Consider the following 243,793-nt stretch of genomic DNA (forward strand, 5'->3'; position numbering starts at 1 on the left):
TGCTAATGAGATATATTTAAATGATGCCATTTTGAACTACTTAGTAGTTGGCTGCGTATAGATATGATGCTCCATCACTAACTTATACGATGTTCCAGATTTTAAAGAGTGCCGGATTTTATAGAGTTTCCTTTAATAATGAAAGGAGTTGATGCTATTCATGATGCAAATAGCAAACCAGTGGCTAAAAACCAATATCTGCATTTGGTAGTTCAACTTCTATGTAATAGAATTTAGCAAGTGGAATCTCTGCTACATGGCGACAAGCTCTAATGACAAGAATATATCAACATTACACATTCTGTTCCTTAAATCAAAATAGTTGGCGACCCAGTTTTCTTGATAAGCACCATAGTGCTCATTCTTGGCAGGTCCAGTAATTAACGTGAAACAGTATGTAAAGTTACACGGTATTGGAAATAGTGAGTAGCGTTCATGTCAACTTGGTACGAAAACATGTTGCCAGATTTCCTTCGGGACCTCGACCCCAGAAACTTAAACCCTTGGCCAAGGATCTTGAAACAAGGACAGATTTTATTCATCTCAAAACTTAACCTCAAAACTACTATTGATGAAATAGGAAAGGTGGTTGAAAAGAGAGTGAATTTCTTCATATTAGTGTAGCAATTTTGCACCAAAGTGTCGTTATACTCTTTATTTAAACTGGACTGCACTCCATTCAGTATCATCTATTCTAACAGCCTTTCTGGTGGTCGTTTGGTAATCTAATGAGAAGGCATGTTAACACCTAGATGAAACATGCCTCTGCAGCATGCATCTCGAGAAGGAGCTGAGTCCATCCGAAAAAGGAAAAACAGACAAGGAACACTCGTGACCCTGTCAGCGGATGGATGCACTAAAGATTCTTTAGCAGAACGCAAGAAGTACATGAAATAGAACATAAACGTTAGACCAGATTATATAGTCTGGATGTATGGATAAGTAGGTTCTGTGTGTTTGCGTATCAGTGGCTGTATGGATCGACTATATGGGTATGTACAGAGGTAGGTGGGCGTTTGCGTATGTATATGCGTACGCGTGTGTGTATTTATTTGACACATGCCTCGATCGTACTGAGGAATAAATTACAACCTGAGGAAGGAGGGTTGACACGTTCTTTAAAGAAAATATACTTTCCCATAGATATCATTCATTAAGCCAGTCTTGCCACTTTGAAGGACTGAACACCATTCCCAACCGGTGTTTCAAGTGTGCCACGGGATTAGGAAAAACTCCATAGAGTTTAATGGCAATAACTACTTAGGTGTGCCATAAATATGCGTCTTTTAACTTCACGTGTGACTCGAGTGACAAAGTATTGGAAACCGCTGACCTACTATATACCAGTGGCGCAACCAAAAATTCTGTTTGTGGCCGGGAAGCTCATGCATTCCACACTGATAGCTTTTAAATGCGTCAGAACATGGCACTACCATTATTTGTATAATAATTTTCTTATATTTCTCTGTCCAGAACGCTCTTTTAACTTGAATAACTCAAGGACTAAACAAACTTTTGACCTGATTCCTTTGGCAATAGGTTTTATTTAGTATTAAAATTTAGAAAAAAAAAATTCCCAAAAAATTTTCCAAACAGATTTTCAAATCTCAAGAATTGATTTTGCTCCCAGTGAAACTAACTTGCCGTTTACTTTGAAGAGAAGACAATTTCTTAGCTTTGGTCATCACAATCAACAATCTCAGGCCAGACTTTCAACAAAGTTGGCGTTTTTGTTCTCGAACAACTTTACTTAGTAGCTTCCAGGTCCAAATAACTTTTGTACAATAATTGTAATTTTTTTTAAAGAGCGATATAGTCATACATGTAAAAATTTATCAAATTGCTTTACCCCAGTCCATCCGACTGATACCTTTGCTAGCAGCGAAAGGAGCGGAGGGAAAGGTTTTGAATTACTTCCATATTAAACTTTACTTTTTCCCTGAAACAGTTTTGGCGAAATATTCGCCACAGGTATTCTAGTATAATATAAAACAAAATGTTCTTGGAGAGATTTAGCCCCGCAACGCCTCCTCCCACACGTGCAAACATCCTTCCAGTCCCTGATCTGTTCATTATCCAGGAGGCAACATATTGGATAATTAATAATATGCACAACTCTGCGCAGCATCTTACTGTAGGCGACTTCAATTGCCTTTCGTCTCGCACTTACAGAAGCTGCTAACCGTGCGTTTTATCCAAGTGCTTTAGACATTGCAGTAATTAACAGTGGTACCACGAGAGGGCAGCACTGCCTCGACCTCACTTCAGGCCCACGCAAACATGTGTGCAGGCTATGAAGTGAGCTCAAAATTAGTTTCGTTTCTAAACACAGGCCAATAGCACTGTTCATCAAATTCTCAGTCCCTGATTACAATCTATGTGTCGAACACTGTCCAGTGTTCGACACAAATCCATCTTTTCTTGATACAGCTTGCAGCACTACAATCTTAAAAATGCTGTCATCAAGGTGACTGACAGGTTCAATATTGTAGTTCTGCAATTGCTGACTTTATTCTGTATTTTTAATGCTGCGCCACAAAGCTTAGAGAGAGAGAGAGAGAGAACAAAAGTTTTGTGGATTACATCGCTCGCTGTTAGTTTCAGAAAAAGAAAGAAAAAAAACCGCTTCTCTACAAGATATGGAAAACAACTGGTGCTATCCACGAATCTAACTGCTTATTACAGTGTCCCATCTGAATTCAATAGACTCTTGAAAGAGGAAACGATCATACACAAAACAATTCTGCGATGGCTAGAGTTCAATCCCAGAGAACAGCGTGAATCTCAGTGAGCGGTTTTCGAACCAATAAATTATTTCTGTAAACTCTGTTAAAATAGCAAATCCTGTTAAAATCCTGTTTCACAGCATGTATAGAATCTCCTGATGTTTCTATAAAATTAAAGTAATCTAGAAGAGATTCACTGTGAATAACTCTTTTCTGTATTAATTTAGATGTTTTTAAAAGTCGAAATTACTGAATTTATATGATCTTTATTATAGGCTCTATAATAAAATGCTAAGAAATTGTATATTAAACTGAAAAAAAAAAAAAAAATCCGTTTCTACAACTATTATTTTTAGATGAATATGGATCACTGCTGAGAAAAAGTCATACAGGACCGGACTGTTCTCTAATTGAACAGTGCTTAAACATACCTTCTAATTCCTCTTTACGTGTGGATAGAATTTTAGTGTACAACAGGTGTATGAAACTTCTAGTATAAAATTATTTTAAACAGCAGTAATTTTGTTTTGTATGTTTTATATTTTAATTTAAAATATTAAAAGCGGTCTAGTGTATTTAATATCAATTATAATGGTTCGACAACTGAAAATTATTTGCCATTTGTGAAAAAACATTAGCAGAAATTTTCTTCGGTGCAATGCGGAATGCAGACTTGTATATTGCATAAAATGCATAGATTTTACAACGGTAAACTAGAAAAAAATGTCCCGGGCAATCAAAGAAAAAGCAGAAACAAAATGAAAATAACTCAGGCTCCAGTTCTTTTAGGACTTCCCGACTTTCAGCTTTCCCCATCAACAAATGCTACTTTTCAGAGCGAGCAATCTGGGGCTATACCTCATGGCTTGGTATCTGAGGAGGCAAATCGCTCTTTTTTTTCCTTCCAAATGGACTACTCACTTCTTTATAATCTAGAGATTTCACCAGTCGAATATCCAAATGGGTTGACTATAAACTCCTCCAAATATTAGATACTCATCAATCTATGACAGCCACTCTTCTTGATGAAATTCATAAAATTAGATTAGTAAACGCCGAATTACGTGATATTAATGACATGTTACTTCAAAAAATCTCGAATTTAATTGAAATTATTCGAAATTCCAATAGATCTTTCAGTCCTCCAGACAAGTGATGAAACTGACGATACAGAAACTTTGCTAGCTGCGATAAGAAGGTGATATCACTTTGTATAAGGCCATGGTATGCCCCATCTTGAGTACTGTATACAGTTCTGGAAGCCTCACTTTAGTAAGGATATAGATCTGCTGGAACGGGTGCAGAGAAGGGAAACCAGATTGTTCAAGGGAAAAAAAAAGATGCTCTTACCTAGAAAGGCTTCAGTTCTGCAAATTGCAGCTTCTCGAAACCAGACAACTGCGGGGAGATCTTATTGAGATGTTTAAAGCCTTGGATTGATTAAACTGAATGTTAATGGTATCCTTCCACTTGCTGAGACTACACGCACGTGGGAGCATAAATTCTAGTTGAGGAAGGATGGTTGCAGGACAGATGTGAGGAAGTTTGCCTTCAGCAGGCGGGTGATTGATTGCTGGAACAGGCTTCCATCTGTTGTTGTGGAAATGGATGGGTTGAATAAATTCAAGGTAGAACTAGGCAAATTCTTGGAGCGGGGTGTATGGATGTGTGAACTATTTTTTTTATTTGGTATGATGCCATATAAGCTTGCTTTCTTGCACCGTTTACCATTAATGCTACTAACCAATGAAAAATCTGGCTCATGAAACCCTGGCTCCTATTGCGGAAGCCTCTTATGCACCAATTCTAAAGCAGCCCCTAAACTTTCCAGTATATGCTCCTCTTCCCAGACAGGCTTCGAAAAAGTCTAATGATGGGAATCGCATTGAAGTCCACTTCTAGAAGATGTCATTTCCTTTACAAGCATGTAGATCAAGTCGGAATGGAGACAGTCTGATATTTATCAGTCAAGCAGACATAAAAGTCCTCCGCCTGTTATGAGAATGGCTACCAACTCTACAATCCAAGAAGTTCCCAGAACTAATGTCTCAGCTAAGGACATTTTCGAGTCGAGACTCGAACCACAACTGAGTGAGATAGAAATGAAGCAACATATTGGAACTCAACTGCAGAAAGAAGTTAAAGTAATAAGAATGAATGCTAAACATAATTCTTGCTCATCTTACAGCTATTTCTATAATCACTGCCTTCAAACAGACTGTGATCAATTATTTATGGATCACTGTTGGCCTCTTGGAGCCATTATTCGCCATTTCTGTGGAAGACCTTCTCTTCCTAGCTCTTTTTCCGGTGAGACAGCTATCGAATCAAGTGTGTACGATTGACAATCCGCACGTTTTTCAGAGATTCTGGGTCCTCCACCAGGAAGGATTTCTAGACATGATTTAGTTTTCTCTTTTTTCTACCAGAATCTGAAACACATTAGTTCTGTTCAAAACATTTTCTTGCCTTGCCGTTTGCAAACTATAAAGCCAAACAACTTATGCCTTACTCTGCATCAAAGGATACAATTACTGTATTTTACATGAATACTCTTATCGTTGTGAAATATTATGATGACATTCTTGCTTATTTTACAACATAAAATGTTCATCCAGACCTGCTGGATTTTACAGAATCCTGGTTATTTCCTGAAGTTTCCATCCAAATTCATACTATTCCCTTCCTTTTTACAATCGTAGCTGAGTCAGTCAGTCGGTCTCAGGCGAGGGTAGCATGGTTTTTTTTATCCCGGAAACTCGGGTTTTTCTTCCAGCAAACAGAAAATCAACCTCCGAACACACGCAATTTACACACAGTATACAAGGAGCAATATGGCATTAATCGCTGATGCTCCTAAAACCTGACTAGAACAACAATTCAGCACCACTGATGGAATAATCTCTTGGGGGAATAACTTGCAAAGAGAACCTTGCAAGATCAACTCCATTCTTAACAGATGCGTACGTTCAGGTTCAGGTCTTCCTTGAAATGCATCGCTGAGCACTACATGGGAATGGAACTCCTCAACGTGGACCAACTGAATTGATTATAGGAGTTGTATAAGAATTGCCAAAAAGGTCGCATTACAGAAGTTCATACATGATGTTTTTGTTGTTATTGAGTTTTAAGAGCATCGGCGACTAAGGCCATGTTGCTCCGTGTATATTGTCAGTAAACTGCGTGTTCCGAGGTCGATTTTCTGTTTGCTGGAAGAAAAACTCTAGTTTCCAGGAGGAAAAACCATGCTACCCGCGCCTCAGACTGACTAACTGAACCACGTTTTATCATACAAAATGTTCGAAAATATGGTGACATGAAATCGCTGAGGCGTATCATCCCCTCCAACGGCTAAACAGACCTGACAGTGGTGAATCATGTTCGATATAAGGGTGTCTATAAGATTCTGTGGGGGGGACAAAATCCCATTTTTTCACCAGCGCAGACCTTAGCATTAGTAGAGGCGTATATTGCAAGAAAGCAAGCTTATACAGCATAAGCAAAAAAAAAAAAAAAATCTTCACATTTCACAATAAAATTTGCTCCAAAAGTGTATCCAGTTCTTCCGTGAATTTATTTAAGCTATCAACTTCCACAGCGACAGATGGAAGATTGTTCCAGCAATCAACCACCTGCTGGCTAAAGACAAATTTCCGAACATCTATTCTACAACTGTCCTTTCTGAATTTGAATTTATACCCCCTCAGGTGCGTAATCTGGCAAGAGGAAGAATCCAAGAAGCATAGAGCTTGCTCAAACCCTTCAAGGCCTTATAAACCTCAATCAGATTGATTCGCATGTGGTTATTCTCCAGACGCTGCAATTTGCAGAACTTGAGTCTTTCTTTGTAAGAGCAACCCTTTTTTGCATTCACCAATCTCGTTGCCCTTCTCTGTACTCGTTCGAGCAGCTCTACATCCTTCCTAAAATGAGGCCTCCACACTTGTATACAGTACTTAAGGTGTCGCCTGGCCATTGCCTTATACAAGGGGATAATCACTTCCTTATCCCTGCTAGAAAAATTCCTGTACATTATTAACAAGACACAATGAGCTACTCTTGCAGACCGTCTACACTGCTCAGAAAACTTAATATCTGAATGCATAATTACCCCCAGGTCATTTTCATTCTCAACCACCCTGAGTTTAGTACCATTCAGTTGCTAGGTTACTCTGGGGTTACTGCTACCCATATGCAGTACTTTACATTTGTCAATGTTAAACCTCAGTTGCCACCTCTCAGCCCAGCTGCTCAACTTTTCTAGATCGGTTGCAGTAGTGTACTGTCATTAGTGTCATTAACAACTCTGCCAACCTTCATATCGTCTGCAAGCTTGGACATTAAGCTTGATATACCTTCATCAATATCATTGATAAATACAGGAAACAACAATGGGCCCGATATTAACCCCTGGGGGACAACTCTAATAACATTAGTCCACGAAGAGCAGTGTCCATTGATTAACACTCTGTCTTCTCCCACTCAACCATGTCTTTATTCATAGCAACAACTTGCTATGCATGCCATACTGCTCCAATTTCTACAGCAGTCTTTTATGTGCAGCACTATCAAAACTTTTCTGAATTCCAAGTATATAATATAAAAATTATTTTTTGCATCCACTTCCTTTGGGACCCATCGTAGTATCTAATCAGATTGGTCAGGCAAGATTTCCCTTTAACAAACCTATCCTGTATCTGAACGATAACTGTAGTCTTATCTCGATGTTCTTATATTGCTTCTTCAATCAGGAACTCCATTATTTTCCCCGGAACAGAAGTTTAAACTAACAGGTCTGTAATTACTTGGGTTATTCTTTGATCCCTTTTGTGAATTGAGAATATCTTTGCACATCTCCAGTCCGTGAGGACCTCCCTGGATCCAAGGATGCTCTCAAAATTGAGTGGGTCAGAAATATAGTGAACGAAGTCACTTTCAAATAGTATTAAAGAAAATCAACTTTTGCGTATAAGCCAATAAAAAAAAAAAAATCATTGTTAGATAAATTTAAATAAATTATGTCAATATTTGCTTGAAAATAGTTATAAATATCTTCTGTCTTTGAATTTCCTTGGAATTTGAAATGTTTATTCTTAAAATTTGGGTTTAAACAAAAAAAAAAAATGGACTTGATTCACTTTAACTCGAATATTTTCCCACTTCCGTAAAAAAAGTCCTGTTACTAACTATTTTTATTGTTTAGGATTGAATTAATGAGTAATATCACTTTTTCTTTTACCAATGCTGTTTTATTTAACAAATAATGTACTTTTGCACAAAAGAAGATAAAAGTGGGGACTTTTATTAGTCATATGTACATTCATGCATAATTTGACTCATCTTCGGGCACTTCAGGAGATCCAGTGTTCCTTTCCACAGACAACTGTTTGTAGAAACTAGGGTGACAAGGAGAAATATAAGGGAATAAAAAATGATGTCTGCTTTCTTTGCACTTGTTATGGGCCAACGGTCTTTGTATAGTTGATTTTGTTTAACTTGCACCAATGAAGACAGAGGTCTACCAATTTTCTCCTTCTTCTGTACATCAATTTATTCGAATGGCATTAAATCGCTTGATGAGTTTTTTGTAAAATATTGAGAAGGGACACCCACTTTTAAATTGCAGCTGCTGAAAGTTAAGCCAGTTGGCATGATTCTTGCTTTTTTTTTTTTTTTTTTTTTTTTCTGTTGATTATGGCCTTTTCTAGAAGCTCTGATCACAAAAAATCATTGTTCTTATGTTCAACCACTTTAAATGGCGAGTCTTTTTTCTTTGAGTTTTTTTTTTATCATATTAATCCAGTCGTCAGGGCTGGATGTTTCTTACTAAACTTTTCTATAACTCCAAAATCGGCGTCATTTGGTTGATAGGAGTGACCAGAAACCATGAATACTAAGCCAATTGTATTGACACCATAGACGGATCGTTGCACAACTTCACTAAATTAAGAGCAACCTTTATATTGCAGTTTTGCTCCCGCAAATATCACAATAGAGAGTAATGTTGGTGCATTGGCTGGTGTTATCTTTTAAATACTTTGTAATAACAGTGGAGATTTCTTGAGACCCTCTTCCACCTTCTGTCTCATTCCACACAGCATCGAACACCAGGATGAAGCGGTGGACCCCCGCTCTGCCCCCCCCAGACAAGCAAGAGAAAGAATAGGAAGGGAATAGTAAGGTAAGGTATGTTAGTGTCTAACGGCTCCTGGGATTTCTTCCATCTCCGCTGGTGTACATTGTATCGGGGCCAGAGATTTGAAGTGTGTGGGGATCACGTGCTGTATATTGTGTTGTGCCCTTTGTTCCTCCGGTCTATTAGCCGCCGAGCCCCTAGTGGGACCCGACGTTACCACACCGTGCCATGGGGAGGCTGACCGGGTGTACCACTGTTGCTAGAGTACTCTGGCGGGTCCTGCCACCTACTTTCCTGGGATTTCAGTGGCTAGGACCAGATTTGAGAATGAGATGATCGCTGTTTCTTGAGCAATGGTTGTAATTTTAATAGAGCGTAGGGTTCTTCGCTGATAACTTGTTCTAAGGCCAAATAGGTCGACCAATAATTTTGATGTTTTTAGATTTAGACCTGTGGAGCATGTGTGTATATATATATATATATATATATATACACACACATGCTCCACAGGTTATATATATATATATATATATATATATATATATATATATATATATATATATATATATAAAACATTGTGCAAGAGAAAATTAAGGGAGGAAGGCAGAAGACTGGAGGGTAGGAAACAGAAGAAAGGGGCCGACAGGGAAGATGGCTCCTGATGACAGTAGTGCCTCACCCGAGAGAAGAGTGGGGTGGCGGGTGGACGAAAAACCACCTCCCCACCACACACAAAAAAAAAAAAAAAAATCATTGTGTAAGAGAAAAATGGGGGGGGGGGGGTGTAAAGTTGGTTGGTTTTTAGGAGCATTAGCAACTAAGGCCATATTGCTCCGGGAAATGCGGTGGTCATTCTCTGACCTTTCCTCATCCTCCGTATTTGGTGGTGACGGGCTCGAACCCCGGTCTAATCAAGAAGTGTGTGTGCTATGCACTGCTGCTCCTTCCCACCTGGCTACGGAGGCGGCTGGGGTGGTGTAAAAGGACGGATGGTAGGAAACAGAAGAAAGAAGTCGAAAAAAAAAAAAAAAAAAAGAGAGTGCAGAGTAGGTACAGCTAGCACGGCCAGTCAGTTGGAGCCGACAACTTGCTGGAAATCCAGCAGCGTGAGTGCTGCTATGGTGGATGGGTCATGTTCAGGAAGATTTAGTCCAGGTGTCGTCATTGGGACTCCATTTGGTGAATCTGTGTCGCATCCAGACTGAAGGCTGGTCCAGTAGTCCATGATAACGAACAGTGGGGTGGTCCAAAGCGGGAGTCCAAGATAGATATGATGGTCAAGTCCAGGGATCGATGGTAGGTCTCTTCTTGATGAGATGTGTCACGTCTGGTCGGGAGAAGTTCTCCAGGAATCAATGATGAGGAATTTGTCAAGGTATGTGTGGAACCTGTCTTTGATTGCACTTCTAGTATTGTCCCAACCAAGTGGGGAGACCAGCTGACTACTAGAGATGTGAGGGATCAAGTTGGGTTCTGTACTCCGGATGGTTTGTTGGTCAAGTCTTGTGTAAGTTGGTCCAAGGCGTTAGCATCATTGGCTCAATGATGCACAGCAACAATTGGCAATCATGGTTGTTATGACCTATTGATTCGGATACTAAGGTGGTGATAGCGCTTTCTGCCTGGTAAATAGGTCCATTGCAAATTGAGTCAGGGCTCGGTAAGTTTCTTCATTCTGTAGGGTGAGGTGTTCTTGATTTTGGTAGTTGAAGCGTAGTCTCGTTATTAGGATCCTCCTGAAGTCCTCATAGATTTCAGAGCTGTGGGCAAGGTGCTCCCACGTCTGATCCTCTCCACAGTGGCAGCGGGGTGAGTCTGAAATTCTGAAGTCATGTAGTTTTTTCTGGAAGGAGCCATGTCCAGTGAGGAGGTAGGTAGCATAGAGTCCCGGTGAAAACCAGACAGGTGTGAGGGGGTAGGAGGCCCTGACATCCGGGAGGAATCTTTTGGTGACAGCGCCTTTAGTTAGGTCTGCCATCTTTCTTGTCAGTGTCTATTAGATGTTCATTAAGTCTCTTATTTTCTGCGTTTCTATTATTTGCTGGGTCAGTGGTGAAACCTGCACATGTAACTGCTCTTCCTTTGGCTATTTGGTAGAGCAAACCATGACGAACAATCTCCAGGTCCAGTGAAAGAGATCCAGTGAGGACCTGGAGCGCATGGGTGCTGACAGTGCGACAGGCACGCGAGGACAGAAGAAGACAGCGCTGGATAGTTCCTAGGCGCGATCTGTTTACTACTGTATTGGCCTTCTTGTACCAGACTCCAGAATCATAGGTGATAACTGGGATGAAAACTGCCTTACAGAAGAGGGACAGCGTTCTCTTCTTTAAGCCCCAGTCCTTCCGGGCAACTCTTGAGACTTGGGCAGCATACTTCCTGATCTTAATCCTGAGTTGGTCTAGATGAGGAATGAAGGAAAGGTTTTTGTCTAAGATCAAACCTAGATATTTAGTCTCTGTTTTTAGTTTTACTGTAACACCATTCACCTTGATTTGGGGGTGGTCTTCTCAAATCAAAGGTACCTTTTAGTATGATCGAATTGGTTTTCTCTGGGGAGATCTTTAGGTTGTTATGCTCTGCCCAAGCTTGAAAGGTGTAGATGGCCTGGTTGGCAGTTGCTTCTAGTTGGGCTGTTATTGGCAGAAAAGAGCATGACCAGGTTATCTGCATAGACCTGGGTCTGTACATTGAGTTTGGTGTTCAGGAAATCATCCAGCACCAGATTCCAGAGGAGAGACCCCAGGACAGATCCCTGTGGGCATCCCCTGAAGACTGGTCTGGAGACACTGCAGTGGAGAGCGGACACAACCCGCCGGTCCTGGAGATAGGTCTTGATGCATCTATATAAGTTTTCTGGGACATGCGCCCTCCGCAGCCTGCCCAGGACGCTGGGCCACCAGAAGGAATCGAAGGCACCAGCAAAGTCGAAGGAGATTAGTAGAAAGTATTTGGAGTTGCAGTTGGTAGCAGCTTCAATGATTGTTTCCAGTGCATCAATCGTGGAGCGTCCTTTCCGGAAACCGTACTGGTTAGGTGAGGAGAGACCAGCGTCATTGTAGTGGGCTTCTATTCTATTGGAGATCATCCGTTCTAGAAGTTTGCTGAAGACTGGCAGCAGTGCAATGGGCCGATAGGATTGTGGCAGATCATGTGGTTTAATTGCATTCTTCAATATAAGTCTAACGGTTGCAGCCCTCCACTGTGTGGGGAAGAATCCTTGGTGGAGACATTGTTTTAACAGGTTGAGTATGGTAGTGGGAATAAGTTAAATGGCTTTCTGGACGATTTCTGGATCGAGCATGTCTCTACCCGGAGACTTCTTGTTTCTGATTCTAGATGCAGCTAAGTTGAGCTCAGTTGGAGTGAAGGGTTCTTAAATTGCAGTTGTGCTATATGTTTCATTTTCCGTGCAGATCTGTAGCTGTTCCGTTGTATGTGGGTCAGCAGGCTGCTGGAATGTAGCGTCTAGAATATTATTGATAGTGTCTTGCCACTATCTGGTGTTGAGTCCGTTCGGTAATTTTCTGGTTGATACGATCTCACCTCTGGGGAGCATGTTAGTGGTCACTTTGTACACAACCCCCCCCCCCCCCTCCGGCTCGGCGTTCCCTTCAGTGCTTACCAGGGCTTCCCATGAGCGCCTTTTGCGCTGTTCTATTGTTTTGGTGTACTGGTTCCTGGTCACTCGATATTGCTGCAGTAAAGCCTCTGTTTCTTCTGGACGCCATGTTCTTCTTGCACGTGATAGCGTTTTCGTCGGTAAATGACTTCGCCTCTAAGAGCCTGGAGTTCTGGTGATCACCAGGCGACAGCACCAGGTGTGAATCTCTTCGTTTTGATAGCCTTGTTTGCAGCATTAGTGACGAGCTGTGTAATTGAGTGTTGATGCTGGTCTGGGCTAGGATTGAAGTGGCTGGCTGCACTGGTCAATTCCTCCTTAAGAAGGTTCCAGTCAGCCTTATTCAGGGTATATCTTCTTTGTTGAGTTCTGTTAGTTGGTTGAGTGACTAGTGAACGGTGTAGTTGGAAGGTCAGTACCCTGTGGTCAGAGGTGGTCCAGTCCTCACGGACTGTCCAGGAAGCAAGGTGCTGAGCAATGGAGCTTGAGGCTAAGGTGACATCTATTGTAGCTTCCCACAGGGTACTGGAGAAAGTTGGCAGGCAGTTAGGTTTGTTTAGAATGACCAGGTTGCTGTTAGACAAGTAGTCCTCAAGACGTTGGCCATTTCTATTTCCTCTGTGATTTTGAGTTCGGCTGTGTCAGGCTTGGGACCTACAGTTAACATCAGCCCCTACAATGAGTTTTGCATTTGGCATTTGTAGCTGGATGGTCTGTAGATATTGGGTGGCATTAAGAATATCTTCCCCCGGTCGACAGTATATCGAAACTAAGTAGAATTGCCCCAGTGGTGAAATTACATGGGCGCACACAGCCCAGCTAGTACACAGATCAGTGATTTTGGTGACAATCAGTTCGGGATTGCGAACGACGATCGCTGCCCAGGGTGTGTCACCATCAACCTGGACCACTTTAAATCTCAAGGGGTAGCCTTTTACCTCCTTTTATGAGTGTATGGCTCCTGAAGAAGCAGAACATCTAAGTTCTCTTAAACTGCCTTTTTGACCAGTTGTGCAGCAACAGCCTTGGACCTCTGAGCGTTATGTTGTGCTATTTTCACGGTGTGGATATTTAGGCTTGGTCTGTTACTCCCCATATTCTATTCTTGATTGTTGAACACTTCTGGCTTTGAGATAAACTGGGCAGCTGCTGTTACGGAGTGAATGGTTGGCTGGCACCTTTAGGGCACTTTAGGGCAATTGGCACATGTGGGAAGTTGAGACTTTTTGGGACATGTAGCGTACTCATACCCCATTTCGGCACAGTGGCCACAGGTGGGCAGATTTTGCCTGCACGTGTGCGTGGTGTGGCCAAAACGGCAGCACCTGAAACATTTGGGGACAGCTACATGCTCCCTAAAGCGGTGGCTGCTCCAGTTGATGTAAATTCTTGTTTGCTGGGAGAGGATCTTCCAGACTTTGGGTGATAGCTCAAAGATCCAGTTAATGGTGTGCCCAACTCTGGGTTTTGTATGGAATTTAGGGATTATGTGAGAAGTCGGTTCTTCATCTGGGAGTTCCTATTTCAAGTTTCTGTGGAAAATTTCGCTTTGCAGTTTCTCTGGAGGGAGATCCTTGTCCACGTCTAGTACCAGTATACAAGGGCCCTTTTGTCTAGGGGGCTCGGCCAGGAGTCCCGGAGATGGTATTTTAGGGTTCTTAACAATCAGTTCAGCATCCTGTTTTGTGGCTGTTTCTATGATTACTCCTGTATTTCGCGTTTTGCGAATTGACTTGATTTTAGTGTTCTTCAAGTCATCTGTCAAGAAGTCCATGACAGTCTTCTTGACCTCCTCACTGGACATACGACCTTCATTCGTAAGGGGTTTAAGTACCAATAAGTTAGGTCTGGGTGATAGCGTTTTCTTCAGTGTAGTCCATAGGTTGGCACCTGAATTAGCATTAGCATTAGAATTAGCATTAGTAGAGGCATTTGATGCAAGAAAGCAAGCTTATGCGGCATCAGCCAAAAAAAAAAAAATAAATAAATAAATAAAGTAAAATAAATAAATAAAAAATAACCACTTCCACTTCACCCATCTGTTCGTTCGAAATACCTGTCCAGCTGAGCCTTAAACTTATTTAGGCCATCAACTTCCACGACAAGAGATGGAAGTCTGTTCCACCTACCAACCACCCGCTGGCTAAAGGCAAATTTCCGCACATCTATCCTACATCTGTCTTTCCTCAATTTGAATTTATGCCCTCTCAGGTGATGATTCTGAGCAAGAGGAAGAATCCCATCAGCATTGAGCATGCTCAAACCATTCAAGGCTTTATACATCTCTATCAGATCACCTCGCTGGTGCCTAGTCTCCAGACACTGTAATTCGAAAAACTTAAACCTTTCTTCGTAAGAGCACCCTTTGTTCCATTCACTAATCTTGTTGCCCTTCTCTGTACTCGTTCCAGCAGCTCTACATCTCTACATTCTTGAAATGAGACCTCCAGGCCTGTATACAGTACTCTAGGTGTGGTTTGTTTGGTAGCCCAGTTCCTGAGTTTCGGGAATAAAGTCCGGTGGTGGCTTTCTCAGCGCTTGGGCATATGTGGAGTCGCGATGTCGCATTTGTTTTACTCCACAGTTAGTGTAGGCTTCCAATTTTGTAGTTGCTTTTTCGCTTTCCATGTGAGTCTGGATAAGCAGCGATTCCAGTTTATTCCATAGGGTGACGATTTCTGCCCTAAGAAGTGTTGTGATTCTGTTAGTTGGCTCAAAGAGCCAACTAACAGAGTCACAACTCAAAATAGCACTCTCAAGTGCTACTTTGAGTTGTAGTGATTGTTGGATAACTGTCCCCTCAGGCATGTTGGGATCAAGGGGGAGGTCAGGTTGTTTCATGTCTGTGTACTCGGTTTGGGAGAGGGGGGGTTCCATGGTCCCTCTGTTTTGACATTTTGACCTGGTTTTTCGATCAGATTTGGTACCAATTGGTTTTTTGTTCTTCTGAATGGGGGTTCAGTTTGAGATCCCTGATGTTCTTCGTGGTGCTCTGCTATTTTATGGTTATCGGTCACTGGCAGGGTTGTGTTTACAGCCGATTTCCTCGATTTACTCTCCATTTTGAGCAGATACGAATTGGCGAGTTCACTGCGGATGAGCGAGTGGCGAGACAGTCTCACAGAAGGAGCTCAGAAAATGAGGGCAGATGATATCCACTGCAAGTTAGTAGGTGAATCAACTTAAGAAGTGCTACACAAGAACAGCTACCACCAATAGGATTTATGTGCTATTAAGTCACGTGCTATTTGCCCTGGGATGACATCCATATGGTCATTATAATGGTATTAAGTTAGACCAGTGATTATTATTTATAGCTTGCAAAATTATTTCAATCAAGTGGCGCAATTCTATTTCCGCCGAAACCGTGAGGGCAAAATCAGCCGTTCACATCCAGTATCCCGGCAGACTGCGAATGTGTCGCCGACGACTTCCTTGTCACAAGAGAAACTATATTCGTCGTAACGCAGAGGCACACGACATTCAGTAACGTCTTTTAAGTTTTTGTTTTCTAATTTGAGTGTAGTAGGGAGATGAATGGTGTGAGAAGCAGGTGGTCGCTGGAGGGCAATTACTGCCAGAGGCGTAGAGTGCGACCAAGTAACTCTCACTAAAGGGAAGCTTAAGCAACAAGTGACCTTCAGCTATGATTGTACTCACACAGGGGGGTCACCCTCCCCAGTCAATAGTGCAGTTCAGCCGTGGTAGCAATAAAAATATGTGTTTGCTACACTTTCCAATTCTAGAACAATGCCGCAAAGGTGGACAGACACATTGTTACTAGCGTTGGATACGAACGAGTTGAAATGCACGAGAATGGCCCAGAAAAACGAAAAACTGATCTCACCACTGAGTTCCTCTTCCTTAAAATCCCTTGTATGGCACAAATCCAAAAGCTGGCACTATTTTAAACTGATTAAAACTATCAATATGCACGGAGCGATTTGCAGCAAGTGTTACCAAGAAGGCAGCCATTTTAACTCCTCAGGAAGGGAACAGTGCCAAATTCGCAGCGGGAGCCACGCTCACACACTGAGCCCAAGGAGCCAAAAGAAATACACGACAACCAGCGAAGTCAAAAAGACGCCATCGAGGAGAAACAACCGGAACTGCCTGTGGATCCCACCCTGCCAGAGGGCACAGTAGATGAGAAATCAATGTTCCTCAAGGCTGCTCTGGAAACATTGTTCAAGGAGCAAACCAACAGGGTGACCACAGGGCTTAGAGCCCAAATCGTCAACTTGTGGAATAAACTGGATACACTCCTGATAGAAACTTTCCTAGAGAGCGAAAGAGCAACAGCAAAGCTCCAGGCTTATATTCATTGTGGGGCGAACAAAATGTCACAGCGCGTCCCCGCATACGCCCAAGCGCTGAGGACCACAACAACAACAACAACAGAGCAACAGCCGATTCCTGCTGCCCCCAGCAGGAAGAAGGGGCCCCTACTACAACGCCCACATTTTGTCATCTTAAAGCCAGCCACACCAGAGACTCACCACACAAGCGAAGAGGTGAAAAACTTGGTAATTACTAACTTTGGTGAAGATTTTAAAACCACCAGAATAAAATGGATGAGGAAGACTCGCGACGTCGGCGTCATTATTGAAACTGAGACACAGGAAGAGGCGAATAAAATCATTGAAAACCCGAAAGTGCTCTCCCTGAGTCTCCATGCAGAGATCCCCAAGAGAAAGGGACCGAGCATTGTAGTTTATGACACTGGAAGTGACATCTCCCCAACCCAACTACGGGACGAAATCTACAGAAGAAACCTGCAGCACGACATTCCAGATACTGACCCATCGGTGCTAATCACACCTAAATACCAGACAAAGCCCAGAAGCGGTAACGCCACAAACTGAGTGATTGAGTTACCCCCAAGAGCCTGGAAGATAATCAGCCAACAGACAGATTTACATCAATTGGGGCAGCCACCACTTTAGAGAGCACGTGGCTGTGCCCAAATGCTTCCGGTGTTGCCGATTCGGCCATACCACACATACGTGTGCGCAACCACAGATCTCCCCAACTTGTGGGCACTGTGCAGGCATAGGCCACAACTACAACTCCTGCCCTAATAAAACCGCCCGACCAGTGTGCGCAAACTGCAAAGCCTTAAAACTACCAGCAGATCACTCCATTAGAGACAGAAATTGCCCCCTCTACATAAAAGCCAAAAGTGCTCAACAATCAAGAACCGATTATGGGAACTCTTCATAAAAGCAATAATGTAAACACAATGAAATTTGCTCAACATAATGCACAACGGGCTAAAGCTGTTGCCCCGCAACTAAAGAAGAAGGCCGATGAAGACAATCTTGATGTCCTCTTCCTCCAGGAGCCTTACACGCACAAGAAAGAGGTGAAATTTTATACGTGATAGCATCACGTATTTTATACGTGAGGCTATCCCCTCACGTATAAAATAGTTCAACATGACGGAGATATCCCCTGGGCAGCCTTGATAGTTCGCAATCCTGACCTCAAGGTAACAAAGATAACACATCTCTGCAATAAATGTGCCACCTCTGCCCAAATCATCTCTCCCTTAGGAGAATTCTATGCAATATCATTATACTGTCGACCTGGCGAAGCCATTCTCTCTGCAATACATTACCTGCAAAACGCCCTCCATGAGCTCCCCAACGCCAAAGTAATAGTCCGTGCAGATGTTAACTGCAGGTCGCCGGCTTGGCATAGTGCAACCTCTGACCGACGTGGTACTGCTAACGGCCAGCGCCTCGAAGAATTGCTCACCAACAACAGCCTGGCAATACTAAACCAGCCGAACAAGCCGCCTACCTTCTCAAGCACATTATGGGAAGCAACAATAAATGTAAGCTTTGCTACCCGCTCCATTGCTGGACATATATCTTCATGGAAGGTCAGAGAGGATTGGACAACCTCTGACCACAGAGTTATTACATTCCAGATGCACCGTGCCCTTAACAGACAACCCACACCTAGAATAACCGTCAACAGATTCGCCGTTGACAAGGCCAACTGGGAACAATTTCAAGAAGCACTGACTGGCTCTGTCCAAACTCTTGACTATGCAACTCTTACCCAGGACCAACGCGTCAGAACACATGCAATTTACAAACAATATACACGGAGCAACATGACCTTAGTGGCCGATGCTCCAAAAAACCCAACAACAGCCTTATATTTAATGTTTCTTAACTAACGGAATAATCCATCCTTCCTTGCTATCCTTTCTATACACATTGTACTCCTTAATTACAATTCTGCATTGCATATATCTGTGTGACACCACTTCTCTGATATCCCAAAAATACCTGCCTTTGATGGCTTGACCAGCACTTCAAATTGATTGAATTTATTTGCTATACTCCTTGCATTGGTGTACATGCAAGTATACATGCACCTGTTCTTACTCTTAGTTACCCTAACACAGCCCATGTGTTTACTTGTTCGATTATGACTCTCACCATTTCTTGAAATCCCCAGCACCTTGCTTTCCAGACTGCTACTCATTACAATAGAAGCAGCGCAAGAATCACTTTCACCTAGTCTGCGTACCTCCCCCCCCCCCAAGTTAGCAGTTTTCCGACCCATCTAACACTGCCTGAATAGCATCAGCAAAATTTTTGCACCCTTTCTACTTAAGTGTATTCCAACCCTGTAGAAGCAGTCTCTCTTAACAAGCACAGACCAGGCTGCTAAAAATTGTACCCCATGAACCTTGCACAATCTTTCCAGGGCTGAATTGATTAACCAAGGCTCTCATCATATATTCCCTCCTATCGTGTCTGGGCAAAATTTCATCCTACTCGTGGCTTTGTTTCAACATTGACCTGTATTTGTTAAGTGAGGGCGTAGACTTTCTACTGTTACCGTCATTAGTGCCATGGTGTACAACAATATCACCTTTTGTGCCATAAAAAATATCTGCTCTACGACGTCATCAACTGATTGAGCTAGCCACGGCAGTCGTAGGATATCTTCAGCTTCAAGATATTCCTCCACCACTTGAGCTCTGTGTGCAGTGGCGTTGTCGTGCATGAAAATTAAATCTCGGCCAATAGCTACCCTTTAAAATTCGCACATGGGGTTCGAGGATCTGTTCTCGGTACCTCTGCGCAGTTACAGTACCCCTATTAAAAACATGAAGAGGGGTGAGACCGTTGATCATTATTCCGTCCAACAAGAGAACACAGCCTCCACAGCCAGTGTCCCTTTCTATAATGTTGCAGAGATGGTACCGCATTTCTCGTTGTCTCCAGATGAAATACGTCTAGAAACTGTTTGTAGGTTGAAACGGGACTCATCAGAGAACAGAACTGTACCCCATTTGTCAGGGTTCCAAGTGACATGTTCATGGCACCAGTTTCAACGAGTTCTGCGGTGGTTTGTGGTTAATGATATGCAAACAACTGGCTTCTTTACGTACAGTCCACTTGAACCGAGCCTTCTTAACACAGTCCAGTTGGAAATATTTTTCATCTGTGGCAAGAGCAACATGAAAAGACAGTTGATGACCAGACATCGTATGGATCCCTTCTCCTGTTAGAGTCAGATAGGGTCTGTTCTGTCTGACGTAACCCTCGGGCGACCTTGGCCAGCTCTTCTTCTAGTGGTTCCTGTCTTATGAAATTCTTTTCTTTTTTTTTAATGGAAGCAGTTTCAGGAGACACTCTTGGTAGTATCTGAATTACAAGAAGAGCTGACCAAGGTCGTCCGAGGGCTACGTCAGACAGAACAGAACATCTGGCTCTAACAGGAGGACGGATCCATACAATGTCTTGGATCAGTTCAAGTGGACTGTACACAAGGAAGCCAGTGGTTTGTATACCATTAACCATTGAGTTGGAAACATCCCATTAAGTTGGAAATATTTTTCACCTGTGGCCCCACAGCAACATGAAGAAACAGTTGATGAGAGGGCATCGTATGGCTCCGTTCTCCTGTTAAAGCCAGATAGAGGTCTGTTCTGCCTGACGTAACCCTCGGGCAACCTTGGCCAGCTCTTCTTCTAATGGTTCCTGTCTCTTGAAACTGCTTCCATAAAGCGTAAAGTGTGTTTAGGGTCAAAAGGCAACAGGAGTTTCCCCCGTCTCCGCGTTGCTTTCATTGTGGGTGTATCAGTTCGCTAGAGAGGCCAGAGATTTAAAAGTATATGGATTTTGTATATGTGTAGTGTCGTGTACCGTTGTTCTTCTGGCCATTTAGTCGCTGGATCCCTGCTGAGGTCCAACGTTGCCCGCACTTCGCCCCATTGACGCAGACCAGGTACACCAATATTTTTAAATAAGTACTCTGGAAGGTCTTGCCACCTAACTTCCTGAGATTTCAGTGGCTAGGATCTAAAAAAAAAATAATAATAAAAATAAAAAATAAAATAAAATAAAATATGATAGATTGCGTAGGGGATAACGCTGAATTTTGAAAGGCTGAAAATGTGGACGAATGGTGTAATTTGGAGATAGAGTGGGAGGGGGAAGACTGAAGGTTGGGAGGAGAAAGGCAGAAGTATGGAGTCGAAAGAGAAGGCGACCCTAAGTCTCAGTGGGGTATGCCCATGCCCCACCAGAAAGGAAAGTGTGAGTGGCGAGGAGGGGAGGAGCAGAGGAACCGTCTCCTCCCTCCCCCGTCGGGGGTAGGAGGTTTAAAGATGAAGGGGGCTAGGGCGCTCTCTTCAGATCGTCAAATGACATTAGGCAGCTGGGCTGCGCTTGGTCTCTTTTCTGCTTCTATAAGTGTGTTTAGGGTCAAACGGCACCAGGGGTTTCCCCATCTCAGCGAACACTGCGTGACATATTCAGCTAACGTGCCACATCCGCCTGTGACTGCCCTGCTTCAAGTCGTGCAACGGTCCGCCATCTCATAAAATCATCTAAACGACGACTTGCTATTCTGAGTACTGGAGACGTGGGGTAGCCACTGGTGATGAGGTCGCAACTCGCGTTTTTATAGGCATGAATAATTTGCATAATGTGAGGCTCTGTAAGGTGTTAGATCGATTGCTCTTGGTTACTCGGAATTTGCATGCCAGGAATTCTATTACATCAAATATTCGCCTTTGGCAACACTGATCACAATTAAATATTCACGAAAAACATTTTGTTCTGTATTCTGTTAATTTTGTCCAGCAGTGTTTCAATTTCTGTATTAAGAAATTGAAATACTCCGTGTGTGATTGTGTTCGTGGTTTGTTTTATTATGATAACAAATCTTAGACCAATACGTGCAGTACAATGAGACTTTATTTGTTTCACAGCCACACATCCGAGAACAACAGTATGGGTTAGAACAAATGGAAGTTTTTATTTGGAGTTCAAGAAAATAAATTTTCTTTTAAAATGACATTTATCTTTTTACCACGCCATCTGTAAGAGACCGAGATAGCAGGTTAAGAAGAGTGAAAACACAGATATTAACAACCAACCGAGAGAGAGACAATGATAAAGTATACAATAAAGAAATAATATGCTGTACATAGAATTTGAATATCGTAACAGCGGTAGATGATATATTTGATGGAGAAGTAACGATGACACAATAACAAGCATCAGGTGCAAGGCTCTGCTACATTCCAGACGTCGAATGACGTGGCAGTGTGGTGTATGATACCAATAAGTGCTCTCACTAGTATGCAGGAAGCAAACAATACGTGACTAAATGCTAACAGAATATCACTGCATGCAGATATTTTATCGTCTACTTCACAAGCGGAGTCGAAAAATTAACATTGGTCCTGACATTCTTACACCACGGATATACGACACACCACTTGGCTACGAGAGTAACACCAAACACCACAAATGGACGTGTCTAATTGTGCTACAGAGCATACAGTAATATAAGGCAAACTCAGGAATCTCAGGAGTAATACAATATGAAATGATTCGCCTTTCGTAATCGGCTCTAAAAATACTGAATTAAATGTTGACCGAGGATTGCGAAAGGAAGTTGAAATGTGCGAACATACCTTGGTAGTATCTGAATTAATTGCCATTTGGAACTTTTCATGAATAAATACGCTTGTAGATGCAATTCAGCTTCGCCATCTCCCAGTTCACTTCTGATAGCTGCGGTTCATTGGTATAGAAATCTTATGATAAAACCTGGTATCTGGCGACAATTTATCTTGAGTAGCACACTAGCATAGATTTCTGCCATGAGAGTAGTGGCAGTCATTTGAAAATTTACATCGGCGATTGTTAATTTTGTCTTTCTGAGAATGTGCGTGCACGCGTATATTCCAAAAATTATTTTAAAATGTTATCACATTTACGGGCTGTTTATATATGACTTTTATTGCAGTTGGTGGTTAATTCGAGTGCAATAGTGTATTTAATGATATTCGAACATATATGTAGACCCTTTTTAAAAATTAAAAAAAGAAGGAAATAAAAACAATTTTCAGAATAACAATCTCAACGTTTCTTTTTAAAAGTTTTATTAATGACCGACTTAATTTTATTTATCAACCAGTATATAAGCGTCAGATTAGGTAAATTACATTAAAAATAGTGATAATGATAGTAAATGTAATTGCGTGATATATGTCACAACACACGTCAAAGATAAATGATATTTTTAAATGTGATGCTTTTATCTTTGAATTTTACACGTTACTTATTCAGGGAACAGTTAGATGATGGTAACTTTATGAGGACACGATCATAGAAAATGCATGATATGATTATATAAATGAATAAATTTGAATTTTAGTTACATTTCACAATATTGCGCTGTTTATATCGTGCCAACATGCACTTCAGAATGAAGAATTACATTCCAGTAGTTTTAAGTCCCCCAACGTTCAAACAGCGCATTCCGTATTATCAGCCAAGAAGCCCTGACCCTCATTCATTTCAAATATTATTTTGCATCAGTATTTTGTCGTGTGCAGTTAAATTCGTCGCGGATAATCTATCATGCATATTTGAAAGGACGATGCCTCTAAAACGCTTAAATTAGTTTGACATTATGATTCAATATACAAATATTTATTTTAAACAGAACACGAGATCAGAATTTTTTAAAAATCATTGTTCCTGTTAGTCACCATTTAAGATTCACATGAAATATATAAACAGGCAGGAAACCTTTGCTGTGCTTCGATAAATTATTGCCAAGATTTTAGTAATCTGATTATAGCGCTATCCGCCATAGGAAATAGTACAGTTTATCACATTAAATGTCGGATTACTCCTTTATTTCAACAGCTCTGTTTTAATATTTTCATAAAACAAAAATATATCCATATATCAAAGCACCTTGGAAGGGACATCATTCATGGGCAACGTTTACTAAGATTCTTTTATCAAACATCAAGAAACTAGTTCTGTTCACTCTTTATCCCCCTTCTGGTGTTTACTCCAGATTAGGTGGCAACACTAAACTCTGTAGTTGCTACAAAAAATACGACTCCACCTACCGGAAGAAGGTAGTGGCTCTTTATGTTTGCATTTGGTTTTCTAGTAAATATACATTCCTCTTCATGGACTGGAGTTAAGGTACAAATTGAAACGTGATCTTCTATATTCATCTCCCCAAAAATAGTCTTTGAAACATATCTAAACAACAGTACAGAAAAAAAAAAGCAACATAAAAACCTTAAAGATTAATTACACTAGTTAAAAACCTCCAGTTAAACATCCAGTGTTTTAGACATAGAATGTGCACATCATAATATCTAGATGTTAATACCATAGGACTTACATGTTCACTTCGAACTAAAAGAAAGAACTTACGCTAAGTCAAAACCGTAGTGCCTGTTTTCAGACCTTACCAGGCACTAAAACTGGAACTAACACTATAGGAGAAATTATGTCTCCTGAGTAGTGTCGCTACTATTGCTGCATACCATTGTCCCTGTCTTTTTAAACTGACTAGATGTACATCTCACTATCGTTATATATATATACATAATATATATAACTATTATAATCTCCATTTAATACTTCAACAATAACTCTATAACAATAAGAAATAACCTTGTGACGTTATAATTTCTCTCTAATATACATTTGATTTATTGCAATCTCTAAGATAATTAACACGCGCACACACACACACGCACACACGCACACCCATCTATTTGCACCAGAACTCAGCTGGTATTGTGCTCTCTACTTGGAAGACACTGGATTTTGTTGTGTGACTTTTTGGAAGTCACCACGAAGAACATCGTTAAAAACCAAATGTTTACTACCCTAGGCACAAACACGGACACACGGCAGGAAACCATGCCGATGACATGTTGTTAGATCACTCCAAACTGCACAACAACGATAAAAAGCCTACAGGTCATGACCCAGGCGTTCCATTTCGTCTAATAGGAAATCAATGTCATCTTCTCGCACTCCAGGATTAGAGATAATGTTTCTAAAAAAGTTTGGCTTGTCACCCAGAGGCTGATAGCCAACCATCAGCGTTCCAGCATCCATCATGCGACCTTTCAGTAAAGCTGTAATCTAGAGGGAAAGAAATATGTATATTTATGATTATCCACCGTATGTATATACATACATACATATATATATATACATTATATTCATACACAGTATAGATATACGTGTGTGTTCCTTTAAGAATGAATTGGAGAAAGGGTATAGTGTTGCCAATGCATAGGATGTCAAGCTTATAAGGTAAGAAAGTTTCTATATAAGCTAGTTTTCACATTTATTAGAAAACTTACATAAAACTAAACCTAGTTTTCGAAATGACCCCCCTTCAGACTGCATGTCAGGTGTTGCTCCATTGACCATCCCCACTGAATGAACACTAGTTCGTTGTTTCTAATGCCAAAAATGGCTTCGTTTATGGACTCCGCCAGCAGTCTTGTCTCTAGCTTTTCACTTTGGCACATCCTCTACTTCAATGTTATGCTAACGTTTTCGGTCCAGGTCCCATTTTAATTATTAGCATTAACGGCGGATCCCCCAAATAAATATAATTTTGTTTTATGAGGTATGACTCTTCCCGTATGAGGTTGATTCCCATAATGTTTTTTACACGTATGAGGTCGAATGTGAACCATATCCTGTATTCATAATTACAAGGCGCACCAAGGCGCAACAAGGCGCACATATCCAACTTGGAGTCTGCCTTCTTGCGGACCGTGTGGAATCTGAGGACTACAGATTGCGTTATACTGTACAGTTTGCATTGCACTACAGAAGAAGAAATCTAATAAGTTTGAGCTGGGTGAGCCGGCTGCCACCTTTCCACATCAACCTATTCATATTCTACGAACATTTTTAGAACTCTTTAACTCGCATTTATTATAGGAGTTTTCTGGATAATTAACTAACCCTGTATTTAAAGGATCTGACTCTTCCCGTATGAGGTTGATTCCCATAATGTTTTTTACACGTATGAGGTCGAATGTGAACCATATCCTGTATTCATAATTACAAGTCTTCCATGACTTTTGCTAGAGATCGCTTACACTGGATGGATAATCTTGACATACAGAACATTTTTAATGTGCATCTGCTGTATTAATAAAATAAAGATATACAGTAGTTTATTTTATATGAAAAAGCAACTCAAACAGTTTTCATACAGATATTAATTGGTTTCCACATGGGCTCCATTTGGACATCGAAATAATATTCGATCTCATGAGAACTGTTGTCCGATAGTTGATTTGCCTGCCCATCCATTTTTGTGAAGAACATTACCTGTTTCTTAAAAACGTTTCAATCACCGCTAGATATATTGTTTTCATGACTAGATGATATAACACATAGTGAACTTGATAATGCATAGCGCGAACTTTTCCATGAACTAGATAATATTAACGCATGGAGAAGTCAGCCTGACCTTTTAATCGTAGTTATCGGCCTGAGCAAAACAATTCATTTTCAGGAAAAGTCTCTCTTATGAGTTCATAGGTGCTATCATACCAAGCGCTAGATAGAATAGCGGTTATCATTTCACGTCTGATACCACAGTAAATGTGAAACTTACCAACTCATACCACAGTGGGATGAGTTGGTAAGTTTGGGCTATGATTGGTTTCCTGTAAGTCATTTCATCACAGAATTTCTCTGAAATCAAATTTAACTTATTAAATACATTATGTTTATTGAAAGTACTCTGATGAGGCACTCCATATTTTTCAAAGAACTCTTAAGGGTAGGTGCGAGTCAGTTTAATAACTTTTTCTCTCCTTGAACTCTCCTTTCTCTCCTTTAAGTGATGTTATCCAGAAATGAAGCATCTGTACTCTCTGTGATCGTTTGGCTACCTCTTAGCCTTTTCTTATTATTTTCTGCCATAATCGCTCGCACCGCAGATTTCTGTGATCGAAGGAAAAGGTGAGGGCTTCAATTTTAAATAGATTGGAGTGTTTTTTGGACTCTATTAATTGGAGAGACAATTATAAACTATTGGACGCAGTTCATTATTGGAAATATTCAAAGGATATCCTGGAAGCAATGTTCCAAAAAAATGGAGAGAGAGAGAGAGAGAGAGAGAAAGAGAGGTTAAGGTAACACAGGTAACATGAGAAGTTGAGGGTTTAACTTCTTGAGGTAATTGAGGTAAAAAATTAGGTAATTGAGGAGGTAAAGAGGTGATAATTGAGGTAAAGAGAGAAAAAAACGTGGGACAGTTAGAGACTATCGCGCGAAACCAATTTCTGTGAGAATTATAAGCATACGAGTAAAAATGTTAAAATATTGTAACAAAGCAACTACATATCAGAGAGGCGAAGCCAAGTACGAGAATTGCTTGTTAGGAGGGCTAAAGGAGTTTATTCATACGTAATACGAAAGAACAAATGAATCAGATCGACCTCTTATTTGGTTGAAGTGGAAGAATCACAGAAAGACTAGCAGAAGTGGCACAGCACTCTAGAAGAATAGATTTTCCATAGATATTTACAATGGGATCTTGTGAATCGCCTGAAAACTGTGACTCTGAGTCGCTTTAACAGGTGGGAGAAGAATCTATTAGAAATGTTACTGAAGGTGAGGGAGGGTAAGGCTCCGGGGGGAACGGTATACAGCCTAAAATAAGGCATCATGTGAATGCATCAGCCCGTTAGGAATGTTAATCGAGATCTTCCATAGACACCGAGACGATGCCTTTGAACTGCAGACGTGCTAATATCTATCAGTCCCTAATGGAGATTCGAAAAGAGCTAAAAGAAAAAAGAATAACCATGTGAACTTGAATTCAGTAGTGGGTGGGGTAATGGAGACTGTGGTTAAGGATACAGGACCATCTCAATAGGAAGGTATCCTTAATGGACCACAGCGTGGATTAGTAAAGGGGAAGTCTTAATAGATCAATTCAATTAATTATGATAATGAAATTGTTAAACAATTAGATGCAAAAAACAATTCCGACATTATTTACTTGACTTCAGTAAAGCCTTTGATACTGCCTAGGCTGTTATATAAAGTGGAACAAACTAGAATGTGTTCCCTTTATATAAACTCCTTCATTGATCAGGGTTTAGCTAAACTAAAAGACAGGAGACTAAAAGCTAAAGTAAGGCCTAACGTAGCCCAGTGGTCAGGAGTGAGAATGCATAGCACGCGTTCATTGAGTGGACCGGGGTTCAAGCCCGTGAATACTAAATACGATAAATATTTGTATTGACGATTTATTGTAAACTCTACTGACTTGGTTGTCGTGCCGGAGTATAAACAAAAAATTTATTTTTTAAAAGACAGGAGACTGAAGGCAGAGTCATAAATGTAAATTCTTCGGAGTAGACTAGTGTAGCAAGTGGAATCCCTAAGGAATCAGTGCTGGGGCGCCTTCCTGTTTCTAATCATCCTTAATGACATTGGGGAGGAAAGAGACGGGAAGTTGTCAACGTTTGCTAATGATTTGAAGGTAAGAAGGGTAGTTAACGACTGGAACCTGGCCATGTTATTCCAAAATGACTTGAATCGGTTTCACATACGGTTTGAGAAATGGCAACTGAAGTTATAAGTTACATGCCACAAAAATCTGTAAATTATAAATTTTATAACTTAACGTAATTTTATAACATAATACGTACATACTGCTGTAGTAGCTGGGAATAGCGGAGGGTTTTTACTGTAACCCTTATGTTCATTGTACCGATATAAGTACGATGTAAAGAATCTAATTTATTTTTACTTTCTGTAAAACTATAAGTATTATAACTAAATACTATAAGTGTTTTTATAAAGGCTACATGCAAGTTTTAAATTTTATAACGTAATACTTAACTTAATTTTATAGCGTAATACTTACATACTGCTGTAGAAATTGGTAATAGTATAGCGATTATTAGTGTACTTAGCGATCTAAGAATTACGGTGAGATAACTTTAGCGAAATATAGAGTCACAGGAGATGCCTTTGCGTGATTTAGATGCAAAGAGTGTGAGGAGATTAAGTGAAAATTCAACGTTTTCATAGGCGAATTTGATTGCTTGAAGAAAAGGGTTAATACCTTCGAAGAAATTGAAGCGCATCAAACAAATAGCGGCCCAACCCAAAGCTTGAGCACAGGAAGGTCACAGAAGACAAAATAAAGTTACGACCCAACGCGGCAGCACAGAAGGTCACAAAAGACAAAAGGAGCTGGCCCCACAAGAAACTTTACTGGTAGGGAAATCGGAAATAGGCTGTGCAAAAAGGATGGGTGTAATAGACAGAACTAGGTATGTCTAGTCTACCAGGGGAAAAAGTTAATGATGTAGAACACATTTTAAGAGTACAAAAGGTTAGATTTTTTTACTGGTGTAATGGTATTAAGAACAGACGATCGGAGATTTATTTCGGAGGCAGGGGAAATTTTGGGAATAAGCAGATTAAATTTGAAAGTGTCTGGAATTTTTCTCAGAGACAGGACAAAATGGAGTACATGATGAAAGCCTTCTCAATAAAGTTGGTCCTGGAGAGACTGTGCAAGGCTCATGGGAAAGAATTTTATCAGTTTTGCCTGTATTTCTTAACAGAAGGGAGTATATCTACGATAAAAATTAAATAGAAAAACAATTAAATAGAAGAGATGGAAGACTATTTGCTAATGCTATCGAGTCAGTGTTGAGTCATAAAATATTGAGTAGGTTGTGAGTCGGAAATCTGTTGGTTTGGGAAGGAATATACAGGCTAATAGATCAATGGCAGCTTCAAGCAGAGGCGAAGTTGAGTTGGTACTGTGCTGCCATTGGGATATGTAGTAGCCCAGCAACAAGGAATACAAGGCCTACTGGGGGAAAAGTAAACATATGGACTGTGTTAGAGTTCTAATAGCAAAAGCAGGCAACGTACCCAAAATAGCCACTTTATTTGGTAGACCTACCTAATAGAGAGTAAGTCCCCATTTAGCCCTCAAAGCAGCCTGTATTCATTGTGGTATGACTACCACAATGAATACAGACTGGATGCCATGTCGGAAGCATGTCAGAGAGATGCTGATTCACGTTGGCTCAGTTGCTTCCCACAGCTATTGCAAATTGGATAGGTGCAGATTTTTGCTCTGAAGAGCTTGTTTCACTTCATACATTTTTTCAGTGCTCAATTGGATAGACATGTGGGGTCAGGGAGATCGCTAGAGTAAGCTGAATTCACTCGCATGTTCCTAAAAGTAATTCTGTACAATTCGATCTTGTGACAATGTACTTTTTGAATAACCTGCTCGCTGATGGATAAACCGCAGTCATGAAGGATTTCTCCTTGTGGGAAACAATTTTCAGATCACCTGTGGCATCCAGATATCGCTCCAGTTGTATCAAGAGATCCAATATACGCCACATAAACGCTCTCCACGTCATTACACCACTATCAGCCTGTATTGTTTACACTTGGCAGGATGGGTCAATGGACTCATGCTGTTTTTGCCATATTCTGATCCTCCGGCATAAACAGAAATCGGGGCTCGTCAGAGCAGGGCTACGCCTTTTCAATCCTCCACTGCTCAGTGTTAGTGTAGGAGGGAAAATGCACAGGGGGGGTAATTGTATAATCCGATATGCAGTTCGCTGAGCAGTGCAAACAGGTTTCTAGGGAAGTTCATGGGATTTGTTAATAATACTTTCGCGTCCATGAATTTTTCCAGTAAATAGGAACTAATTATCCCGTTGTACAAGGCATTGATTAGCCAACACTGGAAATGTTATTTTAGAAAGGATGTGGATTTGTTAGAACAGATGTAGAGAAGATACAATATAAATTAAAGTGTACAAGAGTGCGCTTAAAAAAAAAGTTTCATTTTGTCAATTCCTGCGTTTGGAGACTGACCAGATATCTGTGAGGAGACCTGACTGAAGTGTTAAAATCCTGCAGCAATAAAGATTCCACTAAATGGTAATGCTAAATGCTAATGGCTTTCTAGGATGGCACAAAAAACCGGAACAATCAGATACGAAATTTATCATGCAGTGTAAAGAGTCAGCTAGGAAAACACATCATGCGCTGGCTATTATTTATACAATGACAGGTAGGGAGAGGGATATCATTATTCTTCTGTATAAGATGATGGCCAAATTGCATTTGGAATGTTGTATTCAGGTCTGCAGATTATACCTAAAAAAAACAGCTTCTAGAGACGATTCAAAGAAGGACGAATAAAGTAATTACGAGTACCAAGTGGCCGAGCCGGAATTAGAATCCCACTTTTTGGCGATGGGAAAATTTTCTTTCCAAGAAAAAGTCCGCTTCCTATCATCATTTAGCCATTTTAGCAACACTCTCGTAACATCTTATTGATAATACGAAAAGAGTATTGAGTGCAGTTTAACGGTGTGATCGTTCTTGAAAATTATTCTAGTTTCCGCAGTTATTTGAGTTATTTACTGTTCATAACAAGTTTGTGTTGTTTAATTAACCCTGTGTATTGATAAAATACAAACATTAAATTCGTTAGATGCAGTGGAATATTCAATGTATGTACAAAATTCTTTATTTAGAGCACTATGTTATGCTTCAAAAAAAGGGTAGTTAATAGGCAAGTCCCATGGTGGACTGCTGAATTATCAGTATTAAGGAGGGAAGTATTTGCAGCTAGGAAAACTTACCAGAGGTATAAGAGGTAGGGAGGTACATGAGGCTGATCATTTCGACGACGTATATAAAATTTAATAAAAGGATATATAGTACAAAACATTATGACAGAAAAATTAAGGTTTGGAGGGATTTAGTTTTAACTGCAGGTAGTAATGACCCATGGGGTCTTATTTATAAGATTATGCAAAGAAGTTAGCTAGTAATAACATTTTTAACGCTGTTATTGTTGAAAATGTGGAGACAGTTGATTGGGATAGCACTATTAATGTGGTCGCTGGTAGACTGTTTCCTAATGATGACATTGAAAATGATACTCAGGAACAGTCTAACACTAGACCGGATAACTTGTTTTATACTGGCCCTGAAGATGATTCTTTATTGACTTATGATGATTTGAAAATTGTGGCTACACAACTTAATAAATGTTAATAAATGTTCTGGTCCTGACTTGGTGGAAAACAGTGTATTACTAAAATTTTTAGATCTATACCCTGTGATAATGCTAAATATGTATAACATTTTTAAATTCAAAATTTTAAATTTTAAATTTAAAACCGAGAAAGGAGTTCGATAAGGAGACACAATATCTCCGAAGTTGTTTACTGCTGCCCTTGAGGAAGCTTTCAGAAGATTAGCCTGGTCGCAGAAAGGAGTCAATATGAACGGAGAGTACCTAAACCATTTACGATTTGCAGATGACACTGTGGTCATAAACCACGATCCCGAAGAATTAGAGGAAAATCTTAATCAGTTATGCACAGTTAGTAAGGATTTTGGACTAAAGATGAATATGGCTAAAACAATAGTAATGATGAACAAGTATGCCACAGAAAGGAAAAAAAAAGATTGAAGGAGCAGTAATTGAAAAGGTGGAGTCATATACTTATCTGAGACAAGTTATTAGTTGCAATAATGATAAATGGCTGGAAGTAAAGAGAAGAATAAATTTTGGAGGAACAGCATTCAGGAAATATAGTAACATACTGAAGAGCAATATCCCAGTTTGTCTGAAACGTAAAATAATGAGCCAATGTATACTCCCACCATGACTTATGGAAGTGAAACTTGGGCACTCACCAAAAGAATGGAAGAGAAGCTAAGAACTACACAGCGAAGAATGGAACGAATCATATTGGGAATCAGACTGTTAGATTAGAAGAGAAACACATGGATTAGGCAGCAAACTCAAGTAAAGGACATTCTTATCAAAACTAAAGAACTAAAATGGTCTTGGGCAGGACACATAGGTCGAAGACATGATGACAGATGGACTAAGAAAATAACAGAATGGTACCCAAGAGGAGCTAGAAGAAAACCTGGAAGACAAAGGCGGAGATGGATAGATGAAATTCATGAGTTTGTGGGTAGTAGATGGATGGCCAGTGCTCAAAACAGAAGGAACTGGAAAGTTGCTGGAGAGGCCTTCATCCTGCAGTGGATTGAAAATGGCTGATGATGATGATGATGCTGTATAACAAGTGTTATTTAGGTGTCTTTCCTAGTTTTTGGAAGTTAGCATTGTTAAAGTTATTAAAGAAACCTGGGAAAAGATTACATGACCCTCAGGGATATAGGCTAATTTCTCTTTTGGCCAATTTGGGCAAGTTCTATGAAAGATTATTGTTTTTAAAATTAAGCTCATTGCTATATGAAAAGAAGTTTAAGTTTGTAAACCAATTTGGTATCTCCAAAGGGTTTTCTGCAGTAGACACTATAAGAGATTTGATAACACATATTGAACAGGCTTCACATAACTATGAATTAGTCATATTTGTTGACTTTGAAACAGTCTTTGACAGTGTCTGGTTTAAAAGTATTTTATATGCATTAAGATCTTTACAATGCACAAATTTGTTGTATAGAATAATTTATAATTACTTGGAAGATAAATAGATAATGTTGAAGGCCAGCATAAAGTTTTTTAAAAAAATTATATCTAGAGGTTGTCTGCAGGCCTCAGTTTTAGGTCCTGTCTTTTGGTGTTACAAAATATTTAGTGTTACATCAATGGTTAGTTACCATTCAGGAATGTGTTTATAAGGTTGCCTATGCGGCTGAACTCGTTCTATTCAGATTAGTCATTATGTTTTGTCTCTCCAAGTGGTCTGATATCTTTCTGGTTATGCAGCTGGTCAGGATCTTGTACATTGTTGGGAGACAGGGGATTGGCCTATATTTTGCCAGGTTTCTTGTATCTTCGTCTTTAGGCTTCAGGTATGTGATTCCTTGAGTGAGAAACTTTGGGATTGTCTTTGGGTGCCTTATCTTTTTGGGTAAACTGCTCTGCCAGGTGCTTGTGTGTGCAAGTGAGCCTCTTGTAACAGTAGTTGTGGACTTATCTATTCCAGGAGTTCGCTAGTTGTGAGAGTTCTTGATCGTCTGTTTTACTTCTTCTTCCCGAATCTCCCACCCTCTCATTTCTTGAACGACCTTGGCTTTCTTGCGTTCCAGTTCTATCCAGGTGGCTTGACTGTTATGTCTTACTTCCCTGCCCCATATGTTTCCCTAGAACTCAATCATCTTCTTCTTGGGTGGTCCGTTCCCTTCTTTCCCATCTTCTCCAAAGAAGCTTCCTGTAGAAGCCTTTTTGGTCTTCTTTGGTCGATGAGGACCAAAGAGGCTTCTACAGGAAGCCTCTTTGGTCCTCATCGAAGATTCGGTTATTTATTTTCCTCTGGGAGCTCTCTTTGTATCGGCGCAATCTCTTGCTGAGTGCAAGGAGGTTCTGCTTCAATGTGTCCAAGTACTCTCCTATTCTCTGATTTTTTTGTCTCATGTTTGCTGTGGATGTTGTTTCTCTTCACTTTTCCAATTAATTTCTTATTCCTATTGCCACATTGGTACTGGGTCAATTGGCTTATCTTGACTCTTAATTCTTCTATCTTCTGCTGAAGTCTTCTTTCCCAAGCTGGTAGTTCCTCTTGTTTTCGGTTCTTGTGCTGCTAGTCTCGCTTTTCTTCCATTAATCCTCATGGCTGCTACCACAGCACAATACACGGCTGTGTGGATGCCCTCCGCTCCAGTGGTGCACTATTGCTGTCGAAGTAATGCGGTATTATGTGCCGATTCGGGTGGTCTGTGAAAAGGTTCTATTCGGCCTCTGCTTCGGTATCATGTGAATCTTTGTGGGGTCCATTCCTTCGAATACTGTTAGGGCCTTCTTCCACTCGTCCTCTATTCATACCCATGACCTCGTCTCTTTCCACTTCAGCTGCTGTGGGTTGTATTTCTTCTTGCTATTCCTCCTCGGGTTCGGTGGTGATATGTTCTTCCTCCTCTGGTTCCACATTCTTTATTATTTGTAGTTGATCACTAACGTCCTGCTTGATTTTTTCCAAGATTGCAGGAGCTATCAGGTTCTTCATGACGATAGTCCTTCTCTGGTCCGCTATTCGCTGACTTGAATATTCGGGAATCGTTCCAGCCACTTGGTATGTAGTCTCGCCCTGTAAGTTGTCATTTCGGTCTCCAGCTTCATTATCTAGTTGTATGCTTGCATGATGTACGTATTCATTTCGATGCTCCACTTCATGCGTTGCCGTTTTCTCCCTTCCTGGGTGGTCACTAGCGCAGTTGCACAGAAGCACTTCCAGTGGTGGGGTTGGATGGTCTTGCCCTTCTCTTCTCGCTCCGTTTTCTTCCTTGGGAGACTGTCTCTGATTTTTCGAATGTACCCCTCTGGCTAAGGCCTGAACGCGAGTGACATCGACTGTGGCGAAGGGCCACAGTCGATGCAGTATGATTAATATTAATCATAATCTTTTTCTGCTACATCATCCATCTATGAAGATAGACCTGTTTAGCTTCGGCTTATGCCCATGGTAGTTCTCGGGAGTGACGCCAGATGGCGCCACAATCTGCCTTAGCTGCTCCGACCTTGGGGTAGGTCGGAGTGGCGACTTACCCCAAATAGCAACCGAACCTTGGAGCAACTTTCACAATGTTTATTTATTTATTAATATTTATTACTATTAATTAATTTATTATTATTAATTAATTTATTATTATTAATATTATTCTAATTTATTATTATTATTATACCGGTCTCCCAGAGTGATGGAGCCGCGCTTGCTTCCGCCAAGGCAGTACTCGAGCCCGAGCCCATCAGGCTGGTAGTCCTATGTTGTAACCACTGGGCCATCGTGCCCCTTTTATTATTAATATTTTTATTATTATTTTATTTATTTATTTATTATTATTTATTTTATTATTATTATTTTATTCATTTATTTATTTTTATTATTATTTTATTTCTTTTTGGTTTTTTGTGTGTCTTTTTTATTATTATTATTTATTTAATTATAATTTTATTTTTTTATAATTTTTTATTTTTATTTTTATGTGTGTGTTTTTTTTTTTTTTTTTTTGCTGGCTTTCAGGCCTTGGCAATCTGGGAGTGGGATTGCTGGTACGCTCTGGTCTAGCACTACTACCATTGGGTGCGGGATTTTGTGCTGATTGCACAGACAACTTAGTAGACCCTTCCACGTGAACTTTTTTTTTTTTTTTTATGTTTGGCTCATTTCATGCAGTATGTACTATAAAGAACAACGATACTAGTTGGACAATGGTCTAGGGGTCACCAAAGACAATACATACGTACATATTGATAATAGCAGTAATTTTATTAGATTGTTTGTTTGTTAATGGTATTGTTTCTTTGAATGATAACGTAATGTATTGAAAGTTCTGTACATTAGTTCCTCAGAAAGTACTTTATATGTCACCTTCTGTGAACTCCCTCTTCCTACGTAACTATTCGAGTATTTTTTTTTTTTTTTTTTATGAAAACCCCAAACACAAAAGGTATCAAAACCTATAGTACTTAGTACCGTGCATGGGTTGAAGGAGAAGTATGGGGGGGATGCCGGAAACTTTGCTCTAGAGACAAAACATGGGTTTCACCACTTCAAGCCTCCAATAAGCAAAGTGGTGGTATTTCACCGGTCGATGAAAGTCATCTACCACCTATGAACGCAATGTTTATTTATTTCTCCTTTATTTCTATTTTTTAAATTATTACTATTATTATTGTAATTATTATCGTCGTTTTTATTAACTAACACCTGACAGGCTACGGTCCGATATCATGATATAGGTGCTAATCTGTCAGTCTCTATTTTCTGTGAATTCTCTGATCAATTTAGGCCTTTACTGTATTTTGCAAAATATATTATACGAGTATTATTTTTATTTGAACAATGCCAAAATTATTTCAAATATCGGTAGCTACATTGGGTGATACTTACTACGCCCAGCTTCTTTTCCCTTTCAACACCATGAGGCATCTTACGAAGACTTGGTGGAACATACCAGAAACAGACATTGGTGCATTCAGGCTGCGTAAAAAGTAAAAACAAGTTAGGTAATGTACGCAGTGACAGCAGTGAGTTATATTTCAGGCGCATTCGACTTTTTAATTGAGTTTCATTTGCTGCAATTAATAGAAGAGAAAAATAAATAAATAATAAACCAAATGATTACTAATTAATTAACTAATAATATATAAAAAAGTAACTGTTTTCATTTCACTGTACATACTTAAGCACATACTTTTTGTAATGTACTTTACTTATTTCCTTCTAGATTTTAATAAAATTTTATTAATAAAATTGAATAAATTAAACAAATAGCAACATATACCTCATGTGCGTGTGCTGTAAACATTTTCTCAATTTACTTTATTTATTTCTTCCTGTATTATGATAACATTCGAAATATAATACATAATTAACGTTTCTACTGTCACTGCATAAAGCGCCTGTTGTCTTCGCCATATCCGTCCGTCCACTCGAAGCCCAATTTTGATGAAATAATAAGCAAATAGTAATAATTCCTGATTTATATATTTAGTAAACTGATAACAAAAAAACAAGCATTTCAAAAAGCAATAACCTTTAAGCACGAACCGAGAAAATTTTGTTTCTGCGCATTCGACATATTGCCCATTTATTCCTCTAATTGGTGCACGGCAGCAAACGTAATATCCAGTACGGTATATGGATAGCCTGTAAAAAACAAATGCCCGTGTGAAACGAATAAATAATAACTACCGGATTTCTGTTTGTCTCATTTTAATTAAATTTGGGGTGAATAGATAAATCTTTCAAAAAAGAGCTAAATTTTAAGTTTCTTGAAAATCCGTACGTTAGAGGTAGCGTTGTTACGTCCGGACAGAAGTACAGATGGACGAACATGGCGACGACAATAGACGCTTTAAGCATTTGTATATGCAACAATGTTCATAAGTTCTGGAGTTTTTAGCTGTACTGTATAACAAAGAAACGAAAGGAAAATATAACAAAGAATAACAGCAAGAGCAGAACGTAGAATTGACACTAAATTTTATCACCACACCAAAATTTCGGTGAATATGTACAGTTAATTATTGGTAAACGACTTATAACAGAAGGGAAAGACAGATATCAGCAGTTTCTATTTACTCTTTCATTTACTTTTTTTTTTTCTTAATCATTTATGAGATAGTATTACGGACTGAAAATCAATGCGCAAAACGTTTTCATAGTAAAGATATCTGCATTCAGAGCTGTCTTGGGGACACAATTTATTTTCTTTATTGACACAGACCGAAAATGAGGCTGAATTAAAGCCGTTGAGACTGTAATTAAAGCCGCTATAGCCGAGTTGTCAGCCGTAAGGGTGCATTAAGTACAGTACACGCCTTTTGAATGACCCACAGTTCTAGTCCTCGTAACAGCTAAATATGGTGCTGTTTCTTGTATTGTCTTGTAAACTGTTTGATACTCTCTGAGTATAAACAAAAAATTTATTTATCGGTGCGTTGGCATAAATTCAAAATATGGTTTTAATACACCAGAGGAAGGTGAATCTGTTATTTACTTAAACGGCAAGGCACCAACATGACAGTGGTATCAAGACTTGCTTGGCTTTCACGGACTACGGACAGCCTATATTAGAAAATTTATACCGCCTGATGAATATTAATCTGATCTTAGTGGGCGTTTTTTTTTTTTACATTTTTATTAACAAGCTGCCCCTAGCCAGAAACTGGTAAATCCGCTATATACATTTATATTATATTATATTATATACAGATGATATACAGAATCAAAGTCATGTTAATTACAATGTCATAAAGTAAAATGAACATATAACAGGTCCAGACAATAAATCACATCCCACAACTAATCAGAAATCTAAATTGTGGCACACGGAAAACCGCAAGAAAAGCACATGGCACAATGAGCCATATAACATGAACCAGTACCAAACGTGGCACAAGGAGCCACTAATTTTACGAAGTCAATATGAGATGAAGACAAATAGCAGTATGGTCACAAGTAAATACATAAATTGTCCAATAAGATTTTCCTGTTTACAGAGGAGGTTGTGATCATTAACTACAAGGTCAATTAAGCAGTTTATTTCAGCATCCTAAACTGTTACACTGAATTCATGTCAATAAGCCTTCTACTGTTCTTTCCTGAAGTTCAAGCAGCACTGATCTTCTCAGGTATCATTTCTTGGAAAATGTTTGAAAATCCTGAAAAATTTCCTCAGTCATAATTAATCGAGTCTTATCGCCCTCAGTCAGGTGAGCAACATTAGGACTAGCAAATAAAAATTCATTTCTGAGATCAGAGTACTCCATGTCTCCAGAGCCGTGATCTTAGTGGAGTCGCCGTTTTGGTGATGTCGTTTGCTGTATATTAAAACGGACTTGTGAATAATCTTTTCATCCCTAAAGTAAACGTAAACCCAAGCCTTGAAGGGCGGAAATCAATCTGTCGCTGGAGTGACCAAAATGTCTTGAAGACAGAAATTGAATGCAAAAAATGTAAATGTTACCAATTAAAAGCATCATGATAAAAAAAAAAAAAAAAAAAGATTTTTAATTTTTTAATACACAATATCATTCTTTTGTTAAAAAATGACCTTGTGTATTCTTGGAAGAAGAACGTTACCAATTTTGCGAATATCCCATAATACATCAAAAATGATCAGACGCAAGCCATTTTGAATTTTCCATAGAACCAAAGGTTATGGTTGTGTGCTCGTCTTTCACAAAAAAAAAATGCTTTCAGGTGTATCATATGGATGCAAGTAGCAAGGGAGGAATCATGAAAATGTTCTCTGATATTAAAGGCAAGTTAATTCATGCTCCTGTTGTGTGCAATTTTGCTACAACGAATCGTATTGTGCTAACATAAAGTTTAACATTAATTCAGTAATCTTCAAAAATAATTAGCTTTGTACCTACAGAATCGAGTTGCTTGCATTTTACTCTTGCACTCTTTCCTTTGCCTGGCGTCACAAAAATGAATTTCCAGGATCAGGTTACTATTTAATCGGCAAGGCAGCAAGAAAACATTTGTGAGAAAATAGTCTTTTTTATTGTGGCGTGGAACTCGCCTATTGAAGATCTCTTACTAAAAGTGAATTTTACATAGAGAGCAGTAATATCGCATTTCCGTAAACATCAGCGATGAGTGTTAGTCCTTAGGCGTTGTTTTATGAGGAGGAAAGTGCATTTTGGGACCATCTACAAGTATTTGCAATTTCATATGACAAAGGAGAAAACGTGGCTGCTGTCAGGAATTAATATACAGAATGCATCAAGTATTTTACTATTTTGCTTTCAATAATGTGTCCTCAAGGAGAATATATTATGGGAAACGAATGACACATGGGTTCACCATGTGTCACTCGTTTCGAGTTACTTAATTTAGAAATAATTTAACCGGTTTATTCTCCACTAAGTCCATGATTAATGATCAATTTTCAAAAGGCACAAGGGCGAAAAAAAGACAATATTTAATTTGATTTTTTTATTTGAAAATATTGTTCTCAAGCCTTACCTCCTCCCATATCAAATAGAAGCGCTCTTTCCTTTCTTTTATTTTCTTAACCATGTACCTAAGTAAATCAAGAATGAAAAACTTTTAGAACAAATTAAGTAAATATTTAATTAACAAGAATTATATTAGCATTAGTATTAGCATTAGTAGAGGCATTTGATGCAAGAAAGCAAGCTTATGCAGCATCAGCCAAAAAAAAAAAAAAAAAAAAAGTAACATAAATAAATAAAAATAACCACTTCCACTTCACCCCTCTGTTCGTTCGAAATACCTGTCCAGCTGAGCCTTAAACTTATTTAGGCTATCAACTTCCACGACAAGGGATGGAAGTCTGTTCCACCCACCAACCACCCGCTGGCTAAAGGCAAATTTCCGCACATCTATCCTACATCTGTCTTTCCTCAATTTGAATTTATGCCCTCTCAGGTGATTTTTCTGAGCTAGAGGAAGAATCCCATCAGCATTGAGCATGCTCAAACCATTCAAGGCTTTGTACACCTCTATCAGATCACCCCGCTGGTGCCTAGTTTCCAGACACTGTAATTTGCAAAACTTAAGCCTTTCTTCGTAAGAGAACCCCTTTGTCCCATTCACCAATCTAGTTGCCCTTCTCTGTACTCGTTCCAGCAGCTCTACATCCTTCCTGAAATGAGGCCTCCAGGCCTGTATACAGTACTCTAGGTGTGGCCTGACCATTGCCTTATACAAGGGAATAATCACCTCCTTATCCCTGCTAGAAAAATTCCTATATATCATTGACAATACACCATGAGCTACTCTTGCAGCTCGTCTGCACTGCTCAGAGAACTTCATATCTGCCTGCACCACCACCCCCAGGTCCCTTTCATTCTCTACCACTGTCAGTGTAGTACCACAGAGTTGATACGTTGCTCTGGGGTTGCTGTTTCCCATATGTAGTACTTTACATTTGTCAATGTTAAACTTCATTTGCCACCTCGAAGCCCATCTGCTCAACCTTTCCAAATCCTGTTGCAGCAGCATAGTGTCAGTAGTGTCCTTGACAACCCTGCCAACCTTCGTATCGTCTGCAAACTTGGACATTAAGCCTGATATACCATCATCAATATCATTTATAAATACAGAAAACAATAAAGGCCCCAATACTGAACCCTGAGGGACTCCACTAATAACATTAGTCCACGATGAGCAGTGTCCATTGATTACCACTCTCTGTCTTCTCCCCCTCAACCACCCCTTTATCCATAGCAGCAACTTGCCTCCAATGCCACACTGCTCCAATTTGTGCAGCAGTCTTCCATGTGCAACAGTATCAAAAGCCTTTCTAAGATCCAAGTATATAATATCAAAGTTATTCCCTGCATCCAGTTCTTTTGTGACTGCATCATAGTATCCAATCAAATTGGTCAGGCAAGACTTCCCCTTAACAAAACCATGCTGTGTCCTAGCTATAACTGAAGTCTTGTCTAGATGATCCTGCAGTGCTTCTTTCACCAGTGCCTCCATTAATTTTCCGGGAACAGAAGTTAAACTCACAGGTCTATAATTACTTGTGTCAGCCTTTGATCCCCCTTTGTGAATTGGGGTCACATTTGCACATCTCCAGTCAATGGGTACCTCCCCTGAGTCCAAGGAAGCTCTCATAATTATGGCTAAGGGTTTGCTTACCTCCTTTGCTGCCTCCTTTAATATAACTGGATAGATCCCATCCACCCCAGGTGCCTTTCTTGTGTTTATCTTCAACAATTTCTCCTCCACTTTGCTCTCAGTTATTACAAGATTCTCTAGCTTACTGCTAGAGTTGAATACACCTCTGGCATTCCCCTCGCTGAATAACTCCTCATGTGTGAATGTCGATGCAAAATATTCATTTAGTTTGTTAGCTACCCGAGCAGGGTCATCAACAGTTGACCCATCGATCTCAAGTGGACCAATCTGATTCATCCCCTTCCTTCTAGAGTTTACATAAGTAAAGAACTCTTTGCTGTTTTTCTTCGCATCCCTTGCCAAGGATCTCTCGTAATCTGCCTTCGCCTGCCTAACCTCCTTTGTAACTTGGTTACAGATCAACTTGTATCTATCATAGGCGTCCGTGTCACGTGTTAATTTGTATGTATCCCATGCATTTTTCTTCTCTGCCATATGCCTCATTAGTTCATCTGACAACCATTTAGGCCTAAACCTTGAACAATATTTCTTAGTTGGTATGTAAAGCCTAGTAGCTTCCACGATAAGTTCTTTGAATGCTTCCCATTTTGAATTTGCTGTTGGCAATATCATCAGTTGATCCCACTGTATAGAATTTAAATACTGTCTCAGTCCATTGTAGTCGCCTTTACGAAAGCAATACCCCTTCCCTTTACCCCTAATGGTAGTTACCTCTTTGAGTAACTCCCACTTCAGCACACTGTGATCACTGCCACCAAGTGGTTCATTTATCTGCAGATTCTTAATGCATGAAGAATCACTACTGATAATCAAATCAAGAGTATTACTCCCTCTAGTTGCCTCCCGAACATGCTGATGTAGAAAACAATCATCCAATAAATCCACAAAAGCCTTGCTACTGTGTGAGTGACCAGCCCCCAAATTCCAGTCAATATCTGGGAAATTAAAATCCCCCATTATAAGACTCTCTGATTTACTGGCCCACTCTATTTCTCCGAACAGTTTCTTATTATACTCATCAGAGTCATTAGGCCTATAGCACACTCCTACTCTCAATTTTGATCTCCCAATGCTTATGTCACACCAAACTGACTCGACACTGCACTGTCCAGCGATGTCGACTGGCTTCACTTCCTTGGATTTTATGTGTTTTTTAACTAATAGCATAACCCCTCCTCCCTTCCTATCCTGTCTATCCTTTCTGTAGACATTGTACTCCCCAAATTCCAGTTCTGCATTTCTTATATCTGTGTGACACCACGTCTCTGAAATCCCCACAATATCTGCCTTTGATGTTTTGAGCAATACCTCAAATTCATCAAATTTATTTACTAAACTCCTAGCATTGGTGTACACACAAGTATACATGCACCTGTTCTTTTTCTTAGCTACCCTAACACAACCCATGTGTTTACTTGTACCCCAATGATTCCCAGCAGTCTCTGAAATATCCTGCATCTTATTTTCCAGGCTGCGGCTCATTCCAATAGAAGCAGTGCAAGAATCACTTTCACCTCTGCCAGTGGCTACTGTTAATCTATTAGTCCTTGTATCCCCCCAATCTAGCAGTTTTCCGACCCACCTAACATTGCCTCGATAGCATCAGCAAACATTCTTGCACCCTTTCTATTTAAGTGTATCCCATCCCTGTAGAAGCAGTCTCTCCTGTTAACAAGTACAGACCAGGCTGAAAAAAATTCTACCCCTTGAGCCCTGCACAATCTTTCCAGGGCCGAATTGATTGACAGGGCTCTCATCATATACTCCCTCCTATCGTGTCTGGGCAGAATTGCAGACACTTTCAATTTCAACCCTAATTCACGGCTTTTTTTCATCAGTGACCTGTACTTGTCAAGTAATTCCGCCGGTCTCCTACTCTTAATGTCATTAGTGCCAACGTGTACAACTATATCACCTTTTGTGCCCTTAAAAGATGATATCCGCTCTACAACGTCATCAACTTTTGCTCCTGGCAGACATACCCTGGTCCTATTCCACCTATCCTTTTTACAAAGCATGTTTCCCGTTTCCCTGACAATAGAGTCACCAACAAATACTAGTTCCTTTGGGACCAGCGCATTCTGCCTTGGGGGTTGCCGCTGTGTTCCGCGATGACCAAGTGCAAGCTCTGGCATTGGTGTGGGCAGCTGAGAGCTTGATGGGCCCCTCACTTGTAATCCTTCGAGGGCATCCACCCTATCCTTCAAGCTCTCATATAGGCCCATAACAACGCTGAGTTGTCGCCTTATCTCCTTACACTCCTTGCATCGCACACACACAAAGACATCCCCCATGGCAGTATCATGTCCCATACTTGACTGCTCCGCAAACATCAAGCAAATAGTGCATCTTACAAGGCTGTGATTCAGAGGACAACTGCCCCCCTCAGTTCTCCCCTGGGCCACAGCATTCCCATTAGCTTGAGCCCTTTGCTTTGCTGCTCTGGTTTGAGTCATGATTTAGAGTTATTTTCAATAAAATTTCGATTTCTGTACAAAATTAAATCCTAAACTTGTATCCAAACACAGTTATAACGCTATATTTATGTTTCAGTAACGAGTGTTATCTACGGAATATTTACGTTTCAGTAACGAGTGTTATCTACGAAATATTTACGTTTCAGTAACGAGTGTTATCTGCGAAATCCCTTTATATAACTTTCGTATCAAGTTATGTATTAATTATTTGTTTTTACTAATTATTTATGTTACGTAACCTAAGTGGTTATATGTATAATTAATTATGTTAAATAAAATTAATTATATTACGTTTGTAATCTAAGTCGTTATATGTATTTATTTAAACGTACAATTTAACTGCTAACGAAGTTCAACTAACGCTATCTAGTACGGTATATCGTATACAAAGGCGGGAAAATTACGAACGGTTAGCGGAGTTGAAACACGTGGAAACCTTTACCGATACTTTTATGCAATTACAAGGCCGAGTAAAGAATAAATACACCAAATTAATCAGAAAATCACAAAATAATGTTATACTACTAAATTTAAATCAAAAGTTTTAGAAAAACAATAATTTCAAATCAATAAATAAGAAAAATCCACTTAGCGGCTTTGAAAACGACCGTCTGTAGTAGCCTCGTCAGCAGAACCTCAGAATATTTAAATGATTACCACAATATTACAGCATCGATTGTCGGAAAACTCAATATTATCGTAGAAAGGGTAATAAATAAATATATAAATACCATAAATAATAAATACATAAATAAAAAAAATTATGGCTTTAAACACATAAAGCCATACTTTTTTTGCTGTGAAATTAGACATGGACATTCTTTTTTCAATTAATTCTCGAACGTGCTGTATGAAATATTTAATTATCCCACTTCAAGGTCACTAATACTTTTAAGTTCACTATAATAAGTTGAGAACTCCCATTTTTGGAGAGATAGAGTAGAAAGAGTAGCGTGACCAGATGCTGAAGTACAAAACTGAAAAAAAAAAAAAAAAAAATGAGTTGTGAGGCCTAAACTTGGACAGTTTACAAACAGGACAGTCAAAAAAAAAAAAAAAAAAACTCCGAGACAATGAAAACTTTTCGAAGTTTAGGCAATATGCGCTCTAAATAATGATTAATAAATCGTCAAAAAAACATTAATATATTTGAAGGATTAATTAAGAAGCATCGTAAAGTTAAGCAGTAATGTAAATCAGAAACGGAAGATTAATATTTTATTAAACTTGTATTTCTGCGTAGTCATATTTTGATCATCTTAAAAAAAAATCTTTACACATTAAATTTATTTTTGTTAAATTAATTGATTGTGTAAATTAATTAATTTATGTCAAATTAATTAACAATGAAATTAATTTTTTTTACACGCAGATCGTTCGTTCATCTGGCACTGCATATTTATTTCTGAAAATACTGTTTAACATTTCCATTATATGTGGAATGGCAAAAGAAGCGTATAATTTTATTTTAACTTTTGAAATACAAAAAAAAAAAAAAAATGGCCACTGACCAGCTATCATTCCTTGTTTTGAATTGTTCTAATATGCAGTTTTTCAAAAAAGAAAACTATGCTCAATCAGCACTGATTGATGTCGAAGGAAAAAGCAATTTGAAGCATGCACGATAGAGATGATGGGAAAAAATAATTTACCAGCTTGTTTAAAAAAACTTAGGAAGTGTTTACCAAAATTTCACTATGTATTGTTCACGTGGGCAAATTTGTGTGTCAGTTCTTTTTGGGGGGGAAGCATTGGGGAACGCGTAAATTTGGTAGCGATCCAGCTTTTCCTTATCGACGAATATTCAAACATACTTCCATTTATATGTAGAGTTAAATTCGAAGTTACATGAAAAAAAATACAATTTTATTAGTCCGATATTTTCTCCAGGTCTTAAATGTAAAATTTCATTAAAATCCATCCACTGGAGAGTAGAGTGTTACTGGACGGACATGATAAAAACAAGTTTTTACGTACTGTATTTGCAAACGCGCCTAAAATTCGTGCGTTTTTTTTTTATGCCTGTTTGCAACTTTAAGATATTTCGTCAATGTAGTGTTGTCTATGAAGTTAACGGATAAAGCAACTTCTGCCACCTGGCGAAGGGAAGGAAAGGAAGGAAAATGACAATTACACTTTTGCATCTGATCGAGAATTCGTAAAGGATAAATATAAACCCAGTAGCACAAGCAGCAGTTGCTTTTCCTTATCAAAAAGCATGCATATAATCTTATCTTCAGAGTATAACTCACTACTATTTATTGCATTCCTCGAAATGAGAAACATGGATGCTAATTACTTCCTGGTGACAAGATTTTTTCTTCTCAACGCTCTCCGTCGAAACCCCTATAATGAGTGTAGTTCTTTGTTAATGACAGACAGCAGGCAAAAAAGGAGCGGGGAAATAAAATGAGACTTGAGACTTGCTTTATTATGGTCGTTATAGTAACAGGATTACGTAATCTTTAGAAAAGCACAATGAAACCTGAAATTCAGAAAGTACGTGGTATGACATCAATAAATATCAAGAGTGTGGCCAGTTTAAACGATGACAGCTCCTCAGAATAAGGTGAGTGAACCCTTTATACACTTTATCTTGGAATTCCTATATTGAGAATAGTAATTTTTACCATAAGGAACAAAATTAAAGGTCGATAATAATAGTTCTTTAATTTTGCAGCTAGGGCTTGAAGTCGATTTATTCATCAAATTTCCAGCAAAAGGTAAGTATTGAAATAATAAGCATTTGCTGGAAATTTGATGAGATCGATAATAATTATTTACCTCCGAAATTCAAACAATTATTATGTTGTTTCATTTCTATATTCCTGTATTCGACCGTATTCATAATTGTGTTAAGGATGTTCAGGTAGAGGCATATTGTTTCGTGGAGAGACTTTTACTCTGCATAAGAATTTTTTATTTGAGAATAAATAGTACAAATTTGAAGCTAAAGGAATAAAGGAATGGAAGTATTACTACTTTGCATTCATACAATGAGTGGATGCGTGCCACATCCATAAAGGTTCTGGAAAACCCAGTCTTAAAAAGAATCAGCTAAAATATGTGTAAAGTTAATCTTGAAAGTTTCTTGGCGAAAAGAAAATCAACATAGTACGTTGGTTTTCTTGAATAAGAAAACCAAGGTCAGTATCTTGGTGTTTTCAAAATAATACTTCCTAACTGATCCTGAAAGTTGTCACAAACATTCCAGGCATGACAGGCTTGAGCATGCCACTTGGGAGTCTAAAACGCTGATAGAACTGATATCCAGGTCCCATTTTTGAGCCAAGTGGACCGAATTTCGTGAATTCCTGTCGTTCTTCAACAACCAAATTCTCTTCTTATACCTACACGACGTTGGGACCTTAGTAACCCTGTGCTTCCCCCCCCCCCAGATGTGCAAAGATTGAAATACTGTAACTAGTATACTGGAGGTGGCCATCGAGATGCGAATCTCTCGTGTTTTCTATCTGCTAAACTACTTTGGCTAAATTAAAATCTTTTCTTAATTAATTAATCAGATAACAATAATGATGGAGTATGTTAGACAATCTATGTTCTCATCTGCGCCCCTTTTAACCTATATTAAAGAAGAAAAGGTATTCCTAAAGTTAAGAAATTGCTCTGTTTGGCCAAGTTGGGCTAGTCTAAAACGTACACAGGGTGATGAACCGCATGTATCCTCTGAAAAATCACTAATCGCTAATAATGTATGTTGTATTTTTGCAATAATAAACAACTCTTCTAAAAAAAATTAACTGTTTCTACGAAATATATACGACAGGAAAATTCAATATGTCACACAGCATTACAGAGAAAAGTTGGTATCTAAGCATTTAATTTTCTATCTAACTGAAATTCAGTGACCACTTGCTTTATTAACTTACATAGCAATTAAAATAATTTTAAAGCAATTAAATTCTCCATTTTACGTTCATGAAGAAAAATTACTCTGTAAAAGTTGCATCATTAACGAGTTTCGATTTTTCCCCTATTTAAATGTTCTCGTGTATGCCAACTTTTTCTTCAGAGCTTTATTTCTGTACACGCCAACACGCATGATGGAAACAAAATTTTCTCCTACCTGTGACTTGGATAACTTGTACTTTACTTGAGAGAATATTCTTAATAATAAAACATCTTATATCCTTGTATTCCATTCCATATTTTCATTGTCGTCTGGAAATTTCACTCGAAATTCCATAAGGCAAAGTTTTCCTGTATTTAAATTAGCTTGTATCTAATTATTTAATGAATCACATTAAATCTAGAAAGTTTTTTTTCTTCTATTTTCTGAAGAGATACAAATAACTTTTACTTATAGCAAAAACATTTTTATTTCGGATTTAAACTTCTCTCGATAACGCAGTTAATTAATAACATATTTATTTAATAGTTTCTCTTCTGTTTTTAACATTCTTCTAATCAGCGTCTCTAGGGGTCGCTCGCGTATAAAAGACTGATTTCACGTGAAAATGTGTATGCAGTCATTTACGGTAACGATGATGGGAACGAAAAAGGTACAGTTAACGCTAAAAAATAAAAATAATAATAATTTTAATTTAATTAAATTAAAAATTCATTTAGTCGGATAATGAACATCTAGGTTTCGAAATTTAACTAAATGTTCTTTATATGTTTAATAATTTGAACAAGACGGGTTCGTATTGTTAGAATAATTGTTTCTTCTTCATATTCGGATGTTCACTCTTACTGATATGACTTAAACGATACCGCTTTTGCAAATAATTTGCTAATCTAGAATTGGCTGTGTACTAATATGATGCAGTTGCACTAACTTGTACATGATACAACAAAAGAAACGCGTGGCATACTTTTTTTTATTTCTTTAATCAATATTATTTTACGTCACTCTTTGGACTTGATTATATTAGGCACATGGGCAATGTAAGTTTACATTACTCATATACCTAATTTATTCAGAAACGACAAATATAGAAAACATTCAGATGCACTTACTCTGTCATGTCGAAGAGATGATCGATGTGGCGTTCATATCCTTGGGAACCCTAAAAATATAAAGGTGTACGACTTAAAATAATTCCTGACGTCTGAAGAGTAACTGAAATGAACTAATTAAAGAATATTATGAATTTTTATTTCTTTAAAAGCAGAGTTTATCAAGGAAAAGAAACAGCCATCCCATAATCACTTGAAAATATTTACCAAACTGGCTTTGAATAAATAAGTAATAAATTGTGTCGAAAAAAGCGTAAGCTGTTGTAATAAATTTCGCTAAAATATTTTTTAAATGCAGGGTTCCATTAAGAAAAGTCCCATACAAATAAATGCACATAAAATCATGCCTAGCGGGGTTCAATATGCAATGATTTTTGTACGACTTGAAAGTGTTTTTGGAGAAATGTCTGTGTATAAATCTCAGAAAATTTAGGGTGGAAACATATTCGCATATAGAAAATTTTCTTCCCACCATCTAGAAAGTGAATAAATACTGCAAACTGACTTATTTCTAGATTAAATATTAACAAAATGTGAAGTTTGCTTGTATGGAATGATACTAAAATATCTTCCCTACTTCCATGGTTCCTATGTACACACAATATTACTGTGTTTTATTTATAATTAATTTTATTTATTGTTTATAATTACTGTTTTAAACATTTGCAAATGGGCTCCGCCAAAGATTTAAATTTTTGAAAGGTTACTACAGCAAAAATAAGTTTTAAAATCTCTGATTTAAGTTTCACCTTTAAGATCATTATTAAAAAAATAGAGTAGTTCACTTATAACATGGCAGTGAATTTATTATATTGGATATCTATGTATTGGATTTTATGGAGGCGGCTCCTGTAGGTTAGTTCAACTGCGCTGTGCATATTAATGGTACAAAGTTCTGTAAAAGAGTCAGAACTGCGCAAGGTGCAATGTTTGTGCAGTGTGGGTATGTGAGTGTTGTTGCGTTGAAAGTGTTATTTCTGCCAGTAAGCAGCGATCTCCAGGAAAGCTGCTTCCCAGTACCCGTCCATGCCACAAGGAGGAGGACCTCTGCTTTTCGTACTGTCTTATTCAAGGTAAGACTAAATTCCCGCATCTATAGGGGCTAGTACAAAACCTATAGATGCTAGCAATTCCGTATCACTGGGGCCCAACCAATAGTACCAGCGCAAAAAAAATATATATATATAATAATAATAATAATAAATACAGGTAACCCTCATATAACACGGTAGTTAGGTTCCTATTAAATGTTGTGTTGTGCGAAACCGTGTTATAAGAAAAATTAACAAAAGGGGGTTACGTTCCAAAAGCTAACAAAAATACACTATTTCGTTAACAAAATGTTAACAAAGCTAACAAAAATAGACCATTCTAGATTCGTGTATCTTCTGCTCTCTTTAAAAAATCAGTAATCTAGGTTTGTTTGCTTTTGCTTGATAAATCTTTGTTAATTTCATCGTATGGAACTAAGTATTCTTGAAGCTCCCTTTTGAACTTTGGGCTCCTTTCATTCAAGAATCTGCATTCAAAAAATAAGATTCTAATTGCTCGGCTAACTTTATGCCTTCGCGTATGCTTTTTAGTGTAAAATTTGGAAGTTTAGAATTTTCATCTACGCTATCAATCTTCTGAATTGATTTGGTTATATCTCCGATGCCATTTCTCCCAAATCCACTTCGCCAGCCTCTTTTTCTATCAGTAAATCTTGAACGTCTTCAGTAATCATATCTTTTTTTTTTTCTTTTTTTAGGAGCATCGGCGAATAAGGCCATGTTACTCTGTGTATATTGTCTATAAATTGCATGCGTCCTAAGGTCGATTTTCTGATTTGCTAGACGAAAAACCCGAGTTTCCGGAAGAAAAAAACCATGATACCCTCGCCCGACTAACTCAGCCACGTTGTGAAAAAGATGCATAAAAATTCCTTCCGTTATCGACGGGATTCGAACTTAGGTCTTTTCCACCCGGTGTGGGGGAGGAGAGCGGTTCCTATCAACCATGCTGTTCACGAGGGCTTCAGTAGTCATATCATCAAAATGTGCAAGTTCTGTATCGCACCGATTTCGTTTTCTGCCGGTTCGATCATATTTCCTGAATGACCATACATTTTTCTGGCCATACATTTTTCCCACACCTGTTGACAGTTTTCTTTCAGGGATAAAGCAATGATTCTGATTCAGTCCACAATTGAGAAATGTTTCCATGCCTCCATTACTTCAACAGATTCGGAATCAATTTTTTCCAAAATCCATTGTAACGATTTTCTGATGTAATGAGTTTTAAAGGTGGATATTAATGCCTTGATCTAACAACGGCTGAATAAAATAAGTTGTATAAACCTAGTACAACTGTGTTGTTAGGAACATAACTTCAACGTTTGGATTACTTAAATCTTTTGGATGGCCTGGTGTGCTATCTAATAGTAATAACACTTGGAAATTTAGATTTTTCCACAAGTTCAATAGCACAGAACGTAACACGGGGATTTCCCAACAAAATAAAATACAAGGGTTTCTCTTTTTTTTTTTTTTGACTAGCGAGTCAACAGCGGGGATTCAAAAAGAGTGGAAATTATGAAAAATTACATCCAACATAATAGCAGGGTTTTCCCGGCAAACAAATCTCAAAAATACCCTGTTATGCGAGATTTACCGAAATTCTCTAACCGTGTTATATAAGTATCGTGTTTTGCGAGGATTGCCGCAAATTATCAATCGTGTTAGAAGTACCGTGTTATACGGGGGTTGCCTGTAAATAAATATATATATTATTTCCCGTATATATATATATATATATATATATATATATATATATATTATACACGGCAGTGAAATCTGGACCTTGAGGCACAGTGGCGCCACCACTTGAATTAAACTCAAAACCTATACGTATCTGTCACAGCAACAGACTACATAATAGACAAATTAATACTGGAAAAAAAAAAAAAAAAAAAAACGATTATTCGGTCTGCTCCAACTACAATCCAGAAATTCTAGAGCCAGATATGACTAAAACCGTTGTATTTTATTTTGAAAATTGGTGAAATAATTGAGCACTTGGACTATGGCGAACTGTAAATTATGCTCACTCATAAATTATGGAGAACTGGTAAATTATGGTGTTACCATTATTTACCAGTTCTGCTGTCTTTACAGTCACTGAAGGAGTGGTACAGAAAATACCACGAAACGTCTCAGAATCTGTAATTCTTTAAGAAATTAAAGGCAGATTACGTTCCACGCAGGTTCAAGTGCTCGTTATTTCACCAATTTCCAGTTCTTGATATAACTGAGCCCAATGTCACTAAAAGAATATTTAAGTTTCTTGTACTTTACTTTTATTTGTAATTCTATAATTCTTAACTGTTTTACTTCATCGTTGTGTTGTTTATTATAATTTATTGATCGGCAGCCTCCGTAGCCGAGTGGTCAGGAGCGGGAGTGCAATAACACACGCTCTTTGAGTAGACGGGGGTTCAAGCCCCTGACTACTGAATACGGGCGATCTACCAACCCGCACTGGACCAGCGTGGCAGATTATGGTCCATTTCCCTCAGCATGAATTGTTGAGGAGGCTTCCATCCGGCACTGGGTTGATAATGGCTGCTCTTTACCTTTTTTTATTAATCGGCATTATAATGTTTAACCTTCTGATCTTCTTCTGGCCGTGGACAGCTTCAACAATAATATTATTCAATTTTTTTAGTTGTGCCAGATTCCACGAAGAATATTTATTTATTTAAAATGGTAAAAATTGGAAACAAATTCAAACAAAGGTAATTTTAAATGAAATAGAATAATTGAGTCTTACCTTTGACCTCCACATCAACCACAGTTTGAAGATGTCATTATGACGACCACACTGGATAACTTTGTCTCCCGTGTCATAGGTAACATCATAATGTTTATCTTGTTGGAAAAGGTAATCAGCACACATTTGATTACAGCTAATGAGAAGACCCTGTTGAATAATGAAAAGAATAACCAAAATACCGTATGAATTATATCAAATTAATTCTCCTAAGAATGCAGTAGATTCTATTTATCTGAAATTTCAATAAATTTTAAATATATATATATATATATATATATATATTGTTTCTTTGATTAAAGTATTCTTTCTGTATTGTTTTGCATATGCAGGGTTCAGAAATCAGCATTAAAAAAATATTTTGCTCAAGTTTTGAAAATACTTCTCTGTCATATTCTATACAATAAGCTATGCAGGCCTAAAACGGGATAAATAAAGAACATCCACCGTACTGTTTTAATACATCTTATATCGAAAAACACGTTATATTATAAAAAAAACTTTACAAAATAGTTAAAATAATAAGAATTGATACTTTTTAGTTATTGAAAAAATATTAAATCCATTGATCAGCAAAATACATAAAATGACTTGATTCGCATTTTACGTTTCTTCTTCGTCTGTCGTTTGCACCCCATCTTTTACCATAGTTCACACTAGTCAGCTAGCATTGCAGAGTTCCGTTTGCCTTGGTATCGCTTCTACATCGCCGGGATGTCCTTATGGAATTTCCAGCCATGCTCATCACTTAATGCGCCACAGTTGTCCGGGAAAAAATCCAAATGTGGATTTGTGAAAAGGTGAAAAAAGGGCATTTTTAATGACATGTTGCAGCCTAATTTGTGGTATGATCATAGGTTTCTCATAAGCTGTTATAGTTATCTGCTTTGTTGTTTCCCAGAAAGTTTGTTTCTACAAGTTTGAAAGCATCCCTGACCGCTTTCTCATCACCACGGAGGATCTGTTCAAAGTGTCCTTGAGAAGGTCAATTTGTGGGCCAATGAACTTGGTCAATCTGTGGGCCAAAATAAAGGAAGGCGTGTTGCCTTCCTTTATTTTGGCCTCTTGGAAAATTTTCCTTGAGGTATTTTAAAGCTGGTGCAACTTGATCATGACCTTGACAAATTGTTTCATAAGTCCCAATTTTATGTGTAGGGGTGGTAAACAGGATTTTGTTTGGCTCAACTAGTGCACTGTAATGGAAATTTCTTATCCCTGGATAAAGTGATTGCTTTGAAGACCAGTCTTTTCTTGTGTAATGAGAAGACCGTGCTCTACTGTCCCATTCGAAAACAGCAAAGTTTTGTTTTCCTGCTGCATTCTTAAAAACACGGCAATAACTTTTAAGTCACCGCAAATCTGCCATTGGCACTCCTTGTGGTTGATGGATTCAATAAGAAGCTTCATGTTATCGTATGGTTATTTCATATGAAATGCATGGCCTATTGTTATTGATGGCTGTACGCTGCCGCTATGTAGTAACACTGTTTTTAAATTCAATTTAGAAGAATCTATGAAGAGTCTCCTGTCTTGAGGGTTATCCAAAAGATAAGAAATTTCACAGAATTGGTGGCAAAGGTCACCCGCAGGGACTGGGCTTTAAACCGACGTACCCTAGCCCTGTTTTACAAAGCAGTATTTACTCCAGCCATCTCATATGCCGTAGGGGTCTGGAATCACCGGGGAACTATTGTCACAAATCAGAATTAGCCACCATTCAAAGAGCAATACTACTTACCATTACCAGAGCCTGCTGCACGATGAGCACTCCTGCTCTCCAAGTCCTCGCTGGAGTCCTCCCTCTAGACCTTGAAATAATTATATGTGGCATGTTGTATCATCTGTCCAAAGGAATCTCCACTACGACCATTGGATTCACCACCAATCCAGCAATCAATCGCAAGACAGAGAAAAGATGCCTTCTTGCTCACCTGCAGAAGGCCTGGCAGGACAAATGGACATCCACTAAGGGAGCAATTACAAAGAAATTCATTCCTGAAGTAATGTTCGCGTTCCCAAAAGCCCCAAGCTGGTTTTCCCCTGGCCTGTGCATAACGTATCTCCTTACAGGCCATGGGTTGATACAAAAAAAAAATAATAAAATTCGTCAATGCCACTGTGGCATTGACGAATCTTGGCACCATATAATGTATGACTGTTCTGACTATGAAGGCGCCTCCGTAGCCAGGTGGGAAGGAGCAGCAGTGCGTAACACACTCTTCTTGATTACACCGGGGTTCGATCCCGTCACCAACAAATACGGAGGATGCGGAAAGGTCAGGGAATGACCACCGCATATTCCCGGAGCAATATGGCCTTAGTTGCTAATGCTCCTAAAAACCAAATAACAAACAAACAACAACAACTGACTATGAAGATTTGAGATCTATTCTGATCACAAAGATTACTAATTTGCCAAAGGACCAAGAACATATACTAATTACCAAGAACATATACATAATTCATACCCATGACAATTATAACTGCTTCAACACTCTTGCATAGGATGTCTTCAACAACCAAAAAAAAAAAAAAAAAGGAAAAAAGGCTAAATTATTTATTAGGGTCACCCGTAATTGATTACATCTACCCATGTGTTTTTATGTCTGTAAATTGCGTGTGTTCTCTGATCGATTTGCCTGTTTTGCTGGACGAAAAACCCCAGTTTCTGGGGAAAAAAAACTTTCTATCTATTCCTGAGACCGAATAACTCAGCCACGGAGTGAAAAAAAGCCCATTAAAGTTCCTCGCGTCATCGACGGGATTCGAACCCGGGACTTTTCCACCCGGTGTGGGGATGTCTTCAACAAACGAAGAACACTAAGGAGCCTATTGAACCACCAAGACCAATAACTTGAGACAGATTCTGGGCACCCCTCTCCATTAGCATCAACCACCAACCTCATCGAAGCTCAATTGAACTTAAATTCACTTCCTTCATCCAAGATCCATCGAGCTGATATCTGCAACTGAATATGCAGGCAAGATCAACCGGGACATGACTCCAAGCGCAAGACCCAAACCCAGACATTGGTGACACCAACAGCTCTCTGCCACAAGCCACATTGGCAATCAAACCGAGCACTCTAGCCTAGTTTTCTTTTACTCTCCTCCCCTGCCGGGGAGAGGAGACGGGTCCCTGTTCCCCCCCTGCTTCCCCCTTCTTCCGCCTGGTCAGGCGTCGGCCTGTCTCACTGACTTTCTTGGGTCACCTTCTCTGTCGTCCCCATACTACTGTCTTTCCCCTCCAGCCTTCAGGCTCCCCTCCCTACTCTGTCTAACTCGCAGTGTACACCCCCATACGACTTATCAATTTTTTTTCACATAGGCCTTTGCCACTGAAATCTTCGGAAACTAGGTGGCAGGGTCTGCCAGAGTACAAAAAATCTACAGGGTACCGACCTGCCTCCCCTGGGCCAAGTGCAGTAACGGTGGGTCCCAACAGGGGGCCCAGCGGCTAAATGGTCAGAAGGACAACGGTACACAACACAACCTTCCACTCCCCATACTCTTTTTAAATCTCTGGCCTTCACAGAGTTCTGTACTACACAAAGAGAGCATACAATGCGGTGGGGGAAACCCCTGGTGCCGTCAGACAACTAACACACTTCGCACTTTGTCTTGAGGGTTGTGGTCAATATTAAGTGAGTCCATTAAACCACTAATGCCAGTGTAGGCAAGAAGGTTATTTTCAATTTTAAAAAACTGGGTTAAATCCTTTTGGCGGCACTGATATACAGACACTTTAACCATAACTTGAAGTAGATTCCACTATTGCAGTTTTGAGCCTAAAACTTCTGCCTTATTTTTTGGTAAATCAAGATCTCTAATAAGATAATTTAATTCATTTTGAGTAATTTTGTGTGGCTTGCAGAGAGGAAACTGGAAATAAAATCAGGATCTGTTGGTGCGGAGGATTCAGATGATTCATCTCAGACATCACCTGACTCATCATCGGTTCTAAAACATATACAGTTGGCAGCAGATATATTCGGGTAGCTGAAGGTCCACTTTTTCTTCTTGGAAATCCCCTTATGAAGAAGTGGTACCATACAAAAATAACAGTCCATTATATGATCGCACGGTTTTCTCCATATTATAGGCAGAGCGAAAGGCATTGAGCGGCTTTGTCATTTAGCAATGACAGAGAGGAAAGTTGACCGAACCAAAAGAGAATAACTTGCTGTTATGGTTCCCGTGTCCTGTTAACAGAAACGTAACATTAAGACCAGGATTAAACCAGTTCATCTGTTTATTATATTCCTTGACATGAGGAATGAATTTAGTTTTAATTCTACCTAACTCTGATTCACTCCAGTCTTGTTGCCAATCCCTTAAAAATTCACTCCGAAACCTAGCAATATCATCTTTTTCCGGTAAATTGAAATTCAGAAAGTAATTCCCCACACCAGCCGGTAGATGTTTCCTACGATGATACTGCAGGTATTGAAAAATTACCTCATATTGTATTGGTATCCCACAACAGAGAACCTGTAGGGTCGAAACCGTTCTGCAGGCCCTAGATACGCAAAAAGAAAAAAGCGCTGGGCCTGCGAAAGGTACTTTCTGTCTGAACAATGATTAACTCTGGAGCCCCAGGCACCGGCAGCATAGCAAGTTATTGGTAAAAATAAACAAGTATAATACTGTACAATTTGAGAGTAGCGAGCTTAAGGCCCCAGACATTTTTGGTGATTCTCAAAATTTTACCCGTCAACACCTTGATCTTATGTAATACATATTTAGCATGATTAACAAAATTAAAGTGGTCGTCCAACATAATCCCCAAATATTTATAAGTACGAGTAATTTTAATTGCTTTACCAGGAAGCTTAATATTGGGGGAAGCGATTTAAATTTAAGTAGCCTTTTAATAACATCTGATTAGTTTTAGGGATTGAAATTTTTAATTTATGTGTTAAACATCAACAATTTAAGTCATCCAATATATCATTAGCTCTGTTTTCTGATTCTGGCCTTGATTTTCCAAAAATTAACATAACAATCTCATCGGCGTAAGCAATTTTTAGAACTTTATCCCGATCCACAGAGAGCAACCCATCAAGGACCACATTCCAGCAAACAGGGCCGAGAACGGATCCCTGAGGGCAGCCCCTAGTGATAAGTCTTGTCACAGAACAATAACCTGAAGTAACAGAAACAAATATATCACTGAAGTAACTTGAAATAAGCCGGTAAATAGGAACAGAGACCCCGGCCTCCTGGAACCTCTCCAGGACACTTTGCCACCAAACGGTGTCAAAGGCTCCTTTGAAGTCCACGAAGAGGCCGAGTACATATTTAGACTGTGAAGAAGAAACTGGATCCATGATCTTTTTAATTGCATCAATTGTGGACATTCCTTTTGTAAAACCAAATTTCGTTTTTGCATTTAATTCCTTAGCCAAATAATAATTTTGAAACGTTATTACAATTAATTTCTAAGAGTTGATTGAAGAAGTGGTACAGGAAGTACCACGAAACATCTGTAATTCTGTAAATTAAGAAATTAAAGATTAGGCAGATTACACTCCACGCAGGCAGATTTAAGTGCTCATTATTTCACCAATTTCCAGTTAGATCGTTATGAAAAAAACATACATCTAATTTGCTGCAGTTCATGCTTGGTCTCTACGAATAGTTTTATACATTGCCCTTAAAATGTTCAAAGTAAAGTTCATCGAAACTGTACAAAGAAAATCCTTATGTGAAAATGATAAATCAAATCACTGTATTGTAATTTTCTCTCATTATATTTTTCCTGTTTTCCTTTTATTCTGTAGATTTAAAATTGAGGATATTTAAAATTGATTATCAAAAAAAAAATCACTAAATAAAAATATATATATATAAATCGACTATCCGAAATACCCTCGGTCGTGATTGTCCCATGGCTACTCATCACATGAAAAATATGTGTTAAAGTTACATTAAACAGTTCTTGAGCACAGTATAGAAGTTTATCTCTTGGGGTACGTTATTCGATAATGAAGTCCTACTAAAATATATTTTTTTTTGGTCCAATTGCTATTCCTCATTTCTTAAGAGTTATTTTTCTGATTTGAATTCTTATTTAATTCTATTTTAAATTCGGTGCTAGAATAGGAGGAAGGGTAGAACAATCTTGTTGTATTCTGAGTTACCGTTTTTTTTATTTAATTTTAATTTACTTGACTTTAACAATTTGATTATTATTTATCTTGAATTGATATGTATTTCTTTATTTCCTGATATCATTTACCATTTCCTCAGCACATATTGGTAATTATTAATAATTTATCTTCCCATACAGAATATTGTTTCCCAGTGACGTTCTTCACTTTGAATTTCGCTTCCCAAGTCTCATGTTACACAGTTCTTACTCTTTCCCCCCCCCCTCCTAACAGAGCGATGTTCGTGCAACTATGAAAACATTCTTTGTTTACCCTGTTTTTATATTGAATTCGTGGCGCTCTGTGCCACGTGTTTCTCGGGTGGAGTTGTGATGTCATTCATATTACTGTAATAGTATCAGAGCAGTTTACAACCCTGATATTCTCCAGTCGTTTGCGAATGGAAACGTGTATTTTTTTCAAAACTATCTGCGTTCATAAATGATTTCTTTCTAAGTGAAATTTGTTTTACATACTAATAATGCTAAGTATAATGCCTACGTAATATCTTGGAATAATTACGTCAAGCAGAAACTAGCAGTGCCAAAACTATACTGTAGTGTTAAAAAGGTATGTACGTACTAGTGTAACGTAATTATTTTTTTATTAGAACTGATTATCAGGACGAGTTACCTTCATTTACGCAACCTGGCTGAGTAAATATTTCTGGAGAATCTTTAAATATAAACTATTCATTATAGGCTCTTTTTTTGTAATTTCCAAAACGTGCTCTGTAAATGGAAATAAAATCGGGTAACCGCGGCGGATTGAGATGTACTGGATTTTAAAATTATCCGGAATTTTTAGAAAGGTTACTAGTAGTTTGGGAAAAGCACATTTCAATTAATATCAAGAACTAACAACTGAACTTATTGGTCTGTAAACATTTTTAATGACTAAAGAGTAGTGCTAGTGGTTACAAAGATAAATAACATTAAATAGTCTCAGCAAATGTTTATGTAGTGTAATGCCAGTTCTAATATTGTACAAGCATGCTTGTACAATATTATAAAAAAATATATCACTGTATTGCTTCAGAGAAAAAAATAACAAAACTTTCACGTTAGAGGATAAAATACAAGCTATTCTTAAACAATAATCATAACAAGGAACTGCGGTCAATTTAAATTTACATGACATTTTCGATTTTGAAAATGTGATTTAAATTGGCAAATACCGCACCTAACGTTAAGTGGAGAAATTCTACAAATTTTCTTGTTCATACTAACAAAGGTGGTTAAGTTTACATTTGTGTCTCCAATATAAGTTGTCTTGTAGCTGAGCAGTTGCATGACTGGGTATAATGATGCTAAAACCTTGGTTTGCGTGTCAGTAAGTCGATTCTTATGAAACACGTTAATTATAGATTTAATAAAGCGTACATTTTTTCAGCTGTTCCCACACTGGGCATTTCTATTTCTCTTCGCATGCTTTAAAATGACATTAAAGTGTTCACTGGCTTATGCAAGCGCTCTATGACCGTTCACATAGCTGTAATGTGCAAAATCAATTCCTCCTAAATTCCGAAGTTTACGTGTTAATGCGTAGCGCTAAAAGAAATGATTCCCTTCACTTGAATTCTTAAAGACACATGCAATCGAAGATGAGTGGCGGCTTGCTGTCTTAATATTTCCGGGTAATAAAAAGGTTGATAGATTAAAAAATATATGCTGGATTTTACAGAGTTTCTTGTATTTTCTTATTATTTCATGTTTGTATTTTACCTAGTGACCAGTTCACAGAAATTCTCCAGTACTTCTTCATTTGATTTGTAATCCTTGAACAGTGTTTAATTCATTACATTATTTAACGTGATATAATATCATTTCTAAATTTATAGAATATATACACTGTGTTGACTTTGCATTAAGAACAACCTCTTGTGGAGGAATGGACTGGTCTATGATGGTGCTGCAGGCTCAGAGTCGGGAAGGGCGGATATGAGATTGTAGTTCACACATTTGGCGTTCAGTTTTTGAGTGTCTTCGAGGAAGAATGGGTCGGCATCGAGATCTTCCCGACTTCGAACGTGGAATGATTGTGGTAGACAGACGTGCAGGTGCAAGTATCTCTACAAAACACAACATTGTCTCTTTTGTGACACCACGAGCCTACTGTGACTGGCTCAACAGCTGCTGAACAACGAGCTAAAGGTCACACGTAGATGACCATGTGTGGTAGACGTCTGTGGTTAGCGTCATGTCTCGTCTCATAACGTAGCAGCGACACAGTTCACTGGCCGAGCTAACCACTCAGTGCAATATAGGCATAGTAAGACTGATATCTACATGGTCTTTTGTGTATTCTGTCAACCATAGACTAGCGTACAAGTGCAAAGTGTATCAGTTGTCTGATGGCACCAGGGGTTCCCCCCATCTCCGTGTTGTGTAGAGTTCTGTATAGGCCAGAGATTTAAAAAAAGTGTGGGGAGTAGAAGGATGTGTAGTGTTGTGTACCGTTGTTCTTCTGACCATTTAGCCGTTGGGCCTCTGTTGGAACCCACCGTTACCGAATTTTCCCCCGGGGAGGCAGGTCATGTACCCAATAGATTTTTTTGTACTCTGGCAGGCCTGCCACCTAGTTTCTGAAGATTTCAATGGCAAGACCTATGTGTGAAAAAAAAAAAAAAAAATGCACATGGTGTTTGGAGAGAGGGCGCTACTGGTGGTTTCCCACAACTGCGCCATAAGTATTCTTATGACGTATACATTACTCTGTAAAAGCCAGATAAAAGTGTTGTGCGTGGTATGTGAGAAGTATTATGTTACGTTCTGTTGTTGTGGTCTGGCTTTTGGTCGTAGGACCCCTAATGGTACCTCACGTTGCCTGTACGCACTGCTAGGAGGTAAGCCAGGCTGCCCATTATTCTGTGGTAGGTTCTGCCACCTAATTACCTAAGCTTTCAGTGACAGGACCTATATATATATATATATATATATATATATATATACACATATTGGGGAATATGAAAGTCAAGTGAGGGGAAGAAATATTGAGGCGTAGCGAAAGGCGTCCTCAAAATTATTAGGTGGAGTAAATCCACTAGGCAGGTGGGACAAGGGAATGGGAGTCTAAAGATATCAGACAATAGTCTGGTATTGATCGCTACTTGGCGCACAAGTCACGGTCGAGAGGCAAGGTCCTTTTCTGTGATTTAGTCACGTCCAAGTAACTGTCACAATTGAAGACATGCAGGTCATGGTTGGGAGACCAAATCCCCTCAGTGGTTTAGTCATGGCAAGGTATTTGTCACAATTGGAGGTTCTCAGTCTGTCTTGTTTAGGGGTTTTAGTCACAGCAAGGTATTTTATCGCATTCAGGTGTTTGTCGCAATTGGTAGGTCTCGATATCAGCCGTTGGGTATATATTATTCTCTGTTCAGTAATTGCTCTTCGGCACGTATGTTCCTAGGATGGATGTTAGGATTGTTTCTTCGTCTTACAAAGAGCTCCGGAGCAAAATTTGCAAATGCCGTATACTCTTCTATATTATCCAATAGGTGGAGTTCCTGATTTCTGGGTAAGTACATTATTTTGGTGATTAATACAGAGCGAAGGTCCTCGTACATGAGACAATGATACATAAGATGGTGCCAGCTTTCTATCACCCCTACAAGCACAAGATGGATCTTCAATGATGCCCAGTGATGTCAGCTTGGCTTTAATGGATCCATGGCTAGTAAATAGCTAAGTTGGGTACAAACCCGGTGAGAACCATGAGGGAGGTTTGGAGAAGATCATGTTTACATTCGGCAAGAATTTGTTGGTGATTTCATCCTTTGTAGAGTTCGATCACTTGCTCTGCCACTCCTGCTGCAGGTGGTTAAGTAGGCGTTGCTTCTCTTCCTTATATCCATTAGCCGGGTTGGTTGTGTAGTTGAGGATGATATGTGCCGTTTGACAATAAACACATCATCCTCAACTACAACAACCCAGCTAATGGATATAAGGAAGAGAAGAAATGCCTACTTAACCACCTGCAGCACTTCTTTTTAGTTGAGGATGATAAGGTGTAAGGCATATTGATGTCATGCGGCACCAGGGGTTCCCCCCATCTCCCTGTTGCTTTCACCAGTTTGCTGGGAATGCCAGAGGTTTAAAAGTGATGTATTGTACATGCGTAATGTCGTGTACCATTGTAATTCGCTGATGACCTTGCTCTTGTAATACACATTGACACAAGATCTTGATGGACTGGAAGTGAAAGCAAATCGAGCTCTCGGACTGCTATAGAATTGGGCCTCACTGCACCAACTATCTATCTCGGGTGAAAAAACGAAGTCCATCCTGTTGAAAGGGAAACTTCAAATCCGCAGATCCCAAGTCATGAAGATAAACAACATACCAATCGGATTATATACTGCAGTTAAATACCTAGGCCTCCACATAGATGCAAACCTCACCTTTCATCCTCACCTGAAGTACCTTGCCATTAAAATAAGAAAATACGCAGCCATGATCAGAAGAATAAGCCGGGCTGATTGGGGTCTGAAGCACAAGGTCTCCCCCCCCTCTCTCTCTTTAATCTACAAAGCGGTATTCGTACCGATTGTCTGCTATGGGGCCTCCATATGGTACACTAGAGCAACACTTGAGCGGAACAGGCGTAAACTCGATTCAATTCAGCGATTTATGCATCTGTCTGTTACCAGTGTGTGCTGCACAGTCAGCATCCCTGCGCTCCAAGTCATCGCAGGATTCATGCCCCTCTACCTGGAAGTACTGAAAAGAGGCCTCTACCAGCGCCACAAGAAAGGTATTCCCAAACAACTACTGGATCTGCATCTGGACCTCACAAATTACCATATGCAAGAAAAAAGGCGTGTCGCCAGCCACCTGCAGCGTGTATGGCAGGAGTCCTGGAATGCAACAAATAAAGGAGAAGTAACTAAGACGTTCTTCCCCACAATCGCCCTTACCTATCCCAAGCATCCTCCCTGGTATTCACCTGGACTTCAGGCAACCTTTCTGCTTACTGGGTACGGCCCATTCCAGCAAAAGTTAACAGCGCTCGGTATCGAAAAGAATCCTTACTGCCACTGTGGAGATGAGGAGTCCTGGGTCCACGTCATGTACGAGTGCCTCTCATATGATGATTACCGCCTACAACTCTTCACCGAGATACAATCCGACCCCTGCCAACAGGAGCACATCCTCATAAACGATGAAACATCTTATGTAGCCTTCACACGATTTGCACAGGCAGTTGTTAACACCAGGCGGGTTTATCATACCCATGACAAGCCTGACCTGAACATTCCACCACCATTGAAAACCTCAACAGGGGTAGAATAAATGCATTACCCACATCTTATTCTAATTCCTTGTGTGCAGGAAATTATAGCAACCAAGCTATCATGCAAATCCCACTCTGGGGTAGGATTATGCTGGTAACCTCTTGTGGGTGCGGGATCTACGCTTCTGGCACTCTGCTCAGAGCGCAAGGCCAATCGTGCTCATACGGGGGCACCTGCCCCTGTGACTTTAATTCCATATACCCTCTCCTCTACTTAGCCTTAAATCTCTGGGTGGGCCCTTCACCTTGGTCCATCTCTGTTCCTTACCCTACAATCTGACCCACTCTAACCTTACTCTAATTCCTAGAGTGCTCTCTTCAACAAAAAGTTTATTTTTTGGTTGGTCTCTGTCAGGAAGCTCAGGCGACCCTGGCAGAGACCAGCCAGAATATAACGGGCAACCTGGCTCACCTCCCAGTGGAAACGTAGGAGCCCTGCGGCCAAGCAGCCAGAGACAGAACAAAAGACAGTACTTCATAAACCAGACATTACACTTTTTTTCTGGTCTTTGCAGTTGTTCTGCATTCCATCACCGAGTAGATACGGCGCAGATGTGGGAAACCACCGGAGGCGCCTGATCCGAAATACTGTGCCACTTATGGTCATTTAGCCGCCGGTGCCCAACGTTGCCCCACCTTCTTCTCGTGGAGGCAGACCAGGAACTCAGTAGTCTAAGTTACTCAGGTAGGTCCTGCCGCTTAGTTTTCTGAGATTTCGGCGGCTAGGACCTAAAAAAAAAAAAATCATAGTATGTATGTGTATATATTCATTTCGCCTGTCTGCCTGCATACAGCATATGTTGTATTCCCCTACACACCGATGAGGGGTTTGATATTACATAGGTGGGCAGGCCGAGAGTGGGCGAAGATTATTTTGAGTGTTGTTAAATTTAGTGTGTGGGGCGTTCGCGTTGTATATAGATAGAGTAGGAGGGAAGACAGAAGACTGGGGGTAAGCATAGGTAAATACACTCTGATACTAAGACCATTCACCTGACAATGTGCTGTAATTACTGGACAGGCTGTGCAATGCATGAGTAGCACTATCACAGGACACATACCAAGACGTGTACGGGCTGTGTTACGGACGAAAGGTGGTCCCATGAGCCCCAACATATTAAGTAGGTGTTGCTATGTAATGCAAAGCAATTCAGTGTAATTAAAATGCTTTAGGTATAACTTTCCATAGAACAATATTTCTTTGCTATTCTAGATGTATGGGAAAAAAAGTTGCTTTACGTGGTTTCGTTCATTTCATAAGTAACTTTCGATTAATACAACTTTTTCTAATGTACGAAGCTATTTTCAGATATGCAGTATCCTCCAGGATTGCCACTATACTGACAATAGTTTCAATCGTACTGTAAAATGTATCTTTTTTTTTAACTTCTTTTATTAAAAAAAAACAAAAGGAGGAGAAAGATATTTTGAGAGAAATTCTGTCAAATTCTTTCTTTACGAAAAATATCTAATGAAAGACATAAATAGAACAGTTTCTCACCTCTTTACTGTTCCTGGCCTAAGAACAGTTTTGCTGTTTTACTTTTACCTAATTCCTGTAGAGTATTTCACTTGATTTGAACCTCACTTTGTTTCATATTTTCTAAAATTCTTTATTTGTTAGAAAAAACCTTTTTATACATAAAACGTATATATAAACCAGTCATTTATAAACTAAATCGATGCATCAGAAGGTCTTTTAAACTGTTTTCGCATTAATACGGGCCCCGAAGATTTCATGTATGTTATACTAATTTATAAAGAGTTAAACAGCAGATTTATAACAAGGTTCTTGTTATATTTCGTGGAAGAATTTAATGACAACAGAGGAACCTTAACAAATGAAGACTTAAATTAATGCATATGATGTTTATATTGGAGCTAAGTTGTTTTGAAACAACAAACATCGAATAAAGCACGGGAATGTGAATATACCGTTGAACAACAATTCCGAGAATTAAGGCTTTATGGAGAAGATTATGTTAGTTTTCCATGAAAACCTTTGCGTTTAATCCTTGTAACATTAAGCACGCAGTCCTTTGTGCTGCAAGAGAAATATTTATTCAGTAGTCGTAGATAAATAGTTTAGTTATTTTAAGGCGTTATTTGGTGAAATCCTTATTTCTGAATTAAGACTTTCTAGCACAAAACTGGTTTATATTTTACCCTTCTGCTTGCTTTGATAAATACAGCAGAGATTGTTGCAAATTTTCCAATGAATACGAAAATATTTTTACGGAATTATTGTTTTATCTGGAAAGATTAATATTCCAAGGTGTTTTTTTTTTTTTCAGAATATGGGCATATATTTTTTTTTTGTTGTAAGTTAATTATCCTGAAACCTATAAAAGGCCGTTGAGTAGGCTTAATAGAAATTTTGCAAGCAAAATTGTCCTTTCGTTTTCTATCTTTGATGTGGCCATCGCACTTTGCTTGTCTGTTGTCGATTGTAGGTGGAGAGAAAATCTATAAGCAAGTTGAAGGTTCATTAGCTGCCTCTCTTCTCTCCCTCATTCCGTATATCTTTCACCCACATAATTCATGGTACTGAGTTCTTACGTAGGCAGTGTGTTTCTTAGACCAGTTTGTTGATGAGGAGTGAAATTGTCGCGTGAATTCTCTAGCGGAATAGCCAAATACATAAAGAAAATGCGAAGACAATGTAACGAAGGGTAGGGAAAGGATATTAGCAACCCTCTTAACCACCACCCTTTCCTCATAAAGAAGCCAGAGAAGGATTTAAAATCGGCAGTAATGCAAACGAACCTTGTTAAGTTTTGTTTAGCTAACAAAATTGAAACTTTGAAAAACAAATTATTTTAGAATAGTTGGCAAAAACAAACATGGTCTTGTCTGCTTTAATGCTTTTTAATGCCAAGTGGTTTACACAATCAGTGCATGGTTTACAAATAGTATGTAATTATAGATCAACGGGATGCAGTACTAAGTATACCATTTTAAACGACAGAGAATATGCTTTTCAGGAAACAGGTCTGTCGCTATCTGCTAGCTGTTTAACATCATAAGGCATCCCTGTCAGTACGTGTGTCGGAGAGCACAATTAGTAGAAGACTGAGAGAATTGGAGCTTCATGCTTTCTTGGTGTACCTCAGAGACCATTTCATCGTTGTTAGCGTCTTCAGTAATGCACAGAGATAGGAGACTTGCTTGTGAATACGACACGATACCAAGAATGGTATTGTGCCGTGTCACCTTTGTGATGAATCAGTTTTCTCTTTTGAATCCACTGACAAAGTCTTGCACGTCAGGAAACACATTAAGGATAGAGGTAATCCGGCCTTCATCAGGAAGCGGCATGCCTGGCCAACACTCGGAATCATGGTAAAGTGGAGCCATCAATCAGAATAGCTGTTCACCTCTGGTCGTTATCGACGACAAGGAATTATGTTGAAACCATTCTAAGACAGGTGTTTCTACTCTTTCTATGCCCCATCTCAAACACTTTTTTTTTTTTTCATCAGTAGTATTGGGCCACGTACGGCTCGTATCCCAGAAGAATCTATGTGACGAAAACGTGCGTTCTTAGCCTACACTATCACTGATCTGCGCCTGTCAAAAGGTGGGACATTACATTCTCTGAGCCTCAAACCGATGTTGCCTGACGCACATTAGAAGAGTAAGAAGCATGGCTCAATGGTTCCAAGGTGATATTCGTGACCTTTTTTGACTCTCTGCCCACTTTGACGTTTTCGGACTTGTATCGCTATTCATTGAGGCTGTATTTCATATTGATGTGCATTTTCGTAATTAAATGCGGCTGAATTGGCACACAAACTTAACCATTATCTACATTGTTATATTACTCCACTTATTTTTAACTCAAAACATGCACTTCTTTTAGTTGGGAAAATTTCAATGACGAACAGTATACATGGCGAATAGAATGAAAATGCTCCAGATACAGAATGGTTTACAACAGTTGCCACTGTCCAATCGGCCTAACTCATGTCATGACTTAAATGTGGTAGTGCCGATGATAGGCTATGCATAGGTGGGCATCACAGTTAGTTTCTGATAACCTTGCCTACGTCTTAGCACATCCTTATTGCACTTATTCAAGAAAAGGCAGAAAGGGTTTGAATTTTAAAATTCTTTCATGATATATCTGTCAACAACAAGAATTAATATATTGCGCATGATGCCCACCAAATGTATTGGTGCAATTTGTGTTGAACAAATGTGGGTGAGGATGTTAAATTCATACCTATCCAGCGCTCCTGGGAAAGCACCCACTGGACACAGATTTAGTGGTTGACAAATATGTGATGCGATTTCTCTGACGACTGCCTGAACGAAACCAAAACTTTTGTAAGAAAAGAACGAAAATCAAAGCACAAAAAAATTATTTTCGGCTCCATACTCTGCCTCATTCGTCATTCCGGCTGGCTCAATCTCTTAATGTGAATGCAGTCCAGCCTCTAATATTTTTGTCTGGTGCTTTTGGGTGTCCAAAGTTGCATAATTAACATAACTTATGAATTAACATAAGTTCTAATCTTTTCAGACAGAGACAGATTTGTCAGCAGCATCTTGCCAACAATTATCTGCTCCTGGTTCTGTGATGCTTGCATGGGTGCTTCGGAATTGGGCGATTAATGTGTTGTACATTTCACTTGTGCCAGTCTCATGGAACCCCACTATGCGACCCCGTTTAAACTCATGCAGTTGGGTACACTACTTGTAGTCTGAACACCTTAAATTGGACCTTTTTCGAAAACCTCAGAAATATTCTCGCCAATATTCGGCCTTCTTCCTTTATAACTCATAATAGCACATACCGCACTGAACCATCTGTGGTTGATAAATATTTTTCTTTCTGTTTTTTTTTATTTTTTATTTATTTATTTACATCAAGTAGACGTGTACACTTTTCCAGAGACGGCTGGATGAGCACGTCAGACAGACAGAAAGTACACTGAAAGGGCGAGCCCTCTGTAACAACGTCATTACATTTAGTAATGACAGTGATTACAGTAATACTATCGTTATGATCACTTAATTAAGTGAATGAAAAAATAAGTCTAACTAAAAATATATATATGAGTGTATATGGCAATGCCCTATGGACAGGCCCTTGAGCTTCACTCGTGCGTAAGTTGATGTACAACTCTCCCCTAGTCCTTGATACAAGATTGGTCCGCATCATGCTGCTGAACACGAGGACGTGCGTATAGCCTTTGATCACTTGCATACACGTATTACCACTCAAGTACTAACATAGAGCTTTTCAGACAGTCTGATCAAACTCTTAAGATTTGACAGCTTTTCTGATACTGAGTGTATTTATGCTCGGTAAAAAGGGTTAATGTAATTTTAGTTCTCTGTGAGAATTGAATAATTCTTGATAGAGAATATTAGAATTACTTTTTTTTTTTTTTTCTGGGCAGTACTACTGGTAATTAAGAAGATTGATTTTTAACTGTTTTGCAATTTGGGGAATGGTAAAAGAATGTCAGTAATATTTTTAGCATTTATACTGCCACCTCTTCCTTCATTTCATAAAGATATCCCTCAGGTTTTAACGAAAGGTCCAAGACACAATATTTTCTCCGAAAAGTGTATGCAAGCGAATGTATCGTTTAATTTACTTGCAAATAAGTGCATCTTCGCGATTTAATTTAGATATATTGTGGTTGGTTAAATTAAATTACTGTACTACATAGTTTCTACTCAGGATCGTGCCCCACAAGTGAAAAACGATCGTTCATAAAATTTCGCCGGACTCTGACCAACATTGTAAAAAGTCAATTGAACGCATTCAGGAAATTCTTTCTTTAATTGCTAAAAAGGAAGAATGGATGACATTTTTATACTTACATCTTCTTTGAAGTGGACGGTAGAGCATTGCAGCAGAGATCCCATTAACTTGTGAGGGTTCCAGGTTACAGAGTTTGCCCTAAGAGAGAATTAAACACGCTTAATATTGTACACCCTTATACGCTTATTTCAGTTTTTGCTACACAATTTTCCCATCCTTATCAGGGGCATAAGTTACTTCCGTTATTCTCCCAAAAGATGTGCCCTCCGCAGCACATTGCTAATCATACTATACCCTGGAAGATCTGGACGTAGTATTTACGTCACGAATCCTCGCGTTTTTAGAAGCTTATGACAAAGAACCTAATCGACCAACTGATGATGTTACCAAAAGCAAATTCTAAGTGGAGAGCATCCAAGGAATTAATAGCGGAAGCTACTAAACGTTTCATACCTATTATTATTAAAAAAATATTGCTCAAGGTTTAGGCCTAAATGGTTATCAAATGAACTAATGAGACTCGTGACAGAAGAAAAATGCATGGGATGCATATAAATTATCAGGCGACACAGAAGCCTATGGCAGATACAAAGCTAGTCTGTAATCAAGTCACAAAGGAGGTTAGGCAGGCGATGGAAGATTACGAGAAATCTTTGGCAAAGGATGCTAAGAAAAACAGCAAGGATTTCTTTACTTATATAAACTCTAAAAGGAAGGGGATGAATCTGATTGGTCCACTTGATATCGATGGTTCGACTGTTGATGATCCTGCTCAGATAGCAAACAAACTGAATGAGTATTTTGCATCTACATTCACACATCAGGAGTTATTAAGGTTTGAAAATGCCACAAGGTTATCAAATTGTAACAGGGTGCTTAATGATTTTGTAATAACTGAGAACAAAGTGGAGGAGAAATTGTTGAAGTTAAACATAAGAAAGGCAACTGGGGTGAATGGGATCTATCCAGTTATATTAAAAGGCGGCAAAGGAGGTAGGCAAACCGTTAGCCAGAATTATGAGAGCATTCTTTGACTCAAGGGAGGTCCCCATGGGCTGGAGATGTGCCAATGTGTCCCCAATTCACAAAGGGGATCGAAGGGTGACACGAGTAATTACAGACCAGTTAGTTTAACTTCTGTTCCGGGTAAAATAATGGAGTCACTGGTTAAAGATGCATTGCAGGATCATCTAGACAAGACTGCAGCAATAATTCAGACACAGCATGGGTTTGTTAAGGGAAAATCTTGTCTGACAAATTTGATTGGTTATTATGATGTGGTTACAAAGGAACTGGATCCAAAAATAATTTCGATATTATATACGTGGATTTCAGGAAAGCTTTTGACACTGTTGAGCATGAAAGACTACTGTACAAATTGGAGCAGAATGGTATTAAGAGTAAGTTGCTAGAATGGATAAAAGGATGGTTGAGTGGGAGAAGACAGAGAATGGTAATCAATGGGTGCTGCTCTTCGTGGACTAATGTTGTTAGTGGAGTCCCACAGGGTTCGGTGTTGGATCCACTGTTGCTTTGTATATTTATTAATGATATTGATGAAGGTATATCAGGCTTAGTATCGAAGTTTGCAGATGATACAAAGGTTGGCAGGGTTGTTAATGACAGTAATGGCATTGTGTTACTGCAACAGGATCTAGAAAATTTGGGCAGATGGACTGAGAAGTGGCAACTGAAGTTTAACCTTGACAAATGCAAAGTACTGCATATGGGTAGAAGTAACCCCAGAGAAACGTACCAACTGTGTGATATTACACTTAAGGTGGTATAAAATGAAAGACCTGGGAGTAATTGTGCAGTCAGATATGAAGTTTTCTGAGCAATGCAGACAAGCTACGAGGGCAGATCATGGGGTGTTGTCAATGATATACAGGAATTTTGCTAGCAGGGAAAAGGAGGTGATTGTTTCTCTGTATAAGGCAAAGTCAGGCCATGCCTTGAGTACTGCGTGCAGGTCTGGAGGCCTCATTTTAGGAAAGATGTAGATTTTCTTGAGCGTGTACAGAGAAGGGCAACAAGATTGGTGAGGGGAATGAAGGGATCCTCTTACCAGGAGAGGCTTAAGTTCTGCAAATTGCAGCAGCTGGAGACTAGGCACCTGCGAGGTGATCTGATTGAGGTGTATAAGGCCTTGAATGGTTGAGCACGCTGAATTCTGATAGGATTCTTCCACTTGTTCAGATTACGAACCTAAGGGGGCATAAATTGAAACTGAGGAAGGACAGATGTAGAATAGATGTGCAGGAATTTTCCTTTAGCCAGCGGTTGGTTAATTGCTGGAACAAACTTCCATCTGTCGTTGTGGACGTTGATAGGTTAAATAAATTTAAGGAGGAACTGGACAAACATTTAGAGGGGATTGTTTTGTAATTTTTTTTTTGGCCGAAGCTGCATAAGCTCATACACTTGCATCACATGCCGCCACTACTACTACCCAGGAAAATATCAATCAAATTTATTGCATGAATTAATTGTTATTAAAATAATAAAACCGAAATTGAAAATTAATAATTTTCTAAAATTCATTCATCACTGTTATACTTCTACCCTTCTCGTCTTACATGAAACTATTTATTGTTTCCTTATCCATAATTTTCGTTCAGTTACTGTAGAACCTCATAATTCTGGATCATATCACTTTCTGGATTTTTTAAGGTTGTATAAATAGCCAACCGTTAATATTCTGAAGTAATTTTTGCCAGCACCAAAGTGTCAAACCGGATTGGTCCAGTGGATAACATACTTGCTTAAGAAATAAAGGTCGCAGGTTGCGATTGTACAATATTTCTTAATACGAGGCATAAATAGTGAGATATGATTTTAGCAACCGAATCGCCTTAAAAACTAAATCAGTGGAATTGTGCTCTTAAATGAAAAACAGATTAATGGGTTAATTAATTAATAGAACATAATACATAAATTTGGCGTCTGCGGTGGCTTTTTTAAGTCCGGCCAGCCTAAAAAAATTAAGTTGCGGATTTTTGAGGTTCTACCGTATTTTTTAAATAGACACTTGCCTGATGAACTTCGCTATTTTTGGATTACACAAATTAAATTAATTCATTAATTGTTTTTTGAATGGGATAACCAAGAACATCACTCGTTCTAGTAATGGGCTCATGTTTAAATGTATTTGGAAGCATTTAAAAACAAATTTAACACAACAAATTCATTAAACTGTTTCTGGTTACCTCTCAATTCCTGCAAGTTTTGTTCTGTGCTTCCTTGACAAGAGACAACCACCACCCCAGGCAGCCTAAGAGAAACGAAATGGAAAAGAGCTATTTAGTCTATAAATATCACGAGATGGATATACACTTGTCCAAATAAATCATTATAATAAAATTATTAATTTTATAGTGAGGATTATCATACTTATAATTACTATCTGTTGAAGAGGACGTTTTAGAAAGTAATGAAACAGGCAAGCATTAGCCGCAATAGGTTATGGGAGCCGCCGACCCACCAGAGTCTCATTGCGAACACACGACACAGGACTGTACGCCTCAACTGGGCGAAAGAATATCGGCACTGAATCTTGGATACGGGTCTCCTGGTTCGATGAGTCCCGTTTCCAGTTATATCGAATATTCCAGGAATATTTCCAGTCTGAAAACAAAATATAAAATAGTGCGAAACTTATTTCAGATCTCTCCCTCTCTGTTTCGATGTCAATATGGATAAACGTTGTGAGTTAACAGACTTTGAAAGAGGGAAGATAGTGGGTGCCCGACGCATGGGCCACTCTATCGCGGAAGTGGTACAGAAATTGAACTGTCCCAGATACATTGTTAATGATTACCCGTTTTGTTATTAATTAAAATAAACTAAGACAGTATCAAGAGTGTATCGGGAATACGCCATTTCCGGAATAACATATCATCGTAGACAACGCTGTGCATGGAGAAAAGTGGTGGATGAACATGGCCATCGATGTCTGTCTCGCATTGTTTCAGCTAACTGGAGAGCGACAGTTGCAGAAATCACCGCCGACTTCAACGAGGGAGGCGACAGAAACGTCTCAACCAAAACCACCAGGCAATCATTAGCCGCAATAGGTTATGGGAGCCGCCGACCCACCAGAGTCCCATTGCGGACACAGGACTGTACGCCTCAACTGGGAGAAGGAATGTCGGCACTGGATCTTGGATACGGGTCTCCTGGTTCGTTGAGTCCCGTTTCCAGTTATATCGAGGTAATGGGAGGGCGCGTATCTGGAGGAAACCGCACAAAGATATGCCCCTGTCATGTCAACAAGCAACCATTACTGGCAGGCAGGTTGACGCTCAGGCAGGTTGACGCTCAGTAATGGTGTGGGACGTGTTCAACTGACACACGTTGGGACCTCTGGTACGTCTAGACGCATCTCTGAACGGTCCAGGTTATGTGTCCATCCTTGCAGACAATCTGCATCCCTTCATGTTCATCGTGCACTCACAGGGCAATGGATTCTTCCAGCAGGACAATGCGCTTCCCCACAGAGCCGTGGTGACTAGAACATGGTTCGAAGAGCATTCCACATATTTTGCCACCATAGAATGGCCTCCTCGTTCGCCTGACATGAACCCACTGGAGCACCTTTGAGATGCTGTGGAAAAGTCCGTTCGAGCTTTGGATCCTCCACCAAGGAATGCGATGGAATTATGGACAGCGATTCAGCAAGCATTGATGGAAATACCTGTGGAATGCTTTCGTGAATTAGTGAACTCAATGCCTCGCTGTGTGAACGCCCTTATCCGGGATAAAGGTTGGGCCTACCCGTTACTAGGTAGGTATCCCATGAGGGCTTTACATTGCCTGCTGGACAAAGGCCTTGGGGAAAAGGGTCCACATCGGGATTCGAGTTCATCCCCCAGAGCCAACAACAGTATAAGTTTCATGAATTATTTACAATATATTCATAAAGATTATTATACAGATAGAAGACATAGAACAGTGTCGCAGAAGACGACACTGTTCACAATAAAATATTCACGAAAAACATTTTGTTCTGTTAATTTTGTGGAGCAGTATATAATAAGCAGCGTTTATATCCAGAAAGGGGATATCCTGCTGTGTTTTACTGTTGAGCGCATGTTGAATTCGCAGCAAGGTATCAAGCACATGGTGATGGATCTGTCCCTGACTACTGTGTGCAAGTGGGAGAGGGTCCCATGCTGACAACAGTGCTGAACAATATCCGATTGCATTGCCAGTTGAAATATTTTTAGGAGAGTGCAACATATGGGTTTGAAGTCCTTGTATTCTTTAATTTGGGCACTGATCACATATAGCAGTTCCACATCCTTGGTTGGTTTGCGTCTTTCAAGATATATACAGGGTGATTTACTACCAGTGCGACAAACTTGCTGGAGGTGTAGGGGGCACAAAGACGAATCGGAATCACATAGCATTGCAGGGTCTGAAATGCCTTCGTCATGCGGGAGGTCGCGTGAACAAAGAAGCAAAGAAAAAGAACAGAAACAGCAACTCGTTAGTGTAACAGAAATCATTTTAATGACAAGTTTTACATTGGCAAAAAGCCATGCTACAGAAGGTGTTCGAAAGTTCGACCAGAAGCAGTCACACAGGCTTCCCAGCGCCGCCTCATGGAAACCCTAACGTTCTGGAAGATTCCTGGCGTGTCTCCAATCTCCCCGGCAGCTACAGAGATACGACCGACGAGGTATTCAACTGAATCAACGGGGGTCTCGTACACCAATGTCTTCATTTGACCCCAGCAGAAGAAGTCCAGGCATGATAGGTCCGGCGATCTAGCAGGCCAATGAACCGGACCACCACGACCTATCTAATGCTGTCCAAATGTAACGTTTAGGTGTTGGTGACGACGTCATTGGTGTAATGATGGGGGAGCCCCATCATGCTGGAACCACATTGAGCGGCGCAATGACTGAGAAACATGTGCTTCTTCAATAAGTTCGGACAGGACTTGCTGTAGAAAGATCAAGTATGCCCTACCGTCCAGACGAGGGGGCAGAAGGTACGGTCCAATGAGGTGGTCTCCAACAATGCCGGCCCAAACATTGACAGAGAAACGGCGTTGAGTTGCACGTGTTCGCGTACCATGGGGATTCTCTAAAGCCCAGAAATGGGCGTTATGTTGATTGAAGGTTCCCTCTCTTGTGAAACTTGCCTCATCCGTGAACAATACGGACGCAGCAAATGCGCTATTTGCCGTACTCTGTTGAAGAAACAAAGTAGCAAAAGTACTCCGGAGTGGATAATCTGCAGGCTCCAATGATTGGACAAGTTCCAGATGGTACGAACTCATTTGGTTTGTTGACAGTATCCTCCATACAGTAGATTGGGAAATACCCAATCGTTGGCCTATCGCTCGAGTACTCGTACTCGGATTGCCTTCTGAAAGACGTAGGACATTCTCTTCATTGTCTGGCGTCCTCGTCGTTCGCTCTCGATTCATGGTACCTCTCGTGAAACAATCAGTCTCACGTAACCTTCTGTGCACACGTGCGAAAATCGTATGATGAGGAGCACGCCTGTGTGGGAAACGTTCCTGGTACAAGCGCAGAGCGGCGCGCCCGTTACAGTCCGCAGCTCCATACGCGAGGTGCATGTCGGACAGTTAAACGTTTGAACACTCGTCCATCCTAGTGCCTCGGGAACCGGTTTGCAAATGCTGACTTCCAGTGGTATCGCTGCTCACGCAACCTCCCGTCCAACGTCCTCTACCGCATGACGAAGGCATTTCGGACCCTGCAATGCTATGTGATTCCGATTCGTCTTTGTGCCCCTACACTTCCTGCAAGTTTGTCGCACTGGTAGTGAATCACCCTGTGTGTGTGTGTGTGTGTGTATATATATATATATATATATATATCCAAATTATATAAGTTATAGTGTAATGTAAGTACCTCCATCGTTTGAAAATCGATGTAACCACTGGCCAACCGTACCTCCAGTATACATGAAAAATTACATGAAAAATATAAAATATTAGGTTAAATAACAAAATAAGCCTTACATGGGAACCCATTTTGCAAGAGACTTTGTCGAGGGCTAAACCCCTACAAAATAAAATTCCATGTTAGACTGAGCCATCGGTTTCTGTTAGCCCTCGACAAAGTCTCTTGCAAAATGGGTTCCCATGTAAGGCTTATTTTGTTATTTAACCTAATATTTTATATTTTTCATGTAAATTTTCATGTATACTGGAGGTACGGTTGGCCAGTGGTTACATCGATTTTCAAACGATGGAGGTACTTACATTACACTATAACTTATATAATTTGGACATACCTAACGACCGATGTAATGTTCTATCGTTTGATGGCATTAATCGGTTAGTTCCATATGTAACACTTAATAATTTTATATATTTGTAACGCTTAATATTTTTTTATATATATTTTACAATTTAACTCTGGAATATTTGGATTCTTTATATATATATATATATCTTTATTATATACATAAGTATATATACAATGTATCGTTCACAGTAGCAATGCTAGGGGCTTTACATTGGCTGGTGGACAAAGGCCATGGGGAACGGGCCCACATCGAGATTCGGGTTCATCCCCCAGAGCCAACAACAGTATAAGTTTGAGAATTTATTTTAAAAATATTCATAAAGATATTATACTTTTGACATTAGTTACACTATTATACAGGCATTACACTTTTTTACTTTATTATACTGCCCGCATTACTGAGTAGTTTGCCTGGTTGACGTTAGGCTATCAAGGATCTCTCTCCGATACTTCCGATCCTTAGCAAATTTGTAGAGGTCGCCGTAGATTGCTTGGACTGTGATGGCCAAGGGGAGAAAACGGTCACTAAGCGCTAGTCTATAAGGCTGGGAGCTGACCTCAGTCCGTGTTGAGAGATTTTCCAACCGGACAGTTCCCAGATATTTGACTCCGAGATTATTCCGGTAGAAATTTTAGCAGTTAGAACGAGGCGTCTTTCCATCACCAGGTTTGGCAGGCGGGCAAAGTTTAGTGCGGTTGCCATCGCAGTTGTGCTTTGCTGGGGTGGACGACGATATTTGTGTAATCCAACGAAGAAGCCAGTATTCGGAGGAGTACACGCGCTTAATGTTGGTGGGGCTGCAGATATCCAGATTTCTGAAGCTTATAACACGACGGAGTATACAAAGGTGTAAACGTATCGACGAGTCACATCCAGGTCCTTAGCGTGAAGCAGTTGTTTGGTAGTCCAGCGCATTTGGCAGAATTTCTTTATGAGCTTGTCAATGTGGAGGGTGAAGGGAAGGTTAGTTTGTAATCAAAGTCGACTCTCAAGTCTGATGCATATTGACCACTGGAAGGAGAATACCGTCCAGAAGCTTGGACTTCAGTGGGTTGGTGCTTCAGAGAAAAGAAAATTTGGGATGTTTGCAGGGTTAATCAGTAGTCCAAATTGATGGAGATAGGATCATAAGTCGTGTAACTTTAGATTGATCTTTCATTGACGTTTGAAATACGTTCACTTTACTAGATGAAATTAAAGAGATGCAAGACAGGGTGAAAATAAAGATGGTGCATAACTTTATCAAAAATAATGGAAAACTATCTGATCCATCGTGGTCTTATTTGATATGGTACTAATGATTTTCTTCAGGGTGTCACGAGTAATCCCTATAGTTTGCAGGGGGGGGGGTTTCCACCCTCGCCCACATGCAGAAGATCAAATTTATCCATTTTTTGGAAATTTCAAATTTTATTCATTCATTTGGAAGATGTAATGCTGCTCCATGTGAATTCTCTTTCTGTGCCGTAGATCATGTGTTTTACTGATTTTCTTTTGCTTCTAGGAAATTAGTCCTCTGTTTCTCGTACATTATGTGGTCTTTCAGTCTAGAAGTCCGCTTCCATCTCCGGTATACCTTTTTGCTTTTTAAGAAAGTCCCCTTTCATACTGGAATTGATGCACTAAGTGGGCGAAGAGATTCAGACTTAGCTGCTCCATCGATAGCCACCTACCTTAGTTTTTCTGTCAGGCAATGCGAGGCTTCTACTGATTTCGTTTTCAGCTCAATTTTGGGCCTTCCCTGGAACGTATCTGTTAGTTCGAGATACAAGGAAGTGAGACTCCTCAGCATCTATCAACTGCTACAGAAAGCCGAGGCGGTCTTTGTTTGCAATGCTTTGAAGACACCAGAGTTTCCCCCCTCTCTTCGATCCTTTTTCATAACCATAGAAGAAGAAGAAATATCGTACAATCTAAGAAATGAAGCCGACCTGAAAGTTCCGCTTTTCAGAAAAGCCATAGGTCAGAAAAATATAAAATACAGAGGATAAAAACCTGGAACAAACTTCCTGCAAAAATCAAAAATGTCACTTCACTAAACCGATTCAAGAAATTACTAATTGAACACATAACCAGGGATGTATGATTCAAATTACCTCCCACTCAACGCCTGGATTTTAAAACCACAGAGGAAATCATATGGAAATAATGTACAAATGTTTAAGGAAGCAGTTGGAAAATAGTTTGTAAATTTCTGTGCATGTATCTCATCATTTTTCTTTTCTCTCATCATTTAATTGTAAAAATGTTCACAATGCTATCATCAGTAGTGATGGTTTACGAAGTCTTCTGTAAAGAAATTTCCAAAAAAATTCAATTTATTCATGTCTTTTCTGTTGAATATTATCTGTACAATTTCAGAAATGTATATTTTTCAATTGTATATAAATAAATTGCAAGGGGGGGGGGGGGTTCCAGCCTCGCCCACATGCAGAAGATCAAATTTATTTGGAGAAAGATTACACACTGAAAAAGTCTCCCGAGCACATTTTTGGAAATTTCAAATTTTATATTTGTATATTCATCGCTTTTTAAGGGAACACCCACTAAAAAGCCATTGGCTTATGTGTTCTCCCTCCCTTTTTGCTGTTATCCCCCAGAAAAGTGTAACATAAAATAGGGATAAATAAATTATTACTTTGCACTCATTGCAGAAAATTGTTACTCCGAAATATGTTAATATTTTCGCCTACAAAGGCGAACAGCAGTTACTGAGGAATTCTGTTCAAGCCTGCATCCCGCAGGATCAGCACACGAAAAGCACTAACAGAGTTTCAGAAGAGAATGGTGAATATTAGGTCCGGGAAATGCCTATAATAGCTGTTTCTTAGGAATCAAGTACTGTTAAGTCGACAGTTTACTGTAGAAATGGAATTCTGTAGGTGACGCGGATCCCAAGAAATGACTAAATGGACAAAATTCTGACTGGAAATGTTGGTTACTTCATTTCTCCTTCACACCTAAGAATCTGAGTGGAGTTGCTGCAGACGAATCCATTAGAGTCCCCACAAAACGGGGGGGGGGGGAAAGCGGCTCACCATGAATTTTGGAAACAACTGCAAATCCAGTCTATAATAATGTTTATTAAAAATCAAATGCACATTATCGATTGGCATCGTGCAAGCATATTGAACCTGGACTGTCGTTGATCGGTGGAAATCGGTCCTGGCGAGCGACTAGCTCGTGTGGACACGAGTCAGTCTGTCGTTCAACTATGAAGTACTGTTGAGCCACTGGGAATAGGAAGAGGTATCTCGTGATATAGACTTGGGCCATTCAGTGAAGTTCGTTGAAACTGTGAATGTTGAGTCGTACACTGTCGTGGACAATTCTTGTGACTTACGTTGTGTAAATTTATGGAAACGGTCCTTACACTTTGCATTTTTTTTTTTTTTTTTTTTTTTTTTTTTTTTTTATGAAACCCCCAAACACGAGAGATATTAGAACCTATAGTACTTAGTGCCGTGCTTGGGTTGGAGGTTGAGAAGACGAAAGATATTTGTTGACATTAGACTTGAACTTCTGTAGACTGTAATTTTCAGGAAATACGTGCAAAGGAAGGTTGTTCCAGAAAACGGCAGTTGAATGAATAAACGAGGAAGATGAAAAGAACTACTTTGAAATGAACTGAAACGCAAAAACCAGTCAAGGCCAGAACAGGCCAGAGGCCTGTTCTGGCCCTGTCGGCCCTCTCAGTTTAATGGAACTGACAAATGTACTGAGGGACGAGTTGAGCACAATACGAGCAGATTTTTCCAGAAATTACTAGTGTAAAGGATATAGAAAATCTACCATAAGTATAATGCGTTGAAGTCGAGTCGTCGCTATTAATTCTGTTGAATAATTGTCTTGTTCTTAAATGCTAGTGTGCATTGACTTTTGGTAGGATATTTTGAACTTAATAACAGATAATTAATCAGATCATAATGCCTAATGCTTCTTTTTAACTAGACATAACCATGCAATTCGAACGTATATATTTAATACTTCAGATATTTTGATTGTATTCGATTGTTCTGAAGCTAAATTATGGAAATTGTTACTATTTTACACTAATCTGAAGTATCTAAATTTAGTTAGATTAATCTCGACATCTAACTTTGTGACTTATTTTGTTGTATCGTCTTTTATTGTTACTTCCCTTTCCGTCTTCAGGCGTGGCGACTTATTTAATATCTAAGAAGTGTGTGTTATTAAACAAAATGCTAACAGAATGTTAAAGTGAGAATCTGCAAAATTTTTTATATATATATATATATATAGTAAACATGCTGTACAATCCAAACGAAATTAATAATAAAAAAAAAAACAGCGACAAAAATAATCCAAAATACTTACGTCTACGTGTAACCACATGCCATATTTATCGCAGATGTCAGCAAGTGGAATGATGGGATCAAAGGCTCCAAGAACTGTAGTACCACTAGTACAGCAAACAAAAAATGGGTGGTGACCTTTGGCACGAGCTTCTCTAACCAATCTTTCTAATTCAGAAGGAATCATTCTTCCCCTGTATGACAGTAAAATGACAGAATTTGAACATAACTGCAACTAGGGTGAGAGAGAGAGTCCTACACAATATTTATGCTTAAAATGCAGGTGAATAATCTTAAATTATTCTAATGAGGAATACTTATACATGTCAATCTATTTGAACATATTTTTTTCAGTTCTATTACATGCATTCTTTACTCTTTCTAACACAAGGTAAAAAAAAAGTGCCGCCGTGATATAAGTAGAAGAAATCATATTCACACACATTATATATGGATGAAAATGAATTATTGCCAACATGAACACTTCTTCATTCATTTCACAAATATACATGGTCTCAGTTCTAATCTCAATAATGTTCATTTCCACTTAGTCTGCCAAATCCCATCTACTTTTTCCTACAGAAACCCAGTTATCAGTTGATTCAACCACTACTCATCTCAGTTTTCCGAATTATTTTCTGTATGATTCCTTTCGCTTCAAAAGTGCATATGTCCATTTTGATGTTCCCTGTCAGAGAATTAGTAATTTGGAATCTCCTCTTTTCGGTTTTCTCTGGCTTAAAATCTATCTCTACCACATTCTGTCAAATTCATCTGTTTCTTCTATCGTTCTCCCAACTCCACTAATCACTTGGAACTCTTTGATATCCTCTCTGAGAAACTCCAACTTTCTTCGATACAACTTTCCTAACAGTGAGGGAGGCAATTTTCCTTGGTGATTTTAATGTGCACAACGCCAGCTGGCTTTCATTTTCTAGCCACATGGACCCAGCTGGTCCGTGTGGCATTTTGCAATTACTAATGACCTACCAGAATACCAGGCAATCCTAACCACGCAGTCAACACTTGTTCTTTTTTCTCACAAATAATCCTTCAAGTACAGGGTCGAGGTGCGTGGTCCTCTAGTCACCTCAGATCACGACTGGGCGAGTGTCTCTTCTCCAGTGGAGCATTTCTCTCGTGGACATTCTCAACCTCGTTTTGATGGGCATTACAAGAATGCAAAATGGGACAGTCTGCGAGATTACTTTTCTTCTTTTCCTTGGTCAGATTACTGTTTCAAGTCTTCCGATGTCAATGTGCTCAGATTGTGTCAGTGAAATTATTCTCTACAAGAATAACTTGAAGAATAATCCCTACAGGATGGAATCCTTTATTTCACACTCTACCTTAAAATCTCGTCCTTTATCTAAACCTTGGTTTTCCAATAAATGTGCTGAGCTGTTCAAGAGAAGAATGTTTTGTTTTTTTTTCTCTTAAATTATTCTTTCCAAATTTCCAGGTTCATTTTCTGCCTACACCTCTTGTATATTAATAACAATTACAAAGCATTAGCATTAGTAGAGGCATTTGATGCAAGAAAGCAAGCTTATGCAGCATCAGCCAAAAAAAAGAAAAAAAAAAAAACCCACTTCCACTCACCCCTCTGTTCGTTCAAAATACCTGTCCAGCTGAGCCTTAAACTTATTTAGGCTATCAACCTCCACCACAAGGGATGGAAGTCTGTTCCACCAACCAACCACCCGCTGGCTAAAGGCAAATTTCCGCACGTCTATCCTACATCTGTCTTTCCTCAATTTGAATTTATGCCCTCTCAGGTGATTTTTCTGAGCTAGAGGAAGAATCCCATCAGCATTGAGCATGCTTAAACCATTCAAGGCTTTATACACCTCTATCAGATCACCTCGCTGGTGCCTAGTCTCCAAACACTGATTTTTTTTTTTTTTTTTTTTTGATTTGGTAGTTGTTGGCGCATCGGCTTCTGTGGCCATATTGCACCTCCCAAGGTTTTTGCAGTACTTTGATCCAAGCCCGAGGCGGGAATCGAACCCGCGACCTTTGGGTTGCCGGGCAGGTACTTTACCCACTCGGCTAGCCCGGTCGGCTCCAAACACTGTAATTTGCACAAAGCAGTTATTAATCATTCAAAACTAGATTTCGGACAGGCTAAGAGTAGAAAACTTGCTTCTTGTCCAAATGGTAGCTGACCTTTCTCATCTTTTGCCAAAGCTATTGGTCACAACTTTTGCCCATCCCTGTTCCCACGTTTTCAAATCCAGATGGTTCTATTGACACTTCAGACAAAGATAACACTGACTTGCTAGCATCCTATTTTTCTTCCTACTCGTGTATTGGTAATCTGCCTTCTACCGTTCACAGTACACTCCATTCAATGCCTCTTGTGGTCTTCCGTCAAAAGGATATCAGAAGGATTTTTATGAATCTTGATGCTAAGAAAGCTCCAGGTCCTGATGGTATTTCTTCACTTGGTCTCAAAGCCTGTGCTCCTGAACTTACTCCTCTTTGTGTCACATTTTTTCACTTTCTTATTCCAAAAGTTTTTCCGTCTTGAAAATTTGCTCATATCCAACTAGTTCCTAAGAAGGGTGACAAATCTCTCCCACTCAATTATCGTCCCATTGCACTTTTTCTACTCTGTCTAAATTAACGGAAAAATCAATTAACCGCCAACTCTTAAACTATCTAGAAACCTTTCATCTCATCAATAATCGCCAGTATGGATTCCATCAGTGTCGATCCACTGGTGCTATTCTGGCTTATGTTATCCATCCATGGACAAATTCGGAAAATTCTGGTGAAACTCAAGCAGTTGCTCTTGACATTTCAAAGGCTTTTCGTCATGTTTGGCATAAAGGTCGCTAAATAAGCTTCCATCTTATGGCTTTCCAACTGTTTGTTGTAATTGGGTATCTAGTTTTCTCTCTAACCGCTTATTGCGGGTGATGACAGTTAGCTTTCTGTTTTCTAACTTCTCCACTAATGCTGGTGTTCCTCAAGGTTCACTTCTTTCTCCCACTCTCTTCCTCTTGTATATTAATGACCTCCTTCCATTAAACGGAAATCGTATCCATAATTTTGCTGATGATAGCACACTGCATTCCACCTTCCACTTTGAGAAACCTTGCCCTGCACAAACAGCTTCTGGAATATCCACTGCCAATTCCTTAAATGCTTATCTCTAGGTATTTCTTCAGTGGGGCAAAGATAACTTAGTTTATTTCAATCCTTCAAAATAACTATGTATTTAACATCGCCATAGTTAGGCGCATTATGGCCTTGCTGCCCTTGCGCCGTAAAGCCTACAAGCAAAATCCTTCAAAAACTCAGTCCTGTTCTTATATTTCGCAAAAAGGATTCTTCTGCTGTTTCAACAACACTTCTTAATTTCTAGGCAAGGTCATATATCTCTGTTGGGGATAGCCCTGACTTCTAATCTCTCACAGCATAAGCACATTACAAATATTGCTCCCTATGCATCTAAAAAAAAAAAAAAAAACCAGATTTTTTTTTTTCTCTCGGCGTTACTTTTCTTCCAAACAGCTGTTCACTTTGCACAAATCCTTCCTACCATGTAATATTCTTCCCACATCTGAGACGGTGCCCCTGAAACCTTTCTCAGGCTTCTAGATTCCATTGAAAAGAGAGCAGTCAGGTTAATTAATGACTCGTCTCTAATATATTCTCTCCACTCTGTCTCATAGGCGTTCTCTTTCTGCTGCATGTCTTTTCTATAAATATTTCCAGGTCCATCTTCTGAATTGGCTCCTGTAATTCCTGCTGTCTCTTCCAAAGTAGTCCGAACACGTGCCGCAGGCAGTCAGCATCCTTTTAATGTCCAACTGCAAACTCGCAGAACCAACTTTTCTTATTCCTGATTTATTCATTCAACTTCCATTTTCTAGAACAACCTTCCTTTATAAATATTTTGAAAATTACTTAAATTACAATCTACAGAATTTCAAGTCTGCTGTCGACAAATATCTTCTTTCATCTCCTGAACCTTCAACCCATGCATGGTACTAAGTACTGTAAGTGCTAATGCCTCTCGTGTTTGGGGTGTTCATAAAAAAAAAAAAAATGCTCTTTTAGCTGATGCTGTTTAGCATGAAATAGAACTGAATTTGTTTGAATGGTGGCTCATATTTCCTTTGTTTGAATGGTGGCTCATACTTCCGAAGATGTTATCAGTTTCTTTACTTTGGAAGAATTCCCCAAAATAATCAAGAAATGACAATAAAACTTTAAAATGCAATAATGTGGCCTCTTGTATTTTTAAAATTTGCATTAGGATAGTCGAAAAGAAATGGATTTTCAGCTTTGAATAGTCACTTAACAAATAGTTTTCAACGATTTCCATGAAGTTAAGACAAGGTACTAAGAAAAATGATTGAAAGCACATAACTACAACACAATTTAATAAAACAAACAAATGATTATTTATTTTATTCCATTACAAGAGAAATCCAATGAGAGAACGTCGAAAAACTACGTCTGCTTTCCCTTTTTCCAGCTTGCACTTTCAGTCCCTTGTAGAAAACTCTTTTTATTCTTGAAATCAACATCTTCAGTTACAGTATGCTAGTGTTTTTTTTTTTTTTTTTTGTTGTTGTTGTTGTTGTTTTTTCCCCTGTTGTCGCTCTTCTGGTGAGGGTCGGATGCTAGTGCCGTCGGAGTCTGGAGGAATTCTTCAAGACTTCTTCAATCAGGGCCATAGTTATTCAATCGGAGGGGGTACGGTTTTCGTGTAGTTTTAGCACCTGAGTGTACATAACTGTACAGAATAATAAACTAACGCAACAGACCTCTGCATTATTGGTGCGTCTTAAAATCAAACAGTATATTTAGAAATTTATAATGTAAATTTTATCTAAACTTTATAATTAGTTCTAATAGAATCGTAACAGTTATATAGAGTCACTAATGATAAAGATACAGTATTTATTCTTTCTTTATTTAAGTTGTTACTGTACATATCAGTATAATCTATAGTTTTCTTTATTTTAATAGTGTGTTTGCTTACTCTTTCATATTACTACACTTGTTATTTGCTGGAGCCGACGTTTCCTTCTCCTGGTTGTAGCAGTTGTAAAAGAGGAAAAGTTAATACCAAATTCCAAAAATTGCCTTTTCACGTGTCGATGCACATTTGAATGATGTCTTACCAGGTGACCAGTGAAGAACAAGACGAAGCTGTCTTGATTTGGTGTTAGGTATGACATAAGGCTGCGATTAGCTGTACAACGTTTCCTTATGGCATGCCTAACACCAAAAGGGATGATCATTGTTCTCTTATCAATATAATTAGAAACATGGCCAAGCGAGGATAAGAAAATTGTATCCCTTATTTGATTTTTGTGGAGACATCTGCAGTACTCGATGGCAAAGTTGCAGCATGCGGCAAGCGTAGCAACACGACCTCGGAAGATTTGGCAAATTAGCGAATAATATCACTAATAAACAGATAACATTCTGATTGTTTAAAGCAACTGCAAGCTAAATAAATCGTGAACTTAAGATGATGTTCAGATAGGAGACCCAACAGTAGTATCATCGGTCGTATGAACAATTTGAACTTTGGGTAGTTCAAATGACATTCAAATAGTCACATGGCACTCATCCAATCTGTCTCCTTTTCTCTTCGATGCTAAGCGTAGTGAGCGCCATTATTTTTTAAAAAAATTTTGATACTGGATAGCACTACATGCTTTTTTTTTTTTTTTTCTCGTAAAAGCACCAGCTGAGGCTTTGATGGCTAACAGCTTAAACTACTTGACTAGGGAGACATTTACTTTTAGTGATGGGAAAGCTGCACTGGAACTCGGGATTGTTTTGTCTAATTCTAAGGAGAAATAAATTAACAAATTAATTCTTTTCTCACCTACAGTGTTTTGGAATTATTTTCAGTGAGACGATTTTTTTTAATTCTAAAGAGAAAAATAAATTTTAAACATTGATTCATATCAAAGGATATGTCTTTAATATGTTGAATGCTGTTTGCAAAGGAAACATTATCAATAATAAAATTGTGCACGAGGTAATAGAGTTAGTTCTCAAGACTGATAAAATGCCATTAATGACACTTGTACGTTGCTACTAGGTTTCTCCATCTCACAGAAAGAAAGTTTTTTATTTTCAAACTTTATAATTTCTTCTCACAGTTTAAAAAAATCATCTGTATTTTAGAAGATTATCACATTCTTCTCAGAAAAGTTAAACACTATTTTGTTCATTTAACTATTTCTCCTTAGAATTAAAAAAAAATCATCACTCAAAATAATTTCAGAACGCTGCAGGTTAGAAAATAATTTTGTTAATTTCATTTCATTTCTCCATAATTAATTTTATTTCTCCCCAAATCGTGTATAGTGTGTTAAGGGTCTAATGGCACCAGGGGTTTCCCCCAGTCTCCGCGTAGTGTACACTGTGGTGTGATACAGAACACTGTAGAGGACATAGGTTTAAAAGTGTATGGATATTGTGGTGTGCAATGTTTTCAACTGTTGTTCATCTGACCTTTTAGCCGTTGGGCCCCTAATGGGACTCACCATTGCCCACACTATACCCCATGGAGGCAGACCAGGTACACCAGTATTTTAGATATTTACTCTGGCAGGACCTGCCACCTAATTTCCTGAGATTTCGATGGCTAGGATCTAAAATTTAAAAAATAATAATAAAATAGAAAAAGGAGGAGAAACACTAGAAATTAGGTCAGGCCAAAAGAGATACAAGTTATGTGGGGTAGAGTTAAAAATTTTGAGTGCGTGGCTTGTGTAGTTTTGACAAGGTTTAAATGCTAGCTATGAGATAGCTAGTGAGGGAAGGGAGACTGACGAGGGGGGTGGGATGAGAGACATCTCCCTCCCAGATTGTCAGGCAAATGCCCCACCAGGAAAGGAAGAAGAGGGGGAGGCAGCAAGTGGAGAGACGGGGGCCGTCACCCCCCACTGCCGGGGGAAGGGAAGATAGGACCACGCAAGGGAGCGTGGTTTTGGAGAGCTAAGATGGCCGACAGTGCAGAGCTGTACTGTTTGTTGTTGTGGTAATTTCATTCGGGATTCAGGAAGTCACTCATGGGGTCACGGTCCCGTCCGGCAAGGTCCATGTCAGCGATATGTGGTTTGGCCGAATGGTTTAGGATGTTCATCATAGACAGAGTATAGAGACCTCAGTTTGAATGCCACAATTATTTCCCTCAAAACATCATGTGGTGTCATCCATTAGCGAATTTTTTTAAAAATAAATGGTGCCCTTAGCGGCGAAGAGAAAAGAAGACAGGTCAAATGGGAGTGCGATATGATGGTCAGCTGATGCCACCGGAGGGGTCAAAGTTCAAATTGTTCATATGACTGGTAATACTACTCACAACCACTCGCACACAGAGAGAAACTTTGGAGCATGAAATGGAAATCAGTTGTTGGAGGGGACTACCAATTATATGGCAGTTTTTTTTTTTTTTTTTTTTTTTTGAAGAAAAGATCCGTTTCAATTAAGTTTCAGAAAAAAATAAATATTAACATTATTTTCAGAGAGTATATAACTTCTTTTCTAGTTAACGGAATAAGGTGTCTATTATTCTAGTGTGTTTCGATTCATGGAACCTACATGGTAATAATTACAATCAGCATATCAAATCACATATAAAGAACAGAAACTAAACACTACCGAGACAGAGTTAAGATCCAACATATACCAAGGTCGATTCTCCCATAAAGTGAGGAGTCTTACCTGTCATCACAAGGTACCTCAACGACGTTGTCAGTTCCAAGTCCCATCACCATTCCTGAACCTTTCATTGAATAATGGCTCTGAAATAACCAAAGATCCAAAAGGCACTTACTAAAAAAAAAAGCACATTCAGTTTGCATTATTTTATCGTTGATATCATTCACATACTAATAATATTCAAAAAAAAATATCTGGATAAAAAATCCTTTGCTTTACTATAATCTGAAACGTATTACTAGTTTTCTAGGCATGAAGTGCTCGCAAAATTCAGAAAAATCCAGAAAACGTTTAACACATCACTTTGTGCTTTTTTTTTTTTTTTTTTTTTTTTATTCCCCGGTAATATGAAGTTTTAAGGCTTTTATAAGATACATGTACATTTTTTAAACACAGTTTTTAAATTTCTGAAAGACAATTTTGTGTTGAACTGAAACCGAAATATTTTAAATTCAGATTAAAACTCTGCAAATTGTTATAAAAGTATGCAATGAAACAAACAAAAAAAGTCTCTTCCGATTTAATCACTGATTTGTTAAATCGTATCACTAAGTGGCAGATGGCTCTCATCAACCGGTGCAATACCACCACTTTGCTTATTGGAGACTTGAAGTGGTTAAACCCATGTTTAGCCTCTAGAGTAGTGGTTCTCAAGAGTTTTTCTGGTGGCCGCAAAAATGGCCACGAGATTTAGCTGGTAGCCGCACAATTCCTTTTTTATTAAGATCTTACGGATAATAATGATAGTTAGATGGATTTATATGCAAATAATATAGGAATAATAATAAAATCCCTAACGTGATTGTAAAAACTGTAACTAATAATAATAAGTTAAATAATTTAAAATTCTATCCTGAAGTCAGCTGACAAAAGTATTTTTGGGTTTTGTAGAACAGCATCATGTAAAATTGTAGCTACTGTTTGCTATTAAACTGCAAATATAAAAACAAATTAAAAAATATCGAATGGGTAGTCAAACACCATTATGTGGTATTTGCGTTTCTAATTTTTTCCCCCTATGTAACCGAATTATACGAAGAAATAATTAAGGAATTTTTATTATTAATTACTCCCTCGATGGTATTCTTCACCTTGTCGCGGTGGGGGGGGGGGGGGGGTGCGTGCGTGTCTCGATGACCCGGAGAGCTAAGTCGGCGGCAGCTTAGCTACTGGTAGGGCCTCCCAAGGGACAGGTCAGAGGGTAGGGGCCAGACTAAGAGAGGTACCCTTATCCTCCAGGTTGGGGGTTGCTGCAACGGACTTGCTCCTCGTTCAGTGTAAAAAATACACAAATGCTAAACGGCTTGCAAGTGGAAATGAAAACGGACTGCGCTTTCGGAAACGACTCGGAAAACGAAAAAAGACAATGATTTTTGAATTCGGGAATATTCAAGGTCTTTCAACTAAAAGAAACTTTCTTCCGGATGAACTGCAAAAATCCACATTAGACCTCGTTGTGTTATCGGAGACAAAGAAAAAGGGATGTGGAGAGAAAATAATGGGAGGATACTACCATTTTTGGAGTGGTGTCAATAAGAGTGAAAGAGCAAGAGCCGGAGTTTCTATTGCTGTTAAAAAGAAATTGAGACATAACATCAAAAACTGGCAATTTATTAATGAAAGAATGATCTCATTGGAATTGACAATGTATGGGAGAGAAATATGTATTTTGGGAATATATTTCCGACTAATTACACTGCTGATACCTTGAAGGATGAATTTTGGGAGGATCTGAGAGACCTAATAGAAAAAAATCCCTAAGGATAAAGAGATATATCTTTAATGGTGGATTTCATTGCAAGAGTAGGAACTGAACAAAATAGCAAAGTTATTGGAAGATTCGGAGAGAAAGAGAGGAACGACAACGGAGATAAATAATAATTTATCTCCGTTAAATAATTATTTATTATAAATAATAATAATAATTAATAATAATTTAATTATTCCGATAAATAATTATAATAATAAATAATCCGATAAGTAATAATTTAATAGCAAATTGGGCTTCAAGAGATCAGCGGAATCGTGGAAGGCCCTTCAAGACTTGAGAAAACAGAATAAACAACGCTGGTTTGCAATTAATAGCTTTGAAAGATTGGATAAAGTGCTATGAAGGACTTTTAAAAGAAGGCCGGGAAGAGTTCAAGACGGTTGAGGATCTCGGTGTGGAAGACTCGGGCTTAAAAATTTCTGTTAGGGAAGTGGAACTCTTACTAAAAGAGAGAAGGAATTGCAAATCACCTGGACCAGGATGAGTTTATATGAAATTTCTGAAATACGGAGGAAGAGGAGTGGCTGTTTTGATACAAAAACTGTTAAATGGTATACTGAGAGGAGAAGAAATACCGAAAGAAATGACAACAGGATATATTACATCAATTTATAAGAAGGGCAATCGGAAAAGCTGTTCGAATTACAGAAGAATATACGTCCTGAACCCGCTGTTACAGATTCTTGGCAAATGGATCAGGAACCATTTAGAAGCCCGAATCGAGGTGTCAGAATAGCAAAGTGGTTTTTCAGCCGGGAGGTCATTTATAGACCATATCTCAACAGTACGAGAGATCCTTGAAAAATGCCAATCGAAAGTAAAAATCTTTGATTTTCATTGACCTTGAAAAGTAATATGACAATGTTTCAAGAAAACGCTTATGGGAAGCACTGAAATAGGTAAATATTGGACAATTGATTTAACATTATTAAGATAATTTACAGGAATAATATATGCAGAATTAAAGTGGGATTAGCTTTGTCACCTGAATTCCACACTTCAAAAGGCTTATTACAAGGCTGTTCCATGTCACAAACACTTCAAAATTTATATCGACATCTGCCTAAGATCCTGGTTAAAAAAATTCAATAAAATGGGATTGCCGATCAATAAGAACACCTATATTCACAATTTACTTTTTGCAGACGATCAGGTGGGTGATAGTACAAGACTTAGAAGGTGCAAACTATGCTTGTCGTAAATTGTTTGAGGAATATAAACGATGGGGTATAAAAAAAATTTTTTTTAGCAAGACTGACATGTTGCCTTCAGAATCAGGAAACCTTCTACATAGTGAAGGTTTTAAAATCAAACAAGTCGATAAATTCAAATATTTGGGATCAATATTACAAAGCGATGGATCATCCCAAGCAGAAATCAATAAGAGAATTGCAGATGGCAGAAAGCATGTTAAATTCTGTTCTATGGAGAAAAATATTCCAAATAAAACAAAGAATAGGCGAGAGGAAAACAAATTGCTCTCCACAGAAAGGGATTTTTGGAAACGCTCAGCAAGAACTTCTAGAAGAGATAGAAAACGGAATGAAGACCTAAGAGAGAAAATGGAAGTGAAAAATATTATTGACACTATCGAAGAAAAGCGTTTAATATGGTATGAACATGTAAAACGGATGCAAGAAACGAGATATCCAAAGGTTATCCTGGAATAGACACCTCCTGGAAGAAGGAAAAGAGGAGGACATGAATGGATGGAGTACAGTAGTGCAGGACAGCCCGAGTTTTAACTGACCAAGATACCCCGAACCGCACTTTATAGCGGGAAAAAATTCCTACCAAAAAATAACTTGTAGGCTGAGGAAACCCATTGTAATGGAAACACGCCTCTTGAAGAAGAAGAATATTATAAATTATATGGGTATGATGGGTTATATAGAAATAAACCTTGTTTTGGTTTTTTAAGCTTCGGGTAATCTAATGTATAGTAATAAAGATCTACGAACATGCAAAAAACGAGAATTTATTAAAATAAAATGGTAAAAGAAACAATACCACACAACAACAAACCATTTAAAATAAATCTAGTAAGTTTATTTAAATATTGGTACTCTGAATGAACAATCATGTCTCGTACCGTTAAATATTGCTTTTATAAAAGTCCATATGATATTTTATTGTATATAAATTAATTTTTTAATGTTGAAATTTAATAAATGAAAAATTCTGATATTTATGAAAATTGACTGGTGGTGGCAGCACTTGATGATAACTACTGCTCTACAGCAAAGTTTCCGGCATCCCCCTTCTCTCTCTCAACCCATGCATGGTACTACTAGTACTAATATTAACTAGTACCACTACTAATATAAAATAGCACTTATAATACAATACTATACTGTAGTATAATACTAGCACTAGGTGGTAGATGGCTCTCATCAACTGGTGCGATACCACCACTTTGCTTATTGGAGGCTTGAAGTGGTGCCCATTTTTAGTCACCAGAGCAAAGTTTCCGGCATCCCCTCCCTCCCCATCTCCTTCAACCCATGCACAGTACTAAGTACTACAGATTTTGATACCTTTCGTGTTTGGGGACTTCATAAAAAAAAAAAAAAAAAAAATCAGAAATATAAATTCTCTTTATTGGCTGGACTGCAGTTCTTGGTAAGATCATAAAATATTGCTGGAGTCAAGATAGCTGTTATCACTTGTTAATCATGGCTTAAATTGTTTTCAGTAGGAAAAAAAAGTAGTAAAAAAAATAAATTATTATTATTATTTCTGTTTTCACGTCTTATTCCGATTTGCGCCGGGTATACGAAGATTAAAACACATTTGTGCATTTTTTATATTTCAACATTTGCTGCGAGTAAAACGTTATTATGAAAGCACACGAGAATGAAGAGCATCGTGGAAATATCTTTGTCTGTATAGCAGTGGTACCGAACGCTAATATCTCTGCGTACGTGATTAGGCCATAAAGACTTTCCGTAAACTATCGTTGGGGTCTATTAACTGCCCCTGCCGTGGAGTGTACAACATGTCATCGGATGGCTGACATACTTTGAAGCGGATGTGCAGCTTCCGAAATTTACATTGTCCGGCTGCCTAAATGAGGCTAATTCGGCACGAAATGCTCGGCTTTCGGCTCGTGCTACTAGCCATTGTTCCTAGAGGAGAAAACCCTCGGCTAGGAGGTTGTTTTTTTCCCCCTTAGGGCAGTTATAAAGGACCTTCATGGTGGCACAAATCTCGAGTAATTAATTGATCTGTTGAAATCGGGTGAAATTACTTGAGTCACAGCGATGCGTGTAAATATAATTCTGACGGTTCAGTGAAATGAAAAATCTTCTAAATTAAACATAAATAATGATAGTTGCATTGTAATCAACCTGGTGGTGGTTGTTGGTTGCTTGACAAATAATTACATGAAACTTTGTTTTCGGTTTACCATTTTGCTGAATGAAAAACCGTAGTGGTGTTTTTTTTTTTTTTTTTCGGAAATAAAACCATTCACCCCTTATCCGAGACTGATTAAGGGTAAATACTCTCAAATAAAAATAACTACGTGCAGTTGAGAAAGCAAAGGTGATTAAACAGATGATATCGTGAGGTTACATATAACATTCAAACAACAAAAAATTCTCCAACAAACATTTTGTGTACTTTACGTTTGTGCGTAAGGAGCAACATGAAAATGACATTTTTACTACAAATGCATATACTTAACATCTTAAAATTAACATCTTATAAATATTACAGTGTATGTATTACTAACGATAATAAAACCACTGCGCAATAAAATTAACAAAATACAAAAATTGCTTTTTTGTCTATATATCAAAATTTTATCAACTTCATCGAATACTTCGTGCGCGCAAGACTTGAACATCCGCGGCAGCTGCCGTAGACATTTAGGACTATCTCCTCCGCATCATGCTCGGCGCCGGTGCGTGCACACTCGTAGTGCGCATATCACTCATGTCTTGGACCGGCCCTGGTCGCATACGCCAAAATGTCTTACACAAAGTGATGTGATCTCCCAAAAGATAACCGATTCGTTACATCCTTGCTCTCCTTCACTGCCCCTTTCATTCTCTTAGTCCATTTTTTTCGTTAATCTTACTTGTGCGTACTTATATCATGTAAAATTTCATTTAATTGTTTATATATAATCTTATTTTATCATAGTGGTGTGATAAAATAACATTATACGATTAAATTACTGTTTCATTATTAATATTTCATTGCTTATAATTTGATATATTGTTTGTTATTATTATGTTTTCTTCGCTACAGTTTCTGTTAGCCGAATGTTCATTGGCTGTATCTGGGCTTGCTATTTTTGTCTTTACTTGTAATTTTAGTTGTTTCTCTGAATTGTAGGTAAACTGTAAACTTTGACAAGTATCTTGTTGTCAGACAAAACCCTGCTTTTGTCCCTGAGACTTCGTCCTGTTGTAACGAACTGCTTTGTTTCAAACTATTAGCGAATAAATTGATGTGGAATGATTGATCAAAAGTCATAAAAATTAACGCAGGTGCGTTTAAACAATAATGATAATAAAAGTGATCTAACTTTTGCACACCAGTGGCACAGCAGCCATTAATTTCGATTTACAATGGCTGACAAAAGAACTGCATCACTTGTGAATTTTGCAAATAATGTGTTTTACGCTTCCTTGTGGGTTGCAGAAACGTTCAAATTGCATTTGTTAGATGGGATATACATCTCTGTGAACGAAATCTAATAAAAAGACTCCACCTGGTACAGTGTATATCTAATAGTCACAAATATCTTCCAAAGGGTAAAATGCGTAATTAATGGAAATATGAGAAATCATGCAAATGGCAATCAAACATACATTTTATTGCATTTACGTTTACAAGCTGAAATGACAAGTTAACATAATAGTATTATGTACTGTAAATCAGCGAAATAAGTTCTCAATATTTTCTTGTTCTCTTCGAGCTGCAATTACAGCCTTGCAACGATCTGGCATAGTTTATCAACTTCTGGATATACGGTTGCCCAATTTCGTGGTACCACACCCTTACAATGCTCTCCTGCAGCTGAACCTTACTTGTTGGCTTCTGAGCAATTTCAGAAGGCATTATGTACCAGCAAGTTTCAATAGAGTTCAAATCTGAACTGTTGACGGGCCAGTCCAACACTGTAATGCCAGCATTTGTGAGGTATGACTGCACCTTAAGGGAGAAAAACGAGGGAAAACATTGTATGTTTTAAGCCTTGTGAGACAAGAAAACAAACTCGTCATTAAATCTAAATAGCATAAAACTACCAATTTTTCTGTGTGGCAAGGTGCTGATTCCTGTTGAAAAATGCAGCTTTGGACGTCTGTGTGGTGATCCTTAATTTCAGGCACTCTTCCAAGATAGCAGTGTAGGTTTCTGCATTCACTGTTCCGTTAATAAACTTAATTCGCCCCCTCCACCCCTTTGCTTGTTATGCATCCCCAGGCCATCTAACCTGCGGTGAACTTTACATTCGGTGTTATGCAGTCAGGATGGTATGCCTCTGATTTTCTTCTGACATATCGCTTCCCATCCGAGCCATGCAGGTTGAAGACTCTTCCCACGTCCTATTATTATTATTATTATTATTATCAGTTTATTCAACTTTTTTGAATGCTCCATTTACGAGGACCTATGATTGGCTCCTAAGGCAACTATTCTAAATTTGTCTCTTGGATGTGAGGAGATACTCAAATCTATCAATTTCCAGGCCCTTCAAACCTTCTGCAATGCTGCTTTTAATCGCAGGAAGACTTTCAACTTCAATGTTAATTCAAGAAATCAAACTGAAAACAAACCATAAATCATAATACAGCCTGTTGCCTCGTCTGTTGTCCTGATGATGTCATATACAAAATTGTTGCCGTTTTCAAGAGCACGCAAAGGTTTCATCAAGACTCTCTACAGCTAAATCCTTCCTCTGCTCAGTGATACCACCAACCAGTGACTTCTGATACCACTCCAGATTAACAGAACAAGATTTATATCTAGATCTTGTTCCTGCCTTGCAGATCTCGTTTTTGGATGACATTACTACTGCTGTTTGACTGTACACCTTAGCACTGGATAAAGAAGTGGACAAAGATATTTAATTATTATTATTTTTTTTTTTTAACTTTATGCTATTTTCTTCATTTCTTCGTCTTCTGTTGTCCTGTCTCTTGGTAAGCTTGTGTTCGCGCGCGCTACTGCCGGCTTGCTGGCACGGAGGTTCTTTTGAATGATTCCAAACTCGCTTTGGACGTTCAGTGTGTGACTGTTGAGGTTGGCCATGGTACATGGGTAGTTGTGGCCCACCTCCCCGTGGTGTACACGGACACTGGGCAGGCTTTCCAATCGCCTGTCTGGTGACAAAACGGCCAGAAACGACAAAAAATACACACTGCACAAAAATATAATACACATTTCTCGCTTTTTACAGTGCTCTCTGTAATCATCACAGTGTACAAAGGCGGGTTGAACTTTCGTTCAGGTGCCGTCCTACATAAGATACTATACATGTCTACATGCAGGTTGAATTTCGATTCGTCAGAAAAGATGACGATGTTCCAACAATGCCGCCAAATTCTAATCAACGTCTAAATTCTACCGTTTTCTTGTAAATCTCTTTTGGCCAAATTCTAGTGTACACCCCGCCCCTTTTTTTTTTTTTTTAGGCCTTGCCTCTGAAATCCTTGGAAATTAGGTGGTGGAGCCTGCCAGAGTACTTAAATAATCTACTGGGTGCCTGACCTGCCTCCTCGTGGCAAAGTGTGGGCAACGGTGGGGCCCAATGGCTAAATGGTCAGAGAAACAACAGAACATAACGCTACACAACAGACCACTCCCCACACACACTTTTTAAATCTCTGGCGATGGGGGGAACCCCTGGTGCCGTCAGACAACTAACACACTTATGCTCTTTTGTTCATGAAACATGCGTTTTAGCCCAAGCAAGTAGCTTCTTCCTCATTTGTTGGGTCAACAAAGGCTTCTTCTTGGACCGATAGGCATGCAGACCACAATCCGAAAGCTGTCTTTAGATAGTTCGTGCACTTGTTACAACACCAGAGGCCATCTCAAAGTCCAGTTTTTGATCAGGAGCACTAGCATGGCGATTACGTGGGCATAGCCATTTCAAATATCGATCTTGGGAAAGCGTAGTCACTCTCTTACAGCCTGATCCAAGTTTTCTCTTCACATCACCTATTTCACGCTTTAATTTCAACACCCGGGATACTGTTGACTGGTGGCAGCCTATTTTGATCAGCGATAGCACGAGTAGAAAGTCCTTCCTGGGACAGAGCAACAGCTACAATTTTTTTTTTATTGGTGTCAGCTGAACATATGGAGCCATGCTTACAGCTCAGCAAAACAAGATACTAATGAGCATGTATACCCTTCAAACGCCGTATTTATAGAAACGGCTGATGCAATACCTTGCAATTACTGTTTGATGCAATAAAAGCGTTATTTGACGCAATACCTTTGCTTTGCGACGAACAAAATGACTCTAATCAAACAATATTATACGTTTCACTACAAATGTTACTTTTCTTAAGGTGGTGCAGTTTTTTTGTCCGCCACTGTAAGTTGTTTGTTTATAGATGGCTTTTTTGGCGCATCGACTTGTATATTGTTTTCAGGCCTATTTGTATATTGTGGTTAACTGTAAAACTCGAAATAATTCGCAGGAAAATTCCAGTAACCACAATCACGATTTAAGAAACATTTTAAGAGTTTCTTCAGTCTTTGGCACGGTTTGAATTGTGCCAAAGACTGAAAAAACTTTTTTTTTCTATTTTTAATTTACAGCTTACTCGTACGCTGATTTTATGAAGATTTTGCATTCGAGTTCACTGCAGAAGGAATTGGTTATATCGGTTCACAAAGGGATGCTTCTGCCAAAGTGCTCCATCAAACTTTGCGTAATTCTATTCTTCGCGAAATTACTTTGGCAAAACATCTCGCAATAGTACATAGCTGAGCTGAAGCAGTTAAAACTTAAACACAAAACAGTATTTATTTGCTTGCGTATTTAGTGCCAATTTGGAAGTAACTTGTGTTGGTATACATGTGGCTAAAGGTATTTGATCACAATGTGTACCAATCGCAAAATTGTATACTACGCAGAAGTCCCGGCGTATTCGAATCGACTTAGATACAGAAGTGTAAATCTCGTGGATCTTCCTATGTAGAAGCATTACGTTAGAAGCCAGTATACGAGATATTCCATGTGGGATGGTGGTTGGATGCCATATCAGCAGGGCTGTAGTGGAGGATATTCACTTCACTCTTAGAGCCACCCTTATGTATTCTCATACATAAGGGTGGCTTTAAGAGTGAAGTGGGAAATTATCGACCTGTCAGTCTGACTTCAGTGGTAGGGAAAATCATGGAGGAAATGATCAAGGGTGGAATTCAGGATCATTTGGATCGAATTGAAATTCTCAAGGATACTCAGCATGGTTTTGTAAAGGGAAAATCATGTTTAACAAATCTGGTTCGCTATTTTGAAAGGGTCACTCACGAGCTGGATTTAGGGAATAATTTCGACGTTGTTTATTTAGATTTCAGCAAAGCTTTTGACTCAGTCCCACATGAGCGGTTGCTTTATAAGCTGGAACAGGTTGGAATCACTGGGAAAATCTTCAGATGGATAGCAGGATGGCTTCAGGGCAGGAGGCAGAGGGTTGTGATAAATGGCTATTCCTCAGATTGGGTTGATGTAAGAAGTGGGGTTCCCCAAGGATCAGTATTAGGACCACTGTTTTTTTTAATTTCCATAAACGATATCGATGAAGGGATAGAAGGCGTAATGTCTAAATTTGCAGATGATGTTAAAATTGGTAGAGTAGTTAATGATCATTGTCAAGCCGAGCTTCTTCAGAGAGACCTAGATAGACTTCAGGAATGGTCAGAAAAATGGCAGCTATGCTTTAATCCAACCTGGGAAACAGTAATCCCAACATAACTTATTCACTTGGTGGAGTTCAACTAAACCCAGTACTGGAGGAAAGGGACTTGGGTGTTCGACACGGTCAGACATGAAATTCTCTGAGCATTGTAAACAGGTGGCAAGGAAGGCCCATGTGTCCTATCGATGATCTATCGAACTTTTGCAAGTAGAGATAGGGACGTGATAATCCCATTATATAAGCTTTTGTTAGACCACACTTGCAATACTGTGTTCAAGTATGGAGACCGCACCTAAAGAAAGACATCGAGCTTCTTGAAAGGGTGCAAAGACGGGTCACTCGCCTGGTGAAATCAGCAAAAGGGCGTCCTTATGAAGAAAGACTTCGAATATGTGGGTTGCAGAGTTTGGAAACTAGACACCTTAAAGGAAATTTGATTGAGGTGTTTAAGGCTCTGAGAGGCATCAGTAAAATGAATGAGGACGAAATTTTCAAGATTATAAATGATGCTAGAACTAGGGGACATAAATTCAAGTTACGGGGGGAAATGTTTAGATTGGATTGCAGGAAGTTTTATTTTAGTCAGCGAATTATAAATTAATGGAATAAGTTGCCTACACGGGTGGTAGAGGCTGTCAGTTTGGGGAAATTCAAAGGTCATCTGGATAGTACCTTCGGGTCAGGGAAGCGCATAGGATGATAGGTTTAATTCCCTTTTCTTTTATTTGTTATTATTTATTTTTATCATTATTTTATTCGTTTTTTTTTTTTTTTTTTTTTTTTTTTGTCGGTGTATAGGCTTTCTTGCACCATGCGGCCATTACTACTACTATATACACTGGTATACGCCGTACACCCTCTGGATTTTTTAGGTGAATACCGTATACCTTCTGGTTTTTGAAAGACTTGAAAAACCAAATATAAAAATTTTATTTCATGACTATCAGAAGGTTTTTCATATGCTGATTATCAAAATGCACAATATTATTTTGAAAAATCGCTTGTTTTATTCTCTGCGATCGAAGCGAATTCGATTAATAAGCCAGACATTCACAGACTTGTTAATCCAATAGTAATATACTCTGTTTTTCGTAAAATTTAGGGAGTATACCTTCTGTTAATTTTACGACTACAGCACTGCACATCCGTAACCTTTCTGTGCGTACGACTGCGGCTAGTCATAACTTCCCAGAATACACTGGAGTATGTTATTCAAAGATGAAGATTTCTCAAATGAAAGAAGTCCTGAATGGTCTCAAACTCGTAGAATGTTGAAAGAATCATAAAGAGGGAAGTTCATCCATCGTACATGCCTTCTGCTTTAAACATCATGTAGCAGGTTCAAGAGGCCACAGGAATATCTAGTAATTTCCTAATGGAAACTGTGTGTGCGCGCGCACATATACACGATGAACTTCTGATGAACATGTTTAGGCGTGAAGATTTCCCAAACATATCCATCCGTCCAAGTAGGTAATGGACTTTTAGGTTCGTTGGTGGTAGCGCTTAAACCTAAAAATCTAACCTACGTTTTGAACAATTATGCTCTACCTGTGACAAGATCATGCGATACTATTACAGAAATGGACCCTACCGGTATCATTACAACGTCCTATGTCATACAGGTGTAATTTATGGATAACGACATCAAGTTTGACTGGCCGACTCAGAGTTATGACTTCAGCTTCGCTGAACACATGGATGAACTGGAGTTCAGGATTATTCTGCGGCCTAAACGGTCTTCTTTCAAAGCAGGCAACTGTTTTGGAAGAGGATAAAGAGGCGAATTCCGACCACACTTATCTAAAATTGATATAAAGTATGATCAGGAGGATTGAGGCTATCAAACAAGAGAAAGACTGCCCTTCTGAGTAGTAAGTTTTTGAATTAAAAGCGCATTTTGCAACTACCTCTGTGGGTTTGTCCGAATACTTTCGGTCGTATAGTATATATTCCGCGATATGCCTCAACTGCTAATAGGAATTTGCTCATTATTTCGTCTTCCAACATGTGCTGGAGAGTGGGATACTGAAGCTGCCATTCTCATATACCATGGTGGACCATATATTAGTTTGATATATGGTCCACCATGGTATATTTCAGATGATCACAATACGTAACATCTGCACTCTAGCACAACTTCTCACTGGAAGTTTAGATGCCCTTCAAATTGAAAATCTTGTAGTTAGGCCCCGCCCTGGAGCCCGCCTCCTCAACCCTCATAGTCTTCGAAGCGCTCTCCACCACACGGACGGATTAAAGCGGATGTTTCCTGCCAATACTCTGGAGCTGTTTAGAGATCTCAAAATAGACCCGGACAGGTACTGCCACGAGAAAACTTACAGGAAGCTCATTGCAGAGGATCTGTACACAGAACTACAAATATGATAAAGAAAGTAATTGAAGAAAGACTTCAAGTGCCGAACTCATAAAAATCTTAAATGAACGATATATTGTGTTTCCAAAAGACTGTTATAGGACTGAGGGTATTCCTTTTATTCAGAGAATAAAAATGAGGACCAATTCATAGTGTAAATGACGATGTCATTTTTCTATGTATGTACATTGTTTTGTAATTTTGTAATTTTTCTATGTACATATATTGGTTTGTAATTTTTCTGTGAATGCAGGATGTCTGTATGTAATTCTTCCTCTATGTGTATATATCTTATGTATTTGCTGATATTTAATCCTGTTACACTCTAATAAGTGATGTATGTATGGGCCACCCTCCTAGGAAATTTCTGTACAGGGGTGTTTGTTAAATAAACTGATATTAATAATAATAATAATAATAATAATAATAATATTTCAAACTGAAAAACAGTTTAAAAATCATAAATAACATTACATAAATACAAAACTAATAACATAATATAGACACGAATGGATTTCTCGATAAATTGACATATGGACCATCCGACACTTAGTAAAATAACTATATTTACTAATGAGCGTAATTCTATACTTACGTGCTCAGAGGTATACATTACTAGTTGGGGGAAACTCATGAGACCCTTCTCCTTATAACCTGGAAATAGCTTATGCCTGGCACACAGCACTGCATATAAATTGGATAAGGCACCACCTAGAAGGCGCATAAGAAAACATAAAAAAAATCATTTAAGTACTGTATACCTTTCTAAAATCATGATTGAAAATACCGACAGTAAATCTCAACTTTCTTTTATCATCAGGTAGCCAAGTTTGAGTCAATATAATTTTTTTGTTCTTCCAATGTTCTTATCTTGAAAATTAATGGTTACCCCATAAATTTATGCCCTTAAACTTCATGCGATTTTAATAGTAATATTATTAGTAACATAAGTATTTCATAATAGATTCAACATAAGATTACACATCACAGAGTAGAGGTGGGATGGGGAGACAGACATGGACAGCATGACTTGACTGTTAGTGTTTGTCACCTCCATAAAAACTGTCTCACTTCAAAACGGTGTTTCAGTTAAAAGTCACCAAGATCCATTTCTCTTATTTTTAAGTGTAGGCTATTTGTCGTCAAGACTTTTTTGTCATATTTGGACTAAACTTTTTGAATTTGATTAAATATCAACGAATACATTTTACGCGATAATTAAATTTTGCTTAATCAACTACTTTTTTGCTCAGTGGAAAATTTGTTCTTCGTCCTCGGTTTAGTCAGTGCCGTTCTACTCAAACGTACGTAAACCCGTTTTATTTCCAACAAAAAACACACAAGAAGGAAGTTTAACATCGCCTCTGCTTACGCTGCAACCCTTGTGATTGTTGGGTTTCAATTTTATATTAAAATTGGACTAGGTATTAACATTTAGATTTTATGATTGCTAAGTTAATAATAAGGCAATGGTTTTACGTGAGGCTAAGCGGCGCAGACCGCTAAACGTGCGGGTTCTGAAGTACTTACAACTTGCGCTTGTTTTTTTTATTTTTTATTCAAATTACGTTGACGTTCGTTTCAACAAGTGCAGAGATTAAGTTTTAACTGAACTGGAGACGGCGAACAACTTTCTAATGAGAATAAAGAAGTTGGTTAGGCAAAATTTTAAATCGTAAAATCTAAACGGCAATCAATAGTCCAATTCTAGCATAAAATTCAAAAATATCAACCCAAGTATGAAAAAAAAAAAAAACAAGTAAATGAAATCTAAAAATTAGCGCGATAGCCCCAATGCATTTTAATTGAAACGCCTCGTATACACTGATACCTACCTAATGGTTAGTAGATCCTCCCTTCAGCCCTCAGAACAGCCTGGATTTGTCGTCGCGTGATCTCATCGAGGTGTGACAAGCGTGCCACAGGATGGTTAACGCTCTCAATCGCTTCTCACATTTTGTTGCAAATTGGACAGTTGCAGATCTCTGCTCCGAAGATCTCTTCCCGCCTCATCCCATAGGTGATCAAACTGGAAAGAACCACCGCAGATGCTTAAAACACTGTTATGTACCCGGAACCAGTTCTGTACAATTTTGGCCTTGTAACGTGGCTCATTATCTTGTTGGAAGAAAATATTCGCAGGATATTGCAATCAAGCGAGGAACTCTAACGGATGCGAGGTAACGTGATGAGATACATTTGCAAGACAATTAGTCCAGACTTTCTTTTATTGGACAGTAATGCTTTTCCTCCTAGTGATACAGACAGAAGAAGAGTACAATTCGTATGCAGGGACTAATAAGATACCTAAACCTCGATCCAGTAAAGCACGCTTAGGATGCTATAGGAAGGAGAGTTGCCATTCAAGGATATCCTCTGAAATGCTTCACTGAGCTTGCATCAGCCCTTACCCAAGAATCTGAATTGATCCTTCCATCATTAATTAACAGTCTCGTCATCAGCACAGGATCGAAATCACATCTAATTGCCACCCACTGAGATAATATGCATTATAGGGTATGTTCCATGGATTATCGATGCGCCATTTTTGACCAGTCATGAATTCATCGCATAACTGTAATTTTAGGTCGAAATTTCAAGTCTTTGCGTGTTAAGATACAGTAAAGCAAATATTTGGTAAAAATCTAATCAAGTGATTTTGATTTATTTACATTTATCTTTGTTATGGCTTTTCTTTTTCCATTCGATGATGTTATCAGAGAATGGGGGGAAAATTACACCTAGTATAAAATTAGACAAATGTTAACAACTTTTTTCTAGTGACCAGGTTGTTCAATAGCAAACAAAGTTATCACTATCGATCTATTTGCCAATTACATCGTTACGCAAAGAGTAAGCTATTTGTCAAATAGCTCGGTAGCGATAACTTTGTGAAATAGAACCTCAATTTTCAATGAACAAACCTATGGTATCAAAAGGAAAAAAATTTCTAAAAGATAAATTGTAAAATTAAATTGAATAATTGAGCACGTTTCATATTTTAGTTATGTTGGATGCGATGTGTTGTGAGAACGACAACGATGTCAAAAACGACAAATGGTAAGCGATCTGCGGTACACAGAAAAATTTTAAAACGCAAAATAAGAAGAGAAGCAAGACAGTTTTATAAATCATGGTGGCACCCACATTACTCTTAGGAAACGAAACGTTTTCTTACAATAATATGGTTTTGGATACATGGAATGCATCAAAAGGAGATAAGAGAAAACTGAAACGTCGAGAATTAAGATTCCTAATATCTGTCAAAAGAGGCGATGTCTCGATAAAACACGATATGAAGACATAAATATCTTCCCAATCTAACAAAACCATCATGCTTACAAAATTGAATGAATTAAACACCTTCATCAAATGGATGATAATAGAATAGCTAAAATCCCAGAGGGATGAAAAACAGAGACCGCTAACTGATGTGAAGCCAAAACAGATCAACCTGCGCTGCGAAATGAAGATGTTGGATCATCCATGTCTTGTGTATATGCTAATCCCGTAAATCCTAGAATTTACCAACTTGTTTCGTTATAAACCCGGAATGTTCAATTTGTTTTAAGACTTTTACTTGCTCTGACACGGTAAAAGTCTCATGCTGGTAAATTTTAGGATTTACCAGTTCGCGTTGGGAAAAGCTCGAAATATCAAAGCATCTTGCCGAATTCAGGCTTTCACCGCTCTGAGCCTAGTATTTAACAGTTCGAGTTAGCAAACGCTCCTTTGATAGTAGCATTTTCGAATTCTTTTCCATTATAAATGAACTATTAGGAACTCCGAATATAGTGAACATTTTACACAGATAAAAGATATATTTACCGAGATAAAAGATATATCCCAAACCTGTTCCCCTGTTTAAAAATTGAGAAAAATGAATGAGTAGTCAGAATATTATCATTTGCTTCTTTTTACACACTTTCTGATTATTACTTTTTCGATTTATAAACAAGGGCATTGGGGGTAGTATATCTCATGCCCCCGAAAGTTGTCTGTGTTACATATTCAGTATATTCCGAATATAGTGATATGTTACCCAAATGACCTTGAGGGATAAGGGATATATCCCTCCCCTCTTGTTTAAACAGAAAAAGTGCCTAACCCAACCCATTGATCTGGAACATACTTTGATATTTCGTACAATTTTTAACAACATGAACTGGTAAATCCTCGGATCTACCAGTTCGTGTTGGTAAAATCGGCCTGTTCACTTGCATAAAGGCCCGAAATTCGGGCTTTTGTGCAAGTGAACTGGAAAATGGTAGTTATCGGATTTGGAGCTTCTACAGTAACATACACTAATGAGCCAAAACATTATGATTACCTACCTAATATCGTGTCGGACCGCTTTCAGCCGTGATATCCGCTTGCACCTTGAGTGGCATCGGCTCTACGTTCGGTAACGGAACGTGGACTAGCGAGTGCTGCGTTCCACCGTATCCCACAAATATTTCGATGGGGTTGATGTCGGGAGAAATTTTCAGGCCAAGTTAATACACGGAATACTTTAATGCATCCGATATTCTATTACAACTATTCAACACGTGACTTAATGACGGCTCCTTTCCTACACATTGGAAAGCCGCCAACCTCAGGCTTTTACCCAAAGATCCAAATTGTCCCACTTGTACAGCCAAAGCATACCGTCCAATTGTTCTATTACCAATATTAGGAAAAGTATTTGAGAGGTTACTTCTCACCCGTCTTCAGTCTGTCTATGAAACCAAAGGACTCGCCTCCACATTCCAGTTTGGCTTCAAGCAGGGGTGCTCAACTATTGATGCAGTACTGAACACCACTCAGCTAGCAGATAACTCTGATGCCCGTTACATACTGGCACTTTTTATAGATTTCAAAGGAACTTTTGACACAGTCTGGTGGCCAGGGATCCTGCTGCGAGCCAGAATATCTGGCTGCTCCTTCAACATCTTCAACTGTCTTACAGATTACTTCTCTAACAGAAAAGTTACCATGAAAACAAAATTTCATAGTATCACTCGCCAACTCGCCAGAGGCTGCCCGCAGGGCTCTGTTCTGTGGTCAGCTGTTTGGAATATGATTCTGGATGAATGGTTCCTGCAGGACTCCCCCATGCCACATAGCTCTCATATGCAGATAGCCTGGTTATCATTGTTGAGGGTCCTACTCGTGCAGCTATTGAGACCAGAGGCAACACAGTCTTGAATACCCTGTCGGTTTGGGCTGAAGAGAATAAGCTGGAAATCTCTACAGATAAAAACAGAACCCTGCTTCTCAAAGGCCATCTTGACATCAACAGACCACCAACCATTCGTTATAAAGGAACTGCACTCAAGAATCAACGTTCATTCAAATATTTAGGAGTTACACTAGATGATTGCAGAACTTTCATGCCATATCTAAAGTCCATGAAAGAGAAGGCCAAAAATTATCAGTATGCTTGCTCACTTCACCAACAAAGACTGAGGTCTTAAGGGACCTGCACTCCACCTTCTTTATTCAGCTGTTTTTGTAACGTTCGTAACATACGGTGCTGCGGTATGGTTCCATCGTTTGTCCATCATCAACACTAGGAACGTTATCCTGCAGGTACAACGGTTGATGTTATTAAAATGACTCGGGCTTGTAGAACGATATCAACAGCAGCACTACAAGTATCAACAGGTTGTATTCCCCTTAACCTCCAAAGCGGCCTTCACAGGGCTTTACCATGCTATCAGAAAGAACAAAAAACTGAATTCCTGGGAATAAAAACTATTGTGGATGCAGATCCGAAACAAGAACTCCGACGTATTTCGCAGGAACTTGTTTCCCTTCGGAAAATCCGTTGGGATGATTCCACCAAAGGCAGTACTACAAAACTATTTCTACCTAGTGTCTCCTACCTCCACAAATAAAGACTTGGCTGGTTCTTCCCTAATTTACATACTACCTTCCTTCTGACAGGGTCATTCAAAAAACGACTTCAGGACTTTGGGCTTGTAAACGATACCACATTGTGTATGTGGAGAATTAGAGGACTGGCACCACGTAATGCACTCGTGTAACGTCTACCTGGACCTACGTAATCAACTGTTACTTGATCTAAATTTAACCACACTTAGTCTAGAAAACAACCTGTTAAAATTAAAAGAAGCGTTCTTAGCTTTTAGCAGATATGCCTCAGCAGTCTTCAAACGGCATTGGTATCATCTGAAACCACGTTCCTAAAACCGCTATGATCTCTCCTCGTACCTGCTCTTCCCTCATCACCGGCCACTATCAGAACTGAATGAACACCTAACTGGAAATCTTCCTCGTTGGAATGACGGCACTGAACTGGTAGCAATCAAACTCAGACACTTCCCATTGCACCTATCCAACTTTTCAGACCTCCCTTGTTCTGCAAGCTGTCTTCCTTTCCCTGGCCTTCGGTGGGCTCCCAGACAAGGGGTGATTCCTACTTCTTTCCGCTGGAGGATGCCTTTTTTCCTCATCCTCCTCCTTTTGCCTACTTTGGCTCCACCACTTGTACTACTTCCACCCCCCCCCCCTTTTTTTTTTAATTTGGTCTCCGCCCAGAAAGCTCAGGCGACCCTGGCGGAGATCAGCCATATTATGACGGCAGCCTGGCTCATCTCCCAGTGGTGATGGCGAGTAGCGTAGGGTCCCATTAGGAGCCCTGGGGCCAAGTAGCCAGAGACACAATACTGCATAAACCAAGCACTACACTTTTTTTCTGGCTTATGCAGTAGTTCTGCATTCCATCGGAGTATATACGGCGCAGATGTGGGAAACCACAGGTGGCGCCTAACCATAAATACTATGCCACTTTGACATGATTCTTGAACCATCACTGCACAAAGGGCCTTGTGACTGCGGGTATTGTCATATTGAAGGGGCATGTGTCCTGCCGCTAGCATATTTAAGGTGTTTTACATTTAAGTCATCGGCAGGCGTTAAAAACGTTTTAATTTTCAGATATTAATAAAATTCATGGATAATAATAACAATGTTTTTATTTTATTAATAATAATTACATATCGATTACTATTGGTTTGTGATGACTAAAGTGGGATATATAATTTTTTCATTAAAGAGTTTATCGAAAGAGCTGATGACATGTCCTAGTTGAAGAATGTTTTCATAAATGTGCAGAACTTTTTCCAGTCTCAGAGTTTGAATGTAATTTTTTTATTTACAATTAAACTGAAAACACCACGTGACTTGAAACCAGATGCGTTTTCGAAAGTTTTTTGTATCTTAAAACCTAAACATTTCTGTTTGTAAATTCCTTAGCTTTCCAACGATATGCTAGACGTCCACATTATCCCATTTATTACGTGAGAAAATTTCCTTGAAAATGTCACATGTTTATATTTTCCACTATCCTGGAAAAACTACTGCAATTTTCAGAGGTTTCAAAGCTTTTTCTCTAGTATAAAGCTAAGATGAAGCTCCGTCCAAAATTTCGTTAAATTTGGTCCAGTAGAAGATAAATTAAACTGGAATGAATTTTCGTAACGCTTTTCATATGACGGTTTTTCGTTACAAAATTTTTGGAATAACGCCAATAAAAACGATTTTAACGTCAACAGAAATTATTTAGATTATCCTGATATATGTATTCTACTATTTTCCAAAGGCGAACTAATGAAAACCAACTGGAAAATCGGATGACAAGTAAACAACTCAAAAGAGGGAACAGGGATATGGCAGAGAGAGGATAGAAAATAAATAAAAATCTTCCACAAATTATTAATAAATAAGAAACCTAGTTAAGTAAGACTTTTTTTTTTTTTTTTTACAGAGTTGAGATTTTAAATGTCAGTACTATACCTGGTGCGAGGATGCTATCGCCATTCTTAAAGCCGATAATCTCCCTCATCTTTTTCAGAGTTACTTGCTCCATCAGAATGAACACTGGAGCAATTTCATATGTAAACCTATTAAAAAAGAGAAGTGCAACTGATTACCTCATAATTTTAACTTTATATGATATTTCACAAAATATTCCTTTATCGTGGTTCAAAAAGTGATTTCTCTTTCTGAACTAAAAATAGAAGAGAGATCCGAAATTCTTTTTGAAGAATCAATCATAAGACATTAAAATTTCATTAGTGTGACCGTCCATTCTTGCTCTTATATTGACGAAGTGTCCATATCCATTTTCCTAAGTTGTATGACTAACAGAAAAAAAAAACATGCATTTTGTTCCACGTAACGTATAAAGCGTCTGCATAACAGAGATTAGAACAAATCGTAGTACGTCATTAGTTTTAATATTTTCTGTCGCTTCCGAAGTGAGATTTCAGAAGATTGTCAGTTTAGTGATAGTTCCTAGCTTAACTGGCTATTAAAAATATCCGAAAACTGGCAACAGCCGAAAGATTCCATTAATATCGATGCGAGGTACATTTAGACGCTTAGGTAAACGTTAGACACTTAGGCGCTTTGAATAATGTGTAATACTGTATATTCCTGAAAAAACATATGGAGGCGCACTCTTCCATCTCTAGCTAAATTTATAGCAGTGCATATATCCTGTCTTATTAATATGAAGTGGTAGAAATGCTAGCACTTTGCGTTCATTAAAGATGGGCATAATCATCATCATGATATAAGAATAGCGTATTTCTTGGAAAGAAAAGAAGAGTATAATGATTTAGTGTTATGCAGTTATATTTCAACGCAGTAGTTGAAATCAAATAAAAGCCGTAATTTCTCTGCATTTGATTTTAAGAATAACTCCTTATTGCATACAAAACGCACACTCCGTACACAATACCCTTCGCGGCTACAAGCCAGGGGTTGTAGGAGAACCTAATACAATGTAGTAAACAAGGATAAGATAGGACAGAGAAAAAAGAACAATATTATTACTAATTATACAAGTGTAGGATGGATTAAATATTGGAGAGAAAAATGACAAATTTACATATGAAAATATATACGCAACAGCATGTTATCAAGTTAAACAATTCTCCAGAGAGCAGTGCTGAAGTAACCTGAGCAGGCGGAGACAGATGGAACACTAGTGATGGATCCATGGCAGTGATGGATAGGTCCTCGGAAGCAGGTTCTAATGTCATGTGATGTAGTCCTGAGACGGAAGTCGATGGAGTAATTTCTGCCTATATTTTTTATCGACTGCGAATTTGTAAAGGTCGCCATCCAAGGAGAGTATGCACTGCAGTATTTGCACGGGTAAGAACCGATCGGATAACTTTAACCCGTTTCGTGTGGCCTGAAGGACTGGATTGGCGCAAAGGCTTGGTGTCGGGATTCTACATCCGCAGTTAACCCAGAAGTCTGGTTCAGAAATAATGCCAACCATCATTTTACAGAAAAGACGAGTCTTGTCTCATGGATGATGGCAGGAAGAAGTCTGATGTTTAGAGCTACCGCCATCTGGATGGTCCTTGGTTAAGGGGAAGCCAAAATTTCCATATGGTCCACTTCAGTAGCCAAAATTCGCCCTCGAAAATCCGTCTAAGATGCGTTGTGGCAGTTGAGGTACAGACTTCTGCACCATAAAGTATGACCGGATAGACACATTTTAATGTATTTGCAGTTGCTAAGGTGTTGCTTAAGCATACACCGGAGTCGACAGAACTTTATTTGCAGGTGGTCTACGTGTGGTAGAAAGGAGAGCTTCTGGTCAAAAATAACAGTCGGTGTGTTGCTGAACAGCAGAAATCGTGGATCCTCTTAGATTGGGTTCCGTTTTAGCGTGAAAGTCAACTGTTTTGAATTCTCAGGATTGATGTGAAGACCCAAACTGGAGAGGAAGGCCCTCGAGGTTCAAATTTCTGTAGGATTAAGGCATTTGCGTAGTAGTCAGAAATATCTGCAGGGTTGATAGCAGTGAACAGCTTTATATCATCAACGAAGGTGATAATATCAGCTCGGCTTGTCACGAAAGGCAGAAGAACAGCTGAGAACAAGATACCAGAGAGGACCTCGGGGGCCTTGTGGGACTCCAGCTGTAATACTTCTGGTGTAGCGCCTTTTGATCAAGTGGAGATCTTTGCTCCCACCTAGTCTTTAAACATAAAGGCTTGGACTTTGTGCAACTTAGAGACAAATATCGCTATACATGGCTCTGCTTTAATTGCTAATATCCGTAGCTAAAGTGGAACTCAATAAAGCGTACGATTTTTATTTAAAACAGCGCCTATAAGCGCCAACAAACTGGTATTATAGTAACTTCAAGGTATGGAATTAATTGCAGTGAAAATGTCAATTCCAACTTTATGGGAAATTCAGCTCCTCCTGTTTAATATCCCTTTACTCATATAGTAATTATAAGCACTTTAATTCTTCAAGAAATAAAATACTCTAACCCTTTATATGAGCGATAAATAATTTTAGTAAATGAGCATCACGTTACAAACCCTACCAGAATCGCATGCAAAGCGTATGTGAACAAGAACTTGATAAAGGATTTGTAACACGACGCTCTTGTATTAAAATTATTTATCGTGGTGTTAGAACAGATCATTTTCTGATTGATATCATCCGCGAAGAAAACGTCTCATTTAAAGGCATGATTAAAACTTTAATTCTTAGAAATCCTTTTCCATAAAATATTTATATCTACACAAGTTTCATTAATAGTATTACCAGTGTCATCTTGGATGCAGAGTCTGCATTCAAGAGCACTTTGATAGAATTTCATAAAGTACATATTAAGTGCATCTTTTCTATTGCATACTTATAGGTGAAGGGTACAAAGCATACAATAATGCCAGTAACGGCGAAGTGTCACGAGCTTGATAAAAGATAATCTCTGCCAGCAGAGCTGCCATCGAAAGTTGAGCTCCTGGCTATAAGGAGGTTAAATGAGCGCGCGCGCAAAAGTGTTTTAATAGTACTAAGAAGATGCAGAGCGCAATCTCAGATCTGTATACAATGGAAAAAAAGCTTTTGCGTATATCTTCAGGTTGTAGCCACATCCCTAAACATAGATCAGGCACTGCTTTATTTTACATCTTAACCCGAAGATTTTTTGGTTTGCAGTGTTTGGTGGTGATACCTTAACTGTCAGTTAAAAACCAAGACTAAATCAGTGGGTTTTGCGTAAACTTCCTGTAGAACCGATTGAATTTGACTTGGTGATTTTTTTTTTTTTTTTTTTTTTGCTCGAGAAATATACCATTTGGATTGATTTATTAGAATTTATGCTACGGCTACTCGAAAAAATAGCCTGTTAGTTGGTAGAAGGTGTTGTGATGTGTTTTGTGAAAGTTAAATACCATCAGAAGGATTGAATGGGGTGAGGATTTTCAAGTAATCGGGACGAAGTAGCATGTCATTCCTTCTTAGTGAATGGTTCTGCTCAAATGTGGTTTTGGCGAATAGTCCTATTTTCAAGAAGAGATTTTAGATACTGAAGCATGTTTCTTGATGTAGTAGAATTTATCGAAATAGACTTTCAAGAGCACTAACGTTAATATCAAACGATGCTTGGAAGTTGATGTACATTATGACCCACTGTCAGGCTCGAAATCTCTGAGAATATTCAGTGTTGCGGAGAGGACATTATTCACCGTGGAGTTATTCCAACGCAAGTGGTGGATGATTACGCAAACAGTTGGTTGGTCAGTATTAGTAAAATGGCTTTCTCCATCACTTTTAGAAGGAATGAGGCTCTGAGTGGATTTGAAGTACTTTATTTCAGTTAGGGATGGGATTTTTGGCAGTGGCTTAACTAGACAAATCTTCCACGGAGGAGTAAAGAATTGGTGACTCCAAATTCAGTTATAAATGAGAAGCAGAATTGAGATGGATGGAACTGTCATGTGGTCACCTTGGACTGTCTATAGCAAGGTTTGCTTAGTTTTCTTTCTTAGCAACTGAGGTTTTTCATTCACTAAGACAGTTAAATTGCTCAAAGAAACAATAGCCAACCTGACCGAGGAAACTAAGTCTTAACTTCTTCAATGCAAATTGTAACTATTAACTGAGCATAGTGTGTGCAGCCGTAACAATGAAGTATTAGAATTTATTTTCCCTTTATGGCTTTTACGAAGTATAAACAAGAACTTTGTTTTGATATCGAAATGAGAATAGTACATTACGATAAACAATCTCTCATTCATATTTCCCCTTTTTTTTCCCACATGGTCTGGACAGTTGCGTAAACATAGCGAAAAGCAATGCGTTTGATGACCCATTCTCTACTAATAGCGTTTCCTCAGAAGGGAAATTAAGGCCCACTTCTCTGCAGAAAGTGATGCTTTATTTATTTATTTATTTATTTATTTATTTATTTATATAAAGGAATAGTTTATGTATATAATTCTGAATTACTCTTATTTTAAAAGATCATCTGGTCACCGATTATAGTAATCATAGAGGACAAGAACGTGTCTAATAGCTGTTTTACAATGATAATCCAATGATCCCGAAGGAGGATTACTCACATGTTGGTATTTGCAGCCGCAGTCAGCCACTCACCCGCTAAGGATACGATGTCGAGTCCACAGGACAGCTGGTTGAAATAGCGAGGATGTGCTGTGGGGAGAAAATGAAGGTAGAATTAATCGTTTTCATTACTCCATTAATCTGCTCATACTCAGAATGAGCACAGGAACTACCGTGCTGTAGTAGAAAGAATTTAGGACGAGGAAAAATTACATAGGTATGGTAGAAATAGATTATTTTTATATGCAGTTTATTTATTGTAAACATCGTGCTTTATAATTAAAAAAAAAAAAAAAAAAGCATTCTCAGATGAGAATAAAATTGCACCATAGCACAATATTATTGATACAAGTAACATAATATCTGTGAGGAGATTATAACTCAAGGAAACCTTCGTCTGCGACCGACTAACTTAGCCACGTAGTGAAAAAGACCCGTAAAAATCCTTCCCGTCATGGACGGGATTCGAACTCGGGTCATTTTCCACCCGGTGTGAGGAGGATGACGATTCTACCAACTGTGTTACCCACGAGAGCAGAAAACGAATGACTGTAGCGTCTAGGGGCAAATCAACCGCTGTTTAGCTGTTATATTTCAAATACAACATGAATTAGACAGCCTCTGTTTATTTTACAGATTGTTATACATCCTTGTAAGTTCGTGTTGACTCTACCATATACACAACTTTGCGAAAGAATTTTTCCGTGATAAGTCTTATTCAAAATTATTGACAATATTGTGTTAAGTTCAACGGAATTATTAGAATATTTTAAATAGTGTGTATATATATATATATATATATATATATATATATATATATATATATTTATTATTATTATTATTATTCACTTTGAATAAATAAAATACCGTATATTTTGGACTATAACACATTTTCTTGGAAAACGTTTCCTAAAATTCCATGCAAAAGCGTACGGAGCAGGATTTATATCTCTAGCTTGTGACTAGAGAAAATAAGGTTCAAAATGCTCAGTGGCAGCTCCGAAAAAGTGCGCAACTAGTTCAGATTGCATGTAACAGAAAGGTCAGCCAACTACAGCCATTAGGCTTCTCGGTTAACAAATCATTAAAGCTTTCATGCGTGAGACCAACAAAACGGAAGAAATGCCCAACGGTACGCGATAATCGTGCGAGTGAAACGCGAGACAGTTTCCAAGTTTATCAACAAGTGTGGAATCAGTAATTCCGTTGATGGCACCGAAGATGATAACCTCCTTTTTGAAGAAAGAGAAATTTTAGACTGCAATTATGGCGAGTGTAACAGTAGCGACGATGAATTTTAACGTTTTATGACAAGTAAAAGCGTTGTTCTGCACCGTGATTTTGTTAATAAGCAGTTGAGAATTGGTGTTTCAAATACAGTATATGCAAATTATTATTATTTTTTTTTTTTTTTTGAAAATGCTCCTTCTTGAACGTGGGTGCGCCTTATCGTCTGAATAAAAATAAATAAGTAAAATGAATAAAGTACATTTATTTTGAAGTTTCAAACTATCTTTTCTAATCGTAAAATATTGTAAATACAAATAAGTAGGTGCAGCGTTGTAAACTTGTAAAATTTAAACGTTCAGTGGCATTAGCACAATTGTAAATACCCTTTCGATTGTAACGTAGAATTATAAATACCGTTGTAAATAAAATTTACAAAGATGCACATCTATGCAACTTTTTAAATTAAAATTTTCTATATAAATGTGTTTCTATACCCCAAACACAATATTTTAAATGTTCTCTATCAACCATTATATTCTAATTTTACCATCCACGATATAATGTATACTGTACTATATTAGCAACTGAGCTGTGTATGAGGTGGGGAGTCATTTTGGTTAAATTAAATAAATAAAAATGTAGTGAACAGTGTGTTCGAAATATGTTCGATGCAGGAACATTTCTAACAGTGCGCAGGCAACAGCACAGATATCAGGAAAAAAGCAGAATGAATAATTTCAAGGTTAGTCAGTGTTTTAAGGAAGCTTAATCCTCTGGCATGATAATGTAATTTGTCATTTGCATATGATAGCTACGCGTTTGAACCTCGTTTAGTCAACCTTAGTGGATGAAGCGAAAAGACAGAAGAAAGAGGCGATGTAGTTATGCGAAAATGGATGGATAAACTGGCCAACAAATACCGGCCTATAGAAATCGCTAATCCCTGAAGAATGTGATAAAAATCAAACGAGCTACTCCTTGGAAAACGTTAAATTACAGGTCCAGATCTCCGTAAGGAGGTGTACGGCATGGGTTTTCATGATAGAGCTGCCACACGCCAATATCCAACGAACATTAGACTTTGTTCGCAGTGGCGCTTCTCTGTTTTCTCTGTTCCCATGGTCATTCTGGACCATGAAAACGACGAAAACAGATCTTCATATCAAACGGTCGAAAGTGAGTGTGGAAATCGCCTGGGAACTTCGTCTACCGTAATGATTACGCCTACAATGAAGTTCGGAAGAGTGACTGGGGCTACTTCTCGGGTTTCGGACTCGAACTGTTGGCTGTAGTACCAGAAACCGTCCATGCTGAATCATACACTTTTATACTGGACAGTTCTCTGGGACTGCCCCTTGGCAGTTTTATGACGGGTCCACCGTGTTCCTGAACAAAAATGCTCCACTCCACACAGCGAGTTCTGTAAAAAGCTGATTTGAGTAAAACTATGGCTGGTCCGCTGACCTGAGTTTGATCTAACGCCTTTAGAGCAGGATGAAATGACTGATAATTTAAAAAATATAAATAAATGTATGAATTTATGTATATATACAATATTAATAAATTAAATACAGTATTATATCTTATCTATAATATCATTGTAGGTAATTATACCATTCATAAACAGATAGTTTTGAATAGAAAAATATAGTTTAGACAGTAGTTTTCCCAAATAGCGAACTAGCGTATAGGGGCAAAAGCCGTTTGGTGGAACCTTTTTAACATCCGCAAGCTGCCCATCTCGGCTACCTATCGCTGTAACTTATTCCAGCAATTAACAACGCTCGCTGCCTAAAAGAAAACTTCTACAACGTAGTCTAAGTCCAAATGTACGATACTAACGACAAATTTAGATTTGCTGTTATAGCCATGAACTGAAGATATTGTGTAATTAATTTTTGAAGTTCTCTTCACATAATCTTGCTAGAAGTATTCGTATTACAGTTATGTTTGCGAAGTAACAGTGGTTGCGTATCTCACACTAACTTTCATAATAACATTCGGAAGATTCATTATACAACTTTAATTATCTGTTTTACTTAATAGTATCTAATCAGTTTCTTCTATATTTCTATTCCTATATATATATATATATATATATATATATATATATATATATATAATTAACACAATATTTTCTAAAAAATATTCGCTCTTTTTATTTAATGCTAGTAAATTAGACAAACACTGCTTCAGAAGTCATTTTTCTATTTCCATCACGAGTGTACTGACTCTAGTCTTTTGATTTTTGGTATAGGAACATAAAAAAGGAAGAAATTGTTATTGGCGGTGAAATTCAGTAACGCACCATTTAATTCGGATAACGGAGAACAAGCTAACAACACCAGCAGTGAATGTATGTTTAAACTATTGTTCCAAACAACGCTCGGTTGTTGCCCTCTTTAAGCCAACACTTTCCGCGCTTGGACAAAGAGTTGTTATGAGTATAATTAAATGCAGGTGTGATGTGCCCGACTGCTTTCCACTGCCTTTTCGTGCCTCCATAATAATGGATACATGAGCTGCACTTTGTTGCATCAAGGCATCCTTTGTGTTCCTCATCTTCCCCACACAGTCTAACCAGCATAAGCCATATTTCCAGATTTCACCCCCCCCTCCTCTCAGTCTCTACCCTCTCTGCGCAGATCCCAGCGAATTAGGCCTACCAAGCAACAGCCGACAGCTCGCACCAATCCCGACGCATTCAGCTGGGTCGCCCTGTCAAGCGTGTAATGGCATCGTATGCCAAGTGCGGCTGGCATGCTGCATAGCAGAAAGCTACATCAACGTTTTGTCTGCGACTGGCTTGGAAACTTAATAGTTTTTCTGTGACATTTGTTTCGCTTCATGGGTTTCATCGGGTCATGCAAATACGCAGAATGTTTAATACCAAAACGTGGCGCTGGAGATGGGTACATCACCACAGCCCACACTAGTGCGTACGCGGCTTACAGCGTGTATTTATTAAACAGTTCTTTTCTGAGGCTGGCAACGCGATGTGCGAATACGAGACATTATAGTGATGTCACCTTTATTATTAGTTTCTTTGTAACCAGATCGAAAATTACGTACAAAAGGATTTGAATTGTGCTGTGACAATACTGTTCACTAGCGAACTGTATTGTCTACTATTTGAACCCGTATAAAAAATTCATACTGTGTGCTAGTTGAACTACTGCAGTTTCACTGCAGTATTTTTAACCCGTTTTAATAAAAAGAGAAATTTCTTAAGAAAGACGAATTTTTTAACATTTTTTTACGACTTAGAAAAAGTTTGAAACAGTTTCCATCACTAGCCACGTTTCCTTGCATGAAATCTGTCTCTTTGCTATAATGAATGTTTTCATTTCTCTCACATTGAACAAACACGTTACACTGCAGCTTCCGAAATCTTTGTCTCTTTGTTACATCTAAATTAAATGGGCATCTCCAGTGCACCCCTCCTTATATATATATATATATATATATATATATATATATACTTCTTTATAGAAATATAATGTTTGTCGTGTATGTAATACTTAAAATTTAAGAACTTTTAGTATTTTTTAGTCTGCATGATTCGCTGAGTTCATCAAGCATTTTAAAGTGAAATGCTCTTTGCCATTTGTTTTCAATCAAATTTCTTTCTTCAATAGAATAATCTAGTTCTTTCATAAATATTGCTAGGCAAACATTCCCGAACACGTCTTCGCATAATAAGTCTCATTAAATTTAAATAAAATTTACATATCAATATATAAACTTCTTTTCACAAAATATTATGTATCATTAATTTACGATCGCGCAGTTCTTCGTGACAGTATCGTGGTATATCGCCACTTGTAAATCGTTTGGAGAGGTCCCGCTGTAGACGGGAAGAATTTCTAAAGAATTCCTCAATCGGGGATTGTAGTTCGCAGACCTCAAACGGAGGGAGTAGGGTCCCCCTTCACCACGCAAATCGGCCACTGAAAACACACTTGTACAAACATAATACCTAATTGTCTACGTCACTGATGGATGCTCCTAACACCTTACAACAACAGCAGCATTACGACGAGCTTCATTCGTTATACTTTATATTAACAGCAGTAGAAGAATAAAGTGAGACACTGCTAGTTATCGAGTCACTTTTGTGAAGGCAGATATCTCGCCTCTGTTATAAAATTGGTTGTTTGGTTGATAGATCAATGCTGCTGCAGTATTTTCAGTTGTTTAAGATGGTAACTCACTTATAATACTAATTAGTATAGATATTAAGTTTATTTTACTGTTAAACTGTATAGGATTACCAAACTATGATTTCATAGAATCATTAGTTATGAATTATTTGGCGTGAATGACTTCCCACTATTGCGTCCATTATGTTTAACATAATTTGTCATCGTATCAAAGGTCCTTCACCCTTCTCATATGGTGAAATTATGAGGTTGTATTAAGGCTGAAATGACTGCTGTAGTGGAAAAATGTAGTTTTAACTAAGGCATCTAGGTTTCCTTTTGAAGAAAAGGTAAAAAATTCTATAAATAAGTTTAGAAATATGCTTTTATTCATTTGCAACTTCTGAACATAAAGTGAGCCAGTAACAAATTATTCTTCTCACATCATGCCTTCATGAACACACTGATTTTGACAAGAGCATTGACCTGTTAAATAGCGTAAGGAAATGCTCAAAAAATTTCAATTTTTGTTGTTGAAAATATCGCTCCTTCTGTAAAGTTTTATCCACAGAAACCATTTGCCCAAATTCATACCACGACGAAAAGCAGCCCCAAACCACCAGGCTTCCACCACCAACCTTACTTCAGATTTGAGAAGCCTCAATCCTTCTTAGAACGTTTTCAAGGTGGTGCCACATTGAAGAACGCAGCGCTTATCGATATTTGTTACTCCGGAGGCACTGGATGTGGGAAAGTTTTTTAGACAATCCAGCTAATATTGCTGATGAATTAAACATGTACTTTGCATCTGTCTGTACTGAAGAAAGAATCCTCATGCTGAAAAGAGACAGTCATATGAAAATAGTGATTTCGAAATACAGATGACTTGGAAAAATGACGCACGCATTACATTTTGAAGGAGTCCACCAGGAAGTGCATTGAACCATTTGCAGTTAATTATGAGGACATCTTTAGACTTGGGAGAGATTCCTTTGGATTGGAGAAGTGTCAACGGATCACTGATACATAAAGGCGGTTCTCAGAGCGAAGTTGGTAACAAGAGACCGATTAGTCTGACTTCAGTGTTAGGGAAAATCTTAGAGGCAATCCAGGAACAATCAGATAGATGTGTCATTCAGAATAACACAGCATGGTTTTGCTAAGGGAAAATCATGTACTAAAAAGGGTTTAGGGCTGAAAGCCTCAGACAACGGGAAAATTACTAGACGAACAGCAAAAAAGGGTTTAGGGCTGAAAGCCCTAAACCCTTCTTAGTATTTTACTTTCGCACACCGTCTGGCATCTCTTATATTGTGGAATTAAACTTCTTAACTGGGTTGTCATTCATTGTATCACCGGGATACCAAGCCGCCAACAAGCTTCGAAAACCGATGACAGGCCAACAAACTTCGAAACAGTGCCATCTTTGTGGTATCCGCCAAGAATAAGTAACATTAGTCCTCTATAGGGGAAGCGTTTCTTATTCGAAGTTGTGCAATGACAGGAAACTCGTTGTGAAGGCGTTCACAAAATGAGTTTAAAAAAAAAAAAAAAAAGTACCATTTCACCCATTTCGGTGACTTACTACGAACTAAAATGACGCACGCATTACATTAAAACTTGTTCCTCTGAGAAAATGATGTTTAACTAATTTAGTAGGATATTTTGATACAGTTACTCGTGAGCTGGATGTAGGGAACAATTTGGACATAGTTTATTCGGATTTTAGCAAGGATTTTAATTCATTCCCTCATGAGAGGCTATTGTAAAAGCTGGAACATGCTGGGATTACTGGAAAATTCTGATGGATTGCTGGATGGCTGCGGGGCAGAGGGTTGTTGTGATTAATAGATATTCTTCAGATTGGTGTAGAGTCAGAAGTGAAGCTCCCCAAGGATTGGTTCTTGGACCACTGTTGTTTCTGATTTTCATAAACGACATCGACGATGGGATAGAAGGCTCGATGTCAAAATTTGCAGAAAACAAAGTTTGATAAAGCAGTTTATGATCAGTACCAGGCACTGCTCCTTTAGGATGACTTGAACAGGCTGCATGGTCCGAAAAGTGGCAGCTATATTTTAATACAGAAAAATTCAAAGTGTCCTGTAACTAAAAACATTGCAGAAAGAAGGGGATCTGGAAATTATAATACGGGGAGATATGAAGTTTTCTGAGCAGTGCACACAGGTAGTCAGGACAGCCCATGATGGTCTTTCGATGATTTATCGAACATTATCCTGTAGAGATATAGAGGTCATAATCCACCGTATAAGACAATTGTAAGACCACATTTGGAATTCTGTGTTCACGTATGGAGACATCATCTGAAAAAAGACATTGAACTTCTTGAAAGAGTCTAAAGAAGGGTAACTCGCATAGTGAGATCAGCAAATGGGCGATCATATAATGAAAGAATCCGATTATGTGGGCTACAGGGCTTGGCAACCAGGGGTCACCTCAGAGGTGACCTGATTGAGGTTTATAACGCTATGAGAGGAGTTAGTAAAATGGATGAACGCAGAATTTTCACTATTATAGACAATCCCATAACTCGGGATCATAAATTCAGAGTATTCAGAGGTTTAGCCTAGATTGTAGGAAGTTTTCTTTTAGCCAGCAAGTCGATTGCTGGAATAAGTTTCCCTCGCAGGCAGTTTGAATAAATTCAAAAGTCGACTGGATAGTTACCTATGTGAGGAGGATAGCAAATAATTTGTATTTTCTTATCTACCCGGTTTTTCTTTCTTTCTTTTTTTTTTTTTTTACGGCCAGTTTAGCAAACGCTTTGTGGCTTCCTTGCATTATATTACTATTACTTGCATCACAATTCATCCATTTGATGAACAGCGCTTATCATTATTTGTTGCCTCGGAGGCCAGTTCCTCAGAGTATGACAGCACATGAGAAAATAAATTAAAGCTGAATTTCTTAGTCTGAGTTTTCCTGTTTGTTGTATTTTCGTCCGGAAACACTGCATTTCAGATGAAAATTTCTACCGTAAATCCATGATTTGGATGAAAATACAGTGCTTCTAATTGAAAAAGAAACATGCAGTCTTGCTCTACACCGAACCAGAATTTTTCACATTTATCTCATGTTTTAGAGGTGACAAAGTCTCCGAATCATGATTTTTGTTTTTTTTTTTTTTTTCGTTTAGTTTGTTTATATTGTTTTTTAGAATTATTTCTAATTCAACGACTAAAGTTTCTCCTCCAGTTGAGCGTATATTGCTTGGTTAATTGAGCGCTAATGCCATGATTCATCTCTCTAATGAGCAGTAGTTCTGGGCAGTATATAAGTTCCAATCTTTAAAAGATGCATTTCATATTTCTTTAGAAACCTTTCGTGTTCGGTTTTATTTTATCTCTTCAAAACAACACTGCGTCTGAAGTGCAGATACTTTGTGTGACATCATTCTTTTCGCAGTGACATCGCTAAAATAGACGAAGATGATGTTTTCCTTTCCAACTGCAAGAAATCATACCTTAGAGGTTTAAGAAAAGTTTACTATCATTAAAATTTATTGCTTCTAACTTTGACTTTTATGCTTCGGTAGCTTTGCTTAAAATCGTGTCACCTTCACTAGAAATGATTTATGGGCAAACGACTCCACCAAAGGTATATCTGCTGTGACGCAGTAACAGTTAAAGAATAAGCAAATGCTTTTTTATTTTGTGAAAGAAACTTACAAGAAAAATTACTCACTCGCTCTATTCCTGTGTTTGCAATAATAGTTTTGGTATAAACATAAATGATTGTCATGCAAGTGAAAATGTTTGAGCGCTGTTTCAAAAGTTTGCTTTTAGACGGTAAACTACATATTTTCATGCTTTCACTCCATCTACAGTACATTCTTCTTCCTTACAATATTTATTGTATATGCTGTACGTTCTCGTATTCATCGTTTCAACGTCATTTCTTTTTCCTCGTGATTTAATCTACTCTTAACTTCAAGAGGAAAATCACAAGAGGATTTCTGAGTAGCTACTTGAGATCCCACTTAAATCGCTCTCAACACAGGTGCTGTTTTCCCATCGGTCACTTCGCACGATTAGCGGCTTCACATAAGACACCCACACCCACTTAGATTCGAATTGGTTTAAAACGAAAGTGACATCTGGATCTTTGTTAATACTAGCATTAATAAAAATGTTTTTAATGATTATTGTAGTATCATGCAAATTATGAAAGTTAATGTGGAAATTTCGCTTTAGGTTCCGCTTTATGTTTTGATTGGACCCTGACGTAAGTTGTATTGGATTAAGCACATCTGTCGCAGTGTTAGGTAGATGACGACAAAAGCAATCTTCATTTTGTCATCTTCAGAGGATGACTTAAAATTAGTTTCAGTGCTTATTTTTCCTATATGGGCAAAATCACTTTTGCCCATATCAGCTTTTCTTAACATTCCTTTCTTTTTACTTGTTGACATGGAACTCTCCTATAAACCATTAAATTTATGTCAAACAATTTATATTCCAAATAAAATCGATTTCTTGTGTTGAAATGAAATGTGGACTGTTCTCAGAAATACTCCTATAAGAAGGTCTTTCTTCCCCTAACTTTGTTGCGTTCACAATAAGGCCATATTAGGGGCGGCAAAAAAAAAACACATCAGACAGACTGTGTGGGCCACTAAATGAGGTTTATAAATTAAATTTCTCCCACAATAGGGTCTAATCAGGGCTGTTAAAGGATGAAGTAGAGAAGATAGCGAGCTGAAACGGCTAAGGGAGACGATATTGCTGTCACAGTTGTGAAAGTCATCGGAGACACAATGTAACTCTACGGACTCCCCGTCACCATCCGTCACGCGCAGTGAAGAGGACAGTGGTTGCCCACCCGATGAGTAATTTGATGCCCCATTCGTAGAGAAGAGAACAGATGAGTGGAGTGTGGGGAGATGGACTGATTGATTTCGATGGGACAGTGGTACTGACGCGTATGAACGTTCTCAGCATAAGGTCAGCGGCAGAATGAAAGGTTACAGTGGCTCATTTCACAGAACTGTCGGACTAAGTTAAGATTAAATCTTTTCACTGGTTCCTTTCCTTTTTTTTTTTTTTTTTGACCCTAGCATTTTAGTGCCAGTTTTTCATAAGAAGTTTGCAGTCGAAATGGTCTTTTTTTGAACATCGCAAATAACATTATTGATGGAGAATATTTCGTAAACAGTCACTTTTAATCGTAATTCTCAGTGATGTGTACATCTTGAACACAAAATAGATCAATAACTTGTGAATCAATAACTTGTGAATATATCCTTATCAACTAGTTTGATATTATTTATACTATGAAACGAATTTTCATTTCATATTTTTACCTGATAGCCAAATTATTTCCCATTGTTTTATTGGCTTCGCAGCTTCATCAGTAAACACTAACTCTCAGCGAAAATCTGTAGTCGTGAAAGTTTTCTCCTTTATGCTTCTCAGTGTCCTGTTCATTATATCAAACAGGATCAAAACACGCATTTGTTGTTTAAAGTGAGTAGAAAAAGTATTTAAGAAGTCTCTCACATACTTCTTTACATGTGGCATTTCATATAATTAATATCAATTTAAGCACACTTCACAGTTTCGTTATCCGTGCAAAATTTCTTATTAGTTCGCGCATCTTCTAATGCCACAAGATCCTTCAGTATTTTTAATGTTCCTTGTGCAATTGCAGGATGATTACACTAATCTGACCACCTTATTGCAGTCGATAAACATGATAAAGGAAAATTCAGGCGCATGATAATCCCCCCCCCCCGCCTGCTTCCAAACTTACCCATGTTCGGCTGTACATTATTAAAAATCATGACTGCGAATTCTGCTATTTTCCGACAACCCCAAACCTGAAAGGTATTAGAAGCTTTTGTACCGTGTATGAATTGAAGGCCGAGAAATCAAGAGACTATTATTGATATTAGACTTGAACTTTTTTAGATCATTTTAAGTTAATCTAAAGTCTTCAACTTGACAAACATCAGTCTTTATTTCCTTCCCGTCCACGTATGTAATAACCACTTGCACAACGTTCTGTGTGTCACTGAACATCGAAGAACAGCAAACACATTGAGAATTCCTGTGTGGTGGACCTTCCGCGAGAATTGTCTGTGTCCTTATTATCATTATACAAAACCAACTATACCATTATACCGACTATTAATCCTCATGATGCGGTGTGTGTGGCTACATTTGTCATTGTTATCACGATCTCATATTTTCTGCTGATGGACTGTTCACGGATGAAGGACGTGGGATGGAATTCAACCTGCATAGTTCAGTCACTAAATGCGCAGAAGCCTCGATCAGTACTTTAGCATTGATGGGCTGGATATGAAGTCGCATATTATGGTCTGCATTCATCAGATTTTACCTCAATGGACTGCTATCGGTAGAATCGCTGGATGGATAGCTCTATTTTTGACGATCAGCTTATAGAGTTCTTATATATATAAACAATTCTTAAAATTGTTAAAAATGATAATATAACCAGCAGTATTCGCGGTATAGATGCATAAGCAACGTGAAGCTGTAGTGCAAATACTGTATTTCTTATCCTATATTTAAATTGCCCCCGAAAGGAAATTTTTCCGTGCTATAACTATTCACAATACGAGAACTGTCTGGAATGTATCGTATAAACGGAAGAGTGCATATGGACGTTAGTATAAATATGGCAGAGATGTAAGAAATATGGGAAAACATTTAGATGTATGGTGTCACCTGTTTATTACAGGCCCAAAAGCAACACGCTCACAAAATTTTGCCGTGACATTGCTGTGAGCTTCACTACCTCTCAAAAATTTTAAATCTGTGCATTCAGCAAAAAACGTTTATGCCTACATTATTTTGGATGAAGAGGGTACTCTGTTTTTGTGATTTCCTCCCGAAAAGAGATAATAAATGTCGCCTGTTGCTGTCTCAAGATGGATAAACTAAGGGATTGCTAATCATCAAAAAAGAGCTAAATGTGAACTCGCTCTATGACAATGCTAGCGCCACACAGCCAAACATATCCAATAAGACGTGAATTAATTGATTTCCAACGGGGAATAATCGTTGAGACCAGATTTGCAGTGACGACGAGCATTTAGGACACGGCCGTTTTCATCCAGCGTTTCTGTACAGCGATGTATCAAGAGCGGGCCAGCCTTTCCAGTGCCATTGAATACTCGGCAACTCTGGGATGCAGTGTGGTTGGCAGGGTCACCATAAGTTGTGAACATCCTTTAGCATCCCGTGAAATCTATTCTGAGACATATCTCAGCCGTACTGCGCACTAAAGTTTGCACGACCAGGTTTCATTTTAGTTGGGTGTTCGTAATGCAAAACTGACAGTTTGTATATAGGGTGTTTCAAAAGTGATGGTCAATAATTTAAAGGTGAACTGTACAGACTGCAATATGCAAAAAAAAAAAAAAGCCTAGTAAACATGGGTCCTTAAGTGAATCGTTTTCGAGATATTGCACATTTCTAGTTGGGATCCACCACTGACAAGGTGAACTGGACAGATTTGGGATCCATCACTGACTTGTTTGTTTAGGTTAGGTTATGCTCACTCTCTCCCTTTCTCCTCTCTCGATGCTCTGAGACATAGCAGGCACACTAGTACTTGTCAAAGGATAGTCAATATGGAAAGAGGTTACAGCAACGAAGGGTATGCGGACATGCACTTCATGTACTAGTATAGTAAAGCCAACGCCAGTTCACTCGAACTGGCGTTGGGCTGTTCACTCGAACAGCCCAACAGGCGCACATTCATCAGGGTACATCAACGCCTTAGAGAACATGGGCGCTTCGCACATGGAGTACGAGCAGGTAGGCCCAGAAGCATAACACTTGATGTTGAGGAAAGTGTGTTAGAAAGAATAGTATTTTTCAAAGTATTTTATTAAATTTCTGTGGGCGCCAGGGTTTCCCGTATCCACCATCCAGGAATTTCGACAAGGAGGGTTGCCCTGCAAGAGCGTGTACTGAGTCATAGCAGTGTGTGGCGAATTTTACATCACCAATTACTGTACCCCTACTATATCCAGCGTGTACACGGTCTCAGCAATACAGACTACCCTCCCAGAGTGCTCCGATAGTCAGTGGGATCTTAACAGAAACTGTGTGCATTATCTCGAAAACGGTTCATTTGCGGCCCGATGTTCACTGGGACTTTTTTGCTTATTTTAATTTGTACTTTTCAGCTTTAAATTATTGACCACCATTTTTGAAACACCCTGTATACATAGCGGACGTAAATTTATGAACTCTCCTCCCTTATGATGTACTAGTTAAGCGTCCTACTTGTCAGTGAGTCTTTTGCTGCATCAACCGTACGAGTTCTTCGTACGGTTGATGCAGCAAAAGACTGGCTTCACTGCATCTTTTGACCTTTAAGTAATTGAGACCGACGGATGTAAACAGTACCACGCATTAAATGATTCCGTAATTTTCTGTCCACTTATAACTCCATTGTTCTCTGTACCAAACAATCTTTACTTAAGCGTCCTGACTCTGGTTTGTTTGTCCAGAGGAGATAACTAATTGCCATGGTATGATAAGGTAAATGTCTAATAATATGTAAATATATGATTGAAACAGGATCCGGTTGTAAATAGATCCGACGTAGCCGAGTAGCCAAGAGTGCAGAAGCACGCTTGTTCTAAATTCATCGTTGAAATGATTAATGGCAAATTCCTCTGATCTTAAGGCTCGTGCGAATATAAACAGAACGTTTATATACGAGTATCTAGATGCAAGTTATTACCGCGTAAACAAAGGGCACAAATTTCTGCCTTAATTATTTTACATATTCTGAAGAGGAAAGCTAGTTATCCGACCTTAATTTTGGGTTTCTTGATTTCTACCAACTGAATTAATATGTGCACTACTTGAAATAATAAATTCACGCATTGTTTGTGGAACACTTATTATTGTGCACAAAAAATGTTCTTACTGCGAACGCGATTGCATTGTCTGCAGTAGTGATATGTGGCTTTATTCCTATCCTATCCACAATGTAAATGAATATTATCAGTCAAGGCATAATTTATGGGACTGGAGATTAGAGAGAAGGGAGAAAAACTAATGGCTGTATTCCTATGGCTAGTTCACGGAATAATTCCCAAATAAAGTTTTGTCTTTGTATGTGGTAAATTGCATGCATTCTGTGTTCGATTTGTCTGTTGTTCTGGACAAAAATCTTAGTTTCCCTGATAACTTGTCTCCTTGTGGAAAATCCGTTTGGAAAATTCCACCAAAGGCAGTACTATCAAGGTATTTCTACAAACAGCGACTCGACTGGTTCCTCCCTAATGTACATACTACCTTTCTTCTGATAGGCCATGGGTGATTCAGAAAGCGACTTCAGGACCTTAGGCTTATAAATGATACCCATTGTGAATGCAGAGAACTGGAGCACTGGTATCACGCAATGCACGTAACATCTAAATTTAACTACGCTCAGTCCGGAAAACAAACTGTCAGAATCAAAAAAAGCGTTTTTCTAGCTTTTAGCAGGTATGTCTTTCAGAGGCTCTGGTATCATCTCTCTACGTCTGATCCTGCAAATGAGACATCCAGACCAGATGTTCCTGAAACCACTCTGCCTCGCCAATCACCTGCTCCTCCCTGAGAACCAGCCAAACCAAAACTGAACGAACGCCCAATTGGACATCATCCTCGTGGGAATGACGGCACTGATCTGAAAACACCATCATATTCACTTCTTCCAGCTGACCAGAGAATACCCTGGTGGGATTTGGCTGCCCTTCTGACTGACAGTCGACCTCTACTCTGTTCTGCTGCATCACACTAATCATTCCATCAGACAAGTCTCCAGCACCAGTGAATCAACTCTTCCATAGTAAAGTTCAACCGATACCTCAATCTCGCAGCAGACAGAACTTCTACTCACGCATTTGCACTTTCTCTTTCCTTCATCCCACGCCCTTCTCTGGGGATATCCTCATTTTGCACTAAGGATTTCCCCTTCTTGGGGGTGCCTTCGCTCTGCTGCCTTTCTATGCCTTCATCTTTTCTGTAAAATGCTCCTTTCAGCTGGCTTGCTTCACTCTCGCTATTGAAAGAATTCAGGCAGCCCGACAGTCGTTTTTCTACTTGTCCAGCTCCCCGTGCTTTGGACAGATGGGAGGTCCCTTCCTGGTGATCGTGCCTCCCGGTAACTAAGTGACCAGTGGAACAATGTAAACAGCACTCTACTCCATAACTCATTCTATCCACACCGATTATTTTGGAAAGCTGTGTAGCAGCACAGAGTACTTAAAAGCGGATTTGTGGAGAACCACCTAACAAACACACCATGCCCACTATGTCCATCCAACTTCGCCTGAGACCGACTGATTCAGTCATAACGTGGCTGAATCAGTCGGTCCATGAAGCCCATAAAGGTTTCTTGCGTCATTGATGGTTTTGTACTCGGGCTTTTCCATATGCTCGCTGACCTCAGTGTATAAAGGACAGTGTTTCATTTTGAATAACCGCCTCCGTTTTCAGAAGAAGGGACCAACACGGAAATCATTCACATCTAGATCCACTTTATGCTTCGCGTACGGTATGGTCGGAAAGAATCATGACACATGTGCCCAAGGGATTGAACAAGTAGGTTATAAGAGATACAATCAGAAGTGTTTATTGTTAGAGATATCGCACTACTACGAAGCAATTCATCTAACAAGGAATATTGTTAGAGCTATAATCATGCGACGATCAAATCATCACAGAAATGTAGCCACATGTGAACACAACTCTTAAGTTTATTATAATTCATTAAATAGTAGAAACATGGTATCCTTGCATTAGGCAGCCGAGTGGGTAAAGTACCTGCCCGGCAACCCAAAGGTCGCGGGTTCGATTCTCGCCTCGGGCTTGGATCAAAGTACTGCAAAAACCTTGGGAGGTGCAATATGGCCACAGAAGCCGATGCGCCAACAACTACCAAATCAAAAAAATCAAAAAAAAAATTGCATTAGGCTTACGGACTTCGTCTTTAGGTATCACACAAGACAGTCCAATAGTCGCGTGCAATCTTTAATTAACATAACGCGGCTGAAATTTAGAATTTCTACGCTACCATCAGAAAAGGAAAACTACAACCCGAGACCTGTGGGTTTCGTCACCTTCAACCAACGGACTGGGTGGATTACACTCTCCAGTGATCTATTTCCAGCAATTTATCCAATCTGTCAATGGAATATAATTCAGGCCAGGATCTCCGAACTGGAGTATGTTCCAAAATCAGTTATTGTTTCAAATAAAAGATTTCTGACCGATTGCAACCTTATCCAACGTCCTTAAAATTCTTGAAAAGATGCCTGTGCCAATCTTTTCCAAGATTCTTTTCTCCCCCACTCCGAGCAGTTTCAATTTTCAGTGCCCTGTCCTCTGTAACCAATCGTCAAACAGTTGAAACTATTTGACACTTTTGGTACTAAATCCGAGATGACAATTATATATATATCGATGACAATTATATATATATACATCGAAGCCGCCATTGATAGCCTGAAAATCTCAGCCCTTTTGCATCGGTATTAGATGATTATGCCATGGTAATAGTATGATGAATATTCCGTTTTGTTTTATTATTTCATTTCATTATTTTTTGATAATTTGCCCTCAGTAAAGCACTAAATTGTTCTGATGAACTTATTTCATCTAATTTCCTACTTAAAACAAAATTTTGTTTTCTGATAAATTTTCTGAAATCTGTGCATAATGTAAGATTAACTATAAATACCTAATTAGCAATTAATTACTTACTACATTAGAATTTCTTAAATTCTAATATTCCTTGCCTTATCGCTGTGATGAGAAAAACTAGTACCGCATTGTAAACCAGAATGTGTACATTAGTACTAATCAAGATTATTTAATTTTATTATCAGAAAATTTTTTTCACTACTTCTATTACGAGTAATGCCAGCGAGAACCATCGCCTTTCTCTAACACACCTGTAAGAATCTTTGCCTCATTTTCTAATTCACTAAATTGACTTTCTATGCTATTGCTTTTTTTCTTATTTAGGGATCTTATCATATGAGTGCGAATTTTACGAGTGAAAAGGGCAATTACAAGTGTGTAGTTCATGCGTTTATTTTATTTCGCTCTAAACACCCTGAAATTAGAAATTCTTTACAGATTCTGTGCAAATCTTTGCCTCTTTGCAGTTTGCGTAGTCTGTGGTGTTTCACAACTTAAATGGGCTATTTTGAATAAATATCCTTGCAGCAGAAAAACATAGCGCGCATGTATTGTTTAGGTAGCAGTCATAGCCAACAACCGACCATTTTTAATGGAATTAAAAACCATTCGCATCATAACAACAGCGAAGACCACGACAATATACCAGCTTGTAAGTCTGCCTCTGCAGTGAATGGAAGCAGTATTGCCAATTCATGGATCTCTGTAAACCACACAAATAGAGGCATCTGTCTGGAAAACACATAAACCTTGTGATATATTTCTTGTAACTTGTCATTTGCCTTCAATACCCCGTAACTTACGATTCAATTTTCTTTCTACGACTTACCAATGGATATCGCACATACTTGCTTGCAATTTTTATAACCATCGAAGATCCCTAGTTTCTTCTTACTACCTTTTCTATATCTCCGCCTGACCTCCTTTGTTACCAGGAGATACTATAAATGTTCTATCCATTGTCACCTCCTGAAAACGTGTTCTGTTGCACAAGATGCCCTATCTGTACAAGATTTATTTTAATAAAACTTGCAGAGATCACAATATGAGATCGATTCACTACGAGTTGTCTCGGTATTTCACTATAAATAAAAGGCACTGCTCCATTAGAGAAGTATATTGCTTTTTATTTAAAAAATATATTAAACTGGAACTGGTTTAAATTTTGGGTTAAAAAATAACTCTCAATCTCAAAGAAAGACCTCTGATATGATATGAAAGCAGTTAGAAGGCAAGAAAACAAAAGTAGATGTGACACGAGAAAACGCGGCATGAAAAAGGGCGCCAAATTCTGCAGAAGTATATTTATTAGTATATAGTCTGTTTATGCACGTAGAAATGAAAAAACTAAGTAGCAAACCTGGTTTGTTCATTGCAACGTATATAAATAAGATAAGCCCTAATTGTACAATAATGTTTTACAGCTCTTGTAAGCATGGAGCTGTATGCGCTTAAGTGTTTGTCCTGGCTTTTAATAGCCTTCGTCGTGTTTGAAACGACGAAGACATACACTCGTGTTCAAAGAAATTGCATCACCCCTTAAAATTGAATTGTCGTCCGAATAACGTAAGTATATGGCACTATTTCTTACAGATTGCATCAGATAAAATTGACACGCGTAGGTGATGAGGTAATATTGCATCAGCTGTTACTTTCAGCTATATAAGAGTTGCAGTCATTCCTTGCTTGTGACAGGATGGCGAGTTACGTGCTGTTGACGCCACGAAGAAAGCGTGCTATTGTTGCTTTACATGATGGATGTTCTTCCCGTCACATTGCTTATAGAGTGACTTGTAATCAGTCAACAGTGAGTAGATTTCTTTCCAAACTCAAGAATACTGGTTCTGCTAATAGAAAAAAAAGGAACCGGACGCAAACGAGTCTCTACGGCAAAATGGCACCGCGTTTTGAACTGCTTATGCCTTAAAAACCGTAAAGCTTCTTCGTCTGAGCTGAAAAGAGAACATACAGGAGTGGTAGCAAATGCAGTAACAGTCAGAAGACGCCTACAAAAATGGACTTGTAGCCCGTCTTCCTAAGAAGAAGCCCCTCCTCGCACAAAAAATGAAAAAAGGCCCAATTAATTTGGTTTAACGAGCATGTCAAATGGACCCCCGAGCAGTGGAAGTCAGTTAATGGGAGACAAACGATTAGCCGTAGACGCAGTGAATAATACCATCCAGACTGTATGATGTCTACAGTGAAATGCCCTACCAGCCAAGTGATATGGAGTGCATTTCGTATCGCGGAGTAGGTCACCTGCAGTTTATAAAAGGTTCCGTAAATGCCAATGGATACCTGGCTATATTGGAAGGAAAATTGCTGCCAATCATTAGAGACCATTTCAACCTGCCAAGTAACTGCATCTGTCAGGACGACTCTGCTCCTTGTCATCGAGCGAAAAGTGTAAGTAGGCACTCCTGTAGTTACTTCAGCTTCATTTCTGCATTAGAGATTCGACAGTAATGTGTTTATATTTGTAACAGGTGAAGAAATGGTCGGAAGAACGATCCATTACAAGGAAACAGTCTGGACCTGAATCCTATAGAGAACTGTTGGCATCTTGTGGAATCTACAGTTGCCAAAAAAGAAGCCAAAGACCCTTCTTGAACTTAAGCCATAATTCGTGTTTGGAACCACGAACTATCAGTTGATTATCTTCAGAAATTGATCTTGTCAATGCCTCGACGGTGCAGCTGTCATCGGGGCCAGAGGCGGTTCAACTAAATATTAGTTTGCATCTGGTGAACTTTTCATTTTGTTTTCCATTCAAAATGATAAACTGAAGAAATTGAGGGCTTCTGATAACGTTTCAACCATAATTGTCGTTTTTACCAAAACTGCGTTGCAAATGCTCATTTTGGAAATTTTGAGAGCACCCAAATATTACTTAGCTTTGCCTTAACTATTAATAAATATCTTTTGTTTATATTTCTGTTTGTGATGCTACTCATTAATGTAACATACCATCGCGAAAAAAGGTTAGAAATGTTAAATTCCTAGGTGATGCACTTTCCTTGAACACCAGTGTATATTTTTCTGACATATTTCGCTTTAGTAAAATATCACGAAAAAACAAGCAAGTTGACAGACACCAAATTGCTTGTAATGATACATTACCCACCTGAATCCTTAAACGATGTAAAGCCTTCCTATGTATTGACGAGTCCCATTACCGTTCAGGTCAGACAGTGGTTATAGAAACACATCAGTCCAATAGTGAAGTTTGAGGGTAAAGTGTAATGGTGCTTTTTCGGATTTAGGGGCATTGATTGTAGTGCCTTCAAGGTGCTATGGGCAACTTTTAACCTTCGAGGGCCAATGCCAATGTATCACATTGAAAAACCAGGACATGATCCTCGTGTCCTTACAATGATGCATTACGGAACCTTTCCGTAACGCATCATTGTAAATGAAGGCCAGCCTTGATGCTCTTCTTGATTGCTTCTTCTAAACTACACGTCGATGGTAGTTCGGTCTGTGCAATATATTCGATCTGTGCAATGATGTTCTCTTGCGGATTCATCTGAAACTTTTCCCCAATATTCTTTTATTTTCATTTCGTGGATCGAGTGAGGGAAATCCAAGGGAATGTCCCTCACTCCTTAGCCATTATGACACACAATAATGGCTACGGAACCATTACTGTGCGTCATAAAGTTATCGATGAAATTGTGGTAAACACTTCCACTTGAAAAACATACAGCGTGTGGAACGAACTTAACTTACTTAAACCATTTAACATCCTGATAGTTGTTTTTGGGTAAAACTGATTTCACCGGCACTGCATGTGCGTGGCGTTCACGTCACTGAGATGTTGCTTCAGTCTGTGAGCCCTACCCTCCTTACTAGTTATTAAAATCATTATTTGTTTGCTGTTCCGCATTTTTGATCAGGTTCATTTTATTTTTCACTTGATGCACTGTATAACATTATGATGCTGCCCAGTAATGATTAATATTGCTGGTAGACAACGTGTTCATTTTTATGGCACAGGTAGATTATATTAAAATTACTACTGGCTAACTTAGCCCCATATTTCTTCCATCCCTCCGTCCGGAACGCTCTTTGAACTTGAATAACTGAAAAACTCAACAAGCTTTTGACCTGGTTCCTTTTGCAATGGGTTTTTTTCAGTAACACTGAGAAAAAGAGTTCCAAAAAATTTTCCGACCCATTTTCAAATCCCAAGAATTTATTTAGCTCCCAGTGAAACTAACTTTGGAGAGAAGACAATTTCTTGGCTTTTGTTATCACAATCAACAAATCTCAGGTCAGACTTTCAACAAAGTTGGCGTTTTTCTCGTGAACTTTATGTACCAGTTTCCAGATAATTGTTGTGCAATAATTATACTGTTTTGACGGACAGTATAGTTATACACATGTAAAAAAACAATTATCAAACTGAATTTTTAGTCATTTTTTAAATATATTTTATTACCGGAGTGCGTCCCACTGATTCCTTAGCTAGCAGCGAAGGAAGCCGAGGGAGTGGTTTTTGTAATTACTTCGATATTTATCTTTACTTCTTCTCTGAAACAGTTTTTAACGAAATAGCCTCCACTGGTGCTCCAGTTTTTAATATTTAATGTCGCGTTGCATTTCATTGTTTTACATTACATCAACACGGTATCAAACTCGTTCTTTGACTATTTTTTGGCGGGGTAGTAAGTATTCACGTCGAATGCCCCTTTTCATTTCTTTCCTGCAAAATGTTCCTCTGCAGTAAGGGTTTCGGGAGTGTGTTAGTCATAATTTGACATAGGATTTGCTATTATTCGCTTTAAAAAAGAAGTGGATAATAACAAATCTTGTATCTGAAATTCGGTAACTGAAATGAAATATAATTCAGGGTATAAATGCCGTGCGTAATAATTGTGTTTAACACCCTTTTGATAACTACTGGAAAGTTCCAATGTTTTGATTTGATGGCTGTGATGTTTCTCTTTTCTCTTTTTTTTTTCCCGTGTTGATTCCTCCCTTCTAAACCACTTAACTTTCTCACTAACTTTCTAGGATTATGATAAAATAATTTCCAGAATTGTAAATTAATTAATATCAATAATAATAAAAAAATAAAATGTTTGCCCATTAGCCAACTTTCCAAAAGTGGAACGGTAACTTATATAAGATATTTCTGTGTGCCAAATTCTCCAATAACTCATGTTTATGATACGTTTAAAACCAAATTTAAACATTTGCGAAAATATCCAAGAACAACTTAATGGAAACCTTTTGTTTTTTTTTTTATTATTTTTTTTTTTATTTCGATCCTCCATTTTCCTTCAAGATAGCCACAACGCACAATTATGATCATGTTAGAGCCAAATCTGTAGGTATATATGAAAAGGGAGAAGAGCTAGAGATCTTAAGAGTCTGTTGCAACATTAAGTTTCTGTAACCATCTTTTTATTTTTTTTAGGTTGCAATAAAGATTCTCTCTCATTGTAATATTCTTAAGACATCTCTTTAATTTTTAAGATTAATTTTATGCGCTTTCCTGAAACAATAAACAGTAGATACTGAAATTTCACAGTCTACGGGAAGATGTTGTAGCATGGGCATTTTTTATTTAAATCCGTCTGCTTGAGACAAAACGTTCCATTTTTAACACTTTACAAAAAATGGACAGTGGATTCCATTAATGCTACTCGGAACTTCTTGTTTAGTGAGCGATTTCACTTCGCAACCTCGTATGATTGCATTTGAGCACAAACCGTGAAATTTAATTGGCTGCTGAATACTTTATTCACTCTTTGTCTTAATATGAAGAGGATATTAAATAATTCGGTATTATAATATACAGGGTTATTCAAAAAGAAATGAACACTTGTTCTTCGTGACATTATAGTAGCTTTGCCACTTGTCACTCGTTTGGAGAGGTCTGTCTTCAAATCCCTCAATGACTGGAGGAATTTCTAAAGGTTTCTTCAATCGGACTGTAGTTAGCCGATCTCAGGCGGGAAGGAGTAGGGTTCTCCATAAGTTATTCTGGGTTTTCACCCCGTACAAAACGAAAATTGACACTTCAACGAACATTTCTACAGACATAATGCACAACTGAGTAATATGGTCAGAGTCACTGATGTGCCTAAAAAAATCAAAAACAATCAGGTCGAGCTAGAACAGCTTCCGGGGATCCTATCAATGATATATATAGTATTTTGGCAGCAGGAACAGGAAGTGATTATCCCATTTATAAAGCAATGGTTAGGCAACATCTTGATACTGTATATAGGTCTGAAAGCCTCATTTTCAGAAGGATCTAGAGCTGTTGGAACCAGAGTAGTGAAGTACAACAAGTTTAGCCAAGGAGATAAAAAGGTATTCTTATTATGAGGAACTTTAATTTTGCGAACTGAATCTCTTGGAAACTAAGCACCTGTGAGGAGATCTGATTGAAGTGTTTTAAACTTTAAGTGGATTGAGTAAACTAAATGCTGATGACATCCTTACTCCTTGTCACTCAACACACACATAACGAAACATATAAACTTAAATTGAGACAAAGTGGATGCAGGATAGGTGTGCGAAGATTTGCTTCCATCGAGAGAGTGACTGATTGTTGAAACAAATTTCCACTTGGTATCATGGGTAGCAGTGAGTAGGATGAATAAATTTAAGGAAGGATCACACAAATTTTTAGAGGGCATGGACAGATTAAGTGAATAGTTATCTCCACTCTCTTTTTTCCTGATGCTGTATAAGCTTGCTTCCTTTCAACATTTGCCACAACTAATACAGTTTGCAAAGACAAGTTCAGTGACTGGTGTGCAAGTCCCTTTCGTACCACGGGAAAAATATCCGCACTAACGCAACTTAAAATTGGTGCAAAGCTGTATTTGCAAGCTGATAAGTCTCAATTACCCCGCTTCACTAATGAACGGGGGAAGTCTGAAGCCCGCAAAAGTCCACTTTACAGATGGATTCGAGAATTGAATATACAGTACTTCAATAGTCCGGGTATTTTCCGGAAGCGTTTGATTTTCTACGCTCACAAGTGGATTTAGTGCAGGTGTTAAAATTGAACAGCAAGAGTTTTTTGCTATGGCTTTTAGTAGAATAGTGGAAGTGATCGACGTGGCAGCACGGTTTGCTTATAGTGATGACGAAGTCACTTTCACTTTGACAGCAAAGTCACCCGCCACGATATTCGGATTTGAAGAACTAAAAATCCTCGCTAAATCATTGAGCAAGAACGGGATGCAGCAAACCTAATGAAAATATCTACCTGGGCATGCCGAGCAACTGGATTTTGCCAGAGCTTCACGAATATACCGCCAATTTCATCTTCCACGAAGGGTCTATACCGACGTGCGAGAATATTTCAGGAATGCGCTGGTTCAGCGATGAATGGGACGACATACCGAAGATGATGTGGTACTATAGTCCTCTCTTTCCGTCCCCAAGAGTCCGTACCTAACATCACGTGACTTTTTTGTGAGGATGTGCAAAGGATGTAATGCTTTGCCATCATTGCCGACAGACATTCTTGCACTGAAATTCAGATTCATTGAGGCTGTGGCATCATTTGCCGCAGAGATATCAGCAATGGTCTGGAAAGAAATGAATTGGCGTCTGCTGTATGTCTCGTGAGGAGTAAATATCGAGAACCACTGCAGAGCAGACGTTCAGAGATTTTCTCTTCAGGCGTGTTTGTCGCAACAAAAATAAATTCTTTTTCATTTATTTCGCTGAACCTGTTTGCTATTTTCGATTCTATCTTGTCTCTCTATCATCAGTCGAAGCGACGAGTGCTATATTGATTGTATGTCGACTGTTTAAGTGGATCATTCCGTTTCGCATTCTATCTAGGATGAAAAATGGACAAAAGCCCCGTTTTAAAAAAAAAAATTAAGTTAAACATTTTAAGAATTTTATACGGTGAATTATTTTATACAAAAAAGTTATTGTTGCGACAAATAAATTGAAACTAATAAAAATTTAAATTACTGCATTACAAAAGGGTTTTTTCCCTTCTGGAAAATAATCGACATTATCACAGAGACTTGTAATCATTTAGTCTTCATTACGAATCTTCATTTTTAATCTGTAAAATAAGCCTTCTCCGATAACTTTTTCTATTAAAAATAATTGCAGAAAACTCGAAATGTGTGTGTGTATGTGCATGCGTGTGTGAAAAAAGTCGGTTTACTAGTGATCATTCTTGTGGAATAAGTACGAAATAATTACTCTAGTCAAATCCCACCATCACTGCTGTCAAACGATTTATGCTCGCGCACTGTAAATACTAGTGAGCTTCCGATTTTCCGCTTCGCTTCCTAGCCTTGTGTCATAAAATTTAGCTGGCATGAAGACGATATTGCGCGGACAATCTGAAAGATGCTGGAGGCTACCGACTAAGGTTTGGGGATGGAGAGTCGCATCTCGTTGCAGTTTGCTTCCCGCAGCATTCTAGCTAAAATACACAGAGAGAGAGACAGAGGTGGGGGGAGGGAGAAGTCGTGAAGATTCTTATTTGGGCTTCTGACTTTTCAAAAAGATATTTGAAATATTGAAGTTCACATCACCCAAATATCAGTTAATGCGAATTCGATATCTCTAGAAAACAGAAACATTGTATTGCGCGAATTTCGAAGTTTCCTTAAAATGAACTTCTGCCAATCTCCAGCAACCTTTCTTGTGTCGAGAGACAGAAAAATGGCGGAGGATTTTCTTTATTCTCGCAGGACGAAAGTAGAAAATAGGACTGCAACTAATTCTGACTGAAACTTCACCATTGAAAAGGAACAAACTTTAACTTTTTTTGTGCGCACGATACACATTCCCTGTAATCATTGCCAAGCCATCCGTCACGGGTGCTGGACCATTGATTTCCGAACACGCGGCCAGGCAAGTGGCTCGTCACAGATAACACTTAGTTGCTGTCGCCGCTTCGATGGCTGTGGGAATAAAATGAGCTCATGCCTCCCGCACAACACGGATGCCGTCTGCGGAAAAGACACTCTTTCCAGCCATCCCCCTGACGAAGGCATCCCCGGTATTTGGATTCTATCACGGAGAGGGATACTTTGGCTAATACTCGGCCTTCGTGATGGGCTGCTGTTGCGTACAGGTCCGCGTTTGATCGTGGCCCTAAATAACGACATAGATCCCTAAAGATGATGGGTCGTATATTTTCCTTTCCCTCTACACTGCTACTTTAATTCCTTCTCCTCAGAGAAACGCTCCAGTGATGTTCACGGTTAAACGAACGTCAATTGTCGCTGCCGTCTCCATAGTGCTGTCGCGAAGTTTGAACTAATCCGTTTCTATGTTCTGTCTGCTGCTACTGTGATGCGTCTGCTTTCTGAAACGTAAAGTACCTCTCGCCTTTAAAGTCGTTATCCGTTCTCACTCATGACTCGCACTATTTTTATTCGAATTCGTTACAGTGTGGTTGCCGAATGTACTGTTAGTTTGAAATATAGCTTCAGTTTGCCATGCAAAATTGAAAGTCGAAAAGAAGTACCGTATTTACGCGCGTATTCATAATGATCACACCACGAATTGTTAGTAAGAACATCTGATTTTTCTCTCCACATAAAACAATCACCGTTAGTTAATTTTCAGTTTGGGTATTATGACTGCAGTGAAAATGGTAGGCGACTTATAGTGAACGCGACTCACTTCTGAACACCCGCGCGTTTACTGCATTTCTCAGTTGGACCGTTGTGAATGATGATATTCCATTAGGCTTCAATTCTTGTTAAAGAATTGGAACTTAATGGGTGAGAATCGCAAATAAAAAAAAATGTTATTACGCAGTGAAGTGTATCTGTCCACTTCTCTGGGATCGTCAAAGAAATTTGGCATCCCCAGTCTGTGAAATTCAAAACAAGTGTACTTGCATCTCGCTTTCATTCATTTTGTTGTCTAAATGATTTGAGTGTTTCGTTGTTTCTCTAAATCAGGGGCCCTTATCCTTTTTTGTACAGTCCACTTTCACTTTTACCCTGCTACAGCACCTCCTTATTCTATTTTCAAAAATTGTAAATGAAACGCGTGGACAGGAAATTCAGAACTAGCTTTAAGCGCAATACTTTATTAAAAATTGACTTTTTTTTTAATTCCATCAGACATGTCTTAAATTTCATGCTGATAATTCGGTATTCCTTACTATCTTTTAGAGAATGCGGACTATAATTATACAACTTCGCTTTATCTTATAATAAAACAAAACGTATATTTAGAAACCAGATGCATGTATTGGTTTCAGTGAAAAGGGAGGACACAACGGGGTATATACACTGAAATGACACAATTCATAGGGTTCCTGGGCAACGCGACGCTGTCACCCCTCTCACTAATGGATGAACCCGCCGCTTGGTAGGTATATAGGTACACTGCATTCACGTAGGCGTATGTAAGTATGGATAAACGTCGTGAGTCAACAGATTATGAAAGAGGAATGATGGTGGGTGCCCGACACATGGGTCACTATCGCGGAAGGGGTACAGAAATTGCACTATCTCCGTTCTACAGTATCAAGAGTGTATCGGGAATGCGCCATTTCCGGAATAACATCTCATCGTGACAGCGCTGTGGGTGGAAAAATGTGGTGGACGAACGTGGCCATCGACGTCTGTCTCGCATTGTTTCAGCCAACCGGAGAGCGACAGTGGCACAAATCACCGCCGACTTCAACGAGAGAGGTACCAGAAACGTCTCTACCAAGGCTATCAGGCGATCATTAGATGCAGTAGGAAGTTATGGAAGCCGCCCACCCACCAGAGTCCCATTGCTAACACCACGACACAGGACTCTACACCTCAACTGGGTAAAATAACATCGGCACTAGATATTGAATGATTAAAGACAGGTCTTCTGGTCCGATGAGTCCCGTTTCCTATTATTTCGAGCGGATGGGAGGGTGCGTACCTGGAAAAAACCTAACGAGGCTATGCATCCGTCATGTCAACAAGCAACTGTTCAGGCAGGTGGACGGTCAGTAATGGTCTACGGCGTGTTCAACTGGCACACGTTGTGACTTCTGTTACGTCTAGACGCTTCTCTGAACGGTCCAGATTACGTGCCCATCCTTGCAGACCATCTGTGCATCCCTTTGTGGTCATCGTGCACCACAGGGCAATGGACTCTTCCAGCATGACAATGCGCCTCCCAACAGAGCCGTCGTGACTAGAACATGGTTTGAAGAGCATTCCAGATTTTACCACCATGGAATGGCCTCCCCATTCACCGGTAGGGTAGTAATGAAGAAAATATATTAGCAGGATGCTAGAAGTAATCAGAAAGTTTATGAACAACGACTAATAATGAAAACTTAAATGAGGTCAGTATTACTAGAAACGACTCAAAAACGGCAATCCATAGTCTTCCAAATAAACCAACGATCAGACCAGTATTCTTAAATTTCCACCACTGAGTAAAATCTGTATCACTGATATTAACAAAAATTATAATAAAATGGCCCGTGTTTTGTTGTGGGCGCATTACTTTGCGTTTTGTTTTATAAAGTGAATACGATTACTCCACTAAATCATTATTTGATTTTGTTCCCTAGATCCTCCCTTTTTGTATTTCGATTTTTTTTTTTTTTTTCTTTTTATGCCGGGGTAGCAACTTTGTCCTGAACTTTTGGAAATCCCGTATGTCTCCACCTACCCTGGCCAGCTGTGGATGATATCTTCCCCTCCCTCCTTCCCTTATACCAACTAGCTCCGAAGCCTGGAGCAAATTGATTACGATTTAGTTCACGCATACAAGAAGGTAATCGATATGCAGCGAGCATCAAACAAAGCTGAGCGGTTTGTTATTGAAACTAATTTATGATAGGAAGTCAGTCTTTATTTATTTATTTTTTTGTTTAATGAGCGTTACATGTGCAATATAAACATGTAATTAGTTTTTTAAGTTAAAATGAAAAAAATCAGCTCAATATTTTAAATTAAAAGTTTTATAATTGAGATAATGTTTAAAAACATGCGAAAACAACGTTCATTAATAAAAAAAAAAATCATTTGTGACATTACGAGTTCAGTAATCTTATAGAGAAGAATGCATAACGTACTCACAGTTTCGATATAAATTAGAGAATTTAGAGTGCACATTGTGAATGACTGGAGAATTATTTTATTAGAACAAAGCAGTTAAAGTTTTAACCAGGGCTCGGAATCTGCAGAGTGCAATGGAACACCGTTCCGGTTCGTCATACTTATCGATAATGATCATGTACGTTTGATTATTAAAAATAAGAAATTATATTAAACAGCTTTCCGGTTCGTAAAATTTAATTCGACTCCTGGTTTTAACAATCCATATATGATATTTCGTATTCTGGGTTGCGGCGCAAAAGAATATTACTCTCCTTGTATTGGTTAGGTTGGTCTGCATAGAATGAAAGCAAATTACATTCCTTACAGAAATCGCAATGATTTATAATATCTTTCTATACATTAAAATAATTTTCCTCCTAGTGATTATTTATTCAGCCAATGGGAGAAGAGGAATGCGGGTTACGTGGCAATACGTAACAAATACTAAAATGCGCTTTGTTTATTTTGCACGACCATGCGGTACCATTCTTGATGTCCATATGTAACGTATTTATGTATTCATAGCAGAGGAAGAGACACACACAGTGTCGAAATCTTCTGTAAGTATTTTATTTTATCAAAAGAAGCGAGCGCAGCCCCCTAGTATCCATTAAAATCATTGTAGTTACGTGACATTATCCATTTGTGTTATGATTACACTATGGGCAGCTCAATATAAACTACATTTCAGATTACAAAGCATCGAGATCAACGAATCAAACTGGCACTGGTTACTTAATACTTTTTATAGTAAACGATTGAAAATATTTCTTTTCATTACATGCTAAGGCTGGTTTGCGCAAACTTATCTTTGTAAATTAAGTTGATCCGCTTGTGTAGCATGAAAAACAACTTTTGAAAAAATAAAATAAGAAAAATACATTATCTGCATTCATAAGAGGATTCCTGTAGCTGCTTTTTGGCTCGTTTGGGCACTCCCACTCCAGTCGCAATAGGTTTTCACAGCAGAAAACGAAACACTGTTGCAATATATCTCTACACCTTTTATACTTGTGTAAACATGTATATCATATATGTAGATAACTAGTTGTTAAAGTTACATTTAAAAAGACACATTTTTAAACATAACTAATGCTTGCTGCTTCAATCACACTAAAAGTTCAAGAGTAAACCAAATCCATCCTCTCATTAACTGTAAAATACATCCCAAAGGAATCCCAAATCTTGTAGGATATCCGTATTTTATTATAGCTATGTCACTGTCGTCTGGCATGATTTTTTTCACACATACAAATTCGACATACATTTGCGAGCAAACATAAGAAAACGTTTCGTATTGAACAAATTTTATTTTGTAAAAATATTGTATTGAACAAATCTAGGAAGAGCATATCAGACAGTAGTTTTCACTGTTTATGCGATTTCGTGTATCATCTTTGGAACTCAGCTTAACTATTCCAGATGTGCAACTCAAACATATTTGTTTTAACAATAGTAATTACACAGTACAGTGCAATTACATAATAAGTGGTTATTATATAATTCCGGACAAATTAACAACTGTTCGCCCGTTTCAAAAAGTTATGAGAATTGCAAATCGAAGAGTGATGACTCTGGCTGAAGAAATATTAATTTAAAAGAAAAAAAAAACCAGGATTATATTACTAATGGACAAAATAAAAGCAACTAATGCCATATTTTAAATAAAATGGTTTTATTACGCACTAAAACACAATTAATATTTTTCGTATATCAACAAGAACGTATAACTTCAAAATATCTGGGCGTGGAGCATAGGAGACCATTTTCTTAGGCGCGTTAGCATATATGCTTAAGGCGCCCATTGCCTTCATGTCCGTCAGTCATTCCCAATGGATGGATCCCATGAAATTTTATATTTGGCAATTTTAGAAAGATTTTTCGAGCCTTCTTAAATTTCTTTATAAATCCTACCAATATAAATCCTGCAATTGTTATTTCTTAATATATGATATATCTGTATACTATTCGTAGCTAGCTGAAACACTGTATATTGTTTGATGCCTTGAGCTGAATGGATAAAAGAATGGGAATATGGCAGACGCGCAGAGAAACATCATTCTCTAATCAATAAGTCGTTTTTTTTTTCCTTCATTTTTTATTATCATTTTACTAAATCACGGATTATCACTATTTTGTTATTATATTAATACGCCAGGAACATTTAAATACATTTATTTCAATCGTTATTAAAATCCAGAAAGAAACATGTAAATGCATTACGAAAGTGTTGGTAATATACCACAAATGTTAATTTATTAAATCACAGAGCCTGAAATGCGTGTTACATTTCACTTGCTGTTGACTAAACGAGAGGTGTATATATTACGTTGGAAGGTATGTGGTGAAGTGAAAACAGTTGGTTTATTTATTATTAGTTAATTAATTAGTAATTAATTGGCAACAGGATATTTATTTACTTTTAACTTCTGTTGATTACAGAAAAAAAATTAAATTCAATTATTTTAATAAAAAAAAAAAAATCTAACCCACTTGAAATGTAACACTGTACACTGGTATTTTAACTAACTTGTTAACGGCCCTCGGGGGTGTAACTAATTCCATATACAGGTATTTCGTCTCTAGAAGTGTCTGTTCACGGGTCATTTTCATGTGGTGCAGGCTGAAAAACCTGAATAACTGACGGGAGAAAGCCCTCCTCTGAGATCGGCTAACTAGAGTCTCGACTGAAGAAGGCTTTAGAAATTTATTTAATTCAGATAAAGTAAAAGTTACATTCACTCCTAGACAGCAATCAAATGCTGCGAGGGTAAACAAAACCATAACATAGCAACTATATTGGTAATATAAAGATAAAAGGAGAAGACAGATTATGTTCGACATAAATGCTCAATATACAGACAGCGTCTGTCCAAGCAGAGTGCGGGGATGCCGGCAGGATGCTGTAGGCTGACTGGAACAGGAGAAGGAGCACAGATGACCCTCAATTAAAGAAGCCAAGTAGGACGATGATGAAATGAAGGTCTAAAATTAGAAGATAGCGTAGATATCTGAGAAAAACTTTTGTTCTGTACGCCTTGTCAACACCAGTTGCTTCAGGGTTGATGTTTAGTCCAATCGTATTTGCTGGAAACATAACTTAAGGTGAACATAACTTGGTGTGCAAAACTTAAGGACCAGTCAGGTTTTCACCTGTAGCTTCTCATAGGAGTGGCCTGGATATGGGAAAAACATACCAAAGGAATCTCGCTCACGAGATTCCTTTGGTATGTTTGAAGGAGACAACACCGGAAACAAAACAGTACAGAGGGACTTTATTCAAAAATGGCAACATAGCACTGGCTGCTATGATACAGATGCATCACTGCCAAAGATGGAACAAACGACAGAGGTGGTCCTCAGTAGAAGATATAGCCATCGCTAATGTCGATGCAGGCTTTGCACCGCCTGCCTATACTTAGAACAATGTTGCTGATAAGTTCTTGTGGTAACATCGTCCATTCCTCTGTCAGCGCAATCTTCAGCTGGTCAACATTTCCTGGTGGGCGTGGACGTGCCGCTAGTCGTCTCCCTAGAGCTTCACACATGTGTTCAATGGGATTTAGATCGATGGAACGGGCAGGCCAATGTCCTGAAAAGGACATATCAACGGCACTGCAGCTGTTGATATGCTTTTTCCAAAAGCATATCAACAGCTGCAGTGCGATTGGGTGTGGCGTTATCATCCATAAATACGAACTCGGGGCCAATGGCACCTCGAAACAGAACGCACATGGGGAAGAATTACCTCAGTACAGTAGCGTGAACCGGTTACAGTACCGCCTTCCAGTATCTGGAGTTGTGTACATCCATCCAAGATAACGCCTCCCCAGACGAGAACACTTCGACCGCCATATCGATCCCTTTCAGTGATGTTTGCGGGGTGGTACCGTGTGCACCAGATTAGCTGAGTCTAGAATTGCTACTGGGACTGATTTTACTCTCATCAGTAAAGAGTACCTTACCCCATTGCGCTGCTCTCCAGTCCTTGTGTTCGATGCACCACTGTAAACGGTGTCTCCGATGGGCAAGCTTTAAAAGGACACAGCGTACTGGCCGTCGGGCAAACAGCCCACCTTTGTGGAGTTGCCTGGCCACAGTAAACCGCGATAACCTATGCTCCTGTGCAGTTGGTCTGCAATGGATCCCGCTGTCTGGTGTCGGTCCCTCTTGGCCTGTAGCCAGCGGTCATCATTGGGTGTTGTTTTTCGTGGACGATCACCACTGGTCCTTCGAACAGCTGCACCTGTCGTTCTGAAGGCCGACCACGCACGTGAGACGATGCTAAGGGCAATACTGATCTCTGTAGCCACACTCCTCGCACTTCGACCTTCCTCGAGCTTCCCAATAATTCGACCCCGGGTAAAGTCATCAAGATGTCTACTGGCTATTTCGTTGTCTGTCGCTCTATATGAAACCAATCGAACGTTTGTAGCTACCGTGCTCACTTTTCGATAATTTGCACATAACTGCTGAACTGCTGCTTTTATCTGTTTATGTGAGCCCTCTCATCACGATTCAAATTTTTGCACGTGCACAAGCTTTCTACTGAACGGCCACAGTTATGCAAATCGCCACATGCTACTTCGTTTGATTTTGTGGTTGTAACCTTTAGAAATAAATGTTGGTCCTTAAGTTTTGCGAACCAGTGTATGTCGATTTTGTTGAGGGCAGGTCGGATCACAGATGTTTGATGAATTACTTATTCTTCTGTTATTCTTGGGCAGGATGATGAGGCTATCAATGCTGGGAGCGTCTAGTTTACCGGAAATGAGCTTAGAGAGGGTAATTATGTTGCGAGTGGTGATGATTTGCTTCCAAGGGACCATTCCATGCAGCGAATGTAGTATACTCCTAGAGATAGTAAGGGGATGTCCTGAAGTCCTACTGAGGGATCGAAGAAGCCAATACTCAATCCCCAAGAACTGTCCCAGGTAAATTGTTGAGGGGCAGAGGACCAGATTTCCGATGAGTACAGAGACACCGGTACTGCACAAGATCGGATTTATTTAGTTTTCAGCTTGCTATTATGGTAACCTACCGGTTCCTGTCGAGCTGCCCAAATGGCTGAGAAAAATTTTTTTTCTAGCTTCCTTGAAGGGTTCCTGAAAAGACAGGTTCGAATCGCAGACCAAGCCTGGAATTGGTCTGGGATCCTTGCGAGAGTTGACAAGTTTAATTTGATGTCCATTTATAGAGATGTTCATTGGGATTTTTTTTTCTCCTTTTTGTAAACGTCATCCGGGCAGATATTTCGACATTTAGTTCAAGACCAATATATTGAAGAAAGGTGCTTATCTCAGAGATTTCTTTTGTTGCAGCTCTTTGGATAGAGAGCGCTTGCTCCGGCTGATCCAAAAGAATGAAAAGCTTCAGATCGTCAGCATACGATATCATGTTTTGGAAATTTGCTAGCAAAGGTTCAAAAGCTGCTGCGAACAGCGCTGCTGACAAAACGCCACCCTGTTGAACTCCTCTGAAGACAGTAAAGGATCGTGAGAGACCATTGTGCTCAACAAAGAGTTGTCTTTCCTGCAAAATGTTTTTGAGTACAGAGGATGTTATCGGAGATCTAGAAGTAGTTCTTCAGGATGTTAAGTAAACATGATGGAAATCCTATGGTATGCAGATTAAACGTCATGTCGAGCTGCGTTCGAGAATTCATATCTTCCTGTATGTGAAACAATGTTTGAAGGAGATTATTGGTAGTAGATTTCCAGGGATAACGCTGTGAAGGTGGTAAGGTCTGTGATGAAAACAGTGCTCAATAAGATGCGTTAAGATTGTCTTTTCATAAACCTTAAGGAGCGAAGAGTTCACTGAGATCGGTCGAAAATCCTTCGCAGTTTTAGGCCTTGAATTATTTGGAATAGGTTTGATGCAGTAGTGTGTCCAAATTTCAGGCGCAGCAGATGTTCGAAAAATTTTCTTGAAGATATGTAAAAGAACACCCAAAATGAAGACACAGGATATTTTAATGATAAACAAGGGAAATCCATCAGGCCCGATGATGATAGCTTTGTTTGGTAATTGGTTGATAACTTTCATCAGATTTTCCTTCGTGATATTAAGCGTAAACATGGGAAACAAATCACGTAAAGGGATGGAGAGGAGACGATTAGATCCCTCCTTTACGGAACTCTCATCAAAAGTATTGTCCGCCTCTTCGATTCGCTTCGAGCCTCTTCATTCGATGAAGAGGTTCTCATCCATCTGAATATCCTTGTGGTGCTTTGCAAATGGCCGCTTCAAGCGCACTAATTTGTTAGCTATATATCTATTGTTGGGTTGTCGTTTTTGCCTCAGGAAAATTGCACGTTTCTTTTTTAAAGTTAATAAAATCGTATGTGGTTCCAGAACTCTTCCATTTCCTGACGGTACGCTGCTTATCTAGGAAGACCGGTTTCAGGTCTCTTGAGAACTATGGTTTTTTCCATTTTGTTGATTCTGATGGTTTTTGAAACTCCTTGAATAGCCATTGGTTAAGTGGGAAGCAAGACCATTAGTGGCTTCTTCGATTGGCAGGGTGGGAAGTTCATCCCATCTTGTTTGATTGAAATTAACTGAAAAAATGGTTTTGGTTAGGACTTCATCATCAGGTAACGTAAGAGCAAAGGTGAGTGGTTTGTGGTCTGAATTAAAGGCAAAGGTCGGGATTCCCCCAGTCGTCAAAGAGATTCGAACCCAGATCTCTCTAAACGAGTTGACAATTGGTGAAAACCACTATACTGTCGCAGCGGAGCGTAGTAAAAGAATAACAGGGTAGGAGTAAAGAGTAATTAATAGAGGACGGGAGTTTACGTTATTGATGAATTGCCCCTTTAACGAAAAACTTCTTTTTCTCGACCACTTTTACCCTACCTAATCGAAAATTTAAACAGATCTATATATGTATGTATTCTTCGGATACTCTCATTTTCCCCCAATTTTGGATAATGTGGTCTCCAATAACTTCACACTTCAGATCCAGTCCCCATTCACAAAAAAGCTTCGACATCGCCACTGCCTAAGCATGAAGATAAAACTTTCTTTTCCTTTGAATTGTTTGATTATAGTCATAAACGAGTGATTATAACTTGCTTCGAATTCTCCTTGAACTTTTGCCACTCCCGATATTATTCAGGATAGTTAATTTCCTGACTGGTGCAGTGGAGCATTTTAATTCAGAAAAAAGCGCGTTCTTCCGTAATTAAAATATTTAATCAAACATCAGCGTCTACGATTACTCCTTTGTCATCTGCAGCCAATAAGTGCAGTTACTGGGAATTCTTTTGGTTTTCAAGGCCACGTGCGTCCATGAAAAATGAAGCCCGCCCTGCTAAATTCCAATGAAAGTGAACACATTAAATGCATGTAACGTCTCAAACATTATAAAATTTCATGGACTGGTGAAGTTTCCTGAACAATTTGCAAATGAGAAGGGTAATTCGACGGATTCGGTGTCTGTCCTTGATGGTTTGGACAGTGAACTAATTAAAGTAATTAGATGCCGATATTATCATGAAGCCAGTTTTCAAAAATTATGCTGTGCTAACCCATGATTATGAAATATGAACCTGCTGTATAACAGCAATGATTAGTTTTAATGATTAGTTTTCCATACCAATTATTTGCCGAACTTAACTGCGATTATAAGACAAATGTGTAACTCGAATTCAAATTAATGGAAACTTCTAATTCATATTAAATAGATTATTTGTAATTTATGAAATTTATACATCATGAATAAGCAGACTAACAGAAAAAACTTAAATTCAAAAAACCTAAATCTCTAAAAACTTCCTCATTCAATATACGTTGTCTCAATTCCAATCTCAGTGATGTCCATTTCCACCTGAAGTCTGCCAAGTCCCGTTTAGTTTTTTTAAATATCAGTTGCTGATCTCAGTTACCCTAATTATTCGCTGTACGATTCGTTTCCTTTCAATGGTGGTACCTGTGCATATGTCCGCTCTGATATTCCCTGTTAGAGACTTAGAAATTGGATCTCTTCTTTTCGATCTTTTGTGACTTAAGATCTCTCTCTCTCTCTCTCTCTCTCTCTCTCTCTCTCTCTAGGCGCCTCCGTAGCCAGGTGGGAAGGAGCAGCTTAGACCGGGGTTCGAGCCCGTCACCACCAAAAACGGAGAATGCGGAAAGGTCAGCGAATGACCACCGCATATCCCGGAGCAATATGGCCTTAGTTGCTAATGCTCCAAATAACAAACAATCTCTCTCTCTCCCTCTCCTAATCACTTGGAACTTTTTGCCTTTCTTTCTTTGAAACTCGACTTCTTTACACTCCACATTTCTAAGAGTGAGGTAATTGTCCTTGACGATTTTCATTTTCACACAACTCCAGCTGGCTTACTGCTTTCTAGTCACGCGGAACCATCTAGTCGATATGCTGAAGCTTTTTCAGTTACTAGTGATCTCCCACAGATTGTTCATTTACCTACTAGAATACCAGACAACCCTAACCACACACCCAACTCACTTGTTCTTTTCTCAATTGTAAAGCCGTTATTAATCAGTGCAAAGTAGATTTTGGAAAGCAGAAAGCTTGCTTTTTGTCCAAACGGTAGTTGAGCATTCTGGTCTCTTTTCAAAGATATTGACCGCAACTTTTGGCCATCTATTGCATTCTTTGTTAAAATCTGATGTTTCTATCGTCTCATCAGCTGACAACCTTGGTAAATCACTGGCTACCTTTTCAAGTACATTCCACTGAATGCTTTCTGTGGCCTTCCGTCCAAAGATATCAGAATTTTGAAAAATCTCGATGTGCCAAGAAAGCCATGATGGTATTTCTCCATTTGTTCTCAAATCCTCTGCTCCTGAGATTACTCGTGTTCTGTGTCACCTTCTGACACTCTTCTATTCCTTCTGCTTGGAAATTTACTCATACTAGCCAGTTCCTAAAGATGGTGACAAATCCTCCAATCCAATTATCCTCCAACTGCACTTACCTTTACTCTTTCCAGAGTAATGGAGAAATCCATTAACTGCCAACTCCTGAACTTTCCGGAGATCTTTCATATGATCTGTGGTCGCCAATATGAATTCCGTCAGTGTCGATGCACTGATATTTTGGCTTCTGTTACTCATCTATGGACAAATTCAATGAAAAGTTTAGTGAAACTCATGCAATTGCTCTTATCATTTCTAAAGCATTTGACCGTGTTTAGCATAAAGGTCTTCTTAACAAGCTTCGATCCTGTGGATTGGTGAATGTTCTTTTCAATTGAGCATTCAGTTTTCTCTCTGATCGTTGATGTCTTCGAGTGATGGTAGATGTTTCTCTGCCTGCTAACTTGTCCTCTAATGCTGGTGTCTTCCAAGGATCAGTTCGTTCTCCCACTATTTTCCTCTTGTTTATTAATGACCTACCACTGACTGGAAATCATATCCATAGTTTTGCGGATAAACAGAACATTGCATTCCACTTGAAACGCTAAGTTTTAGAACTATTTTAGAACCGTCTGAGGGGATATCTGAGTGAGGTGTATAAACCGCTGAAGGGTTTGAGTAAAATGAATGGGAATGGTCTTTTATCCATCGTCGGTGAGACAAGAATCAGAGAGCACAAATAAAATCTCACGGTATAACGGAAGACCGAATCTCGTGTTCACTCATGGGCAGCGGTTTGTGGACCATTTGGAATAAATTTCTTGACAATTGTGGTAAAGGTAGTGAGTCTAGTTAAGATCAAAGTAGAATTGCGTGGTTACCTAGTGGGAATGTGAATAGTAGGAATATTCGGTTTTGTTTTATTATGTTATTTATGTTCTTATTTATTTATTATTTTTTTTTTTTTTTTTTTTTGGCTGATGCGGAAAAAGTCCGCTTTCTCGCATTATTTAAACTTCTAATACATGTGGACCTATATAGCAACGAAACAAAAACAGTACTGTTTCTGGAGAATACCAAGCTGGATTCTGATTTATACAGAACATACTGTAAGAAGCATTGATAACAAACTGCTCACATAACAGACACCTTGAAGAGTACGACTCTATTTGTATAGATGAAACATGGTTAAATCACAAATTGAAATCCTGTTACACACCTCTAATTATATCTGTACTGGGAACAGAATAAAGTAAAACAGGGATGGAGCAGTAGCGATACTTTTTCACGAGAGTTTTTACCCTACAAAAATTACAACAGGTACGTAGTGTTGTGTTATGTTGGACGATCCCTGAACAGAAGTTCAACTCCGCCGAACTTTCAAGCAGTGTTGTGTAATATCACAGAAGTTACTCTGTGATATTAAAGAACACTGCATGAAGAGGTGTGTTCATTTGTGTAGGAGCCGACTTGTTGTTCCTTGCCACTTTGCTACCAAGGATCTGCGATCACCTGGAAGGCTGCTTCCTAGTACCCGGTCCAAGACACCAGAAGGTGAGTCAAAACAAATACATTGTGCTCGGTCCAAAGACTAAAAACACTGAAAACAAAAGAAAAGATTTTCTTTCGGGGGGGGGGGAACTAAAACTGCTAGATACCAGTACCATCTGGTCCCACAAAGGAGCCAGCAAAAAGAGGGAAGGAAAAAAAAAAACTTTCATCCTGGAAGTCAGCGAATCCAATGCCGTCAGAAACCAACCTGGCGATACTATACTGACCAACCCAAGAAAATGCACCCTTTCAAGTTTGTAAAACCTGAAATATATACAAGACTAGAATGTTCTCTAAAATGAAATAAACTTGCTGATGAGGCTAATATTTTGACTACGAAAGAACGCTTAATAGCTCGAAAGAAGAAAGAATTACTGACAGATCCAAATCGTGGTTCAGCAGGTACCAAAAACAACCTTTTGCTGCTAAACGATAGGCTTACATAAATGAAAAAATTCAGGAAGATCTCATGGATCACATGAAAAAGAGCCACCGTTTTCTTAAAAAGAAAAAGACTATAATTATGTGATGTAGAAGTGCTTGAAAAACTAAGTTATTCAAAAAGGATATTAAACAAAAAGGCTATAAAATGTGTAATGGATGAAAATACATTCAGACATTGAACTATAGAGACGTTTCAAAGATATTCAACAGTGGGACTAGCTAGGAACGTGCAAGAAAATCAACTGGAAATTATATAATAAGAAAATTAATTGGTTTTTATATAATAGGACTATATGGTAACCAGTAGTCTCTTTTCTGGGATTGCATTAACCAATGTTTCTGTTTCCAGAGAAATCTAATCCATGCTATAAATTCCCTGACTCACTCACAAGTGTACGTTGGCCCTGAAGAGTTCCCTATTTTTATTTGAAAGATATACAGTGCCTACATCATAGTTGATGTGTTGTTTCATATGCTCTATTCCAAAGCATATATAGATGGTGGACTTCTCTCGCAAAAATGCGAGAGAAGGCCATCTCTCTTCCTTTTATTACTTCCATTTACTTTCTCAAATCTTTGCCTAACAAAGAAGAAACCTAAAGCCTTCTCGGACTTACGGCTTACATCGATCACTGTGCACTGATAAACTCTTTGAAAACTATCCTGCATTAACACAACTGAGCTTTGAGAACTGTTGTGTTAATACGGATAGAATAGTTTGCAGAATGCAGGGCCTCCATACTTAATACAGAATAGATCAACTGTTAAAAATCTCTTGGAGATCCTCTTGATGAGAAGTGGCAATTGATTTAACACTGATTGCAGGGCACCAAATGGCTAACAGTAATCCCAGAATAACATACCATTTATCAGACTGTACTTAATGCCAAATTGTACATTTACCGAGGGGTAATTGTACAGTCTGACATGAAGTGCTCTGAGAAGTTCTACTGATTGCAACGTGATTATAAGCTATGGTTGGTCTAAGCATGAATAAGATTGCAACTGACCGAGGCTATTTCATCGCATGCACGATTGAAAAAGAGGAGGAAGGAGCGGGCGAGATTCAGCACATATTCTACACATGAACTGGTGCTGTTTTTCTATTTACAATAGAAAAACAGCACCAGTTCATAACTTTTCGATGCTAAGGAAGTATAAAAAACGGAAATAAGTATTTTCACTAGAATTATTCTGAATAATCCTTTGATGCTATCAGATTAATGCTCTCAAATACGGTCCCAATTAGTTTTCTTTATATCGATCTACCAGTTAAATTATAAAAAATATAACTGGTAGCGGTCCGTATCCTTTTTTCATAAAATTAATAAAACCAAGTAAATATTATGATTAGTTTATTTTTATTACCGAACGTGAAGAAAAGCGCGTTAAGTATATATTCAATAACGTATAGTTGTTGACTAATCATCAGTTGGAACTGAAGATTAGTCTTATATTTTGTATCTATATATTACTGCGAGTCATTCGGAATCAGTCAGTTGGTGACTGTTATAAAATGTAAATATCCTGAAAATGTTAGCTATGAAGGAAATATTGTACATGCATATTCTTATTTAGTGTATAATAATAAATAATTAAATATATTATAATATAACACTATTACATTTATATTCTGGGTGTTTTTAAAAACATATTTTAATGCTGAGCACTACTATATCAATTAAAAAAAAAAAAAACGATATTTTCTCACTCTCAGATCCAGCAAACTACAACTATCTTGACCAGGGTTTATATAAGCTCAGGTTTGAAATGTAATGTATATTTTTTTTCGCAGATTACCAAATGTAACTTCGTAACACTTCTGCAGTCTCGTAAATTAATAACTGGGAACAAATCAGTTACCCTCTCAATTTTTGGCACGTTCTGTGCAGCTGAAACCAAGAGTAAACCACTACAAACCTATTAAAACTGTCAGCTGATCCCCAGTGGGAAACAATAGTTCGATCTAAAATAAAAGCCCTGATTTTTGGCTTTCTCACCCCGCTAATCATGCGCTGATCGCAAATCTCTAGATCAGAACGTATGCAGTCTGTTTTTCTTCTGGCCTGGGATGTTATTATAGGAAACAAATGAGGGGCTTAGAAACCTCGACGGAAAAGACAAATGGCACCCGCTGTTCGGCATTCGAGTATCTGGAGCTCCGAATTGGACGTAATTGGCCCATAAATAATAGTCCTTCTGGTGACTGTCAGTGACAGCCGTCCACAGGCTGGGGCGCTCCGCGTTATTAAATCTGTCCTCACTGCCAGGGAAGGACTGATGCAGTTCTGACGAGCTCGTGCCTTCCCTTGCTACTGTATCGTATTCTCTAGAGATGCGTAAGCTCTGGAGGTGAAGTAATTGGTGTGATGAAAACCCTCACGTGCGCCAGTGACAAAGGATTTTCATTCACCCAGGAATGTTATTTCATCCCTGGTCCAGTAAATTTTATAATCCTTTTCGAAAGCTGCTGGGATTAAAGAAACTGAAAGCTAAGGAGAAAAGATGTTCGGTGGCCATTTACTTTCCCCCTCGTTTTCACAGATTCGAGTAAGAAGAAGAATTGAAAACGTCTTTAAATAATAGAGATTTACGTTAGCGCTTTTTCTTCTTTCCTCTCTAAGGAAACGGCCACAGAAGAAATATCGGCTTACAGTGATTGTAAACTGAGACCGGTGCATTTGCGCATTTTCCGAAGCATTCACCTACGCTGTTTGCATGTGTTCGTGCGAAAAGCGAGTGCTATACAGGTGTTCATGAAAAAGCATGAACATTTGTATAACAGGTTGTTTCTATTTCAACTGAAGAAATCGAAATAACGTGCTTAGTAGATACAGTTACTCTTGGAAAGAGAAATTATTGACTTCGGATACAATTCTAAGATATTTCATAAACAGTGAAAAGTTCATGAATTAATTCTTGATCTTTGGAATTGGAAAATAATTCAGAAAATTCATATTTATCGTCAAAAATTCTTTAGATGGTATGGATACATCTATAATTAAACTGATCTGCAACCCTTCATGAGGTTATGGGCATTTTCGTTATGAGTTGTTTCGCTCCTGCACTAATCAAAATAAAGAAGGCGGGCGGGGTTCAGATAAAATGTGATTAAATGTTAAGCGATGGTCAAAGAGAAAAATTGTAGAAATGTTAGAAAAAATGTATTTGCGTTTAATTATATGACGATTTTAAACATTTTTCTTGGCTGCTTTATACTCCAGTACATTTATATTTCATATTACTTGTATTATTTAGTTGGTTTTGAAGACATTTTAATACTATGCATTAAATACTATATGAAGTTCCGAGTTTCTTTCTCGGATCCAAAACAATTGCAACTATCCTCTTGATCGCAAGCGTATAAGGACAAGTTTTAAAGCCGATGACAAGAACCTCATTAATAACTTTCAGAATGAGTACATCTTAGAACACATATGTCCTGCAACAAAGATGTTTACTTGAAAAACATCAGTGTTCGGCAGATCATAACGAAAGATGATTTTTATTATTATGTGAGTTATGTTAATTAATTATCTACTTGGATAAATGTTTCCATTACGCTAACTCTTATTCTGTTAAGCCTTACGCGTTTCAGCAAAACTGCGACATGGAGCGTTGTCTTTTCGAAAGGAGTAAACACAGTTTCCATAAAACTTAAATAGTATTCGACACAGAATTTTCAATGAATGTAGGGACTCAGCGTCAGTGGTACCATGCACAGCGAGAGTCAACCTATTCCACACCATGAAGAACATCCTTAGACCACGAGACCCCTTCCTCCTAACTTCGCAGTTGAGACAACAGGCTTACTACATGGGTGTTATTATTTTTTATTAAATCAGTTTTATTGCTGTTTGTTTCACCCCTGAACAGCCTTCAGCTAGGGGTGCCCATGTACATTTTTATATTATAAACATACAAGTCATACATAAAATAATATACATATACAAACATTAGATGTACATAAAACAATGACAGTCGCAGATCATAATAGCTAATACGTACATAAAATAGCACGTACAGATATTTTGCAGTAACAGACATACATATATACAGTGGTACACCCAAAAGGCATAGTGACATAAATACACATCGTAATACGGACAAATAATATACGTATATATATACAGTATATAAATAATATACGGGGGCTGCTCAATAAAAAATGATCGTACATTTTTTCACAACATACCTTTTATTAAACCAACCATATTTTGATAGTCCTTTTCAAAATATTCCCCATTTGATGAACTGCACTTATTCCAACATTTCTGCCATTCTTCAAAACCATGGTAGAAGTTATTTTTTGACTTGCGTTTGAGAATCGCATCTGATGTCTTTACAACGTCTTCTGACGACTGGAAACGTTTTCCCCTCAGCTTCTTTAACTTTAGAAATAAAAAAAAAATCGCAGTGTCAGGGCGGATGAGCAACACATTTAACATTAATGTTGGCTAAGTACTCGATGAGCAATGTGAGGTCCTGCAGTGGCCTTGATGCAACATCCACCCACCTGCCTCCTGGTTGTGGTCGTTTGCGACGAATACGATCCCGCAAAGTGTGCAGTACAGAGGTCCTATAAGAGTCGTATGAGGCGGCACAACATGCTGGTAAACTTCCTTGAATGTCAAAAAAAGAGAGAGAGAAATAACCATAATTTGTACGTTGACTGGACTCTAGACAGAAATGCAGTGTAAATGTCACCATTCCTGCAGAAAAAACAACTTTTGCTTTATCGGTGTTGGCGATGACATAGACGTCCAAACAGAGTTTTGTTGCTTACTCTCTGGGTCGAAATGATGAAGCCGTGTCTCATCTGCCTTTATCATCTTGTTCAGAACCTCACCATCTTTAGTAACCATCCGTTGCAGCTCCTGACAAACCTCCTTTGAGACCTTACTGTTGTTCAGGTATGAGTAGGCTTGGAACCCAGCACACACAAACACGTGTCATGCATATGTTTATGGAGAATACCGTGCGTGTTTCATTCTGATATTCTCAACATCTCTTCCAGGTGCATTACTGTTATACGACAATCTCCTCTCACAATTACAGAAGCAGTGTTTATGGTTTCTGTGGTGGCAGCAGTGGTTGGAGCTCCAGGACCGCCGATTTTTGTGATTGAATCATATCCATCTTTAAACATTCTAAACCACCTGCGAGCTGTGCTATACGGAATCGTAGATCATAAGTTTCTTTAAACATTTCATGCGCTTCAGTCGATGTTTTCTTGAGAGGGGAAACAAAATTTGAGAGGCCTATGTAACAGTTTCGTTTCAGTTTTATGCCTGTTCAGTTTCGCCTACGTAACAATGGACATGTCACGTTCATTGTTACGTCCATGGCGAAACTGAACAGGAATAAACTTGAGACTGTCAAGGTCACACCGTGCGTACGAGTCAACTGCGCATTTCCTATGTGATGCAGCTTGGTTTTGTCTTAAATTCCGCACCTCAGCTAGAAATAGTAAGCAGTAAGGTTCATGAAAATTTATGATCATTCTTTATTGAATAGCCCTCGTAATATACATATACTGTATAATAACAGACGAAAACATCCAGAGATTTCATCAAACTTGCAGGTCCCCATTGGCAGAATTGCCGTCCTCCCCACACTGGGTGGAAAAGATTCAAGTTTGAGTCCCGTCGATAACATGAGGAATTTTATGGGCTTTTTTCGCAATGTGGCTGAGTTAGTCGGTCTCAGGCAATGGTAGCATGGTTTTTTATTTTTTTCCAGAAACTTTGGTTCAGAAAATCGACCAGAGAACACATGCAATTTACAGTTGTATACACGAAGCAATATAACCTTAGTCGCTAATGCTCCTAAAACCGTACTACAGCAACTGTTGCAACTGTTGGTGGTAGATGGCCTGTATTTTCTGAGTTCTGTAGACGTTCTCGTCACATAACTTATATGGGAAAATCTTCAGGGTGTTATGCGTTTGGAAGGTGTTAGGAAGGCAAAGCCTTATAAGCATTGCTAAATTCTTTAATGAGCTTCTTTGGGAAATCCACGCGTCATCGCGAAGGTTGTAGACATTTCAGGAGTCAAGACAATTGGTGAGAAGTTGAAGTTGAAAAGAGGGTGCCAACAAGATTAACATACGTGATAGATCTCGAGATGGTTAAAGGGTGACTAGTAAGACGTTTCAGGCATCTTAATATTCAGTACTGTATTCAATACCCATGAATTTTTTTAATGTTAGTAAAGAGAGCAAAGGTTGTATTCATTCAAGCTCAAACACGTTCATCAGACTGGACATGCTTGTAGCGTGACTCTTCGCACCATAGGACTGATTTCCATTGATCCACAGTTCAGGTAGAAGATACATAGCTCTGTGTATCTCGTACCATGTCACTCGATGGCGTGCATTTATTTTTGTGATCAGAGGCTTTTCGGCTGAAAAATTTCCCTTGAAAATTCATGGAATTTAGCGCTCTAACGTGTCATGGACACAATTTTTGTTGTGGCCACTCACGGCTCCAAAGTTATTCTCTTTTATTTGTTCTCGAGATTAGGTAACCGGTCTTCTCAAATGCTGCCAGTTAGTATTTTACGCTTACCTTGTCGTTTCCTGAGTTCAACGTTATCTCTTGATTTCCATTTCTGGCAGTTGTCGACTTGTAAATTTCTGATAAAATACATTTTCCCCACATGACATCAACTGTTCTAAAACTTTGTTCTTCTCGTATGCCTCATAACTTTCACCTTTCTTTTACCATAAAATGTCGTAGCTTAAATATAGTTTTAAAATTGTGGGAATTACAGGTAGGATATATACGAGAGTAATAGCATTTTAGCACATATCTTGATATGCACAATGGAATGCATGTCTCTGTTTTCACCTTCTGCGGTGGTTTGATTACCGGGGTGGCTTTGAAGTCTTGCCGGATGCATTCAAATATAAAAAACTATTTCAAAATAGCGAAACCTTCTTGAATGCGGCTAAATTACAGTTGGATTATGTTAATCTCATATGCAAAAAGGCAAATTAAAAGTGCTTTCCTTCTTTAGAGACAAGATTTTCAGAACAAACTTTACAATTCTGTATAAAACGTTACATGGTACTGCCTATTCAGACATGATATGTATCGGCGAAACTCACTCGTAAACGCGCGCACAAGCGCATAGAACAGCGTAAGTTTTTGTTTATGAGCGCTTGCATACCGAGCTGTAACATGCTGAAAATTCTTTGCTTGAGTATGTTGTTGAAAGGTTAGAAATCAATTATGCGGCTTAATCATAAGGGAAAATATGCTATAGTAGAGGCTTCCGAGTTATGGCTTTATTTATTTGCGAAAATGCTTAGGGTCTACTCAGTGAAGGGAACGCCGATTACACTGTTATTGGAGACGTCAAAGTTAATATCTTTCTCGTAAGCAATGTTTGTGTGATCCTTCAGAATAACTATAAACGTGAATTGCTCCCTATTGTTTATGCCTATGGTTAATATTTATAACGTGGCTAACAAATGAAACAATAACGTATTCGTAAAACTTAAGTTACTTAACCCGGAAAACACCTGACATATCTAAATGAACATTACCAACAGAAACAAAAATAAACCTAATTCATCTACATGAACTACTAAACCAAGTTAATATGCGAAATCGTCATTTAAAAATTCTGCGAAGTTCAGAAAGAATTTCTGTATAAAAATAATCCTGTATTAGTACATACAGTACTATATATTGTAAACGACAGCATAAAATTGTATGGCTATTTTCTAAAACCCTTCTTCAGTAATAAAAAAGGATATAATTTTAGTATAGTAGTTAATGATTAGCTCCGATCAGAGATTCTTTGGAACAACTTAGACCTCAGGGATGGTCAGAAGAGTGGCAGTATTGCAGCAAAATGCAAGCTCTACACTTCGGGAATAGCAACCTCAAATAATTTACCCACTTGGTGGGATTGAACTAAGAGGGTAGAGGAAGAAATGGATTTATAACTTACACGAAGGTCTCAGAGCAATGTAGACAGGTAGAAAGGAGGGCCCGTGATGTCCTATCGATGATTTATCGGACGTTTACTTGTAGAGATAGAGACAGATAATAAAACTAAAGTGCAGTTGCAATATAAATATATCCTAAATGCATTTGGAATATATAATATAATAAGACCACATTTGGAATACAAAGTTCAAGCATGGACACCACACCTAAAAATAAGACATCGAACTGCTTGAAAGGGTCCGAAGAAGGGCAACTCGCATGGTGAGATCGGAAAAAGGGTGTCCATATGAGAAAGGACTAATAATATGAGGATTACACATCTTGAAAACTAGGAACCTCAGATCAGACTTGATTGAGGTGTATAAGGTATATTGAGGTGTATGAGGTGTATAAGAGAGGTAAAATAATTTCAGAACTGTGGGCCAAAATTAAAATTATATGTAATAAATTTGGGCTTCTTTTTATAGGAAGTTTTATTTTATCCAGCGAGTATTAATTACTGGAATAACGATTTCCCCAAGATATCAGCCTCGAATAGTTGAGGCTGATAGCTTGGAGAAATTGAAAATTCGGCTTTTAGATAAAAACAGAGAGAGAGAGAAAGAGAGAAATAGGTAGTTTATGTTAAGTCTAGGGTAAAAGGTAGTCCGTTTCATTTGATTTCATTATTTATTTAATATTATTTTTAAATTTTTACTCTATCAATTTACTATATGTAGGAAATTTTTTCGTTCGACATTTTCCACTTCAAAATTAAATTTGATGGACGTCACTATTCATTATGAGATCCCCTCCAAAAAGTATCCGCATATCCCTGTTTTCATAATCCATTGAACCTTCCCGGATAAAGACTCAGACCCGTATATAAGGAAGGCATATGGACCAAACAAGTTAGTTCTCTTCATGGCATATACAGCTGGCCAGACTAATTTCGAGAGAGATGTTATTGTCAAATATCACATTACTGTCGATTCCTGCAATTGCTAGACCAGCCAGAGTCAGCCGTCAATGACGTTAGCATGAAGCATGATGGTTCCATCACTGTCCAACAACGCGAAAGAGACTACGGACACTCGCTCCACGAGACCAGAGGGAGAATGGGGATTCGGATGGGCAGTACAGCAATTTCTTCAGCATCCTGAAAAACATGAACCAGGAATTTAAGGGATCAAGGGACTGAGATTTGTAAGAATACACTACGTATGGAGTTCCAGAGCCTTGGTTTTCATGGAAGAGTGCCAGTGTATAAGACAAACACCGCCAACAATAATCAATGATCTCGCTTTTCATGGTGCGACAAACCTCCTTAATTGACTCGTAGAGTAGTGGAAATTGGTTCTATGGAGCTACAAATCTCGCTACCCGTATTCCAATCAGACAGGCAGGTGTGGACGCACCATACGTTCTCCAAGATGCCTTAGGAACGTCTGCTGCCGAAGTGCATTGTGGCAACGATTATGTTCGGTTAGCACTATAAAATAATGGTGTGGGCCGTTTCTTATTATATGTTCTAGGTAGTACTAAAAGTGCTGGTGTTTATGCTGGGAACTGTGAACGCCAACACCTACCTTAACATTTTGGACAATTCCATGCTCTCTACACCGCGGGTAATTCTTTGGTACTGATTTTTGTTTGTTTAAAAAGAATAATGATACCGCCGGTATGTGTTTTAGAATGGTTCATCGACATGAATGGCGATTCATGTCCAAAGTTGAAATGGCTGGTGCAAAGTATCGATTTGAACCCTGTGGAAACGTATGGGATGAACTAGAACATCGGTTGCCAGACCAATACATGCCACATTAGTATTTCAACTGGTAACTGTTCTGCAGAAGAAGTGGAAGAAGGATGTAGTGTGGCACAGTGGCCAAAGAGGGAGCGACACGCCCATAAAACGAGTGGTGGTAACATTAGTATGAAACTGACGTGTGTCCCGATGCTTTCTGGAGGGTAATGTATTTCCAATAAGAGATTTGTTTTTTTTTTTAAAGATTTCTAAAGAAAACCTTTCTCATGAAAAAGTATCTTGCTTCCAAAACTGCTGCTAACAATATGCGTTTGCTCATCTAGTCAAGCCAGCAGTCATCAACAACACACTAATTGTCTACCAGCCGAAACTAATTAAAAAGTTTAATTCCAAACAATTTTCAGTCTGTTTTAAGGAATTAATCAGAGCTTATAAGAATTTAGAATTTTTTGATGAGTTTCATATTACTCTGAGATTAATACTCTAACTCAAAACTTTGCTAAGTTAATCACTTTCGATGAAATGATTTCTAAACTTTCATACCTCTGCTCGGCCGGTGTCCATTTCTTATTTTCAGTTGACCTTACTCCGATAACCTGGAATACTAGGTATGTGATCTGATCCTCTGTAAATTAAGGGTTTTTTTTTTTTTTAACAACGCAATTTACAGAAAGAAATTCTGTTTATATTACCGAAAGACTACATAAGATCAGAGGAATTCACAAGATAAGAGAATACAGGAACATCACCAAATTTAGTAGTAATGTGGCCTTTAACCACGGTCACTTTAATGTTATACGCTGAACTTTACTCAGCTATGACAATCTGGGCACTAATTTCAAACAACCAGCTCAGAGGTCCTGTTTAACGGATGAAAAAGCTCAGTTTCTGTTGGAGGAGGAACACAACCATCGTTGTAAAGTAACTCGATCATGGTGTTAGAAAAAACATTTTTTTTTTTCTTTTATTTACTCCTAACTTAATACATTCAATAATACAGCTCATGACATCAACTTAAAAGTGATTTGTAAAAAAACGGAAAGTGATAGGAAAAAACGAATAACATTTCTGAAATCAGCGTAAAAACTGAGTTACAAACGCCGAAAACTATGGAGAGTAGTGTTATCTAAATCAGTGGATATCCAACTTTTTCTTCACATATTGGGAGCAAAGCCTTCAGTAATTTGTTTCTTACCTTGAGAGCTCTATGATGCAGTGTTTATGAGTGTGAGCTCCGTTTATTTTTCAGTTTATCGTGTCAAACTTGTGCTGAAAAGTCAGTAAAATATTTTCACGTAAGTGTTTGAACAATTCGAACTTATTTTATTATATTTGTGGAAGTTATGCAATCCTGTAGCAAAGATAAGGTATTGCAGAATTTAAAAAAAAAATGCTTATTTTGGAGTAAAACTCGGTAAACAATAACAATGGGCTCCACATTAAGTTTTCCTAAACTGTGTTAGAAACATTGAGATTGTGAAAAATTGGTAAAAAGAAGGCTAAGCCATTTTCAATTCCCATGATTTAGCGGCAGCTTACAAATACCCTGACTGTTATTTTTGCTTAGTTAATGCAGAGGGATACAATGTAAAGCGTAAGAAGGGTATTGTGCATCATAATGTTCCATCTCGCATTAGACTAGTCCCACATGGCGATAACCTGCCGATTCCATGTCCTCCATTTATACTGGAGAATGTAGCAGCAGAGAATACTGAAAGTGGATCTTCTGAATATGAAACTGAAGTCTACATGTCTAGAGACATTGGGTCCAGCCCTCAAGTGTTTGTAAAACATGAACTCAATGATCTGGTAACATATTTAAATTTACCAAAGGAATCTGCACAGCTCCTTAGTTCTAAACTTAAGTCAAAAAATCTTCTAGCACATGGGACGTTTCTCTCGTAGTATAGACGCACTGAACGAGAACTAGTCCCTTTCTTTTCTGAAGTTGTTGTTCAGTTTGTTGGTGTATCAGCAACTGTGGCTATAATGCACTGATTTCTGACTAGTATATCTTTCTTGTCTTTTCTGAGGACGATTCTGTGTTTTTTTTTGCAGTAATATAAATGACTTAACTGTTTAGGAATTAGTTAATTAGTTAAACACACCCTTGAGATTCCTCTTTGACTCATCAAAGAGGAATCTCAAGGGTGTGTTTCATCACAATGGAAATAAATATGGGTCAATTCGTTCACTTTGTGCATTTGAAAGAAACATATGAGAACTTGAAGAAGTTGTTGACAAATATTAGATGTTGTCCACAATTCGTTAGCTCTACTTAGTAGCCATTGGATAGCGTTACTGTTCTCTTATACAGTGTATAAAAGGCTTTGATTCCCCTCGCCACTCGAAATTGATAAATACTTCCTCTCGGGGATAAGGGAACTTTTTTTTTTTTTCCTTTCTTTTTTTCACATTGTAGACGAGTCAGTCGGACTCGGGCGAGGTATACGTAGTTTTCCCTCCCGGAAATTGGTTTTGTCCTCGCAAATCTACTGACTGACTATATACTTCGCATAGACTGCAATCACCATATGACTAGTTTTCTTAGCTCAAATTCTGAACAACTTACGTTACACTTTGGTGTGAGTTCCCAAGTCGAGCAACTTTTTTTCGTAATCTGGCATTTCGATTAGTAAATATTTTCATTCGAAGGTGATGCCCTCACCCAAGTAGCTTTTAAATTTGTTTTGTTTCAGGGAACTGGAATTAAGAAGAGTCGAAGAGACACAGTTTTGTGTCAGGAGGTAATAAACCTACGTGCAATATAACGACTCAGCTAAAAGTTCAAAATATAATTTAAAAACAGAATACAGCAATTTATAAATCGAGAATTAATAAAGCAGTTTAATAATCACGATGCTAATTAACTATCTTCATAAAAATGGGTGAATACCTGCTCCTTTTAATTTCTCATTTTTAAAGAAAATAACATTTATACAAATATACAGTAGCAGTTAGGAAAAAATATGTAATTCAAAAGTCATAAAGTATGATTCAGAATTACAGATGAAAAATGCAATTTCTAAACCTTTTATCTGCATTTCAAAAAATTTAAGTAACTTTAAGTATTATAAACTTAAAGCCTCATTACTCTAATATTTTAAATATTCAAATAGGCTACCCACATATTCTCCTACAGTCTTTCTACTTACCTGTTTTTACCTGATATTTAAGGGCATCTTTACAGTCAACCAGAAGCTGATCGAGGTTCTGTGGTTCATCTGGAATTTCCATGTCCAGGAACTCCCTTAGCTGGTTTGGCTGATGGAAGTCGAGCAGCTTGCAAGAACGGTCATTGGATTTACGAAGGAAATCTAAGAGGATATCAACTACTCGCATCAGGAACGTCCTTGTGACTTCGTCGCCATCTTTCCTGGCCAAAGGATGCAGATCTATTCGAAATTAAGAAATTCATTAAGCCTCTCTTTAAAAATTACCCTTAATTAATACAATAAAAGAGCGTTATTGTACGAAGCACTTCCTTCTAATCGTTGTAACTGACAGTTGCATCGTGAATAGCACAAAGTGAATATAATAATGGTTTTCCTTGAAAGTAACTTTATTTTAATATTAAGTAAATTTTCAACAAACACACAAACTTGCAGTGTTTGCTTGTTGAAAATGCACATATTTGCATTGCGTATATAACGAGTAGTGGCTATTTGAATTGCTTCTGTGGATGAAAGCTTTAATCTCTCTTTATAAAAGTGCGATGACATAATAATAAATATACCGGGTGGTTATAAAATAAGTTTCCCTATTCAGGAGAACGTAGTTTCAAAACGGTTAGAGTTAGCGCTGTGAAAATCGGTGGGCATGTCATTTAAGGTATGGGGAAGCGATTTATAGAAGAAGAAAAAAAAATTGTTCAAATTTCCGCCACCAGGGGAAAAAGCGCTGCACATATGTAAAAGTTGTCATTTACTTCAAGACACGCTGCTTACGCAAGTGACATCCTGTTAGATAAAAGAAGAAACAGGTTCCTCCCTCAGCAGATGTTCAAGCAAACCCAGGCACTTGACGCCGACCTGAACAAATTCGCTGTTGACCGGACTTACAGGAAAAAAATTGTCTAGTAGGACTAATAAGCATTGACATGTGTACCTTACATCTGTTCCTGTCTGATTGAGCTGGTGCTCTTATCTCGATGTTAAGTCAGCTCAATCAGACCTAACTCTCGTAAGGAGTTCTCTCCTTTGTATAAAATATGTTTTCTTTTGTAAAATTACCTGTTTTTGTAAATTAATTGTTCTATTTTCCCGGAAGTTTCGGGAGGTTGTAAAAATGTAAACCCCTGGCTTTTTGGCCGTGAAGGGCATTAAAGATTATCTCTCTCTCTCTCTCTCTCTAAGAAAGGCCAACGCCATCATCAATAACCATATTATGACTTTTACAAAAAAAAGGAAAGTGCTCTTTTAGTAAAACTGTTCTACCAGAATAATAGTAAGGGTAATGCAGCACTACGTGAATATCGGAAACTTAAAAGGTTTACGTAAAGGACCTATGACATTGTCATTTACGAAAACTAATAAAGAAATCTGAAGCGACCGACCGGGGAATTAGGTGTAATTCCAGGCAGGGGATGACCACTTATCGAAACGGTGGTAGTGGATGAAGTGGCGGTTGCAATGGTCACAATGCGAAGCACTACCAGTCAATAGTGCCTGCCAGAGCTGTGTCAAGAGACTTGAACCTTCCTTGGTCTACTGTACGCAAAGTGCTTCGATAATTTTACGCTGGTTCCCGTAGAAGATTCGCGTAATGCAAGAATTGGTCTTGTGATCAGTAATAACGAATAGACTTTGCTCTACGATTTCTGGCTCATATGGAACTTGACGATACATGGGCTCGAATGATCTTGCGGTCTGATGAGGCACATTTCACTCTTCATGGGGCTGTAAATGCACAAAACTGCCAAATATTCTCGTCCGTCTGCTGTGCATGAAAGACCACTACAAAGTCTATACGTTACAGTATGGTGTGGATTCACAGCAGAGTTTTTATAATCGGACCATTTTTCTTTGAAGGGTCTACACCTCATGGCCTCGTAATGTGTGTGCGGTAACTAGTGCACGGTACTGCGCTCTTCTAAGACATCACATTGCCTTTCTTGCAGAGCGGGAATAATGCTTGGAGTCCGTAGTGTTCATGCAAGATGGTGCCCCTCCCCACGTTAGTCGAGAAGTGAAGGAACTGTTCCGTTCAACATTCGGAAATTATCACATCATTTCTAGAGACTTTCCGCAGTTCTAGCCAGCCCGATCAACAGATCTCAATCCCTGTGATTTCTGGCTATGGGGATACCTAAAAGACAGTTTACCGTGGCGGCATACAGACTCTTGTCGATTTGAAAGCAAGCATTAAACAGCATGTAGCCAACATCCCCAATGAGATGCTACGCGAAACTGTGTCGTACGCATTCCTCCGTTTTCAGAATGTCATCTCAAGTAAAGGAAAGCACATAGACCAATATCTGTAGATTTCTAAGTTCTGATATTAAAATCTAATCCTAAGTTAAATATTCCATCCCACGTTTACAGTGCCAATTTCTATCCTGGTGGCGGAAATTTGAACTTTTTTTTTTTTTCCTTCTACAAATCGCTTCCCTATACCCTAAATGACATACCCACCGATTTTTACAGCGCTATCTCTAACCATTTTGACACTAAGGGTCTCCTAAATAGGGAAACTTATTTTAATACCACCCGGTATTTGAAATATTTACAATTTGTTTTATCATAAAGAACGAAAATGGATGCATGATTTTGCGTCTTCGCTTGTATTCCATCATTCGCTATGAAAACGTGCAGTATTCTGCAAAATTTGCGTAACGCCTTGCCTTCAGATGACTTCCAGCTATCAGTGTACATTCAGCAGGATTATCAGATAGTACTAGCGAAACTGGACGAGCTCAATTCTAAGAAGGTTTGTGTATTCTAAGCTAGTTTTAGATCAGTGCACAATCAGCGTTTTGTCATAATGTGGAAAATTCATATATTTCAACAATTATTGTACTCACAACATTTATGCTTGAAGTACGTGCAAACCCGACAGAGGAAAAATTTTGATCTTCATCTTCACTCATTAAAAAACCTGTTACCTTATTTTTCTCTATGAATCACCCAAATTATATTCATTGTACCATTATGCAACTACAGAACATGAAACAGATTCCATAAAATGTGGTCATAGGTTTGAAGAGAGGAGAGGGGTGATTTAAAAACTGAAACATGGGAAATTTGAACTCAATTGCATGTGATAAACGGTACAGCAAACATAAATCGCATATTCCGCAATAGGACTGATCGAAATCACGCAAAAGAAACGCTGTTTAGTATTATCCTTCCAAAACGCACCATGATTCATTGGTTTCATTTTGTGGGATGGTTGGTGATCCAATGCTGACCACAAGGACTGGAAGAGAGGTAAAGGTGATGCCCAGCGATTATTAAAAGAACAGAGTGCTTGGAACTCGGTTTTTAAATGAAACCCTTGAAATTCTATGAAATATTTTGTTGTTCCGTTTTTAATCTTTCTTCTTAGAAAACGAAAGTGATTTCTTGCCATATTCTCTTAAATTAAGTAAATATGTAGCTATGCTTTTACTTGCTAGTGAGCATTTGTTATACATCCTATAACCCTGCGTTTTACTCTTTTTCACAAAAACTCTGATTTTTATTACTTGGTTTTTCTTCTTCCATCTTCACTTAAGCAGAGATGGAAGAAGAAGAATCCAGTTTTTGTCATTCAGTAAATATAAGCTGGAGTAACCTCCAAGCACGTTTGAAATTATCTCCTAGAAGTAGAGACCGTTTCAAAGTTTAAATTTCGGTTCTTCACGATTGGCTAAAATATTCGATAAGACGGCTGAAAATCTCAAATGTAATGTGTTGATGTTATTTCACACAATTATAAAATTCCCGAGGATTTTGCTGCACGAGCTCTGAGACATTAAATTATAACAAATGTCTGAATAATCATTGGGCCAACGAGAAAACGTGTCACAGCAATAATCCTAACCAGAGGTGATCTTTTTATTATACGATCCTACTAAAGCTGTCATCGAGTGCAGTTGATGTTACTTTGAGGAGGAACTGTGTTTTTTTTTTTTTTTTTTTATTACTATGTGTGCCTTCTATACAATAAAAATCTGCCGGTAGCTGTGATCGAAACGAAAACTCACTTTACCTTCGTTTACCTGTCAAATTAATAATCTTGCTATTTGTGTGAGTTGGCTTCGTTTTTGAACAACCTTGGCCTTTTTTTTTTTTAACCCACATACTTCCAACTTCTGTTTTGCCCGAGGCCATTTGGCGTGCATCTCTTGAAACTATCATTAGAAAGTTCCGAAAAGTTAGAATTTTGTCAATAAGTTGCCAGAAGAAATGATTACATTTTGTATAAAAAAACTAACTATAGAATAGAGAGATTTTGTCGTGACGCTGCAAAAAATATACTCTAATACAATGCTGATAAAAATAATGGATGATTTCATTTGCGTTTTTTTTTTTTTTTTTTTTTTTGATTTGGTAGTTATTGGCGCATCGGCTTCTGTGGCCATATTGCACCTCCCAAGGTTTTTGCAGTACTTTGATCCAAGCCCGAGGCGAGAATCGAACCCGCGACCTTTGGGTTGCCGGACAGGTACTTTACCCACTCGGCTAGCCCGGTCGGCCTTTCATTTGCGTTGTCAAAAAATTCATTATTTCACTGTGGAAGCGTTCTTCCACGCAGTTTTACAGGGAAAGAGCACAGCTTTATTAGTCTTCTGGGCCTCATTCTTCATGACAGTGTTCAGATGAACTAACCCATCAATAACCTTCAAAAAAAAATCCTTCCGTAGCAAGTTCAGTCACATGATTCAAATAAGGTCGCTACGAACAAATTAGGTAAAGTAGGCTGAGCGTTACATTTCAGGAGCTTTTCATTTTCTTCTTAAATTAATTGAAGTTTTTCTTTTTCTGTGATTAATAGAAGTGAAAAGTAAATGTAATTACTCCTTATTAATTAATTGCTAAAATGAAAATAACTTTTATAGAACGCTTAATAAATGTAAACTTAAGAACTTTTCGGTTTAATTAAAACTTTACCTTACACATATGCCTGTTGCTGAAAAGTCCGAAATTTACTTTTACCAAAGCGATTTGATAAATTCTAGAATTTACCAGTTTGCCTTGATTGAAGTCTGAAATCAACACTTCACTTTATTTTCGACTTTTACTGCTCTGGTGCTGCAAGTTCATAAAATATGTAAAATTATTTATTGTTTTTAGGAAAGTTTTCTTCACACAAATTTTAACGTATTATAGAAACAAAAACCATAAACAGATGTGGTTTAATACCTTATTTGTTGTGACATACTAAGCTTCCGTAGCACTTCAAATTACATATCATGTTAGGTTATCTGCACAAACATTTCTTGCTTAAACGTTATCGTGTGCAATTGCGTATTTGGAATCCTTGTCCTCCATACAGAGACATATGTCTCACAGCTCCTGTTAAGCTGATTTCTTTGGATACTACATCCTCAAAAGATTATTGGCAATAATCTCTAATAGTACAAAAAGGGAAGCAATGATAATTTCCTGGTTCATTCGCGTTTCCGATTTTTGAACAAGGGTACAAGGGAGAAATATCTGCTATCCCACAAAGTTGGCTGTGTTATATGTTGTCCGGGTAACATATTCACTATATTTTGAACACAGTGTAACCCAGCCAACCTTGCTGGGAGAGCAGGAAATTATCATTGCTTCCCTTTTCGCACTGTCTGATTTAAATCTTTTCCAGTTTGATTAAACAAGAGTATTGGTGTATCACTATATTCGGAATATAGTGAATGTTACCCAGACAAGCATGTGGTGATATCCCCTATGCCCTTGTTTAAAAATCGAAAAGGAGATGATTGAACCTGCTCGCCATCACCGAAACCTGGCTCAATGACGATGAAGAATTCCTAGCAGCAGCTGCCCCAGCTGATTATGGGGTCGTATTCACATCTCGGATTGCACGCAAGGGTGGAGGCGTCGCAATATTTTACAAGAAATCCACTTTCAAGCTATTGGATAATAAATCCAGTAACTCCCCTAACTATGAAGCAATCCTCGTTACGTTAAGATACAACTTCGTGACGTTTGACATCTGTGTGGTGTACATACCTCCAACGCCTTCCCAGCAAATCATCATTGAAGTTTCCAACTGGATAATCAATCAGCTGCATCCCCCACAGCTTCTCACTTAGTTTGTGGTGATTTCAATTTACCTCCTCAGCTATCTAATCTGAAAAAAGATCTTCTGGCACACTTGAGATGTGCTGATCTACAACTTATTAACGAAGCTCCAACCAGGGGGAATAACCTCTTAGATCTAGTTCTAGCCTCTATCCCTTGCACCCTTGATTACATTGCAGAAACGTCATTCGACTCTGATCATGTCCCAATACATGTGACTGCATATCTGCCAGTCCCCAAATTAGAAACCAGAAGGACAACAAAAAAGGTTGACATCACTAGTCCCAACTTACTTGATGTAGATAAGTGCATCAGAGCCGCCTCTCTCATTCCCTGGGTGGCCTTAGAGACTTGTGACCCAGAAATAGCTGTGAACATTCTCACAAACTGGATCAACACGGTTGCCAAATATGCCGCCTCTAAAACAATCACAATCAGTCCATATACAAGACTTTGGTGGAATTCAGAACTCAAAATGAGTTTCCAGCTGAAGCAACAGCTCCATCGCACATGGAAACAGTCGCAAAATGTCAATGATCGCATCGTTTATTCAAGGGCACGGGCTCAATTCAATCGCCTGAAATCTGAGGCAATCAAATTATACGTTAACCGAGATCTGGCTAAAGGAAAAATTCCATACAAGAAAGTGAATCTTCATTTTCCTTTGCAACTTGATCCTGAATTGTGGCTCGATTTCGTCACAAGATTTAATCGTAATCCTATGCCAAACTCAGATCTGGCTCTACTAACAGAGCCCACCCAGCAACAAGTGTTGAACACCATTCAGATCACAAAACAACAGCTGATCGTCGCCATCAATTCTCTACCTGCCTCGTCAACCACTGGTGATGATGGAGTTCCCCAATTCATGCTCAAATGCCTAAGTTCGTACATTATTCAGCCACTTTTAATTATTTTCAACCAGTTACTCTCGAACCAGATTTTTCCACAGCAATGGGAAAACTATCTCATCAAACCTTTAGCCAAAGTTCAGTCGCCATCGAAACCTAAACACTTCCGACCCATCTCCAACTCCTCCAGCCTGCTGAAGCTCCTGGAGAAGACCTTACTCCCGATCCTCACCAAGCAGATCATGCCCAGTAATCCAGCCCAAATTCACTATTCCCTTCCAAACAGATCAACGATCACAAATCTGCTAGCTACCACGAATACTATCTTGTCAGCATTCGAGAAAAGGCACGAACTAGCTGTTACTTACTTAGACATTGAGGCTGCATTTGATGCCGTCCAAGTAAACCAACTACTCACTCTCCTGGAATGCCACTTCCAGATCACAGGGAATATATTATGCTTTCTCTCCTCTCTTCTGAATAACAGAGTTATAAAGCTTCATACAGGAGATCGCACCCTTACTAGATCCGTCACCGCAGGAGTCCCACAAGGAGGGGTCCTTTCCGGCCTTCTGTTCTCATCTATTATCTTCCCACTGGTTGCACATTCTCGATGTCTACTGAGCTATGCAGATGATATCAAGATACTTACTCCCATCATCCCTGGTCAAGACCTTGATCTGGTAAAAACGGAAATTAACAACACTCTCACTGCAGTCACATCTTACCTCTGCCAGTTCGGGCTCAAGATCAATCCTGCTAAGTCCGAATTCATGGTGTATTCATTGAAGCAAACTCCTTCTTCTCTCCAGCCTTCGGTCGGCAACACCCTCATCCCAATTGCATCCAGCCATCGTGATCTGGGCGTTGTATTCGACTCCAAACTTCGATTCAACGCCCACATAGACATGCTCCTCACACGTGCTTCAAGACTCCGGTGGATAGCAAAACAACATCTCCTTCATATCAGAGATAAAAAGACAACCGTGAGGTACATAAGAACAATCATCTTTCCACCTTTACTCTATGCTGCTGAAATTTGGGCGTCAGCGGCACCATCAATAAAGAAACCACTCTTTGCCACAGAATTCTGGCTCCTAAAGTGGGCCAACAGGAAGCACAACCTTCCAGCTCTGATTCATACCACGCAGCTTGCCAACTCTCTCGGGATTCCACGGCTTCCCACCTTAATCGACGACCAACGCCTCCTAGCAACAGTCAAGATGATAACAGGCATAATCGCAACACCTTCATTCTGGGATACCTGTGGCTGGAGGATTCCCCCTGCTGCCTTTAGGGCCAATCCCGAGCTCTACTCACATTCAGCGCGACTCCATCTCTCGGACAGGTTCCTCCCTCAGCAGATGTTCAAGCAAACCCAGGCACTTGACGCCGACCTGAACAAATTCGCTGTTGACCGGACTTACAGGAAAAAAATTATGTCTACTAGGACTAATCAGCAATGACATGTGTACCTTGCATCTGTTCCCGTCTGATTGAGCTGGTGCTCTTATCTCGATGTTAAGCCAGCTCAATCAGACCTGACTCTCGTAAGGAGTTCTCTCCTTTGTATCAAAATATGTTTTTCTTTTGTAAAATTACCTGTTTTTGTAAATTAATTGTTCTATTTTCCCGGACGTTTCGGGATTCTGTAAAAATGTAAACCCCTGGCTTTTTGGCCGTGAAGGGCATTAAAGATTATCTCTCTCTCTCTCTCTCTCTCTCTCTCTCTCTGAACAGTGCGAAAGGGGAAAAGGAATAATGATTTATTGCTTCATCTACTTTTCCGATTTTAAAACGAGACACAGGGGTATATATCTGCTATTCTGCCAAGTTGATAGATGACTCTCAACAGCCGGTGCATTACTATCACTTTGCTTATTGGACGCTTAAAGTGGTGAAACCCATGTTTAGTCTCCAGAGAAAAGCTCCCCTCACTTCCATCATGCAATATGATTGATATTTTTTGAGGTTATGAAGGGCGAGATCCAATCTTCCTTACATTGGTAGATGGCATTGCACAGATCAACCATCCACTCTACTCTTCTGATCTAGCACTGGCGGGTTTCTTCCCCTTTTTCAAGGTGAAATACACTTTCATAGGAAAGATTTCAGGGTGTTGAGAACAGAAAGAAACACTTTACCAACGAACATCATCTCTTTGGACGCCTTCGCTGAATTTTTTTAGAATTTTTTAGAACAGTGTAATAAGTTCATTCAATTAGGTGGTGATTACTTCGAATAAAACTAAAACAATTTCTGTGCTCTTTTTATTGCGCCAGTCCGTGAACTTTATTGCCACACCTCATATACAGGGTGATTCACTCCCAGTGCGAGAAACTTGCAGGAGGTGTAGGGAGCACAAAGACGAATCGGAATCGCATAGCATTGCAGGGTCTGAAATGCTTTCGTCATGCGGTAGAGGACGTTGAACGGGAAGTCGCGTGAACAGCGATCCCGCTGGAAGTCAGCATTTGCGAACCGGTTCCCGAGGCAGTAGGATGGACGAGTATTCAAACGTTGAACTAGCCGACATGCACCTCGCGTATGGAGCTGCGAACTGTAACGGGCGTGCCTCTCTGCGCTTGTACCAGGAACGTTTCCCGTACAGGCGTGTTCCTCACCATACGATTTTCGCACGTGTGCACAGAAGGTTACGTGAGACTGGTTGTTTCAAGAGAGGTACCATGAATCGAGAGCGAACGACGAGGACGCCAGACAATGAGGAGAATGTCCTACGTCTTTCAGAAGGCAATCCGAGTACGAGTACTCGAGCGAAAAGCCAACGATTGGGTATTTTCCAATCCACTGTATGGAGGATACTGTCAACAAACCAAATTAGTTCATACCATCTGCAACGCGTCCAATCATTGGAGCCTGCGGATTATCCACTCCGGAGGACTTTTGCTACTTGGTTTCTTCAACAGAAACTGTTCGCAAATGCTGACTTCCAGCGGGATCGCTGTTCACGCGACCTTCCGTTCAACGCCCTCTACCGCATGACGAAGGCATTTCGGACCCTGCAATGCTATGTACTTCCGATTCGTCTTTGTGCCCCCTACACCTCCTGCAAGTTTGTCGCACTGGTAATGAATCACCCTGTAAATGCGAACTCGCCTGAAATGGTATGTCCTCTATAACCGAAACTTTTTTTTAATTACTGCAGGGCTATTATGCAGTTGCAGTTATTTTAACATTACTACAAATTTTCATTAATAATAAAGTTAATTCTGCGCAGTGGAATCGGTATCCTATCTAAATGCATTTCTGCTGAGATTCTTTCTATTCCTTGATGTCGTCTTTGCTAAAACAATCAATGCGATTAATTTGTTGCGCTAAATAAAAAAATCGTTCTGGATAATTCTGCGAAATGAACTGCCTATTACTAATGAACTAGTAAGCGCAAACTGCGGTCCTCTGTCTCCAATGGATCCGCAAAAATGGTCACTCGGTGCTTATTATGTGCACCACAAATGCGTTATATAGGGAAAAAAAAGTTTCCCATCACGATAAAGGGTAATCTGTTTAAGACTTCCCCCTCTAGAATTTTTGGAAGCCGAAACATTCAGCGACTGTATATTGAGTAAACTGCGTATAAGCAAGCAGATAGACGGTGAGCAAACTTCACAGTGTGTAATTTTATTTTTGTATTATTCTTTTTAAAAGCCAGACGGGTAAATTTCGAAAACTGGTTAGAAATGTTTTTGTTTATCGATCACATTCAAAACAATAAAACAAAATGATATTTTATTTTGGGGACTAGCCAGTAAAACTAGGAGACAAAAGGGTTCCAGGCGCATGTAAACCTTTTCAACAGCTGCGAATCGTAATTTTTTTTTTGCGATGGAAACAGTATCCTGTCTAATTCCTTACTCGTAAGCGTCATACTTTGCTAAGTTGCTTTATACTGTAATTCCGTCAGGGACTAATGCAATTCACAAATCACCACTTGAAGACTGTTCAAATCTGTGTATAACTCATATAGTATATAATTATCTATTGATAAACATGGATAAAACCATAAGAACAGAACCAAATGATATCGTTTAGGTAATCCATTCAGTGACGGTATAGTGGTTTCGCCATTTGTCATCGTTTGCAAAGGTTTAAGTTCGAATCTTGGAGATGAGAGATTAAAAGTCTTTTTATTTGAAGCTATAACTCATATATTACATTATATTATATTATATAATTGTCGGTCTAAGGCGAATCAAGTAGGGTCTCCCCATCAATTAATCTGGTTTTATTTTAAACCCGGAATATGCAATCGGCGAAGGAGAAGGAAAAAATAACTCTCGCCCTAGGAAAAAGTCCGTAAAAATTGCTACCATCATTGACAGAATTTGAACTCAAGCGTGTTACACCCCGTTAGACGTCAGCACATCACAGTTTATTTGGCCATACAGCAAGCACACATTACAATTCATTTGATCAAGCCGTATGATTATTTCGTTAGATGTTCCAGGAGAGGAAGCTAGAGGTTGTGAAGATAAAATAAAATAGCCGATATGCTGAAAACGTTATGCAGCATAGCAAACTGTTTCCTGAAATATTGGTAACTGCCTTGTGATGCTTTCCTTCGTGTCAGCCAGACACTAAATATTTATTTGATGAATCGTTACTTGCGATATCCCCATAACCAGAAGTCCCGAGGACTGAAGTCCAGAGAGAAAGGACAGTCCGGAGAATTGCCAAGCATCGTAAAAATGTTAGAAAATGATGCGATCATCGTCAAATATGGACCTTAACTTTTACTAGTCCAGAGATATGTGATGTAGCTCCATTTTTCATAAAAACAATTTCATCCAAATCTTTTCTAGAAGGGCAAGAACCGTATGTCAGGAAACATATGTCTGGAAAGATCAGTTTACTTCTAACGTACACGTTTCCGAACCACGTACTCGAACCTTCTCGAGAAGAATGGTCCAGTTATAAAGTTTGCAATTAGTGTATGGGCATCGGAGAGAACTTCCCCCATACCCGACAAATCGGGATATTCACAGTGCCTCAAACAAGCTTCATCTTTCGATAAGATGTTCTAAAGCCGCATGTCATTTACGTCCATCCTTGCTATAAACGTCCATCGAAGTCCATGCGCTGTTGGAGATTACCGTAGAGTTAACTGATGAAATACATGAATCAGGTAAAGACACCATTGCAAGAGGGGTCGAAACACTTTGAAGACTGCTCATGGAAGACCGCTTTGGCACTTAGAGGACAACTCTGTTAGAGGATGACTCCTGTTACCTCCCAGAGTTGTTAGGCTCGTATATAGTATGTTTTTATTACGGTAACTTAACCAAACCTTCGTACATATGGTATTGTATATACATATAATTTACGTTGCTGATTTTTGTCTGTTTCTATTGATCAAATTGCTGGATGTTTGAAATCGCCTGTAACCTTTCTTCCTTTATTTCAGTTCATGCTAACCTTCCCTTCTATATAAGTTATCATTTCTTACCCCATGCTAAAACAGACAAGCAGATATAAACAATTATTTTTGGATATATTCAGAAGATAAATAAAAATAAAGATAAATCGTTTTCCTGACGAATAAAATATACTCAAATATTGCACTAGTTTTCCATCTTTCGCTTAGTGTAGACTAAATGACTTCCACGCGAAACTACAATGCAGGAAGCGCAAAGATTTTAGTATTGGTATTATAATGGCTAGATGATGCAAGAAAGCAGAACTTTTTTTCTTCATCTGCTAAAAATCAGGGAAAAAATTTCTGTCATTCAAACCATCCCTCCCGTCATGCTATCCAATGTGTGTAGCAGTGGCATTTGATGCAAGAAAGCAAGCTTATAGAGCATCAGCCAAAAAAAAAAAAAAAAAAAAAAAGCAAGAAACACTTCCCATTTCATCTATCCATTCTCCCAAAAAGTTTCTCCTTGAATTTATTTAAGCTATCACCTTCTATAATGACAGATGGAAGTTTTTTCCAGCAATCAACCACCCGCTGGCTAAAGGCAAATTTCGGCACATCTATTCTGCAATTGTCCTTCCTCAATATCCGAGCAAGAGGAAGAATCCCATATGTGTATGTATGAGAGAGAGAGAGAGAGAGAGAGAGAGAGATCGTCATATTTTAAAAATTATAAACTTAACAACGTTAGGTGCCTATGACCGAGGCCTAGAAACCTCAGTTTTTCATCCAGCAAATGGCAACCCGACTGAAGTATAAACACAATACACTGAAGCCTTATGGTCTCGGCTACTTTGGTACGTCACACACAACTAATGGCCAACAATAGACATGGGATATTTTAAGAAGAAACCCTGCACACGTTTCTTTTTGTTTGACAAGCAAGAAATATCTCAAAATTATCCAATGAGTAAAATTATTTCCTTAAACAATCTGTGGCATCTGACCATTATATTTTTTTTGCTGCATTATATAGTGAAGACCCTAGTAAATAATACTTCCTTCTGTTGTGTCAGTCTATTTAGGATTTTGAAAAATCTAGTAATTGTTTGTTTCATGGATACATAAACGGCTGACAGCTATCTTCTACGATGGCAGTATAAAAAAAAATCTTTCTAAGAAATGTTTCTTTTAAATGTAATCTCATCTTTCATAAGAAAAAGTCCAGCATTTCAGAATCATTCATCACAAAAAGCCAAGTAACCAACATAGGCTACCTAACGATAATTACTTCAGTTTTGTCTCTAGAGGGGGTACTTTTGCGCAAAATAACCTGGGAATTGAAGAAAAAAAAAAGATTGATTTCTTTTTTTTTTTTTTTTTTTTTCATGGAAAAGATCATTGAAACTTTGAGCACGTGATAATGACACTTCTTCACAAAAAGACGCCCTTATAGGAAACATTTCCTAGAAAAGTTTCCAAAAAAGGCAACTTCTTTGTCGCACAATAAATAAAAAAAAAAAAAAAAAAAACTTAAATGTGCTTTGCTACATTCGGCTATTAAACATTACAGGAATATGACGTAAAATATTGCTATCTTACAATTAGTTTCGTTCTGTAAAAGACATTTTATCTTTAACAGCTTACATGAACTTCGTGATGGTTAACGAATTTCTTTTTCTGTTTTTTTTTTTTTCATGGAGACAAGTTTCGTTTAGATAGTTTTGTAGATCAATAGGTTATCCTCAATTTTCTTTTCGATCCCTGGTTACTTTACGCGTTTTAACACTTCCCACCTTCAGTTCGTTAATTAAATGTCTATCTTACACTCTGTAATGAAAACCTGTCGTGTTTTATTGCCAGATATTGTTTCTTATTTGTCATTTTTCTAGATACCCGCTTATAGTGATAACATGGAATACCTGCCTCAAACGCATCTAATAACCATGGAATTCACGTTAGTGGAGAAAATGTCACGATAAATTATTTCACTCCTCGTTCTCCTCCCGTCCCTGATTACTTCGGCCATTTTCACGCCTCCCATCTATATGGCTCATTATACCTCCCCTCTCGCTATTAGAAATGCCGACTGCAGACAGTAACTTTCCCAATATGACGGACGGATGGTGAAACAGAATCTCTTTACTTCTCCCCTTCCTCTGACGAGAGATAAATACCTACACGCGAGGCCATTTGCGAAACACGACACCAGAAATTCGAGCCGCTTCCCTTCGAATCATAAAGCTGTTACAGTGAGGTGCTGGAGAGCGTGCTTCCTACGAATACGAATAGCTTGGTGCGGGATGTGGTGTCAGATGGATTTTTTTGGATAAATCGTAAACAGTGCAGTCCTGCTGATGGTAATGCAGACGGTAAACTGTTTGCAGTGACTGCACTTGAGATCAGGCGCTCTCTCATCTAGTGCATAGACTATACTCTGACTTTTAAATACGTTGCAGAGGGAAATCCATGCGGCATTCTCTCCCCTCATCGATCTAAAATTTCTATGTTTTGATACAGTCCTCTTATGACAGGTGAATGTCTGGCTGACGGTAAGGCCTAAAGCTAAGCGGCGGACGCACCGATTTGTCCGTTATCGCTCACCAGCACACATCCTGACGGGAGCACGAAGCATGAAAAGCTCCCGGCAGAAGAGCAGCAAGCTCGAAACAGGCCCCGCAGTTGCGGTATTTACCATCTCCCTGGCCTTTGCAGCGTATCGCCGTGCACAGCAAATATCCCTTGGGGAGTTTCGTTATTAGATAACATAGGCCATCATAATCCTGCAGCTAATACACTTTTCTCTTCTCTTGCCTCACTCCCAGAGAAATGGAACTTGAAGCTGAAGCGATATGACGACACTGAAGAAAAGTTTCTTGTCATTAAGCACAGTTCCTGGTAGCAAAGCCTGATTAATGTATCGCGTCGAGAATTCAAACATGCGTCATCCTTGTTAAGAGCTGATTATTCACATCAAGCTAGCCGTTGTGGTAAATAAATGAAAGAGTGAAATGGGGTTAACAGCAAAAAAAAGTGAGTTATTCTATGAGATGAGAATGATGAACGATCCTGAATAATCGAGTGAAACTTGCAGTAACCGATTATCCAGAAAGCGCACTAATCCTAACCTAAATAAGTAGGATTTGTGTTCAGTCACTGAAATTAGTTAATCTCCACCACACGCTATAAAATTAGGTAGTACAAATCGGCAGGACTTGAATAAGGAGATATGTAAACTTTTGCATCCTGCAAGCTCTGAGGACAACGTTTGAAATTGCCGTATAGAGTGTAGAAGTTCAAGTATGCGTGGTTTATAACAACACAGGACGAAGCTTTTGCAAGATCTCTAAAAACTTTGCAGAAAAACACTCGCTGTGGCAGGACAAGTTGCTTGTTTGTTATAATTAGTCTTTCATGTTTGTTCTAATTCTTATTTCAACAGAGTAAATGCTATGAAATCGGGATTCAAAAAGTACATGCCATAACTGTTTCTATCTCTAGAAACGTACTATTTGATATTTGATGCCATTCTATTCAAATTAGGAACTGGAATCTTTTTTTTTTCATTATAACAGATAGGTTCGTTATAATTTCAAATGATTTAAAACGAATCCTCCCCGTTCACTTTCGGGTCTCTTCTCTTGCATAAAATGAGGTAGTCAAATAATATTCATTAGCCCATTAATCTCTGCGTCATTGCATACCTGTTTCCTCACTGTTTTCATTTCTGTTGGTTTTTTTTTTTTTTTTTTCATTTCTGGTTTCGGATTTTGGATAGCACGAAATGAATGACATTTTATCAGTACTCATGTCATGTTGCATCATCTCGAATGTTTCACTCCGTCAGAGTTCTAACTCACTTGCATCCAATTAGTTCAGTGCGCGTTTCCTAAAAGTTTAATATTGCATCGTCTAGGCTGAGGAGCATTAAAATATAATGCTGCAGGAACACAGCGAGCATTCAGTTTATTCAACATCGCTTCTTTTCCACGTAATAATTTTCTTTTTGTATCCTTATTATATTCAGAGTTTACAATATTCAAAGGACCACAATGTGCGTCACTCATTTCTATGAAAAAGGTCAGTTTATTTTTTGGCTATGTAGATTGTAAAGCATGTTCAAAAGAATTTACAAGTATACTTATAGCCGGGTTTCATTATCAGTAAAACAATACACGGTATAGAAAGTAATCAGTTAGATGCATATCACAGTTTACTGACATGAAATAAAAGTACTATAACTTGTCACAACCAATTGCTATATCGGACCAGGGAAAACTTATTGTTTAGCCTGGTTATAAATAAGACTGCTTCTAAGTCTGCCATATTGAGTAAAGTAGTTTACAACTGTCAAACATATTAAGGTTCGATATTAAGAGATTACTTCGTATTTTTGCTTCATGCAGATTCAAACACCATAACTGCTTAAGAAACCGCTCTGTATCGCTGGTATCCTGAAGTTTAGAAGAGTTAGATACCGACTGCATCAATGGATACCCGTCTTCGGATATCATATGTGTTTAATAGAAGGAATGTAGAAAGTGATTGCGTACGATTAAAGAAATGAAGAGCAAAATCTGTTTTCTATATCTATAATTTATTTTCGCAGCGCAATGCTGTACACTGGTGAGCAATCACCATCTGTATTTATTCATATCGTTCAACATGCGATCAATTGTACACTGAGCTGCTAGCAACGCACCAGCACAACGAGCAGCTAGTAAAGTCCAAGGAAGCAGTATAGGGCATCCTCATTAACTCCCAAGTAAGAATAGCACCAGAAGATCAATTAAAGCTATGTGGGGCAGCAATGTGAACTTGCAAAGATGCTCAGATCAGCATTTTAAAATGCATATACAAAGCCGTATCATGTCCATTTCTACTCTACACAATAAGAACCTCCTCTGTCCGTTTCTGTACACTTATCTTCCGTTCATAGGATATAATCCTCCTCTAGATCAAATTTTACTGAATTCCAACCAGGTCAAACTGAACTTCCCAATTCTTTATCTTGACCCAAGGAAGTTTACAATTACAGAACCACAGAGCTTAAAGAATAGGCCCAAGCTTCGCCACAATGTCCTAACCACCATGTGAGATCTCAGGTTTTTTCAATAAAAAAAATCAGTCCCAGAATATGTTACAACAAGCCTATGACATCCAAACCATCTACAGCCCGGAGCTTTAATCCATAAACAACGAATCTTACAATCCTCAAGGCATGCGATTTCTTGCTGAAATCTAATTCTCCAGTTCGACTCTAAACAATTTGGAAAAAAAGTTTTTTTTTTTATGTGTGAAATTATCCTAGCACACCTCTGTTCTCATTTAAAGTTAGGAGTAAGCAGCTGACCATATAACTAGAATTGGTATCACACATCCAGGCTTACTCCAAACTGATAAATATTATCCCATCCTGGATTTCTACTGTCATTCTTGGTCAACCAGCATTATCTTTGTATCAACTTGACATGGTTTCATAATACAGCAACTTCCTGAGCCTTTTAAATACCGATCTCTCGAAATTTTGGGTCTCCATAAACGTCTCTTGTGATTCAACCAGTGGAGTATCCAAGTATCATCGTAAGGGGGGTGGGGTATGAGACCAGGTCCAGGTATCATCGTAAGGGAGGGCATGGCAACCAGCCTTTTGATTTTTTTTTAGAACGACTCCTATGTTCTTTTTCTTCAATTTAAAAATTTTGGTTGGGGGGGGGGCTAGGTCCTCTCTGCCCAACCATGAATACGCCCCTGGATTCAACCAATATCTCCTCATCATTCAGGTTTATGTAGGTCTGAAATTTTCGATATCAACTCCAACCGGAGGTCATCATACTCTTGTCATTGGTACAAAATGTGCTTCCAGTAGTGAAGTTTTTTTTTGTTTTTTTTTTGTTTTTTTTTTATTATGAAGGTAGATTTTTAAACCTGTGCTACTACTGACATTATCCCCAGTGGGGAAGAATAGAACTTGGGTCGCAATTTTTATTTTCATGTATCTGTGTTTATTTTTTCTTTCTGTTTTATTTTTTTTCCTTTTTTAGGGTAAATTCTGAAAACTGATACTTTGTTCGGTTTTTTTTTCTCTGTGTAAATTTAACGTCGCATCTACTTTATTGCACAATAACTAATTTTTCCATGAGTAGATATCATGACAGTGGCATAAAGATGTCTAAAATAATTTGGGTATGTTTGAGGGAGAGTTGTTCATCTTACTTGAGTTGCAGCAATATATCGACGGGCACTTAAAATCCCACTAGAAGGATGTATATTTTTTAAACAAAAAATAGTTGGCCGATCATAAATTTAATTTTTAACTGGGTTAATTATGATAAGCTGAAGAGATATTAGTGGACACAAGAGAATCATATGATTTTGGCTTACTTGTTATACCAGTGGCTTTAAAGTCCCCGTGATAGTCGCCATTTTTCACAGAGGTGGTTCAAATACCTGATTGACCAGTTTAAGCATTCAGAATAACTGACACTGAAGTCAGCCCATCTTAAATGAGGGGAGTAGGATCACTGCCCTTCTTGAGTTATTCCAGGTTTCTAAGTGGGCAAAACATACAAATCGGCTTTGAACACTCCAGCATATACAAACAAAATGCACATTATCCATATTAGGATTAGTCGCACAATATGGAAGGGTGGAACAGACGTGATTTGACCACGATAGTGAGTAGAGAAACAAAAACAGTTTCTCTACTCACTACAACAGTTGTGACAGATGATGATGATTTACAGAAAGTAGAAGAAGAAAAGATTGCCCATAAAAGGAATATAAACTGTCGATTTTTTTTCCTCCACCGTAATGTCAAATTTTGTGAATTTTTGTTTTTGTTGTTGTGCTTATTTCGATGATATTGTGTTTCAGTATTGTAGGGATGTAGTGGCAGAATCATTCTTTAGGCTTTTAAAGGTGTTGGTGTCATTAGCTTTATCTAAATATTTCTGTTAAAGATTATGATTAAAAATCCATCGTACTCGTATAAAGGGTTATGAATAAATGATATTGTCAGAAAAAGATTAACTTGCTGTTGTTGAAGGATATAGATTAAGTTCTTTTGTATAACGCATTGTTTTCTTTCGGGAAAAAGAAGTGTAAGATTAAATATTGCTTCCGGAACAGTATATAATATTATAGGTGTCGGAGCATTAAATTAGCGTTGTTAGCATTAGCATTGCCAAATGATGTAAGTAAGCAAGCAAGCTTCATTCCCTTCAGTAGTTTGTCTAGTTCTTCCTTGAATTGGTTTTAGTTTCCACAACAATAGTTGGAAGTTTTTTTCCAAAAATCAATCATCCGTTGGCTAAAGGCGAACTTCTGCACATCTATTCTGCAGCCGTCCTTTATTAAGTTCGATTTGTGCCCCCTCGTGTGTGGTCTGAGCAAGAGGAAGAATCCCATCAGCATTGAGCTTTCTCAAACCATTAAGCCTTAAACACCTCAATCAGATCACTTCGTAGATGCCTAATCTTCAGGCTGTGCAATTTGCGGAACTGAAGCCTTTCTTGGTAAGGGCATCCCTTTTTTCCGCTCATCAATCTCATTGCCCTACCCTGTACTCGTTCCAGTAGCTCTACATCCTTCCTAAAATGAAACCTCCAGATCTGTATGCAGTACCCAAGGTGTGGCCTGACCATCGCCTTATACAATGGGATAATCACATCCTTATCCCTGCTAGCAAAATATTATTGCTACACCTGACAATTAACAAACCTTAAAAGGAATAAAACGAATGCAACACCAAACGGAGAGAGAAGAGTTTTTTTCCCAGTGAATTATTTCGAGTTTTCAACCCGCATAACATGCATGTCGACCCGTGACTCACGTTTGTACAATTATTGTGATCCATTTAGTATTAGATTACAAAATTATGATTCACTTAGAAGTTATACATCCGGGAATGGAGGGAAATATATAAATAAGCAAACAGTATTATTATTTTACGGTCCCGGAGCTTGTCGCTCGTATCCATGTATTTGTTTGTACAAACGAATAGATAAAAGTGTACTGTTCGTACTTTATTCGAGAAGTCTTCATTATTCCCGTGATTATCAGTACGATTGTTTCTCGCCCTCGCGTAGCATAATTGGTATAGTCGCCATCTTCCCCCACACCGGGTGAAAAAACAACTCAATTCGAATGAGACGAAGAATTTTTATGGACTTTTTTTTCACCACGTGGTTCAATTAGCTAGTCTCAGGAGAGGGTAGCGTGGGATTTCATCCAGCAAAAAGGCAAATCGACAGAACACATGCAATTTATAGACATAATAAATAAATAAATATATGCGGCGCAATTTGGTCTAAGTTGCTGATGCTTCTAAATACCCTACAACAATCAATCTTCGTTGTATCTGTCACTTGTCATACACGTTTGAGTAATATTTTCATCTTAGCTATACATGGCAATTGCATATCTCGCATTTGGCAAATAAGGTAATTACCAGTCATTGTGGAATAAAAAGACACCCCTGTGTGTCAGTGAAGTAATGTCGATTTTTATAGATAATAATAAAGTATAATGCTTAAATATGTTAATTTGTCTTATAATTGTTAGCTTGCTAGCTTATAATTATTAGCTTTATAATTTCCCCGAATTCGTTTATCTAATTAATCTTGGCTAATTAGATTAAACTGATGCAATCAGCAAATCAAGTTAAATTAGGTTATGAAACTTAACTGATGATAATTTAATGCAATGTAATGGATACATCGCAGTTAGTCGAGGTAACCTTAAATAGGATACAAAGTTTATAATTACACAAAACAATATATCACGTCATATCACTTCCAAGCGAAAATAATAACATGTTAAATTTTATTAGATGACATTGTATAAGTAGTACTGCTGATTAGGTATCGGGGTGCGGTTGTTATTATCTTATGAGGTAATGACAGCGCACTAAACCAATGTCCTAAGAGATGGAAAATAGCTCTCGTGACAGCTTATTCTTTCAAATCCCTCTTTCTTCAACACTCATCTAAGGTCAGATTAGGCCTTTCAGCTTTTCACCTGTCGTGATAGCTAAGATAAAATTAAAAGACTTTATACCTTAAAAGTTAGGTTAAGTAAGATGAAATAGAAAATTTTTAGTTTTCAGATCTATTCCCATTGTAAATTTCTGCATCCGAATATTAAGTTATAATTAACTGAATGCGTTGCTAAACCAACTTTAATGTATCCTCCGCGACACCCTTTTGGAAAGATCTAGGTTCAAATCCCGTACAAGAATTCTTAGTGGATTCTTTATTCAGAGTTGTACTTAGCCATGCTCAGGTGGAGGGAGTATGGCAAGGTATTCAGGCTGTTATCCCCGCAGTGATTCTTTCACACTCATATCAACCTTTTGAAGACCTGTACAGACATAACAAATGATAACCTACAAGAAACTGACGCGCTTCGACAAAGTAGTAAATGAGATAGCCCCTCCGAGCCCTTATTAAAATATGCCAATAACAGATCCATTCAATCATAACCATTCCAACAATAGGTGTCAAAACAGAAAATACTGATTACATCCTTTAGGAAAAAATAATTTACAACTGAACAATTAGTTTCGGACACCAGTGAGAATTATATGGTCGGGTATCAATAATCCTTGGATGTGTGTCCATCGATCAAACAGAAATAAAGGGGTGTGGTACACTACACCTTTATTTCTGTTTGACAGAAGAAATCAAGAAATACTTCAAGCAAAAATAAAATAGAATGCTTGCTGAAAACATCTGTTCCTTTCGGCTTGCTTTTCTTCATGTGATATGGCACAAATAGACAGACAGTGCCAGTTTGCTGTTTTGGTCGGTGACATATCCAAGAACTAGTGAAAAGTTCCTGGAGTGGTTTGAATTTCGGTGACCTGGGGGTGACACTTTTCCAAACTACACTACACAGTGTACTATACTAATTACCACAAAATTCTGGACCTGAAATGATCCAGTGAATAACATTAAATAATTAAACCAATATTATGGAATTTACAAGATTAAAACAATGATAACAGAAACAAAAGTACAAATTCTGGCTTCCGCGGGTATTTTCGAAGTGTGTCCCCCTTCCCCGCTCTTTAACAACCAAGCCATACTAGGATGCTGTGAAACTAAGCATGACGTAAAGGAAAACATTTTAGTCTGAGCCAAAATAAAGTTACAACCTTCTGAATTAAAATCAAAAGACCCGAATCACTAAGTACAATCTGCCCTTTATTACGAAATGTATAAAATTGCTATTCCAGGCACTTTGACATTTTTAACTCTAACTCGTTGCTTTGAAAAGAAACTGCATAACCAGTCAGGAAACGTAAGCCTGTTCGGTTCATAAAACTCAATTAATTACTGTTCCTTAGTCCTTATTAGGTGATTATTTATATTGAAATTTAGGATTTTACCCAAATGTGTTTTTAACAATGTTAATCAGACGACCCCTACGGCATTCTCTCATAACCAAGGTTCATCGGTCGGTGTAAAAGACTCGCCTGGTGCAAAGAGCATGCAAGTTGGATGTTAGAAGGCTGGAAGAAGGTGTGCTGGTCGGATGAGTCACGTTATTTACTCCACAGCATGGATGGTCGTGTACGTGTTTGGCGTCAACAACATGAGGCTCTTGATCCATCATGCATGGTATCAAAAAGTGCAGGTCGGTGGAGGCGGTTGTATGGTGTGGGGCATGTTTCATTGGCAGGAACGTGGACCCCTGGTGCATGTGAAACAACATATCAGTGGTCTCTGCTATCGACAACTGCTTGCTGACTATGTACACCCCGGTATGTTACACTTTTTTTTCCGAATGGCGATGGTGTCTTCCAAGATGACAATGCGCTGAGCCATCGGGCACTTGTTGTGCAGGAATGGTTTGAGGAACACAGTTCTGACTTCCAGCATATCGATTGGCCTCCGAACTCCGCCGATATCAATCCCATAGAGCACTTGTGGGACACTATGGAAAGGCATATCAGGCGTCTGGATACACCAATCACCTCCATACATGCATTGCTGACCGCATTAGACACAGCTTGGTTGGCATATCTCCTGAACGCTTCCGACATATCGTTGAATCAATGCCACGTCGGATAGCTGTTGTACTGAGGGCAAAAGGAGGACCTACGAAGTATTAGGTAGTTCGTTATAATTCAGTATAAAATTCAGTTTAAATTTCGAATTAACTTACCGGCCTATGTCTCAATTAAGACCTTGTGATATCCGTTACAAAGTTGTGTTAAAGCCGTTATCCACACCCAAGATGACCCAGTACGTTTGTGGTCATTATTGCAATCACCACTCGTGCATATTCCAAATCCTTTAATAGAATCAAAAAAAAAAAAAAAAAAAAAAAAACATTCTACTCAAAACCAGGAAGAAATGTATTTAAGAAGTTTCCTGTTATGAATTAATTACAGAAAGAATCATCGTTTCCAGTAAGAGTCCAGATCTGTAATGCCCCATCAGCTCAATTGCCAAACCAAAACGTCCCGCGTAAGCAAATGAGAGATCTTCGAGAGGCCTAAAATTAAAATTGAACTTGAAAAAGAAGTTGTTATTCTATTTCTTTAAACTATAGATCTCGAACTATCTTTAAATTTCAAATTTAATTCGCTTCGCGACCCTCGCGCGCGCGTAGCAGAGTGGCTGTCGACCCTCGCTGCTAGCGCAGTAAATAAGCGTCTCTTCAATCTCACATCGTGCGGAAAGGGTTGGGTTCTGCTCCCGCCGCCAACCGAAGTTGGGAAGTACCTCTTTTCAGAACAGGAGATACTTTTATAGGCTTTTCCACATGGTGCCCCCAGTTGATCGGTCTTAGGTGTGGGTTTCATGGGTTTTTCCCCATAAAATAAGTAATTTGACCATAGAACACATGCCATTTAGGGACATAATATGCAAACGTCGTATAGCGTTTGTTGGGCCTATTCAACCGAGTCATAAGAATTCTCGTTTTTTCTTTTCATCCAAAATAAGCTAAGCTGTCTTAAAGAGATAAAATTTTCATTTAGAAACACTGACGCGTCATGGCCTACGTTTCATTTTGCCTAACCCGTTTATCTTTGTTATTACTGTATGCAGACGAAACATTGATTGATCGTAACTGCGGCATTAAATATTCTCGGCTAATTTTGTTGCTTGTCTCGTATATTATTCCGGAGTTACTTCTACCAAAGTATTCTGCTGGTGTGTCCGTTTGGTAAATATTCGAATTTTATTTGAAAATTTACACGATACTCTGCCATTTGTACGGTGCTTGTCAGCTTCGGTATCGTTTTACCTCACCGACAGGAAAGCTGCATCGTCCCCTTTCGAACACACGCGTGATGGTGTGGTCGCTATATAACGCTCAGACTACGTGTTGTGTGCGTTGTTCTTCCTTATCTGGTGACACTTCCGTGTTCCGTTGAACGCTGTCGGTGGCAGGAAATAGCGGCCCATCGTTCGGTTTGTAAGATAAGGTAATCACCTGCGGCTATTTAGTCGCCCCTTGGGTAATCTCGTTGGGGGGGAGGTAGAAGTTCTCGATCCAGCAAGTCACACATTAACATCAGCAGCGCTGGCGAGAGACGCTCGTCTTCCGTTCGGTGAGTTACCGCTCATAACTGGCGTTGCTGCCGACACCAGATGATGAGGGAGTGGACTTCGCAAGTTGTAAATCACGCTAAGCGGGGAATATTTTTATGCTTCTGACGAGACAGATTAGGTTAACAAATTGAGGATATTTCGATACCCGTGCTCGCAGCAGTATGAGCTCAATATGGTTTATTTCCTTTCCTCAAAGCCAACTGAGGTCATGACGCGTGTAGGAGTATACTGTATTTGTTCTGGAGATCGGTTTGTTTGTTTTTCTGGTATAAACCATAGCAACGGTTTCCTAAAACGATTTAATTGGCCCGATAATGACAGTATTGGAAGTAATTTTAAACTTATTGTAATTAACAAATGAATTTTAAACTCTGTGGATTTGCATTGCTACAATATTACTGCTCGTCTTAAGTTGAATTCTGTACTTGAAAATATTTCTTCACATGTAGCAATTACTCCTAGAAGGGTTTATAGCACAACCTCGTTCTAGGACAGAAGTGTATATGCCACGTCAAATAATATTAATGTCATTACTGCCAGAGTAAAAAATAAAATGAAATGAAACAAAGTAAATACATAAAAAAAAAAAGCTGGCCTATATCTCTGCATGAGTACAAAAGTCAGTTCATAAGAGGAGGGAGCTCCAGTATGATTTCAAAACGGACAGAAATAAACCCTTTTTCAAGATAATCCCCACTGCATATTTATCTATGTAATCACTATAGTAATTATATAACATGCAACTATGTATGAATAAATATGTAGTGATTACATAAATATGTAATCACTACATATTTATTCCGCGAATGACTGTTTGTTTTTGCTTGTCTCTGACAAGAAAAGGTTTGGGATGATACGATGGTGAGATGGCAAATATTGTACCATCAAAACAAAAATAGATAGTGATTGCGCCACTTTGTTATCAATAAATGCATGATGTTAGTGACCCTGATATGCTAAAATCAAAAGATGCAAGATCATTTGAAGATAATAAAAGCACTCAAACGTACGTCGGTTAATTATGCTTATTTCCTAATTTCAAATATGTTCATAATGGAATCAAACGTTTCGTGGTATTTTCTTACCACTTCTTCAGTGAATGCAAAGGCAGTAACTAAGGGTTTTTACTATCTTTTGTAGTCACTGAAGAAGTGGGTTAGAAAATACCACGAAACATTTGAATCCATTATGAACATATTTCCAAATCGGAAATAAACACAGTTTAACCAACGAATTTCGAGTGTTTTTATTATCTTAAAATAACAAAGTTTAGTACCATCCAGCTCAAGGAATATCTAAGGTACAAGATCAGTCAATTATGGTAGATTTTATGAAGTCACACATGCCTTTTTTGCAGTACTCGTACGTTCTTCCTTTGTATGTACTTTTGTATGTTCTAGACACATACAAAAGATGAAAAAAAGTGTATAGTTTTTGACATATTTATATTATAAAATAATGCGTATAATAAGCACAGCACTTATAGTTTTGTAGCTGCCTAGACTGTTTTGGACAATAAAGTAACGGTTAGTACGAATCTGATGTAACCACTAAAATTTCTTATAAAAAACGAAAATTTTTAATCGGCGAAACTTGGCCCTCGATTGCGTTACTCAGTGGTAGTAGTTAGATACTGACTTTTCATCCTTCAAAGCCTCTTGCCCTTATTGGGAACACATTGAACACAGAAAAGATTATAACTGTATTTAAATTGAATGTTGTTGGAGATCTCTAGACGTGGAACAGTATGCGGTTTGTGTATGCTTTATAAAATATATATCCATTATCCATGATGCCGTTATCTGCCTGTCGACCATAAACCATACAGATGGCCGGTCCACATGGTATCCTACACATTTCTGCCACTTCCCAACTGAAATTCTGCGCTAGTAGAGTTAAGCTAACTTCGCCGATTGTGGCTGTATCGGGGATTACCACTCATTTAACATAGTACAGTACACAATAGAATTTGATACCGCGGATATTTGTGTTATTTATGATGATTCTATAAGTAAAGCAGCATGTAGGAGTAATTCAGGTGCTACATTACATTGTCAGGGGTACAGCAGTCTGAATGGTTGAAAATTTTTCATCTAATAAAAGTAATAATAATCGGGCGTATCCGGTTTGTTAGCAGAATTAAAAGACTATATTTCTTGGATAGGAATAAATCTGTCCCATTCATGATAGGAATGATGCCTTTGCCATGGAAGGCAAGATAATCAAACCCGATCTTTCCCATGGATGGTAAGTAATTATGCTACTTTACTATATTTGGAAAACGTTTGGTTCCATTCTCATTATCAGACCATGCAAGATTTTTCAAGAGGTGTTCAATTTTATTGATCTCTAGAAGGGACTATTGGCTTTCCCCGACTGATTTTTTCATTCCTCATCTTTCATGCAAACCGCAAAGTACACGCTGTTTTTAGAATATATATACGAGTACTGTATATCTGATACCTCATGGCCTGTGTTGTCTCCTTGCTTCCCTTAAGCAACCTAATCCATCCTAGCTACTGCGCAGTTCATAATATACGCATTGAAAAAAAAAAAAAAAACTCTTCATTTCACCTGGATATGCTAATAATTGTGTAATACTTTCATCGATATTTCGAGTCCTTCAAAAAATGTTATTTGAATTTTACTGTTTACTTCATCAGGAAGAAAGCCTGCGTCTACTGTAAATGCTATAAGTTTATCTTTCCAGCGTATATTTCGTCTGGCTACTTTCTATCTGCGACAAGTAATCCCTCGTAACACCGCCAAACCAGAGGCTAAGTGGCATTCATCAGTCTTCCTGTCTCATAGCCGCTAGTCCGACACTTCATTGTCAGAAACACTGCTAAACAGGCTGACAGGATGATTAGGTCGACACTGGGGTGACGCTATCAAAGACTGGATACTCGAACGGAGCTAAAGGAATTTAATTAAGTAGATACAGCCCTTATGAACATTCGATTGGAATGTTAATCGTGCCATAAATGTTTATTTTGGAATTTATGAATTTAAAAGTCGCAATTAATAATAAAATAAATAATTATTTATAATCTAGGACTGCTACATAGTCATAGGTCACAAAATAGACAGAATACAAGAACATCCCAGTATTTAGTAGTCGCACGATCTTGAATGACGGTCAGCCTAAAAGCGTGTACAAATATCCTCACGTGACCACTTGGTTACGGCAGCCGTTAAAAAAAACACACTCACATACAGATTTGACCACGTATAGTCAGAATAATGAAAACATGCGTGAAAATTTTTATCCATTACTCTACTGATTCAACTAAAAGAATGGTCTAAAATTAAACTTTGAAATTGGGATGAGAAAATTACAGATTTCTTTCTCAAAAAGAGATTAGCATAAGAGCAACTGATCTATCCGCTGGTGAAAAGTGATTTTAGGAATACTTTTTCAGAGATTGTTATCATTTGTATGCTGTTATTAATCCAAACACGTCTTCGTGAGTTCTTGCTTCAAAATTAAATAAAGTGAAAGGTAAGGGCATTAGGTAAAGTTACAGTTTATCGTCCAATTAAAATTGTCTCAGTGTTCTCTTAACAGATGTCCATGAATATTACTAACAGTGCAGTGTTTAAGTTTCTTATATCCATAATAGATTTAAAAATTGCCTCTCGCAAATATGTTCCAACTTTTACAACTGTGATCAATTACTTTTTTGGCCATTTTATCTCCACAACTTTATATCCTTCATGATCATCGTATCCATGCAAAGTAAGTTGGCAAAATTTTCAAAGGAAAGATTACGATGAGCTGAAAAAATGCGTTTTTGTAGTTATCTATCATCTTTCGTAATCGACCTAAATGAAATTGGGAATATTTCATTGGCAATTGTAATGAAGTATATCTGGTTCGTTAACAATTCACGTCGTGCATTAGAATTAAATACCAATTCATGAAATCGGGTCTCGCTTTTTCATTATCTTAGCATGCTAATTTCTGTATTCTTATTACTATATCGATACTGTAGTCTTATTACTATATACCCGTGAAACTTTAATTTTATGAGTTATAAAGTGTTCTCCTCCCACAATTTCAATATGAAAAGTGCGCACTGGCTCAATTGAGAATTTCAACGTATATTCTTCTGAGAACGTTTTCTTGTAATGTGGTAATCTGATTCACATCCGACTACTATATTCACTGCTTAAATATCTTGTTAAAGCTCAAATGTACAGTTTTTGGATGACACAGTATTTTTGAAAACCTAGCTCTGAACGGGTTTCTAATGAATGGCTGTCTAGCGATGGATCTGCCAAAGCTACTTATGAAATATTCACGAGAACTTCAAATATCTAGAATTTCAAACATTTTCATATTTGATAATTTTTTTTTTTTTAAAGTAACATTTTAAAATTCTTATAACTGAAAATAAATAGTTTATCGTGGTTTGAGTTGCCTTTCATTAACCTGAACAATCCGGCTTTGTTCAACTTTGATTATTTGGTTAAAAACTTAAATTTTTGAGATAATTTCTAAAAGATCCGGACTGTCTGGAGCTATGTTCTAATGAAAATAATATCCACGGGAACAGTAAATGATATGACCTGTTCATTTTCAGAGTTACACATTCCGAAAAGCAACTAAACGAGAATTTAATTTGAAGTATGAGGCATACTTTTGAATGCTGTTTGTTTCAGCAGAATGTTCTAAATAAGACTTACGTTTGAATGTTGAAAGTGAGGCAGCTATGTCCATTACTGCATTGCGACATAGCTACTACTGGCGTATCGCATTTTAATTTATGTTTCATCTAAGAGCAGTGACGTTTCTCCATTTAAAGATACACTACAGCTGGAAAGGAATCTACAACTAGTTATTAGTAATATGATAAGAAATCATCTTTACAGTCAATTGAGAAATTGAGTTTACGACAACATTTCGGCGTTTCTTTGCGAAATTTGCATTTCCACCAGGAAACGCAAATCTGGTTGTAATTTGGTACCTATAAATAGTACATTTACAATTAATCACTTTGATGGTGCCCTTCAATGTTGCTGGGTTCATAATTCAAGCATGGCTATGAAATAGAAAGCATTAAGGTTTTCGCATTAAGAGAGGAGAATCCTAAATTTGACTTGTACATAAAATTCACGATGCAATGATAGGACTGGAGTCAACTCAGGCAAAGAGAAGCTCTCCTGCACATCGCAATTCTGTTGACAGTGAAAGAAGTAAAGAGCATAATGGCACTTAAAATTGAACCTAAACAACGATGTTAGAATTACTCTATTGCTGTGTAATTATAGTATCCACAAGTGTCAACTTTGAATCTTTGGCTTAAATTTATTTTATATTGTAATCATTGCTCTCTTTATATAAAATTTTTGGCTGGATTGCAGAGACATATTTTTCAGAGTTAGCTCAGAACCAGTTGATCATATAGTTCACATATCATCAGTTTGGCTATCTCAATTTGCTTGTATCCCTCCTCACAAAAATTATCTAGTGGAACTTGGATTTGCCCCGTTCATTTTGTTTTTTCAATAGCATCTGCTATGTGTTTTCTTGCGTTTCTTAATATCTTCAAAGGTATGATTAATTTCCCAGTCTGTCGTTTAATATACACTTCCCTACAATTAAAATTCGGACACCTGCCTTTAGACAAAGAAAAAAGAGCTTTTATTGTGTCATTTAATATTTAGTGCTGAAACCTTTTGCTTTTATGACGGCCTTCAATCTTCGCGGCATACTCTCAACCAGCTTTTATAAATGTCAGGTGATATGTTCCTCCACTCAGCCTTGTTCTTTGGGTGATCTCGACGTGCACGTACCCGACGATCCAATACATCCCAAAGATGCTCGATAGGTTCAGAACAGGACTCTGGACTGGCCAATCCAACTTTTCCACACCCATGTCCTCAAATCACTCTGTTACGACCCGAGCAGTATGGCATGGCGCGCTGTCTTCTGATACAGGTATGGGCCTTCCCCGAAGTATTGCTATAATATTGGAAGTGCATAATTGTCCAGGATGTACTGATATTCCACAGCATTCATGGTTTTGTCGATAACGACTAATGGCCCCATACTATGACACTGTCTCCACCAAACTTGATTGTTGGGACGATACAATCAGGAAGGAACTGCTTCTCTGGCATTCGCCACACCTAGGAACGGCCATCAGACTGGTAGAGTGCGAACCTCGACTCGTGTGTCCATAGGACTGTTTTCCACTGTTCTACAGTCCAGGATTCGCGCTCCTTACACCATGTTAATCGGTGTCTAGCATTTGTTGAGGTGATAAATTCTGTTGAACTGTTGAGGTAATTCTCTTGAACGTGTTATCTTTCATGCCCACTTTTGAATTGTCTCTTTGAAGCCCGGTATGCATATTTATAGCAGGTTCTGTGACATATTGCATTCATAGGGCCTGTTTCCCCATCCATGGAGGGGTGTCCGGATATTCATGGTACGGCAGAGTATGTAATATGAAACATTTCTTGGTATTGAAAAATTTTGCCAAATCTACGATGAGTGTCTGATTTCTTCCTATATTTTTGACTTATTTTTTAACAATTAAATGATGGCGGACTTGTTGGCTACATATGGCAGCTAGCTTAAAAATTCTGGTAATTATCCTCTAGAAATTCAGTCACTGTTGAACATCCTATTTTATTTTTACAATTAATCCGGGATAAATTGCGCTCTCTCTCTCTCTCTCTCTCTCTCTCTCTCTCTCTCTCTCTCTCTCTCTTTTTTTTTTTTTTTTAGTTGAGTGGTCTCCCTGAACTTCTATGTTATTTACACTATATTGCCACTTGTTGAGAATAGGTAAAAAAAGCAACCTTTCACGCTAGAAGTAAGCAAATCAACGAAATACATTGCATCGGTCAACATGTAGCCCTTAGAGACTTCTAATCGGGACCATTATAGGATTCCATATTAGTAATCAATCTGATTGTGCAATTGCAGAAAAACTACAGCACACTATATCAAGTCCATCATGGTGCTACTACAGCTCAGAGACGTTCGTTTTCCACACGGTGTGGAAATTAAGGCCAATCTTACGACTGTGCTATCCTATCCGTGAGGGGGCCAGTTCAGAAAGCCGAACAAACTTATAGTACAAGGACGACACGGAAGGGGCCCGCATAGTATCGGATTTTGTGGGAAAGCTGCAGCACACAAACCAAAAGTCACAACACAGTGCACAGCGTCGAGTTGCTTTGTGCCACAATCCACCGTAATTGGTCCCTGAACGTTGTGAAGTTGTGTTGTAAGTTTTCCAATGGATCTAGCATATTTCGGGAGAATGTCAATTACCAGACTGTGTCATCCCAACCGTGAAGTTTAGCGGAGGCGCCATGCAGTATGTTGATAATCTGGACAATTCTGCTATTCTTGCACTGTAGCAGCAATAATGAGAGCCCGTTTCTTTTTCGACATGACAATATATTGCGTCATACTACGCAGTCTGTAGTCTCTTGGCTTGAAGACATGAATGTACAAAAGCTTCATTGACCTGCTCAAAGTTCCAACTTAAACCCATTGAGCAACTTTGGTAGGAACTGAAATGCCAGCTTCCAGCCGCGCTAACATGCCCGAAATCAGTAGCTGAATTGACCGCTGTATTGAAGAAGGAACGGACCAAAATACCCCTCCCTGTTATCAAAAATTGTTTCGGAGTCTACTGATTGGAGCATACAGTATGCAATTAAGGTAAATGTTGGTCCAACTTGCTCTTGAATATTTCAATATTGAACAAAAAGTAACAAAAGGGTCTTTTGTTGATCGAGTTACATTTAGCAGTTTGCGGTTTCTTATGCTGTTCAGAGTACTGACATTTTCTAAGATCTTGTTTGTTCTTTTCCAATTCTTTCTTCAAAATTTATTAATTCGGTACAGTTACTATATATTATCCACTCGGACCTTAACTGTTAACTCATTTAGCGAGGCATATTCAAAGTTTTGCATGTATTTTTCACAACATTTTATGTTTTGAAAGTCACTTGCATGTCAGCGGTATAAGACGACTACATTGTAAAAAACGCTATCTAGTTTGGCCTTTCTCTGTGGTGAATCCTTCTCATGGCCAAAAAGGTACAGGAGAGGACGACCGCTTCCGAATGCCATCATGTAACAGTTTGGGACATTAATGGTTCGGCACTGAAATCTCTTGTTGCTACAATGAATTTTGGGCCTCGTGGATTACTCGATCTGTGGATTACTCGATGCTTCACTCGCACAAAAACGAGATGAAAAACCTGGGTTCTGTTCTTATTACCCGCAGAACTAAAGAGACACTTTCCGTCGGGAATGGGTCCGACAGAAAGTGTTTCTTTAATTCTGGGTTTTTAAGGGTTTTTCAACCAGCGAAAAATGGAGATCGCCAGTGAACGTATACAACTTTTATAGATTTAATAAACAGCGAGAGAAACATACGAAGAACTAAAGAATGCGGCAAAATATGAAGTCAATGCACTAGGAAATCCCAACAGCAAGAACTGTCGGAATGGAAAGAACTGAAGTATTTTCATTCCCGACAGTACTCATGTTAGTCTGTCTCGGACGAAGCGTGCAAGGTTTTTCTGTCCCAGAAACTGGGGTTTTTGACAAAGAAAAACAGGCTAAAAACGACCATAAATGTATGAAATTCATAGAAATTCTGACGCCTCGACAAAAATTCTTCAAGCCAAAGCGGCGAATTTCATGGAGTTCAGGAAAGTAAGACAAGAATTCATTTATATCGCCATCCACGGTTTCGCAATTGTAATGAGTGCATAAAATCTGAAAGATCCCTTTTGTGGACGCATTTTATATCCTTTACAAAACTCACAATTTTACCAGGATAGTTAATCACATTAATTGTCTTGGCATAATTGGGGTATATATTACTGCGTTTATCAAAAGGAATTTCAAATAGTAATATATTCATAATTACAATCCCATTCTCCGAGATTTATTGTTTATTAAAACGGTTTGTATCTAGAGAAACAAAGGTAAAAATAAAACAAAGCTATAATATTAGGGCCAACTCATGTGACAGCTTTGTTTTATGTGTAATGTTTTTATAAATTGCGTGTGTTCTCTGGTCGATTTTGCCTGTTTTGCTGGACGAAAAATTCCAGTTTTCCGGGAGGGAACCTTGCTGACTCGGTCATGGAGTGAAAAGCCCATTAAAGTTCCTTGCATCATTGACGGGTTTCGAACTCAGGCCTTTTTCACCCGGTGTGGGGAGGACTGTGATTATAACTACAGGCAGGCAACCCCCATTATAACACGGTACTTCTACAACACGGTTTCGCCCTAACATGATTGATAAATTGCGGCAATCCTCGCACAACATGGTACTTATATAACACGGTTTCGCTCTAACACTGTTAGAGAATTTCGGTAAATCTCGCGTAACAGGGTATTTTTGAGCTTTTGTGTGTGCAGGGAAAACCCTGCTATTATGTTGGAAGTAATTTTGAAACATTTCCACTCTTTTTGAATCCCCGCTGTTGACTCTAGTAAAAAAAAAAAAATAAAATATTGCGAAATCTCTGTATTTTATTTTGTTGGAAAATCCCCGTGTTACGTTCTGTGCTGTTGAATTTGTGCTTGTTGACTTGTGGAAAAATCTTGATTCCAAAGTTTTATTACTATTGGATAGCACACCAGGCCATCCAAAAGATTTAAGTCATCCACACGTTGAAGTTATGTTCCTACTACCACCACAGTTGTACTAGCTTTATACAACTTTTTTTATTCAGCCGTTAGATCAAGGCATTATATCCATCTTTAAAACTCATTTAATCAAAAAATCGTTACAGTGGATTTTGGAAAAAAATTGATTCCGAATCTATTGAAGTAATGGAGGTGTGGGGACGTTCCTTGTAACCAAAATTTGTTTTACTTTTAGTTATTTATATTCAAAGGTTGGATCGTTCCACAAGCAACCTGACTAAGTATTTAAATCAGAATTTCCAGTTTCTGAATATTCCTTTTCTGTCTTCCCAGCCAAGATAGTATCAGCTTAGTGTTTAGGGCAGTGTGTGTTGTTCTCCTTGAGAAAAATTCCATGAACATGGTAATCAAAGAAACATAATTTACAAAAAAACTAACACATTACAATATTGTACAGACATATATATAGAATTCTTATTCCTGTTTATCTACACTAGCTAATCTGAGTTGACCATTATACGAAAACACCTGATTCATTCGTCATGCCCTAACTAACCACTAACACTTGTACATTTAATATACCTATTTCATTTACTTCTGGATACAATTCTGTTTCATATGTTAACAATGAAATATACTACATTCATCTTTCAGCTGTGTTTTCACCACACTGTTACAATATTCAATCTGCACTACACTATTACAATACCAATCTTCACTACCCTAAAGTCCCTACTTGTTACTAGTCATCGGATAAACCAACAAATTTTCATAAATTAAAACACTTTATTCAGAGTTTCTTATTTAACTTAATTATCTATCATTTTTGAAACATATTCAGAATCCTTCTTTTTACAATTTACTACCCTTCTAACACATTATAGCTATTTGTATCGATTTCATCTAATACTCATTCCTTCGTTTCCCCAGCATTATGCACTAACCTTTTTTAACATAATAAACTCTGTTAGTATATCTACCTCAGAGATAATTTATCTTTCACTTTACTTTCTAGTGCTACCCCCTTTTCGTTAATTACTCTACTAATTCACTAACAGTCCTTCTTATTAACTTAGTGTACTTAATATATCGCTCATCTACTTCTATCCTTTTCTCTTCTTCTCCAGGGAGGTTTCAAGCTTCCATCTTAGGCTCTCCAGGCTATCTTCTAAAGCTTTCCTTCATCTGCTTTCTCCTGAATCTGCTTCAGATAATTTTCCGGAACTCTTGGCTGCTTAGGTCTGGCATCCTTTCTCCTGCTTTGAATACACAACTCCTCCTTTACTCTGGATTACTCAGATGTATCTTTCTCCAAGGGGTCGTTACCTTTCCTGGTTCACTTAACCGTCTTTCATAACCTTTTGCTTATCATACTTAGTCTTGCCGTTACTTTGCTACTCTTAACTATTTTACCCTTTCTGTCTAGGGCCCTTTTTGCACTCCCTACATTTCTACACTGCCCGACTTACTTTTTCTTCATCCCGTCTCCACGATCACTCTCTTAGCCACACTCTCTCTTACTCTGACCACACTCTCTTAGCCACACTCTCTCTTACTCTGACCACACTCTCTTTTCTTCACACTCATCCCCCACTTTTTTTCTTCGTCGTCTTGCACCAATCCCAAGAATTCCCCTAACTTTCCACCTTTTCTATTTGTTAAAAATTCCATAACCCTTTTGCCCCGTGTGCAAACCAAGGCTTTTTTCCCATTATTTTCTCGTCTAGTTCTCAGGGTAGCACAATCCTTTTATGTCTGCCATCGTCTCCCAGGATAGCCATTTTCGTCTTTTCACATTTGCGAAAATGCTGACAACTTACCAAAAAGTCGCCGCAGTGACCTGGTCTTTTTCGACCCAAACGCTAGCCCATCGGGACTTAGATCAAACGTTTCTTAATCACCGGCATTTCGTTGACCCATTGTTCTGTTTCTAATAACCCTTTTCCGCCTGTCCACTAATGACCACTCCTTCCCTGGTACGGGCAGCTACCTTTGTTTATTGTCATTTCACCCCTTTTTCTCTCAGGCATATACATTTATGTTACTTGCTTTTCCATTTGACTGCTATTCAGTTTGCACATCTGTAATCGCTCATTTGCTAGATCTAGTATTCTTCCCATGTATGCTTCTCTTAAATGTCAAAATTCCTTTCCATATCAAGGATTAAATTATTCCCAAATTACAAAAATTTCCCATAACCTCAATCTCCATATTTGTAAGACTGACATCTTACAGAGGCATGGAAACATTTCTCAATTGTGGACTGTATCAGAACCATAGCTTTATCGCTGAAAGGGCGCCTCTGTAGCCAGCCAGGCAGGAGCAGCAGTGCGTAGCACACGCTTCTTGATTAGACCGGGATTCGAGCCCGTCACCACCAAATACGGAGGATGCAGAAAGGTCAGGGAATGACCCTCCCGCATATCCCGGAGCAATATGGCCTTAGTTGCTAATGCTCCTAAAAACCAAATAACATAATATAAACATCGCTGAAAGAAGTAAAGCAGTCAACGTTAAATTCGTGTGGAAAAATGTATGGCCAGAGTGAGTTCATTCAGGAAATATGGTCGAGCCGGCAGAAAACGGAATCGGTGCGAAAGAACTTGCTACGTCGGTAGGAGGGGGAAGGTTTTGATGATATGACTACTGAAGCCCTCGTGGGTAGCACAGTAGATAGAATCGCCCCCTCCTCACACCAGGTGGAAAAGACCTCAGTTCGATGATGGGAGGAATTTTTATGGGTCTTTTTCACGACCCGACTTAGTTAGTCGGGCTCAGATGAGGGTACTATTTTTTTTTTTTTTTTTTTTTTTTTTTTTGTTTCCGGAAACTCTGGTTTTCCGTCCAGCAAAACAGAAAATCGACCTCAGGACACACGCAATTTATAGACAATATACACAGAGTAACATGGCCTTATTCGCCGATGCTCCTAAAAAAATAAATAAAAAGATATAATTACTGAAGACGTCAAGAATTACTGGCAGAAAAAGAGGCTGGCGAAGCGGATTTGGTGGAAATGGCATCAGAGGTAAAACCAAATCAATTTAGAAGATTGATAGCGCAGATGAAAATTCTAAACTTCTAAATTTTACACTAAAAAGCATACGGGAAAGCATAAAGTTGGCCGAGCAATTAGAATCTTATTTTTTGAATGCAGATTCTTGAATGAAAGGAGCCCAAAGTTCAAAAGGGAGCTTCAAGAATGCTTAGTTCCATACAATGAATTCACAAAGATTTATCAAGCAAAAGCAAACAAACCGAGATTACTGATTTTTTTAAAGAGAGTAGAAGTAGAGTTGAAGATACACAAAATCTAGAACAGTGTATTTTTGTTAGTTTTTTTTAACGAAATAGTGTATTTTTGTTAGCTTTTGGAAAGTAATCCCCCTTTTTTGTACTTTTTCTTAGTTCCGTATAACACGGTTTCGCACAACACGAAATTTTATAGGAACCTAACTATCGTGTTATATGAGGGTTGCCTGTACTGTGCAACCCGTGGAGACTGCGGAAGGCAAAAGTTTCGATTCCAAGATAGGGGGACTACAATGAAATGAGATATTTCTTGATCTCAATTAACTAGAGAGAGAAATGTTTGCTGTTGGATACAAATATGCTATGGGAAATATTCAGTGGATATATTCTCGAGATCATAAACTTATTTGTACCAGTGATCAAAGTTCTGTAAACGTTAGTCCACAGTGGGTGGCAGGAGAAGTTAAGAGCTCAACTAAGAAAAAGAAACAAGGGTGGTACAAGGCAATAATGTGATTCCAATGGTGTGAGCATTATAAGAGAACATATAACAAATCCACTAATTCGTAAGACATTGAAAGCTAATTACGAGACAGCACTAGCAAAGGAAGCTAAGAACTGTGACAGAGTTCTCATATGTGAATACAAAAACGGAGAGTACCTGTAATTCAATTAGGTCCCCTAATTGGTTGCAGAAGGTCCATAGAAAGTCCAGAAATAACAGATGAGTAGAACAGATATCTCATCGCTATTTACTGAATAATCTGAACCTAATATATTTTACAAAAAAAAGTCATTTATGCAATGCAAGATTTTTTTCGATAAACGTGCACTGTCATATTAAAACCACGTAATAACGAACTCATCTGTTCATATGTAATACATTCATAAATTGTGCGTATTCTCTGGTTGATTTGCGTGTTTTTTGAGCGAAAAAACCCGGTTTCCAGGGGTTGGGAAAGAAACTGGTTAACCACACTTCAGACCGAATAACTCGGCCACAGAGTGAAAAAAGCATTTAAAATTCCTAGTATCATTGAATGATTTGAACCCGGTCTTTTCAGCTCGGTGTGTGGTGGACGGCGATTATAATGATTCTGCTTCCGATGCAGAATAAACTTTGTACAGTGATCATTTCTAGACTTTTTGTGCAATTAAATTCCACTTTTTAAAAACATTAAAAAATTGCGGCAAATTCATTTTTATAAGCCGTGATCTTTCGCTAAGAACTTTGAATAGTTTTAGTCTACACAAGTTCCGCACTAACTGTAATAATATGTTCTCATTTTCACGAGAAAGTTTAATCTCAAGAAAGTAAAAGAAATTCCAGCACGAAGTTTTCAGCCAAGAAACTAATTGCAGGTTGGTGAGTGGAAATGCTGCACACTTGACAACGAGCCATAAGCAGCTGGCAATTAGCTTCACTTCTCCTGTTACTGGCTGCTAACATATGTTTATGGCTATGCTAATGAGTTCTACACTCCACCAATCGTGTGCTTCTGCTTCCATTCCCTTGTGAGGAAGAGAACTGCCACCATATTATAGCCACGTCAGGAGATGATACGTTTAATTTTTCGACTTCTGAAACCGTCTCGTGGATTAAGAGTAAGACATAATTAATATCATAAATTGCCTAAGCTTTTTTGTTTTTTCTCCATTATGGTTATCAGCAAGGAATACCTTCCACAAGTATTGCTTACTATTGAACATTATGCACTTCTTCCAGATGTTCAAAGCTACGCAATTTGTTTATACCGATTTTTTTTCCTCTTTGTGCAACTAGATTTGATCTATGATTTTAGCAGCATAGTGATTGCGCAATACTTGCTACTGTTAAGAAGGTAAGCGCCAAGATATCTACAGCAATGAGACGTCATTATGCCATCCTCGTGAGCAACTCAGTTGGTATAATCACCGTCCTCCCCACACTGTGAGGAAGAGACCTGAGTTCGAATCCCGCATCAATGACGCCAGGAATTTTTATGGGCCTTTTCACAACGTGGCTGAGTTCGTTGGTCTCGGGCGAGGGTATTATGATTTTTTCCTCCGGTTTTTTGTCCAGCTAAACAGCAAATCGACCACCGAACACGCAATTTATAGGCAGAATATATACGGCGCAATATGGTATAAGTTGTTGATTCACTAAAACCCTACAACAACTAATCATTACATCTTATCTTGAAATGACGCATTCTAACGTAATGCAACTTAATGAAAGATGAGAGTGTAATAACTGTAATTTGGAGTAATGCAGTTATTGATAATTCTATACTGTTTTATAAAATGACGTGGGGCACTTGTTTTTGACGTTTTGCGGGATAGTTTGATTTCGAGTGAGAAAAAAGCCATTTGGAGGGAATTTCTCCGCTTTGCAAGTGGGATCGAACCTGATAAGATTTTCTAATTTACCTATTCGTGTTTATTACAAATATGAGTTGTCATTTTTGTTGCCACCGCAGATAGGTTGGGGCAAGAGTCTAAATGGGACGGGGAAGCCGAGAAGGATGCATTATATTTTTTTTGAATTTTCATTGGCCTCTGTATTTTGCACCATATAGTTGTGAATCCAAGCCGCAATTGCATAAAAAATTTGGTTTTAGTTAAAAACGCTGCTTTTCTCTCCACCGTAGTTATTCTCTCCTTGGTACTGCTTCTATAGGTGATGCCATAGATTAGCTATCTCGGTAACAAATCTTATAGCATAAAAACACTCTTAAATGTGATTAACGATGATCATAAAGAAATGCATCAATCACTTAAGAGACAACTGAAGATTCATTTGAAGAATCTGAGACTGCTATGCCAATTTCTCTAACGACAAGAAGCAGCTTTTAGTAATCAATAAAGCACTTTTAGTAATCAAGGCGTTTTTTTCTAGAAGTAGCTATTAAATATACAGTAGTAAATTATGATGAAAACGGCAGGCGCTGTCTATGTTTATTTTCTTAATTAATCGCAAAGTATTTTGAAAGAAATTACATTTGATAGAATGTTGTATTGGTTCCAGCACGTTCCAGCATCCTTATTGAATTTTTCTGTTTTCCTGTTCTGCTTAATTATCTAATAAATATTAGACTTTAAATTAAGCAGAGCAACAAAACATTAAAATTCTTTAAAAATTAACCAATATAACATCCTACATCAAAGATAGTTTCTTTCAAAATATTTTGCGATCAATTGAGAAAATAAACAGTTCTGTTTTCATCGTAATTTAACTGTATAAAAATTTATTTTATGTACGACAATTAAAATTTAAAATATAGTATACTATCGGTGAAAGTAGTGCTATCCTCAAAAACATAGGCCTTGTAATTGGATGTATTTATCATTGCATTGGAGGAGTTCTTTAATAGGATAGTGGTGCTTAAGGGCTTAAGTCTGTCTCTTTTTGAGCGGTTTTACTTATTTGGCTGCAGTCCCTTAAAAGACTTATTACCCATGGGCAATTATTGTTCAGACCCTTCTGTTTTCGTTTTGATTTGCTTATTGAAGGACATTGCTTGAATCACTTGAGTATTCCCACCGGTTATTTCATTTTGCTGATGCGTTTACCGGCAATACACAGGAGTTTTACGGTGAAGCTCGCCTTCAGAATACGGGCGACGAACACAGATTGTTCATCCTTAGTAAATTTACTCTGTATTACCTCTAGTCTTGTAATAATTCCCAATTCTTCGTATTTTAACAGTAAACTTCAATTTTCTGCATGCCAACTTGCCTTGAATTCTTCTGAAGGAAATAGAATGGTAAGAAAGTGCTCTAAAATAAGTATGCATTTTCTTCATCATCACTGTCTTTGCGAAGGAAACAAAAATAAACAAAGATTTTGAAATTAGAGCTTTCTCGAACTTATATCTGTGTTCTCTGGTCGATTTCTGGGCGAAAAAATACAAATTCTGAAGAGATAAACCACGCTTCCCTCGCCAGAGAACTTTGTTGGTTGTTGTTAGGTTTTAGGAGTATCGGCGACTAAGGCCATGTTTATTGTCTGTAAATTTCCGGTGTTGTGAAGTCGATTTTCTGTTTGCTGGACCAAAACCTGAGTTTCTGGGAGAAAAAACCATGCCACCCTTGCTTGAAATCGATTAACTCAGCCACGTTGTGAAAAAGACCCATAAAAATTCCTCCCATCATCGACGGGATTCGAACTCAGGGCTTTTCCACGCGGTGTGGACCAGAGACCTTCTAACTCGGCCACAGTGTGAATAAGTCCCTTAAAAATTCCTGTCTTCTTTGATTCGAACTCAATCCTTTTCATGCACTATAGAAAGATAATAATATAACCATTGTTCTTCTTGCGAAGAAACGTGCATGTTCAATTTATTATTTTAGCAGCAGTGGGGCTGAACTTGTCGCTCATATCTGTATAGTGTTTTTGTGTATATTTAATGGCAAATTTGCATGTTGCGCAGGCTGGAAAATCTGGAATAATTCACAGAAAATCCTACTCCTCCGTCTGAGATAAGACGTTCTAACTACAGCGTTGATTGAAGAGGACTTTAGAAATTCGTCCAGTTATCGACGGAATCAAATCCAGACCACTCCAAAGGAATTGCAGACAATGGTATATCGGGCCGATTAAGCTGCGTGCCACAGAAAGCACGAGAACACGTAAAGTAAAATGGCCACCATGTGCTGAAATATTATTTGTTGGAACTAGGTGCAAGTTTACGTGCTAAGAGCAAATTAAAGATTTCTAAGCCACTGTTATTTTTGTTTTGGGTTCCAATAGACTGAAGAGCTCCATTTTATAAAATGTATAAGGTCAATGTTTCAAGTCTTCCTGTTTAAATTTTTAAACTGTTTCGAATTATTCTGTTTTAAGGAACCTGCCAAAAGTTTCGTAGTTTCCCTTTATGGCAGGGCTCAATATTTGCTACCTTCCAATTCATACAGCTAAAGGATACTACGAAATTACGTTTGCATTATTTCTCATTTTATCCTTTTTTAACTTAATATTTGTAAAAAGTTTTAAGTTTCTCTACATGCGAAGCAACTTACCCATTCCTGCTGATCTGAAAGAAATCTGATTACTTCACCCGAAATTTGTTTTGTGTTTTCTGTACTGGCAGATTTTAATTATTTATAGGTCTGAGTATTAAGTTGTAGTTTCTTTTAATGAAGCTAATGATTAGTGTTGCTCTATATCTATAATCTTGCTTTGGCTTGGTCACCAAAATCTTCCTTTTTTTCAGTAACCGGGTGTTATATACGATCCTCACAAGAAGTCACATTTTCAAGATGTATTTTGGAATTATCCCATTTGCCACTGACTACTTAATTGGCTCTAAAAGTGACATTCAAAAGTTAATTTGTTGAATTTTTTTTCTCTGTTTCTTGGAGAATGAATACTCATGATGTGTGACTTTAATAACAATAATTTTTGTAACAGTTCGTATATCTTTAAGGTATTTAATTCGTGAAATATCTTGCTGAATTCTAAATTAAAGCGATTAATGCGAATATTTACATAAACTCGCATCAGATGGGCTAACTTTTTGTGTGCTTTTCTTATTGCATATTGTTTCTAAAGCAATATGTAGAAATTATTTGTTCTTTCAAATGCTTATTATTGACATCTGCAATGATATTAAGCCTTTATCATTGGATTTTTCGCAATATGGACCTGATGTAGTTGAGCGGTCAGGCCAGAGAATAGTAGTATACACTTTTGCGTTGATATGGTTTGAGACCACGCTGCTGATAAATGCTCTAGTATTCTTGAACTATATCTTGTATACATCTTTGACCCTAATGTAGCCATTCCGGATTAGAAACAGAAAAATTATTTATAATAGAGTAATTAGTTGTTTAAACATCCCTTTCAGCCCTGAAAAGAATATTGAAAATTCATTTTCCTAAAGTAGCATCATCGGGAAATGATGAGATGGGAAACAATGAAACAACATTTAAAGTGTAGTGAAGAAACTTGTGCATGAAGTCTTGGTTAAATGAATATTTACTTAGGAGAAATATGTGCAATGATATTAAGCATTTATCATTTGATTTTCGCAATATGGACCTGACGTAGCCGAGTGGTCAGGCTGGAGAATAGTAGGATACACTTTTGCGTTGATATAGTTAATATGTACTAGGCAAATGACGTTGGTCCACAATTAAAGTCTTACAACCATTCACAGTGCCTGTGGTCCTTCATCATTATGTTTTAATCAAAACCAAATACAGTTACGAAACTGTCCAAGTTATAGGACTTTGAAATTGATTGGTTGCGATGTGTTCAATATCTAAATCTTTATTATCTTCAACTATATTCCTTTCAAACACATTACACATTAGAAATTCCTCCATCCGTTGACGGAAATCGAACCCAGACCTCTCTAAACAAGTGGCAGACGGCGATGGACCAACTATGCCGCCACGGAAGGCTTCCTCCCGGCTAGTTAGATGTGCTGGCATAGTTTTGCCCATTTCAGTAATACAACTCCTATCAGAGGAGTATGACTTACGCATCCTTGATTTCCGTCTTTGTCCTGTTTGATGTTCATTTAATGTTATCGGTAGTATAACCCAAAGGGCAGTAATCCCCGATGTGTATACACAGCGTTTAGCGTGATGCTGTCGCTGTTCTCACTAATCCTTTCATTATTGTCATGCTGCTGTCTTAAGCGTGTAAATAACGGCTTCTGTGGCGATTAAATTGTATTTTACCAAACCATCGAATCACAACAGCTAGTGAATACAAGTATTATTACTCTGAAAACTGCACTCCTCATTAGCATCGTAAATCAGTGTCATTTAAGTTAGGAAGTTTTATTTACCAAACAAAATACGCATTCCTTTTATAGGCAATACTACAGGGATATATTGCATTATAATACAAAATTACTTTTTATGTTTCTGTTTCTTCCTTACAATGGTTGTAATCGAGTGTGTTGTATGTTGTTGTATCAAGCGCCTAAATTGTTGAATAGAAAAAGCCATAAAAGACATTTATTGAAGCCAACGAATTCCCTCAGTCTGTACATGATTAATGACAACAGAGGGAATTCGTTGGAAGAGAACTTTGAAGGCAGCGAAGAAGTGGATCCTGGAGACTCTACACTGAGTTTTGTGCTAAGCAGGAAGTTTGCAAACGCGCTTGATATATCCGTGTAAATTGCACGCACTGTCCAAGGAAAATTAAACACATTGCAATTAGTGAACGAGGTAGCTAGACCTTGGTGTGTACCTTTTATTTGAAATATCACAGATAGCGGTATTATTTGAATTATATAATCGCGTTAAAGACAAAGCAGGAAACAGCTAAAATATTTGCAAATAAAGGTGCTCACAATATTCGGCTATGATACGTTATTTATAACAGTTTACTGTAAGACTCTTGCAGTACACCAAAGTAGTCGTGCAACAGCAATACAAATATTACAATTAATAGTTGAAATTTTAGCATTTACAGAAAGAAAGATATTTTTACACTAAGACATATATACCTATTTACAGACACAACATATCAGAATAACCAAAACTTTTAGGGAGAATGTTTCATGTGACGGGGCTGGGTAACATATCTGTTAACGTACACTAGTTTCAGTTTGAATGGTTTATTTTAATTTTAACACATGTCGCCTATTTGCCTTATCGGTGTTGGATCTTTTATAGTCTGAGTCGAGAACCGAGTAGAAACTTGCCTGCCTTGTTTTCACTGTGCAGAGTGATAGAACAGCCCCGAGGGATCCGAAAGGAATCCGCTAACCACATTGCACCCCACAAAATGTGCGCCGAAATATTCCTAATGCTCTACATCTTTTCTATTATCTGTGTTGAGTAATATGCATCTTTTCTGCTATCCGCGTTATGTAGAATGCATCTTTCTGTTATATAATGCGCCGCTGACCTGAGACGCCAACACTTTAACGTTTTAATCTAAAACAAATACAGTTACGAAACTGTCCAAGTTATAGGACTCTGTGAAATTGATTGGTTGCGATGTTTGATGGAAAGCCAGAAATCTCGAGTTCTTTATTCCGCCTAACTCAATCACGATATGGAAAAGTTTCTCCTGTAAAAACCGGATTAAAAATCGGCAATTTTTCGTACATTGCAGAAGAACAGCGAGGGCAAGAAGGCACCATTGGAAAAGTTTCATTAATTTTGATATTTTCAAGAAAATATAGACGCTATATCTTAAGTGAAAGGGGAAGAAGAGGTTAGTATATAAAATTAAATTGCAATCACTTCATTTTTGAAAAAAATTAATTAGTTTTATCTGTAACTGTTTATCTACCGAAAGTGAAAGTGCTGAAAGAAATGGCTATCGGTGTATCACAACAGTAACCGCTTAGTGCTAAAAGTGTTGCTTGCGAGCGAGTCTGCATAATTTTTATGCAGCTGTACTATCTGAATTCGAGGCCTTTCAGTGATGTTTATTAAATATAAGATTATTTATTTTTTTAATTGAAATAACGATTTCCAATGTGATAATCAGTGAAAACTAAGAATCAATCTGCACGCGGAAACTTGAATATGCTGAAAATTGAATCATGTTGGGTTTCCCATATCCTACAGAGGCAGCATTGTTATTCAGTTGCCAGAGTACGTACACTCTGAAAGTTACAGGAGAGGTGATATTTTCCAGCAAGGCATAAGTACTTTTTGAAACAGTCTCGATCTTACAATCCAGGGCACTCAAACACCAATCCAATGAATAGCGCCACTCAAGTTTCAAAAATGTTCGGACAAGAACCAGGGAATATGAAAGTGATGCTCATTATCGCCTGCGCCTGGGATAGAATGGTATGATCTAGTGTCATGCTGTTCCACGAGTCAACAGTGTAAATGACATGGGCTGCTACTTGGTTTTTTTTCCTATAAGTATTTGCCCCCAATAATATAACGAAATCGCCCTAATTTCCTGGAGACAGCGTCAATCATCTTGCTCAGTAATACGAGGTGTCGGGTGTTATAAACAGAGCCAGGATGATGGCCTACAGATTTAATCGTGCGTGTTCATGTGATGTAGTTGGGAAGGCGAAAGAATGCACTTCTGGATAGCTATCTCAGACAGAGGAATGTCTTGGCCCGACTCTGCTGTGAAGGCAGTGGCAATGGAAAAATCTTACATCTGCTGTTTCTTGCAACTTCGATGTACTCCATAAGATGACGCCGCTGACATTATTACTTGCTGACAACACAATGCATAATACTACCAGCAGTAGATAACCTCTTTCGCCACTCTTTAGAAAAACTAGGCTGATCAAGTATCAGATGCCTTCCATATATTTGTGATCAAGGAATTACAGTTAGAATAGCTATTGAGCCTTTTTCCACTTGAACTCTATCACTATCATGGAATTGTTTTTTGCATTTTTATCATTGTTACTCTCGGGAGCTTTTATATTTTTTAAGGTAAAAGTTCTAAAATGGCCGACAGTGACTATTGCAGATGTTATCTTGGATTTCTCAAGCTACTACGAGTTGCGCTTACTATCGAAAATTCTGTAAAACACTGGAAAGTGGAGTTTCTGTGAAGTTGCTTCCCTGAAATTTGGCATTGCTTCATCAGCATAGGACGGCAAAAGCAAATTGAAGCTGCTTTCCAGCCAGTGAAAATAAGAATACCTTAATAAAAGTTATATATAAATAGCTTATTAGTATATACACCGGTAAAAAAAAAAAAACATTATTCAGTATCGAATCGGGCCGCCTCTGTTTCGAATAACAACAAATATGCTGCGCGATAGGGTACTTTAGCGCGTTTTAATCTAATTTTAACATTCTTCCAGCAAAATATCGCGTAGCTGCAACAAAATTGAAGGAAAGGGACTTCGCTGCCGAATAGCTGCCTCCAGCATATCCCACATTCTAAGTAGGACTGAAATGATGTTCAAACCATTCTTGCACGATGCCCAGTTGCACTGTCATCCATAAAGTGGCCATCATCCTCTAGATAAAAGTGTAACGCTGCAGGTGCAGTAGATCTAATACAAAATTCAGGTATTCCCTGGATGACATTCGACCTTTCCCAGGCCCCAACGGACAGTCCATGCCAAAACATTCCCCATACAATGATACCACCTCCAAATTGTGGTGGTATCATGGCATGGGGAATTAAAGTGGTCCATGGCTTCGTGAGGTTCTCGCCACACTCTTTGCCTACCACCGTGCAAAAAAAGTGTAAACTGAGTTGTTTGAAAGTAATAAAGCACCCAAAAACGTACATTGTTATTATTATGTGTTTTTTTTTTCGAATCGGATTGATTATGATTTTATTGGCGTCAAAGGCGCCATTCCGAATTGGAAATATGTACATAATGGAGTCAAATGTTTCGTAGTATTTTCTTACCACTTCTTCAGTAACAGCTGTTTCTGCAATATTACCGTCACAAAAGATCAACAAATTCTTGTGACTGAAGTGATCTTTTGTGACGGCGATATTGAAAAGACAACTGTCACTGAAGTGGATTAAACGCAACGAAACGTTTGACTCCATTATGTACATATTTCCAATTCGAAATAAACATAATAATACCAACGTATATTTCGAGCGCTTTATTATCTTCAAACAACAAAGTGTATCGTGATTCGTCTAACCATGTAACTTTTTTCCACTCTCCAATCACGACGTTTTCAGCACCACTACAAGCGGATATTTGTTTATACTCTGAAACAAGTGGCTTCTGAATAGGCAGGCGACTGCCAATACCCAATTTCTTTAATTCCTTACGCATGGCACGAGTTGAAATCGGGCAGTTTTAGGACTGGATTTAGATGTTATTTGCTGCACACTGGTGTCTCATTTTTCTATACAATCTTTCTTAAAGTAAGATGGCTTCGCTCTTCAAGTATTGTTTTTCTCCACATTTACGCCTTTGAGATGTGGAAGAACAGCTTTCTTTCCAGTCATTAAAAGCCTTTGAGATGAATACTTTTGAGAAACCAGATATATCTTTAGTTTCTTGAATTGTGGCTCCTGCTAAACGTGCACCCACGATAAGATCTTTTGAAAAGTCTGATAGATCACTCGTTTTCCCCATTCTGGCTTCAGATGCAGTCTTCACCCCACGTCAGTTTTCTTTGCATCTATTTGCCATTATTTGAATTTCTTTTGTCTGTGACTATCTTAATACAAAGGTTCGTATTTTTTGCCAGTGTGTCATAATAGCTTAATAGTAAAAGTAATTTGCACTAATAGCTTAGTGCATATCACTGTTCTTTTGCTGCAATACTCGTACAATATCGTACGAATCCTGCAGATTCCAAGATATGATAAAGTCTCCTAAATAGGGTCTGCCCAAAATATACGTCACATGAATAATCGCATGGTGCTGTTCTAAGAAAGGCATATTATTTAAAATAATGACGACGTACAAATATAGGTATATATGTTGGGCAAGGAGGGGGAATAAGTCAGTCACAGACAAACTCAGTTCCATAATTTCAAAATGAACAATTGCGAGATTTGGAAATATGTGGTAAAACATTCCACGCGGTTTTTGCATTCGCGTTTTGATGGTTCGTTTTGCATTGTGAAAGATGATTACTGTCCCGCGGGAGTGTACAGTTCAAGAACGGCGTACTGTTGTGCGTTCCCAAATGGTGTTTTACGAAGGATATTCACAAAGGCTTCCAGGTGGGTTGATAAACCTTCACAAGTACGTTCCGTACTTCAGGATAATGCCAGTCAGGACGCCCAGTTGAAACTGTGAGCAACACAATTTAGGGTGAAAACTTCTGGATCTTTTTCCCTGCAATTCTCACCGCACCCCTCGCGATTTGCATTTGTTCGGTACACTTTAAGAACAGCTCTATAACTTATGTTTTTCTGATGCTTGGGTGGTTAAAAGTGGTGTACGTCATTAATTACAACAAAAATTTTGCAAATTATAGTGTCTGGAGACTAGGCACCTGCGAGGTGATCTGATTGAGGTGTACAAAGCCTTGAATGGTTTGAGCATGCTCAATGCTGATGGGATTCTTCCTCTTGCTCAGAATAATCGCCTGAGAGGGCATAAATTCAAATTGAGGAAAGAGAGTCATAGGATAGATGTGCGGAAGTTTGCCTTTAGCCAGGCAAACTTCCGCACATCTGTCGTTGTAGAAGTTGATAGCTTAAACAGATTCAAGGCAGAACTAGACAAACATTTAGAGCGAGTGGATGGGTGAAATGTGAAGGGTCTGTGTATTTTTTTTTTTTTGGTTGATGCTGTATAAGCTTGCTTTCTTGCATCATGTGCCCTTGCTAATGCTAATCAGTCATTTTTGGCAATGGGTTTCCAAAATTGGATTAAGCAATAGGACAGTTGTATAAATGTTTTTAATTAATGTTGAAAAATAATTTCCATGCTCGGGTCAGTTTGTGACCAACTGGCCCTCTCCACACACCATTTATTGGAAAGAGACTGCACCTTATCACTGTATATGAAAATGAAAGCCACATCTTGCCAGCAAGTGTAGTGATTTCATATTTAAATAAAACTTCCATTCTAAAATTTATCCATCATAGCAGGAAAAATATTCTTTTAAAGCAGTAACTCTCCGGTGACTATATATTACTGTGCTGGCTTTCATAAAATCAAAAATTTTCTGAAAGACAAGTAGGGTCCGCTTTTCGGTAGTAATATTAAGCGGCAAATATAAAGATCTCGAACAGAAGTGAAAAATCCCTCTCAGATATAAAATGTTAGTGGTAATTGAGAGAGAAGGTGCAATTCCAAAGAAGTACTTCTATTGGACAACTGAAGGAAATAAGAAGAATGCAAATAAAAATGCACAGCAGTAAGACACTGCGCTTTTCTGCGAATATAAGTAGAACATACAAGGGAAGGATATCTGTAAAATAAAGGTTTTAAAACCAAACAGTAAATAACCGTATATAAATCCCGATTACAGAGCCTTAAGAAAACTCATTCACGAAGAGTGGGTGGAAAACACGTATCCACAGATATTCTGAGGGTCTTCTGGAGATAACAATGTGCAGGGTGAATATACAGCAACTTAACGTAAAAACATATAAATATTTTAACGTAAATGTATTAATCTGCATACAATAAATCATAATAACCGAGGTATCAATTGATATGGCTAAAATGTTGCTCAAAATATCGAAACAGAACCAATTACAGCTCCGATTCCAGGCAACAAAACTAAAAACAGAGGAGGAAAGCTGATCTTGGGGCATATTCGTTTTATCTATCTATTGGGTCATATCGTTCGTAGACGTATCATTTTAGATAACACCACAAATCAGTAATCAGCAAGGATTCATTCGGGATTGCGAGGTATCCATGTTAGTTTGAAAGCTCTGCCGATGTTCCTTCCACCAAACTGTTCTTTTAAAGCAGTAACTCTCCGGTGACTATATAACGGGGTCCCGTTCTTCTGAAGGATAATGTTCTTGTTTATACTCCGGCACGACCACCAGGTCGGTAGAGTTTACAATAAATCGTCAATGCAAACATTAATCGTATTTAGTAGTCACAGGATTGAACTCCGGTCCACTCAAAGAATGTGTTCTATGCACTCTAGTTCTTGACCACTCGGCTACGTCAAGCCTAATCAACTCTCCAGCACTGCGGTTTTTCTTCAGTCCACACCCGCACAGTTATGCATACTAACAGAGTGTCGAGGATAAAAGGGACTTCGTAGGACTATAAAATTCAAATCTAGCCATATCATATTCAAGATGGGTGATGCATAGATGTGCAAAATTCAGCGAATAGCAAACCGTCGTGAACTGTTTGAACTTATAAGGATGCAGTTTCGGGATCTTGGTCAATGTATAGAGTACAGGTTTTTTGGGGGGGAGGGGTGTAAACGTCTGGACGCTTCCCTTGCATTGCTTTCTACTATAGGAGAAGTTATGGATAACTCGTCTTACAGTTCGCTTAATCTCGTCAACGGCTGCTATCTGAACGAGACACTGACTTTTCGATTATACACAGTTATCGGTAATGCATCGGGTCTATTAAAACTTCGATATCGGTCCCGTCAAGGATTGAATTAAGCAATAATCTTTACTTGCAGAATTGCAAATTGAAATGCGTTGTTTTTTTCAAATAGAGAATCATTGCCAACTGCGAATTCTTCAATTTTGCTTTCATTCTCTTATACGGGAGCCATAGCATACGATGTTTATCTTGGATAAAGTGTTTTAGATATTACGTATAAGTAAATTTGCATAATGCTGATTGGCGTGCGTTTTTCTTTTTTTTAAAATATTTTTCTTCAACTTTGAATTCCCTCGATGAAACTTTATTATGCTCTTATATATGAATTAATATTCGTTATAAAGGAAAGTCACTCAATAATCAACGTTCATTCAATATTCAATACCCTAGATGATTGCAGAACTTTGACGCCACATCAAAAGTCCATGAAAGAGAAGGCGAAAAATTACATTAGTATGCTTTTTCGCTTCGCTCGCAAAGACTAAGTTCTTAAGAAACATGCACTCCACCTTCTTTATTCAGCTGTCTTTGTACCGATCGTAACATACCGCGCTGCCGTATGGTTCCATTGTTTGTCCGTCGTCAGCACCAGAAACCTAATCCTGCAGATCCAATGGTTGACGTTATTAAAAATGACTCGGATACGTAGAACAGCATCAGCAATACAAGTATTGATAGGTTGTATCCTCCTTTGACCTCCAAGCCGCTTTCACAGAGCTTTTCCATGCTCTCAGAAAGAACAAAGACGCTGAATTCCTCGGGATAAAAACTCTTGTCGATGCAGATCCAAAACAAGAACTCCGGCGTACTTGGCAGGAACTTTTCTCCCTCCGGCAAATCAGTTGGGATGATTCCACCAAATGCATTACTACCAAGCTATTTCTACTTAGTGTCGCCCACCTCAACAAAAACGACTTGACTGGTTCTTCCCTAATGTACATAATACCTTTCTTCTTACAGGACATGGGTCATTCAAAAAGCGACTTTAAGACTTTGGAATAAATGATACCCATTGTGAATGCGGAAAACTGGAGGAGTGGCATCACCTAATGCAATCGTAACATCTACCTGGACCTACGTAATCAACTGTTACTGGATCTAAATTTAACCATACTCAGTCCGGAAAGCAAACTGTTAGAATCAAAAGAAGCGTTTTTAGAAGGTATGCCTCTGCAGTCTTCAAGACGCGCTGGTATCATCTCTCCACGTCTGATCCTATAAATGAGACGTCCATACCAGACTTTCCTGCTCCCGTTCTTCCTCTCCTCTCCTCGTACCTGCTCTTATCTCATCATCGGCCACGTCAGGAATGGACACTCAACGGGACATCCTCCTCCTAAGAATGACAGGACTGATCTGATAGCACCATCATACTTATTTCTTCCAACTAACTACGGAATACTCTGATGGGATTTGAAGCCTTTTTTGGCGGTCAACGTATCTTTGCTCTGCTGCACAACCCTGCTCCTTCCATCAGACAAGTCTCCAGTACCAGTGAATCAACTCTTCCATAGTCAAATTCAACCAGTACCCCAACTTCCCAGATGACTCCTTCCAGCAGGCAGAACTTCAACTCACGCTTTTGCACTTTCTCTTTCCTTTCCCAACCACGTTCCTTCTCTAGGGACATCCCCCATCTTGCACTAAGCATTTTCCTCTCCTCTGTTTTCGCCTTAGGAGTGCCTTCCGCTCTGTTGCCTCCAAGTGCCTTCCCTGCCTTCATATATTCTGTGAAATGCTATTTTCTGTTGGCTCTCTTCACTTTCGCTATTCCAAGAGTGCAGGCAGCCCATCAGGCGTTTTTCTGCTGTTCCTGGTACGGCTCCCCATGCCGTGGACTGATGCTGGGAGGTCATTTCCTAGTGATCGTGCCTTCCAGTAACCAGTCGAACTACACAGCTCACATTATCCACACCGACTACTTTTGCAAAGTTGTGCATCATCACAGAGTACTTAAAGCGGATTTCTAGTAAACCACAGAACCGCCTAACAAATACACTATGTCCGCATCAATATACATATATTTTTACTTTGTTGCTGTATGATAATCTGTACTTCTTTAAAGTAAACATAAAAATTAAAGTAGACTGTAAATTTTCACCAGGGTGTCCGTATTAATGTGCCTGTTAATTGCATGTAGTTCTATGGTTTGTTTTTCGGGAGGAAAAACTGTGCAACGCTCGCTGTAGACGAACTGACCCAGACCATGGTGTGAAAAGAAAGCCCATAAAAATTTCTCCCATCTATATGTGATCGAAACTCGGTACTTTTCCATACGGTGTGGAAGGACCACACCGTGGGGAAAAGCACAATGGTTATAATGCAATTATAACCATTGTGCTAGATGCTAGGGTCTTTGGAAGAAATACGCTACAAGTAGGTTCGGCACTTCTCGTGAACAGATTGGTTTTTTATTAAACAACTAAATAAACATTGCAGTTTAGAAAGAGAAAAATGCAAATTATTATTCCCAAATACAATAATTCCTTCAAATTAGATGACTGCAACGTCTTTGACTTCTTCAAAATTTCATACATCAATAAGTGGACAGAAGTGTTTACATGTTCCGGTAAAAAAAACTTTACAAATAGGATTTAAATAACTTGAATTACTTTAAAACAATCAACTCATAATGTAATATAAATAACCATCCACCTAATGGCATTTGGGCCCTCTCCGTGCTCGGATATCGGTTTGAACGATCCGTGTCATTGATACGACGATTACGAAATACTTTTGCAATACGGTCGGCCTGGAGAAAAGCCCCTCAGTAGTTCATAAATTATAAACCTGGAGGGAAGGAAGGGATTCGGTCTTCCGAATGTACTGCAGAAAATTTAACTGTGTACATTGTTACGCTGAGAGATATACCTCCGCCGATGGAACACAACAAAAACATTGTCGGGTATACTTTATTTACAACAATATTCAGGTATTCCATAGTTTGCGCCGCAACATGTGGAATCAAAGACTCCCATCAAACATTTCCCAGACCATGAAACCACCTCCTCCATCCATCAAAATCATTGTCGTGTATTTCTTTCGTCATACTTGGTGTCGCTCGTCGCCAGAAATAAACAGATGATAATAATAATAACCGATGATTCGTCATACCAGCACACCTTTTTCCACCCTTCAACTGCCCACTCGCGACGTACCTGATGTCACACAAATAACAGTTGTCGGTGATGTAGGATTAGTTGGGTAGTTCATCGAATTGGAAGTCCACTGTCATAATCCGGCCGGCAAAGAATACTTTCTGTCAGTCTTTGATCTGGGTTGCCTTACCTGATATTCCGAAGACTGTTTCCACGGCAATACGGTACACTGTACGCTAAACGTTTGACTTCTCTGACGCTGTACATCCTTGTCTTACCTGACCTTCCCTTAGTTGTAAGTCTGTTATGTTTTCACAACAGCTCCGAGGCTGCCTATTTAGATGGCCCACTAGACAATCTCTCTTCTACTGAGGCGCAAGAAGTACTTACTCTCCTGGTAAGCAAAGCAATGATGACATCTTTCAAACTCTCACAATTCCTTGTATAGACTTAATATACTGGCACAATATGGACTAAGGGGCCGATGCACTGCAAAAACTGACAATTCACAGCTTTTCCCGTTCTTGGTATATAACTGTAGTCACAGATGCTGAATACGTTGGTATATATTGAATACTGCCATTGACCCAAGACTTTGGGGGAGAGGAATATTTCAGTGACAGCTGAGTCCATATCGATTTTGAATGCTGAACTGTTTTCCAGCTCATTCATGTTTTCCTGCTTTGACTTTCAAACATTGAATCATCTCTCTTATAGGCAAATGTGAGCCTAACAATAACAAAATATGGAAGCTGTACCAGTAGAACCGTGTTTTGTACGCATCTAAAACTGTCTCAGGTGGACGCCTGAGTAGGTGCATTCTCAACACAAACGCATTGTTCATAAAATGTGTGGATCACAGTTTCTATAAAGAGATTAATCTCTTGAGCCTTTCTTTGCATAAAATTCCGCATACTAATCCATGAATTGTAAGGAACGTAACAGATAAGATGGACTCGTACATGTACCTACTATGCGTGTTGCTGTACGAGTATAACCAACTTTTCCATCTCTGATCGCAGTAAATGACCGGAAGTTACGTTGTAAAGTAAGAAACCACCCCACCGTGTTAGTTCTCCACGGAAAACCCACGTACTTGGAATAGCGGACACATAAGGAGGGCAAATCGCGATTAATCTCGCCACACTAACAAAGCCGCAAAGTACATCACTCCCATGAAAATCTCCCCTGTTAAATAATGAACGTTCGCGGCGAATGTGCGTCATACCCGGGGGATTCGACGGGAGCTGCTAAGCTATATATATATGGTAAGCTTCGATAAGAGAACAAACGCTTTGCTGATGTGTGCCGATTATACCAACACTACAAATCACCTTATTAATAACCTCTGTAGATTTGCACGTATCGTCAGCGCTGGGCCGATGTGACCTCTGTAAGCCGAGGTAACAAAATTCATTTCGGCATTGCGCACGTGATGAAAATTTTCATCTTTTAATATCAAACTTATTTCTGAGCTGATAACAACTATGAAACTTTTTGACCTAACCCGAAGTACCGTTGTGTAAAAATTAAAGTACTGCCTAGCATATGAATTTTTTTGAAAAGAATGCTAAATTTATAACTGTAGTACTAACTCTTAACAATTAAATGCACACGGCATCTTTCAATAAAGTCAAATTTTAAAAAATATTTTATTACCAAATTAAAAATGTCAAGGAAGTTGCATATGAAGTTTTAAAAATAATCATATAAATGACATTTTGTATAGTTCATGTCAGCTACAGATATTGTATGCTTGGTCTCCACCCCCACCCGTTTATAATGCAAATCGCATCATTGTAGTGTTTTAGCGAAATGTCTGATTTTGTAAATACGAAATCGGGTAGCCTCTATAAAATAATCCCACATTGTACAACAAACAATACGTTCAAATTATATTACAGATGATGTTTCTGGACTGGAATCCAAAGGAGAAAGAAATTACGACTGTCCAAAGAATGTCCGGACATCGCATCACGCACCAATCTTCGTAACCTTCAGGAATACGACAATTTAACTAGTGCGACCACGATATCTCTAAAAATAGGGTTTCCCTTTGATATGAACTGTTTTAAATTTAAAATGAGGTGTTTTTCAGCAAAATGATGCATACTTTGAGTCGAAGTATACTAATTTAATTACTGATGAAGAATCAATATATTTTGGAACTAAACTACCTACTTCCTCGAACTGTATGCAGGTTGGTTGATTGGGGATTTATTAGGCACATCAACATCTATGGCCATAGTGCGCCACTGGATGCAGAAAGAAACAATAGTGAGTCTGTATACCATCAGTTTATGAAAAAACTTTTGATACATTTCCAACCTTACTGCTTGAAGCTCTAAGGATCTGAAGCGAATCGTCTTAAAACTGAAATGTATGTTGGAATAAGCACCTGTCTATTTTAGTACTCCGTAACAAACTCGATTTGAGTTTTAATTTTTCTCAACAAATAGCTTAGAAATTATCAAAAAGGATTTAATAACGGAGAGCAACTTAACCGGAAAAAGATTTTATTCGGTAATTTTCTTAATCCTGCCTTTGTTGGTGGTTTGAGCGTTGGATATAATAGTGGAAATATAATTTTTTATCCGAGAGAGAGAAGGAAGGGAACATTACAAACAATTTGATAGTTTTAAAAATTCGGTAAATCTGTTGCTTCCTTCAGTCTGATACAACTTTCATTTACGTCGTATTTTTTATCCGCTGCACGATTCCGCATCTTTCACGATTTTCAGTTTTTCGCTGATAGTAAACAGAAATGCAGTCACCCTTGTCTAGTTACGTATTTTTTCTAATAGTATTCATTGGCTCATTTTCTATTGCGTATTTCTTTCTAATACTTTAAACCCATACACGGACTAAATACTTTATTTATGTTTTAATTCCTTTCGTGTTTGGAGTGTTCTTTACAAAAAAAATATTTAAACCGCATTTTCGATGTATTATATAATATACACGAGTGCTCTAACGTGAGAACGATTTAGTAGCATGCGGCTACAACTACCATGAAAACTGAAGCATGGAAATATGCTGTTAAATTTTCTAAGGAGAACTTGATTTCTTGATAATCCTTAAAGTATAAAACCCTTATATAAGAGGCTGATATCGAGTAAATGGATTGTCACTCTCCAACATTAGTTGTCTTTTCCACCGTTGCGGAGTTATTCTAGGTGCGCGTAAGAAAAATAAACAAGTTTATTAATCCATGTATTTATTAACACATTTCATTAAATACATGTTGAGTTTGAAATGCCCACCACAGCTTTTAATGAATAACTGTGCTCTTTTCAACGAACAATTTATTGCCCATTGATCAATTCGAAGTGTTCGCATGCGTAAGCATCAGCACTCATAATTCGATGCAAACGTTCCCCTGTCGTGTATACCTAGTGTCTTTCATAAGACTCCATGAACACCGAGTGTGGTTAGGTCCGAAAATCTCAATGGCCAACATATTTGATCAGCGTAATACAAATTCAAACAACACCATCATGGAATCCATTAATGAAATTAATATCAGTGTATTCAACGATTGTGAGTCCTCGTGGATAGCACAGTGTATATAAGCTCCGTCCTCCCTACACTGGGTGGAAAAGGTCCGGTTCGAATCCCGTCAATGACGCGATAGATTTTTATGGGCTTTTTTTCACAACGTGGCTGAGTTACTCCGTCTCATTATTTTTTTTCTCCCGGAAACTCAAGTTTTTCGTCCACCAAAGAAGCAAACCGACCACAAAATACACGCAATTACAGAGATAATATATATGTCACAATATGGTCTAATTCACTTATACACCTAAAATCCTACAATAACAACAGCGAATTTGAATTATAGATTCGTATTTTGTGGAAAACGAAAGAAGAAAATTCAATATTCTCGAAATGCATCGTACAGTTGAACAGTGATCGTTGAATCATTTCGAGGGGTACTTAAGCACAAACACCTCGAAATGATTCAACGACCAATAATCAAGTACAGTTCAGTATGAAAAACTTTGGCAACATTACAAATATTTATTCAAGGTGTATCTCAAAAAATATAGAAAGTGCACCTGATTAATACTTGTTTATCCTCCTTGAATCAGCCATAACTGCGCACCAATGATAAAAGATAATTAGGACAAATGTTAATATTTTTACTCCATGGCACCTCCTGAATCCACTTCCGCCCCTCAATACGGCAGTCTAGATGCGAAACATCCTGTATAAGACCCTCAATAGGGTTTTTAAACTTTTCATTAAGAAATGTATGCATAATAACTATAAATTTGTTAATATACGCTTTGAAAAGTTACTGGCGAAAAAAAGTTGAAAAGCATTGTGTTAGTATTAATTAGGTCAAATGATGCAAGAAAGCGAAATTAGCATTAGTCCTAATAATTTATCTAGTTCTTCCTTAAATTTATTCAGACTGCCCATATCTATAACAGCAGAGGAAGTTTGTTCCAACGATGAACTACCCCCTGGCTAAAAGGTTTTTTGCCGCACATATGTCCAGCAACCATCCTTCCTCAGTTTACATTTATGTACTATCGTGTATAGTCTGGCCAATGTTAAAGACGCCATCAACATTTATCTTACTCAATCCAGTCAATACTTTTAACACCTCAGTTAGATCTTCTCGCAGGTGCCTGGAAACTAGGTCTGATTCAAGTGAGTGGGAAGGTTTCTTTTCTTTTTTTTGGTATCAGCCAAAAAAAGAAAATCTCTCTGCAGAACTTCAATGCCTTTTTATGTGCTGTCTCCAAACCTGGAGGGTGTTGTCGATATTTCTTGTGAAAATGTGTGTCATATTTTCACAAGAAATGTCATTTCCAATGTATGTTATTTCTTGATTGTCATTCGTAACATTCTCATATAGCCTATATCCAGAATATCTGGGATGCTAATGATTATTGTTATAAAGTTTTCTCAGGATTCGTCATCCGGTGTTGAGTCATAAGAAATCGTGTTTTACCAGCATCAGCATATATCGGTGTTTCAACCCACAAGAAACCACCTCCTTTAGGACACATGCTAACCTTCTCTCTGGCGAAAGTCAGAGAGAAAGATGATAATCATTCATCAATAATAATCGCAAACATTGATAGCAAATACAGAAGTTTGAAAATTCTGCTTGGAATAGACATTAGCCTTCTACGTCACCAAAGCAAACAGTGTGAAAGAGCCACATACTTATAATTATTACTAGAAAAAAAGCACCATTTCTGTAGCCGTTTGCATATTCATGAAATCCTGCATTCTCAGTCATATTAACATATTCATTTAAAATTTTAGACTACAACCCGCTAACCTTTCACATCTGTCCCCATATTCCTATGGACCACTTACTGAAACTTCTACTTCCGCCTAATTGTGAAAGAAACTGATTTAGCAAAATGGTACTCAGGAAGAACTAAATGATGTAAACAAACATCCATCCTGGAGAGCGATTTTTTTTCATCCTCTGTTTACAACATGGGAAGGAAGAAAGGAAGGATGCATATATTTCGGTAGCCCTTAATATTAATTCTCAATCAGTAGCATTCATTCAAACAGAAGTCAACATTCATTTAATTCTGATACCACCAAGCGTCTGAATTTGATTATTCTATTTCTAATTCGCAACAGGAACTTGGACGTCGTAAAAAGTAATAACTTACACTGATATTCAGGTTGGGATCGAAAACTGCGCTTTTCCTGTTTAGTTCTGACCCATGAGGAAATCAGTTCCAGGCCTAGTTAAACAAAACTAAAAAAAAACTATCGCCGTTGGCCAATCGGATGATGTCTATATTCAAGTCAAAAGGTAGTGATCATTGATTTAATTAATTAACAGAATATAAATGCTTTGTGTATCGTTTGTTGTTTTGATACTGCAACAAGGCAAATGAAGTCATGAGGCATAAATTTATTATCTCTTAATTGCATGTATTCTTTTGTCGTTTTGTCTGTTTTCTTGGGAAACCTTGCAATTCTCGTCCTCTAAATTCACATAATTCCACCACGAAAAATGTCCATAAAATTGCCTCCTAAATTTTAAACTGAACTCGAATCTAGGCCATATATACTGAACATTAAACTGAACTCGAATCTAGGCCATTCTTTCACGCTGCGAAAGAACGACAATTACAACTAGTGTACTAGCCATGAGGACGTGTGCGTCCAGCCAAACCAGTTATTTTTATTGTATTATTTAAGGGTAATTGGTTACAGGCTTGTGTCGGTCGGTAATAATAGGCTATATCCAGCCTAATGCCGACACGAAATATTTGTTTAGCGAAATGTTACTTCACTCAGTACTAACAATATTTCGGCCTCCTTAATCTAAATGGATATACTTTATTAATCACATTTATATTTTTATATTTATGTTATACACTGAGTTGCCATGCATTAGCGACACTTTTGGGTACGCTGATCTGTTACGCTGATGAAGGCCCAAAGTCAGGAATGGCTGATATAAGTTTGCAGTTCGCAAACGTGGTGATGTTTTGTCTGCGAGGAAGAATAGATCGACATCAAGAATTTGTCGACTTCGAACGTGGAATGATTGTAGGATTGTGTGTGTCATGGGTGTTTAATGGCGCACTGGAATGCTTGTAGGGGGAAGACATGTAGGTGAGAGTATTTCGACAACAGCCAACTTGGTTAAGTGCTCCCGTTCTGTGGTGTCACGAATCTACCGCGACCGGCTCAACATCGGTCGAACAACCAGTCAAAGGTCACACGTAGGATAGCCACGTGTGGTGGACGCTTGTGGTGAGCGTTCTGACACAACATAACACAGTAGTGACGCAGCACAGTGGTCCAGATAACCACCCAGTACAACATAGAAAATGCAAGACCAATAACCACATGCACCATGAGACGAACTTTCTCTCATATACGGTATGGCAGTCGACGGTCGTCATGGATACAAATGCTCGCTGCTAGGCAGAAGAAACTGCGCCTTGCATACTACTGGACACTGACATGTATAAACTTGTCACATGTCTGAAGAATCCCGTTTCAAACGCTATCGTGCTAATTGGCGTGTCCACATTCATAGAAAGCAACATGGGGCCATGGCACCTGGATGTATTGTTGGTGTTCCGAAGGCTCGAAGCAGTAATGTAACGGTACAAATTTGATCTCCCCACCATGACCTGCGCATCTTCAATTGTGACAGTTTTGTACGTGTCACATACAGACAGACTTGTACGTGGCAAAACCAGAAAAGAACCATACGTCTCGACCATGACTTGTGCGCCAAGTAGTGATCAATGCCAGACCTCTTGTCCGGTATCGTTTGATTCCCACTCCCTTGGCCCACTAGTGGAGTTAACTACACTTAATTATTTTGACGACACCTTCCACTACGACTCAATATTTCTTACTGTTTCCCTCACTTCACTTTCATATTCCCCAATCTCTATCTGTTTTGTTTTTTTTTTTTTTTTTTTTAGGTCCTGTCAGTGAAAGCTCGGGCCAGAGAATATTGGGCAGCTTGGCTTACCTCCTAGCGCTGTGTATGGGCAATTTAGGGTCCCATTAAGGGTTCTGCGGAGAAAAGCCAGACCACAACAACAGAACCCAACAGTATGTTGAGTTCTGTTTTATAACCACCCATACTGGGTGGTTATAAAACAGAATTTATGGGATACCTGGGCAACGTGACGCTGTCAACCCTCTCGCTATTGGACGAACCCACGGCTTGGTAGGTATATATGTACACAGCATTCACGTATACGGTAATTTGATGTCAATATGGATAAACGTTGTGAGTTAACCGACTTTGAAAGAGGGATGATAATGGTGCCCGACGCATGGGTCACTATCGCGGAGGTTGTAGAAATTGCACTATCCATATTCGTGAGTATCGAGTTTATCGGGAAAACGCCATTTCCGGAATAACATCTTATTGTGGACAGTGCTATTGGCGGAAAAAGGTGGTGGATGAACGTGGCTGTCGACATTTGTCTCGCATTGTTTAAACCAATCGGAGAACGACAGCGGCACAAACCACCCCCGACTTCAATGAGGGAGTTGCCAGAAATGTTTCCACCAAGACCACCAGGCGATCATTAGCCGCAATGGGTTATGGGAGCCGCCGACCCACCAGAGTCCCATTACTAACACCACGACACAGGATTCTACGACTCAACTGGGCGAAGACACATCAGCACTGGGCCTTGGATGATTGGAGACGGGTCTCCTGATCCGATGAATCCCGTTTCCAGTTATTTCGAGCGAATGACGGGAGGGTGCATATCTGGCAGAAACGCACGAACCTATGCACCCGTCATGCAACAAGGAACTGTTCCGGCAGGTGGACCCATCATGTCGGTAATGGTCTTGGGGCGTGTTCAACTGGAACACGTTGGGACCTCTGGTGCGTCTAGTCGCATCTCTCAACGGTCCAGGTTACGTGTCATCCTTGCTGACCAACTGCATCTCTTCATGGTCATCGTGCACCCACAGGGCAATGGACTCTTCCAGCAGGACGATGCGTCTCCCCACAGAGCCGTAGTGACTAGAACATGGTTCGAACAGCATTCCGGATATTTTATCACCATGAAGTGGCTTCCCCGTTCACCGGAAATAAACCCTGTGGAGCATCTTTGGGATGCTGTGGAAAGGTCCGTTCGAGCCACGAATGCGATGAAATTATGGACAGCGCTACAGCAAGCATGGATGGATGGAAATTCTTCTGGAACGCTTTCGTGAACTATTGGGCTCAGTGCATCGCCGTATTACTGCCCTTATCCGGGAGAAAGGTGAGCCTATCCGTTAATAGGAAGGTATCTCATGATTTCTGTCCATTCAGTCAGTCTACTTTTACAGAATAATGTACAAGAGTTTCTTATGACGCAGTTGTTGGAAACCACCGGTGGCGACTCCTCCCAAAACACTATGTACAACACTATATACCATATTGTACATAGTGTTTGGTGTAGGGGTTCCACCGGTGGTTTCCCACAAAGCAAAATAAATATCCATAAATGTCCAAGTTTAGATCTTGTGGAAAATGCTAATTATCAAATTTGCCGAAATCTTTCCAGAAATACTTCTAACAATATACAACAAATGTCTTACTAAGGGGATATTTCCTAATCTCTGGAAATTAGCTTTGATCAACATTATTCACAAGCCGGACAAAAATAAATCTGATCCCAAAGCATACAGACGCATCTCTCTTTTGGGAAACCTTGGCAAACTATTTGAAAGATTGTTAGCACCCAGAGTAGCAGATTTAATTGAAGGTCAAAACTTAATGTCTCCATCCCAATTTGGCTTCAAGAAGGGAAAATCCTATGAAGACGCCTTGGTCTCTTTAGTTAACCACATATCAGCTTCGAGGGCTAAATATGAAATGGCCATATTGGTTGACTTCGAGGGAGCTTTCGATATCCTCTGGTGGGAGAGCGCTCGCAATTGTCTTACCAAAGCTAAGTGCTCTCAGCAACTGTTCCAAGTTATTAGAAGCTACTTCCAAAATAGACTCATCCAAGTAATCTCGAAACAGCAGTCTCTCTCAAGGACCATCTCAAGAGGATGCCCCCAGGGATCAGTTCTGAGACCCCTCTTCTGGAACATAGTTTTGGACAGCTGGCTCATGCAAAAACCTGACAATATCTCTGCCTTCGCCTACGCCGATGATTTGGTTCTTCTAATTCCAGGTCGATCGCATCTTCAACTAGAACAATCAGCCAATATAATTCTCTCTGAGCTAATCAAGTGGTCAAGTATACATAAACTGCAAATATTCAAGCAGATGTTCAAGCAAACCCAGGCACTTGACGCCGACCTGAACAAATTCGCTATTGATCGGACTTACAGGAAAAAAATTATGTCTAGTAGGACTAATCAGCATTGACATGTGTACCTTGCATCTGTTCCTGTCTGATTGAGCTGGTGCTCTTATCTCGATGTTAAGTCAGCTCAATCAGACCTAACTCTCGTAAGGAGTTCTCTCCTTTGTATAAAATATGTTTTCTTTTGTAAAATTACCTGTTTTTGTAAATTAACTGTTCTATTTTCCCGGAAGTTTCGGGAGGTTGTAAAAATGTAAACCCCTGGCTTTTTGGCCGTGAAGGGCATTAAAGATTATCTCTCTCTCTCTCAAATATCTGCCACAAAAACAAAACTGGTGGTTTTTAAGGGCAAGTTAGATTACAGAAGACCTCCTAATATAAAGATAGACGGAAAGCAAATCCCTTTTGTTCCTGAATTAAAACATCTTGGCGTAATTTTAAATGACAGGTTAACTTTCTCCTCTCATATTAATCACCTCGCCTCGAAGATTAACAAGTTCACAGCAGCAATTATCCGCATTTCCAAATCGGACTGGGGAATAAATAAGAAGACTCTCTTACTATATGATACAGCAGTATTCGTACCGATTACAACGTATGCTTCGGGAGTCTGGTTTCATAGAGCCGTTAATGTTAAACTCCGTTCCAAGCTCATCTCCATTCAACGGATTATGCTGCTTGCCGTGCTCCAGGCCTGTAGGACAATGTCCTCTGCTGCTCTGCAGGTCCTTGCTGGTTGTTGTTATTTGGTTTTTAGGAGCATTAGCAACTAAGGCTATATTGCTCTGGGGATATGCGGTGGTCGTTCCCTGACCTTTCCGCATCCTCCGTATTTGGTGGTCACGGGCTCGAACCCCGGTCTAATCAAGAAGCCTGTACTACTGGTCAAGCACCCTCTCTTTTGTTCCTGCAGTTACCTTCCCTCTCAACAAGAACGTCCGCCAATGGTTTCTCCCAGCCTAACAACATCGTATATACTTACTGGGCACGGCTCCATCAACTCCAAACTATTTTAATTTGGTTTGTCTGACACCAATCTCTGCTTGTGTGGTGCTGAGAAAACCTGGACGCACATTCTGTATCACTGCAACCTGTACCACGACGAGAGATCTACACTACAAGCTGCTGTCAGCAAAGAAATCGGCATTTACGCCGCAGTTAGATAGCCTCGGAAGATTCTTTCCAGCAAACACCATCCAGCTATTCAACAACCTCAATATTAATCCTGAAAAGCTCTGCAATTGCAAATCCTACAGAAAGGAAGTTCTCAGAAACTCTTACTTGCAAATACAGATGTAATTAAGGATACAGTTTCAGCACCTTGTTCGGCCAGACACAAGCCACTGGGCTTTAGGAAACCCGACCTCATCAAGAAATAGATGTCAGGATTGTCCTACCTACACAACTCTAATCCCCACAGAAGAAGACGACTGCTGGAAATTTGAACTTTCAAATTTTTTATTTTACTGTATCGCGGTCATTCCTGTTGTTTCATATGCTGTACGTTGCTTGGCTGTAAATATTTGTGTTTATGTAAATACGGTGAAATTCCCACTTGTGTCTGTTTAAGCAGAAGGTATGCTTCAATTGTCATGGTATTATGTTTCTTACCAGTTTACGGTAGTAAAAGCCTTTGCGAGTAATTAATAACTCAAATATTCTATATTCCAGATAATTATAAATCAGATATTATGTATTTCATGTATTTTATAACTGTAACATAGATGTATGTTTTGTAACATAGTTGTATATGTATGTTCACCCTCTAGCCTGTGGCTGTAACCGGGTGTTCTCCTAAGAGAAATAAACTGATGATAATAATAATAACTTCTCTGAAGGAAATGAAGTGGCACTGACTGAAAATTCTCAATCGTTCACAGCTCTACTACAATTCTGCACTGCTGTTTTCACCAAAAGAAAGCAACTCTTCTCAAGTCTATCAACATATCAACAACAAGGAACCAATTCAACACCTGCAATGTCTATTTTTTTTTTTTTTTTTAGCTGGTACCCCAGTTTGGGCAGCTGTGGGTACGGGACGGGATTAGTTAGCACCTACTGGTATTGCACTACCTCCAGTGGGTGCGGTTTTCGTTCTTCCTAGGACAGAAAAAGACTGCTGTGTTGTGGTTCCTGTGATACTTCTGATTAGCTGCGTGATGTGATTTGCAGTGTAAACATGTTCCATGTTCATTACACTTATGACATTGTAATTAACATGATTCTATGTATATCATTGTATATAATATGTATGTATGTACATAGCGGATTTGCCAGTTTCTGGCTAGGGGCCGCTTGTTGTTTTAATAAATAAATAAATAAAACAACTGCGCCTTTACTACCCCTGTGAGGAAAACAGTAATCTGTAAATGTCAGAAGTGTGTGTATGGTTTATGAAGTTTTGTGTCGTGCTCTGTTGGTCTTCTGGCTACTTGGCCGCGGGCCCCTGGTGGGACCCCACATCCCGTACACACCACTAGGAGGTGTGCCAGGTAGTAAAGATAGCTTTTCCGGCTGGTCTCTGCCAGAGCCGCATGACAGAGAACAAGTTAAAAAAAAAAAAAAATAGAAGAGTTAAAGTTAGTCAGGGAACAGTGCAAGAAAGGGTGGTAAAAGTAAGAGTAATTGGAGGATGTAGAGGAAGGCATCCCCCAATAAACGGTGGAGGCGCGAACTGTCCACCAGGCAAAGGATAGAGAGGGACCCAAGGAGAGAATCTCCAGGGATGAGGATGAAAGTTACACAGCAAATTTCCTGCGTTGATCGCCAGTGGCAAAAATAGTCAGAGGCACCTGGCAACAGGTGATATTATGGTGGCATAGTGTTTGGGTATGGGTGCCTCCAGTGATTTCTCACAATTATGTTGTGGGAACTTTTTTTCCTGGTATTCTTATTTTTTTCACCGTTAATGAACGGCTCGATGGGAACGGACCTTTCTGTAGTCACCGACAAAGTAGCCCCTTCATGATGAGAATGTATGCAAATAACTCCGGCGTCTATCAAGATAATAATAATATTCTTTAATAAGCTAAATGGTTTACATTTGTGATTCCATGCACAGATAACCAGAGGAATCTTACAAAAACGTTAACTATACATGTGACCAAGTAGAGAAATACAAAGTTCAGCTACAAAATGACCATTAGAAACAAAATATGAGAATATAAAGATAATCGTAATTAAAACACGCAAGACTACAAATTAGGCATAGCATAAAATGGTATCAGCATACTAGGACCGGCTAACGCGCTATGCCACAAAAACCCGCCTGGAACATGACAGTGAATTCATGTCCCCCCATGGGCGCCCAACTCATCCGATCTCTAGCCAATTGAGCATGTTTGTGACCGTACTGGAAAAGAACATTGATGCTGCGACCATCCACCTGACAAAGTGCGGGCATTAATGGACACTGTGCAACGCATCGATACCACTACCACAGTAGACCCTGCAACACCTTGTGGAGTCCATTCCAAAACGTGTACGGAGTGTATTACGGACAAAAGGTGGCCCCCATAAAGTATTAGGTAAGTGTTGCTAATGCAGAGGCGAGGCAACTCAGTGTATAGCTAAATACATTTTAAGGTAAATACTCATTAGCCGAAAAATGTTTAAAACGAAACAAGGCGAAAAGAACAATTTAAGTTGTTCTTTTCACCTTGTTTTTCACCATATTAGAGATAAATGAAAATAATTTCGTATTATATTTACTGAAAATTTCATGCGTTAGTTATGCATAAGGACTTCTTCATTTATAATGGACTTCTCAAAAACTGAATGTGATGGGACAACACGTGCTGTTGCTGATAGTCTCAGAAAGTGGACCAACGAAATTAAGAGATTTGTAAAATCTGGCTCTTTTTTTTAATGTATTTACGCAATATTTAGATTAGAGCATGCATGAATAAAAAAAGATGACGCTAATATTTGACAGCTTCAAATTATTATCCAAAGAACACCTTGAATTTTGTTTAGCGTACACGTGGAATACCGAATATCCACTTTCTTTCATGTACCCTTTTGCTATGTTTGTTTGTTATTTGGTTTTTGGGAGTATTAGCAACTGAAGCCATATTGCTATGGTGAGATGCGGTGGTCATTCCCTGACCTTTCCGCATCCTCCGTATTTGGTGGTCACTGGTTCGAATCCCGGTCTAATCAAGAAGCGTGTGCTACGCACACGCTTCTTGATTATACCGGGATTCGAACCACTCAAAATAAACAATATAAATACGCTTTAATAGTTTTATTCAATTTTAGTTTAATGCAATTCAAGAATGGCTCATATTATCTGAGCATTTTCTAAGGAATGTACATTAAGTAGAAGGTAAAATAAGCGTACATAAGCTAAAAAATTGTTATAGGAAGAGTGACTTCCACTGTGTATTTAAAATATTCGGTACTAAGTGCATTCTTCCGTCGATGGACGGAAGTTTTGCCTCCGTTAGTTGCATGCACTACTTTCTTTTTGCCTTTTAAGACAAAACAGCTATTGCATAAACGTACTTCATTTGATTGAATATAATATAACGTTCGAACCAGTGTTTAAATTAATTACTTCGCTTTCCTTGGTCGAAAATGTTGCTAGCCTGCTTTCGTAATGGAGAAGCCAGCTTGAGAGATCATTATGTCTGTTTTTTGTGTTTACAGCCTGAACAAATCCGAATTTTCAATGCATAAAAAGGTTGGAATCGAGAATAAGCGGACAGCGATTCTTTTATTTCGATTCTCTGTCTCGAATCTCGAGATAAGGGATCGAAATGAAACATAATGCTGTCTACTCAAATAAGAAACATGACATGTTTCCAGTCAAATAGGAATTATTACAGTAAATGGAAGGAATTAAAGGACATCTCTTAAATCCCCCATATATGGTGTCATTTTAATTGTAATATTATTTATCCGCCATCTTGCAACAAGAATTAATATACAGTACTCATTAAAATTGTCGGAAGAAGCGGAAAGTACGCCCCATTCAAATGTATTATTTAATATAGGCCTTAAATCACTTTTCACGTGCCTGCATGGCAGGACAGTCGCAGTCTCGCTTACTGCTGTTTTGGTAAGGTCATGGTTCGAATTCTATTGAAAACGTTTTCAAATATGGCTGAATTAGCTGATTTCATGCAGAGGGGTTAAAGTTTTCATCACGCAAATAGACAATCTGATTTTTGAATACATACCCCCAGGGGGGTCACACATTGTGAGTATGGGCTTGGCACACCCAGGGTCCTGAGTTGGATATCACCATTCTTCTCTTTCTTGGTGATTCCTTCTACTTCTCTCTCTCTCTCTCTCAGGGTAATTCGGGAATTTTTTTGGCTGGTGCAGAGCATAAGCCTCAGGCTTCCTTGCACCATATGGCTAATAATAAAATAATGCTGTTCATTACTAACAAGAGAGTAATCCAAACAATCCGCAGTCGCATTTTGTTTCACGTCTGATCTATTTACAAAAATACACCGAAGATTCTAGTTTTCAATGTGCATTAGTCGAAAACTGATAATAAAATATTTATTTAGTATGCACAAAACTATGGCTAATGGGATGATTTACTCTTATCTTCCGTCAGATATAACGCAAGCCGATACGACGCTACTCCCTCATACCGAGTGGGAATGAGCTGATTTAGATTCCCGTCGCCGGCCGAAGTCGAGGGATACTTCCGTCGGTGAGGTTGGAGCCTTTGTGGGCTAGTTTCATGGAATGACTTAGGTGGTCGGTCTCAGGTTTGCATAAATGGGCTTATTTGTGACCCGATTACACGGGAGATCCCCGTCTTCCCATCAATCAACCAACTTCAAATCTCAACCTTCTTCAACTGGAAAATCGCGAAAATCAGCTAAGGAGATCCTCGGATTTCATATGTAGTTGTATAATTATTTTAATACATTCTTCACTTGAACTTCAAGATTTCAGTAGCTCGCCTGGATAAATAAATGTTTCTGTCGTTGGCAAACGCTCCTATATGCAAGGCTAACAAGGATCAGTATTTCACCTTAACAATAAATCCTTCAATTTTCTGCTGTTTAAATGGAGAAAGTATGAAGACGATCCAGTAGACTTGATCTTAATATAATGTTGAAAGTATCAAATATCACGCGTACTTTCATTCCATGAAATAGCCGTAGATCCTATGCACCGATCACGGTCAGCATGAATCTTCCCCTTGAACTCTGTATTCTCTACAAGTTGTTTTTCATTAGCAACCTCTCTCTACATTAACCCAGTACATGTAACTAGAAAACCAGTTATAGTAATTGTCATGAAAATTACTGCTGTCGCTGTCTCTCTGTGAGATAACTGTGTAACTGCGATAAACTTAGTCTATCATCATTGCTATTATCATCGTTATATTTTTAACATCTTCGTAGACATTCTTCTGGTACCAGTATTTAACACATTCTTCCTTTTCACACTAACGGTGTTTTTTACATATAAGGCCAGCGATATGGATCGCTTACCGTAGATGCATGTTATATCGACGAGTTACGTAAATTTTTTTGGGATGATTGCGAACGCAAAACGTTTTTGAAACCTATAATACTGTGTGGGTCGCGGTTTGGAAACCAAAAACCGTAGTCGAATTCCTGTCGGTTGAAATATCACAACCGATAGGAATTCGAAGGTTAAGTTTCCCGAAAAAGAGAAAGTAAAGGGGAATAAATGAAGTATTAGTTAGGTGCGTCTGTGTACAAACTAAAAAATGGATGCTGGCTGTTTCCTGCATCTGGTCTGATTTAAAGAAAAGTCGTGTGTGTACACCAATATGAATAACGACTATGGTGATGTGGTTTTTTTTTTAGATGTAGCGCCGAGGAAACTAAGAATGTGAGGTGTTTGTATATTGTGTGTATTCTGTGGAAGGTTGGCCAATTTGTTGAATGAAAAAAAAATCATGTCTTCAGGAATAAAACCATGTAACCTTCTTCCAGACCAAAATTAAACCGCAGTGTAAAAAATTATTAAAATTCTTCTTTTCTCGACATATATCGACCACTGTGCTACCAGGACGGATATGGACAAAAAATTGGAGTGAATCAGTAGATGGAAATCCCTGATTCACCTAAATTTTCTTTTGAATAATTGTGGATTTTTGAGTATTTTCGGAAGCACTACCCAAGCTGCGGGATCTTAAATTCTCATTGTCAATATTCCTTGACAATAAGAATTTAGGATTCGTTCAGAGGTGGCGTTTTAAGAGAAAAAAAGCTAGAAGCGATGGAAACTCTTCATGGAATGCTCTTTTGTTATAGATGTAATATATTGCATATACAGAAAGGTGAGAGGGAATCCCATATACGGAAAAAGAACATGTTTTATTTTGCCTGAATCCTGCACACGGCCGACAGAAATGTTGCTACGTCTAAGGTTAAATATAAAATGCGCTGATTTTATGATGTTATAAAAACGATGTTTCAAGCTTTGATTGGTAATTACATACCCGACACTAAAACCCAGTTTCACAAGATAATTTCAAATTTTTTAAACATAATTTAAGATATACGCTCAGTGATGCTATATTTACTTTTTTTTATCTTACGGCCAAATTCGTGGATGATTGTTCTCGACTATGAATACGTACATAAATATTTGATTTTCTACTCGTAAGACCATCAGAGACGTTAGTACAAACTTATTTAAGGGAGAAACTAGTCACTTGTTTAAAACTAGTTATTTATGCTGGATACGGTCCGGAATTTCGCAGCGCAAGGAAACGCGATGTCTTATCAAATTAAAGAAAATAATAAGAAAATTCCACACGCTTGGCTTGAGGAAAGTCGACCGATCACATAAAAGATCCAATTTCTGTGAAATATTCTTTAAGGTCGTTTCTGTTGAATTAAATTAAAAGAATATTACAGCTTTCTGTTCAGATTTGCTCTCACGCACACAGATCATATATGCAATATCAAAGAGCTACCTTTATATATCCGCTTTCTTTAGAGGCCCTCCTCTATAATATCACCAACGTTATTAAATAAAAACGTATTAAGATTTAAGACGTATAAGGCTTTTATATGTTTAGAATTATGTGAAAAATAAAACTTCTTCTTTACTTTCGTTATTACGTTTACTTGGTTGTTAAACTCTTATTTTGATCATATTAAACAAGTATTTTACAATAGGAGTTCGTAATGATTTTCATAATTAACATTGTTTTACAATATTCAGATAATATAGTCTAGAAACGATGAAAATAGGTAAACAAGCGTTATTTTAAGACATTAGTAATTTAATTTAAAGATTTTCATGAACCTTTGTAAATTTCCTCTACACTTTTCGTGACAGTAATTAAATTTTCCTTCTGAAACTTTTCATTTCTGCTTTAATCACTGACATGAAAGAGTTCAGGCCAATGACAAAAGGTAAATCTAATATTTGACAAGTAAGTTGCGGGTATTTACGCATCTTTCCGATTTTAATGACCCAGTTAAATAACATTGAAACTCGTGTGAGTAAGTAATGGCAAGAATTTGTTTTTAAAATTAAAAATAACTGAGAAATATTTCACCAAGTTTTCTGTGGCAGGTATTTTCGTGGATTTGTTTTTATTAAAATTCGGATATTGGATTAATCGGGTAGAACATCGAACCACAGTGAAACGCAACGAAACTGTCACTTTTATTAAAAAAAAAAAACGCTTAATAACTACATTAAATTGTTCTTACCTGTATAGTACAAGGTACCGATGTCCTTCTTGGTAATTTTTTTGTCTTTACTCTCCATTGTCGGCACTGAGTTGTAGAAGTGGGGGCTTATCGGGTGGATGACCGTCCGCTGTCGACTCCTGGCTGCTCTCTGGACCACCGTCAAGGTTTGCGACGGCCACACAGTCACTGCGCATAAAGCCCACCCTCCGTTTATAATGTATGCTGTACTTAAAGCTCTCTGATTGACGGTGCAGAACGATATTGCTGGAGCAAGAATTTATCGAACTTTATGCCGCACTGTCGGAATGAACGCCTCAGCAGTCCTATTGGATGAGCCCAGAAATGACGTCACACCTGACGAGGGATAACAAATTTCGAAAAACTTGCACGCAAGTGCGCTGACGTTGATACTTTGCGCAGTTACAGAACATATCTTCCTGTCAATCTCCCCCCTCCTTCCCCCCACACAATTCCCTTCTCCTGCACGTAACTATCGGACCGCGCATTTTGCCGCATATCGAGGTCACCACTGTTTCGGAAGAAGTTCGCCTTTTGCGCAACTGGACTACAAATGGTCACGCCCTTCCTCCCACGCAACAGCCTACGGCCGAGCAGAACACCCAGAAGACTCGGTACGTAACTGAAAAAAAAATCCTGCGAGTTTAACGTAGCCTTTTGACCTTTTAGTGAATGTAGTCTAACTTTCAGACAACGGCCAGTCTTTTGTTGTAACGATGAAAAATCCATGAGGAGAATGGGAAAATTTACAATATTGAATACTGATAAGCCTTTTGTTTATATCTGTGATTACAATTTATAATTTAAAATCTACATGGCAATGCAGGCCTTAAAGCATCGCCGAAAAGTGCGAAGAACGTTTTGCTCTTTATGCAGCAAAGGAGAATACAGGCAATTAATGTCTAATGGACCAAATATATTAGAATATGTTTGAATAAGGATTTTTCTTTCTCTTTATGGGTTAGTGACCTAAGAAAACCTCCTTTGAACTGTTCAAATGCAGTTTTTTCCCATACCAAATTTGTTCCTAGGAATAAAAGTATTTCAGGAATTGTTAACTTAATTATTCATAGTGAGAATTACAGAAAATAAAATTTCCTTAAACAATTAAGTTGTTTTTTATTCTTAACGTGAGGCTTGAGCTTCTGTATGTACATATCTTGATTTTTAATATTAGAATAAATTCTGGAAAATGGGGATATATTTATCCTTCTGCTATTTTTTATTCCCGGGAAGAACACTCGCAGTAACTTTGTTTTTCCGATGCAAGCGTCCTAGATGCACCACGTTTTGTAAAATGGCACAAATATCGGAATTTTAAAATATTTCCAGTAAATATGGTTAAAGATAGAAAATTTTAAATCAGTTTTGCACAAAATATTGTGCTATGTGCTATTCTAATGTCTGTAACGAGAGAAGTAGTACAGCTTCCTATTGGTTCCCATAATCTGATGTTATTTGTTTTTGATTTATAATCAGAAGTTCGAGAAAATTTGATACAAAGGAATCCACTTTTCGAAGTAGACGTTTTTGTAAAGAAACTTTTCTGCCTGACATCTAAGTATTGCGGGGATGCATGCCGTAAACAGAACGCTTTGATGTTGTGATAAAAAAAAAATTAAAAATCAGAGGAATTAAGAAAGTTTACCGATTTCTTCATTACGTTGTAATACTTCTTTTTAAATAAGATGCGGAGGAGCATTAAATAAACGATAAATAAATTGCACGCAGCGTAAAGAAAATGAAATAATTTAAAATGTGACCGCTCTCTATTCATATCTCGAAGATGGTCAGAGTAGCAAAATGGCGGCAAGAGTTAAATAAAGTCTGTAGAGACGACGAGGCAAGTTCGTAGTATCAATAATCTGAGGAGTGCTACAGTGACAATATGGCGGCAAGTAAACTGACGTGCATTGAAAACGGCAACATTTTGATTTTTAAACAGTCAGTTCCTGCTTTAAATGGAATATATTAATTTCACCGGTTTAATGCGGACGTAAGTATTCCCGATTAAGTACACATTTAATATTTAATGCATTGTAGAAGGTAAATTTTTCAGCATTGTTATCATTTGTATTTTAAATATCTAAAATGAATGTCAATGTTCTAAAATAATGAAAATTAATTTGGTATATAGCGGTGATTTATTAAAATAAATGAATTGTGAAGGGGGATATCATATATAGCATTTAATAACAATCAAAAAACGCCATAAGGATATTTCTCTTTTGTAAAAGTAATTTTCTACAATCCAAATTAAAATTACAACCCTTGTATATAAGAAATCACTGAAAACAAATAGCGCTCTATTATTGGCAATTTCTACTCCGCTTTAAGCTGACTTTTTAATATAGGGAATTATTGCCGACTTATGCTATAAGTATTGTTTGTTATTTAATATAATTAATTAGATAATTTAAATTTTAACATTTCTTTAGAAGTTTGCTTACTTTTATCAATTAAATTTGTTATTTAATTGATCAAAACCTTCAATAAGAATTATCTAAAAATTTCAAAATAATGTGGCTTTAATTATGAGGCAGATTTTTTAAATTTCGATTATTAAATTTAACTAC

At 38.5% G+C, this 243,793-nt stretch overlaps 1 protein-coding gene across 1 annotated transcript; it reads right to left on the bottom strand.

Annotated features, from left to right (window-relative positions):
- Positions 1-23,647: 23,647 nt before the first annotated feature.
- Gad1 (glutamate decarboxylase) lies at positions 23,648-241,451 on the bottom strand. The gene is made up of 14 exons (XM_090376098.1): positions 241,218-241,451; positions 168,004-168,243; positions 115,189-115,279; positions 110,600-110,706; positions 103,392-103,507; positions 89,761-89,840; positions 82,073-82,244; positions 73,654-73,718; positions 70,504-70,582; positions 53,219-53,368; positions 49,409-49,458; positions 40,302-40,359; positions 36,711-36,800; positions 23,648-24,933 (listed from the first exon to the last, which is right to left on the bottom strand). Exons 1-14 carry the CDS (start codon positions 241,273-241,275, stop codon positions 24,760-24,762), a joined length of 1,530 nt encoding a protein of 509 aa, XP_090232224.1. The 5' UTR covers positions 241,276-241,451; the 3' UTR covers positions 23,648-24,759.
- Positions 241,452-243,793: the final 2,342 nt, after the last annotated feature.

This window comes from Mastigoproctus giganteus, chromosome 6 (genome assembly GCF_048544385.1).
Source record: "Mastigoproctus giganteus isolate SK-2022 chromosome 6, ASM4854438v1, whole genome shotgun sequence".
NCBI lineage: Eukaryota > Metazoa > Arthropoda > Arachnida > Uropygi > Thelyphonidae > Mastigoproctus > Mastigoproctus giganteus.

Coding starts and splice junctions, on each gene's coding strand:
- Gad1 (XM_090376098.1), bottom strand. CDS start 241,275: ATGGAGAGTAAAGACAAAAAAATTACCAAGAAGGACATCGGTACCTTG. Junction 89,841..103,391: donor TAATGTATACCTCTGAGCAC/GTAAGTATAGAA, acceptor TGGTTATTTCAG/AGCCATTATTCAATGAAAGG. Junction 36,801..40,301: donor TCTATTTGATATGGGAGGAG/GTAAGGCTTGAG, acceptor CTTTTTACGCAG/CCTGAATGCACCAATGTCTG.